The 288,358-nt window shown below is 43.1% G+C and overlaps 3 protein-coding genes, 3 long non-coding RNA genes and 1 pseudogene across 9 annotated transcripts; 1 reads left to right on the top strand and 6 right to left on the bottom strand.

Moving 5' to 3' along the window:
• Nucleotides 1–27,811: 27,811 nt before the first annotated feature.
• On the bottom strand, nt 27,812–28,193 carry LOC309855101 (cytochrome c oxidase subunit 5B, mitochondrial pseudogene; annotated as a pseudogene). Its single transcript has one exon. The product of its transcript is annotated as a cytochrome c oxidase subunit 5B, mitochondrial pseudogene (transcript).
• A 30,300-nt stretch (nt 28,194–58,493) lies between these two features.
• LOC309855237 lies at nt 58,494–69,504 on the bottom strand. 2 transcript variants are annotated; one of them, XR_014306690.1, is made up of 3 exons: nt 69,409–69,504; nt 64,499–64,602; nt 58,494–58,616 (listed from the first exon to the last, which is right to left on the bottom strand). It is a non-coding gene; the product is annotated as an uncharacterized lncRNA (long non-coding RNA). The 2 variants fall into 2 exon arrangements; XR_014306691.1 differs by having other exon boundaries at nt 64,503–64,602.
• Nucleotides 69,505–74,241: 4,737 nt separating this feature from the next.
• Nucleotides 74,242–276,662, top strand: WWC2 (WW and C2 domain containing 2). Of its 2 annotated transcripts, XM_082715818.1 has the most exons (23): nt 74,242–74,765; nt 169,038–169,147; nt 179,491–179,694; nt 180,492–180,568; nt 199,528–199,607; nt 204,284–204,413; nt 207,108–207,254; nt 208,297–208,370; nt 211,689–211,931; nt 217,455–217,544; nt 218,593–219,212; nt 222,512–222,641; nt 223,187–223,267; nt 223,364–223,450; nt 226,383–226,575; nt 228,292–228,456; nt 238,072–238,199; nt 246,716–246,914; nt 248,366–248,530; nt 249,804–249,896; nt 252,353–252,595; nt 272,276–272,403; nt 273,946–276,662. In XM_082715818.1, the coding sequence occupies exons 1-23, from the start codon at nt 74,635–74,637 to the stop codon at nt 274,010–274,012; spliced, it is 3,585 nt and encodes a 1,194-aa protein (XP_082571944.1). In that variant the 5' UTR covers nt 74,242–74,634; the 3' UTR covers nt 274,013–276,662. The 2 variants fall into 2 exon arrangements, with proteins under 2 accessions (XP_082571944.1, XP_082571943.1); XM_082715817.1 differs by lacking the exons at nt 272,276–272,403; nt 273,946–276,662 and adding an exon at nt 252,778–252,973 and having other exon boundaries at nt 74,502–74,765.
• Nucleotides 165,552–189,521, bottom strand: LOC309855470. Its single transcript, XR_014306820.1, has 3 exons — nt 187,535–189,521; nt 173,648–173,798; nt 165,552–166,055 (listed from the first exon to the last, which is right to left on the bottom strand). It is a non-coding gene; the product is annotated as an uncharacterized lncRNA (long non-coding RNA).
• Nucleotides 270,936–273,269, bottom strand: LOC309855471. The gene is made up of 2 exons (XR_014306821.1): nt 272,833–273,269; nt 270,936–271,746 (listed from the first exon to the last, which is right to left on the bottom strand). It is a non-coding gene; the product is annotated as an uncharacterized lncRNA (long non-coding RNA).
• An 806-nt stretch (nt 276,663–277,468) lies between the features above and the next one.
• LOC309855468 (claudin-22-like) lies at nt 277,469–279,786 on the bottom strand. The gene has a single exon (XM_082715821.1). The coding sequence runs from the start codon at nt 278,438–278,440 to the stop codon at nt 277,778–277,780; it is 663 nt and encodes a 220-aa protein (XP_082571947.1). The 5' UTR covers nt 278,441–279,786; the 3' UTR covers nt 277,469–277,777.
• Nucleotides 279,787–280,019: 233 nt separating this feature from the next.
• On the bottom strand, nt 280,020–280,697 carry CLDN24 (claudin 24; the record flags this gene model as incomplete). The annotated part of the gene is made up of 1 exon (XM_082715822.1): nt 280,020–280,697. Exon 1 carries the CDS (start codon nt 280,680–280,682, stop codon nt 280,020–280,022), a length of 663 nt encoding a protein of 220 aa, XP_082571948.1. The 5' UTR covers nt 280,683–280,697.
• Between the last annotated feature and the right edge of the window lie 7,661 nt (nt 280,698–288,358).

The following is a 288,358-nucleotide window of genomic DNA, read 5'->3' as shown; positions in this document are numbered from 1 at the left end:
TGAGCCGAAGGCAGCGGCCCAACCCACTGAGCCACCCAGGCGCCCTCAGAAGGATTTTTTTTAATACGCACATGATACAGTGTCCCTTCACTACCCAGAATCTTTGAATACCTCTTCTTTCTTTGTTTTTTTTTTTTAAGTTTTTAATTTTAATCCCAGTTAACATACAGTGTGATGTATTGTGCAGTATTGTGACTCAACATGTCCCTACAACACCCAGTGTTCATCACGACAAGGACACTGCTTAAAACCCATCACCGACTTCACCCGTCTCCCCACCCACCTCCTCTCTGGTAACCATTGGTTCTCTATAATTAAGAGTCTGTTTCTTGGTTTGACTCTTTTTTCTTTGTTCACTTGTTTTGCTTCTTAAATTCCACATATGGGTGAGTCATATGAATACCTCCCCTTTTCTTCTCAAAACATTCTATACCTAGAATAATCTACAAGATGTTTTCTGATCTTACCTTTCACCCATTGATACCCATTGCACCATGATTGTGAACTGCATTTGACTTCCAATTTTTTAAAAATATTTTATTTATTTGACAGAGAGCGAGAGATCACAAGTAGGCAGAGAGACGGGCAGAGAGGAAGGGGGAAGCTGGCTCCCACCAAGCAGAGAGCCCAATGCAGGACTCGATCCCAGGACCCTAAGATCATGACCTGAGCCGAAGGCAGAGGCTTAACTCACTGAGCCACCCAAGCGCCCCTGATTTCTAATCTTGCCCTACTGCTTCACACCTCTTTGCCTTTGCACATACTGCTTGCTATCTTTCCCTGGAGTGACTTTCTTCCATTTGCTTGCCTCGCTGACTCCTCCTGTCCCTGAGAGAGTGAGCTCAAGCAATATCTCATCTAAGAAGACTGTCCTGGTCTGATTAGGTATCTCCCTGTGTGCTGACACACTATTCTGTTCATACAGCTATCAGACAATATAATACAGCCATGCTCATTTATCTTCTTGTCTGTGTCCTTCACTGGATTGTGAAATTTCTAAGTGTCAGTGTCTGTCTTTTTAATCTCTATATCCACATGGCCCAGCAAGTAATACTTGCAAACAAACATTTATTAAATGGAAATCTATGTTAACAATTTGTATCAAAGAGTTTCAGGGCATCGGGTCATTCAAGTATTATGGTTGACATTGAAATTGAATATTGGTGGTGATACAATGAAACATCCATTTTTCTCAGCATCAAGTGACTCCAGATCTGGCCATGGAAAGAAAAAAGTATATTTTCAAATGGTCTACAGAATGTTGCCGTAATGATTGTAAATTCTCTGGCATTATGGTAGAACCATTAATAACAGATGTTGTTCTGAATTCTCAATACATTTTAACTGACAAGAGAAACCTATTTTCTGACACTCTAGGTCTCACTTAGGGTTTCTAATTTGCATCCAGCTGAAGTGCAGCTAGCTGAAAATTTTGAGAGGAAATACTCTTTCATCATTTATACAAGAAGCGCTACCGCTTCTATAATCTTTATGAGTTTCATATGAACCACTAATTTGTGACAAGATCAGTTGACATTTTATAGATCATCAGAATCTTCCTCAAGGCGGAAATTTAGTCTTGCTTCTAATAGCCAAGACCGCAAAAGTCCTCATGTACCTGCTACCATTCATACTCCTGAACTTCACGGTACAACTTCATTGTACCGAACATCCTTCAACGGCAATTCTCTCCCTTGTTCCCAATTATTTTTGGTTATGAAGCTACAAAATTATGAAAACATGAGGATTAGAATCTTCTTTTAACATTTTCCTTGACTGTGTTCTTTAATGGAAAAATGAAATCATTCAGCTAACAGGGAGACTTAGTCAAACGCTCCATTTTTTTTCATTGTCAGTGTGTTTCTTTCCAAGGGAAGGAGATACTTTGTTCCTTCAGCATGAAGGACAGAGAATCCCAATTCCTCTAGAACTTCATTTTAGGAGCCAGAATCCTGTTGAGATTATAGTCCATAACATTCCCCAACACCCCTCCCCCATTTTTTTATTTCAAGTGTTTCTTTAAATTCTAGTTAGTTAATACAGATGGTAAAATTGGTTTTAGGTGTAGAATTTTAATGATTCATCATTTACATGTAACAGCAGTGCTGTCCCTCTTGTATCGTAAATGTGAGGAAAGGTTAGACAGGAATCTCCAGTACCCAGAGGCCAGGAGAACAATCACGAGACAGTGTGCAAGGACAGTGCAGCACCATGGATGTGGGACAGCACTCCACTGCCCCATCTCTGATTCTTTTCCATTCTCCCTACATTCTGTCACCCAAAAATAATCACATTAAATGATCTTTTGGGATGCCAGAAGTAAAATATTGGAACTCTTATTTATAATTTTTTCTAAAAGATTTAAAAGTTTGGTTTCATTACATATTCAATATATGATTGGAAGGGCACTTGGGTGGCTCAGTCGCTTAAGCGTATGCCTTCAGCTCGGGTCATAATCCCAGGATCCTGCGATCAAGCCCCGCATCAAGCTTCCTCTCTCCCCTCTCTCTCCCTCTGTCTCTCCCCCTGACTTGTGCTCTCTCTCTCTCTCTCTCTCTTTCAAATAAGTAATTAAAATCTTTGTAAAAATCTCTTAAATATAGGGACAGGCAGGAGCACACATGTCTAATTTTAAAATAAACACAAAGATGGGAAGCCTGGGTGGGTCAGTCAGTTAAGCTGCTACCTTTGGCTCAGGTCATGATCCCAGGGTCCTGGGATCGAGTCTTGCATCGGGCTCCCTGCTCAGCAGGGAGCCTGCTCTCTCTCCGACTCCGCCTGCCTGCCACTCTGCCTGCTTGTGCTCTCTCTCTCTCTCTCTCTCTGACAAATAAATAAAATATTTAAAAGAAACACAAATATATTAAAGAAGCATGCTCAAAATCCTTTTACTGATATATACATAGTCAAATGAGTTTTGAGATTGCTTCTAGTGATGATGGGGCATCACGGAAAATTTTGGCCACAGTGAAGGCGTAACGAAAGGGGAATTTTAGGAAAAACCACCCAAGAGCAATATAAAGGTCAGATATTAGAAAAAGTAGATGTTGAACTTAGGGAAACTAGTTAGGAGGTTACTGCAAGAATCCACATATCAGCTAGGCTGGTGGCATTGGGGAAACAAGAAGCCATTGCAAAAGATGTTGTGAAAGAAGAATCTTAAAGAGAAAAAAAAATGTCAAAGAATATGTGGAAATTTCCAGTTAGGCTGGCTGGGGAAAAAAAAAAACAAGGGAATCTGTTTTGGGACTCGAAGTATACCGTTACTGCCACTGACAAAAAGGCCTGCATAAATGAAAAGTCTAGAATATTTTTTTCTGGAAATCCTTATAGTAGAAGACAAGTAGTTGAATAAAACAAAACCTTACAGGGAAAAACAAGATTGTGGAGCAAGGATCGCACTCAAACTTGTGGAAGCCTTGTGAATTTTTATGTTCGAAAAAATAAAACAATAAACACTCAGGCCCCTCTAAGTACTTTTTTTTAAGAGGTGGAGAGGGGCTGAGGGAGAGGGAGAGAGAGAATCTTAAGCAGGTTCCCTGACCAGTGCAGAGCCCAAGGTGGAGTTTGATCTCACAACCCTGAGATCATGACTTGAACCAAACAAAATCAAGAATTGGATGCTTAACTGACTGAGCCACCCACCTGCCCCGGTAGTATTATATCCACAAAATAAGTAATACATATTAGAAAAAAGCAACAACAAGTTAAGAAACTATCAATGAATTTGAATGTTGAAGATATAAAATCTTTGGATGAGGAGGCCTGGCTGGCTCAGTTGGTTAAATGTCTGCCTTCAGCTCACATCATGATTCCCAGGGTCCTGGAATTGAGTCCTGCATCAGGCACGCTGCTCGGCAGGAAGCTTGTTTCTCCCTCTGCCTCTCCCCCTGCTTATGCTCCACCCACCCACACACACACACACATACATACAAATAAATAAATAAAACCTATAAAATCTTTGGGTGCCCTTCAATCAACCTAATATAGGCTCTACACATGATAAAGTAGGTCTTAAAATAAATAACAGTGTATCTTATATGTCTCCTAGGTAACCTCTGCTGGCCTTTGTGCAAATAGAAAAAGCTCCTCCCTTTGTACAGATGCACCGCTAACATCACTGTCTGCATTTCAGGCTCCATTCTGACCCTTGGCCCGACCACCTCATACAGTGCACAACTTCTGTTGTTTTAAGCCCATCAGTTTGCAATATTACGTTCCAGCAGCCCTAGGGAGCGCATGCATCTTTGCTCCGCCCTCATCTCAAACCTATAGCTGGTTGACCAAGAAGGAAAAAGGGCCCCGTTCAAGGATGAGTCTATGTGCTACATTGATGTGAGCTACGAGCTGCTCTAAGATCTAATCAGAGGCAGCCCTGAGAGACAGTGATGAGAAAGAAATCCTCCCCTGGGCGCTGCACCTTGTGATCTCTTTATACTGAGCAAGAGGTGGTTCGAGGTAAGCTACCTCTCACCCCTCTTTCTAGTCCTGGACAATCTCTCCTTCCTCCGTGAGGCACACCTGCAGAGGCAGATTTACATAGGAAGCTTGTGAGCTTACGTTGCCAGACCCGTGCCTTGCACCAGGCCCTGTGTGTGCTGGGAGCTGCTGGAAGTCGTAGAGTGTGGAGAAGGGGACAGAAGTTTATAATTAGGAAGCATTTCTATGTAAACATTTCTGATGAGTTGCTGAGTCAAAAGATAGGAACTAAAATAATTTCCTGGGGGGCGCCTGGGTGGCTCAGTGGGTTAGGCCTCTGTCTTCCGCTCAGGTCATGGACTCAGGGTCCTGGGATGGAGCCCCACATCGGGCTCTCTGCTCAGCAGGGAGCCTGCTTCCTCCTCTCTCTCTGCCTGCCTCTCTGCCTACTTGTGATCTCTGTCTGTCAAATAAAATCTTTAAAAAATAATAATTTCCTATAATGTTTTTTAAATATCTTTTGTTAAAAGACCTTTATTTTTTTAATTTTTATTTATTTACTTGAGAGAGAGAGAGCGAGCGAGTGAGAGAGAACATGAGACGGGAGAGGGTCAGAGGGAGCAGCAGACTCCCAGCTGAGCAGGGAGCCTGAAGCGGGACTCGATTCCAGGACCCGGGGCTCATGACCCGAGGCATGTGCTTAACCAACTGAGCCACCCAGGCGTCCTCCCGTAATCTTTTCTTTTCTTCCCCTGGAAGACTAAGGTTTTATTCACAATTCTGTGTGTGTTTATTAAGGAGGAAGGCCTCCCCATCTTGCACAGTCCCCCCACACCGGGCCGGCCCTGCCTTTCCCAGCTACGCTGCTTGCCCCCACACCTGCCGTCTTCCCGGCCTTGGCACTCCTCATCTCACCAGCCCTGCTTTAGGGTTTTTTTTTTTTTTTTTTTTCCTTTTCTTTTTCCCACAACACTCATCCCCTCCGAACATACTCTGTGTAAGATTTTATTTATTTATTTGAGAGAAAGAGAGCATGAACTGGGGGACAGGCAGGTGGGGGGGGGCGGGGACAGGCAGATGGAGAGGGAGGGGCAGACTCCCCGCTGAGCAGGGACCCTGATGCGGGGCTCGATCCCAAGATCTGGGGATCATGACCTGAGCCGAAGGCAGGCACCTAGAGACTGAGCCACCAGGCGCCCCCATGTATAGCTTTCTGAAGACGGAGTAAAACCAGCGTTAGAAGTACATGGAGGGGCACCTGGGTGGCTCAGTGGATTAAGTCTCCACCTTCAGCTCTGGTCATGATCTCAGGGTCGTGGGATCGAGTCCCGCATCGGGCTCTCTGCTCAGCAGGGAGCCTGCTTCCCTGTATCTCTCTGCCTGCCTCTCTGCCTACTTGTGATCTCTCTGTCAAATAAACAAAATCTTAAAAAGAAGAAGAAGAAGAAGAAGTATATGGAGTAAGTGGCAGTATTTCGATATGCTTCGTTCGGCCCGACTTCCGCTAGCCCTCTGGTGTATTAACTTGGACGTGGACGACGTCTACGGTGTATATGGGGTGGGCTGAGCTCCGGACCCGCCGGTCAGCGGTCTTCCCAAGCTCCTCCAACATGCTTTATTCTGAAAGGTCCAAGCATCTGCCAAACAGAGGTATGCCATCAATATTTTGGTCACTTTTACGAAACATAAGTCTTTGTGAAGACCTTTCTTTGCATGTGTGCTGACTTTTGAGTAAAGACAGCGGCTACCAAAATAAAAGACATCTGGTGGTTTTATCCCACGTGTGATAGTTTTACAAAATCCTGCTTTAAATTAGCAATTACACCATTTATAACATTTTGTCATGCAGCCCTTATGGCACGTCGGGTCTGTTAGGTTTAAAATTAGATTAAATGAATTACATTTCAAAATAGTTTGTAAAACAAATTAATGAAACAAATACACCTTTTATTGATGGTCACATATCTGTACAGCCACAGGATGAGGACAGACAGACGTGCGTGTGTGCACACATTCACACACACACACACACACACACACACACGGCTTGAGCTTTTGATGTAGAAAACCACCCTTTTTGGCAAAAGAATGCATCTACCTGACATTTTACAAAGCAGGGAATACAAAATATTTGTTTTTCTGAAGTACATAAAAACCCATATTGCCTTATTTCCCTTCAGGAGGTGGTGGGAAGCCTTTCCACTCAGACAAGAAATGCCAATAGAAAATGCCACAGAAGCTCATTGTAATGAGGTCCTACCCATCGGTAATCTCCACTCCAAGAAATACGTACTTTCATCTGCTCCCAAGTTTTCCAAAAGATTAGTACCCTCGGTGGTAAAAGGAAGTACCCACAGATCGTCAACTCGTTTTTGAGAGCCATTCAGAAAGAAAGAGACATACTACAGGCTTGAGACGAGGAACAGATTGAATTCATAAAAAAAAAAAAAAAAAGGCACAAGCCAAACTGTTCATCTCTGGTACATGAAAAATTACCACTGTTGTTGTTAAAACCATATGTTCTAGGTAAAGGGACAGGTTTTGTATTCACGCTGACATTTGTTCGGAGGAATGTTAATGTACTTAATGCTCGTATGTCCTCAGCAGCCATTTGCAAATTTGAAAAGTAACCCAGAGTTAAAAAAAAAAAAAAAAAGAGTGAGGAAGATAAAGAAAACTCCTCTGAGATATTTCCCAGGGATCGCTGTGTCTGCACGTGAGAGCAGAAGTGAGGACCTGTGACACTCATCATTATCTCAGAGCTTTAGATAAACAGGTTCAACCTTTTAAAAGATTGTTCACTCCTGAAGAAATTAAAAAAAAAAAAACCTTAAAAAATGTTGAAAAGCTATGACAGGAAATCAGTAGAGGCTTTGGTCATTGGTAGTGATTGATTTGAGTCTTTCCGCTGAAACTCTGCTCCGTTCTTCAGTCCCGGCTCTAAAATACTATACTTTTTGTTATTGTAGAGCATAGAAAGTACACACGAGAACAATGTGCATTAAATAGAAAAGGGTACAAATCCCATGGGTTTATCTTGATGAATGAAAACCAAATGAAGACAACTATGGAATTTCCACCTAATAAAGGATGAGTAGTTCCCCAGAACCCCCTTAACCTGCCTTCACTCAGTCACTATCCCTTCCTTCTATTCCAAAGTTACCAACCACGCTGACCTCTAACACTAAATTTGTTTTGTCTACATTTGAACTTCTAAACGGACTCATGTATATTCACAGACTCTAGATGCATAAGTAGACCAATAGATTCTTTTGAGTTTGATTTCTTCCACTCAGCAGGATGTCTGAGCTGAATCTACACTGCTATTAGGACAACAGTGTGTTCATTTTCATCACTGATAGCATTTCATCATATAGAGTAGGGACACAATTTATTTATCCGTGCTATTGCTGATGGGCTTTTTGGTTGTTTCCGGTTGGGGCTGATGAGTGCCATGATATTATTATTGATGTATTTTGATACATAAGGGTGTGCTTTTTCTGTTGGGTCTATACCCGTTAAAAAGAGAACCATGGCCCAAAACAGCATCCAGTAAAGTCCCAGGTCAGTAAACCAAGACTTAATACTTAACCAAACTGTGGTATTAGTCCCCCCACACACACCACTACCGCCACCAAAAATGCAACCTTTAACCAGTCACTGTGGGACTGCTTGGTCAGGACTAAGAAATTTGCTAACAGACCCCTGCTGTTCCCCTTGGGAAGACAACCTTGCCTAAAACAATGGATTCTTGGCTAATCGTTTCTCTTTTGCCACTCCCTTGCTACCTTTAAAAAAACCTTTCCTTTTCTGTAGTCTTTCACTTGTTAGACAGGATGCTGCCTGATCCATGGACCCATGAATCAGTTAGGAAAGGCAGTAAGATCTTTTAAATTTCCTCGGTTGAATTTTTGTTACTGAACATACGTCAAAGGGAAATTGGTCATATAGTCCATATAGATATATTCAACTTTATGTTGAATGCCTGTCTTCCAAAGTGGTTGTACCATGTCACATCACCACTGGACAGCCCTCACTAACCCCCTCTGGTGTCAGTCTTTTTAATTTGATCATTTTGATGGGTTATAATTGTGTCCCACTGTGGTTTCAAATTGCATTTCCGCCAACAACTAATGAGGTTGTTTTCTTATGTTTATTGGGTCCTTAAATATCCCCTTTTCTGAGTAAAACTATTACTCAAAACTTCTGTTCACTTTTCTAGTACATCACCTGGCTTTTTCTTATGGATTTATAGAATGCTTGTGTAAAATCCAGAAATAATTCCTTAGTTTGTTATATGATTGTGTATATAGTCTGTTGCTTTTTTTGGTATCTCTAGCCTTTTAAGCTCTTTTAATAAGATATTTTGATGAACAGAAATTGTTATTATTCGTTGTCTGATGTATTAAGCTTATGAGTTACTGCCAAATTTTTTAAGTCATAAAATGGATCTTGACTTTTATCAAATTCTTTTCTGTGACTCTCAGTTGATTTTATGAATTCGTTGAACTTGATGAAATACAATGCCTCAATTTTTATTTTGAAATATTTCAAACTTAGAAAATCTTTAAAGGAACAGTTCTATGAACACCTATGTATCTTTCACTTACATTCACCCGTTATTAACATTCTGCCACGTTGGTTGTATCTATCTATCTGTCTACCTGACATCTATCAAAAGTAGATCTGACAAAAAGTAGATTAGTGGTTGCCTAGAGCTGGAGGGGGTGTGGAGATTGGGATGTGACAGCTGAAGGTTTCTTTTGGGGGGTGATGAAAATGTCCATGTCTGACATGGGGCTTTAACGCACAGCCCTGAGATTACAAGATGCATGCTCTACTGATTAAGCCAGCCAGGAACCCATTTTAAATAGGTGAATTGTATCTCATAAAGCTGTTCCAAAAAAAATTATTGCAAACATCATGACCTTTTTTCCCTTAAATACTTAAGATTCATCTTCTAAGAACCAGAGCTGAGATGTTCTTTAAGTAAACAAAGAGCATGCTTCTGTGATCCAGAGATCTAGGGTCTCCAGTACGTGTGCATGTGTGTGTGGAAGTGGGGTGAGACAGCCACAGTTTAGAGACAGAATTCCATGAAGAGTCTTCCATACAGAGACCTAAGGTGTAGGGTAGAGACTTTCAAGAGACCGTGTGAGCTAGGGTTGGCCTTTTCTAGCCTTCTTCAATTCGGTGTGCCCAAGGGACTCGGCTCTGGCTAAAGAAACAAGATCAGAATTAACGAGTACAATTTTCTTCTCACTTGCCTAAGAGAAAATCTCTAACCATGAACTTGTCATTCCACTGTTCTGCCACCCAAGATGGCGGAGTCCATACTGACCTTGGACGTCATTTACTGAAGATGGTAGAGCTGCTGTCAGCCTCGGTTCTTGAGCAGCATGCGTACAGCAGGAAGTCACTTGCCACCCCAGGATACAGGCCCTGAATGGCAACTTGAATTGCTATCTTGTCTGAGCCAGTACGTGTTCTGTGTCCTTTGCTGCCATAGGTGATAGGACCCTAACAGAGGTAGTAGTTTCTAGAATCACAAGGGAATGAAAGCTGTTCTTCTGCCTTCCTGTGACATTCTCTCATCTAAGATACGGCTTGAAGAGACAAATCCCTCACCTGAAGCCACGACTTCCGATGTTCATGAATCAGCAGGAAAATTCACTTCGGAAGCCAGGAGGATTTGAAGCAGCTGCTCGATGAGACAAAGGACCCGGCTGGCCCCCAGACACCCCCTGTTCCCTTTCAGTCTTCTACCCTAGCATGCGTACACGTCTCAGGGAAGCATATTTCCTTCATAATTGCAACCCTGTGATCTGCTCTCCCACAGAGCCAAAAGCAAGCAGCTGTCACTCTCACTGTGACAACAAGACCAAAGTTAATTTTTCCGAGCATATCTACTTTGTTAAGTAAATATTGATTCTCATTCTCAACATTTCTTCTTTTACTGTTTTATTTAATTCTGTGTGTCCACCGGCAGATTTGGTCTATATGTGCAAATCTGACTGAGCTAATTCCTATGACACCTGCACACTTGGCGAGTTTCCCTTGACAAGAAGTCCTAATGTTTGGGTTTCTTTTTTTTCCTTTTTCTATCATATAAAAGTGAAGGAACCTCCTGTTTTCCCACTAGCATTTGGCATAGGCCCAGAGGCATTTTGAAACCATCTGAGATTTTCAGGGAAGACTGTTTTAAAAATATCTGAGCATAGACAAGAAGGCTGGGTACTTTCAATTGTGTGTTCTTACTACTAGAAAGTTTCCAGGATTGCTAAAATTTGCATTACAGTCCTAAAATCCTTTTTATTTGTTTATGGACCAGAAAAGGCTTAGATAGAATCCAATATAAAGCCATATGCAACCATATTTCCTAATATTAATATTCTATGGGGGGGAAGGTGACTTACAGAGGGATTAGTTTCTGCTAGATGCGCATTTTTCCATAAACGAATGCCTGATGGTACAGTTTCACCACAGAGTTCTACGGTTGCAGATCAAAAACACAGCAAAAATTCATCTTGCCTCCTTTTCCTGTGTGCCCTAAACAAGCAGTAACCTTGGGGTGCCTGGTTGGCTCAGCCGCAGACCACGTGACTCTCGATCTCAAGGTTGTGAGTTTCAGGCCCACACTGCATGTAGAGATTACTTAAAGATAAAATCTTAAAAAAAAAAAAAATTTAAAAAACAAACTAAGAGTAACCTCGAATCGATTTGACTATCAGAGACGGTAGAATTCCACCAAATATCTGCAGCACCAACGGTGTCAAAATTATCAAAGTAAAACCAGATTCTCAGTTTCCCTGCCTCAGGCAATGATCTACCCATACGGTTCCTCAATTCCCCAAAACGGCTACCCACTCCCAGTCTTCCAGTCTTTTCTAATGCTCAGGTGAGAAGCAGGCACATTTTGCTTTTTAGACTAAATTTTAGACTGAAATTCAAATATTTCCAGCTGTCAGTGAAGGCACATAATCATCCTTCCTTTCATCTAAACAGAAAGCCCCAGGAACCAGGCTCAGAAGAAAATTCTTGAAGACATGTGGAGAAACCCATGAATGTATGTCCAGGTATCCCCATAAATATGGCTAACTCTACCTCCAGCGATCGTGTAAGCTGCACATTATATCACACTAGAGACTTCTTAAGAGGTGATTTTTCACTTGCATATAAGTTTAAAATAAGACATTTTCTGCATTCAATAAGTTACTAGCCTCTGAGACCCATAAGAGAAATTCTGAATTGACAATTTTCCTCCAGAAGAGGTATGAAAGAAAGACCCTGGCAAGCAATAATTTAATAATTTGCTCTTCTGTGTAACACTCAGTGAGCCCAGTTATCTTCTCTAACCAAGATCTATAAGCACCTTAAAGGTAAATGACACTCTGTCTGCTGGACATATTTTATATATATTCTGGCTGAAGACCAAACTCAATCTAATTTCCACAATAAATGAAGAATAATTGGAAAAGTCATGCATCTTAAAGCCTTATTGGTTTTTTTTCCTTTCAAGGATTAAGGGAAAATTTATATAAGAAACAATTTTTATAAGGTTTAATCAACACTAAAAACTGTCTTTTTAAAACCTGGATCTGGTCTGGAATGGAATAACATGAAAGGCAGGTCCATGAAAATTCATGAACTGCAAAGATCATTCTCTTTAACTGGTAGTTAGTCACACCCGAAACCCATTATTAAATTAATAATTAACCCTGGGAAGAGAAAACTAAAAACTGAGTAAATATGTAGACCAAAGTATGACAGACCGAGGTCGAAGAATTTTGCGCTAGCGCTATGCCCCAACTTGACCCACTCTAAACATCAGAAGCTTTCCCATGATGTCCAGTCGGGATCCTCTAAGCCCAGAGGTCTTTATATAACAGGATATCAGAGTAGTTCTAGGACCTAAGATCCAATGAGGTTTATGAAAATACTCTCTAAGAATGTCATAACATCAGGGCATCTGGCCAGCTCATTTGGTGAAGCCTGGGACTCCTGATCTGGGGTTGTGAATTTGAGCTTCATGCTGGGTGTAGAGCTTATTTTAATAAATAAAATAAAACCCTTATTTAAAAAAAAAAAAAAAAGAATGTCATAACCTCTCTCCGAAATGAGAATTTTGTACATTTACTATTAATTTGACATCATCATGTACAACCATGAAGAAGGGTCAGTAAAATCCTCCACAGTGAAAATGGTGGAATGGACCATTCTACTTCTGTGGCCCAGTATCTACAGAAGCATTTCCACTGACATACTTAGTGGTGAAACACTGAAGGCTTTCCCCCTTATCAGGAACCAGGCAAAGATGCCCTCTCTCAGATGTCCTTTCTCACCATTTCTATTTAACAGTCTTCTGGATGTCCTAACCAGTGCAATAAAATGAGAATGGAAAAAGAAACACATATAGATTGAAAAGGGAAGGTAAAACTTTCTGTACTTGGAGGTAACATAATCACATAATAAGAAATTTGCAAAAATGCTACTGCAACCAACTGGTTAATGTCTCAGAGTCACAAGATATCTCCATACATCAAAAGCAATTATATCTCTATACCACAATAAACAACTGGAAATGAAATGTTAATATAATGGCTATTTATACTAGCATAGAGACACCAAAGACTTATGGATAAATTTAACAAGATATATCCAAGACATACCTTATACATATTAAAAGTCTATAAAAAAACTATTATTATATTATATACTTGGTTACTGGATTGGATACTGCTAGGGTGTTAATTCTGCCCAAATTGATTTGTAGATCAATACACTGTTAGTAAAAATCCCAGCAGAATCTTCTTTTGTAGAAACTGAAAAACCGATTCTAAGATGTATATGGAAATGAAAAGACCTAGAAGAGCCAAAACTATTTTGAAAAAGAACCAATTTGGAGGACTTACCTACCTATTTGCAAGGTTTCCTGTAAAACTACTGTAGTTAAGGAAGTGTGGTTTCAGTACAAGGATAAACATTCAGGTCAATGTTGTAGACATAGAGTCCAAAATTAGAGCCACATGTATTTATGATCAACAAATTTTTTTGACAAAGGGGCCCGAGTAATTCAATGAAGGAAAGGATTGTCTTTGCAATAAATGGTGTTGGGACAACTCGTTATCTACATGGAAAACAAAATAAACTCAACCTTTACTCATACCACACACAAAAATTCCTGTTACAAGCTGAATTGTATTCGCCTCTCACCCAACAAAATTCATGTGCTGAAGCCTTAACCCTCTCAAAACGTTCGAATATTACTGTTTGGAGATAGGATCTTTAAAGAAATAATGAAATATAAATGAGATCATTAGGGTAGGTCATATTTCAATATGACTGGTGGATTTTTTTTTTTAAAGGATTTATTTACTTATTTGAGAGAGAAAAAGTTCTAGTTGCGGAGGAGGGGCAGAGGGAGAGAATCTTTAAGCAGATGGCTGAGCACACAAGCCTGGATGGGGGGAGGGGCTCCCCTCACGTCCCTGAGATCAGGACCGGAGCCAAAACCAAGAGTCAGACACTTAACTGACTGAGCCACCCAGGTGCCCCAAGACAGGTCTTTCTATAAGAAGGGGGGCTTAGTCAACTATACTTCATCATAAAAACTTAAAAAAATATATATATATATGTATATATATATGCCCCAATTATGTTAATTACTATGAAATGTATTATTTTATAAAAATTAGAAACTTCCTAAATTTCCTTTCATATGGGATTATAGAACATAAGCTTTAAAATCTATTTAAATATATACATGCATACATACAAAAAATTGGGTCTGGGGGGAAAAAACTATAATTCTAAAAATAGAAAAGATTAGGACAGAGACACACAAGAAAGATGATGTGAGTACGCAGGGAGGAGACGGCCAAGGAGAGAGGCCTCAGAAGGAACCAGCCATGCTGACACCTGGATCTTGGCCTTCAGGCCTCCAGGACTATGAGAACATAAATTTCTGTTATTTAAGCTACTCGATCTGTAGTACTTTGCCATGGCAGTTCTAACAAACTAATAGATATCCCTTAAAAAAATCTCAACCATTAATAAATCTACAGTATGAAAATCTCATCACAAACAGTAGACTCAAAAGACTAGTTCTAGTTCTATCAAAATAGTCCAGGAATAAATAATTTCCATTTCTTCCAGAGAAGAGAAATAGAGGTTGTGAGTCTAGTCTGCAGAGATATAAAAATTTTGAACAAAATATAAGTAAACCTATTGCAGCCATGTGTTAAATTCTTGCTGGGTGGATCCAAAGAATTCAAGGCCAATTGATATAATTCACCCATAATAACAAATCTTCAAAGGAGAAACTGAGAGTCATACAGAAAAAGCATTTGATGACATTCAGTGTCCATTCATAATAAAAATTCAGGAAGTTGAAAATAAAGAACAACTTTCTTAACCTCTATGAATGACATCCTCCAAAAAAAAAAAAAAAATCCTAAGAAAACATCATACGTAATTGTGAAATACTGAAAATATTCTCTGGAAAATCAGAAATGTCATTCTTTCTCTTTAAGATTATTTTAAAGACCTAGCCACACAGTAAGAAAGGCAAAACCAACCAACCAACAAACAAACAAACAAACAAAAAACCCAGGAAAATATGAAAGAACTGGTCAGAAAGAAATAAAATTGTCATTACTTGAGAGATGATACAACTACCACATAGAAAATTCCAGCAATCTGAAAATAAATCATCATAATTAATAAGAGTATATAGCATGTTTGCTGAATAATATTCATCTACAAAAGCCAATATATACTGGAGACAATCAGTTAAAATACCATTCACCATACTAACAAAAATATTAAGTGCTCACAGAGAAGTCTAACGAAGGATGAGCAAGCCCTATAGAGGCTACATTTTAAAAGATCTTTAAGGTTAAAAGTTAAAGAACTCTTTTACAGTGGGTTTTACCCTCTGTGGCCTGCTATATATATTAAAATCAAACATTATATTATATTATATTATATTATATTAGTCATACCATATCATATCTGCCCATTCTAATGAGTAATGTGTAATGGCATCCGCTGATTCTAATGTGTAGCCAGGGTTACAAACCATTACTCCTGGGGACAGTAGCAGGGACTGGAGGAAGGGCACATGGGGCTTCCAAAGTACAAGACATGTTCTATTTTTTCATTTCGGTCACAGATCCATTGGAACATTAATCTTTAAGTCATACATATGTTTCTTATATACCTTGTTGTATTTTACAGTTTAGTGCAACACGATTAAATGCCCCCTTAACAGTGGTTGTGCAAGAGTTCTATTATCCATCCTGCCATTACCTCCCTAATACTGCAACACATTAACTTGTTGGTTTTCTTAATCATTGCAGAAATTTGAGATTGCTTGAAGTCATACTGCTAATCATTGTATAAAGTGAAGCAACATCAGAAACAAAACACAAACTCAGTGTCTACCATTTTGAACCAACGAGCCCATCACAGAATCAGAGGCCTTGGACAGCACCTAGATTCGTCAAATTTATAGAGACAGAATGTAGAACAGTGGTTACCAGGCATTGGGGGGTGATGAGGTTATGAAAGGAAGAGGGAGCTCTATTTAAGGGGTACAGGTGTCAGTGAAGGAAGATAGAAAGTTCCGGAGATGGACTGGTAGTGACAGTTGCCCAAGAATGTGAAAGGACTTAACTGTATCTGTAAAAATGGTCAAAATGATAAACTTTGTGTTACGTATATTTCATTGCAGTGAAAAACAAAACAAACTCGCAAATTTCTGTTTCAGATTTGAAGTTGGTGCAGAGGAAGATGTTAGTGAGACAATAAATTATGAGGAAGCGCTCCCTTCTAAAGAAACAGGATATCTCACTAAACCTCAAAAGCTTGGAAAGAATTGATGTTGAAGCAGAAAGCGTCCCTTCCACCAAAGTGGTGGAATATTGCAAGGAAGGCACTGTTATCTTGATCTCTGTACCCGAACAAATCTTCTCATGTTTGTTGTCGCACTTTGATGTGTGCCCCCAGCCAGCAAACTCCCCGCGTGGCTGTGTAAACTTCTCGTCTTGCCCTCGACCTCGGGGGTGACCTGGTATGTTAGTGACTCCTGGCTGAGGTAAATGATACAGCACGGTAATAAAAGCAACTGCTAGATCTTTCCCTTTTATCTACCTCCATCCGCTGTGAAGTGTCTCTCCCCCACTCCCTCCTACCAGGTATCAAAAGCCCAGATAAAGGGGAAAGAAGTTATCTGAAGCATTGTGTGCCCCCTGTAAGAAATCCAATTATTTATGGTCACTGGAGACATTTTTTTTTTTAAGCGTGTTAGTGAGTGACCTAAATGTATAGTTTTCCTCCTACCGTTAACAGAGCTCTTCCTTTATCTTGCATTTAAACATCTTAAATAGTCCTTTCCCTTCTCCAAGATAAAGACAAAAGTGGGTAGAAAACAATTGTGCCCTGTCACGAGGCAGAAAAGGCACAGAGAGTGGAGCCCTGATCTTGAGATTTGGGTTTTTTGCCTTTTTTGCTCTTAACTGTCCCTAGGACTATAGCTGATATCATTTTTTTAAGTGACAGCTGAGCAGGACCATGGTCCAGAGAGGGCCTTCCTCAAGTTCTGCTCTGTCGAGGAAGTGACACAGAAGAATGCAGTCATTAAAACCACTTGCACAGTCTCCTGGAGGAGTGAGATGGTAGACCCCTGAGATCCCAGGGGTAAAGCTTCAAATCCCACTTTGGTGGAGGAATCTTTAGGTAGACCTGAAGATGGGTTTCATTTTGTGAGAAGACTTCCGCCTACCCCACCCTTGGTGCCAATGACGCGAGAGCAGCTGGAAGGTTCCACACGGGGTCCTGACCTGGAGGCTCCCTGAACTGGATCCTTGGGAGGGTTTGAATCTCTGCCGTGGGGAGTGTCCCCACTTCAGGTGTCCCCAGACTGCTTACGGAAAGGAGGTATGTTCCTCTCCTTGAAGCCCTTTGCCCTTGCCATGTGGGAGATAAATCTACCAGTGACGTTCTCAAGGAGACGTGGAAGAGGGAAAGGTCAGGGTTGGGATTTAGCCACATACTCTCGTTACTGGCTTTGGCCTGGGCCTTCTCTGGCCTTCATGTTCAGAAAGGGTGAGAAAGAGCAGGAGGAACCAGGGCTCCAGAACATCCCCCCATCAAGGTCACCAAGCGCAACAATGGCGGCTTCCCCAGCCACCTATGCCTCTCAGACTTCCTCCCTTTGCTCAGTGCTTTAGGCTTTTTTTTTTTTTTAATCATTATTGCCCCCCAGAAGGCACCTTTTTAGACACTTTTTTCCTAATCGCCCCCTCCATGAACTTTTTTTAAAAGCACAGGTATACTGAATATCCCTGTGTCTGTCTTGTATGTACATTTGTGCTTTATCCGGAGAAGAAATTTTCCACCCCTTCCCAAGAACCAATTTTTGCCCCCTCGGGGGTAAGTTCCCCCACATGGAAAATGCATGCCCTCGCTCCTTTAGAGGGACAGGGCTGTGGGTGCGGCCTGAAGACAGAATGAACTGGGAGGCATCACACCGTGGTCCACCAGGACCTGCCCCCCAGCTCTTCCCTTTCCTAAAGGGACCAGCTGACAGAACTTAGAAAGTCCCTATATTCTCTCAAGGCTCAGTATCCTCATCTGTTAAACAGACATCATTCCCACCTTCAGGGTTTGTAGGAAGAATTGAATGGCGAGATGTGTGTTACAGCAATGAGTGCTCTCTTGCCTTTAGTTTCTGTCAAAAATATCATTTTCCATCAAAAATACCATATTCTGGTGTATGGGTGCTATTTGGTGTTCTTTTGTAAGATTTTACTTCTTTTCTGGAGATATGCTAGATCGGGGGCTATTTTGTCTTCTTTAGTAAGATTTTATTGTTTTTTTCTGGAGGTACGTTAGATTGAAAACTAATCTGCAGATGAACATACAAAGGGTTGCTATCACAGCTCGTGTGGAAATGTTAACTACTCGGAGCTGGTAAACTTAATCACACATTGAGGGAAGATAAAAAGTTATACACGTACTCACACTTTACAGCTCCCTGAAATTTCTCTGCACTTGAGAAATGAAGTACATTAATCTCTCACTTCTCTCCCACTTTCCTTCCCCAGTCAAGTTTCACTAGTCTGTACTTGAGGTTTCTCGGTGAGGAGGCCAACAAAATAGAGTTCCTTCTTTCTGAGGCTAGGCTCCACTGGGGACAGGACTCAAGAATTTTACGAACAAGCAGGCTTCTCAGATGAAATTTTCAAAGATGGTGGCCTTTCTCTGGTCTGCCCTACTCACCTGTACTATCCACCCAAAATTCAGAGTTTTTAAATTGAGCCCATTGGTGGGGATACAGCATGGATGGGGGTGCTTTGGGTGTTTCGTGATGGCAACAGGCTTATTGGCAGCCTAATTTGGGGAGACAACGAGACATCTAGAATGACTTCAAATGATGTGTTTCAAGAGATACCAATCTGCCAACAAGTACAAAATGTACTTCAATGTGTGCTTAGAACTCAGAAAGTCACAGTCGTTTTAAATAAGGAAATAGATAAAATTAAATGACGTGAAATATCAAAAGCTAATTTGAGTTTCTGGTACCAGAGCCAATGCTTCCTCCATGACAGTGGGTGGTGAGTGATAAATCTTCCTGAATTGGATTATCACCAGTCGTCCGAGTCTGCGCATCCCTGGGAACAGTGACTGGTGAGTCAGAGTTTCCCAGGGAGAAAACACTCCCCAGGGAGAGAATTCACTATTATGTCCCCCTGTATGTAACAGGGGTACAACAAATACTTACTGGTTTGTAGTTTTGTTTTTGTTTTAGTCTACAGTGTATATAAGTGATGATACGCTGAGGTAACAAAGAAATCCTGAAATCTCAGGGACTTGGGGTTTAATTAAGGTTCAGTTCCAGTTCCCATGAGGTCCACTGTGGGGACGGTGACTCTCCAGAATGGTGTCTTCCTTATCATTGGGTCAGACCGCTAGAAATTGCTGGTTTCCCTCAGTCCACATAGGGCTTCCGGGAACACTGAGATAAAGAGCAGAAAACTCCCATTCATTCTTAAAGCCCTCCCCCAGAAGGGACACCCATCCACTTCACTTCTGCCTAGAACTGGTTACCCCCTGAGTAGACAGTGTGCAGGGGTGAGTGTGCAGGGGATCACTGGGAGTGTTTCATGAGCAAACGCCACCTGCCACAGACTTCATCCAATCTACCTTTCAACCTTGTCAGGTGATGGCTTCCTCCTCATTATGCTTCCTATTGTTTTTTTTTTTTTTTTTGCTGGGAGAGAGACTAATTAGAATTATTTATTAAAGGACTATAAACGGGGGCACCTGGGAGGCTCGGTGGGTTAAGCCCCTCAGGTCATGATCCTGGGGTCTTGGGATCAAGTCCCGCATCGGGCTCTCTGCTCAGCAGGGAAACTTCTTCTCCCTCTGCCTCTCCCCTGCTTATGCTCTCTCTCTCTCTCTCAAATAAAAAAATAAAATATTTTTAAAAACAAAATAAATGTAAAAGACTAGAAACCTATTTCCCTCTCAAATGTGTAAGCGTGGAGAGATTTGCACCCTGCCTGCTTTTCAGCAGCAAAACTTCAGCACAGTTGGCTTGAGCAGTGGGAGCTATGACTTCAACTATTGTGTAGTCTGCTCTATGTAAGCCACAATTTGAGAAATTTTAAGCTCAAGAGGTCAGTCGGTACTGCTGGATACAATAAATACTCATCAGTGGACAAATTCGGCATCTTATTTACCACCGTCCATTTTCTTCCTTGGAGTATTTCTGGAAGCAAATTGGATTTATTCTCCCAAGAGTTGCTTCTGGTAAAAGCCAATACCCAAACCCAAGGGTTTATCTGGAACGTCCAGACATCTGGGAAGTCAGATAGTGAAAAATGGGACTGTCCCAATGAGCGCAGATGGCTGGTACCATGGACCATTTTCAGGTATGAGATCAGTCATGATTAAGCCAAGTTATTTTCTTTTATGAACTTTTAATGTTTTTTGGCATACTTGAAAAAGTGCCATAAAAATGAAAGAGCACTCATCAATATTAGCATATCTCGAGATAGTCCTACTGTTGCATGGTAATATCATTAATTATAGATGGCTCCCACAGGGCAGTGGGTTTCAAGGGAATGGAAATTGAATACCAAGTCTTTTATTCTTGTTTTCCCTCCAACTCAAGTCATTAGTTCCCCAGCACTCGTCCCTCCCCCAACCCCATCCTCACTCACTCACAGCATTTTGCTGGCAAGCCAGAACTGTTATACCTTCAAGTGAACCCGTGGTCTTTCTCCAAATCCCAGCCCGTGCGCCTCCCTATTTTAAGAAGAGGCTTAGTCCAAAATAGTCGCACATTTCTCCAAGTGCAAGCCAGCACCGTCGTGTTCTGAGTCTGACATATTCATGGAGCCCTTCCCGTCTGAACAGTGTAACTTCTGGACGTTTGGCTCTTCTTATTTCTGACCCTTCGCTTCCACACCCAGAACCGAGACAGGCCAGGACAGATGCCTAAGAGATAGGGCTTTCCTCTTTCACTAAGTGAGTCGTTTGCCCCGAAGCCAGGCTCCGTTTTTGGGACACTTGCTTGTTTTCTTCTCCTCCTGCGGGCGAGACACCCCACTGCATCCCCTTGCAAGGCCGCCCCTCTCCTGAAGATGGCAGAGTGTGAGCAGCCAAGAGCAGCCGCCGCGCAACCCGGGGTCCAGCAAACCCCTTCCCCACCCCCAGACCCTGAAACAGAAGGGAACGCTCCACCCTTCCGGAAGGCAAGTGTGTGCCCGACGGAGAGGGAAGCAAAAGGGGAAAGAGAAGGGAGCCAGGGCAAGAGCCAGCCGTGAGAACAAAGCTAAGCGAGACTGATGGAAGAGGAGGGGGGTCGGGCAAAAGCAAGTGAGATGCCCTCCCCGGTGCACGCGGGACCCACGGGGCCACATCGCTACACCGCGGAGGTAGCACCTGTCCTGGGGAGGTGGAGGGCTCGGAGGAGGCTGTGCCATCATACTGCCTCCCCGGGAATCCCTCCTTCGAGTTCTCACTCCCAGCTGCAGGAGACCTCAGGGCTGGCCATTCTGCCTTCTCATCGGACCAGCAGAGCTAGCTGCATTTGAAGATCCTGATTTCACAGGAAGATAAAGGAGATGGATGCCTCTTCCTCTGTGAAGCCTCCCCTGATTTCCCCCTCTCTTAGCCCTCACCCCACTGCATTGTGTTTTCACTAGTCTACCTCTCCTTCCGGGGACTGTATCTTGCTCTCTGTTAAATTCTTTGTCGCCCCCGCCCCCATGGTGCCTGGAACATGGTAGGAAATTAAGGATGAAATCAATCTACGAATGAGAAGAACAAGTTGTTTCACATCAAAACGCAATGCTGGGCGTGATGTTCTTCAACAGAGAAGAGGGAGACTGGCATCCACTGTGCATGCTTTGTCCCTGTTTAGTGATAAGTGTAGGCAGCCTTCCTGGACACAATACCATGGAGGAAAGGTGTGGTTGGCACACACACATCACTCTGTTTCCTTTCATGATGTCTCTGACCCCACAGAGTTCTTTATTTAATCCTATGAATCCCTTTATTTATGCAATTCTTTAAGTCAACATGAATAGTCATTAACCATGACTGAGTTTTTCAAACCACACACCTATCTCAGGGTATTTGTGCCAGTTGGAATGCATCCTTGGGAAGCTACTAGAACAGCTGGAACAGGTGTTGGGAGCAGCCCCCCCCCCCGGGGGGGGCAGATTTCAGGCCAGAGTGACTTCGGCTGTGACGGCCGTCAGCCAGGGGGTGAAGGACTCAGGGGCTGATACACCTGGCAGATGAAGGAAATTCGATTCGGTTAATATTTTTAAAATAGTTAAGTGGGGTCCCATGCAAGACAGTATATTGTGACAGAGCCTAGGCACTCGGGAATACCCATCATAGAAATGGAAAACGGCATATGGTCCTTGGATTTCCAAGAAAATTTTGAACACGGGTTTAGTCACTCCAAGCAGAACCTTCTCTATGGACAAATTAAGGAGTTTTGTTTCTGGAAACGGAAATCTTATAACTTTTTTTCATCATTCGATTCACTTTTCTTTGTTTTTAAGTAATTGACTCAAAGTGATCAAAGGGTAAGTAAGGATTATGGTACCTAATAGAAGTCTTACCGACTAGAAACACGGTAGAGTGGATCAAGCCTGTTGTACCAGGTTAAGCCCCTACAACTAGGTGCTGAGTGACCCAGTCTCCCAGAGTCGTGCTTGGCAGCTGGGCTATTCCAAGTGGCTCAGGCCCCCGCCACCCCCATGTCTGCATTCTCTGGCCTTCATTCTGTGGGTCTCTGCTACCGTCCCTCCATCAAAGATCACAGCCCAGCCACAGTGGGCTGACAATGACCCACAGATGTAATTACTCTGGTTTGCTCAACAGTATTAAAAATTTGCATTAGGTGCTGACATTTTTAGAATAGGAAGAGCTCACACTTCTAAAAAATCTAGATTCCCATCTTCTCTTTAAAAGTCAGAAGTTGCAGCACTGGGTGACACTATATGGTCACCGAGAGCTCAATTAGGAGTGACTAACCCTTTAATAACACAGTAACGGTGATAGTGGTGATAGCTAAATGTATCAGAACAGCATGTATTATGCACAACATGCTGTCTTATGTGCTTTGCCTATATTGTCATTGAATCCTCACATCAACACTAGGAGTGGATATTATAATTATCTCCAGTTTCTAAATGAGGAAAACAAGGCACAGTGAGGTCAAGTAACTTGCCCAAAGTCACACAGCTTTAAATGGCAGAGGCAAAAATTAACCAAACAGGCAGGCTCCAAGGTCTGAACAGTTAAGTCTTTTTTTTTTTTTTTTAAGATTTTATTTATTTGTCAGAGAGAGAGAAAGAGCACACAAGCACAGGCAGAGAGAGTGGCAGGCAGAGTCAGAGGGAGAAGCAGGCTCCCTGTGGAGCAAGGAGCCCGATGTGGGACTCGATCCCAGGACGCTGGGATCATGACCTGAGCCAAAGGCATCTGCTTAACCAACTGAGCCACCCAGGCATCCCTGAACAGTTAAGTCTTAAGAACTGTAGTCTCCCCGAAGATGCTGGCCGGGAATAGACATTGTAGTCATGTGGATGTCTAGATGTAAAAGTTACTGCAAATAATGCACAAGGATTAAAATTTGTATGGGGTCTAGAATCAGGTTGCCTCCATTTAACTCTGGGCTTTTCCACTGGAAGAACTTGGGGAACTTGATTAATATCTTTAAGCTTTAGTCTAATCTGTAAAAAGGGAAAGTAGGACCGTCCCCATGGATTGATTATACTTTACAGAATTGTGGTCCTAAAGTTCTTATCACAGATAAATGCTGACGCACAGTAAATGCTTAATTAATGTTTCACCATTGTTATCATTATCTAATCTGGGTAGCTATTATTCCTGAGAATTTCATATGTATTGGACCAAGAATAGTCTTCAGCATGGGGTACTTTCTCCAATTTCTAACATTTTGTAGTTTAAAAGAAATGTTTGTAGACAAAAATAATATGCTCCATGTATAGAAAATAGTGTTGAAGTTCTATTTAGCTGAAAAGCAAAGAGCCCAATGCAGGACTCCATCCCAGGAGCCTGGGATCATGACCTGAGCTGAAGGCAGATGATTAACCCAAGGAGCCACCCAGGCACCCCAGAATAAAACTAACTTCCAACTTCAGTTTCTTTTAGTAAGTATTTATTGAGCACCTACAATGTTGTATTCATCATTGCATCGCTCATGTTTTAGCTTGGCCCATAGTAGGAATGTGATAAAGATCTGTAAAATGAGTGAAAGACAAAAGTGAGAAGTTAACAAAACTTTTGTTCTTCTAAAAGGTAAAAAACCAGAAAAAGAAAAGAATTCTGAGAATCACTTCACATAGAGTAGGCTAGCAAGCAAACAAACAAAAAATGTAATCAAAGAAATTTTTCTTGCTAGGATCAGAATACATTAATACTAATGAAAACAGAACCCAGACCCCTTCTGACATATTTTATACTGTTTAAAGATAAACATTTGTGCACCGCAAGCCACCAATGGATTTAAACTCCAGTGAGGACTTTATAAGCCATCTGCTAGTCTCCTAATGAGGCTAGTAACTATCATTGTTTACAGTTAGGCACCAGGGGTCATGGATATTTGTTATAATGAAATCTGCAATGCATCACTGCAGAATCTAAAAGAGTCTTTCTTCACAAGGGCTAATTACAAATATAATAAAACAACATTAAAAAAAACCTCTTGAAGTCCACAGAGAAACCTAACTTGGCACAAGTATGAACCACAGTACCCGCTCTGTTTTCATTTTACGAATTCTGATTACAGAAGCCAAATCATATTTAACCACTAACAATACAAAGCCACCGATGGGTCCTTTGCCTCAGATCACTGCATCACAAGATGCTTCATGAACCATCTGGATCCGGGAGACATTTGCTCTGACACTCTAGCACAGAGTGTGCAAATGCTTGGGAAGACCCAGAGGTTCTTTTAGATGTGTGATTTTAATAAGCTGCTACTTGGAAGTTGTGCCCAAACTGAACTTGCTGATTCGTTAATTTAGCTGGGGGTGGGGGAGGGGACAAGGATGTGAAAAATTGCTCAAAATCACAGAGACAAAGAAACTCATTGGTTGACTGAATTTTTACCCTCCGATTGCGGTTTTGGCATCCCAGAAATGTAGTCTGAATCGTAATTGCTTTAATTTGCATATTGTGGCAGTATTTCCACAGTCAACTGGGGAAAAAATATTGGCCTATAACAATGATTGGTGATATCTCCGTGAGTTCCTTATGTTCAGCCTCCCAGACTAGGAAAATAGAATCTCAGTATGAAGGGGTTCGTATAGTGTTTCCTATTGGGAACACTATCACCTGGCACCTTAGATGTCAAAAATGAGATAATGCTTTTTATTTCATTTAATAGATTGTCTGTGAGTAGTAATAATAAGACTATGAGAAGGGCACCCGGGTGGTTCAGTGGGTTAAAGCCTCTGCCTTTGGTTCAGGTCATGATCTCAGGGTCCTGGGATGGAGCCCCGTGTCAGGTATCCTGCTCAGCGGGGAGCCTGCTTCTCCTTCTCCCTCTCTGCTCCCCTTACTTGTGCTCTCTCACTTTCTCGCTGTTAAATAAACAAATAAAATCTTTAAAAAGAAAAAAGACCAAAAAAATAAAAATATCTTATATCTTCAGAGTGCCCCCTGCATATCCCAAAGCCTTGTGAATAAAAACAAAAATCAAAAACAGACAAATAAACAAAAAAAACCCCATGTATGCATGTAAGTCATGCATACATTCCCCTTAGGAAAGAATAACATTTGCCAATACAATTTTAAAAATAGGAGAGACGTCAAGTGAATCCTGCACCACCAAATATCAAAACATATTAAGCTTCCATAAGGCGGTATGGTACAGGAGTAAGAAAAGAATGCTTGATGGAAACAACAGAAAGCAAAGAAAGACCCACATGCAGTGCTGTTATAAACAGAGCCCATAAAATTGTGCCTAAGATATTTAAGAAAGTCTACATGATAGGTGTGGCATTTGAAATAAGGGGAGAAAATGAAAAGTATTTAACCGATAATACTAAGTTAATAAGGTAACATTTGGGGCATGGAGGTATCCTCCTATCTATTCCTTATGCCAAAATAAAGTCCAAGAACAGAGAATTAAATGTAAAAAAAGGCAACTACAAAAAGTAATCTTTTAAAAATACAGGCAGGTCCTGATATAATCTCTGGGATGGAAAAGGCAGTAACCACAGAGCCGTGTAACTCACAGACCATAGGTCATCCTTAGCAGTCTATCAAGCAGCCCGCAGAGGAAAAGTTATAAACCAATTTTGTTCATATACATGCCATAAATTTTAAATGTAAGCTAAACTAGGATTTTCAAGAAATGCCAGTAAACTACTAAAAATATTATGAGTTTAGAGGTTGCCCATGTGCTACAAACTGTGTTGATCATTTCGGAGGGAGCACCACCCAGTCAGTAGGAAATACCACCTTCTGGCTTACGGGCTTCCGAATCATTGACATGGTACCGTTCGGTTAATTAAACATGCCTTTCTGTTTTTAACCACATGTTGCATTTTAGCTCTACTGCACAAAAGTGGATTAGTGACTCAGAATGGCTTATTGAAGTAGAACAACCATAATGAAATAGTAGCATACAAACGACGACTCAGAACAACATTGTCCCGACAGAGACAGCACAAGATTCCAGGGCGAACATAGAATGTGAAATTGTGCATAGTGGGACAGGTGGGTCTGTGAAGGTCATGACTTCCCACAAGCCTTGAAAAAAGAATAGGGTGAATAAAACTTGGGATTATGAGATCTGAAAATTGAATACTCGTTCCGCTAGTAATCTGTTCGTTCTTTGTCCCTAGTGCACTGTCTACATTGAAATTTTGTCGCACAACACAAAGCTATCAAATCTTCTGTATCATTTTCAAAGAAGCCAGTGACCTTTTGAAGCATCCATACAATGTTTTCTGGAAAAAAAGCAAAGTATTGTTTTCTAAGTATGGAGCTGTTTAGTTTTATCTCTAAAGGCAAAGAAGAGGCAGTGACAGTCCCAGGTGTCAGGGACACAACCGTTAAGAAACGTAAAACCAGCATCCGAGTTAATGGTCGATGTTATGCTTATGGGGGAAGGGGAAAATTCTTGGCAAAATGCCTTGTTCAGAGGCCACTGAGGGATATCCTACAAGATGGATGGCAGACAAAGTGAGAGAGTTATTCCTGCCAGGTCTGTCTGCTCGCAGACATTTCTTTCTTTCCCATTGGACAAGAGCTCTGAGGAACAGAGCACGAATCTGCTCCTGGTAGATGCACGGTCCAACCACAGGAAACTCCTTCTTTGTGGCTTTTGATTCTCTTTATCTCTGAAAATCCACACTACATAAAATCGCATTTTCTTGTTTATTTAATGATGATTTAACCAATTAAATGACAATTTAGCTAGTTTTTGTCCACTGCTTATCTTATTTCTGGGAAACAGTTGCTGGACAGATGCATTTTACATTAGTTAAGTGTTGAAGGAAATAGTGAAATATGTAGATATCTTCAAATTGCCAGCACAAAGCATGCATTGTCTGAATAAAATGACAGTGAGCGTATACCGCCTTTCCACACTGGGGTACACAGGTGGTTTAAGAGAAGAAGATCACACAAGATTTCAAAGTCTCTAGACAATTTCCCTAAGTTCATTAATACCTTGAGCATCCATTTTATAATTTCCAGTGACTCATTACCAACAATTTCAAAGAAACATATATATATATATATCATATATAATTTCATACGGGAGAAGGAGCCAATGAAATGGGCAGTCGTTATTGGAAAGAAGAAACCTCACAGCACATTTTGAGGCTCAGTGGGTCAGCTGGTGGGACACCAACATGTAATGGGCTCCACAGCTAGGGCAGCGCTGAACCTTGCCTTTGTGCAACTAGAACCCGATGACCGTACTATTGTCCTCTTCGCAGATGGAGTCATTTGCTTGTTGGTGACGGATGGGACTAAATTAGGGCCTTCCTTGGTGCCTGCAACTGCCTTTGGGGTTAGCATATTGCATGGGTCCAGTCCTTGCTGGCAGCCATCATGACCTCCCTCTCCAGCCAAGTCGCCTGGTCATTAGTAAGAATACCACCTCCAGATGCTATGGTGTGCAACACAGTGACTCCACTGGGACCATGGACCCTGAGAGCCTGCATGGCCAGCGCTCCAACTCCCTGAAGTAACCTCGAAGCCATCACACCCGCTACAAACAACAGTACTTCCCTGAGCAAACTCTAGAAACACGTGATTTCCGGAGGAGGGCTTTCCCCCACTCATCGAAGTAGATTTACTACCACCTCCCAAGTTGAAAGTCTCAGTCTGAGGGCTTTGACTGTGACAGCCTCTTGAGTTTGCATCCCACAGAACAGAGAACATAGACCAGCTAAAAAGCTTGTCTTATTTTTTAGGTCTTGATCCTATCTTAATATGCGGAAATAGCTGACCAAGCTTCAAACACTCACTGCCATTCCTGATAAACTGAAATCTAATCAGAATAAACTAGAGTGGGAGCATAGCATAGTCTAGGGGCAAGAGCGCACTCTGGTTCCCATGGAATGAGAACTGGCCCTCCTTCCTGATAGGCAGCAAAAGAATACACTTTTCAGGTCAGAAGCTGCGCACCATATTCCCAGTCTGAGTTAATCTGCTTTCATAAAGATACCACATCCAGAATGGGAGCTGAAATTGGAGTATTACATGTTAAGTTTATGATAGTCCACTATCATCTGCTGTGGTCCATCCTGATTTTGCAGGGGTTAGACTAGTGGGTTAAGTGGGGTTCTAAGGAGGGCGCCATTTTGAATTGTCTGGTCAGACTTTGAGTTATGTGAATCTTTGAGGGTGGCACTAATCTCTGCCATCCCTCTGAAATGATGTATTTACTTTCGTGGCCAGAAGGGGTAGTTTTAAAAACTTCCACTTGGTCTTTCCTTCTATGATAGTTCTTATTCCACAGTCAAGGAACTGTCCTGAGGATTCTACCAGCTGCCAATTATGGTTAACCTGATTATGGATCCTGGAACCAAGGAAACAACCATTGCACGGTGGGAGGTGGAGGTGAGCAGGTGAGCAGGACACATGGACTCAATGTATTGAGACAGACTTCATCAAGGACTTTATTTTCTGACCCCCAAATTTCTTGACTCTAACAGGGAAGCTACAGTTACCTTTGGCTCCCTGGCTGTCAGTGTCAACTCGAGTGCTATTCTCAGGAGCCCTGGAAAGACCCAGATATCCCTCTTTTTCTAGTGTATGGTTCTAGTGTATAGCTGGCCATAGTTTCCAAAGGAAACATGAAGAGAATCAGTAACATACAACACATGCAGGATATACCGTAGACACAGGGCCTTTCTGCCAGGGACCTGGTCTCTACTTCAGACAGTGAGCTCTGGGTTGAGAACCAGCTTAGATCTTGAAACTGGGGCAAGAGGTTGTAACTTTCCATGGGAGATGGCTGACTTTGACCTCCTGATCATTCAATCTTGATCTCTTTTTAGAGCTTAAAAATGTACAAAGACTTTGAGTATATTAAGCAAGACCACTTATCTTGCCCCTGGAAACACCACATTCTATTAGCCACTCTACAGTCCCCTACAGACTCTGCCACAGACCCCATTACAGACAACCCTCCTGGGAGCCCTCCACTCCAGCTGTCATTACACACTTACTGTCCTTACAGCAAACATGCCATCTAGCTCCTGACAATTAAGTTCTGCCTCTGTTACTGTGAAGATTCCATTACCCTTACTGCAACCAGAGAGAGCAGTTCTGTAACTGCATCTCCAGCTGTAAGCCCTGCCCTGCGGAAGGAGCCACCGCTGAGTCTGTTAGTGATGCTGGTGCTGGTGCCTCTCACTCCTGCATTCCTTACCCCCTTCAGAAATGGAGTGTCCTCCCAAGAAACCCAGCCAGCTGATCTTATAGAGGAGACCTTCTCTAGCACACCCACTACTCTCAGTCTTTGATTCTTTCCTCCAGAGTTGGCCCCGGGCATTCCCACCCATCTTTGTTCATTGTACAGAGGCCAATGCTTTCTCCAAGTTGCTAAGAGTGATCCAAGCAGGATAGTACACCCGACTCCCGGGGCTCTTGCCAAGGAGTTAAATCCTGAGTGATGGGAGAGAGCTCTCACACTGACAAACTCCCCATTAGCCAGCTTCCCACCCCCCACCATGATCCCAGCTCCTGACAGTTCACTCCCAGGCAGAATCATGGGTCCTGCCTAGATGCGTCAGCCAGGATCTATACCTCCTTTGCTCTGGTATCTCTGTATCCCCTTAGAAGGTTTAACTCACCCCAACTCACACTAATTTGGGGCCCTAATTATGGATCTTGTGATCAGGAGCAAATGTGTGGCAGATCCTGAGGAAGACAAGCTCTCTCTCTGAGAAGGCCCTGTCTTATCACATAGTCTTCAGGCAAAGGGGAACCACTGTCTTCCAACCAGGCAGTGCGGGGAAGGGCTGTTCCTTCTGCTGTCCTGCAGCTTTCAGGGGAATGTCACTGTTTAAAGTTTTCCAGCACGTCTACCTAGATACCCCATCATAAGCCTTAAGGTCCTGTTCCTTCCTTAGTGAAATCATGAATTTATTTTCCTACCAAATCAATTCTTCTTGGTTCTTTTCTTTCATATCACAGAAAAGAACTAATCTGTTGAGAGCATCGGGTTAAATGTTGGAACACAGAGAGGACTGGTGCCTTCCTCCATCGGCTTTCAGGGTGTGATGGAAAGCAGAAATGTACATCAAAAGCATAAATACAGAGGGATCACTCTTTAAGTCAAATCTCTTGAAGTCACTGCCCCAGTCCCTGACGCACACATGGAAGTGTCCATAAATCAGTCCGCGAGGGGAGCTCTCTCCACAGTGAGCCAGCATAAAATGAGGGTCTAGGACATATTCTTCATTCATTGTGTCGCTGGAAAGCTAGCCCTCCTCCTTTGCCCAAACCTACCTTTTTGGTCATTTTTGTCTTCTCCTTACCCCTTAGATTTGCACACCCAGCTCACTTAGCATTGAACCACCTTGGCTGCCTCCAGTAAGACTTCTGGTTGAAACTGTCCCCCCAAAGCTGTCCAGGCTTAAATCCTGGCTTCCTGGCTGAGCTGTCTGAGTCTATGAACTCAGAGACACACCAGTGTTATGGAAAAGCTGGCGACTCTTCATTTCTGAGCTCAGAGCACCTTTGTCTATGTTTGACCAGTAAGCTAGGAACAGGAAAGACATAGACCAGAAAGCTAGAAACGGGAAAGAGAATAGACACTGGAAAAAGAAGAGTGAAGAAAGATGAAAACAAACTCCAGGAGGTGCCCGGGTGGCTCAGACAGTTGGGCCTCTGCCTCCTATTCAGGTCATGATCCCAGGGTCTTGGGGTCGAGCCTCACATAAGGCTCCCTACACAGCAAGGAGGCTGCTTCTCCTGCTCCCTCTGCTGCTCCCCCCGGCCTGTGGTCTCTCATTCTTGCTCTCTCTCAAATAAATAAATGAAATCTTTAAAAAAAGAAAAAGAAAAAGAAAACAAACTCTAGGAAGACAAGTCACTGAAACAGAGCTGTCTGTTCCCAACAAGAGGTAGAGAAGTCCCCCATCACTTTAGCTGGCTCTCCTTGATGTCCTTGAAACCCTTTCCCATGCTCCTGAGATATGGCTCTCCTAGCTCTCTCTACGCAGCATGGTAACTAGGGTTGTGCTATCTGTTTCTGTCCCTATGTCAAACAAGCCTCAAGAGCGGGAACTGTCTTTATGATGCATCTCCCCACGTCCACTTGGCCCCACTTGGGGGCTGGAATAACTTCCTTATGCAGAAAGGCAGGAAGCATTTCTGACTAGAGGTGTCCACAGCTCCAACATATGTGAATCCAGGATAAGCCAAGGAAGTGGGCCAAACCACAAGTTTCTGAGAACTGGAGTAAATTTTGTCAGAGCAGACAGATCTAGGAAGCAGCCAGGACAGCCAAACATCAGGAGAACTGGGCAGAGGCCAAAAATTTGAAAAAAAAAACATGTGGTCAGTGAATCACAGAAGCTTAAAGACCATGAGGACCTTAAAGGTCATGTGACATAATTGAGACCCCATGAGCTTAAGAAACAGGACTTGAACTCCCCTCCATCCCCAACTGATAAGAACAAGTATAGCCTGGATTTCAGGGGAACTGGGATCCTGGGTCGAAGAAGAAAAAGGAACTTTGAAACTAGAAATATGGGTGTAAGTAGCATTCAAGGCTAGCCTTGGGCCTAAGATATAAGAATCAATTACTGAATCAAATTAAAAGTCAGCACAGCAAGATCTTACCAAAGATATTACTAGGCAAAATGAAGGCAAGTAGAAGTATTTTTTGGAATGGGTAGATGGATCAATAAAAAAAATTGAAGATATTAGAACATCTAAACAGGCTGGAACTCCTTAAATTCTTACCAGCCAGGAATCAGGTTGGTTTCAGATTCTGGACATTCCAAGTGAGGACAGAGTGACCCCTACCCTGGAGATGCTCCATCCCATAGGGTCAAAGGATGCACCAGAACATGGTGCTTAGAGTAGGAGGAAATAGCATGAGTGCCAACACAGAAAGAATAGAATGAAAGACTGTGTCATCTTGACTTCACCTCAAGCTAGAAAAGTTGGTTGCTTGGTCTTATGTTCAACCTTTCAACCCAACTGATAGCCCATACTAACCCATCAGCCATGGGTGCGAGCCCCTTTGGAAGCGGGTTCTCCAGTCCTCAGTCAAGGAACTGTAGCTGAGGCCAAGTAGAACAGAGATGATCTGTGTCCTCCAGCCACTTCCCAAACTACCAAAACCGAACAAAAAAAAATCAGTTTGTTGATTTTGGCAACAACATTGGGGGATGGGTCCATACTGTTGTTCCTTCTTCTTCATTATTTCTTATATTTGTCCCTTCCTCACCGTCTTTCTTGGTACTCACCTATTTCGCGTTCTCATCTTGTCTGACCGCAACAGATTCTACCCGTCTTTTCCTTCCTTTCCTTCCCACCCCCCACTTCCCAAAAGCACACCCCCAGTCTATTCTGAAGAATAATTTTTCTAAAACATAAACTTGCTAGAAAGCCTTCAGTGCCTTTGCTCTGCCATCAGAATAAAATCCAGTCTTCCTCCCTGGGTACGAAAGGCCTTCCATGGCCAGGGTCCTGCTCACTCATTCAGGTTTCAAACCACCCCCCTTCCTTCACCACACTCTATAGTCACGTTGACCTGCTTACATTCCCCAATGGGCCACCCATTCCTCAGGTTTGGGTGCATTTGAGGACACTCTCTCCCCTTAGAATGCCTTTGCCCCACACATGCCAGGCTAACAACTCCAGGCAGACGACACTCAGCTCAGGCATCACCTCTTTTTGAGAGCGTTTCTTGATCTCTCACCCCTTCCTTCCTCCATCTTTCTCTTCCTCTTCCTTCTCACAGCTGCCCTAGAAGAGATGACTTCACTGTGCTCCCAGAGAGCCCCCTGCACGTCTCTGTCAGAGCTTACGACACTCTTGTATCTGTATACTTCTCTTTCTGCCTCCACCCTATTATTATGGGTTCCTCAGTGGTGAGAACAGCATATCTCTGAATCCCCAAAGCATGGCACCCTGTCTGAACAGCACAAGTATGTACAGTTCAGAATATTTTGTTGAGTAAAGGAATGCAAGTCTTTATTTTCCCGTCTCCATGTTCTCTGATTCTGGAAACATGACTTCAGTGTCCTTTGAAAACCACTTCTGCTGCAGTCTGTTTATGGGCTTTGCATGGCGCTGATCCCACCTCTGACGACAAGACTGAGATCACATAGGCTCAAGGCAATTGCCATTTTCCACTCACCTTCCCCATGTGACGCATGATTGCTTCGGGGTTGGAGATTTAACCCTAGAGGATCCAAGAGGACAGGAAGATACTTGGCTGAAGCTTCTGGAAAGAGAGGCTTGCACTCTTTATTGAATTTGGGCTCCAAAAATGGAAGGCTTGCAGCATCTTGCAAGCTTGGGGTTGGGAAAACCAGAGCTTTGGGGAACTAGGATCAGGAGTTCACACTCTAAACACCTGAGAAGGGAACCAACTAGGGAGAGAACTGGAGAGACAAGAAACCTGCCACACCATTCCTTCTGTCAGTCAGGTCCATTGGAAGCCATACCCTACTGGGCATCTTAGCTATGGAAAATAATAACTTCCTGTTTCTGCTTAAGCCAATCTGGGAATTTTGTTAAATGATAAACTCGTGGTGTCCTCCCTAAAGGAGTTCATGGTATAGCAAAAATCACTTGTGGTTTATGATAATCAGCCTCATGATTTTATACTATTATCTCAAAACCTGTTCAGCTTTGTACCACAATGAGATACCACCTCACGTGGTCAGAATGGCTAAAATTAACAAGTCAGGAAAGGACAGGTGTTGGCGAGGATATAGAGAAAGAAGAACCCTCCTACACTGTTGGTGGGAATGCAAGCTGGTGCAGCCACTCTGGAAGATAGTATGGAGGTTCCTCAAGAAGTTGAAAATAGAGTTACCCTATGACCCAGTAATTGCACTACTGGGGATTTACCCTAAAGATGCAAATGTAGTGATCAGAAGGGGCACTTGCACCCCAATGTTTATAGCAGCAATGTCCACAATAGCCAAACTGTGGAAAGAATCTAGATGTCCATTGACAGATGAATGGATAAAGAAGATGTGGTGTATATATACAGTGGAATGTTAGCCATCCAAAAAATGACATCTTGCCACTTGCAAGGACATGGATGGAACTAGAGGGTATTATGCTAAGTGAGATACATCATTCAGAGAAAGACAATTGTCATATGATCTCACTCATATGTGGAATTTAAGAAACAAAACAGAGGATCATAGGGGAAGAGAGGAAAAAATGAAACAAGATGAAACCAGAGAGGGAGACAAACCATAAGAGTCTCTTAGCCAAAGGAAACACACTGAGGGTTGCTGGAGGGGAGAATGGTGGGGGGTGAGGTAACTGGGTGATGGACATTAAGGAGGGCACAGGATGTAATGAGCACTGGGTGTTATATAAGACTGATGAATCACTGACCTCTACCTCTGAAACGAATAATATATTATATGTTAATTAATTGAATTTAAATAAAAAATGTTTTTTAAAAACTGTTCAGTTTTACATATTATCATTTGGCTGTGTTAGCTTCCCAACAAGATTGTCTGCTCTGGGGCGCCTGGGTGGCTCAGTGGGTTAAGCCGCTGCCTTCGGCTCGGGTCATGATCTCAGGGTCCTGGGATCGAGTCCCACATCGGGCTCTCTGCTCAGCAGGGAGCCTGCTTCCTTCTCTCTCTCTCTCTGCCTGCCTCTCAGTGTACTTGTAATTTCTCTCTGTCAAATAAATAAATAAAATCTTAAAAAAAAAAAAAAAAAGATTGTCTGCTCTGCTGAGTCTAGATCTTAGGTCTTCTCAAACAGAATATATTCTTAAAGGACTCTTAGAATATACTCTAGGGGTGCCTGGGTGGCTCAGTGGGTTAAAGCTCTGCCTTTGGCTCAGGTCATGATCCCAGGGTCCTGGGATTGAGCCCCGCATTGGGCTCTCTGCTCAGCGGGGAGCCTGCTTCCTCCTCACTCTCTGCCTGTCTCTCTGCCAACTTGTAATCTCTGTCAAATAAATAAAGTCTTTATATATATATATATATATATATATATATATATATACACACACACACTCTATAGAGGACACTCAATATATACTTACTGTATTGATTGTGCAGAAATAAAGACCAAAGGAGAACAAGTGAAGGCGATTTATTCCGAGCCTACTATATCAAGGGAGGCAGCCATCATCACTTGAGTTTTGGCAGACTCAGGTGCTGGCAGAAGATTGGGAAAGCCTGATAGTGGAAAGAATGGAAGGTTTCAGACTTGGCATGGAGCTGCTGGAGGTGGGTTGACCAGAAGCAGGGCATTTGGTGTGTTTGGTTAGGGGTCATATTTGGTTGGCCTTTCTTTGGTTGGTCTCAAGTTGGAAGCAGGAACAAGAATTGGGGAAGCTGTAGGTTAGGAAGTCTTGGCCATTTGGGACCAATTGGTACAGAGTTCCTGCACTGTTACTAGAGATAGTAGTCTGACTTCCTATGAGTCTCACTTATGGTGGGGCTGGCTTCTTGGGCTACTTGCTGCTGGCTGTGAGTCAATTTTATCTTCACATATGGTCTGGCCATTGTCCATTTGTACATTTAGTCTACCAATTGAGTTCTTTCTCTCACCTACATCAAAAGACAGACTCTTCAAGAATAGCTGGAAATCGCTAAAAAAAAAAAAAAAAAACAAAAAACAAAGAATAGTTAGAAATTGTTGTCTGTATTGCTAAAGCTTAAATAGAAATGTGTCTACTATTTTCAATGCTTAAGGGCTGATTCAAATCCAATCTGGATTTGGAGACTCAAATTCAATCTGCGATAATATTTAAGACAAGCTCAAAAAGAGAAAAACATCTCTACCAACATACACCAGACAGTAATGAATTGGATGCTGGGTTTGGTAGTCAACAAAATCAGCTGGAAGGGCATTTCTCATCCTGTGTAGGGGTCTTCAGAATGGACGTGGAAGCTAAAAAGTTACTGAAGATTAGGATTGACGAGCTTTCCCTACTAGGCAAAAGTTCTGGAGAATTACTGATACATTTCACATAGTAAGTAATACACCAAGCATAGGTAAAATCTAAGTGCAGCTACCTACCCAGGGCCATAGGGCATATTTTTAGGCTGAAGGGAATTAAAAAGTGTACACCAGGTATTTTTTAACAAAAAAAGAATGAGATTCTAAGACAAGTTTCATCTTTGCAAAAATTCCCCTGTTAAAAAATAGACAGTTTATCAGTAAGAAAGCTTCCAGATAATCAACTTCACAATGTCACAGCTACATTTTCACAGTATATGTTCATAAACTTTAATTACTGGAATTAAAAGAAAGCAGCACATATGGTAAGACCATCTTAAAATGTAAAGTGACAGATGTCTATAAATATTAAAATTCCATAGTTATCAGTAGAGTTCATTAATTATCTGTCTTTGGATCATAAAAATAAGAATGATACTTATTCACAAATATCCAGTCATTTAATGAGGAACATGAGATGTGGAAAGCTAAGGCCTTTTTACGGTACTATTTTACTTTCCATAATCGTACAATCAGAAGTATTTTGTTGACTTTTGATACACTTTCATAGCATGGATATTGCATGCTTAATTTGAATCTACACAGACTATAATTTTTCTGAGGACTGAAGAAAAACCAGGGAATTAGGAGAACCTTGTATATTCATGGAAAATAGTTAGACTATTGCTTGACCTGTTTGGTATCAACATTAGTATTAGAGTCAACAAAAGAGAAATGTTTGGCTTTCCTTCTACTAGGGAATCTTACTGGGAGTTTGGAGAATGATTTATATCTCCCTTGTAATTTGATCTAAACCAGGGCTCCTCAGACTTTAATGAGCATACAAATCGCCTGGAAATCTGGGTCTAGGGTGGGGCTCGAGTTCTCTTTTCTGCAGAGAGATGTTATGCTGCCAGCCCAAGGTTATTTATTTATTTATTTATTTATTTATTTATTTATTTATTTAAACATATAATGTATTATTAGCCCCAGGGGTACAGGTCTGTGAATCGCCAGGTTTACACACTTCACAGCAGTGACCATAGCACACACCCTCCCCAATGTCCACCACCCCACCACCCTCTCCCTGCCCCCCTTCCCCTGGACCTCCGGACAACCCTCAGTTTGTTTTGTGAGATTGAGAGTCTCTTATGGTTTGTCTCCCTCCTGATCCCATCTTGTTTCATTTATTCTTCTCCTGCTCCCCAAACCCCCCACGTTGCATCTCCCCTTCCTCATGTCAGGGAGATCCTATGATAGTTGTCTTTCTCCGATTGACTTATTTCACTAAGCATGATACCCTCTAGTTCCATCCATGTTGTCACAAATCAGCCCAAGGATTTTAAGCAACAAGTTCTGGATCATGGGCCACCAAAGACCTTGAAAATGTCTTCTAATGATGAACGTCTTCATATAGCTTGGCTTGTCAAAAATTTCATGAGCAACTTTAAAGACATGTTCATAATCTATTGTCAGTCTTTGAGCCCTGATTGCTTTAGGCACATTTCTTCTTGAGGGCAGGGAATGTCTCAGTGGAACTCTCTAGGAGCCCAGGAGCAGGTCAAATTCCTGGCTATCATTGACCACGTAGCCCCAATGGGGAGACCTCACTATCCCAGCTCGCTAGGAAACAGGACTTTCAAAATGGTCAACAGTGAGTGTGAACAGGGAAAACTGTTAGGAATGCTGGCGATTTCCATAGAGGAGGTTCTGTATTGTGGGAGATCCTAAAGTTGCCCAGGAAAAGATTTCTACTAGCCCTTTCCAATTACTCATAAATAAGTGAAGTGACTTTTGACTATGGAGATAGTCTATATGACTAGATTAGTTCCTTGGAACATGGGAGATGGCACACTCCTTTCCCCTGTGCCTGGAGCTCAGGGGCTGGACTGGCTCCGTTCTCATTTACTGCTTACACATTGCCAGCAGCCAGAGGAAAAGGGAGGGTTGTGGGCATCCTGGAACCCCAGGACCACTCCTGGCCGGCTCAGGTGTTTCACTGGAACCTACATACTGACTCCTTGATTCTCCAGTTCACCCTAAGTGTCCCAGGCTCCCCACGGGGTTCTCCAGTCAGACTTTTGCCATCTCTTTCCGAATCCAATGCACCTGAACCATGTCCATTTTCCTCAGGCCAGGGATGGATGACCGGCAAATTATCCAACTGCAAAGTGGAAAAAACATTCGGATAGTTTTTCTTTTTTTTTTTTTTTTTTTTTTTTTGGTCTGAACCCTCTCTCCATCTTTTCATATGCAAGTGTTGCCTGCCCTTCAAGGTCCTGGGCTATGTCACCTTGTCCTCAGAGCCTTCCTGGGTGCCTGTGGATGCCTGAGGTCTACCCGGTAGAAAGTAGTTCCTGCCCACGGTGCTCAACCCTGTCTGCCTGGTAGTGCGGACAAGCGCCCCATCTCCCCTAAAACATGGCAAGCCCCAGAAGAGCAGAGACTGCGTCTCCTTCATCTCCAGCAGGCTCTCAGGAAAGATTTGGGGTTGAAGGAATAAATACAAGCACTAGTATGTACTAACTCCTACTAACGTGTAATTGCAAAACGGACGCTTGGCTTGTTCTTACGACACCTGTTACCTTACCTGCGATAATGGTAGTGCCACTGAGCTAGCTTGTTAAAATCTACAAATCCTTGTAATAAGCACGTTTTTATGAACCATTTTCTTAAACCATTACTTTGCGATGCTGTGCCATGCACGTGGTATTGTGGGGGTCAGCGCATCTGTTCTTTTGCCTCCGAATTATAACCAGCAGGTAGCTGCCTGCAACCCGCCCTCCCCACCTTTGGCAATGTTGCCTGGCTAACAGCTCTGGGCTCCACCACAAGGTCACGGCCAAGGACCCGTGGTGTGAGCACAGCAGTTAATTCTTCGCTGCAGCTGAGGAGCAAAGGGAGATGTTTGGCTCAACCTATTAACGAGCTTGATGGGTTTTCCCCCACTCTTACTCTTTTTAAAAGTAACACTCCTTGTTCCCACAAATCTATTTGACTGGATTCAAATTGCTCTTTTGTTTTATTCTACTTTTTCTCTAGATTGCCTTATTTTGTTCTATTTCTTATTTTTTTCTGTTTTTTGTTTTCTAGGTTTCCACCTCTTCTTTTCTGTCTGCCAGTTCTTTGAACCCTTTTATTCTCTAGCATTTGCAACAGACTGACTGCTTATATCTCCCTGAAATTCATATTCAAGCTTAATGCTCAATGCTTAAACCCATGTCTGATATTATGGTATCAAAGGTGGGGCTTATGGGAGATGCTGAACCCCTCATGAGTGGGATTAACACCCTTATAAAAGAGACCCCACAGGGGCGCCTGGGTGGCTCAGTTGGTTAAGCGACTGCCTTCGGCTCAGGTCACGATCTCAGGGGTCCAAGGATGGAGCCCCGCGCTGGGCTCCCTGATCAGCCGGAAAGTCCACTTCTCCTTTCTGCTTGTGCTCTGTCGGTATCTGTCTCTCTTTCTCTCTCAAGTGCATAAGTAAAATCTTTTTTAAAATTAAAAGAAAATAAATGAGATCTCACAAAGGCCCCTTGATCTCTTCCCCCTTGTGAGGGCTCCGTGAAAAGATGGCCCGCTATGAATCAGAAAGCAGGTTTTTATCAGACACCAAATCGGCCAGTGTCTGGACCTCAGGTTCCAGCCTCCAGAATTCTGAGTAATAAATTTCTGTGTCTACAAGCCACCCAGTCCATGATAAGTTATTACCGTGGCCTGAACAGACCAAGACACCACCTAAAGTGTGGTAACAAAAGTCATTGTGTTGAGAGTGCCTGGGTGGCTCAGTCAGTTAAGCATCTTTCTGCCCTCAGCTCAGGCCCTGATCCCAGGGTCCAGGGATCGAGTCCCACATGGGGATCCCTGCTCTGTGGGGAGTCTGCTTCTCCTTCTGCCTCTCCACTCATTCTCTCAATCTCTCTCTCACAAATAAATGAATAAATTTTTTTAAAAGGTTGTTTTATTCTCCTTTATTTAAATTTTCTTAGGGATTATTCATTACCTGTTCTTTATCAGCCTCAGTTCTGTGAATTTTCTACATCATCACTTCCTTTATTATTTCAACTGTTTTTTGTTTTTTTTTTTTTTTTTTAAAGATTTTATTTATTTATTTGACAGAGAGAAATCACAAGTAGGCAGAGAGGCAGGCAGAGAGAGAGGAAGGGAAGCAGGCTCCCCTGCCGAGCAGGGAGCCCGATGCGGGACTCGATCCCAGAACCCTGAGATCATGACCTGAGCCGAAGGCAGCGGCTTAACCCACTGAGCCACCCAGGCGCCCCTCAACTGTTTTTCCACTTAACATCCAAATGATCCTAAACCAAAACAGACAAAAAACCAAGTTGAGAAAATTGCAGTGCGGTCACCTACGGGCCCAGTGCTCTGATTTACTTGACATTTTGCCAAATTTACTTCAGATTTTTTATTTCCTTGGAAAATGAAAAATAGCTTAAGGAAATTCTTTTCTATTCTTATTCTAGTAAAAACAAGATGTTATCATGAATTGACACTGAATTTTATCAAACGCTATTTCGGTGTTTTCCAAGATGCTCTCACCCTTTTCCCTTTTAGTCTACCAATGTGACAAAGAACAGAAACACAATTTTCTAATTTTAAGCTCTCTTCGCACTCTGCAATAAATCCAATTGTTCGTGATAAATTCCTTTATTTATATATTGCTGGTGCTCATTTTGCCAAAAATTTTTTTAGGGTTTTTGTGACTGTGTTCACAAATGAGGTTCTTTATAACTTTCCTTTCTTGTGCTGTTCTGGTCAAGATTGTATTCATTGCGAGGATGCTTTCTTTGTCTCTTTTAAAAACTCTTTAGGGGCACCTGGGTGGCTCAGTCAGTTAAGCGTCTGCCTTCAGCCCCGATCATGATCCTGGGGTCCTGGGACCAAGACCCCGAGACACCCCACTCCCTCTTTTGCCCCCTCCTCCTGCTCACACTGGGGAGTCTGCTTCTCCCTCTTTGCCCCTGCCCTGCTTGGGCTCTCTCTCACTCACTCTCTCTCTCAAATAAACAATTTTTTTTTAAGATTTTATTTATTTATTTGACAGAGATCACAAGTAGGCAGAGAGGCAGGCAGAGAGAGAGGAAGGGAAGCAGGCTCCCTGCTGAGCAGAGAGCCCGATGCGGGACTTGATCCAAGGACCCTGGGATCATGACCTGAGCCGAAGGCAGTGGCTTAACACACTGAGCCACCCAGGCGCCCCTCAAATAAACAAATTTTAAAAATAAAATAAAATTAGAAAATATAAGAGTTTTCATATCATCCAGGCAATCCTTTGTTACACTGAGCACTTCTGGGTGGGTTGACTGGTTAATTTTTTTTAACCACTGATAAAATTCTTCCAGGATTCTTGATATATTCAGGTTCTGTTGTTTTTTGAGTCCCTTTCGATAAGCTATACTTACTGTGGGAATCATTTTATCCGCTTTCCTATTTATTGCCACCAAGTTTTGACAAGCATTCTCTTCCGGCTTTCAGAATCTCTTTTTCCTCCGAAGCAGCGTCTCTGTTTTAGTCCCTGTGTGTTGTGTGCGTGTTTTATCTCATTTTTTCCAGCTCCATCTCGCTTGCACACTTGACCATTTTGCTAGTTTTTGCACTGAATCAGCTTCGGGTTTTATAATCTTCTCAGTGGTTTGTTTTCTGTTTCCTCAGTTTACACTTCCAATTAGAGACTCATCGCTGACACCGCACACCAGGAGCTCATCACGGCCAGTGTCCTCCTTAGTGCCCATCCCCCACCCAGCCCAGCCCCCCTCCCAGTTCCCTCCAGCAACCCTCAGTTTGTTCCCCAGAGCTAAGAGTCTGTTTTCTGGTCTGTCCCTTTTTTCATTTCCCATATGTTCATCTGTTTTGTTTCTTAAATTCCACATGTGAGGGAAATCATAAGGTATTTGTTTTTTCTGAATGACTTACTTCACTTAGCATTATACCCTCTAGTTTACATTGTCGCAAATGGCAAGATTTCATTCCTTTTGAGGGGTGAGTAATATTCCTGTGCATGTGTACCTTTATATAAGGTGATATATATTTATGTGATAAATTTATGAGATCTATATCACATCCTTTTTATGTATGCATCAGTCGATGAACATTTGGCCTCTCTCCATAGTTTGGCTATTGTTGATAACATTATAAACAATGGGGTGCCAGTGCCCCTTCAAATCCGTGGTTTTGTATCCTTTGGGTAAATACCTACTAGTGCAATTGCTGGGTCATAGGGTAGTTCTATTTTTAACTTTCTGAGGAACCTCCACACTGTTTTCCCCAGTGGCTGCACCAGCTTGCATTTCCACCATCAGTGTTAAGAGAGTTCCCCTTTCTCCACATCCTGGCCAACAGCTATTGTTTCCTATGTTGTTAATTTTAGCCATTCTGACGGGTGTGAGGTAACACCTAATTATAGTTTAGATTTCTATTTCCCTGGGGCACCTGGGTGGCTCAGTCGGTTAAGCATCTGACTTTGGCTCAGGTCATGATCTCTGGGTCCTGGGATGGAGCCCTACATCGGGCTCCCTGCTTGGCAGGGAGCTTGCTTCTCCCTCTGGCTACTGCTTGCCCCTGCTTGTTCTCTCTCTCTCGCTCGGTCAAATAAATAAAAATCCTAAAAAAAAAAAAAATAGACTTGCACTTCCTGATGATGAGAAATACTGAACATCTTTTCATGTGTCTGTTGCCCATCTCTATGTCTTCTTTGGAAAAATGCCAAATTCATCTTTTCTACCTATTTTTTAACTGAATTATTTGTTTTGGGGTGTTAAGTTTTAGAAGTTCTTTATGTATTTTGGATACCCTTTATCAAATGTGTCATTTGCAAATATCTTCTCCCATCCCATAGGTTGCCTTTTAGTCTTGTCGATTGTTTCCTTCACTGGGCAAGAGGTTTTTATCTTGATATGGTCACAATAGTTTGTTTTTGCTTTTGTTTCCCTTGCCTCAGGAGATGTATCTAGAAAGAAGTTGCTACAGCTGATGTCAAAAAGGTTACTGCCTGTGTTCTCCTCTAGGATTTTGATGGATTTTTATATAGCCACTAGATCATGCCTGTTGCGTTATTAAAACCTTATATCTCTTTTCCCAACTTTTATTTCCTTGATCTCAATTATAGACAATGAATGTGTTAAAAATCTGTGTAGCTGTCATCATTCACTAGGAATCACCCAGCAAGAATAGCATGATTTATTTGCTTATTCTCTTGTTGTTCCACCATATTTTATGACAATAAATTCCTCCAAGTCTTCAATATTTACCTTGATTTTCTAGAGCACCTCCCAACTCCTCACCCAGGGGTGAACATCTAGCCCTGAAACACTTTAGACACATTGTATGTTACTTTGGTCTTTTTTTTTTTTTTTTAAGATTTTATCTATTTATTTGAGAGCTAGAATGAGAAGAGAGAGCATGAGAGGGGACGAGGTCAGAGAGAGAAGCAGACCCCCCACTGAGCAGCGAGCTCGATCCTGGGACTCTAGAATCATGACCTGAGCGGAAGGCAGTTGCTTAACCAACTGAGCCAACCAGGCACCCCTACTTTTGTCTTTCATACTCAAGAGAACCTGAAGTTATTTCTACTTGAAATTCTTGGATGCAAGAGGTGCTTGGTTACTAATGAATCATATCATGCCTTCTCACCCACCATCACCGTGCTCCTCTTAGATAAGGCTCATAACGAGTGGTCATCAAATTCTTGGGAGCAGTAATACGGATGATGTCTGATGGGTCACCAGAAACTTTTGACAGCAGAGTTGTGAGTTGGATATTTTAAAAGCACATCTTTCTTTTCCACGCCAAACTGAATTAAGGCTCTAAAACTCACCTGATGTTTTTAACAAAACTGAAAAATTATAAATGTAGTCATATTGTGAAGAGGTAGGAGATAGAAATCAAGCCCCAGGTCAGTTCGAAGATAAGCGTGTTAGAGGTCTGGTGGCTTCTCCTACCTCCTCCCCCAGGGCCTGGCTGGCCAAGTTTGCGTGAGGCAGGCTGAAACCCACCAGGGAGAATGGAAAGGAGAAATCCCAGAGCTGTTTTGGTGGAACACTGTGAGGTTTCCAGCAAACCATCAGTTGCTTTTTCCACACTACTGCCTTATAGAGTAATCTAGAGCAGTCAAGTTCTTCCCCTGCCGTTAAAGACAGTAATAAAGCAAATATCCACGTAACAACCTGAACAAAGAAATAAACGCAGGCAGCACCCCCCAAAGTCCCTCCCACATCACTTCCTATCCCTGGTGGAAACAACAGCAGCTGCTCTATATGACATTCCCACCAACACTGCACAAACATCCCAATCTTTCCACATCCTTGCGAACACGTGTGTTTTTTCATTTTTTATAGGAGCTACCTTGATGGGTGTGAGGTAGGATCTCACTGGGTTTTGGTTTGCATTTCCCCAATGATCAGTGATGTTGAGCGTCTTTTCAAGTGCTTATTGACCACTTGAGTGTCTTCTTTGGAGAAATATCTGTTCAAGCTCTTCCTCTATGTCCTAATTGGCTTGTTTGGTTTTTGTTGTTGTGTTGTAGGAGTTCTTTAAATATTCTGGATATCAACCCCTCAGCCAGACATCTGACATGCAAATATTTCTCCCATTCTGTAGGTTGCCTTTATTTCTGTTTACTGTGTCCTTTATGCACAGAAACTTTTAATTTTGATGTAATCTAGTTTATCTAAATGTTCCTTTTTTTGGTCTGTATTTTTGGTGTCGTATCTGAGAAGTCATTGCCAAATCCAATGTCAAGAACTCTTTCCCTGTCTTCTTCTATGAGTTTTGGGTCTTAAGTTTAGGTCTTTGGTCCATTTTGAGTTAATTTTTGTATACAGTGTGAGGTAAGGATCCGTTTGACATTGTTGTGTGTGGAGGTCCAGTTTTCCCAACATCGTTTGTTGAAAACACTCTCATTGAATGAGAAACTTTCTCATTGAATGATCTTGGCACATTTGTCAAAAAATCATTTGATTAAATATGTAAGGACCTATTTCTGGGTTTCCTATTCTATGCTATTGTTCTAAATGTCTGTCTTAATGCCAGTACAGTCTCCTGTTTTGGAGATGGGGTCTTTAAAGAAATAATTAAGGTAATATGAAGTACGTTGGGTAGTAGGGTGGGCTGTAATCCAATATGACCTGTATCCTTACAAAAGGAGAAAATTTGGGCACAGATAGGGTTCATTTCCCACCCTCTAGATCACACGAATCTTACTGAGACCTCTTGCTCATCCTATCTCATTGAAATTACTAATGAGTGCAATGCATCTTTGTGATATTACATGAGATGTTTTTATTCTCTACCTTGATCAGGGAGAGGGGTCGTTCCAGAGGTTTCCACTTAGCCTTCTCCACTCTGATAACTGCTGCCCCACAGGCCAGGGACCCAAAGTGGAGTTTACTTCAACTGCCAAGTATGTTGATTCCAATTATACATTCAGGGACTAGGGAAATGACTACTGGAAAGTTTCATGGACCCAAGATCACTGTGGACTTGACCTTAACCAGGACATCATTTATCACCTGGTACCTATCAAGCCACACTGTAACAGTTGGGAAAGAACATGTTGTCCTTTGAGTCTTTGGGTTATCAGTGTCAACTCAGATCCTGTGTCCAGTAATCCTAGAAATGTCTGGTTATCACCCTTCCTCCTGTGTATTGTCTACCCACTTCTTTTGCACCACAGACAGCTTAGTTTACCGGTCATCTTGCCACATCCTTGTGGAGGGGGTTGCTTCTCTGACTTTCCTCTCTAACCTTTCAGTGGTCACTGTGATTGTGTCCCTTTAGCATCCAGTGTGTAAGGGCTATTACCTAGCCTCCATTACTGCGGGGGATATTCATCATTCCCTGGCTGTTAATGAGCTCAGCTCCTCCCATCAGCTCCGGCCTGTGAAGGAGAGCCACTGTGGAACTTCCTACCAGCCCCTCTCTGGAGCTCATCTCAATGGCTTCGGTGAAGGCTCTCTTGTAGAACATAACCCACTAGTGGTTTCTGGTCTCACATAACCTGGCCATCCCAGCATACTTACATGTCTTAGATTCTACCGTTGCCAGGGCAAACCAGGCATTTCCACTCAGCTGTGTCTTTGTCAACCCTTTCTCCAGGCTTCCAAGAGCCATCCCAGCAAGGAGTTTGCCCCATTGCCTGGGGTCCTTGCCAGGGTATTAATTCTTACCTCCAAAGAAATCCTTATCCAGGATGACCTGGCACTAGTCTTTTTTTTTTTTTTTTAAGTAGACTCCATGCCCAGGATGATGCCTGATGTGGGGTTTGAACTCCCTATCCTGAGATCAAGACCTGAGTTGAGATCAGGAGTTGGATGCTTAACTGACTGAGCCACCCAGGCACCCCACCATTGCACTAGTATTGATTGATCACCCTTAAAATTCACTTCCAGGACTCCATGCTGGCGAATTCTTGTCATCCTGGTAGCTTATGGTCTCTTTCATTCTTTATCATGCCCAGTGTGTCTTCAGCTCAGTTACCCTGAGGTTTAACCCTAGCTCTTATCCAGGCGACCAGGAGAGGTGTCAGGATGCTCCCCAGGTGGGACAGCGGTTGTCTCATGGGGGAAAAGCCCTTTGCAGTGTCTTCCAATATCTCAGAAGTGCTACCTCTTCCTAGAGGAGGGTGGGCCACCTCTGCCAGCCTGGAGAATGTTCCAGAGCCAGCAGCTGCAGGCATCCATTCAGATGTCTCCGTCCCATGTTTCAGAGTCCCAGGTTTTCCCCAACAGGGCTCTAACCTTTGTGTCTGCCTTGGCTGAAGATGCAAACATGTCTAACAGCTCTGTCTTCAGCGCGATACTTCGCTTCCTGTTCTCCCACTGCAAGAGAAGGGCCCCTTTGTAAGCTACCACCAAGTGCTCACACTTAGCCATTAACTGCTTGTTAATGGCTCTTAGTTTCTCATTATCCCTCTGTAGGATGTCAGTACAGTTTAGCAGTAAACAGCCAACTGTTTTGGTGGGCACAGCTCCCCCCATGTTGCTCAAACCCCTTCATTCCTGCTGCAGTCCCTTCACCGGGACAGTGTTTCAGATCACCACTGGTGAAATCTTTAGCAACTAAGCCCCCATTTTGTGCCAGGGACTACTTGGGCCCCGCCTACCCATGGGGACAGTGTCCTCGTGTCCTCCTGGCCCATCTGATTGCCTGCAGAACGATCTCAAATTCCCATTCATCATCTATTGTCTTGGAGTATTCCTGGTACCACTTGTGTTAGCCCAGGTCCTCCAGAAAGCAAAGACCAAGACAAGAACATCCTAGGGGAAATGCCTGTGAAGGAAAAGGAACAGGAGTGGAGGGGTATACCACAATGCAGTTCTGGTCCCCAAGAAAGAGGAAGAGGGGGAAAAAATGTTAGGTGGGAGAGTCTTAAGCCACAATGAAATTCTAAGGAAGCTCAGTAAGGTTGTTATGGGGGAGGGGTCGTCTTTAAGAGAGAGTCACCTGTCCCAGGAGTCCTGTGTCTCCCAGAAACAGGATTCCCTCAGGGCTCTTGCTGTGCTCGGTCACAAGCTGGGAGCAACCTATGGGAAGCGTGTGCTCTACGTGAATGTGACGACCAATATCAGAGTACAGCGGCAGGCGCCATCAACCATTTCCGGTCCCTGCCCAGAGGTCGGAGTGCATTTTCATGCGGACAAGTGCAGGTGTTAGGATTCTCAAGCACAGACTATGGAACAAGTACTTTTAGGTATTCAGAAGGAAAAAATGGGGGGAGAGGGGGCTTGAAAATATCTCCGGGGAACCAGAAACTATGAATACTACATCAACAACAAAAACAGGACTAAAATTGAAAAACTCCATAGCTGAAATTAATTACTCAAATATGGTTTGATAGCGGTCTAGACACATCCAAAGAGAGAATTACTAAACTGGGTGTTAGTAAGAAGAAGTTATCTAGAATGCTGCACAGAAGACAAAACATCCAGAAAAAGAATAAAAGATGTAGAAGGCAGAAAAAGGTCAACTATTCAGTGTATATTATCATATATCAGTATATATCAGTATATTCAGTGAGAGCCTAGAAAATGAGGAAAATGTCTAGAAAATGAGGATAAAACCAATAAGTAAGGGACCTCTGGGTGGCTCAGTCAGTTAAGCGGCTGCCTTCAGCTCAGGTCATGATCCCAGGGTCCTGGTTTGGAAGGCTTCACTGAGCTCCCTGATCCAGTTGTGCTCTCTCTCTCTCTCTCTGTGTCACATAAATAAGTAAAATCTTAAAAAAAAAAAAATAGGGACACCTGGGTGGCTCAGTTGGTAAAGCATCTGCCTTAGGCTCAAGTCGTGATCCCAGGGTCCTGAGATGGAGCCCTTCATCAGGCTCCCTACTCAGCGGGGAGCCTGCTTCTCCTTCTCCCTGTGCCCCACCCCCTACTCATACTCTTTCTCTCTCAAATAAGTAAATAAATAAAATCTTTGTAAAAAATGATAGAAACCTAACTGGAATAATCTCTGTAGAGGGAAATTTGCAATACCTCTCAAAATTCCAAATGTACACACTCTTGGATTAAACAATCCCACCAGGAATTCTAGGAATTTATCTGAAGGTCACATATTTCTTATAATTAGTCTTTGCCATTGTTTTAACTGCAAAAAAGGATATTTCAGACATATGTACACTTAGTGGAACTAAGGAAATTCTCAGAATTCTGAAATTGTGTAATTCTCACAAATTCTTTGGTCCTTACTGACATTGTATTTACCCTCATTGGATTATAACTACTTAGATTTCTAAATCTAAGAATTAAATCTTACATTCACTTAGATTGAATCTAAATTCACTTAGATTGAATTTCTAATTCAATCACAATTTAAATGCATCCAGGTAATCATGTCATTTAGACATCCCGTGAGACCTTAATGTATTAAATAACAATTTTTTTATGTTATAAACAAAATAGTCCATAATTTCTGCTTTTTAAATGCTGAGAATTCTTGTGTTGAAGTGCTCTACCTTTCTAAAGGTTTACTTGTTTGAATTCAAAATGAATTTTCCCTAAAAATAGTTTTATTAATGGTGACTATGCTTAGAAACGATCTCAAGAAAAATGATTTAACCCACAACAAGCTGAAATGATCCCTCCTTACAATGAAAAGTAAAGAAAAGCCGTATATACTATTGCTAGAAAATCGAGAATGGACTAGAAGAATTATAAATATTTTTCTTCAATGTTGGCGCCTCAGGAGCAGTGGGTAAAAGTGATGCAAACACAATTAGGTGAGAAGACAAAAGGAGACTTTTGTGGAACTCTGGGCCCCTTTGAGGGTTTGAGAGTTTCATGGAAAAATCATAAAATTTGTGATTTCCTTTTTTCCTGCAACAACGTCTAACAGCGTAACATTTTTGCTTCAAGTCATGATTAGTGTTTTGTTGGTAAACAAACGGAACCTGGGAAAGAAGGAGGTAAATAACCCTTTCTCAGGTAACCACGAGAGAACTGGGGGAGGGAAGAAGGGCCGAGGGTGAAAATTAGACTGTTCCTAAGAAAGCAATTGCATGAGTTAAATAAACTGAATTGCAAAAGGTAAAAAGCAAAAGTAAAGGATATAGGGACAGGCCTGCACCTGATAATTATCACAATGCCTGGTTCGAGCGGAAACTCAATAAATATGGAACAGAGCAAAACTGGTCGGAACTGGGTGTAGGCGGCCCTGGAGAGAATAGTTTGGGGGTAAATGCACGTTACCCCTATTGACCGCCAGGTGGCAGCATCATCTCATGACCCTTCAGGTGTCCCAGGTAAACACCCCCTCCCCCACAGGCGGGAAGAGCCAGGCACAGACAGAATTTTTGTATATGGATGCTCATTGGTCAAGTGTTCATAATTGGGGAAGAACCCATGTGGACACTCAAATCAAGTGAAGTACAGGCGGCAGTAATCTTATAGATGGAATTTTGGTCCCAAACTTCCCACATATTTTAACCTGAAGTCATTGTTCTTCAAAGATTATCCCCGCAAAAGTACATTTCTACATTTTTAAAAACTAGGTTAAAAACCTATGGAATGGGGCGCCTGGCTGACTCAGTCTGTGGAGGGTGTGACTCTTGATCTCGGCGTTGTGAGTTCAAGCCCCATGTTGGGTGTAGAGATAACTCAAAAAAATAAAATAAAATCTTAAAACACACACACACGGAATGGGTAACATAGCAACAGTTTTGATAACCGACATTCAGGAAAAAACGATTGCTTCAAGATGTTACCTTTCTAATGGTAGCTGTGAACTGACCTATTTCCAAAAAATACAATTATTCAAGTTTCATTATTTCAGGCTGATTCATACATGAATATTCCTGTGGGTTTGACTAAAATAAAAATCAAGTGAAACAGATTAAAAACTATATTTAATGCTCCCCAAAGAAACCCTTAAAACACACACACACACACACACACACACACCTCTCTGCCCCTGCTAGAGAACGATCGCAGAATAGTTTAAAAGTTTAAAACAAGTTAAGTTAGAAAGTAAAGCAAAGTGGTCTTAGAATGTGTTGATGAAGGTTTGAATAAATCCTTAAGAGGACAGGAGACAACTAAGAGATAAGCTTTTTTTGTCTTTAATCTCTCGTTTATCTAAGTGCTGGTTGCCAGACTGGGACCACTTGGGCCACTCTCCTTGGGCACTGAAGTCTGGGCACTGAAGATCCAGAACCCTCCTCTCCTGCCTCGGCAGCTGACAGTGTGTCCGTCAGCACACCTGCTTATCTCCAGGTGGGGAAAACTTCCAAATCTCCCTCTTCACGCAGATCCATCCTTCTCCACCAAGAATTAGCTCTCTGTCTGCTGAACACCTGCCGTGGGGGAACCCATGGGTCTTGGAACGCCTAAGAACAAGATAGAAGTGAGCTGCCATTTCCTTTTCATTACTGTGTGGGATTTCCCACAATCGTTCTAATTTTTACGCACAAGTCATTAGCCTCACTGGAAAGGCCTTTGGTTGCAATGGACTTGAGTCTTGTACTCCTGGCACTTTCTAAGGAGTGACACTAGGTGGTGACCGTTGGGATAGTGAACACAGGACCATGGTATTCTTGAAGTTTTATAAATATGCTTAAGATGAATGAAAGATGCAAGCACCCCAATTATGATGCTCAGTTCTACAAATTAATGTGGATAATGTGGGGCAAAACCACAATGAGATATGACCTCACTCCTGTGAGAATGGCTGTCTTCAAAAAGACAAGAGATGACAAGTGTTGAGGAGGGTGTGGACAGAAGAGAACGCTTGGGCACTGTTGGTGGGAATGTAAATTGGTGCGGCTGCTGTGGAAAACAGTATTGAGGTCCTTCAAAAAATTAAAAATAAAACTACTGTATGATCCAACAACTCCACTTCTGGGGATATAACCGAAGGAAATGAAAACTGTGTCGGAGAGTATCTGTACCCTCACACTCATGGTGGCAGTGAACTTTTCCAATGGCCAAAACATGAGAACGGCCTGAGTAGTCACCAAAGGATAAATGGAAAAAGGAGCGGATGTATGTGTATGATCTCACTTTATATGTGGAATCCAAGCAATCAAACAAGAAAACTAATGGAAGAGATCAGATTTGTGGTTACCAGGGGTAAGAAGGAGGGGGTTACTGGCAAAGTGGGTAAAAAGGTACAAACCAGGGCGCCTGGGTGGCTTAGTCGGTTAAGCATCTGCCTTCTGCTCGGGTCATGATCTCAGAGTCCTGAGATCGAGTCCTTGTCGGGCTCCCTGCTCAGCGGGGAGCCTGTTTCTTCCTTACCCTCTGTCCTCCCCCCTGCTTGTGAGCTCTCTCTCTCTTTCTCATTCTCACTCTCGCTCTCTCTCAAATAAATAAATAAACTCTTTTTTTAAAAAAAGGTACAAACTTCAGGATATAAGATAAGTAAGTGCTAGGGATAAATGTACAACATGATCCTTGTAGCTAACACACTGTATAATACATAGGAAGACTCTTAAGATACAATAAATCCTAAGAGTTCTCATCATAAGAAGAAATATTTTTTTCTTTTTTCCTTTTTTTTGTACCTATGAGATGGTGGGTGCCAGACTTATTGTACAAATATATTGTCATTCACAATATATACAAGTCACACCGTAATGTCACATCTTAAACTTATACAGGGCTGTATGTCAATTACATCTCCATAAAACTAGGAAAAAAAAATAAAGGTTGGATGAGCGTCCATGAAGCTAAAAATAACACTTATAAAAAATATCAGAATTCTCCTTCATTTTACTTACTATATGGAACCTACTTTGAAGGGAAGTTATATAATATGCAAAAGAAAAGAGCAATATATTTGCAGCATTTAAATGACAGCTATTTGCAAGATGGACAATCTATACTGATTCCTAAATAGTCTGATATAGAGGCCGTGTAAAGTATATTGGGCCATTTTGTGAACATTTTAAAAAATATCCCTTAAAGTTAAAAACGGTGTTTCATAGATCCTAGGAAATCGTGAATGCCATTGGAAGTAATACTGGCTTTATCTGTTAAGTTAAGCAACAGAAAACCACTAAGATATTCTGAGAGAAAAATTATATCATTTGTGTTTTAGGAAAAGGGCTCTTTGGAGAATGAATATTCAAAGCTGAAGGTAGGGAAAATAGTTTGGAAGTAATGCAGAATATCGGACCGCGGGCTGGTGAGTCCTGACTTTGCATAGTGACTGGGAATGAGGAGAAGGTGAAAAATAAGTGTGACTCTGTGGGCAATGGGTTTTGTGGCTTGGGGACAAGGCATGAGGAAGGAAGGAAATTCACGATGGTTGAGTGACTTCATAGTTTAAGGTAATAAGCTTTAAGGGAGGGAGGGAAAACAGGAGGAAAAAGTATGCATGAAAAGACAATGGACTGGTTGAGGGAGTTGCTAGCAAGATAGAGCTGTGAAGATGTGTTCCTGGCATTTGGAAAGTCTGTGTAGACCTCAGAGGGTGGGGAGTGAAACTAGGGATCTAGATTTAGAATTCTTCAGCACAAAAGCCACAACGGGGGCCACAGACATGGGTAACAGAAAGGAAATATGAAGAAAACATATAGAATGAAGAACAAGAGGGCTGAGAAAGAATCTGGAAAGCATTTACATTCCGGGGACAAAAGGAGTGGCTGAAGAACCAGGGGGAAGCCTGAACACCCAGACATGGGACCATCAGTAGGGTTCAAGGGCAAGGGATCCAGAGTGGGAACCAGTTTCAAGGCTTGAACTTGAGATAGTGGTGGGTGTGTATTCGTTTGGTAAGGACACCATAAGAAAACACCAAACCATTAGTCCCACAGACCACATAACTTAAAAGGCAGAAATTTATATCCTGAGCTCCTGGGTGGCTCGGTTGGTTAAGCATCTGCCTTTGGCTCAGATCATGATCTCAGGTCAGGGTCCTGGGATCCAGCCCCACATCAAGCTCCCTGCTCAGCAGAGAGTCTGCTTCTACCTCTCACTTTCCCTCTGTGCTCGTTCTCTTTCAAATTAATTAATTAATTAATTTTTAAAAAAAAAAGAATTTTATTTTCTGAAAGCTGGAAGTCCAAGATCATGATGTTGGCAGTGTTGGTTTCTTCTGAAGGCCTTTCTCCTTGGCTTGTAGATGGCCATCTTCTCCCTCTGTCTTCTTCACGTGGCCTTTCCTCCGTGTGTGTGTGTGTGTGTGTGTGTGTGTGTGTCCTGACGACCTCCTCTTCCCTTCAGGACACCCGTCACACTGAATTAGGGCCTGTCCACATGACCTCACTTTACCTTAATTACCTCTTTCTGCAAATACAGTCACATTTTGAGATACCGGGGGTTAGGACTCCCACATATGAATTTGGGGGCGGGGGGGGGGTGCAATTCAACCCATAGCCAGCCGTGAGATCTGAAAATTCCTCACTGGTGAACTAAGAGACATGCATTACCATAACCACAGCTAACCCTTACTGAGCACGAACCGTTTGTGGACCGAGTCTGACCGCTTCACGTGTTTTAATTCAGTTTATACTGATCGGAGCAACACAGCGAAGTAGGCACTATTACAATCATTTCTTTTTCCAGAGGAAGAAATAGAGGTGCCAAGAGTAACTGGCCCAAGGTCACACGGCTTGTCGGATCCCATGAGCTTAGCTTCTACGCGTTGAATTTTGGTCAGTAAACGTCTTAGTTTGCTCGCAGCAGGAGAGACCTGAAGAGGAAGAGATGTTGTTGAACCCTAAGTGCAGCAGAAGCCTTTTCCTCTGAGCTAGCATTGAGGGCAGCTTTCTCTGGAGGGGGAGATGAACTCAGGAGCAGCAATCCGAGAAGAGAGGGAAAGAAACAGTAACTAATAGACGGTTACAATGCCCCAGATCAGAAAAATACAAAGGAAGCCCTCCCCACCCGTTATGACTTCAGACTTATCACATCTAATATGATTGAGCATTTATTTAATTTGTGCTTCTTCCCTTTGGAATCATAGTCCCAGAAAGTTGGAGAAAATGCAGTGAGGACATAGTCAACACTACAGTTATCTGCTTAAAATATATTTTTAAAATTCCTATAAAAATGTCCTTCCAAGATCCTGTGAATTGCCTGTCGGGGTAAGGAGCTGAGGACAGAGGGAGGGAGGGCAGAGACAGACAAGCCTGTGAGAGGCTGGAAAAGAAAGGAAGAGCAGGGCGGGTGCACGGTGCCCGCGGCGCAATCCGGTGTGAGACGCGTTTAGGCCCTGCGGCTCCCTGCTCACTGCAGCTGCGTGAAGAAGGACCAGGGGCCTTAGAGCTCGAAGTTAAGTGACTGTTAGGGTCACCCGGCTGGAGTGCGGTGCAGCCAGCCAGCCGCCTTTCTGGCTCCCGAAGTCTAGGCTTTCCTCCTGGGCCGCTACGGCTTCATCTCGTGCTCGTAAGACAAGTTGCTGGACATGGGTTCGCAAAAAGGATCCAGTCTGGCAAAGAGTGAGGAAAAGGGGTACACGCGCACCTCTCCGCACTCGGGCACACGTCCGTTCCACGTTTACTGAAAGGAAAAGGAAGGAGGAAGAGCAGAAACTTGGCGGACTCTGAAACAGTGGTCGGACTCTGCAGGTGCATCTCTGCAAGGGGCGGGGGGACTTGAGAGCGTCCCTCCTCCTCGGGGCTGGTGGGTTCTTCACGGTTCCGCCGCAACTTACACCTGCTCCTGCGTGGCCCTGCTCCCGGTCCTGGGCGCTCACAGACCCCTGCAGCCGGCGAGTTACCAATTCTCAAGGAAGCCGGGGTAGCAAAGGCATTGACCCTCCGGGAACCCTTGAATGGAGCCCAAAGCTAGACTTGGACAGTCGATGGGAGGTGGCCTCACCCCTTTGTAGGGAGTCTTCCAGTTTGCACCTTGGACTTTCCAAAAGGGGGCCCATAGCTCTCTACTAAAAGCCCCTGTTCTCGACACTTTTTTATTTCTTTGAGAAACCAAAGCAGAACATAGGAGTGAACTTTGTAGCTATTTCACTAAAAAAAACAAAAACAAAACAAAGAACAGCCAGATGGTTCCCAAGCCGGCATGGATCTGACTGGCCATGACTTTTCACTGTGTGTTTGCAAGCACGTGTATCTTGCCTGGTACGTATTTGTGTACAAAATTACTGTGGGGATGGACGACCTTTCTGCAGTAAATCAATACAGGCCCCGTCTTTACAGAGTGAGACAGAAATCCGCCCAGAGAAAGGTTAGCTCATACGTGGCTCCAACCAATGTATTTAAGTGAAGAACATCACAATATGCAATTTCTCTGGCCATTGAGCCCAGATTAGTTTTATGGTGCTCAATCTCCCATATTTATTTTTAACGCGTGCTTTATAAATTATTATTCTATGATCCATGATGTAAATGTTGATGGGTCAGTATATAAGAATGAAAAAGCATAAGGTTATATACAGTGTCCAACCACAATGATGGAAGAACGGACATTTTTTCTCTCCTTTTTTAAAGACTTTATTTATTTATTTGTCAGAGAGAGAGAGAGCACAAGCCGGGGGAGAAGCAGGCTCCTGCTGAGCAAGGAGCCCCACATGGGATTTGATCCCAGGACTCCAGGATCATGACCTGGGCTTAAGGCAGAAGCTTAACCAACGGAGCCACCTAGGCATCCCCAATGTGGACATTTCATGCCAGTTACAATAGACATGCCAAAATAGGAGAATTTTCTGTCCTTTCTGGCAATTCAGAATCCATCTGTTTGGCTGTTCGAATGGCTGGACTTTATTTCCTCTATGTTACACTGAACTTTAAAGAACAAACAAAAATGTATAGCTAAAGATTGTGCACAGATGGGTAGCATTACATATTTAAATAGGTTTTTATACGCGTAGTGTATGATGTCTTAGAATTCTATTTTTTGCGCCTTTAACCTGTGACTATACCAGCTCACAATGTGTACTGAACGGTGCCTTACACGAAACAGCCACTCAAGAATATTGGGTTTTCAAAAGGCATTATTCATCGACATAAACTGGAATCTTTCTAAAGAAAAATTATTTAGCATTAATATGATTTAAGGATTTTTTTGTCTGTGAGTTTTAAAAAATTTTAGTTATTCTTTTTTGTCCCCCCAAAATGTTATTTCATGAGGTTTGATTGTGTAATACAATAAAAATTGTCATATACAGGGGCGCCTGGGTGGCTCAGTGGGTTAAGCCGCTGCCTTCGGCTCAGGTCATGATCCCAGGGTCCTGGGATCGAGCCCCGCATCGGGCTCTCTGCTCAGCAGGGAGCCTGCTTCCTCCTATCTCTCTGCCTGCCTCTCTGCCTGCTTGTGATCTCTCTCTGTCAAATAAATAAAAAAAAAATCTTAAAAAAAAATTGTCATATACAAAATATATAATATTTCAAAATAGATCCTAAGACAGGTATTTCTTGGCATTCATAGATGACTAGTCAACATTGCAAGAATTAAATTAAATTGTTATCAAGCTAGAATCATAGACTTGGAAGAAATTTCGAGATACAAATGGTGCAGCCTCCTTTCATGCAGGGAGATCCGCCGACCTGCCGTAAAAGGCAATGATTATCTTTGCACATTTAAAGACATCTCAGGCTCTTGCTGGCTCAGTCAGTAGAGCATGTGTTTCTGGATCTCAGGGCTGTGAGTCCGAGCCCCACACTGGGTTTAGAGATTACCAAAATAAAAACCAACAAAACTTGTGTATCTGTAAAGGGAAAAACAGCCTGATTTCCTATCCCAGGACAGTACAGGATCTGACAGAAAAGCTGTCTTAGGTTTATCTGAGCTAATTTTCTTTCTGTCAGCTCTCCACTTTGGAATGATTTTAGGTTTCCATATAGAAAACTTGTAGTACAGAATCCTCACATCCACACTTGGCCTAGTCTCCTCTGACGTGGAAAATCTTATCAAACCATGGTCAAGCTATGAAATGTACACTGGAGCATTACTGTTCACTAAACTCCCGACTTTGTTCTGATTTCATCGATGACTTCCTGTTCCAGAATCCAACGAGATGATACTTTTTCTTTTTTTTTAAGATTTATTTATTTATTTATTTGACAGAGGGAGAGAGATCACAAGTAGACAGAGAGGCAGGCAGAGAGAGAGAGAGGGGAAGCAGGCTGCCCGCTGATCAGAGAGCCCGATGTGGGGCTCAATCTCAGGACCCTGAGATCATGACCTGAGCCAAAGGCAGAGGCTTAATCCACTGAGCCACCCAGATGCCCCGAGATACCTTTTAGTCATCATATCTCCTTAGTCCACTCTGTTCTATGATGGTTTCTCAATTTTCTCTTGTCTTCCATGACATGTTTCAGAGAATGTCTCAAAATCTTGGTCTTTCTGATGTCTTTCCTGTGGGTAGACTGGGGTTAGGGGTTTGGGGGAAGCATAATGCAGGGTGAAATGCCCTTCTTATGACGTCATATTAGGGTACATGTTATCAGTATGATGTCACTAGTAATATACTAACCTTGATCATTTCGTGTTGCCAGCTTTCTCCACTAGGGAAGTTAACATTTTTCCTTCCTCTGTTTTTTAAAACAAGTCACTGACTCCAGCTCATACTCAAGTGGGGGAGGGGAGAATGGGCTTCATCTCCTGGAGGGAGAAGTCACTGTGTAAATTATTTGGAATTCTTCTGGGAAGACAATGGGTTCCTTTTCCACATGTATTTATTCAATCATTTACTTATTATTGGACTCACGTATATTTATTTTATTTGGGGCTGTAATCCAAAACCGTGTAATTGATTTGGTTGCTCAAATTGTTCCAGCTTTGGCCATTGTAGGCTCTTCCAGGCTGGCGTGTTAAAATGTACCAGTGAGACTGTCATTTCCGGGGTGGGGGGGGACCAAGGGGCAACACGGAGAGGTTAATGACATGGAAAGAAGAACGTGTTACTTAGAGTTCCTGAGAGGAAGGGGCATACCACCCCACACAGGGCCGCAGGGGGAAGCACCGGGTTCGGTTAGGAGGTGAACTTGGGAGAGAGGGGAAGGCAAGACCAAGCAAGGCAAACCCTTTCAGATTCATCTGAATAATTCAGGCAGGCTTTGGTTGTTGTCCGGGACTTGGCCCTGGGTTGGTACAGAGCTGGGGAAGAGTGATTTCTTAGTGTGTGTGAATTAGTGTAGGAGATGGTTGGGGATACGGACTGGGAAGTGCTTAGAGGGTTTGTAATATGATTTTGAAACACACACAACAACTGGATCACAGGGGAGCTTGAAACAATTTTGGCCATTCGTGTGGCCCCATGATGCCAAGTAGACAAACGCAGGATCTAAGGAACACAATTACAACAATAGGCTCTTGTCTATGTGTATATCCCCATTGTTTTATTCTTTGATTATTTCATTACTTTCTGGCACTCTGAGATGCTTCAGGCTCATCCTATCCTTTTCCTGCTCTTGCCCTAGGATTGGCCATTTCTCCAAGGATTCCTGGTTCTTTTATTGGAGAATGGTATTGGAAACCAAGACCTGCTGCTGGGTCTGGTCCTTGCTGCTGTGGTGTCATTGTTTCTAGGTGCTATAATGAGACAAGCTAGGAAATACATGTGTGCATACAGACCCATGGGTACCTCCAAGTTCTAATTTATCTCTCTGCCTATCTGCCTGTATTAAACTCATACGAGTTCATACTGATGTTTCCAACAGTAATCTAGGGTTCATTCTAGACTTCCCCTTGTTTACTTGTAGTTTTTTCTGTTTGTTTTTGTGGGTTTTGTTTGTTTGTTTGTTTTTGACAGTGAGAAACCTAGCTTAGGTCTACCTAGATCTTTGCTAATACTAATGACTTGATTTTTTAAAAAATACTTTATTTATTTGACAGAGAGAGAGCACATGCAGGGGGAGGAGCAGAGGGAGCAGGAGAAACAGGCTCCCTGATGAGCAGGGAGCCTGATGCGGGACCCAGTCCCAGGACCCTGGGATCATGACCTGAGCCGAAGGCAGACGCTTAACTGGCTGAGCCACCCAGGTGCCCTAATAATGACTCCATTTTGAATGAGGACAGAAAGTAGAGGGGCAGTGTCCTCCTCATCACTGCCCACAGTGACCAGCCCCCCCTACTCTCCTGGGACACCACCAGGAGTTTGGGCGCCAGAGCCTGTTTCCCTGCCTCTGAGTCCCAGCTTCCTCACAAAGCCTCAAGACTGTGCAATCCAAGAAAATGATCTGTGCTCAGTTTCCTCACCTCTCCAAGAGGTGTCCTGCTGGAACACATTCCACAGGGCCGATGGAAGGATTAGGTGAGTTTGTGCGAGGGGAGCCCTCGGGGCCAGGGCCTGGCCCACAGGAGGGCTCGATCATTGTTCACTTTTCCAGAAAATCTACAGCCCAAGATTTATTTGACCAAAACCTCCAAAAGCCAACAGTGACCTGATGATTTTAAACTTTACAACTGTTGGCAAATAGGGTTCATAAAGCAGTACGATACACAGAGAAAAATCATTTTGGTATGGAAAATCTTCGACAGTTTAATATTCACATCGTATGAATCAGTGCCTTCCTCTGCGGCAGACTCTTTAGCCATAACTTCTCCAAATTACACATCATTCCTTTAGTGCGGTGGCGTAAGATCCACTTTCAGTCCCTTTTTGTCACTATTATTGTTTTCGACTGGACTTATTTCCTTTTTTGCTGAGAAAGTTGACACTTTTTTTTTAACCTGAAGGCTGATCTTCCTTTGGGTCTAGAGTTTTTATTTTATTATGTAGTGTTCCATAACTTTAATATCCCCAGCGAGAAAGCAGCAGAGAAGTATTAGCATGCAACCTTGACATTTAAGGAATCTCTTAAATCTTTGCAGTGGCAGTTTCTTTAAAAATGTAAAAATATCTGAAATATTTAGCCTTGACAAAGATATAAAAGATAAGTTCTGAATCTATCATTCATATATATCCCCTTGGAGAATTACAGCTGCTCTGTCTACGGTCCGCACTTTTTCCTTTAAAGTTCATGGCTATTGGTTCCTAATTAAATAAGGACTTTGTATTAGGCAGAATCAAAATATTATAGAACCAGAGAGATCATTCAGAGTAGTTTGGGGCAATATTTACAAAACTCACTTAATCAAAGGAGCAACACGGAACTTATTCCAGAGAAGCAAGTTCTATTAAACACACAGACTCCATTTCCTGCTTCCCCTGGAGAGTCTGATGCCACATCTGAATGTTTATCAAGAGTTCCTGGTGATGCTCGCCATCAGGCAAGGCTGGAAACACTGCTTTAATGGAAGATCCTGATTTTATAGTAGGAAACTGGGGGGCCTGCTGCAGAGGATGTGGATTTCTGCCTCATTTCAATGGGTTGCATCAGAGTCTTTGGGAACAGGAGCTGGTAATCTGCATTTTTAACAAGGTCATCAAGAAATTCTTAGGTTTAAGAAATGCTGCCCAGAGCCTTAGCAGGGTGAGGAGGGCATCCACACAGAGGAGCAGCATGGTGTGGGGTATTGGGGTCCAAGGGGGGTAAGAACAGTGTGTGCATGGGTCGGGAGTAAAACAAACAGGGTGGATGGGCTGCCCAGTCCAGGGTGTCAGAACCCAGGCAGATGAGAGGATCATCTTTTGAGGGAGCAGGGTGCCTCTGTGTGGGGTATTGGAGTCCACAGCAGATAAGGAAGATCCTGGAAGGGGGTGGGTCAGGCATGGGGTGTGCGTCTCCCTGGGGAAGATACAGTGGCAGCCTTTGGGGTTGGTTAGCTTCAGTGGTATTGGTTAAATACATGAATACATTAAGGATAAGGAGAGTCAGGGGTGCCTGGGTGGCTCAGTGGGTTAAAGCCTCTGCCTTCGGCTCAGGTCATGATCCCAGGGTTCTGGGATCGAGCCCTGAGTCGAGCTCTCTGCTCAACGGGGAGACTGCTTCTTCTTCTCTCTCTGCCTGCCTCTCTGCCTACTTGTGATCTCTGTCTGTCAAATAAATAAAATCTTTTTTAAAAAATAAAATAAAATATAGTGTCTTTAAGGATAAGGAGAGTCAGCTTTCTCCCTGTTGAAGAAGGGAATTACAATCATGGAAAGGAAATGAAATGGGAATGAAGCCGGTAATATTGCATGAGAATTGAAGGAATTCAAGAAAACGTATAGTTCTTGATGGGCAAGTGCACGTGTCTGCTAAGAGGGCTGGGGTGGTGCTCCAATAGCAGCGACTTCCCCCACGTGTCAGTTTCTAAATACCTGCCCATTAAAAGCAACTGGGACCCTTGGAGAAAGAGCTGATTTTGGCTCAGGGAGAGGGAGAGCCTGAAAGAAGCCTGGATTATCTTCTTGTGTCAGAAAACAAGTGTTCAGAGCCACCTGGGTGGCTCAAGGAGTTAAGCATCCTACTCGTGGTTTCAGCTGAGGTCATGATCTCAGGGTCAGGAGATTGAGTCCCAGGTGGGGCTCTGTGCTAGGCAGGGAGCCTGCTTAAGATTCTCTCTTTCCCTTTGCCCCTTCCCCTTCTTCACTCACATGCACATGTTCTCTCTTTCTCTCTCTAAAAAAAAAAAGAAAGAAAGATAAAAAGCATTGGAAGCATTGAAAGAATAATGGGGATATATGAGAGGACATGGGCGCCAGACTGAAGGAGTGACCATTGACCAGAAATTAGGGGAAGAGGAGAATGGGGAGTTAATGTCTGATGTGTACATAGTTCATTTGTGGGAAATAAGAAAGTTCTGGAGATGGATGTTGGTGATGGTTGCACAATAGTGTGAATGTGTTTCATGTCACTGAACTGCATTTTTAAAAATGGTAAATGTAGGGGCACCCTGGGTGGCTCAGTGGTTTTAAGCCTCTGCCTTCAGCTCAGGTCATGATCTCAGAGTTCTGGGATCAAGAACTACTTCGGGCTCTCTGCTCAGCAGGGAGCCTGCTTTCCCCTCTCTCTCTGCCTGCCTCTCTGTCGATTTGTGGTCTCTCTCTCTCTCTCTGTCAAATAAGTAAAGTCTTTTAAAAAAATGGTCAATGTAATAAATTTTATGCTAGGTAAATTTTACCACAATAAAAAATGATGGTAATGGAGTATAACACACTGAATAAAAAATAATCCCATGGGTTCCTAAAGATTATTAAAATAATAATAATGATGATGCTGATAGTAATAATAATAATAATAATGGCCAAAAGAGATAAGGAAAGCTCTTCACAAAAAAATGCTGGCTGCTACATGTGGGGGGAAAAAAACCCCATCATTTTGGAAAACCATCAGTGTAATAATTGATGTATGGAAGCACGATCTTCAGTAAAATGCCAAATCAAGTGGTGAAAGATTCTTTTGGAAAAAGGATATTCGGGCAATCTCAAAGAATGGCCCCACAGGTAACTGTTAACTAACAGAGGAGAAAAGATGACTTTCAGAAGGCCTCAGATGCACCTGTCAGCGCTTTCAGTGAGCGCAGTGGGTACCACCAACGGCAGCACAAAACCAGAGACACGTGCCTCCTCACGTGATGGAGTGGGAAGTTCGAAACCTCCCCGTGAAGCTGTCTTGACACGAATTTTAATCTGAAACTAATCCTGGGAAGCTCAGCTAAAACCAGATTGTGAGACGTTTTGCAAAACTGCTGGCTTAGGCTCTCTGTCCTTGTCATGGAAGATTAAAAAAAAAAGAAGCAAGGGGATGTTTGAGATTAAAGGAGACTAACCAGCCAGAACAATTAAGCACGATGTGTTGTCCTTGACCACGTCCTGTTTTAAACAAAGAAGCCAATAATAAACGGCTAGAGAGGCCCTCTTGGAGCAACAGGGGAAATTTGAATACTGACTGTATATTAGGTAAAATGTATTATGTTAATTTTAATCTTTTAGGTTTGATAACAATACTGTGGTCACATGGGAGACCATCTTTTTTTTTTTTTTAGGAGATACATATGGAAATATTTAGGAATCGAGCATCCTATTTGTAATTTACTTTCAAAATGTTGATTAAGAAAGTCTGTATCTCCATCTATAGACAAATAAAAACGATGTGGCAAAATGTTCATATTTCCCGTTGAATCCAGAAGACAGATACACAAATGCTCATTAGTCTTTCCATTTTTCTGCCGTTTTTCCATATTTCAAAACTAAAAGTAAAGTCTAACTCTCTCAGTTATGTCTCAAGAAATAAATGATTTGGCATTTCTTATTTAAAAAACACTGCACTGGGATGCCTGGGTGGCTCAGTGAGTTAGGCCGCTGCCTTCAGCTCAGGTTATGATCCCAGGGTTCTGGAATCGAGTCTCGCATCGGGCTTCTTGCTCAGTGGGGAGCCTGCTTCTCTCTCCGCCTCTGCCTGCCACTTTGCCTGCTTGTGTGCTTGCTCTTTCTCTCTCTCTCTGACAAATAAATAAATAAATAAATAAAATCTTAAAAAAAAAAAAACAAACCACTACAATAACTGTATGACACTGCCAAAATGATAGATGTTGAAAGACATAGAGACAGGGAAATCTATGGAAATATACAAATTATGAGGATCAGCATTACAGTCCCGCAGGGATTTGGCACTTACCCACCTTTTATTCCTCAGAGCCTGGTTCGTAGCAAGTGCTTAAACATTCAACAGGTGAGGGAAGCATTTGTTTTATTCTGCAACTGGATGTTTTGGGCAACTCCCTGAAAAGGAGATTTGGATATTTTATGCAGAAAGAGGAGAGGTGAACTGAAAGGTAAGATAATAAAAGCTGATGGGCACAAAGTCGATGTGGGGGGGGGGTGCTGGCCTTGCCTGACGTCCCCATCTGACCTCCGTAAGTTGCTATTTTATATTCATTTATTTATTTTTAAGATTTTATTTATTTATATGACAGAAGAAAGAGAGAGAGAGAGAGCAAGCACAAGTAGGGGTAGTAGGAGAGGGAGAAGCAGACTCCCCGCTGAGCAGGGAGCCCAATGCAGGGCTTGATCCCAGGAGCCAGGGAGCCTGATGTGGGGCTGGATCCCAGGAGCCTGGGATTATGACCTGAGCTAAAGGCAGACGCTTAACCCACTGAGCCACACAGGCGCCCTGATGTTTTGCTCCCAGAACCCTGGGATCATGACCTGAGCTGAAGGCAGACGCTTCACTGGCTGATGCTGTTTTAAAACAAAAGTGTTTAGCAAGTGGAGAAAGTATTCTTTGTGTAGAGTTACTGTTGTGCATAATTTATTACAGTTTTAAAAAGTTCTGGCACACGATCGTAATATGAAGGACATAGTTTCGTTTTATGGAGTTATGGTAATTGGATCTTCTTTGTATTATGTCCCCAAGACCTGTGAAAAAACAAACAATGGAACTCTTAGTCTGTTTTAGAAAGAATAAACCTTAGGGTAGCATTTGCATCCACACACTAAATGTGCTCATTATAAGTAGCTTTGTCACCTGTTCATTAAAGCGTGTTTCCCCGGTGTGGGGACAGGTGGTAGGTATTCTTCACTCTTCAAACTCTGGTATTTCTCTGTGTGTAAATGTGTGAGTGTGAGAGAGACAGAGAAAGAGAGAGAGAAAGACGAGAAGAGAAAAATTGAACCTACAGAGAAGTGCATAAAACATGCACATGTAATGTAACAAGTAAATACAAAGCAAACAAGTGAAAAAACAGAACATCTTTCCAATTCCCCTCCCCATGTCCTCCTCCCCAAGTTCAACGTCATTCTTCTTTTTAGAAGTAAGCACTATCTTGACCTTTGTGTTAATTATTTACTTTATCTCTTGTATACATCTCTAACCAATACAGCTTGGTTTTCTTTGTTTTTGTGAACTTTCTTTTTTAAAGATTTTATTTATTTATTTGGCAGAGAGATCATAAGTAGGCAGAGAGGCAGGCAGAGAGAGAGGAGGTAGCAGGCTCCCCACTGAGCAGAGAGCCCGATGTGGGGCTCGAGCCCAGGACCCTGAGACCATGACCTGAGCCGAAGGCAGAGGCTTTAACCCACTGAGCCATCCAGGCGCCCCTACAAAGATTTTTGTATACAGATCTGATGCATAGATACGTATTTTTCTCTCTCTCTTTTTTAAGGAGTCTCCACATCCAGCATGGAGCCCAACTTGGGGCTCAGACTCAACACCTTGAGATCAAGACATAAGCTGGGATCAGAATCAGATGCTCAACCAACTGAGCCACCCGGGTGCCCCTATATGTCTTTCTCTAGGAGTATACCTAGGAATAGAATCACCAGGCCCTAAGGTGTGGATATCTTCAATTTTCCTAGATAAAGCCAAACTGTGGTTACACCCATTTGTGTTCCCGTTTGTCATTGATGAGAATTCCTGATGCTCTACATTCTTGCCAACACTTGATATTATTAAACTTCAAAATTTTTGCCAACCTGGTAGTTGTGTAAGTATCTCATTGTGTTTTGAATATTCATTTCATTGGTTACTAATGATGTTGAGCACCTTTCTATGTGTTTATGGGCAACATCGGTTTCTTTGAACATGTTTTATTCCACAGACCACCTTCTTTGCCACCTAATCAATTTGAATATTCCCAAATAAGACACATTTACAAGATTATATTGTAGCTAAGTTTCTTAAAAAAATATATTATTTATTTTAGAGAGAGACAAAACACACATGTGTTCAAGCAGGGGCTAAGATTAGAGGGAGAGGGACCAGCCGACTACTGGTTGAATGCAGAGCCCAACACTGGAGCTAGATCCTCTGGCCCGAACCCCACTACCTGAGCCAAAACCAAGAGTCTGATGCTTAACCAACTGAGCCACTCAGGCACACCCGTAGCTAAATTTCTTTCTGGTTTTTTTTTTTTTTTTTTTTTTTTTTCAAGTAGTGTCCACACCCAATGTAGGGCTTGAACTCCTGACCCCAAGATCAAGATTCACATGGTCTCCCACCTAAGCCAGCCAGGCACCCCAATTTTAAATATTTTATTTATTTATTTGACAGAGAGAGAGAGAATATAAGAGGGAACACAATTGGGGGAAGTGGGAGAAGAAGAAGCAGGCTTCCTGCTGAGCAGGGAGCCCGACATGGGGCTCAATCCCAGGACTCTGGGATAATGACCTGAGTGGAAGGCAGACGCCCAACAACTGAGTCACCCAGGAACCCCAAGTCACTGCAATTTTAAAGATTTTTGTTTATTTATTTGACACAGAGAGAGAGAGAGAGACCACAAGCAGGCAGAGAGGCTGGCAGAGAGAAAGGGGGAAGCAGGCTCCCCGCTGAGCAGAGAGCCCAATGTAGGGCTCAATCCCAGGACCCTGAGATCACAACCTGAGCTGAAGGCAGAGGCTTTAACCCACTGAGCTACCCAGGCGCCCCAGGCACCCCAATTTTAGCTAAATTTCTTAAAATCAAACTCACAGCCTCCAGGTCAACATCAGAGAACCAAAAAAGAGAGAGAGGTTGAATGAGGAGGGAGACAGGCTGATAAATAATAATTAGAAATAAAAATTGTTTTCTTTTCAAATTTAATTTAAATTAATTAACATATAACGTGTTATTAGTTTCAGAGATAGAGGTCAGTGATTCATCAGTTGCATATGACACCCAGTGCTCACTCCATCACGTGCGCTCCTTAATGCCCGCCCCCCCCAGTTACCCCATCCCTCCACCCCCAACGCCAGCAACACTCAAGTTTGTTTCCTATATGTAAAAGTCTCTGTTAGTTTGTCTCCCTCTCTGATTTCATCTTGCTCTATTTTTTCCTTCCTTCCCTTACGAGCCTCTGTTTTGTTTCTTAAATTCTACCTATGAGTGAGATCAGATGATAATTGTCTTTTTCTGATTGACGTATTTCACTTGGCATTATATCCTCTCGTCCCATCCACATACTCGCAAATGGCAAAATTTTATTTTTTGATGGCTGAGTAATATTGCATTGTATATATACACCACATCTTCTTTGTCCATTCATCTGTTGATGGACATCTGGGCTCTTTCCACAATTTGGCTATTGTGGACATTGCCGCTACAAACATTGGGGTGTACGTGCCCCTTTCGATCACTACATTTGTATTTTTAGGGTAAATACCTAGTAGTGCCGTTGTTGGGTTGTTGGGTAGTTCTATTTTCAACTTTGAGGAATCTCAGTACTTTTTCCACAGTGGCTGCACCAGCTTGCGTTCCCACCAACAGTGTCGGAGGGGTCCCCTTTCTCTGCATTCTCACCAACACCTATCATTTCCTGATTTGTTCATTTTAGCCATTCTGACCAGTGTGACCATCTCGTTGTGGTCTTGATTTGTGCAGAAATAAAAATTTTAATGGAAAATTCAGAGGGGTTGGAAGGGAGATGTAAAATTCTCTCCATATGAGAGGATACATAAATCTATCCTTTTAAAGAAGCTATTTTCCACTGACTGTAAAGTCAGTTAAAAAAAAAAACAATTTAAAGGTGATAAAAGGGAAGTAGAACCTTATTTCACTATATAAGGAAGAATGTAAATGAAAACCCATTCTAGGAGTCTACTCCCAGTGTATGCAAGAGGTACCCTCTGAGTGCCTCATTCATAGACATGTGGCATTTAGGCTTTTGCTCCTTTCCATTATAAGATAGAGATTCTCTACCTTCAATATCTTTTAGCAACCTTAGAAATTGCTCAGTGTGAGGCTTCTATCTGCAGTGAACAGGGTAAAATTTAATCTGGTTGATGTTGCTTACTATCGAACTGGAGTGATGGTGGTTGAACTAAGGTGTTGTTATATAATTAGCTGTAGGGGAAAGTGGTTATGGTAATCCAGGTTTCTGGTTTGGCCCAGCGCTGGGAATTTTTTTTTTAAAGATTTTATTTTTATTTATTTGACAGACAGAGATCACAAGTAGGCAGAGACGCAGACAGAGAGAGAGAGTGGGGGAAGCAGGCTCCCTGCTGAGCAGAGAGCCCAATGTGGGGCTTGATCCCAGGACCCTGGGACCATGACCTGAGCGGAAGGCAGGGGCTTTAACCCATTGAGCCACCCAGGTGCCCCATCACTGGCAATTCTTAAAGATCACATCCCTATCTTCTTAAGAACCGTCTAGACAATATAGTTTAGGAATTGTGGATTAGCGTTACCTAGTCATAGTCATAGGGATGTTATTTATTTCAATCAGTTTAGTGGCAGGGTAGCTGAACCAAACCAAACCAACAAACAAAAAAACCCCCACCTTACTGGTTTAATTCAGAAGAAAAGGAACATTCTCTTTATTTATTAAAAAGTTCCGGCTTATATAATCCCCGATCTCCTTGAGGAAACAAGGGGTATTAAAATGTTGAAAACCTGTTCCTCTTGTCCCATATGTGAGTTGATTGACTGGCGTAACGATGAAGGTTATGACAAGAATTCTCTCAGAGATGATTTACACGCTAGTAACTAATGCTTGCACACATCCGGAAAATGGAGACCACGTTTTACAAAGAGATAAACTAAATCATATCAGATTACTGAGGAGCTAGAGGTCAAGAATAGGATTAGAGACGGGTGATTTAAATCTTACTCACGTTCCCTTCCAAAATTCAGTCCTGAATCCCCGCCCTCCACAGACTTTCAGGGGGAGGACTCCCCAAATACCTTTGCAGTCTGGGCTTCTTGTTTGAGCTTGAGTCCTGACCTTTCACTTTCTGTTGAGTATCTCTAATTTCCAGAAACAACCCCCCTATCAGATCCCCCTTTGGACTTCCTCGTTTATTTCTCTACATGAGTCTCTCTTAACGGCCTAAAATCTTGGACTCCAACCAGACTCCTCCTTCTGGTCTAGTCCCTGTGCCCTTCTTAATCTAATCAGCAGCAAATTCTTGCTAGATCATTTCTTTTCATCCACCCCCTCGCCGTATTTCTAATGCAGACCTTTATCTCTCTCATACCTATACTATCGCACCGGCCTCCTAACTCCCTGGCTCCAGACAGTCCTGGGCTCTTTCCCACCAGATGCATTTTGGAAACTTGCACGTTTGTTTCTTTGCACAAGCAGGCCTTGCCCTGCAGGACCGTTCTGGGGTCGCGTCGGCACTCCTTTCTACCCCATCCTGTTTCTTTTTTTTTAGTAGAATTTTTTTTTTTTTAAGATTTTATTTATTTTTTTGGCAGAGAGAGAGAGAGATCACAAGGAGGCAGAGAGGCAGGCAGAGAGAGGGAAGGGGAAACAGGCTCCCCGCTGAGCAGAGAGCCCGGTGCAGGGCTTGATCCCACGACCCTGGGATCATGATCTGAGCTGAAGGCAGAGGCTTTAACCCACTGAGCCACCCAGGCACACCCCCCCCCATCCTGTTTCTTCGATGATCATTTTCCTCATGTGTACTTCTTTGATGGGGCACCCCCTCCCCACCCAGATAGCTCCTGTTCTCTCTAAAAACTCCCTTCCTTTACTGAGAACTCAGAAAGTTCTTCCTCTAACACTAAGGAAGTGCAGAGGGTACTCTGTTGTTCTGCATCTTGCTCTTTTCACTTAATGTATCCTGGACATCTTGTTTTTTTGGTTGTTGTTGTTGTTATTGTTTTTTAAATCAGCACATATATGTTTTCTAATGCTCTTTATTTATTTGTAGGTAGGCTCCATGCCCATGCATGGGACTTGAACTCATGACTCTAAGACTGAGAGTCCACGCTCCACCTCCCGAGTCAGCCTTTTAAATGCCTGCTGAGTGTGGGTGTTTGGTAACTCATTTAATCAGTCCCCCAATCATGGACACTGGTGGCTTCCCCAGTTTCGTTATCGTCAAACATGCTGCAATGAACACCTTTGCTTATCTTGAGCCGAAAAGCTTCGTAGGTAAAGTTGCAGCACTGGGATTGCTGGAATAAAAGCATATATATTTTCTTTTCTTTTCTTTCTTTTTAAAGAAAGCATTATTATTATTATTATTTTTAAGATTTTACTTATTTGACAGAGTGAGACACAGCAAGAGAGGGAGCGCAAGCAGGGGGAGTGGGAGAGGGGAGAGGGAGAAGCGGGCTCCCCGCTGAGCAGAGAGTCTGATGTGGCTTGATCTCAGGACTCCAGGACTCTGGGATCACAACCTGAGCCGAAGGCGGAGCCGCATAGGCCCCCCGCATATATATTTTCAATTTGGGTTGACATAAATAATTACCTTTTGAAATAATTTGCACCCTCTATACTTCATTTTACATATCACTAATTTACCTACATCCCTCTCACCCCCGCAGTATTCGGACCATTGACAGTGTGGGTTTTGCTTAAAGCCCTTTCATCCCCTTAGACTATTAGTACCAGAAAGAATGTAAAGCCAGGAGAAAAGAGAAATGAATTCCAGAGAACATTCCCTTCAGTGGCTAGGGCAGGGCTCCTTCAGCTGGGGAAATCAGCCATCCAGGACAGCAGACCACACCGTCTTTCTTTGCCAATAATCAACTAGAGCTAAATGAAATCTAAATGTATCTATTTACCAAATAGGGATAATCTACACTTCTATTATTTTTATAGATGTGAATATCGATCAGGTAAAATTTCATTGTCTTAACCACTAGGAATTCTCTGGAAAGATGGTGGTATGTAAGTGCGTGAACTCAGAACAGCTGAGTCCAAACCTGATCAAGACACAGAATCTGTAAAGCAGTGACTGGCTTGTCATCTTAACTGCTTTTGTGTGGCCAAATGTTTCCTGTGCCAACCAGTGGGAGAGAAGAAGCGAGCTTGTCTCTTCATGGCTTTAGAGTTTTGTTTATCTGTTCAGCATCCCTTTTTGAAGTTCCAGGATTTATGGAACAACAAATGCCATTTACTATGGTGTGCGCTATGTTGGACCCCCCCCCCCCATTGGTGTTAGGAGTTTGGGAGAAAATATTTATCTGAAAGCCTATCAACTTTGAAATTGTATCAAGAAGTATTTTGCAGTAATTCAACCCAGTGAAACAAATTAAATTATAGCAACAGCAAAGTTAGTGTTTGTTTGTTTGTTTTAATAGTAGGACGCGGACATTTTCATATGTTTTCTAATGGGTGGGTGGGGCGCCTGGAAGGAGGGCTGAAACCGAATGGTTTGGCTGGGTTGCTGAATGATGGGGCTTTTGTTTTGTTTTTAAATTTTATTTATTTATTTATTTGAAAGAGAGAGAGAGAGAGAGAGGGAGTGAGAGAGAGAGAGAGAGCACAAGTCTGGTAAGTGGCAGACGGAGAGGGAGAGGGACAAGCAGACTCCCCACTGAGCAGGGCTGGATCCCAGGACTTTGGGATCATGACCTGAACCCAAGGTAGCCGCTTAACCAACTGAACCCCCCAGGCGTCCCTAAATGATGTTATTAATTAGTTCACTATGACATAAATTTTGGCCATGCAAGCGAGCCAGTTTAAAGCAGTTCAAAACAAAGCACCTTCACCTTCTCACCTTACTGGTGTGGGAGATTAGTTTTTTTCACAGCATTCAGTAGTCCAACCTTAAGATTACCCACTAGGATGTCATATGTCACATCTCCCTGGGAACTGGAGAAGGTTGCCTTGTGTGATTACCTCTTGATGAATGGAGTGGGGCAGAACAAGGGACCTGGAGATGGAGAATGCTCTTTGCTAAGGGCAAGCTTAGCTGTGGGGTTGGAGGGGAGTTGAAGACCCAGAAGGACAAAGTAAGTGAATTCCTTGGGTGAGTGCCTTCTCCACCTCCTGCTCCCTCTGGTTTGTTCCTCCGGAGGACTGAACTCCCCAGAGTTTCTGGTTGAAGCTTCTGCCTTGCAGCAGACTACTCTAAGTGCAAATACAACTTCTAAGACTCTCATCCAAGAAGGCAAGTCCGGTCCCTGCCATGAACTGTTCCAAGCCAAGCCCTTCCCCACTCCAGCTTTGAGATTGACCGCAGATGCCCTGATGGCCTGGGTATGAAATGCGGGTCTGTGAATCCAGGCAGAGAAACGACTTTGTTCCAAAACCTCTGAAAATCCCTGTGTCCTGCACAAGATGGGGAAAGTCATTATGCACTAGCCGGCAAGATTAAGCGAATTCACACCAAAAGGTGAATGGCTGAGCTGGGGACCTTCTGCCGGCATTTTACTTTAAAAGAAGCTGCTAGTAACCCAGAAGAATATGGATGGGGGACGGTGTACACCAGGCTGGAGAGGGGTTTTGGGACTGGGAGGCGCCCTCCCAGACCAGGGGCTGAGGGCACTGAATGGTCTGCGTCCAGCACTGCCAGTCCTACTGCTCAGGGCACAGTCCTACCCGGAGCCCAACGTCCAGCCCCTCCTCAGTGTCCACCAGGAAGCACTTGGGGATGAATAAAGAAATGTTTGTGGACTAAGGGAAGATCCACATTCCATTTAAGACGCAGTCCAGGTTCTAGGAAAGCCTGGCCTCTGGGCCGCAAGGAGGGGTCCCTCCAGCGTGGTCGCCCACACCTTCTTGGCCACAGCAGGGTTCGGGGTGGGGGAACTTCCCCCGGCGGGCGCTGGGCGGAAGGGACTGGTTTCAGGATTAGTCCATGTCCAGCTGTCCTAAACCCCGACAACGGAGGCCAGCGGCAGAAGGTCCCCGGTGGCCGGCCTGGGACCCCGGGGGGAGCGGCCAGACCCGGCGGGAGGCTCGGGCGCCTTCTAGTCCGTGGCCCGCGTGGCGGGCGGAGCTAGGGTGGCGGGGGAGCAGTAGCTGCCCAGGGTCAGGCTGGAGTTTCCCCCGCAGGCGACTGGGGCAGGCGTGTCTCGGCGCTCTGGGACCGCTGGACCCGCCTTCGCTTTCCGCCGCGAGGCCCGTGGCCTCTGGGCTGAGGTCATGGAGGGCCGGGCGCTCTGCAGAGGCCCCGGGGGCGACACCGCCCCGGACACGCCACGGACACGCTTCTAAGCGCTTTCCGTGCTTTTCACACTTTCCCACCGCTCCGAACCGCCCTCGGGTTCCCAAGTCGCCCAGGGCGCGGCTTGGGGGGAGCCTTTGTGCCCTCGCTGTTTGCTGGGACTTTTTCTTCCGAAGAGAGCTTCCCCCACCCCTTTCCTCTCGCAAGTCTTGTGGTTTCCCTAGAAGTCGGCAAGAAGTTGGGAAGGTTGCGGAGCGCTCTCCAGCTCCTTCCCGGCCCGAAACTCGAAAAACCCGAGGCGTTCGGCCGCAGGGAGCTATTTGGGGTCAAGGGGAGGGAGCCAACGGTGCATTCCTTCGCCCTCCTCCCACCCACCTGGTCCCTCAGCTCCCCTCCTCCGCCCCCGCCCCGGGCCGGGGCTCCGGCTCGGCTCTGCGCCCCTGCTCAGGCAGCGGGCCCCGGGAGCTGCAGGGTTAAGCCCTGGAATGTGGCGGCGAGGAATGTGCATGCAGATGAGCCCGGCGAGGGGAGGGGCGGGCGGGGGCGGGCCCGGGGCGGGGCGCATGCTAATCGCACGCAAATGAGGAGGCCCGTCGCCGCCGCGGCCGCCGCTCCGCCGAGCTTCCCGGATCCGAGCCCAGACGGCGGCGGCTCGGGCAGCCTGGGCGCCGCGACCCTCGGCGGCCACAGGGGGACGGGGAGGAGGAGGAGGAAGAGGCGGAGGCAGCGGCTGCAGCCGCGAGGAGGAGGAGGAGGAGGTGGAGGAGGGTTCGCTCGCCAGCTCCGACGCAGACATGGTGGACTGATCCCCGGCGGGGCCGAGAGCAGGGTTTCCTGAGGCGCCCCCCGCGCGTGGCCCCGCCGCGCCCCGCGCCCCGCAGCCCCTCGCCGGCGCCCGCGTCGGGTGCGGCGGCCGGGCCGGGCAGTCGCGTTCCCGCCGCGTCCCGCGCCCGGTCCCTATGGAGGCGCCGCTCGCCGGCGAGGCCGCCGACCATGCCTAGGAGGGCCGGGAGCGGGCAGCTGCCGCTACCCCGGGGCTGGGAGGAGGCCAGGGACTACGACGGCAAGGTCTTCTACATCGACCACAACACCAGGAGGACCAGCTGGATCGACCCCCGGGACAGGTGGGCGGCCGGGCCGCGGGGTGGGCGCGGGGACCCGCCTCAGAAGCGCGGCGGCGGCTGTTGTCCGGGAGATTCGGCCGATCGGCGGCGCCCGCGGCGCGGGGGGCGTGGGGCGTGGGGCGTCGTCGACCCCGGGGTGCCGGGAGGGGTCTCGGCAAGGAGGTTCGGGACCATCAGCCGGTGAGGAGCCCCGGAGGGGCCCGGTTGGAGCCGCCCCTTCCAGGGCCTCTTTGCCCGCTCCCTTCCCGACGCCCCCTGGGACCTTCAGACACTCCCGGCCGGCAGGGAAGGGTGGAATTGGCGCCCCGAGCTGGCTGGCACTTGGTGCCCCGTTAACGGACCCCGAGGAGCCACCTGAGCTCTGCCGCGAGCTCGTCTCCGCCTAAAGTGGGCCAAACTGGAGCTGGCGGGTTGCTTCGGCCTTTGGGAGGCGGGGACGGGCCGGGAGCCTCCCGGAGAAGGCCCAAGTGTAAGGTGGGGAACCAGCCGACCCCGGCCACCTGTGGCATCTCTCTCTCTCTCTGACCGTCCTTGGCTGCCAGCCTTGACTGCAAGTTCTTGACGGGGCGCGCCCCGGGTCAGGCGGGAGGTCCTGGGCATGGATGGGGGGGTTCCAGGCGCCCTTCCTCGCGGGGCCTTAGCTGTGGATGTTGTTAGATTTGCCGCTCAGGGTTTAGAAACACTTTTGTTGGGCGGGAGGTGGGGGGAAGGTTTGGTTTACTGCTTGTTGTTAAGTCTTCACCTGAAAACTTGAACTGAGTCCTAGAGCTTGGAAAGGCAAATGCTGTTTTGAAGAAAGAAGTGCAGTGAACATGGAAACAGACACGAGCTTAGCATGGTTTCTTGGAGTTTTCAACACACACTTTCTAGTCCTGCTTGGAGATCAAGTCATCATTTAAGAAGTTGAGGGGCTGAATTTTCCTGAATGTTCACAAATGTTGGTCCTCTATCCCATCCGGTCTCGTTACCCTTAAAAGGAAAACTTCTTGAAAGTTGGACTTCTTGTAAGAATAATAGGAGATATTCCTAATTGTAAATTTGTAAAGTGGCCGTTACGGAGGTGTCCCTAATTGTAAATTAGGGGTGTATAACCTTTTAGGTGCTTTTTTTTTTACCCCTTTTCTTAATTTGAAGTTGAAATAGTTTTGTACTTTGTGTTCTCAGTTAACTTTTATCTTAAGAATATTGTTTTTTGAAAGCTATTAAAGAGTAATTCTAAGAAAGTCATAAATGACATTATAAATTTATGGAACAATCCTTATTAAATTATCCATGAAGGTATCAGTTTAGGTTTCCTTTTTGAAATGAGAAAAGGCACCTGTGCTGAGGTTCTCTCTCACCACAGCCTGGCTGCCTGTTGCCGGCCTGATGAAAGTTATCGCAAGCATCACACCTTCACAGTTTCTCCAGACACATTACTTGTTGTCATAAACTTCACGCTCTGGGTCAGTTATTTGACTTATGCCCTTGCACTTGAAACTGTTTAACAGATACTAAATGTCAGTGATGATGGTGTGCACCCAGCAGTGACTTCTAAGGCACCTGTATAAATATTTGACTTTTACAGTTATGTGGTAATTCTGCTCTCTCATACTTGGAGTTTCAGGTTCTTGAAATTGCGGTGAATTCTTGACATTTTTAGGCATTTCAGATTCTCTTCATTTTGCATGTTCAATTATATCGTCTCATTTGTATTTACCAACAAGGATTATAAGAATATGTAATGCCTGTGTAAAGCAAATAGAAAGTGAGATAGGACTTGGCTTGTCCATAGCGCTACTAATTAAACAAGGTAAGCATGCCTTTTATTTTAAACTGTTAATGGATTAACAATTATCATGAACTCTGTTTTCAGGAAACTGGGTAACCAATTCATTTATTTGGATGAACAGTTTTGACTAAGATGACTTGCTATTATTCCAGTTTTCTTTTGAAGCGGTTAGATCTTTAAGTATTTGGAAATAGGAATTCGGTTATACACATTTCTGGATCTCACTATGAGTTTTAAAAAATTCTGTGAGATCCAGGGTCATTGCTGACATACTTAGTTTAAATTTGATTGTGTTTTCTTCCAGGGCAGTAAAGTGACTATAAGTCTTGCTAAATTATGTGAGAGGATATTTGGAGCAATTATGAACTCTAGTCAATTTTGTTAGACGCTTAATAACCATATGGAAAAGTATGTTACGCAGGCCAGTTGGAGTGTGCCCATTCTTCTACAGGATCAGGTTACAAATCCTGGAGGAAAAGTGTCTTGATAAACTTGATATAAGTACTGAATGCAGTACTTTTGAACTTTTAACGTCAATTAATTAAAATGATCATGATGATTTCCCCATTATGTTAAGAAAAATCCTGGAAGTCTATCAGAATTGGTGGAGTATTTCTGACTATATAGATACACACGCAGTTTTAGTGGCAGGGTCGGGGAAGGCTGGAGGCTTTTACAGGAACATAATTTTGTTCAATAAGTAGTGGTTTTAGAATACTGAAGTGTTAAGTTATTTCTGAGCTTTTAGAGGTAGATGAAATAATGCAAACTTTGCTGGGACGTGATTAAAGCTTTTCTCGCTCCACCACTTATTAACTGAGTAAGTTTTGAGCCCCTCGAAACCTTCATTTTCAACTCTGAGATAAAGCTAATACCACGTACTTCATAGGGACGGTTAGGGGTCCACAATGTGGGCCCAGCCAAATAGTAGTGGTGATGGTGTCATTTCACTGCAGGAACTGAGAGGTAGTTCGGGTGACCCTTGGAAGTGGTGGACGTACTGGCACCTATTTATGTGGTGTTTACCGTGTGGCAGTCATTGGGCTAAGCTTCTTACCTGTAATCTTTCTCTTCTCTCATTAGTCTTCTGACTTGGTGCTATTATTATCTTCCAGTTACAGATGAGGAAATGGAATCACAGAGACATTGCCATTGCTGTTAAAAGTTGGCCAAGATTTGAAGTCAGATAGTTTGACTCTAGACTCCTGTGTGTCATTCGTGTAGACCGCTGGAACGCCTGGACATGCTCGGGGGTATTTGGATGGAGTAGAACCTCTTTGCCTGGTGTTGATTTTTCAAGCCGATTGGCTGGTCTTTATTGGTCTTCAAAGGTTCCTGTTAACTTTTTGTGATTCTTAGATCCTGCAGTTAGCCACAGGTCGGATCTGGGTCTTGAATGCCTTGGGAGTAGGGATGGAGGCCCACCAGGTTGACCCCACAGAAAAACAGCACAGGGCCAGGTAGAACTTGGAAATGCAGTGTACTCTTGGGCACATTGGAAGTTCTCTTTGGAGAAGAGTTAAGGGCTCTGTCTCGTTCCTGAGTAGGAACAATTTTACTACGATGGGCTTGACTTTGCCCTCCTCCTCCTCCCTTACCAGTTCTGAGGACATCTCCCCGTCTATGATGCCTTGCCTCCCATTTCCCCCCACCCGGGTGGGTTAACTGTTATTTTGGAGGTCCGCTTCCTCCCTCATCTCTTCCTTTGCCGACCATGGACAGCCTTTGACCACACCAGCTGGCGTTTATGGTGGCCCATAGATCATGGCCAAATGGTGTGGTGCTTAAAAAACACCCCCTCCATTCAACATAGGACCAAAAGGTGGGTTTGGATTCATTGCCTCAGGAATAAGTGGCTAAGGCGGGCAGGCCTCAGAGCCTGGGTGAGTAGTTGTACAAATTCTCAGTAGAATTTTGCTCATTTTCTGTCCTTGGATTGAATGTTATCCTGAGATACAATAATTTTGTCTAGGTGAATGTAAAAGATTTACCACCACACAAAAACTTGCCGATAGACCTAATCTTTGGTTTATGGCTAGCATTAGATATTGAGTGACCCGTGTGCTTTCTGATTGAAGGGCAGAGGTTCTGGCGTTGGGTGGGGACGGTGACAGGAGGAAGAGGATGTTAGTTGGCTATCCTTGATGGCTGAGCTAACTCTTGGCTCTTTTGATGGCATGTGATTAGGATCTGAGGATCTCTGTATTGTCTTTCCTTCAAAGTCAAAGCAAGTAATTTTGCTAAACCTACTGCTAGAGTGTGAATTCCTCAAGAGACCTAATTGCTTATTACTGCTTTCTGCGTCCTTTGTAGACGGTAGATGTTAAGTGAATGTCGGTAGATGTTAAGTGAATGTCGGTTAGGTCCATTAATGAAGAAAGTTGTTAAATTAATGAAAGAATGCTTGTTGAGCTACTCTCTTCCAGTTCCTTATTGTTAAGGCTTTTGAAAAATATGCCCATAACCACCACCAACCAGAGACAATTGATTTTCCAGTTAAATTAAAAATAATGAGAGAATTAAGCTGCTACATTTTGACTAATAGTATAAAGATGGGAATTACATGAGAGCAAAGAAAACAAAAGTCAGCCCTTATAGTCCTAATCACGACTGTCGTTGTCATAGTTTGCCAGAAATCCTTTCCTCTCCTGCCCGCAGAGTCTGGGTGCCAAGTGGTTATTTACTGTGAATTATTTGAGTGATTACGGTTTTTGAGGTGTGGAGAGGTTGTTAAAGAAAGGTTTTTTTTGTTTTGTTTTGTTTTTTAAATCACTCTGGGAAGCACTAATTTAAACTCAACTGTGTTGTCTTCCAAAAAATTCCCAAAGAAGTATTTCATGTTTTCAACACAATGTGCTATAGTGTTTGCAGGAGGGAGCAATGGTTGCTTAGTATATGACTGAGATTTCTTCCAGGACTTTAATAGTCCTTAGCAGTGTAATTTGTTGGAAGACTTAGGGCACCACTTGCTTTTTTAGGAAAGACTATTATTTATAAATAAGTAATTTTTTTTTAATAGCTGCAAATCACTGAATTGCGAGTCAACCCTTATGGCTGTGGCCTTGTAGCAAGCTAGTATTTAAGTCTCCTGTAAGGAAGCCCCAGTGCACTGGGAAGTGCCTGAGGAGATCCGACTGTGGGACTGGGAGATGTTGCCTTGTAAATGGCACGGGCTTGCTTTTCTTGAGGAAATGGTCAGTGGGAGAAAGATGCTGCCATGAAAGAGGGGCGTGGCCAGCTTCCTTTTGCTGCTGTGGGAGTCCTTGAAGTGATAGGAAACGGGGCCTGAGTCTGCAGTCTGTGTAGGCTGTCAAGTTCAAGGCTATGAACTTGATTAAAATTGGTTGACCCGATTTCTTAGTAGAATTCTGGACTAATTTTTTGTTTCTTTTCTTTTACATTTTATTTACTCATTTGACAGAGAGAGAGATCACAAGCAGGCAGAGAGGCAGACAGAGAGAGGGGAGGGGGGAAGCAGGCTCCTTGCTGAGCAGAGAGCCCCGGGGCTCAATCCCAGGACCCTGAGATCATGACCTGAGCCCGAAGGCAGCAGCTCAACCCACTGAGCCACCCAGGCACCCCTAATTTTTTTGTTTCTGAAGCTCCTGTTACTGGAAAAATTATCGTGGACATAGACTAGGAAAGGGGTTTTTTAAAGACATGGCATCTATGTAAGTTATGGATTAAAAATGATTTACCAGATATACAGGTCCACTCTCTTTAGTGGCTTTTTCCCCCAGTTATTATTTGATTTTTGATTGAGATAAAAGAAGGCACTAAAAATTCACTGTTTGAACCATTGTAAAGTACTATGCAGTGCTTCTTAGTATATTCACTATGTCGTGCAGCCACAACCTGAGCATAACCCGAACAAAACATGCCTGAACACTTTTGACACCTCCAAAACAAACACGGTGCCCACTGAGAGCTCCCCTTCCGTTCCTTCCCCACCCATGCTGCCTTTGGCAACCACTAATCTGCTTTCTGTCTTCATGGTTGTCCCATTTCTGGACACTTCCTGTAAATGGAATCATACAGTCTGTGTCCTTGGGGTCTGGCTTCTTTCACTTAGCACCGTATTTTCAAATTTCATCCATGTTGTAGCAGGTGACAGAACTTGGTTCCTTTTTATGACTGAATAATATTCTGTTATATGGATATACCATAGACCCTTTGTCTCTCCTTCGGTTGATGGGTGTTTGGGTTGCTTCCACCTTTTGGCTGTTAGGAATAATGCTGCTATGAGCATTCATGCATCATTTTTGTATAACTATATTCTCTTGGGCAGATCCCTGGAAGTAGAACTGCTACGTCACATGGGACTTCTATGTTTAACTTTTTGAGGCTCTGCCAAGCCATTTACCATTCCCACCGGGAGTGTCCGAAGTTCTAGTTTCTCCACATCCTCATCAGCAGTTGTTGTTTTCCATTTGTTTTGTTTTGTTTTGTTTTAAGCATTTCTTCTGGCCACGAGGTGGTATCTGACTGTGGTTTGGATTTGCCTTTCCCTCTGCAGAGTGTTTTGCTAGCCTTACTGTGACCCAAGCTTGAGCCTTTATTCTAGCCTCTTAGCTCTTCCCGCTCTCCCCACGTTTTTGTGTCCTCTGGCTTAGTTTCCGACCAGGAAAAAGTTAGTTAAGAGACATCAGTTCTGTTTAGTCTCACATCCCTCTTCCTTTTCTCACCACTTTGAATCCATGTAACACCCAAGTGGAGGATATAGGCTCTTCCCCAGTGTTTACCGGGCCAGCCAGCCAAGCGCCCTGGGCTCTGGGAGGCCCCAGGAGGAACAGGATTTCGCCCCAGCTCAGGTTGGTTACAGTTTAGTTTGCATAATCACCATTTAAAAAGTGAAAGAAAATTTGGATAGTGTCGATTACATTTTCCTTAGATACCCCTTTAATTCATCCTAAGGGTGGGGAGGAGCAGCCAGAGGAATTAAAAGTAGGAGACAGTGCCAAAAAACATTCATTTTTGTCTTCATCCCAAATGATATATTTTAAGAGGCCTAGATGTAAATCATGGAAATAAGGAATTATTATGTGTATAGGTATATAACCAGCTTATTAAACATGATTTGATATGTTAACATTTTTAGTTTGGTAATATATGGTAAGGATCAAGTTCATTTTTATTAATTGTTAAAAAGACAAACAAACCAGTTGGAAGAAAGCGGGCAAACGCTGTCTTGGCCAGGTGACCAAGGTGAATATCAGCGGTGATAACTCACGTGGATGTCCGCTTGGTGCGAGGTGATGGCAGTGACACTGTCTTTGTGGTCTTCCTCCCCCCAAACTCTCATAACCCCAGTCTAATCATGAGAAGAACGTTCACCCACCAGATCTTGGTAGAGGGACTTTCTTCAAAATATCTGACCTGTACTCTTTAAAACTGTCGTGATTCTCAGAAACAAGGAAAATGTGAGAAACAGTCATGGCTAAGAGGAGCCCAGGGAGACATGAGGACTAAGTGTCGTGTGGTATCCTGGATAGGATCCTGGGACAGAAGAAGGACATTAGGTACAAACTAAGGAAATCTGAAAAAAGTATAGATTGCAGTTAATACATCGTTCCTGGTTCATTCATTTTAATAAACATATCCTGATAGGGGAAACTGAGTGCCGGCCGTATGGAAACTCTGTGCTAAGTACATTTTTTTTTCTGTAAATCTAAAACTGTTCCTCAGAAATAGTTGATTTGAAAAAGGTTACCAAAAAATACACAAAACAGTTGGAAGTGTTTTTCTTTAGTCAAAATGTGACTGCACTATATAATTATGGTTTTTTTGGTATACTTGAAAAGCAGGGGTGGGCGAACTACGGCCCAGGGGCCAGATCCCAGCCTGCAGCTTTGTTTTTGTACAACTCTCCAGCTAAGAATGGCTTTTACATCATTAAAGGGTTGTAAGCAAACAAACAAAGACAAAAAGGAATATGTGACAGTGTATGTAGCCCACAAAGCTTAAAATATTTACTTCGACCCTTTACCGAAAAAATTTGCCAACCTCTGATAGAAAGTGAGATGATAGTCTTTAACAATATTTTATATAAATATTTAAAAGAAATAGTGATCTTATATGATAAAATGGTATGTTTATCAGTCCTCATGGATCGTTTTTTCACAAATATCCTTGGGCTGTAGACATCATATAGTACAATGTCGCGTCCGACGCTGATGCTGAGTTAAAGGGGTTGCCTTGCTTAACTTACTGCTTTTAATGAAATGCAGCATGCCACAGAAAGGTTTTCAAACCCGTGCTTCTCTGAGATGGCTGGAATCGGATGGGGGGACCTGAGAAAACCAGGGAAAGTTGAACGTCTGGACCGGTTTACATTGGAGGTCTGAATATAGTAATCGATGTTGATGGTTGGAAACACGGATTTTCCTGTGACAGATTGATGGGGTTTATAAAATCACAAAGTTGGTGATGGTGATCAAGTAGAAAATGAGTCTGTGTATTATCTTTATACAGCGGGTGCCTGTCACAGCCAAGAAGAGTGTTCCAAAGATTCTGTGAAAGGCGAAGATTGTTTTACTCTGTGAATAACTTTTCCTATATTTTTTGCCCTGATGCCAAGAGAGAGGTCATAGTTGTGGGGCGCCTGGATGGCTCAGTCCCTTGAGTGTTGGACTCTTGGTTTCGGCTTGGATCGTGGCCTTGGGGTCCTCGATGGAGGCCTGGGTTGGCTCAGCAGGGAGTCTGCTTGAGGTTCTCTCTCTCCCTCAGTCCCTCCTCTTGTGCTCTCTCTTCCCCTTAAAGTAAATGGATACAGCTTTTAAAAAATGAAAACAGGGGCGCCTGGGTGGCTCAGTGGGTTGAAGCCTCTGCCTTCGGCTCAAGTCATGATCTCGGGGTCCTGGGATCGAGCCCCGCATCGGGCTCTGTGCTCAGTAGGGAGCCTGCTTCCTCCTCTCTCTCTCTCTGCCTGCCTCTCTGCCTACTTGTGATCTCTGTCTGTCAAATAAACAAATTAAAAATATTAAAAAATGAAAACAAAAAGGAAAGAACTCATGGTTCTGAGAGGCCAGTGGCAGGCAGCATGGGAAACGGGGCCCGTAGGAAGTGGGACTTGGCGGGGTAAAAGAGCTCATTTTGGGGGACCCTGCTTTCATTCCTGTGACACTGGAGGTGTCGAGGTGGTCCCGACAGAGAAGTGGACCAGAGGTGTACATTTAACTTACTTCGGTCTCTGTGGCAGCAGGGGTAGGGAATGGAAAGTAATGTGGACGTTACCTTGATTATAAAAATAGCCACTGACTTTTAGCTAAAGAGTGTCCCTCGTATTCCTGTAAAAAGGAGTGTGTTGGGACTGGCTGGGCAGAGAGGCTTTTCCTTTGCAACTGTTGCTGCTTCTGCATGTGCTGCTCTTCCAGCGTGGCCGTGGCCGTCGTGGTCACCAACTCCTGACCCTGAGTATGAGTGCCGACAGGGATAGGAAATACTGATGGACAGAGATCTGTGCTCTGCAGTCCTGATGAAGATTCTGTCTTGGTGCTAGACTGTGGAATGTGTTGTGTACTTTACTGACATTGGTCCGTTTTATGAGAAGGTAATTTTATTAAGTGGCGCTGATTCTCAGTCAAGTTGAAAGCACGGGAGGCATAGCTTTTACTGCAAAAGACGGCAAGAGCACACTGTTGCACACAGCGCAAAACCTTATTCTCCAGTTGGCCTTCGGGTTACAGGTTTTCTTAGAGATACATTTAAATGCCAATCTTTTTTTTTTTTTTTTCCTTTGAAATTGTGACAGTGAATGAATGTGTGGAATCCGTATTGTACACAATATCCCTGGGTTGTCTGTTTTGCCCGCTTACAGATCTTAGGTGTATTTGTTTCTGGCTGGTCGGTAGTTCTGTCCACACTGTGTGTTCTTGCCCCTTTTGCTGATCGTCTGGGTGTTTGAACTTGGCAGAGGTTTACTTTCTCCCCTCATTCCTCCCTTACCCCCTTTCTGCTAAGTGGCGCAGCTCATGACTTTTCTCTTAGGACCACATAACTATAAACTGGTATTTAACTTGGCTGAACATGAATGCCCTGGTTTGCTGTTGCAGATCCGAAGGCTATAGGCTGCCTCGGTTGTCTAATACCGCTTTCAGCTTCCCCCCGAAAGGTATGCCTTTAGATGTATATAGATGCATTCTTGAGAGATTTCCTCATGTCTCATATGTAGGAGCATCTGTGTGTCTGCATCGCTAATGTTCTCATACAATTGATTTCAAGGCTGTTAAGGAGGGAGACCTGCTGTGCATGTGCGCCGTTCTTCTGTGCTGTCTGCTTGGACTGCCTGTCCCCACGGGGCACTTGAGAACACTGCAGACCCCCACACCCATATAAATGAAATGTAAGTATTTGAAGGACCTTTGGCTTCTTCCAGCAGCCTCCATAATCTGTCCCCAGCCTACTCTTACTGACTTGACACCCCCCCCCCCCCAGTCACTGACTCATTTACTTGTTCAACCCTTCATTGAAGATTTATTGACAACACTGTCTGCCTAACATACATCGTGGGGGACGTGGCACTGCACGGAATGGGCAAGGTCCCTACTTCCATGGATTTTATGTTCTCGTTTAGGGATGACAAATTATAAAGGCAGTAGTGAGTGTGTTTGGAAGAAATAAACAAGATGACATAATGAAGAGTGTCGGCGGGAGCTAGTTTGGGTGCGGCGGTAAGGAAAGGCCTTTTTGAGGAGCTGACTTTGAACTGAGCCGTCAGGGTAAGGAAGAGCCATCTGCATGAAGGCTGGGGCGGTCCATGCAGAGGAAAAGGCTAGGCAGAAGCCCTAGTCCTGCTCTGTCTGGTGGTGATAGCAGCTAGGAGTATGTGGCTATTTAGATTAATCAAAATTAAATAAAGTTAAAAATTTCCTTTCTCAGTCTTGTTAGCCACCAGCTAAGGGTTCAGGAGCCACATGTGCAGGTGTAGAACACTTCCATCCGTGCGGAAAGTTCTCCTGGACCCCACTGTCCTCAAGTGCTAAAGAGGTTGGGAATGTTCAAGGAGCTGAGAGGCAGCCCGAGTGACCATAGTGTAGAGAGGCAGTGGGACGAGGGTCTTAGGAGATGAGGCAGAGACATGGAAAGGGTCTGACCAGGTATGCCTTGTAGACCATCAACATTTAAGGCATTTAGGAGCCACCGGACGAGTTTTAAGTTGAATGGAGGAAGGGAGGTGTATGTGCTCATGTGTGTGCGTGTGCGCGCGTGTGCTCCTGCTTTATTTCCACAAAGGGAACATTTCTTTGTAAGACCTTACCCATTTAACAAGCCATCACTACTCTGTGGAGAAGGAGCGTTAGAGCCATGGCGATGAGATAATCTAGGTGAGAAACCATTTGATCTTGAACTAGAGTGATGGGTTTGGCAACGGAGAGCAGTGAATGGATTGGGATGTTTTTTAGGTAAAAGGGAAATAACTTACTCGTGCTTTGGCTGTGTGAGGCATGAGGAAAAGAGAGGAATGAAGGATTTACTGATACACAGATGGGGAAGGACTGAGGAGGACTATGGTTGGTCGGTAGGCAGTTGGATCCATAATCTAGAGTTGAGGTCTAAGAGGCCTGTTACAACATACACATGGAGATACCCAACAGGTGGCCAGATGTGGAGTCTGGAGTTTGGAAGAGAGCTCAGAGCTCAAGATAGTAAGTTTGGGTGTATGCAGATAGTATGTTTAAATGGTCGGATGGGATAAGATCCCTGGGAGAGAAGGAAAAGAAGAGGTCCCAGGGTGAAGTACAGGGCTGAGGCTCCATACACTTATTTTTTTGGTTAGTGAAACCTTGTTCCAGCGAAGATGGTTTCCTTATTCTCCTTGGAACATACGTTACACATTGGAGTTACACATTACACATTGCAGATGATGAATGTGTGACGGAGATGATGTTAATGATGGTAGAGCTACCACATACGGAGCCTTGTTCATAAGTCCCCTCAGGCCCCGCGAGGGCGTGTGTGGTCTGTGTTGTCCACTGTTGTATTTCAGTGTCTAGTTCCGTGGGAGCTCTTAATGAGTATTTGTTGAATCAGTGAAACCTTTCATAAGGTACCATTATTGCCGCCATTTTAGGAAACCGAGGCTTAATGCGTTAAGTGACTTGTGTCAGGCACAAAGCTGTGAGGCAGTGGTAGCAGAACTTGATCATGTCGCTCTGCCTTCAGAGCTGCGCGTGTAACGAGGTACTGACTCTGACAACTGCTGGGAAGGGCTCTGGGCTGTCCTTTAGGAGTTGGAAGTCCTAGCCGGCACACAGTGACGTTTCCAGCACATGGCGCTTCCCTTAACAATTTAGCCACAGGTAATCTGCCAGTGCCTTAATCCTTAATCCTGTACCTGTACTGGGTTTTCACACTTGAAATCAAGCTGTGACTTTTTCAGAATTTACTTTTTATTTTCCCAGACAAGTTGGTAGGCTTCGTTTGGTTAAGTCATGCATTCTGTTACTTACTTGTGCCCCTCAGAGGACACCCAACCCAGTGTCTTAGGCATGTTTGGTACTCAAAGCTGAGTTGATTCTGTCGCTTCTGCCTTATTCCAGTGCTTTAAGTTCCTTCAGAGGCTGAGATCCCACATGCTATAAATCCTCTTTATCCTTGTCTTCTGGTTCTAAAAACCCTTTGACCTTGTCACCGTCTTCTCCCAGTGCACCTTCTGTGGGACTGCCACGTTCCCAAATGTGCCCTGCACCCCTGCACCCCTCCAGGTGAACTGATTATTAAGAACGGAGAATTTTCAAAGCATAAAGCGGAGTCCCAGCTCCTCCAGATCCTAGAGCTCTCTCTTTTTCATGGATTTTAAACCCCAGTGGTCAATCCATTGTCTGAAAATCCTGTGGTTTTACCACAAGTGTGTAAATTACAGAACTTGATTGGAATTATTTTTTACTTTGACTGTTGCAGTGGAGTGTAAGTCTTGGGGGGGAACAGTCATCTCTTTCTGTAAATTGCCATGTTATATTTTGCTTTCCACTGCTCAGATTTGGATTCAAGGGCCGGCCTTCGTAAATGAGAAGTGATAGAAGCTATGAGGGAGTGTGGTGTGTTTTTGTTTGATTTACTCATGCCACGAAACTTACCTGGAAGAAAACACGCCCTCACTAACACCCTGGTTGTAGAGGAATCATGTGACGTTTCTTTCTCATTCTTTCTCCCTGTCACAAGTTGCTGCACTTCTGTTTGTTTTTGTGAGAGCTAAGCAATGTATTGTGTATCTGCTTCTGCCTGGAAATCTAGTATTCTTACATTTCTACTTTTGACTGGGTTGGAGATCCAAGTTTGTGAATGCTTAGATTATGCATGGGAGAAATCTTTTGTTCCTGTGTTGCAATGACAAAACAGTTGTTAAAGTTAACCTTCCTCTCTTTAAAGAAACGTGGACAAATATGAATTTTAACAGGTTAAAAAAAGGGCATCATTTAGTGTTGCGAATGGTCTGTTTATGAAATGAATTGTTACTATGCCTGTGGTTATCACGGAGAAGGGAAGAATGCAGTAGAAGTGAATAATCATCCGACACATGGACAAAACATTCCTAAAATACTATTCAAATGAGGAAAGACTTTAAGGGGCTGCGGCCGAGTAGCCAAGCGTTGAGTCCTTTTAGTCGGTGATGGCCGTCTGACTGTGTTTGCTGTGGAGGCTGAAAAGGGGCTGTGTGTAGTGGTTTGCATAGAAAAACCATGACTTATCTAAAATTTCCCAACTTTTTTTCTTTTCTTTCTTTCTCTCTCTCTTTCTCTTTCTTTTCTTCTTTTCTTTTTTTTAAAAGTCTTGCCTCGCAGTCTCCCCACACCACTTATCTCATTCTTAAAGACTTCTTTTGTCTTGACAGTATCTGTTGCCTCGCTCAGCCCCCCTACTTGAGTCTCCACGTCATTGACTCCTGGTGATTGCTTAGACTTGCTGTTTGATTCTGTTGTGTGATTTTTGATTACACTCCTTTGTGCTGTTTAAACTAGCAGTGTTTACCTAAATTAGTGGTGGCAGCAAAGGACTCCGGTTGGCCCATTTGAATGAAAATCGAGAGAGCAAGTTGCCCTGGCCCCGTGGAGAGCCTGCCTGACGATTTCCCTGAGCTCTTGCTCCAGGAGGGTGCTAGGAATTTGGCCAGACCTGGAAGAGGCAGGAGAGCTGGGAAGGGCCGGGTTAGGGATTTATAGTGATAATGTAATTAATTCTCCCTCTGAGAATCCAGGACTCAGGGAGGAGATGCCCTTTGTCCCACTTTCTTGCCTCTGCCCCCGCCCGCTCCTGAGGATGAACCCCAGAACGCCAGTCCTTTACTCCGTTTGTAGGAAGAAGACAGAACTTTCTCCTTCAAGATTTCAGCACCTCCTGTGGAGTTCTCCACCTTTAGGAGAGGACGTCCGGCCCCTCCTCACGCTAACATCTCTGTAGCTGTGCACTTTGTACATCTGAAGGCAGCAGTTTCTTTCTTAAACCAAAGTCTTGTTTTTGAATTCTGAAAATTTAAATTGGATTTTTATTTTTTTATTTTATTTTTTATAAAATAAAATAAGCTACCAGTTTTAAAAGCGCAGAGTGTTAGAATGTAATTCTGTGCTGTATTCAGGGATAAGAGTCAGAACTGAAAATGAGCCTGTAAGAGTTTGAGAAGGGTGTTCATTTAACCCATGTCTCTTGTATACAAAGTTCATTTCCTTCCCACTGATGTCAATTCTTGTTCCGAGGTCTGTCTTTGACTCTTGGATTTTGGTTTTCTGGCCTTGAAGAGAAAAATGAAGAATCATTTGGAAAATGAGTTATTTTAGAATTTTCAAGGTTACAGGGTCAGCTGTCTGAAGGTCTGTGTGTGTGTGTGTGTATGTTTTATTGAAAAATGCCTTATTCATGTTGAATAATCATGGTACATAGAAATGAAATACTGTGAATTGATAAAGATGGAAGAATACTGAGCAGGGAGCCCGAAGCAGGACTCGATCCCAGGACCCCGAGACCATGACCTGAGCTGAAGGCAGAGGCTTAGCCTACTGAGCCACCCAGGCGCCCCAAGAAAACTCAAGTTTAACTAGAAGGTAGGGAGCCCAAATTTAACTGCAGGCTTTTAGTTTACGCAGTATGCTAACCTGGCTTGTCACTTTTCAGAAATCAAAAGGTCATTAGTACTTATCCAAAACAAGAAATATCTGAAGATGGAATGTGTTTCACTTTTATGAATGACTATGTGTAAAGAAGTATATATGTATGTTTCCTGTGTCGCCTGCTAAATTATAAACTCACTGAAAGTTGGAATGATATTTTTTTGGTACATTTCCCAGCACTACGTGTATCACCTGATGGAAAACTAGAGGTTAGTATACCCTGTAGGAGTGTGACCCAGATTATGGATTAGTGATCTTACATTCACAGTGTTTACTAGGAACCAGGGGCTCTCCTCGGCTTCCCACATGCCTTATTTTATGTAATCCTTACTAAAACGCCTTGAGGCAGATATGTTCATATTCTATAATGTTAGCCTCTTAACTTCATTTCTTTGTTTATTCATTTACATGAAAAATTCTACCACCTACCCTATTTTTGCTCTCTTTCCTGGGCTCTGCAATTCCATTGTTACTATGGTCTTCAGGGGCTCAATGAAGTCCTCTTTCCCCAGTGGGGAAAATGCCCCATTATTTTAGCAATTTAGGATCAGTTTGCAATTTTTCCCTTTATTTTAAAAAGTTTCCCAGTTTTTGACTAATTATATGTTACAAAATGCAAGAACAAAAAGAGTAAAAAGTCATCCTCCTCCCCATGCCTCTTGGTGCTCCCCATTTCTCTCCCCAAAAGGAGAGATCTCTATCATCAGGCTCTTGTATATTCCAGAGACCTCTATCATCAGGCTCTTGTATATTGTTCCAGAGATACTCTTTACATAAGACCATATATGCACATGTACGGGTCTACATATATCTTGGCTTTGTATTTTTTGACACAATTGTAATATCATTTAGCACCTGTTTTCCTCTTAATGTTAGAGATTGTTTCATTCTGTCGCATATAACCTGCCTCTTAATATTCTTTTCTGTGAGCGTACTGAATCTTTTTGAACCATTTCTTCAATGATGGTCATTTAAGTTCCTCCTCGTCAGTTCCTTTAGTACAGGTAAATTCCTAGACGTGAAAAGGCGGGGTCATTGGATGTACGTTTACAGTTTTGATTGGTTGGTTTAGCCTACCGTCCATGGGCATTATACCTGTTTCTACTCCTGGCAACTTTCGAATTAGTGCCTTTCCTCCACACCTTTGCCAAACATTGTGTGTCAAAACATTTGATATTTTTTATTGTAAGAGAGATGCGTATTAAAATGACGTGAAATAACCTATTATGAGTGGGATCAAACATTTATTTTTCCTCTTCTGTGAACTGAGTCGTCCCATTTTAAAAAATGATTTTATTTTTAAGTAGCCTCTGTACTCAATGTCAGGCTCCAACTTACAGCCTCAAGATTGAGAGTCGTGCCCTTCACTAACTGAGCCAGCCAGATGCCCAAGTCTCATACTCTCTCTCTCTCTCTTTTTTTTTTTTTTGGTTGGATCATTGTTATTTTTACAACTGATTTGTAGACTTTGTATTAGGCATAGTATAAAATCAGTGGGAGCAGAAATGGATTATTTAAGAAATGCTGCTGGCTCAATAGGCCATCTGTATTAAAAAATACAATTTGGATTCCTATGCTTTCCCTTTCAAAACAACTTGTACATTGATTAATGTGGAAAATCAACATGGAAAAGCAGATTTTAAGCTACTAGAAAATTATAGGTAGGTAGGTATCTGTGTGACACAGTAGCCTGGGCTAAGAAGTCCAGACTGTTGAGGAAAAGATTCATACATTTGAAGACAGAAAAAATTTGACATGCAAAAGCCACAAAGAAGACAAAAGAAGTGGGGGCAGTGTGGCAAAGAACTGTAGAAAGTTAGTATCCCTATTGAATACAGATCTGTTATTCAGTAAATAAATGAGAATCCAGAAGAAAACGGGTAAAAAGTAACAGACGTGCTCAAAAAAAGGAGACAGCGTCATCAGTGAATGTATGGAGAGGTTTTGATTTCACTAGTAAGCAGAAAGGGAAACACAGGGTAAAATGCCAACGAAATACTATCTCATTTTCATCAGATTCACTAAAATTAGTAAGCCTGATAACATCAGGCATGGAGAGGATGCGGGATGTGGGAGCTTCTGTCAGTGCTGATAGAAACGTGGGCCGACAATATTACTAAGGGGAGCAGTTGGCAATGTATGTCAGGTTAAATATTTGTATTCCTGAGCATGAGTCCTAGGGCGACTGTTGCGCGTACGTACGTATGAGCAAGTTCTTGTAGCCTAATTTGAAAAAGCAGAAAATTGGCAACAATCCAAATGTCCATCACTAGGGGATTGTGATAAACAACTTTTGGGTTTAGTTGTATAATAGAATGTTATACCGCAGTTAAAATAAATGAGCTAGAATCTTCTTAAATATATCAACATAGATAAATCTTGATGACAGTGTTTAGAGAAACAAAGCAAGTTTCAGAAGTATATACGCAATCTATCACTCATGTCAATTTTTTAAAAAGCCCACAAAACTGGAGTAGTGGATACTTTTGTGGATACATTTATATGTGGTCAAGATTTAAAACAGGAGTGATCCAACCTGACATCAGGATGGTAATTGCCTCTGACGAGGGAAGGGGGTGAGGGGGGTCTGTCCTCAAAGAGACCAGTATTCTCTATGTTTTTAAACTTGAAGGCAAGAATGGCAACATACCATGCCTTAAATCTCTGTGTTGTACACATGGATCTTGATTTATCTCTGTTTTTTTTTTTTTAAAGATTTCATTTATTTACCTGACAGAGATCACAAGTAGCAGAGAGGCAGGCGGGGGGGGGGGAGCAGGCTCCCCATCGAGCAGAGAACCCAACACGGGGCTCAATCCCAGGACCCCAGGACCATGACCCGAGCCGAAGGCAGAGGTTCCAACCCACTGAGCCACCCAGGCCCCCGGTCTCTATATTTTTTTGATATACTTTGAATACACATTTTGAATTTTTCCACATGCCTTTTCACTATGTAGAGATAATTTGTGCTTTAAACTAATAATGAGTTTTATTCATAATTTAATGAATTTTATTAATTTGAATTTTGGTATGAAGCCCACTGAGTCATTTAAAAGGTGTATTGTTGGATTCTGTTTTCTAATACTTCATCTAGCATTTTTACTTTATTTTTTTACTTTACTTTAGACAATATTCATGAGAGTTGTCTCATTTTGTCTTCTCTTTTGACATTCCCTTTATTAGATTCTGGTTTTGGTGTTACGCTGAGTTCCTAAGAATTCAGAGCAGTTCAAATAGCGTGTTTCAGAATCGCGTGTTCCTTGCAATTTGGTGGAGTTCATGTTTATAACTTACTGTATGTAAATGTGATCTCCTACTTTGCCTGAAGGGTTAGTTCTTGGATAACTGTTCCTGGTATCTGTATGGCTTTTCTCATGATTGGGTTTTGGTCCCTGTCTTCAGGGATCAGTTTGGTATTTCCATTTTCCTGGAAAATCACCAGTGTTTCAAATTTATTGGACAAGATAATCCCTTAATGTTCTCCTTTCTACTACATTTGTGGTGGTTTTCCTGTTCTCATTTATTATTTAGTGTATTTGTGCTTTTTCATTTTTTTTTTCTAGTTCGGATCAGCTAATTGCTCAGTAATACGGGTCCTTCTTAAAGTGACCAGCTGTTGAGTTTATCCTTATGAACTACTCTTTTTCTTGGTACTTTTTGCTTTTATCTTTATTTATTCCTTCCTTATGCTTTGTTTTTCATTTTTTGGTAACTTCTTGAGATTGCTTACTTTATTTTCCTTATTGCTTATTAGTATTAGCAGTAAAAGCTATGAATAGCCCTTGGATCTGATGGGGTTCAGGACGGACTGCCCCAAAACATGGCACACACCTGAATCTAGTATATTCCTCAGCCATTGCCCACTCTTCATCAAACCCAGCATGAAAATAAACAGGTCTGATTGCTTCTTTGGGTCTTCCATTTCCTTATGAAGGCTTCCATGTCACATAAAACTTACTAAATAAATCTGTTTGCTTTTCTTCTGTTAATCTTTGTCAATTTAATTTTTAGGCCCAGCCAGGGATCTTAAGAGAGTCAAGGAACACTTTTTCCTGCTTGAGCTGTATGAGAGCTTCTGATAGGTTGTGATTTCATCGTTACCTTCTCCTTCTTCATCAATGCTCAGTTTTGAATTCCTCTTTATGTCAGAATTTAGAATCTCTGGTAACTCAGGCTTTCTCCTGAAAAGCATAGAAATGTCTAATACACTAAATTTTTCTAATACATCGTGGAGCCAAAGAAATGATCCCAAGTGCCAGAAATGTCCCCAGTGCGGCATCCTTGCCATGGTGTTTGGAGACGACACGGGGCTCTTAGAGCTGCTTTTAATGTGTGGGGGGCACTGGGGAAGGGCCAAGGCTGGTCTAGAATTATAGTCTTTCCTTCCAATTGCCTTCATTCCACTGATGGCTCAGGGCTGGACGCTCTTACATAAAACAAGGTATTTTCCTTGGAATGAAGGTGCCCGGGCATGCTCGATTTTGCTAGTTCTCTTTCAGGTGACTCACGTTCAAGGGCACCATAGGATCAGCACCATGGGATCTGCCTTCGGATGCTGAATTCAGATTATCTGACGGCTAGTTTCAGCTCTATGTGGGTGCTCCCTGACAACTGTTCTGTTGTGGTACTGTAGCCATCATACTATTTTCATAATTAAGTTTATTGTTATAAAAATGAATGCTAAAAAAATGAAAATGCTAATATTGATAAAAAATGTGATGACTCCTTCCCTTTAATCAAATATGCATTTGATCAAAGAAGCATTTCATTGAAGGGAGTTGTCTCTGTGTTCAGCTGTGAAAGAAAATTAAAATTAAAAGTATTTATGTTGGTTTTACATCATATAATACTGTCTACTTCCTCGCTCCCTCCCGCCCCCACATCACGTTAGGCCTATGGACAACTCTTCATACGCTCTTTTGGGAATTTGTTAAATATCAGAGTAGAAGATTCTGTACACTTCTTGTTTGAATTTACTCCAGTCTGTAGGTGTCTGTAGTGTTCCAGCAGAATTCGTGCTCATTCTCAAGTTCTTCCCTCCAGATCAGAGAGCGGAGTAACCTCCCGTGTTCCCAGCTGTACCCAGTCGGAAGGCCTTTGAGACGGTGTGATGAATGCTTACAGCTGGTGAGAGGAGGCGTGCTGTCACCGTGCACTTCCAGGGCTGGACCAGGGTGGGAGCCAGCGCCTCGCAAGATGAGGCCTTGGACGCAGGACTCACTCTTGCCCTTGTGCAGGTTTGGGGTAAGCAGCTGCATGGCATGGCCCTGGGAGGCAGAGGCCCCTCAAATTTTGTACCCTGGGACCTTAGCTTGCCTCTTATCCAGTTCCTCTACCTGTCTGGGTTTCCTACTTCCACAGAGACTGTCTCTGTGAGCTCTTTTGTCCCCATGGTAACTGAAAAGTCACCCATTTGTCCATCCCAGTGTCCAGATGACTTTTGCTCGATGATGACCAGAACTGGGCGAGAACCACTTATTATGGGTTGGGGGAGAGACGATGTCAGTGCTGCTCTTCAGGGCTCCATCTCTGTAGTGAAGACCTGCCCCTGGTCGCTTGTTTCTAAATTTAGTCCTTCAGCATGCCATTGGGACAGAGAAGGCTGGCAGGTGCGGTGACCTCGTTCTCCAGCAGGATCATGGTGCTTCTCAGCATATGACTTGGTGGTGCACATGCGATGTTCTTTCTGCCCACTCGTCATTCCCAAGGCAACTAAAGCTAGAGGTTTCTTGAGAGTTGCAGAGGAGCTGTTGTCAATGCAATGGAAGCAGTTTCCTCAGAACTTTCCAGGATTTATATACCATTGTATTTTCAGGCTAAAGGATAGATTAGCTTTTACATCAAACCTGGTTGAATGAATATGAAGAAAAATTTGGGAAAGTCTCCTAAGCCTGTGAACGCTCACACTGGTTTATTTTTACTTGTGTGTGAGAATGGGGAAAGAATTTTAAAAGGGAGCAGTTTGCTGTCCCCAACTCTCTTATTTACCACCCTCTGAGACTAGTTGCACTTTGAACGAGGCACAGGGATGAACGTGTGTACGTATTCAGGGTTCTGTATTGCTGCGTCACAAGTGATCTCTAAATTTGGTGGCTTAGTGGGTGCTTCCTTGAGTGGTACAAGTAATTGTGTGACACACTTCACAGTGGATTTCACGTTGGTCACACATTGAGCGTGACCCCCATTTCTCTAGTCTGAGTGAAGTTTCCGCTGTCCATTGTGGAATGTCTGCCATCCAGTGTACACTTCTGTGTTTGAGGCTCTCTACTCTCCCCATGTGGAATTCTTCTCTTCCTCTTGGTTGTGACCTGTGTCCTGTGGATTCATTAGGAGGGGCCTTAACTTTTCAGTCTCTGTAAATACCTCTCTTAATTCTTCATTCTATCTCAGATACTTGGTGTATGCCGGGTGTGGAAGGGACACCCCTTTCGTTGAAGACCGGGTCAAGAATGGGCACGTGGCCAGTTCCAGCCAGTGAGAGGTCAGGGGAAGTTGGCCCGAGTCCATGGGAAAAGCTAGAAGAAAAGACAGTTTGTCTTTTCCTTCTTGTGTTGTTTGGCCTGGACCTGCGGTCTCCATCTTGCTGCCCCTGGGTGTAAGACGGGAAGAGGCGACGTCCTTGACATTGTTAAGACACTGAAGCAGTCGGTTGGAATCTCCACTGTCCTGGCGTTAGGCAGAGTTAAAGATTTCTGTGTTGGAACCAGCTTCATTCCCAAACCTCCCATTTGCAGCAGAAAACTTGTAACCTCGCCCATGGCCCTCTGCGTAGTACTGCAGTTCTAGAATGTAGGATTTGGAATCCGATGGACTCTTAACTGTTCTGGTGCCCACATTAATTAAACCATTTAATCCTTCTACTGTAATCATTTCGTAGATTAAGGAAACTGAGGTCCAGAATTAAGTGAGCTTGTGAGTAGGTCCTGAAGTGCAACCAGATTCATTTGACCCAGCTTTTAAATGTCAAACATGGAGCTACTCTATAATGCCGACCTCCTAGGGTGGTTGGGGGATTAAATGAGATAATTTTAGAGCACTTTAGCACAGGGTGTGTTACATAGACATCGTCAATAAGTAGCTGCTACTGTTTTATTATTCCTGCTGCTGTTATTATTCCCTGCTCTGTGCTCCCCACTTCACTGTGGTGTCTGGCATGGTTTAAGCTCTTCCTAAGTATTTGCTGACTCATGAATGATTCAATGGATAATTTCTCTGATTCTGTTAATTACAGTGCTTAGGCATATAGTCCCTCATCATGCACGCTGTTTAACTGCTTCACTAAGGTTTCTGGTCTCCCCACGGACATTGGCTTTCATGTTCCTTGACAGTAGGGGGCAAATCTCACCCTTTTCAGTTCTCTTTACTACCTGGGTCAGTGGTAGGCATTTGAAATTCATTAAAAATTAAATACTTGCCAAATTAAGAAGTGTTTTTCAAGAATTTTGGAACAGTTGGCCACTTTTATTGACGCTCATCATTTTTGTAGGATTTGAAAGTTTTGTACAGTATCCCTCTTTTGGGGGCCAGATTAATAGATTGAAGAGAATTTATTTTATGGATCACTTCTGAAATTTCCATTTGCCTTACATAGCACTTTCTATCAGAGGAACTAAAAAAATTCTTTAGAAAGATTTCCTTTACTGGTCAGATTCTCAGTGAGACATGGAAAGAATTGCAGTGCCGCCATCTCTTAAGTTTGTTCATAACTTCTTTTGCTTCCTGAGAGACAACCGAATCTGAATTCGAGTCTGAATTTCTGACTTCTGGCTTATTCTAAGGCACTACATTAAACTTTCTCTCAGGAAGTGTAAGTCTGTAGTCCTTCTCAGGACAGCACAGGAGAACAATGGACATTCCATTCTGGCCGCCCTCTGCATAAGAAGGTCATGGCACAGGTACAGTGAGACCTTGTAGGGGTAGTTTACAATAAATGTTGTTGGAACAGCTTGGTAAACATTTCTCTGTTTGAATCCATTGTTTTACTATTGTGACAGTCTCCTCCCTGCCCCCGGCCCCAGTATAGTGCTATACCGTGTAACTTCGCTGTATTGGTATTACCCATAAGTACGGAAGGGTTATCATTCTGTCTGTCTGCTTAAGGAAGTTAACAAACGCTTTTGGAGCCTGGTTTTCTCTTTTTTAGGTTTTTATGAAGAATGGATAAGCATTTTTTTGGTGAGAATGGAATCTGATTTGCTAATAATGATGTAGGGTTGTGTTATACAATTGCCTCTTATTTCCTAGTATATTGAAGACTTAGTACAGCACTCTCAAGGTGGTGTTCAAGGAGATCACGGCTGTTTTTGGTCTTAGGGTCCGTGGCTGAAAGAGATCCACGAGCCTTTGAAATGCCTTGATATTTCTTTTCTTTCTTTTCGTGTTCTCTCCTTTTGGGACTCTGGGTGCCCTCACTGCAGTGGTCATTCCTTTGTGTTGGCAAGCCTCCCCATTTGAAATATGTAGACAATCAGGTCCCTTGTAATTCCAGTCATTCTCTTAGCAGCTTCCTCCCTTACTTAATATATTAGGTAGACAATGAAAGTCTCTTGCAGTTTCAACTCAAAAGAGGTTATATTGTTAATCGGATGTTATAGATCTATTCCCCCACCCCTTTTTTAAATGCAGGTAGTGTCATATTTATTTTTTGTAAACCAAACGTGATAATATTAGACATCATTTATAGCTTGAACTTTTCAATTAATATCTTTTTATTTATTTATTTTTAATTAAAAAAAATATTTTATTTATTTGACAGACGGAGATCACAGGTAGGCAGAGAGGCAGGCAGAGAGGGAGAGAAGAGGAAGCAGGTTCCCCACTGAGCAGAGAGCCCAATGTGGGGCTTGATCCCAGGACCCTGAGATCATGACCTGAGCTGAAGGCAGAGGCTTAACCCACTGAGCCACCCAGGCGCTCCTTCACTTAATATCTTAAATATCTTTCCCTATTCATGTAGCTTTAATGCACTCTTTTAATTAATAGCATCGGATGGAAGTTTCTTAGAGTATTTACTGAGAGTATTTTTGTTTCTTCTCTCATAGGCATTGGGATCATTCCTGGTTTTTTGCTCTTGGGAATGATATACCCCAGTGACTGTCTTTATGTGTACAACTTCGTGCGCTTTTTAAATTAAAATCTTTTCTTTGAAATTATTTTAATCTTAAAGAAAAACGGCAAAATGGCACAGAGAACTCTGCCTTACCCCTTTATCCGGGCTCACCGAATATTTTGAATATTTTTGCTGCATTTGCTTTATCATTTTCTCTTTTGTTTTCTTTCGAAAATTCATCTCTAACTTTGCTTTCTGAACCACGTGAGAGTTGCAGACCTTCTGTCCCCCTGCCCCACGCTACTTCAGCGTGCATATTCGAGAAGAAAGTTGTCTTCTTCTCCAGCTGCAGCAGGGTTTCCCGACACGCAGAACAGAGGTGTAGCTTATCAATGTGGCCCTTGGGCAGTCGCTCCCGTGATGTCCTTTCCTTGATCCCATTGGAGGTTCCAAGCTCAGTAGTGTGTTTAGTTGTCACGTATCTTCCGTTTCCGTTAATCTGGAACGTGGATCATCAGTCTTTTAAGACCCCGGTATTTCGGAAGAGTACAGATCAGCTGTTCTGTAGCATGTCCCTCGGTTTGGGCTTTTTGGGCACTACACAGTTATCAGACCATGGGCTCTATCCTGGGCGGATGTCCTCCCACTGATGCCATGTTAGGTCGTGTCCTTTTCCTGTGTTGCAGCAGGGGCGCATTGTATCCTCCTCCGCCTTGATCGTGCTGCTTTTGATCACTCAGTCGTGGTGTTGTCCTGCTTCTCCACGTGTTTTGTCACTCGTGTCACTCAGGGGAGCTCCTCTCGGTGTCTCTTATGATCTGTAAAAGCACTTCTTCAAATAATTAGAGCAGTTAGTCATTTGCAGATGTACTTATACATATTTTTTCCATATAGATTTTATGGAGTTTTATGGTGTTTAATGTTTTGAATTTTAATTTAATGAAATTTCCCAGACTTTTCTCTTATGCTGGGTTTGTCAAACACCTAGCAAGGTCTTCTCTGCATGAAGATTATGAAAATATGCTTCTATTTTTTTCTTAGTCATTTTAATTTTTTTTAAATGTTAAAAAAAAAGATTTTATTTACTTAGTTAGTTATTTGACAGAGAGATCACAAGTAGGCAGAGAGGCAGACAGAGGGGGAGGGGGAAGCAGGCTCCCTGCTGAGTAGAGAGCTCGATGCTGGGCTCGATCCCAGGACCCTGAGATCATGACCTGAGCTGAAGGCAGAAGCTTAACCCACTGAGCCACCCAGGCGCCCCATAAGGATTTTATTTATTTATTAGAGAGAGAGCACAAGCAGGGAGAAGAGGCAGAGGGAGAGGGAGAATCAGGCTCTCCCCTTAGCAGGGAGCCCGATGTAGGGCTCCATCCCAGGACCCCAGGATTATGACCCAAGCCGAAGGCAGACACTTTTTTCTTTATTAATTATTTTTATTAACATATAATGTATTATTTGCCCCAGGGGTACAGGTCTGTGAATCGTCAGGCTTACACATTTCACGGCACTTAACTTAGCACGTACCCTCCCCCATGTCCATGCCCAACCCCTCTCTCCTTCCCCTCCCAGCCCCCAGCAACCCTCAGTTTGTTTTGTGAGATCAAGAGTCTCTTATGGGGGTGCCTGGGTGGCTCAGTGGGTTAAAGTCTCTAGAAGGCAGACACTGAAGGCAAGGGGTCTCCTTTGATTCTTCTCTCATCAAAAGCCTCTATCCTTGGCTCTTGCCCAAAGACATCCCCCTTATTCTTCACCTTAATCTTTGACACCCCCCCCCCCGCTCTGTTTTTTGATGGGGTCTTCTTTTAACTCTTTAAATACGAGTGTGTTTCAAAATTCTGTGTAAGTGGGGGCCATGTAGCTTGTGTCACATTGTGTCACTTGGGACAGCCACGATGCTTGGCACACAGAGAAGTTGAATTCATCGAGTGACTGGGTATCAGGGGGTGAATGTACTTCTGTCCTTGTTCTGTTTTCCACCGTACCTCCACATTGACCTTCATATACAACTTCTAAAATAAAATGTCCCCAAATAGCCTCATGTAGTAGACACAGGATATTTAAGCAGGATATTTCATAACATTCTCCTGAAGATCGTGTTGAAATATGGAGTAACCTTTTTGTTAGACATATTAATAATTGAGTGACCATCCCCAAGAGGTGTCTGTGAGGGAGGGAAGAAGGATCCATGGAGCCTGGAGAAGGTTTCTTTGGGCCTCTTCTAGGATTTTGACAAATCCGAGTCCAGTCTTTATTATTAGTACCTTAGAGGAATGTTTATCAGATTAGCAGATAGGATAAAGTGGGGATAGATCAAGTACAGGGCAGATTACAGTGAGTTGTGCATTTGGGTGAAGTAATGAACTAAATGAAATCTAATGCAATAATGTAAGGTCTTGGACCTAAAAGCCTATTTGTGTAAGTACAGTATTGCCTGGTGGAAATGTAAGGGGAAATGAGTTAAAAGTTTTAATTGATATTTGGGTTTAACATAAGTAAAGAGTGTGATATTTCTGAAAATGTTAAGGTGCCCTTATATGATCAGAAGAGTAAGGTCTGATTTTTCCTCTGAGAAATTATATTTAGAATATTATATCTGGTTTAGGAATGCCCGTCCCCTGGAGCTCATTCAGAGCTAAGGGCATAAGGGGTGGTGACTGGGTCTTACATTATAGGAGGGATGGTTTGTGAGAAGGCAAATGCTTAGCCCAAAGAAGAGAATATTTCAGGGGGCAGGCATTTGTCTCATAACTGGGTGATCGTAGGATTTACTATCCATAGTAGGACTTTTTGATAGAGGTCAGTGTTAATAATTATGCTGAGGTGATGGGCATAAACTGTCCTGGGCAAGAGGAAACCTGTGGTCGCCTATTTATAATGATCTTCAAATATTTGAAGGTTTCTCATGTGAAGGGAAGATTAGACCTCATCTGTGGGAGAGAGTGGGCCAGTACACACAACTGCAAGAAGGCTCGCATCTTTCTTCTTGTAATGAACCACAGTCTAGTTCTGATTCTTTGTTAGGAAATGGGACGGGCTACTTTACAAGATGGTGTGTTTCTCATCACTGTGGACTCCAAAAGTTTGTATAGCTTCCCTTTCTAAATCTCGAAATACACAGCTGAGATGAATCCGTTCGTACCGACCCATCAAATATTTGTGGACATACTCCTTCCAGGTGCTGAGCAGATGTCCATTTCCTCATTGCTCTTATTAGCTTAACCGTCTCTATACTCGTGCCCCCCGCCTTTCCCTGCATGAGGTTCGGATCCCTGTCTCTGAGGGCCGTTATGGTAGACCTCGTTCCGCGGTTGTGGGATCTCTTCTCCTGCTGCAGAATCTGGCCATTCCGTAGTAGGGCACCACCCCTCCTGCCCATTCACCAGAGCGTAGGGCTGTCCTGCCTTCTGTCTCTGGCCTTTCCCCCCACTTTCAGCTCTTCTGTTTCCTGGGTCGGGGGCAGGTCTAAGGAAATGCTGCTTCCACCTCTACTGCTGTTGTCTTGTTCATCTTGTTCGTCTCTGTTCCTAAGTACCTTTCTTTTAAATGTCTTATTTCTGTGAGTCTTGGCTTTTGTGCTGACAAGAAGATGTAGCTTCTCTTCCTCGTGGCAGAGCCATCTCTTAAACTTGAAGGTGCCCAAACTTTGGATCTGTCCGTTTCTTCCTGTGGGTGCCGTGGTCTTTCTTGGGGTTCCGCAGGGTACTGGGGATGTACTTGGTTTCTCTGCTACCTTGTGAAGTCCTTCACAACATCTCTTAAGAGGCAGATGCCACTGTTTCCATTCCATTTCATTTTCTTTTTTACTTTTTTTAAGGTTTTATTTAAGTAATCTCTGTACCCCACATGGGGCTTGAACCCACAACCCGTGTGATCAAGAGTTACATGCTCTACTGACTAAGCCACCCAGGTGCCCTGACTGTTTCCATTGTACACGTGAGGTTTAGAAAGGTTAATCTCTGCTGGAGGTGACCCAGCCAGTGGACGTGCAAGCTGGATCCAAGCCCAGGTCTCTTCCTTTGTCCACGTATTTATTTATTTGACCAACGTGTGAGTGCCTGCATCGTGCCGGCCTTCGTCTTCCCCAGATTCATCAAGTTTCCTTTCCTTCTTCCCAAACCACATATTTGGGGGCACTCTTCTGTACCTTCGGGGTGCCAGATTTCCTCCTGCTTGGTCAGTAAGACAGACCCAGCCACTGTCCCCATGTTGGGAGTCTAGCCCAGTAAACAGCTAGGGAATAGGAGTTTTCTTTTAAATATTGTGATATTAAGAAAAGTGAAGTGTAATGGCAGTGTGCTGGGTGGCAGTTGACTTACTCTGGAAGTCGGGAGTTTCCAGGGTAGCCGAGGCAGTGACGTTTACATGGAAACCTGAAGGGTAATAGGAGTCAGCTAGAAAGGAGTGGGATGAGACTGTTTCGGGGGACAGAGGGAAGTGTATGTGCAGAGTCTCTGGGCAGGGAGAACCTTGGTGCCTGGGAGGGTCAGATAGAATCTGTGTGTGTGTGTGTGTGTGTGTGTGTGTGTGTGTGTACACACGTGTTCATGCATGAGAGAGAGAGAAGGTGGCTTGATAGGAGACTCGTGGGCTAGGCAGGGGTTAGATCAAAGTCTTGGTAGTTTATCCTGAGAGCAAGGCATTTTTTTTTCCTTTTAATTGCATGTGTTTTTTGAATAGGTAAAATAGTTACATAATTGGATTTTCAAAAGACAGCAGAGGGTATGGCAGTGTCTTCTCCTTCCCACCTTTTGTCTCTCGTCTTCCAGTTCCTTCCCCTGGAGACACCTGTGGGTTCACTTCCTGTGTGACCTCCCAGAGATGCTCTGTACACATACAAGCAAATAACACAGTGGTTTCCTTTTCCTCACCCTTTTTTTTTTTTACACAAACAGCAAAATACTATATAGACTATTCTATGTATGTTACTTTTTTCAGTTAACAGATTTTAGATCTTGTTCCCTGGCAGTAAAGAAAGACCTACTTTGTTGGATTGTAGCCCTCAGGATCTTCCTAGGGATAATCTGAAACTGGCTTCCATTTCTGGAAGGCATGGAGAGACCCAATAAAGTGGCAGGCTGGTAGGTGGCAATTGTCTTGAGCAAACAGAACTTCCATATAAGGCTTACTTGGGCAGCAGCAAAATGAATGGATCTCTGCCCCTGCCCACCAAACCTTATGAATTTGTATAGAGGCCTCACCTGGGTTCTGTCTTGTCTACGGTGCAGGTGTTCTCAACACCACATTGCTATCACAAGGCTCTGTCCTTGTGATAGGCAGCCTCTGGGAGCAAGAAAGGCAAGCAGAACCTGCTTTGTAAGGATGGGGAGGGGGTGAGGAGCCTCTGATGGCTCAGGTCCAGTTCATGCATCACTTGGTGGTTATGTCTTTTTGATGACCTCTGTCCACATAGTTTTATTCTTTTGTATGGCTGCATGGTGATCTGTTGCAAATATATACTCCAATATATCTAAGCAGTCTATGAGAAGTAGAAAACAGATTGATGGGGAGGGGCAGTATTGCAGAGGTGGAAAATAACTAGTAAGCCAATAGTATTTCAGACAGGAGGTGATGTTGCCTTGGATTCAGATAGTGGGTGTAGAGCCTATGTGATCAGCTGATCTACAACAAAGGAAGCAGGAATATGCAATGGGGACAAAACAGTCTTTTCATTAAATAGTTTCGGGAAAACTGGACAGCTCCATGCAAAAGAATGAAACTGGGCCGCTATCTTACAGATAGACAGAAAAAAGTTCAGAATGGATTGGATTAAAGACCTAAATGTGAGACCCGAAATAAAACAAAAGCAGTAATCACTTAGACATCAGCCTTAGTAAGACATATTTATGGATATGTCTTTGTAGGCAAGGGAAACAAAAGCAAAAATAAATTATTGAGACTAAACTATAGTAAAGAGCTTTTGAACAGCAAAGGAAGCTATCAACAGAACGAAAGGCAACCTACTGAATGGGAGAAGATATTTGCAAGTGATGTATCTGATAAGGGATCTGTATCCAAAACATATAAAGAACTTATACTCAACACTAAAAATCCCAAAGAATCCGTTTAAAAAATAGGGAGAGGACCTGAATAGACATTTTTCCAAAGAAGACATACAGATGGCCAACAGACACATGAAAAGATGCTCAGCATCAATCATCGTTGGGAAAACGCAAATCAAAACCACAATGAGATACCACCTCACATCTGTCAGACTGACTAGTGTCAAAAAGATAAGAAACAACTAGTGTTGGTGAGGATATGGAGAGAAAGGAATCCTGGTGCACTCTTGGTGGGACTGTAAATTGGTGCAGCCACTCTAGAAAACAGTATGGAGGTTCCTCAAAAAAATAAAAACAGAACTATTATAAGATCCAGTAATTTCACTACTGGGTATTTTTTTTCTTAAAGATGCTTTATTTATTTGAGAGAGACTGAGATAGTGAGAGAGAATGTGAGCGGGGAGGAGAGGGAGAAGCAGGCTCCCCACTGAGCATGGAGCCGGACTCGGGGGGCTTGGTCCCAGGACCCTGAGATCATGACATGAACTGAAGGCAGAGGCTTAACAACTGAGTCACTCAGGTTTCCCTCACTACTGAGTATTTACCCGAAGAAGATGAAAACACTTTGAAAAGACATATTCAGTGCTTGTATTTATTGCAGCATTATTTAGAGTAGTCAGAGATGAATGGATAAAGATGTGTGTGTGTGTGTGTGTGTGTGTGTGTGTGTGTGTGTACACACACCCAGTGGAATTTTATTCAGCTATAAAAGAGAACAAAATCTTGCCACTTTGACAACATAGAAGGAGCTAGAGCGTATTAAGTGACTTAAGTCAGGTAGAGGAGGGACAAATACTATATAATTTTACTTATATGTGGAATCTAAAAAACAAAGCAGATGAACAGATTAAAAAAAAAAAAACCAACAGAAAACAAACTTAAATACAGAGAACAAATTGGTGGTTGCCAGAGGGGAAGTAGGTGGGGATAAGAGTGAAATAGGTGAAGAGGCTTACGAGGTACAGGCTTCCAGTTATAAAGTAAATAAATCACAGAGATGGGAAGTACAGTGTAAGGAATATAGTTAATAATATTATAAAGACCTTGTATAGTAACAGACGGCAATTCTACTTATTGTGGTGAGCACAGAGTAATGTGTACAGTTGTTAAATCACTATGTTAAACACCTGAAACTAATTAGAATGTTTTATGTCAACCCTACATCAAAAATTTTGTTAAAATGTGAAAGGAAATAGTGGTGGTGGAGATATAGACCTCAAGAGTCTGTGTGTTGGAGAGATTTAGTGTTAAGCAGCAAGCGGACCTGTCGATGGATGGCATATTAGGGATGAGACCCAGGGATGTCTTCCAGCCTTTCAGGCTCGAGCAGTGGGTGGACACTGATGTCATTTTACAAGTTGGTTAACATGAAAGTAAAGGCAAGGTTGAGTTCAGTTGCACACCTGTTGAATTTCAGGAATTTATGACACGTGCAGATGGAGATGTGAAGGTGTCATTTGACTGTTGGGGTCTCGAGCTCAGAAGAGAGGATTAGTCCTAGCATATAAATGTGGGAGCTATTATTGTATAGTGACGCAGTTTCAACAATGGTAATTCACATTTTGGGAGTGCTTGAGATCGCCCCGATCAGTGACCTGGTTAAAATGTTGATGTGGTGGAAAGTGCTGCTTAAAAAAGCATGTCCTTTTAGACTTTAAGATAATGAATACACAGTTGACCCTGGAACAGCATGGGTTTGAACTGCATGGGTCCGCTTACACGTAGAGTTTTTACAGTATGTTACTGTCAATGTGTTTCTCTTAACGATTTTCTTAACATTTTTTCTCTAGGTTATTTTACTGTAAGAATACAGTATATAATCTTTATATATATATGAGCTCACTCTCTGTATATAAAACATACTATGTGTTAATCAACTGTTTATGTTATCGCTAAGGCTTCTGGTCAGCAGGCTCTTTATTCGTACTTAAGTTTCTGGGAGTCAAGGTATGCACAGATTTTCGATTGTGTGCGGCTCAGTGCCCCTAACCTTACCCAGGTTGTTCAAGGGTCAGCTGTACCCAGTTCTGTAAGGTTGTTATTAAAATCTCCTGAATGAGTGTGTAGAGACGGTTAGTTTGTTGTTGGATAGCAGTGCATGAGTTAGAGTTTGTTGAGAAGTTTAACTCCGTGTGCTGCCAAGAAGTTGACTGTCACATAGCCTGACAAGGTGTATTTCTTACAAATGCATAACACTTGGAATTTTGCAGGGTTTTTTCCTACCCTGCATTTAGTCATGTAACATGTGTTGAGTTCCTGCCTTGTTCTGGAAGGACGTTCCCATTGAGTGTTCTCTGGAGGTAGTCATTGTTTGCATTGCTTCTTTCGCTTTGTAATCACTAAGTTCAGTTACCTGAGTGTCATTATCTTCAGCCAAGTTCTCTGAGTTATTTTAACCAAATGTAGCAAAGAATGTTTCCAGCAAAGGTATTTTTTGCCCATATTTTCTAGTAACAAAACTTCAGACCCATATGAATTGTGGTTAAAGTCCGAACTGTCTCATATAAGTGCTTATTGCTAAATAGGGAAGTAATATAATAGTCCTCCCAGGTTTTTCTTATATAAGCACAAGTGTCTTAGTCCTGAGCTCTTTTTCCAAGAAGAGTAGAAGTGGTAGATGGTGGAGGTAGCTTGTGAGGAATTTAGCTCCGTTAAGGGGGTTATCTTAGTCAAAGAACCATCACAGCTGTTGGCCTAGTGTAATGGCTATCAACTCTGACCTAAGCGGTAACTTAAAAAAATTATATATATATAAAATGTATATTATATATTATATATAAAAATTATATATCATACATTAGATATTAGATATAAAATTAATATATGTTATATATACATACATATGTGTGTCACACACACACATGCTTTGTCCTTACTCTAGCAAGAAACCAAACCAACACTTTTTAGAAATTGAAGCCATTATAAAAAACCAAAATCCATTATATAGCTATGTAGGAACTCTGAGTATTCTGCTAGTTAAAGTACAGTGGTTTTGTAAGGAAAATAGAGTGGTAGAATGGCAAAGCTTAATATTTGATAGATACATTCCCTCTTTTGAGAGTCTTTCTGAAAAACTGTTTTCACCCCATTAAAACTGAACTATTTTTTACCACTCAGTAATAAGAAAACCGACAATCTAAGAAGGGTTAAGCAAAAGATTTGGACAGTCTCTTGAACAAAGAAGTTACACTGATGAAAAAAGAAATGCGTGAAAGTATCCTTTGTCATGAAACTGTGAATTAAAACCCCAGTGAGGTACCACCGCACACCCAGAGGCATGGCTAAGGCAAGCAGGCAGCAAGCGCTTGCTGACCCCCAGCACTGCTGATGATGTGGCTGATGGGCCTCGCCTGCCTTGTTGGGGGGGAAGGAGCGAGGTGCACACACTTAGATGAACGATTTAAGCTTCCTTTGCCACTCAATCCTGGAACCCCACTGCTAGGTTCGTATTTGAGAGCAGCGCAAGCATGTGTCCTTGAGAAACAAACTGGTACTTCTACACTAAGATTCTACTCAGTAGTGAAAAGTAACAAGTTGTTAATCCGGGAAACAGCATGGGTGAACCTCGAATGCATTCCGCTAAATTGGAGTCTGTCAACCTCTTAAAAATGACTACACCTCCGGGGTGCCTGGGTGGCTCAGACAGTTAAGTGTTTGCCTTCGGCTCAGGTCATAATCCCAGGGTTATGGGATTGAGCCCCGCATCAGGCTCCCTGCTTGGCAGGAAGCCTGCTTCTCCCTCTCCCACTCCCCCTGCTTGTGTTCCCTCTCTTGCTGCCTCTCTCTCTGTCAAATGAATAAATAAAATCTTTAAAAAAAAATTACTACACCTCCTCCAGCCTTTTTTAGACTTCTTCCCCCTAACTTCCCATTTCCTTCATGAAATTTTAATGCCAAGATACGTTGTCTATTGTATTGGGGCCCTTTAGAGAACCCAGACCAGTGTAGTAAGTGTTTGCACCTGCCAAGAACCAGTTTTTACCTCTCGGGGGACAGTATCGCCCTCACTTCCCTGTTGAAAATTCGTAGGCTAAGGGAAGGAAGCCAAACTCACGGATTTATATGCCATTCTCGAAAAGGAAAAACTATCAAATCACAAGAAAGGCCCGTGGTTACCAGGGTAGGAGGGGTCATATAAAAGTATGAGGGAACTTTAGGAGGTGATGGAACTTTTAGGAGGTGATGTGTTCTGTTCCTTGATCATGGTGATAGTTGTACTTGTAATGTGCATTTGTCAGAATTACTGGATTGTACCCCAAAATACTAAGGTATTTACAACCTTAATAAGCCTGCATTCCCCAAACATGGTATCCTGGGTTAGACCTGGAAGGGTTTTGGGAAGTAAGACGATTGGAAGCATCAAAGGCCAATTGTTTTGGAATCTGCCATCACAAAGTATGGTCTGTATGATGAGAGATTCAATATGAAATCATAAATAACCCATAAAACTCCGTGGAAACACACAGCTGGGTACACATACACATACACACACAAAGGGAAACCAAGGGACATTGAAAGAACAGTGTAAGTGGAGGTTGTCTGGGGAGTCATTGAGGGTGGGTTTGAAGACCCAACCTCTAGAGGACAGAGGCTAATCTAGATAAATCAAAGTCCTAGTTTGAGAATGCTAAAACCAAGTTGAGGTTTAATTTGCAAAAAGAGAACAGAAGAAAAGCTGCCTTCTGTTTCTTAGTGGAAGCTGGCTTATTGTTTGTCAGCCTGACTTTGGGTAAAAGTTCCCCAGTTCTGTGGCATCCAGTGGGGACAAGTTCTTACTCTCTATTTGCTTTTATTTAATATACTTTTTTTTAAAGTAGGCTCTCTGTCCAATGCTTGAGCTCAGGACCCTGAGATTAAGAGTCGCGTATTCTACTGACTAAGCCAGCCTGGCGCCCCTGCATTTGTTTTTTTTATAGTTGAATCTGAGACTTTTCCCCCTTATGGCAGTCTCCCACTGAGGTGTATATTATCATTGGATATCAAGAGGAGCCTGCGGAAGCAGAGGTGGTGGAAATACAGGTTTTGCCTTGGGAATACCTTCAACAAAGGTATTTGAATTTGCGCATGTTACCAAGGAATGGAGTTTCCTCCTCCATTCAGGTTCTTAGGTGTAATCATTGTATGCATCTGATCTGGAGCCAAAGTGTTATATTTTTAAATGCTCTGGTAGCAAGTGAGCTTTTTTTTTTCCCCCTCCTTTTGAAAGCCCTTTTACTGAACTGTCACACATTTTGGGAATTTTCCCAGATGGTGGTTTTAAGGAAAATTCTGTTGCTTGCAGTCTTCCTGCTGCAGTAGTAGAAGTACAGGGGTTATAGTGAAGGTTGATAACGACTGCCAATATTAAGGACATTACCTGTGTGCTGTATCTTAGGATATCGGAAAGTCACGAAGAAGATATTTCTGACTGCATTGACCCCAGAGAGACTGGCGTCTGGTCATTACCAGTTAGTTAATATTTACAGCAGGCCTTCTGGGGTTGGGAGCACTTTTTCTAGGAACACAGGGAATACAGATGAAACTGGAGAGAGGCGGTCTTCAACTTAAATCACACTTCCAGCTGGCCTCATGGATCATTGGCCCATAACCTGTCACCTGCCGCCATTACCGCAGGTCTTCTGGAAGATGGATCACGGCTGATGTTGACCGTGACTTGGCGCAGGTAGTGTCTCTCTGGCCTTTTTACTATAAAGTTACCTTTTCTTTCCCCTGGCCTGTGCTGCCCTGTTGGGAATGAAATCACTATGTGTAGCCCCCACCTAGGGAGCAGGGAGTTACGCTCTACCTCCTTGAACGTGCAGTAGGAACATAAATTAATGTTTTATACTACACTGCTTTTGTAAGACGGCAATAGAAAATTTGAAACCAAAATTAAAATGGTATAATTACAAAACCTAATGGACACAAAACTAGCATCTTTAAAGCACCTATAATGCTAGTGGAAGAAATCAAGGGATGCCTAAGCGAATGGGGAGATATACTCTCAAATTGAGTAAACGCAATTCCAGTAAAAATCTCTACAGGTATTTTTTTTTTCTTTTGGATAGCCACAGGCTGATTCTAAAATTTATATGAAGAGGTAAAGGAGCTAGAAAAGAGAAAAGAATTTTGTGAAAGAAGAGTAAGCTTGGAATAATCACACTACCCAATTATAATGAGACTTATCATGAAGCTTTAGTAACTTTATTAGGCAGGGTTCACCAGGGAAACAACTGATAGGAGAGATGTTTAAGAAATTGGCCCACACAGTCGTAGAAGCTGGTAAGCCCGAAGATAGGGCGGACCAGTGGGCTGGAGACCCAAGGAAGAGTTGATGTGGTTGCTTGAGTCTGGGGGCGGGGTGGTTTGCAGACAGAACTCCCTTTTCTTTGGGAATCAGTTTTTTTTTTTTTTTTTTTTCTCATAAGACCTTAACATTTGATGTTAATTTCTTCCAGAAAGTACCTCCAGAGTGACATCTAGACTGAGGTTTGACCAAATATTTGGGTACTGTGGCCTAGTCAAGTTGAGGCATAAAATTAACCACCAGTAATTAAGACAGTGTGGTATTTGTGAAGGGTAGACATGCAGATCAGTGGAACATAATAGATAAACTTACACAAATATGAGCAATTGATTTTTAAAAATGACTCAAATGCAACCTAATGAAGAAAGGACACTTTTTTCGACAAATGGTATTAAAACAACAGCAGGGCCCCTGGAGGGCTCAGTCAGTTAAGCAACCGACTCTTGGTTTCTGCTCAGGTCATGGTCTAAGGTCTCATATGAGATCAAGCTCTGCATCTGACTCCACACTGGGCGTGGAGCCTACTTATGATTCTCTCTTGCCCTCTCCCTTTGCCCCTAGACTGAGGTTTGACCAAATATTTGGGTACCACCAACGCTTGCGTTCTCTGTCTCTTAAAAAAAAAAAAAAGACAAAAAGAAAACAAAACCAATTGATCACCTGTGTAACAAGAAACCTGTGTAAACTTAACATTCTTTATGGAAATAAACTCAAAATAGATCATAGAGTAAATGTGAAATATAAAATTGTGAAATTTTTAGAGAAAACATCACAGAAAATTTTCATGGCCTTCTATTAAGCAAAGAGTTCTTAGACATGATGTCAAATGCATTATTCGCAGAAAAGAATGACCACTTAGACTTCATTAAAAAAATTTTAAAAATTTTTATTTATTTATTTGAGAGAGAGAAAGTGTGAGTGAGGAGGAGGGCAGAGAGAGAAGGAGAAGCAGGCTCCCCTCTGAGCAAGGAGCCCAATGTAGGGCTCCATCCTAAGGCCCTGGGATCATAACCTGAGCCAAAGGCAGACGCTTAACTGACTGAGCCACTCAGGTGCCCCTAGACTTCAACAAAATTGAACGCTTTGTGAAGGATGTTGTTAAGACAATGAAAACCAAGTTTCAGGAGCACTTGGCTGGCTTGTTTGGTGGAGCATGTGACTCTTGATCTTGGCTGTAGGTTCAAGCCCCATATTGGGTGTTGAGATTACTTAAAGTCTTTAAAAGAAACAAAAGAAAACCCAGCCTATAGATTGGGAAAAAAATATTTGCAAATCATTTATCTGACTATATTCTGTATAAATTGTTCTCAAAATTCAACAGTTGGAAGCATAAAATCCAATTTAAAAATGGGCAAAAGAGGGCCATAGATGAAAACCCACATGTCATGACATCCTTGGTGCAGAAAAATGGAGAGCTTTTCCTTTCTGGTCAGGAACAAGACAGGGATGTCCACTCTCACCATTGTTACTTAACATAGCTCTGGAAGTCCTAGCCACAGCAGTTAGACAAAAAGAAATAAAAGGCGTGGCTCCTGGGTGGCTGTCAGTTAAGTGTCTGACTCTTGATCTCCGCTCAGGTCTTGATCTCAGGGTTGTGAGTGGAAGCCCCATGTTGGGCTCCACGCTGGACATGGAGCCTACTTGAACAAACAAACAAAAAACCCCGAAACAAAACAAAAGAAATAAAAAGCATCTAAATTGGCAAGGAACAAGCAGAACTTCCGCTGTTTGCAGATGATATGATACTCTATACAGAAAACCCAAAGGATTCCACCAAAAAACTGCGACAGCTGATAAACAACTTCAGTAAAGTCACAGGATACAAAGTCAATGTATAGGAATCTGTTGCATTTCTATTTACCAATAATGAAGTTGCAGAAAGAGAAATTAAGGAGTCAATCCCACTTATGGTTAACACCAAAACCAGCAAGATACCTAGGAATAAACCTAATTGAAGAGGTGAAAGACCTGTACTCTGGAAACTATAAAACACTGGTGAACGAAATTGAAAATGACACAAAGAAATGGAAAGACATTCCATGGTCATGAACTGGAGGAACAAATGCTATTAAAATGTCTATACTACCCAAAGCAGTCTATCAAAATACCAACAGCAGTTTTCACGAAAGTAGAACAAGCAATCCTAAAATTTTATATGGAACCACAAAAGACCCCAAAAAGCCAGTGCAGCCTTGAACTACAAAGCAGAGCCAGAGGATCAAAATTCTGGACTTCAAGTTCTATTACAAGGCTGTAGTAATCAAAACAGTATGGTACTGGCAAAAAAAAAAATAGACACAGAGATGAACAGAACAGAATAGAAAACCCAGATACGGAACTACAACTATATGGCGAATTGATCTTCGACAAAGCAAGAAGGAATATCCAGTGGGAAAAAGTCTCTTTCACAAATGGTGCTGGGGAAACTGGACAGCAGCATGCAATAGAATGAAACTGGACTAGTTTCTTATACCGTACACAAAAATAAACTCACAGTGGATGAAAGCACGAAGTATGAGACCTGAAACCATGAATATCCTAGGAGAGAACACAGGTCTTTGTCATTGGCGATAGCAGCTTCTTTCTAGATATATTTCTTGAGGCAGGGGAAATAAAAGCAAAAATAAACTATTGGGACTTCATCGAAATGGAAAGCTTCTCTATAGCGAAGGAAGCAATCTTAACAAAACTAAAAGACAACAGTGGAATGGGAGAAGATATTTGCAAATGACATATCAGATAAAGGGTTAGTATCCAAAATATATAAAGAACTTCTAAAACTTAACACCCCCCAAAATGAATAAAACTTAACACCCCAAAACAAAAAATCCAATTAAAAGGTGGGCAGAAGGTGTGAATAGGCATTTTTCCAGTGAAGACGTACAGATGGTTAGCAGACACATGAAAAGATACTCAACAGCACAGGTCACCTGAGAAGTGCAAATCAAACCACAGTGAGAGAATGGCTCAAATCAAAAATAAGAAACAACAGGTGTTGGCGAGAATACAGAGACAGGGGAACCCTTGTGCAACCCTTGTGTTGGTGGGGATGTAAACTGGTGCTGCCACTGTGGAAAACAGGATGGCGATTCCTCAAAAAGTTAAAAATAATCTCAGCTCAAGTGTTGATCTCAGGGTGGTGAGTTCAGGCCCGGCATTGGGCTCCATAAGTGTGGAGACTACTTAAAAAAAAAGAAAAAAAAAAGTAAAAATAGACCTACCCTGGGACCTAACAATTGTACTGTTCTGTGTTCACCCAAAGGATACAGAAATACTGATAATTCAAGGGGATACATGCACTCCGCTATTTATAGCAGCATTATCTAAATTGTGGAAAGAGCCCGAGTCCCTTGACTGGTGAATGCATAAAGGGGTGTGTGTGTGTGTGTGTGTGTGTGTGTTAAATGGAATATTAGTCGGCCATGAAAAAGAATGAAATCTTGCCATTTACAGTGACATGGATGGACCTAGAGAGTATCATGCTAAGTGAAATAAGTCAGTCACAGAAAGACAAATACCATATGATTTCACTCCATACGTGGAATTTAAGAAACAAAATAAATGAGCAAAGGGGGAAAAAAGGAGAGGCAAACCAAGTAACAGGCTCTTAACTACAGAGAACAAATTGATGGCGACCAGAGAGGAGGTGGGGGGGCGGTCGGAACTGGTGAAGTCAGTGATGGGGATGAAGGAGCCCGCTTGCGACGAGCCCCGGGTTTCGTATGAAAGTGTCGAATGGCCATATTGTACTCCGGAAACTAATATTACACTGTGTGTTAACTAACTGGAGTTCACATAAAAACTTTTAGAAAATGCCCAAAAGATTTGACTAGCTGTACCACTGAAGAGGGTAAGCAAAGGAAAAGATGTGCCGCATCGTTAGCTTTTAGGGACTTGTGGATCGAAACCACAGGGAGAGGCCACGGCCCGCCTGGACAGAAGGCTGAAATGGAGAACTGGTGAGAACAGCAGGTGCTGATGAAGGTGTGGGGGGCTGGGGCTCTCGTGGTCGCTGATGGGTTGGGAAACGGTACAGCTATTGCGGCAGAAACGTTGGCCACTTTGTTATGAAGTTACGTGCAGACCTAACATACGACCCCACGCTTCCAGTTCTCGGTATGTTTTCTAGAAAACTTAACCAATACCTCAATGTGCATGCAGCTGTGGTCATAAGGCCCCCTCCCTAGAAGTCACCCAGATGTCCCTCAGTGGGTGTGTGACGGTGGCACATACCTCCTGTTGAACCCCGCTCAGCTGTAAAAACGAAGGCAGCAGGTTGGCTGAATCTCACAGGCATCACACTGAGTGCAAGACTTCTGTCCCAAAAGGTCATGCATCACATGGTTCCATTGACGGGACGCTCTCAGGAAGATGCATTCACGGCGCTGGGAACTGAGCAGTGTTTGCCCGGGTTGGCGGGGTCGGGGAGTGGGGCAGAGGACCGGTACCTACAGAGAGGTCACACGGAGGAGGTTTTGGGTTGTGATGGAATTGTTCTGCCTTCTCGTTGTGAGGGTGGCAACTCCAGTCAATACATTTGTTCAAGTTCACAGACTGGACGCTGCCCACGATACCCGTTTCCTTGTCTGTCAATGAGAAGATAGCTCGTAATAGAACATGTCAAGGGCAACGCACCATTAAAACTGTTTATTTCTTTCTTTTTTTTTTTTTTAAGATTTTATTACATAGAGAGAGAGATCACAAGTAGGCAGAGAGGCAGGCAGAGAGAGATGGGGGGAAGCAGGCTCCCTGTTGAGCGGAGAGCCCAACGCAGGGCTTGATCGCAGGACCCTGAGATCACGACCAGAGGCTTTAACCCACTGAGCCACCCAGGTGCCCCAAAACTGTGTATTTCTCAGTGTTGTTGACCATTGCTCGTGTGGGGTTACTGCTCTGTACCCTCACATCGTGTCTATGCAGTCAGAGGCCATTTCAGTCTGCATCCAGTTTCCCTCTACTGGGAACAGTGCTGCGCTAAGTGTTTTGTACAGGATTCTTCAGGCACCCGTGAAAGGGGAGAATCCCCAGAGAATCGACGTAGGAGTGGATTTGTGGGGTCGTACAGTTGCATGTGCACCTTTACCAGGTAGAGCCAACTTTCCCAGAGAAAGATTTCTTTGTAAAGCAGTTTCCACTCTCTTAGCAGTTACTGAGGTTTCCCAGTTGTATACATTCTTGGCAACGCTTGAATTTGTCGGACTTCTGAAGTTTTTTCATTGGGTGGGGTCAACCTGGGGTCTCATTGTGGTTGACAGAGTTTACATTAAGAAGCCATCTGTTTCCCTTAGAGATTTTGGGGTGAATTTGGTTTTTTTGTTGTTGTTGTTGATTCTTTTCTTTTCTTTTTTCTTTTTTTTTTTTTTTTTTGTAGTTTTTTGTTGATTCTTAAGAGTTCCTTATGTACTTTAGTAACAAATCCTTGTGAGTTACAGGTGTTGTGAGGTTCCTCTGGTTTTTGGCTTTAGTCCCTTTACGGAGTTTCTGGTGGATGGTGGTTCTTAATATAGTCCGACCCATCCCTCTTCTCCTTCATGATTGTGCATTTGTTTCTCGTTCAGGAAGCCTGTGTCTTGTATCCTGAAGTCATAAAGTATTCTACTGTATTATTTTTGTAAAGCATTAGAGGTTTGCCTTTCGCGTTTGGGTCTTCAAAAACCTGGGACTTGGCTTTTGAGTGTGGGGCGTGTTTCAGTTTTCCCCCTGTGGGTCAACTTGTCACCACAGCTCCATCCGTCCAGATATCTCACTTTTCCCACTGAGGAGTTTCCTGTCAGCCTCCGTACATCATGTCAGGCTGTGTGTGTCTGTACATCGTGTCGGTCGGTGTGTGGGTCTAGTTTGGTGCTGATGTTCAGTTCCTTTCAGCTGTTTATTCAGTCCTTTTGCCATTATCACATTGCCTTAAGTACAGTTTTATAACAAATTTCAGTATTTGGTAGGGAAGGTCTCCTTGATTGTTTACACAGAGACAGTGATTACATTGCAAATAATGACACTTTTGTTCTTCCTTGCTTTATCCCTAATCCTTTTTTTCCCCTTTTCCTGCCTTACAGAACCAGCTTGGACTTGCAGTACACTGTTGAATTGAAGTAGTAATAATGGGCATCTTTGTTTTGCTCTAAATCCTACAGGAAATGCTTTCAATGTAAATAGGTATTTTGGAGACACCTTTATCAGGTTAAGGAAGTTCCCTTCTATTCCTAGCAAGCTAAGAATTTTTTTTTTTTAAATGATGTTGAATTTTATCAAAAGGTTTTCTGTTCTTTTTGAGATAATCAAGTGATTTTTTTTCTGTGAATGGCACAAATTTCATTAAATGCTTTAGTTGATATTTTAATATTAAGCCAACCTTGCATTCCTGGGATAAAATCCAAGTTGTTATTACTCAGTTTAGTTTGCTGATACATTTTTTTTTCAACTTTAAAATGCTGTTTATGTAAAATGCATTCCTATTTCAGGGATGTTATTATATGTATATATATATATGTATATATATATATTTTAATTGCTAATGATGATTATAGATTGTAAAATGTATTGTGGTTTGAGAGATGTTAAAATATTTGAAAAGTTATATCCTAATGTCAATTAAGTGTTGTGTTGTTTTGTGTTTTATATGTGTGTTCTTAAATGAACTTGGCCTACAGTTGTCTTTCCTGATTGTTTTAATCAAAATTAGGTATTAAGGCTGTGCAGCACGAGTTGAGTAATGTGCTTACTTGTCTGTCTTAAATAGTTGGTGAATATTGTCTTTATTTTGTTTGACTTTCTGGTTGAACAAGCCTACAAAATTATACAGGTGTAGCATTTTAACTGCTGATACTGTTTTTTTACTGCTTCTGAAATGATTCAGGTTTTCTATTTTTTTTTTTTCCTGAAGTTTATCGAAATAATGTCTACACCCAACATGGGGCTGGAACTCATGACCCTGAGATCAAGAGTCACTTCTTCTGACAGAACCAGCCAGCCACCCCTCTGTTTATTTTTGATTCAGTTCTTTTGAGTTGGCTTTTTAGGAATTTTTAGTTCATCCATATGTCCAAATTTGTTAGCATAAGTAGTTCATAATAAATTTGTAGTATGTGTTTGTTTCATCTGTGTGGCATCTGCAGTTGTATCCTCTTCATTCATGCTATTATCTGTGTTTCATCTTTTTCTCTTTATCTGTCTTTGTTAGAGGTTAGTCAGTTTCATTATTATTTTCAAAGAAACGAGTTTTGATCCCAACGTTGTTCATTCTCTTTGTCACTTGCTCTCTATTGCTTTCTATACCCATTATTTTCAGACTTCTACGTTGGGTTGATTTTACTGACTTTTTAAAATTTCTGAAAAGGGATGTTTAGAAATTCTGGTCTTTTTTTCTTAAAAATTGCACTTGCTAGATCATAAACCAAACTACATGTGCTTTACTTGAATCTTGAATATTTTTACATGCAGGGTTTTCTTTATTATTATCTTATGAATTTTGCAATTTTTAGCTGTTTTTTTCTTTTACCTGTAGGTGTTTACAAGTATCACTCTGAATTTTCAAACAACTCAGATTTGTTATTGATTTTAATGTCTGATGTAATTGAATCGTTGTCAGAAAATGTGTATGTGTAGTGCCAGTGTTTTGACTGTATTGAAAGTCAGTTTATGGCCTGTTATATTATCACTTTAGTGAACATTACATGGAAGCTTGAAAATAATGTGTATCCTACAAGCCCTTATCGAGATGAAGACTTGAGACCACTGCGTAAGAGGGACATGGCTCAGTGCTGCCAGGAGAGAAAGACAAAGACCGGTTGCCTTCATTGTTATTAGTGGGAATGTATTGGTTCACATGGAATCATAAATAGGAGCGATTAACTTGGAACTTTTCAGTGCTTTCCAGAATATATTGAGATGACCACTCTTTTTAGTGTGCATGTAGAAACATTCTTCTTTAATAAACAGAATTATAGTTTTACTATTAGATAAAATGACCGAGGAGCCCTTATAGGAAGAGCACTGGAGGGAAAAAATAAATTGCTTTCTTGGGTTGTGTCCACTTTTTTTTTTTTTATTAATATTATTGTATGGCCTTAGTAATAAAAGCACCAACCTTTACAGTTTTCATTGTGGACCAGTCATTGAATGAAGAGCCTGGTACCCAGAGTCAGACAGCCTGATTTCCAGTCTTGACCTCCTCTTAATAGCTGTGACCTTTCTGTGCCTCAGTCTCCTGAATCGAGGATACTGATTGTACCCACTGCCAAGGGTTATTTTGGGAGTAAAATTTGTTAATTGGGCTCCTAAAAACAGCAGCCGATAGTATATAACATTTACTCTGCTACACATGGCTCTAAACCTTTCCCATCCGTTAATGACATCCTCACCATAACCCTAGGGGGCGGATTTTTAGGTTTAGGGAGCCTTAGAGAAAGGCAGGCGTCAGGATAGCAGTGCCGCCTTTCCAGAACTGCTGACTTGGGTTACTGAAGGGGGGGGATCCTCACCCCAAGAGCTCCTCTGTGAGGATGACAGTTTGTGGGGAACCAAATTGGGAGCATTTACCAGAGGAAGAGGAATGGGTTTCTGAGGGATTTCAAGGCCCTTACAGATCATCTGAGAGACGCCTGGGGGGCTCCGTGGGTTAAGCCTCTGCCTTCAGCTCAGGTCATGATCCCAAGGTCCGAGGACTGAGTCCCACATTGGGCTCCCTGCTCAGCGGGGAGCCTGCGTCTCCCTCTGCCTGTTGCTTGCCCATGCTTGTGTGCTCTTTCTCTCTCTGACAAAGAAATAAAATCTTAAAGATCATTTGATTTCTATCCCTTATATATTAGTCAGCTTGGGCTGCTGTAACAAAATATCACAGAATAGGTGGCTTAAATAACAGACATTTATTTTCTCACAGTTCTGAAAGCTTGAGCTGAAGACTGAGGTGATGGCCAGTTTGGTTTTCGGTGAGGGGTCTCTTCCTGGCTGATGGCCAGGGAAAGAGATGGCCACATTCTCACCGTTTCCTGACATGGCCTTCCTCTGCAGGTGCACGTGGAGAGAGAGAGCGATTTCTCCCTCTCCCTCTTCCTTTTTTTTTTTTTTTTTAAAGAGTTTATTTATTTATTTGACAGAGACAGCAAGAGAGGGAACACAGGGAGGGGGAGTGAGAGAGGGAGAAGCAGGCCTCCCACTGAGCAGAGAGCCTGATTCAAGGTTCAATCCTGGGACCCTGGGATCATGACCTGAGCCTAAGGCAGACGCCTAACTACTGAGCCAGCCAGGCACCTCTCTCCCTCTTCTTTGTAAGGCCACAAGCCCCGTCTGATTAGGGCTTCACCCTTATGACCTCACTTAACCTTAATCAACTCATAAAGATCCCCTCTCCAAATATTGAGGGGGATATCTGCCCCATTGAGGGGGAGGACTTTCACATAGGAATTTTGGGGGAACATAGTTTAGTCTATAGCATTCCCCCCCCACCAAGGAACAAATATAGCATCTTCTAAGACTAAATGTGTTCTCTACTGCTTTCTAGTGAGTGTCAGGTTTTGGGTTTTTTTTTTTTTTTTTGAAAGTTATCACCAGAGTGGTTAGGTTCATATTTACATCACCAAGAGGCTTATTCCAGAGTATTTGGCATTTCTGTAGGCAGTGAGGTGGTATTATTTTGCTAAAGTAAGGCAGACTGTGGCACTGTTGTGCGGTCTGCCGATCATGTCTTTCTGTGTACTGGGAGGTCTGTGCAGTCGTTCAGGTGTACAAGTCTGGTATCTTCATGGCTCCTAGTCTACATTCTTGAGTAAGTAGATATAGTCTAGTAGTCATTCACTTAACAGATATATAATTATCCTGCTGCATGCCAAGTACTGTAGATGGGCCTTGATAATAGAGTGAGAAGCGTAACAGAACAAGATCCTGCCTTTATGTAACTACGAGTATATACTATACTATAGTAGGAGGGACACGTGCTTCAGAAGTAAATAGAGTAGCGTAGCAAATGTCTGTGTGCTGTGAAGAAAACAGGTGAGGTGACGGAGGTTAGCAGTCTTGGAGAAAAATTTAGAAAAATGATAGGAAAGAAAGAATGAACGTGAACCCAGGAATGATCTCAGAGGCAAACATTTTGGACAGAAGGGGTGAAATACAAAATACAAAGGCCCACTAGTTAGGATATTCTTGGCAACTAGTGTAAGGGTGATACCCGTGGGTTCTGGGTTCCCAGTGCCTGGAAATGCTCAGTAGATGTTAACTATTGCTGTTTCTGTAGTCATTATAGTCCAGTAGTAAGCAAAACTTTGCAGTAGGCAAAACTCCCCCCCTCCCCAATGTACTCTTGTTGGAAGCTACATTGTTACAGGGATCAGCTTGCCTCCCATTTCTCCTCTGAAAATCAGGATAACTTAATTTTTTCCGAGTCTCTCCTTAGTTTATGCACACTAATAGAGCAAACTCATGCATCTCTAAATTTTCCACCAAAGTATTCTTACTGCAAAAAGATTGAACCCAAAGGGTGTGTGTACATGAGAGTGTGAGTGTGTGTGTGTGTGTGTTTTCTGACCTTTCCATAAAGGGAACATTTTTTTTTTGTAATCTCTTGTTTTCTTCTAAAGATGCATGCCAGTTTTATGTTCTTCTAAATAATATATTTGTGCTTATTTTATTATTTAAATAATGTCTTAAATGTCACGTCTGTTTTGTGGCTTTGAATACCCTTGCCCCCAGGTCCATTGCCTGGCCTACACCAGTATGAAAGGCCCTGGAACAGAGCCATGTGGCGTATATTCTGGCTCAGGTTCAGCAGGAGGCTAATGTTACCCGAGGGTATTAGGGTGTGGGCTGGGTGGTTTTACTGCTCAGTATCCTGTAAAGCGAAACACAAGAATGTCCAACTTCCTTCCATAAATTATATATAAAGTAGAAACCAAGAAAATGCAGTTTTTTTCTTCCCCCAGAATGAGCAATAGAAAGCAGGGCATAAGAACGTCCAAACAGCTGTCAAGAATGAACTGTGAAGGTCATCCCATCACTACCAGAATTGAATCACCAGGTAGAAGGTCCAGCAACAGACCTTTCCCCTAAATCACTTTATTTGATTTTGGAATTCATAAGGTGACACTTGCTTTGACAGGCAAGTTTTCCTTTGAAATTATGTTTTATTGAATTAGTATTAGAATGAACTTGGCCGCTACTGAGTATTGGTTAATGGTGGTGGGTGTAGGTGACTCGGGCATGCGCAGGTGCTGCTCCTCCCTTCACCTGCACCCTGGGCCTGCCCCTCTGCTGCTCAGAATCTCCCTACCACACTCCAGGAAGTCATCACTAATTAATTAGAGTTGCCCTAGAGACAAAACTCATTTGCTAACTCTGTTAAGTGTACAGGAACTTCTTTGCGTAATTGGGAACCAGCTATAACGTAGTAGACTCTGGTTATCATTCTTTTAGTTTTATAGACTGTTAATATAAAACCATTTTTAGGCAAGAATTATGTTCTACTTCTAGAATACTAAATGAAATATATTGAAAGTTTTGAGCAAAATTGAAAATGGTGCACAGTCATGATTTTGAATGGGGTGGACGTTCTTAGCATGAGCGTTTTGTTTTTGTTTTTGTTTTTGAAGATTTATTGAGAATGAACAGGATGGGGAGAGCAGAGAGAGAGAGAGGGAGAGAATCCTGAAGCAGATTCCCCCACTTCACTGAGCACAGAGCCCGAAGTGGGGCTTGATCCCAAGACCCTGAGATTGTGACCTGAGCCAAAACTGGAAGTTGGACACTTAATGCACTGAGCCACCCAGGTGCTCCAGCATGAACTCTTTATTAACAGGAAGGCCACGTGAAATTAAGATATCGGACACAGAGACATAAAGAAGGAAATCCTAAGAAACTGACCTGAATTTCAGAAGCCTGGGTACATGGGACGATTGATGGGCATATCATTAGAAATTCTAAATAGTTTGTTTCCCTAGTTTGAGTTACCTAATATTTGAAAGTAACAAAGTTGAGTTTCTATAAGTTTCTATTAAGTAGCTGGTCTATTCCTTTGGGTTTTAGGTACTTCATTAGTCTGAATCAGGAACCTTTCCCTCTGATGTGGGTATATGTGTCGAAGTGGTTGCAGAGAGAATAGTGTGAGATACTGATCTGAGGAAATGTGACCATTTCGACTTGAATAAGTAATAACTGTTTCCTGTGAAACTTTTGTGTTTAATTTGGTCTTCTATTTTCACGTTTCAATTGCAAGTTGGAAAAAATTTACAAATTTAGGGAGGAATTTATTAGGAGATTAGTACTAAAACATACTTGGGCAAAGAAAACTCCGTGGCATTAATTTCATAATTTCAGAGCGTTGCTAAATCATTCTTTGAAGGTTAAAATTAATATTTGGAAGTAATAATTAAGGCCATGGCTGCCAGGACTAATTGAAATTTTTGTAGAGAGAAAATGTATGATCCCAGATGTCATTACTCATTCATGATATGTCTTACTAATAAGAGATTATTCTGGTTCCAGTTGTTTTCATACCGTTTATAACAGGACAAGATTTGTTTAATGATGTTTATTGTACATGAAATGCTATTCATTGTATATACACATTGCATTGTAATTAGAAGATAATTACAAACAAACATTATTATTTCTGAATTGGAGAAAGTGTCATCTCACTAACATCTAGGGCATTCTTAAAGCCACTATACTTCTTGTATATATAAGTACTGGTTACATTTGGTTTATTTGGCTGATGAAGTTAGACCCAAAAAAAAATCCCAACCCAAGGAATATGGCCATAGGCAAGATAGTGCACTCATAGAATATTTTCTGCTTCTTTAGAGTTTGGTGTCTGTCAGTGGAGAGAAGGTTTAATGAATTTAGCCCATAGTTGAGAAGCAGAACCCTGGTAGTTGACTTTGGTTCTAATCCTGGTGCTATGGGTACATTACTAACTAGCCCCATGGCGGATTTCTCTGCCTGTGCCCTCATAGACTTGTCCCAGGGATTAAATGTGTGTTGTTAATAAAACATTTAGGATCACCATTGTCTCATCGTCTATGAATATAAGTGACTTTAAAATAAATTTTAGAATTCCAGGCAATATTTATTTATTTATTTGTGTTTTTAAGATTTATTGATTGATTTGAGAGAGGTTGAGAGCAAGCCTGGTAGGGAGGAGCAGAGAGACAGGCAGAGAGAAACTCATGCCGACCCTGCCTCGAGCGCAGAGCACTCCTCGGGGCAGTCTCACCACCCTGAGATCACAATCTGAGGCAAAACCAAGAATCGGAGGCTCAGCTGAGTCACCCAGGCACCCCCCAGGCAATAGTTATTTGTAAGCTCTTTTGAAAATGACCTGACAAACATTTCCCTTTTCTTGTTGTTGAAAAGATGATAGGCAATGTTAAAGAAGAATTTTAAAATAATTATCCATATAAAGAAGATGTGGTATAGATATCCAGTGGAATATTACTGTGCTATCAAAAATGAAACCCTGCCATTTGCAGTGATGTGGGTGGAACTAGAGCATGTTAAGCTAAGCAAACTAAGTCAATTAGAGAATGGGTTCTATGATTTCGTTCATATGTGGAATTTAAGAAAAACAGAAGAACCTAGGGGAAGGGAGGGAGAAATAAGACAAAGTCAGAGAGGGAGGTAAACCATAAGAGACCCTTAATCAGGGATGCCTCTGTGGCTTAGTTGATTAAATGTCTGCCTTCAGCTCTGGTCATGATCCCAGAGTCCTGGGATCGAGTCCCGAATTGGGCTCCTTGCACAGAGGGAAGCCTGCTTCTCCCTCTGCTTGTGCTCTCCTGCTCTCTCTCTCTCTGACAAATAAATAAAATCTTAAAAAGAGAGAGAGAGAGAGAAACTCTTAATCGTAGGAAATAAATTGAGCGTTGCTGGGGGTGGAGTGAGAGGATGGGGCAGCTGGGTGATGGGCATTAAGGAGGCCACGTGATGTAATGAGCACCGGGTGTTTTATAAGACTGATGAATCACTGACCTCTACCTCTGAAACTAATAACATACTGTATGTTAAATGAATTTAAATAAATGTTTTAAAAAATCATAAAAAATAATTATCCATATAACCAGTTTTTAAAAATAAGGTTTGCATATTATCTTCTAATCATTATTTATTTGTATGCATATTTTATATAATTGAAACTATGACATATATAGTAATCACTGCAGGCAACTGAATATGATTGGCCTGTCCTGGTCACATGCTTGCTCAGGAGTGGGTTGGGCATAGTGGTTGCAAACACAGCCACATTGGCGGGGTTGGGGAGGCGTGGGGTGCTAAGAAGCTGAAGAAACAGAAGTGCACTATGTTGAACAGTGGGCTTTCTCCTACTCTGTGAGTGGTCTTTCTTGTCCAGAAGTACGTGTTTCCTAAACAGGTAGAAGCATGGTGTCTGTGGTAGCCATGTACTCAGTACTGCAAAGAGTCTGTCTCCATCAGGGATTTGAGCTGAGAGAATGATGTGTTAGCAAGAGCGCTGGACTGAAGGGCCGAGGGAAGTGCCGGCTTGTCCACTGGTGCGAGCTGAGTGACCTTGGGCAAGCTTTCTAGTGTCAGATCAGTTGTTGTTCTTTTTTCCACTCCTAGATTTATCCTGCTCAAAGCTGTAGAACTGCTTTTTGGTATTTTTGTTTGGACATAATGCTTATTTTGTGAGTTTAAATTGTGAGCTTAACCTGTGAGTTTTGCTGTTCCCTCCCCTCATCCTATATCGCTTGTAGCAGTGAACAGAACAGGTCAAAAGTATATTTATCAAACTTGCCCTGTCGCAGTTTGCTTAAAGAAATGACCCCTAAAAGGAAGAGATTGCATGTGTCCAATTTTTTTAAAAGTGAAAAAATGTTTAATTTTTTTAGCAATCAAAACTACATGAGGAGTAAAACCAGTTTTCCCTTTTGAAATTGACAAAGCCTTAAAACTGTCATTACACCCAGGACTGGACATAATCCAGGGAAATAAAAGCGCCTAGCGGGAGTGAGACTGTAAATGGGTAGATTATTTCTGAAACAAGTGGTGTGGAAAAAGAACAATTTTCTGATCTGAACTTCACTAAAAATATAACCTCAGATTTGTAAAAGGCAATAAACTGCCACAATAATAATGTGGGCGTTTGTGTGTGGGTGGTTGCGTGTGTGGCCTCGGATTGTCATGCCCGCCCTCATCTCTTATCACTGGTGAGCGCCTGTCTCGGACTTCGCTGTCAGGGACACAGTTCCACTGGTTTTGAAGTTTTGGTTTAAGGACTTTCAGGATTTGTTCATGGTACACGTAGGGGTAAACTCCTTAGCTGCGTATTTCACTGATGGCAAGAAGGGCTTGGTACCAGCTCTGGTTTGTGTCTACTCCAGACTCGGCCAAGGCAGAAGCCGAAGTGGCTTATCTTTTAGAAGCCCCTGAACAATTTACTGCCAGGGTGACGGTCTCTATCTTCTGTTCCCCCCTCTGGAGTCTCGCACGGACTGTGTTCTGATGGAACTGGTGAGTGTCTACTGGTAGAGAGCTAGTCTCTTGTACCCCTAACGAATTGGGCCATAATTTCCTTCTGATGGTCAGTGTTGGGTGTTGGTAGAACTCGACTTAGAGGGACGCCATTCCAGAGAGTAAGAGGGAGTGGGATGTGGATTACTAGGACCTGGAAATCATAGATGATGGAGTGTCTTCCCTAATGGCTAAGCGCTCTCAGCTTAGGCCTGTAACTACTAGTTTGAACATCTCGGTCAAGTGTCCACCGTATTTCTTTGCAGGACTGTTGCACCCACGGTCCTGGTTTGAGACGGACTGCTCGGAAGATACCAAGTGTAACGAGCTGCCCCCAGAACAGAACGCTGGCAGTCTGCCCACAGCAGGGTTCGGGATGCTGACTTTCTGTAGTTAGCGTGGATGCAGGGGTGGACTCAGCTGTGGTGGCCAGAACGGCTGATGTTGTCACACCTTCTTCAGTTGACTTGGCAATTCCAGGAGAAGCCTTAAAAGTGAGATCTGGGAGATCCAGCGTCCTCGGGCGTTCTTCTGTGCCCCAAGTGCCTTGGGTTGGCAGAGTGGTGCTCTCTCTGGGGAAGAATGGGGAAGGCTCACTGTGGGTGGGAGTGTGCACCGGCCAGCCGGCCAGCCTGCGTGGGTACCAGGCCCTTCTAGATGTCTGTCCGCGTAGCGCAGTGGTGCTGGGGGTGGTGATGTGACAGTTGGTACGTTGTCAGCAGGAGAGGACTGCTGGGATGGGAAGCGACCAGCTGTGGTCTGGGAAGTGGGCCAGTGGGTCTGCACAGCTGGGCAGTTGAAGGAGCTGCAGTGACAAACAGGCAAGGGGAGGGAAGCAAGAATCAGGAAACAGGATCAGGAGCGATGAGACGATGCTGTAGTTCTCAAACTTGAATGTTCTCAAGAAACACCTGGAAAGCCTATTAAAACAGCTTCCTGGACTTGTCCCAAAGATCTGATTTGTTAGTTGAGCGGGGCTGCCACCATGGTCTGGCATTTCCCACAGGCTCCCTGTTACTATCGGTGCTGCTGGTCCTTGAACCACACGGGAAGAACCACTCGACTCCGTCTACTCGGTACCCCAGGCGAGCTTTTCTTTTCCCTCGAATCTCAGTGTTTCTGAAGAGAAGAGAAAGAAAAAGGAAGTTTCGAGTTCTTAGTCTGTCCAGATGCTTAGAAATATGTATACCATCACTTAATTTTCACTTACAGAAAGTTGTGTAATCTCTGTTTTCTGTGAGGCTGTGAAGGCTCAGAAAGACCAAGTAATTTGCCCAGAGCCACACTGCTAGTGTGTGTTAGGACTGGTTTTCGGAGTTAATGCCAAATGCCATTGTAGCTCATATTATTTCCCGTATATATAGCTGCACAACAGGATGGAATTTGGGGCAGTGGAGGGAGCCTTCCCACCTGTGATAAGGAACACTCAGATTACTCTGATGTTCTACATTCTCCATTCACTGGGACCTAAAAAAATATGGTAGTTGTACTGGGGAATTTCAGAGATTTATAGTTGGTAAAATGCCTTCAACTTTTTGCTTAAAAATGATGTAAAGGGATGATATTAAAAAATAACGAAATTTTGAAAGTTTAGGGTCAAGCTGAAAACAGGAATTTCTGGCATGCTCTATTTAGGATTTCAGTTAAACCTGGTTCTGAGAGGTTTGGGGTGATGTTAAAGGGTTGTCCACATTATTTAAGTTCTGTTTTCTGAAACTTTGTAAAGACCAACATAAAAGTCTATCAAGGCAAGTATAAGAACAATAAGGTGAAGCGTATTTTTTCAGTGGTGAAATATGTATTTGCCCATGCTTATGAGTCTCATTCTGTTTCATTGTTCAATATGAATGGGAACAGCCTTTACAAAGTGAATACTTAGAATGATTGTTCTGAATAATCTTTTTGTTTTGAGTAGTTCAAAAAAATAAAAGTAGGTTATAAGAAATTTGAGAACTCTGTGAAATTATAGTGCTGCCGTTAGTTGATCTTACCAAAACCGCCCTTAAACTTGAGTTTACCTCGTAGAGTACAAAAGCTCCATGGCGTGTTTGAGACTGTGGCTGTCCCGCGGCGCTATGGGGCGCACGTTTCCCCCGTCTGGTAAAAATACCTGTCTGGGCAAAATTGTGTGTTGCTGTTAGTGTTTTCATATAACGTTCTACTGAAGAGTATTGTTTAATACAAACGAACAGACCTGCCCCCAGGATTCATTTGGGATAGAGGCCAGAGAAAGGGACCATGTTACTGACCTACTAAGCACCCCAGCACCTACGTAGTCTGCCTAATGGCAATTCTGGAAATACCTTTAGAATCTCACTTTTTGGGGCACCTGGGTGGCTCAGTCGGTTAAGCATCTGCCTTCGGTGCAGGTCAGGATCCTGGGGTCCTGGGATTGAGTCCCACATCGGGCTCCCTGCTGGGTGAGGAGTCTGCTTCTCCTTCTCTCTCTGCCCCTCCTCCTGCTTGTGCTCTTTCTCTCTCAAATAAAATGAAATCTTAAATAAAATAAAATAAAAAGAATCTCACTCTGCTATTTTTAAACATTTTTATTGTTAAAAAAATACACACACCCCCCACGTAAAACAAACCTATCTTAACAAATTCTTGTAAAGAGACCACCCACGATGCTGGAACTTTGCCAGTCACCCCAGAAACCTTCGATAGCCCTTTCCCGTAAAACCAGTTACTGCGATGAAGCTACAAACACCATGACTGATTCTTTTTTGAAAAATGCCCTCTTGGTATTTTTTAATCCTTTTTTGAAAAAAATGCCCTCTTGGTATTTAATAGCACCACAGGACAGCCACAGTCTCAAATATGCTTTTCTCTTCATCCTTTTTTCCCTGATAGCATCCTCATTGTACAATTCTATATTTCTTGTAAATTGGTAGAGATTTATTCAAATTCAGGATATATATGTGTGTGTGTATCTATCTATAGCCCCCCCCCATGCATCCATGTGGATATTTTGTTGGGGAAAAGCACAGAACATTTGAGATGTTTCTCACTGAGATTGAGAAAGCGATTGGTATTTGAGCCATTGATGCTCAGTGTCGAGATCTGTGGATTGGGTGTTGTAAAAATGATGATCTCATTCAGTCATCCTAATGTACTTGTTAGCTGCACTATTTCTAGAAAGAAGAATTTCCCTTCTCCTGCTCCTTGGTCATGTAGGAGTACAGAGGTCATGGCAGGCTTCTGGGGTGCTGGGACCTATTATTAGTTATAGGATTCTCCCAGCTATTTGATAGACACAAGTCTTTGTTGTTGGCTTGGACAAGGACCCAGTGGTCCTGGTCTATAAGTTGTCAGTTGTTACCCTGTGGCTACTGGTGAATCCTTTTTTCAGAAGACTGGACTCTTCTTTCTTTTTGTTTAAACCTCCATGCGTTTTTGTTTTGTTTTCTTTTGTTTTGTTTGTTTTTAAATCTGTTTCTGTTTGTTGGCAGATCTAAGGCCTTACTTTGCTGTCTGAAACCATTAAATATCATCTGGTCCTATCTCTTGCCTTAGTAGGTTAGGTGAAGGGATCTCCATCTTACAGAGTTTAAACTCATCATAGAGGCCAAAGTTGTCAATTAAAAAAATAAAAAGGTTTTTAAGATGGTAATCTCAAAAACTAAATCTTAAAGTAAATATTCGCATATAAACCACCCATATAAACTGGAATCTAGAATTGGGGTATATTAATTCAGTTACTTTCCTCAAAGTTTCACAGATGACATTGGGGATGGAGAAACACTGTATCTCTCTTGGACTCTGGGAAGTGTCAGCGTAGTTTGGACTTACTGATACACAGATGGAAATTATTGTTCTTGTTTCTCTTCTAAGAAAGAAAAGGACTTAGCCTGTATTTCCTTTAGGTCTGTTGTTTTGTTTATATTATATGTTTTTTATCTTCAAAATAACTTCAGACTGTTGGTGTTATTTACAAAGCTCAGAGAGTTAAATCCCCTGCTGGAGGTCACAGGGATGGAGAATGGACTGGCTGGAATCCAAGCCCAGCGTCAGGCCTGGGCGGAGCCCTCTGTGCTTCACCCCTTCTCAGGAAAAGGAATTATGAAGACTGACCAGATACTTTTTCATGGTAACCCAGCGAAAATGTTCTATTTGTGTATTTCCTTTTGGTTTTAAGAGACAGTATAATTCTTTTTATAACTAAAATAATGAAACATTTAAAATGCACGACCACTTAAAAATAATGATTGTTATTAAAGGAAAAGATACATCCTATATTAATGTTATTTTGATTAAACTTATAATTGAAAAGTCAGTTTCTAGTTATTATTATTGCCCTACAAGTTATCATGATTAATGGGCTCGCTCTGTTAATGGTAACTTAAGGTAGGCTTTTAAACGCAGAATAATAAATACATTTTAAAAATCCAAATCATCATTTAATGGTGTTTAAATTAAACTGCGTTGTAAGTATTAACCATAAAGTATGCAATGAAAATATTATACTTGGTGGTTAATTCTTGGAGTACATTCATTTGATCTTTTTTGTTACATTTGTATTTGCATAAAAAGTGTGGACTTTGGAGACCCATCTGTTTGAATTCTGGCTCTGTCCCTTGCCCCATCCCCCTGCAGCGACCCCCCACCCCACCCCTGTGATTTGGAGCGACTTAATTAACCTCTCTTGGGCCTCAGGTGGTTCTTCCTCTGTGAAGTTATAGGAGGACCTAGCTCAAAGGTTTGTCAGTAGGGCTCTGATTAGATACCTGCTCAAAATACGTTAGCTGACTGCGATTACCTTGAATTGGGAAGACTGGCTCACATGCCATTCCTGAAGATCTTGGTCCCCAGGGAATTTTTTTTTTTTTTTTTTTTTAGATGAAACATGTTAGACTGAAATGGTCACTGGCTTCTGAAATGGTTTTTGGCTAAATATTGATTTTTTTAAAAAGATTTTATTTATTTATTTGACAGAGAGAGATCCCAAGTAGTCAGAGATGCAGGCAGAGAGAGAGAGAGAGAGGAGGAAGCAGGCTCCCTGCTGAGTAGAGAGCCCGATGCGGGGCTCGATCCCAGGACCCTGAGACCATGACAGGCAGAGGCTTTGACCCACTGAGCCACCCCGGTGCCCCCTAAATATTGATTCTTATAAATATATATTGAGCCTGTGAATTGGGCTGGGAGCTGCTGATACAGCAAAAAATAACACAGTTCACTGGCAAAGAGCTTAGACCACTGGGGGAGAAAATGAGCGATTTTCAAATGTGGAAACACATTACAGGGAATAAAGGGAGGAGTTCTCTTGGTTGGGGGTGAATTTGATCCTTGGAGATGCTTGGAGGGTTGTAGATGTCATCTTTTCACTACTTTTCTCTCTTTTTATTTTAGAGGAAAGTAAAAGAGGAAACACATTTAAAAAATTTTCTCATTGAGGTTTTGTGGCACTGAACTGCAATGACAAGAATTTCTTTTTTAGGGGCACCTGGGTGACTCAGTCACTTAAGCGTCCAACTTTTGATCTCAGCTCAGTCTTGATCTCAGGATTGTGAGTTCAAGCCCCGCGCTGGGCTCCATGCTGCGTGTGTAGCCTACTTAAAACAAACAAACAAATAAATAAATTGAAAAGTTTTTCTTTTTTTAAAAAAAATTAACTTTTAAAATTTAGAAGTGATTGTATCGTGATGTTAGCTTCAGGCATACAACGTAATGATTCAGTATCTGTGTGTATCGCAAAATGATCACCGCAAGAAGTCTAGTTAACATCCGTCACTGTACAGTTGCCCCTAGAGAGTGTCTTGAAATGTTCTTGAAGCCTTTGTCCTGAATGAAGAGGAAAGAGAGCTCACGTCCAACCTTTCAGTTTTCCCCAGTGCTGGATTTCTGGACTCACCAGCAGGATCTTCGTTTCTGTAACAAATGGATACGTGGTCAGTAGAGATGTCCCCTTTGTTACTGCTGCACTCTGAAAATGTAGCAGCGTTTCATTAATTTACATGTATCTAATTAAACAGGTTTTTTTGTAATTTGAACTGGATGAGATGGGGGTTCACCCTTCTGTCTGTGGTGGCGGTATTTACTGACTCACCGTCAGCCCCTCCCCGGGTGGGCTGCATTGTACTGTCAGTGGCAGCGGGTCCTACCGTGTCCCCCCACTCCCACCCCAGTGCCGCCTTCCCTACAGTCTGACCCCTTCTCTCCGACTGTAAACACCAGTTCTTCCTGGGTCACTTTTTGGGTTTTGTGGCTCTTTGAGAACTGTCATCCCTTCCGTACCTCTGTGTTTTCAGAGCTGCTCTAGCCCCTTGTGTTACATAATCAGCATGTGCCAAGGGACTTGCAAAGCTGGAACAGTTAAAAGACTGAAAAGAAGGGGGAATGATGGGCAGGAATTAGAAAATTGGTAACTTAAAAAATCAGAATTCTGTCGGGCTTCTCTGTTCTTTCTTCCTCCCTCCATGGAGTCCATGGGCCCCCAGGTGGCCTTTGAGGATCATTGGGGCAAGTGTTAGGGGTCCGCATAGACACTGTGGCTTGTCTTGGCTGAAGGGAGATTGGAGAGCCAGGCTGGAAAAGAAGCTGAAGACTAGATAGTAGGAGACCCTGGATATCTGGGGGAAGATGTTTGAACCTTATTGTTTATAAATGTCTTTTGAAGAGTTTTGATCAAAGAGTGATGGCATGGAAAATGTCTTTTCGAATGCGGAGTCTGGAAGAGCGTAGCTAGAGAGATTGAAAGGGAGAGTGATTGGCAGGAGGGAGACTAGTTGAGATAATGTTATAATGAGCGAGGGATGAGGAATTGGGTGCCTGGGTCTCGTGCTGGTATGGGAGTGGAGTTATGTAAGAGTTACACCATTATGCTTTCTTCTGTCGGCAGTCTGTTGGATCATATGCCCTTGCAAGTAATAACATGTGCTTTAAAAAAATGTCCTATAATGCAAAGTTTTTGCTTGGTTCTTCTCTACATGAGAGCCTGCTGCAAACACAGAATCTGCTTATAGATGTACGAACACACCCAAAGAGAGGCTGAAGGGATTCATCCGAGGCCACCTGGCAAGGTTGGTGATGTCAGTCAGAACTTTCCAACCTGTGCTGTGGAGCCTCTGATCACTTTACATGGTTGTTTGTTTGTTTGTTTATTTGATTTCTGAATTCAGATTCTAAGAGTTGTGCTAGTGGTATTTGTGAATTTCCAATTCTCTTTTGTTCTTTGTTCTTTAATTATACTCCCAGGCCTTTTTTTCCCAGTGAATGAATTAAGGACATGGCCAAAACTACACATCGCAAGGCTGGGCAGCATCCATCTTCTTCTCTGACTTCTTATTTGAAATCATTTCATACACACCGAATAGTTGCCCACAGAGCTCAGATAGTTGCACCCTGCCCTGGGATTACTCAGGTGTCCGCTTTATCATGGCCTCCCTCCTCCCTTTTTCCTCCCTGCCCTACTCAGTCCCTTAGACATAGTAATTGTTGTTCTGAGCCATTTGAGACTAAGTTGCAGACATGATGCCCTTCAGCCCTCAACACCCCAGTCTGCATTTCCTGAAAACTTCTATAGTCACAAGACAGTGATCTATTTCATGGACTTCATTCAAATTGTGCTGGATTGTCCCCTTACTGTCCTTTAGAGGACACCCCGCCCCACCCAGGCCACTCTGCAGTTCAGTCTTCTCTCCTTCACTTAGTTGTAGCGTCTCTTTATTCTCCCTTAATCCAGATCGTTTCTCAGTATTTGTCTTTCCTGAAGTTAACATTTCTGAAGAGTATAGGTCATTTGTTTGCTATAATAAACGCCCCTCAGTTTGTGTTTTTCCGATATTTATTTGTGATTAGATTCACATTACGCGCTTTTGCTGCAGATAGTTCGGAAGTGAGCCTGTGCCCTTCTCCAGTGCCTCGTGTCAGAGGGTGCGTGCTGCCTGTCTGTCCCGTTGCCGGTAAGGTTCACCTTGGGCTCTCATGTGCCGGGGTGACTGCCAGGCTCCTGACCGTGCCGTCCAGTGTGGCAGCTTTACTGGATGGCTGGAGGGACACGGGGAAGATGTATGTGTCTTCTAGTGGTGGAAAGTTATTTTCTCTTGCAGGTTTCTAAATTCCCATCTCTCCCCTTTTTAAAGCATTACCATGCATTTCCCAAACTCTCTTTTTTATTTTATTTTCCCCCAGATAGTTGCCTTTCTAAGACTGCCTCCTGGTGTCTGGGATGTACTTTTAAATTTTTTTTTTTTTTTTTTTTTTGGACAAAGATCACAAGTAGGCAGAGAGGCAGGCAGAGAGAGAGGAAGGAAAGCAGGCTCCTCTGTGGAGCAGGGAGCCCGATGCGGGGCCCGATCCCAGGACCCTGGGATCACGACCCGAGCCGAAAGCAGAGGCCTTAACCAAGTGAGCCACCCAGGCACCCTTGGGATGTACTTTTAATTCTCTTCTTTTGTCTCTCTACCTCCCCTTAGTTTAGGGGGGACTTTTTCTCAGAGGCAGGGACGTAAATGGGTCTTGAAGACCACAGTCATCACTGCCTTCTTTCTTCCACTTGGTCTTTCTGGAATCTCCTTGTTCTGATGACCACTTACAGCAGGGCCATGAGGGATACACTCAGTTCTGCTATAATGCAACATAGGCATTCTTAAAAAGTCATGCTGTGCCAAATTGCACAATAAAAACCACAGGGCTTGTGGAGAAAATGGGTTTGGGGACCTGTGTGTGTTTGCTAGGCTGCCATAATGAAGTTCCACAGGCTGGATGGCTTGAACAACAGAAATGTATCTTCTTACACTTCTGGAGGCCGGAAGTCAGAGATAAAGGTCAGCAGACTTGGTTTCTTCTGACACCTGTCTCATGGTCTTCCCTCTGTGTGTCTCTGTCCTAATGTCTTCTGATAAGAACATCAGCCTTATTGGATTAGGGCCCACCTGGATGACTTCTTTTACCTTAGATACCTTTTTAAAGGGCCAGTCTCCAAAGACAGTCATAGTTTGAGGTCCTGGGGATTAAGACTTAAACTTGTAAACTTTGGGCAGAGGGGACACACAGTTCAGCCCATAACAGGGCACAGCGCTCAAAAAACATCAAACAGGCACATTTTTTAAAAAAGGATAGGAACCTAATAAAAACTGTAGCATCATTTTACCCATGTTAAGTCATTAAAAATATAAAAATACTCCAATAAATATGGTGCTTTAGAGAGAGACCTGACGTTTGCTTGTGGGAATGACCATGGAAAGGATTGCAGTTTGTGAGTTATTTTATTTATTTATTTATAAGATTTTATTTATTTATTTGACAGAGAGAGAAATCACAAGTAGACAGAGAGGCAGGCATAGAGAGAGAGAGGAGGAAGCAGGCTCCCTGCTGAGCAGAGAGCCTGATGCGGGACTTGATCCCAGGACCCTGAGACCATGACCCGAGCCGAAGGCAGAGGCTTAACCCACTGAGCTACCGAGGTGTCCCTGTGAGTTATTTATGGGCTGGAAAGCTGTGACTCCAAACCTGGACCGCTGCAGCTCATAATCTCCAGTGGTGGACCAAGGTAGCTGGTAGATTTTTGAGGGTTTTTTGTGTTTCATATTCATTTCTACTGGTTTGGTTCAGCTGGGTGCAATTTTCTGCATTTACCTACTTTTCCTTGGAGATGAAGATGCTGAAAAGCAAACTCAAAATTCTCATTATGTTCTTTTTTTTTTTTTTTAAATTCTCATTATATTCTAGTTGTTCCTTAACATATCCATCATATTTGACCACCAGATTTTGCATTTTCAAGAAAGTGTTACAGCAAAACTCACAGTGGCTCACTGGGATATGGTATTTTTTCACTTAAAGGTAATTTGAAGTTACTCTAGTCTTCTGGTTATCCCGAAGGCATGGGACATGCCGTTTTATCTGTTCCTGCCTTTTAAAATTGTCTTTTTGTGTTTTGGAGGATTGTTGGGAGATTTGGAATTACACAGCAGTCCTCATCGCTGGTGTTCAGGCCCTCCGTGCGGATTTCCTCTTCTTAAAGGAAACTCTTACTTCAGTCACAAGAAGTCAATTAATGTACTTGATAGTGAAATTTTATTATGACCCCTTCTTTTCCTCTTTTTTGTTTCTGTATGCCTTCTGTGACCTGTTTGGTCAGAGCTTAGGGTTCTTTTTACTTTTCCTTAAGTTTCATTGTTTCAATCACATTTTTTTAAATTTTTTATTTTTTATAAACATATATTTTTATCCCCAGGGGTACAGGTCTGCGAATCACCAGGTTTACACACTTCACAGCACTCACCAAAGCACATACCCTCCCCAATGTCCATAATACCACCCCCTTCTCCCAAACCCCCTCCCCACAGCAACCCTCAGTTTGTTTTGTGAGATTAAGAGTCACTTATGGTTTGTCTCCCTCCCAATCCCATTTTTAAATCTTCAGCCTCACTGGCCTGCGTAATCGTTAAGCAGGGTTTGGAATGAAATTAGGCAGTCTTCACTCTGCACAATTCCGATGTGCACACACATGTTATGTTACTGTGCTTCACCTCAGTGTGTCGGCTCTGCCTGCATATGGGATAGACTCTGCTCAGTCCACAAATCGTGGCCCAAGTAACAGGTGTGCACCTTGGTCATTGACAAAGCACAGTGGCTTTTCTAGCCTCAGCAGCAAGTCATTGTGTGTGTGTCTGTTGCTCTGTTCACACACAGACAGCAAAGCATGTAGCCGTGTTGCCTCTTTGTCTCCCAGTGATAAACCACATAGCATCGTACAAGGATGAAGAACTGGAAGGGGGACCTGGCCAACAACAGTGAAGGTGCAGGGGCGCCTGGGCAGCTCATCATTTAAGTGTCTGCCTTCGGCTCAGGTCATGATCCCAGCGTCCTGGGATCAAGCCCCGCATCGATCAAGCCCCGCATCGGGCTCCCTGCTTGGTGGGAAGCTTGCTTTCCCTCTCCCACTCCCCCTGCTTGTATTCCTGCTCTCGCTTTGTCTTTCTCTCTGTCAAATAAATAAATAAAATCTTAAAAACAAACAAACAAACAATGAAGGTGCAGCAAAGAAATGAAGAGCGATAATGTTAGAAGTGAAATTGGAAGTTTCTGGAGATTTGAAAGCTTTGACAGCAAAGCCAAGATGGGCTGAGATCTCAGCTTGTGCAAAACTATGGGATGAAATGAAAAAGTGATGCAGAAGTCCTCTGAGTATGAAAACCAGGGAAAGCCACTGCAGGGTCTTTTTATTTAAACCGTACCAGTAGCAGAAAGTGGCTTATAGTTAAAATGGAATGTTTACTTCTCTTTTGGTTTGAAGACTGTCATTTAAAAAAAAAAAAAATCCCAATCAGTGTAACTGCCATTCAGGCTTAATGAGTTCAACTTCTCATTGAAGTTAGTTGCCACATTGGAAGAAAATAGTCATTACGTGGATATTAAAGAGGCAAGACTGACTTCATCGTGCAGAAGTCAGCATGGATTGATTAACGTGAAACCATCAGGTGATACGGTAGCATAGGTTAGGATGCTGCTGAGAAATTTGCATCCAGATGCCAAGGGTTAGGTAAAGCAGTTGAAGACCGTCAGTATCCACTATTTAGTGTCGGTGAGACACGTTGGAAAGCAACCCCATCAGGAACTTGGGCCACAGAAGATGTCAGCTCTCAGAAGTGGCTGTGAAGGAGTTGGCCACAGAGTAACTTTTCTATGAGGAGACAATACAAAGGGTGACTTTAAATTAAAACCTGTGTTTATCTATCAGTCTGAGAATCTCAGAAGTGGCTGTGAAGGAGTTGGCCACAGAGTAACTTTTCTATGAGGAGACAATACAAAGGGTGACTTTAAATTAAAACCTGTGTTTATCTATCAGTCTGAGAATCCGAGCACGTTAAAAAGTCATAAAAAAGGCATCTTGACTAGTCATTCCCTTGGCATACAAATAAAAGATGGGTGGGTTACAGTATCATTGTTTCAAAACCTGTTTCGGTTGTGTTTTTGTCCAGAGGTCGCCAAGATAATTTTTAAAGCACAATTGCTATTGTTAGATAATGCTCCAGGTCACCCTGATTCTCCTGGGGACTTGAATGAATGGGAAAACTTGGCTTTTACTAGCAAACACAATTTCATGAATGAAGCCCATGAACCAAGGAGTTATTTCAGCTTTTAAAGCCTCTTACCTTACACGGACTTTCAGACAGGTTGTTGGTGCTACAGTTGGAGATTGTGCATTTTCTGTAGCTGAATTTTGGAAGAAATACGACATGCGGCATGCCTTACAAAATCTCCAAGCATCACGGCAGGAAGTACCGGTGAGCGGTATGTGCAGGATGGCGGGAGCTTTGACCCCACTGTGCAAATACCCTTGCAGGATTGGAGTTGAACATACACAGAGTTACAGAAGAGATAGCTGACCAACGGAATGTTGACACTGCCTCCAGTGAAGAGACTGGAGCTGTGTAGCTCTAGGAATTTGGTGAAGGTGAGTTTTTCAGCCTAAATGAGGCAAGTGACTGATGGAAGAAAGGATACAAGTATCTTCACATTAAAGGAGCTCTCAGAGAGCATTCCTGAAAGCCCGAAGAGTAAGATGTTGACAGCCAATCCAAAGTTAGAAAGAGTGTGGCAGTTTGTTAAAGTACAGAAAAGAGTCTCCCTTCATATCTTAAGTTATACAACCGAAAGTATGCAAGCCCTGTTCAAACTACTCTTGATAATTTTTTTCTTTGATTTTTTTTTTAATATTTTTTTGCAAAGAAATACACACTTTAATTCCCAGTTTCTGATGTTTTAAATTGCAGTATGCTAAGTAAACATTCGTTTTACTATTTTTTTTATTTCTTGACATAAATAGAGAGCCTTTAATATTTTGGATAAAATTTTCAAAGGTCATGGAACTGTCGTAGCTTCTTCCCATTGATTAGGAAGATGACCTGGCATGATTCCGGCTGGTCCTGTCTCCGGGCAGCGAGAGGACCACTTACACTCAAGATGGAAGTTCCTTGCCTTCCTTTGCCTTCGCCAGCCATTGTCAGCAGTTTTGTTGTCTGCACCGAGCTGTTTTGTTAGGATCTGAATGGTGTTTCCTGCTAACAAGGCATTACTGCCCCTGGTCTGAGATCGTCCTGTCTTCCCCGTCCTTGTTCTGGTCCACAGACTTGGCACAGTTGTTTTCTGTGGGACTTGTAGGTTGTCTGACTCACAAGAACGTCCTCCATTCCTTTGTCAACTCTTCCTCTCGCTGCCCATCCCCGACCCCACGCAGGCCCCTCCCCACCTTTCCCGGGAGTGTTGCTGTCTTACCCCTGTCTCGTCCGGGTCGTTCGTGCTTAGAGTCTCAGCCACGATCACAACATCTCTTCGGGGTCTTTACCTTTTCAAACATATTCCTCTTTCATCTGTGCTCCAAGAGGCCTCCTTATTCCCAGCGTTCAATTTTTGTTCTTCTCTGTAGCCCATCGGTGAGATGACAGGGCTCCAAGGAAGAGCAGCTCTCGTCCCTGAGTGACCAGTAATGAAAAGCCGTAGGTCACCCCAGTGATTCGCATCAGGCACGAAAGAGGATAGAGGCAAAGCTGTTAAGACCGTTTCCCAGGAGAACTGTAAAGGACAGACAAACTGGGTGGTAAAGAAAAGTGGTACCTGGCAGACCCTTCCATTGGCCACAGAGACATTAGAGGAAATTTCATGGGAAGTGTGCAGAGGGTTACCCTACCAGCTGGTGGAGCCCCCACTCTGGTCCACACCTGGCCCTGGGCTGCAGCTAGAAGAGAGGTCCAGAGTCCGCCGATGAGAGTAAGAACAGAATGACAGGGGCACCTGGGTGGCTCAGTCGTTAAGCATCTGCCTTTTAGCTCAGATCATGATCCTGGGGTCCTGGGATTGAGCCCCTGCATCGGGCTCCCTGCTTGGCAGGAAGCCTGCTTCTCCCTCTCCCACTTGCCCTGCTTGTGTTTCCTCTCTCACTGTGTCTCTCTCTGTCAAATAAATAAATAAAATCTTTTAAAAAAACAAAACAGAATGACAAACCTTCTTGCAGTGGAAAAGCTTGACAGATGGTAGAGAGGACACGGAGACGTTTATATGGGTAAACTGTGAGGGTAAGACTTCTGCCAGCTGGTTTGGGGGCCTAACCAGGTGAGTAACCTGTGCATCAACCAGCTGGCTTACAAAGGAGCTCTCGGAACCCAACTCCAGTCTAAACAAGGACATGTTGTAGATGCTTTCAGTTTTGTGAAGAGATGTTGGATATTTCCCAGGTCATAATGCCAAAGTGATTAGTGATGGAGCTATTGGGTGCCTTATAATTTTATAACATAATTATACATAGAATTGAATCATAAAATAAGGTGGCAGGAGTAGAGGGAGTGGTTTGCTTTAATGTTGCAGGTTGTATTAATTTTAGATAAAATGAAATTAGTGTTCCTATGGACAATTGAGCCAACTTATCGAATTACTCTATTCAGTTGGGACTGACTCAATTTAACAAAATGGTACTTTTAGAGTTTTTGAGGGTAATGAGAAAATGGAACAGAAATTAAAATTCTCTTTTGCAGTTTGGGCAAAATAATTTCTGTGAGCAGCAATTAAAAGGTCCATATAAGAAATTTACTTTCTGCTCTAAATTTCATTTAGTAACGTTTCATAATCTTAAATTGCCTGTTACTTTACTTGGAAAATGTTAGGACTTAACGCAGTTCTGTGTCCTCTGCATTATGGGACTTGACCTTCTTTAAAGGGTCCGAAAGAAGTGGGAACAGAAAGAAGAGATTGGGACTTGGTCTTTCAGAGATGGAGAAACTTAGAACTAAGAGATGCTTGCTTTTTTAAAAAGCAGGAATATTTTGGGAAAGTCTGAAGCCAATCTCCACTGTTGGAGAGAAGTTTTGTGGGACTTTGGAGCAGGCAGGAAGTCCTTTCTTGGGGGTATGGGTCCTAGAATAGATTGGGTTTAGGCCAGCTTGCCCCACCTATCATGATGATGTCCCTCAGTGAGCCAGACCTCACTGGGTGTTCTTGACATTCACTGGCTTCTGGGGACACAGATGGATTGTTCAAAGGCCAGGCAGATTATGGCTGGCAGAGCGCCAGTGCTGTGTGACCCCTCCAGTGTGGTGACCCACATTCCATTACCTTAAGGACGTTTTCCTCAACCAGTGGTCTCCTGTCGGAAAGGCACACTTAGGACATTTAATAAACCAGAAGTACTACTAGCTGTTACGGGGGTACTGATAGCTGATAACTGTCAGACTCATTTAAGCACTGTCCTGACAGTCCGTACCTCTGGTATACCAGAAAGACATTCCGGAGCCCGGGGCAGCCCACATTCCTTCTGTCGCAGCTTGTCGCAGCGTCTTCCTTGCTCTGGGTAAACGCCCATGGGAACTCGGACCAAGGCTGGGCGAAGCTGAGAGGAGGTGGGTGAGGGGGCAAGGGTTAGAGAGCTGGAAGGGGCTGGAAGGGCCTCTCCTGACTGGGAGAGTCGGAGCCACATTCATGTCAGACGTTGGAAGGGCCTCTTGATTAGGGTTTGGTATGTGGAGAATGGAAAGCCGAGTTGGTAAGCTTTCTTCTTTTCCTCCTAAATTCCACCCTGATAACAACAGAAAAGCCTATTTGACCTACATGGCATGAAAATATTTGAGCATTCAGGGTCAGGGGCCGGGCTGGAGTAGCTGTTGAAACCGGGTGAAATACAACTTTGGTGGAGATGTGGTGTCTCAACAAACCAAGGAAAAGTTACACTGTTCTCATTAGTGACTCGGGTTTAAGGTTTGAAGAACACAGCAAGCCTTTCGAAGGCAGTTTAAGGAATGGGTGTGGAGGGGGGCGTGGGGGAAGGAAATCTCAGCAGAATGCTTTTAGATATTTCCTGTTATATAAATGCTACATACTTCTCATGCCTTCAGCCTCCTAGCAAATGGGAATGAAGCCCATTGAGGCTTAAATTTAATTACTCTTACAAAGAAAGAATGTAGAAACTGTATAGGTAATGAAGGAACTCTAAAAACTGGCACAAAGTATGAGTTTTACTTTTTCATCCAAACCCTGTATATGTGGCATTTAAATATGATGTAGTGAAATATACTTGGACCCAAAATAAACATGTCAGAGTTTTTAGAAGTGCTTTTGTTTAATCTGTAAGACGTTCTGTTTTAGTAAAAGAGCCCATTGAGCGTTATGAGGTGCCTCATTTATTGTGTCCACCAAATCACTCGATGCACTACACAGCAACATTGTAATGTGCGCCTGCGCAGAACACGGTGGTGCGTCGATACTGTGGCACTCTGCACTTCTCTCCTCCCGAACCCTTTATTTCTCTCATCTGTGGTTTGTCGCTCTCCTTTCCTCCCACGCTGCCATAGCCAGGTCTATCTGTGTCGGGGAGCAGACAATGAAAGCTTTCCCCCTTTGGTTTCAGAAAATTAATAGAACTACATAAGACATGGGGGCAGTTGTCTGGGGTAGCCTGTGGCTCTCAGGGATGAGAGAAGCTAGCGACCTGTAATGCTTTGTGTTATATACATGCCGTCTGTCAAGTTCACTGCAGTGTGTCCGGGTGAACCAAGGTAGTCCTATGGTCAGAAGGTCGAGATTGAAGACCCCACTCCATCACCACTTAGCAGCTCTTTCCGGATAGTGCTCTCTGTTTCTCTGAACCGTACAGTAGTTTGCAAAATGAGGACTCCTCACATCTGTCTCACGGGGCTTTTGTACATGAAGGAGTTGGGATATGTGGAGAAAGCGGGCCTGACTCACTGTATATCTCAGGTTTCTGCAGGGCCATGGAAATTCTTCCTTTCTGCATAAGTAAGTAAGGCTGTTGATGTACCTCAAGTCACTTACTCATCGATTTAAGATTAATTAAGTCTGTATTTGTTGAGTACTATGTATTTTATTCTGTGCACTCCAGAGTACAGATCTGGACCCCATGGTGTCCAGAATGTGTACTAGAAAGTTGTCAATAGCCTAAGAAAGGCATAGATGAAATACTTTGGGATTAAGGGCAGTCAGAAGCCTGTTGGATGGCAAGTAACCTCTCAGCTCTTTATCCTGAGATCTAAGGCTCTTGCCAAGAGAGAACGGTGCTCTTCGTGAAACATCTCACAGATTGGAAGCGGTTCTGTAGATCTTGTTATCGGGGCTTAGACACGTAGCTGTTACCGAGGCACCAAGTGGTGGGTGATAGGGTTTCTGTCCCAATATATATGGCATCATGTGAATTTGGCAGATAAACAAAGGAAGTTGCGTTACTAGGACAAACCATCACAGTGTGTGAACATGGACCATCTCTGAGGGACATGACTCTTTGGCGTGGCTGAAAAGTGTGGTTCTTTTCTGCATGAACCATGATGATGATTTGAAAGGTATGTAACCAACTTGAAAGAACCTAATGCAATATACCAGAGTTAAACATACCTAGGAGCTCTTTCATTTATCAGATATTTACTGAACCTTTACTGTATATGCTAGGCATTGTAGGGAGTATAATGCTGAATCATTTCATGACTCAGACTGGTAAGGGAGATAAAGCTTATTACACGTGTAGCTCAGGTGTACAGCAGAAATGATCATTGAAAAGAGATACAAATTTAAAGCGCATTGGAGTTTTAGGAGAGGGAGAGATTATTCCCAGTAGATGTACACTTGAGTTGGGCTTTGTATAGAGTGATCCCATGACTCTGTCTGCTTGGGTGAGCCCCAGCTTACTCCTAGTGTCATGGTGTCCCACTCAACGAACATCCCCTTTCACTGTCAAATCATCCCAGTTTGGGTGGTAAGTTATGTGGTCTCTCCAGCTTTGAGGATTAGGTAAAACTTGACTTTGTGGAGATAGAGAACAGTGTAGGTATGGACAGTACTGTGAACAAAAACATGGGTGATGGGAAGGCTTTGGGGTACTTAGGAAAGACATGTTCAGAAAGTTTGTAACTTTGGGAACAGGAAAGGGAATCATTGGAGACAAAAGTTGAGATGGATGTTTGAGGTCAGATTTGGGGGTATCCTGAATGCCAAACTGCATACATATCTTGGATTTTAGGCAATTGGCAATGGAAGTCAGTGAACTTTTTTGTTTTTTAAGATTTATAAAGATCTTTGTATTTCCTTCCAGGTATAGTAAAGGGCTTTCTGGGGGCACAGGAGCCCCTGCCAATTAAGGATCATTTAGATTTCTATAGAAGTCAGTAGGAAAATAAGATATGAATTACAATCTATAGTGAGGTATTATTGCAAAAATCTAAAAAATCCTTAAGCTTTAGAGCATGCATTGACTTTGAGTCAAGCCCTGTGGTTTTATAGATGAAGAAAACTAACAATCAAAGAGATTGTTAACTGTTTAAGCTCTCCCAGCAAGCTCTTGGCAGACACTGACCCCAGGCGCCCTGATTTCTTGTGTAGTAGGTATCTCACTTCACCACAGAGTAGTATTTTCGGTACTTTGCGATGACTTCCGGCCCACAGTGGCTCTGTGTCATGGCTTAGTTGTGATAAGGTAAAGACACCTGTTCTACTTTAAGAATGTTGACCCTTACTTTTAAAAAATGTCTAGTGCCTAGAAATCCATAGAAGAAAGCAGACATCAAGAAGGGAGACGGTCAAACCAGTTAATCACTCCTTGTCTGTCCCTGAGTGTCAACGCGCGTGTCAACGATGGTCGAAATCATTAAGGACAAAAATTAAAAGCAAGGGCAGTAGATACCATTTTCATGCACTGAAATAGGATTTTAAATTATGGCTTGTGTACGGGACACCTGGGTGGCTCAGTCGGTTAAGTATCCGCCTCTTGGTTTCTGCTCTTGTCATGATCTGAGTCCTGAGATGAAGCCTGAGACGGGCCCGCTGCGTAGAGTGGAGTCTGCTTGAGATTCGCTCTCCCCTTCTCCATTTTCCCCTCCCCGACTCACTCACTCTCTCTCTCTAAAATAAGTAAGTCTTAAAAAAATAAATTATGTCTTATGTGGACATGCAGGAATTTCTAAAAAAAAAAAAAGTCTGTAATTATGAAGTGTCATCTTTTGATAGTCTAGATCTTTGTACTTTTAAAAACATTTGGAAATATTAAAATTAGCAAAATTGATCAAGTAAGTACAAGCTTACAAGTTCTTGGCATGTGAGAACTTTATTTTTTCTAATTATCCATAATTGTTTTTGATACTCATTGAAATTAAACGTGTTACAATAAAGCTGTTGAAGTCTGAGAAAGGACTGAAAGCAGGTTTTGTGTATTTTTTATACTTTATGGGAAGTTAACTTAATTTGTTTTAATCATTATATTTTTGGATGTCCATTGGAGAAATCCTGAGAAAATACAATTTTGGGGTGACCATGATGTACCCAAATTGTGGGGTGAATATTTTCATGCCTAAAAACCCACTTGTTTACATCACGTAGTATTTATGATATGGAAGCAATTTTGGAGATTCAAGACCTGGTGTAAAGAAAGGAAGAATTAGATGAAATGCTACAACTTCTTCTCATAAGCCATTTGTCTCGTGAAGTTGTATCATCAAATAAACACATCATGTAAAATTATGTTTTCATCCCAGGAACACCTTTGAAACCTGATTCGAACTTCATATAAATAATCAGGTAGATATTTTACCTAAGTGGAGAAATTGCTGTAAAATCAGTGGTTTCCCGTGGACCCCAGTTTGAGCTTCAAAAGAACAGCACACTTCAAAATGATGACTTTATTTTCTTTGGGATCTAGGTTTTCAGGTTCCTTAGAGAATAGAGTTCCTTAGGTTCACTGGACAAAACCAGAATAAAGCCACAGCAGAAATAAGGGTGAGAGGTTTCTTCCAGAATTCCAGATAGTTCTTATAAACCTACAAAAGACAAAAACATTAGGTTAGCAGTTGCTATGTCCTTGGCCAGGGAATGATTTCCACTCTAGAAAATAGTACGTCTTCTTTGATCTATCATCGTCTTGAAATGTCACATTCAGGACACAGAGTCCACAAGGGGGGAGAACTCACCAGGCCAGCCCGAGGCTCAGAGAGGGGAGGAATAAAACATTCAGAAACCTTCTGTGACCGTGATCTTCGGCTCTCTGACAACAGCTGCAGGGCTTCTACAGGCAAACTTTGCAGCTCTGAGGTCCTGGAGTTGTTGTCGTTTGGAAGAATGTGTGGGTGCAGGGAGAAGGCAGAGGAGGAAAGCTTGCTTGCCAGGTTGGGGAACTGGTGGGGTGCTGCAAAGGGGCGGGTACAGAACTCAGAGCCCGTCCTGCTGGGGGAGTGCTAGAGCGTCCAATGTTGAAATGCACTTTCTGGACATAGTTTTTCATTTATATTGATTTTCTTAGACTATTTTTTTTTTTTTTTGAGAGTGCAGTGGAAATAATAGGACAGAGAGAGTCAGCATATTATGACATCTAAGAAGAGGAATTTCCTCGAAATAATTTGTTTTTCTGCTTTATAAAAGGAGGAGAGTAGGTAGCTGATGCGAGCTTAGCATGACAACCACCATTTCAGATGCATCTGGATGCAAACTTGCTTTATTCAGCCGTCTTCATTTCTTCTTTGTATCATTCACATGTTACTTAGCACAGATGGCCTTATGGTAGGTTATTTCTGAATGTGCCTTATCTTGCCAGTTAGACTGTAGCCTCTTGGAGAGCAGAGTCAAGGGTTCAGAAATGAAAATAAAGGCATTAATGTTAGGGTGTAACACTTTGTGGAATGCTTTTCAGGTATATAATTTGGGATCTCTTAACAGAATACTGAATGTAATAGAAGCTTTGAATTAAAAGCTAGAATAAGATTATGTGTATTTTCAATTTTATTCAAGACTCACTAAAATGTGGTTTATACTAAAAGACAACATTGGTGAGATTTTCAAATGTTTAGGTCACGTGCTTTAGAGTACCACAAAAATCTACTTCACATAAGCTCTGAGCAAATGTAATGTTAACAGTTTATATGAGATTTATTATGGGTAAATTTAAAATCAGTGGAGACAGTAGAGAAAGGTTTGAGACTTTTGGAATTAAAATAGGAAACCTAAGGGAGATTTTACAACTTTGTTTCAAAGTTCTGTCTATAAGTGATGGACAAAGAAAATAAGTTCCCGAGGCAAAGCCATGGTCTCTGACCCACTTCCTCTGAGCCACACCTGATTCTCTCTCCCCAGAGTCAACCTACCTATGTAATGGGTTTTGTTGGGTTTACCTCTGTGTTTTTTTTTTTTTTAAGGTTTTTTTTTTTTAGATTTTATTTATTTGACAGACACAGCGAGAGAGGGAACACAAGCAGGGGGAGTGGGAGAGGGAGAAGCAGACTCCTTGCTGAGCAGGGAGCCTGATGCGGGGCTCGATCCCAGGACCCTGGGATCATGACCTGAGCTGAAGGCAGACACTTAATGACTGAGCCACCCAGGCACCCCTCCTCTGTGTTTTTAAATAACATATTTATATGTCTCAATTTTTTGGTTTTAGATTTTGAGAATCGACTTCTTGTTCTGGATGAGGATTTGGCTCTCACGGGTGCCCCCCACACCGCCCTTCCCCCTCAGCCATCATCTTGGGGTATTTTGTCCCCTTGTGAAGAAATCAATATTCAGTGTTTACATTTTATGACTATGTAAATACTGTTTCTGGATGACCAATCTAGTGTACTATAATTGAATTTCCTTTGTTTTTTCTGTGGTTAATAATTATCTCTTGTTTTTCATTGGTTTAATTTTCTATGTCCCTGTCGCCTATTTGCTGCCAGAACTTAAATCTCCTTAAACACAGCAGGTGTTCTCTTGGTTTCAGACCTCCTGCTCCTTCTGTCCTCCTGCTTCCGACGGGTTATTCGCTGTAACTGCTACACCTGTCATATGTTTATGGGATCTCCGTGTGCTGTCATCTTGTAGATGTGTCTTTGACCTGTGTTGAATACTTAATTTTTAGATCCCAGTCTTCCAGTTTTCTTGGTTTCTTCTGTCATTTTGGCAGAGTTGTGTTAGAAAGGGGACATAGGAGATGAATTTGTTAGAACTTTTCATTTCAGAATATGCCACATTTTTCTACTTTCATACCTGATTGATATTTTAGCTGGGGATATAATTCCAGGTTGGAAATAATTTGCACTCTCTGGCTCCTTGCACTGCTTTTCCCTCTCCCTCTGCCGACCACTCCCCATTTATGCTCTTCCTCTGTCAAATGAATAAATAAAATCTTAAAAAAAAAAAAGGAAATAATCCGCACTCAAAAATCTGATGATACTGCTTCACTGACTTGTAGCTTTCAGTCTTGAGAAGTGTGATGACTTTCTGATTCTTTTTTTCCAGTTTTATTGAGAAGCAATTGACATTCATCATTGTTTAAGCTTAAGGTATACAGCATGACGGTTCGATTTATATATACTGTGGCATAAATGTAGGAGTTTCAACTAACATCCTTTATCTGATTTAGATACAATTAAAAGAAAAGAAAAAGAAAAAAAATTCCCCTTTGATGAGAATGCTTAGTATTTACTCCTTTAACAGCTTTCCCATATGTCATGCAGAAGTGCTAGTTATAATCACCATATTGTACATTCCATCCCTAGTACTTATTTGTGTTATAACTGGGAGTTTTTACCTTTTGACCCTGTTTCTCCAGTTCTCCTTCCCCATGCCTTTGTCCTTTGGTAACCACGGGTCTGATCATTCTCTATGAATTTGTTTGTTTTGTAAGATCCCACATGTAAGTGAAATCATACAGTATTTGTTCTTCTCTCTCTGATTTATTTCACTTAGTATAATACAAGGTCATCCATTGCAAATGGTTGGGTTTCCTCAATTTTTAAAGCTGAATAATATTCCATTTTATGTATATACCACAGCTTCTTTATTCATTCATCTATCGATGGTCACTTAGGTTGTTTGATGTCTTGGCTATTGTAAAGAATGCTGCTAGTGAACATGGGTGTGCAAATATCTTTTGGAGTTAGTGTTTTCATTTCCTTTGTGTATATTCCTAGAAGTGGAATTTCTCCATCATATGGTAGTTTTAATTGTAATTTTTTGAGGTTACTCCATAATGGCTGTACCAATTTGTACTCCCATCAACAGTGCACAAAGATTTCTTCACATCCTCACCAGCATTTGTTATTTCTTGTCTTTTTGATGATGGCTATAATATCTTATTGTGGTCTTAATTTGCATTTCCCCAGTGATACTGAGTGATGATGAGTTTTTTTCTGATGTACCTGTTGACCTTTCATATATCTTCTTTGGGAAAAATGTCTATCCAGGGTCTCTGCTTGTTTTTTAATTGGGCTACTGTGGTTTATTTATTTTTGTTACAGAGTTGCATGAATTCTCTGTATATTTTGGATATTAACTCCTTATCAGGTATATGGTTTGCAGATATTTTTTGCATTTTGTAAGTTGTCTTTTAACTTTGTTGACTGTTTCTTTCGATGTGGAGAAGCTTCCTAGTTTGATGAAATCTTTATTTTTTATTTTGTTGCTTATTTTAGGCATCGTATCCAAAAATTCATCACCAAGGCCCATGTCAAGGAGCTTTAGTCCTATGTTTTCTTCTAGGGGTTTCATGGTTTGGGGGCTTACATTTAAATGTTTAATACATTTCAAGTTAATTTTTGTGAGGGGTTTAAGACGGGTCCAGTTTTCATTCTGTACATGTGAATATCCAATGATCCAATATCAGCACCATTTATAGAAGAGACTGCCTTTTTTTCCATTGGGTATTTTGGTTTCCTTGTCAAATATTAGCTGCCCTTATATGCTTGGATTTATTTCTGGACTCTCAATTCTGTTCCATTGGTTTATTTGTTTTTCTATCAGTATCATAGTGTTTTGATGCTAGAGCTTCAAATCAGGATGTATGGTGCCTCCTGCTTTTTCTTCTTCCTCAGGATTTCTTCAGCTCTTTGGGCTCTCTTGTGGTTCCATATAAATTTTAGGAGTATTTTTTCTACTTGTATGATAAAGTGCCATTGGAATCTTGACAGGGATTGCATTGAGTCTATAGATGGCTTTTGGCAATAGTGACATTTTAACAATTAATTTTTCCAATTATATCAGCATAAGATATCTTTGTGTTTATTTGTACCTTTGATTTCTTTCACCAGTGTCTTATAATTTTCACTGTAGAGCTCTTTCATCTCTTTGGTTAAATTTATTCCTGAGTATTTTATTGTCTTTGATGTTACTATAAGTGGGATCCATTTTTTAAATTTCTTTTTTGGAAGTTTTGTTGTTAGTGGAAAGCCTGTCTTACTCTTGATTTGTTTGGGGGGTGTGTGTGTGTGTGTGTGTGTGTGTGTGTGTTTGTATGTACTTTGGTGACCTGGTTCTTCTTTGAAGCTTTTACACTCTTGTTGCCTCCATGTTGTAAAATTTTTCATTGTTCTGCTTTGATTTAGGTCCTTTTTTGACCATTGTTTTGAGTGGGCCATATACAATCTGGAAACCTATGTCATTTTGTTCAGAGAAGTTTTCTTGCACTACATCTTGGAGAGTATCTTCCCCTTCACATGTATGTCATTTTCTCTGAAACTCCAGCTGCTCAGATACTAGACCTTCTGCACTGGTCCTCCAGTTTCCCTCTCTTTTCCTTTCTATCTGTCTTACTGTCTGGGACATTTTTTTCACTTGATCTTAACACTTCAATAGATGGGTTCATTTCTGTTCTCGTGTTGTGTATTTCCAAGAGTTTTAAAATTCTTTCTCCAAATATTTCCTTTTTGGTGTTTTGTTCTAACTCCTTGAAGGTGCTAATTGAAACTTCTCTAAACAAAATTGAAATTTTCTCCTATTTACTGCATTGCCTGTTTTATGATTTCTGTGTGTTTGTTTTAGATTCTGCTTTTATTTTACAGGTAGTGTTCTTATTTCTATGTTAGACATAACTGATGCCTTCCATCCTGGTTCTTAACTCCCTCTGGCATGTGAGAGGATTAATTTCCCTGCATTTATGTGACTTGTTTTGGCCATTGGACTGTGAACAGAAGTGGTATGCGCATCTTCCTTGCCCACAGGATTCATGTCATATTGGGATGGAGGTGCCACAGTCACCCAACATGTGTTCTGGAATGCTGAGCCAGGCTCTAGGCTTCAGTGAGAAATAAGAGATTGTTGTGTTTAGCCACTGAGATTGGCATTGTTTTTCGATGCAGCATCACCTGGCTTGTCCTGACTGATACAGCCCCCAGACATATTTAAGAACGAGTCATAAAATGCTCTTTGGAAGCTCTGTATTTGTGGGTAGAGCTTCGTTGTGTAGTGATCTAGCCCCGCCTCTCTGTTATGGTATTCCCAGACATGAATGTCAACAGAACTCTTTTCCTGTTCTTAATAGTTTTCTTGGGAAATTCCCCACCATCCCCTCCCTGGTAAATATAAGCCTGATTGCCAAGATTCTGCAAGCTGAGGAGGGAAAGGGAACGGTATGTAGACTGCCCCTTAATCCTCCTGTTGTCAACGATGTCTTCACTCTTTCAGCTGTAGCAGCTGCCCAGGAGGGAGTCCACAGTCCCTGTCTGTGAGCTGTTTGGAGAGGAACCGTCTGTTTCTGACCAGGGTGGGCAGAAGCAGGCTGCAGCTCTGATTACCACTTAACAGACTTCCAGCGAGTCCTCCCCGGCCAAGGCCTAATGTCTGAGTCCTTGACACCGGAATTCCAGAGCCAGGTTAGGGGTCTGTGGTATGAATCGATCAGCTTCTAAGCTTGCTTGCTTGCTGATTTAGGTTTCTATTCTCACGTCTGCTAAGTCAGTTACTACTCTGCCATTTGCTTTCCACCACCTCAAATTCTGTTGCACTTGATCCGCCCTTTGTCTTTTTGTGTGTATGCCTTTTTTTATCCCCTGGCTGCTGTGTTCTAGAGGGTGTGTATGTCATCACGTGTATTGAGTCTATTGTGTTTGCTGGAATTTCCTTAATGAGGGATTCCCCCCAACATTTTATTATAAAAAATTTCAAACATACAAAGAAGTGAAAACAATGAACACATGTATATTTTCTGCTTAGATCTGACAAATAACTTATTGCCATATTTGCTTTATCTTCCGTTCCTCTCTTTACATATATGTATATGTTATATTTGTATCTATATTTAGCTTTTTTGCTGAAACATTGGAAGTTAAGATATTATGCCCCTTCACTACTAAGTAGTTTAGTATATATCTTCCCAGAACGAGAATATTCTCTTACACAACCATAATACCAATTATCATAACTATGGAAATTTAAAAAAAAAAAAGTTCTGTAATATCACCTTATATCTACTATATTTAAATTACCTTTGTTGTTCCAAGAATTCTTTTATAACCTTTTATTCCCCCTTAAAAAATGGGACCTAATTGAGATAAACATGAGACAATTGGTTGTTGCTTCTCTTTTGGGCCAAAAGCCAGTTCTTCAAGCATCTTGTATTTTGCATTTTTTCTTTTACTTAATCTTGAACTGTAAGTACCAACACCTGTAGAACTGGATTAATAACTGAAATCGAGGCCCCGACAAGGAGATATTAGGTCCAGTATCAGGGAGTCACTGAAGTTTATTTCATAAACAATCTTAATGGCTTGTTTTTCTAAATCGGGGTTACTAATCTAAAAATTTACCAAGCAGTGTGCTTTGCACATTCAATTCACAACCGCTGTAGATAAAGAAGCAATATTTATCTTTGTGGTGATGAAGAGCTATATTTAGAGCTCTGCCCAGCCCACTTAACCTTGTACACTTTGCCAGCATTCAAACTCCTGACTTCTGTGCACTTTGGACTGAATTTGAGTCAAAGCTCAAAGGGTGTGCATTTTTGTTTATGACTGAGGGCTGATCTCTGAAGTTAGTATAGCTATCAGACATTCCTGACATTCCATATGTCTTAATTTTTAGTGCTTTGAGGACCTGGTGCTATGCCAGAGGTAAGTAGAGGGTAAGAGCCCAAGGAAATAAATAGCACCAGAGAAACTCTTCGAATAAGTTATAAAAATTCAATCCCGTGTTTACCAAAGCAGATGCCAGGTATGGCATTGATTTGTAGCATGTTAGTGCCATTCCTTAGGCTGCTTAGGAACATTTCCTAGTTTTCAGTTATTTGATTCTTGAAATTCCAACCCTGGAGCTTTAAAAAAGTTTCTGTGATTCTTTTGGTTTGTGTGTTAGTTGCACTCGGGGCCAAGATGAGGGGCTTTGCAATGCAGAAGTCTTGCATCCGGAGAGCAGTTCAGTGTTTGGTTGACGGGGTCGTCAGCAGATGCAGTGATTGGCAGAAAGAACATTTATTGAACGCGTGTTGAATGCACATCAGCCATTGCTCTAGGCACCAAGGACTGGAGTGATGGACAAGGCAAGTCGTGGGAAGGTAGGAAGAAAGACTATCAGTAAACAAGACAGATCAAACATGATAGCAGCTTTGAGGAAATCAACTGAGTCATATGACGGGTACTGATTATTTTAGTTAGACTTGTGTATTCGTCAGCTCTGCCGAGTTAACAAGCAGCCTACAAATCTCAGTGGCTTTTATACAGTTGTCTGCTTCTTGAACATGTTGTGTCAAGTCAACTAAAAAATAAGAAGTAAAATAGTCACCTAAACTATAAATCCAAGGAATGGGGATTACGCATGATTGATAATTTGGTCACTAAAAATGGACTTTAAGAAATTCAGATTTGTCTCGGTCCAGTCATATCACCAAAGAGGGGAAATGGATCTTGATGTTAATAACTTAAAATTATACTCTTTACATTTAATAGAAAACAGTTTAATACAAAGAAGTCGAAGAAGTAAATTATAGGACCTTTGGCCAGAAGCTTTAAATGTTTTGTTATATTCCTTCAGTGTACAGTTCAGGAAAGGCTAAATAATAGAAAGATGTTTCCTCTTTGTAATGAAGACATTATACTTAAAACATGCAAATGGATGGTTCATCCTCTTAATGGACACAATATATATAAGATATGTGAATAGACACTGTATAGAAACTGACTAACCAATGTTACTTCCAAATTTCCAAAGTAACACATATGGGGGCAGGCATAGATCTTTTGCAGGTGCATATAATAGTCATCTTTGAAACATGAAGCATACTTTTCAACATGTGCTTTTTCTTCATCAAGAAAAAGAGTGGGTACACAGAAGGTGATGGACTCCTGGACCTCAAAGCTTTCTTTGCAGGCGTCAGACATGGTTTCATTTGTGGCAGTGTGATCAGATGTGCCCAGGGTCATCCCATTCTTGAAGACTGGTACTTTCAGGTCAGTCATAATGAGACGTCTTAATGCCAGGTTAGGATCTACTAATAGCATCGCCCTAGCATCAGAAATTTGTTCAGTGCAATCTATCAGGAATGCAGTGGCCACAGCCAGAACAACCTACTTTTCTTGGAGCATTTACCCAGGCAGGCTTGCCAGGGATCCAGGGAAACAACACAAGCTTCCCTTGATGAACAGTGTGATGTTAATTTGCTTTGTATCTAAATGTAATGCTATCTGTAGGCGTAGATCATGAAAAAGTAAAAACCAGAGGATAGAAGTGAAGCCCCAGATACTTCCCTGCAAGTCACCAAGGCTTACTTCTTAAGAATGTCCAGCCTGGAAACTTTGTGACCCTCGGCATGGTAGCTGGAACCCAGCCCAGGCAGCCAAGCACTCCAGTACGTGGCCCCCAGCTGCAGGGCTGCAAACCTGGGAACTGCCCAGGTCAGGCACCCTGGCCTGGGGTCGCCTTCCCCTCAGGAGCCATCATCCTGTGTGCTATGTGTAGGCGTGCTACGGGCGGCACCGTCTGAGGCCAGCTTTGGGCACCTGTGCCTGAGCAGAATTCTTGTCCGTATCCGCCCGAGGGCTCACTTAGGAAGGCTCGGTACAGCGTTGCTTTTAGATACAGTTCAACTGCCTATTGGTACCAGAGGTACCAGAAAGGCTAAATAAACCGTGGTCTAAACCTTCTATAAAAAATGAGAGAGCAACACGAAAGGTCCCAATTTCTGTCTTCGGATGAGTGAGGGAAACTGCAGAATGACACGTGCAGCGTATTATGTTAACGCTGCAGACCGTTTTCTAGCTGTTTGCAGAGACAGGTCTGGAAGGATACACACTACGTTGGTAATTGTGGGGACCCCCGAAGAGAGGGGTGGGGGGGAGAGGGGACCATCAAAGGGAGGGGAGGTGGAGGAAGCAAGCTGTGTGGGTTGAGGTGGTGTCTGGGGTTTGAGCCTGAAGGATTTGTGATGGATTGAGTAAGGGTTCTGGGGGTGAGGGAGAGGGACAGATCAAGCCTCTGGGTTGGGGATCATGGCATTTCCCAAGATGTGTAATCTGGAGGAGTGGTCTTAGGGGAAGGGAGGAGGGCGGATGGGAGCGAGGGTTATGTTTTGTGTGAGTTCAACATTCAGTGTGGTTATGAGCCCCCCCCCCCCGCATAACCCCTGCACACACACACACACACACACACACACACACACACACACACACAGAATTATCGGGTAGATGTTGGCTGGGTGGACTGGGTGGACACTGGGTCTCGACGCAGAAGTGTGACTTAGTGATCACTCACTTGTTTTCTCTAACATCTGTTGAGCACCAAGGGCCATGCTACGTGCCTAGAGAAAAACCAGGAGGGACCCATTGAATAGAATAGACAAGTCAACTGAAAAAAATGTGAATAATATGAAAAATGACCAATTGGGGGCGGGAAAAAATACTTCCCAAACCAGAGCTCGTACAGAGCTCCATACGATGCTCTTAACTTGTAAAGCTTAGGGGGGCAGGATGGCTTGCCTGGCAAGACAGCACATTCCAAAGGCTCTTTTAAGGAAGCTGAATCTCAAGGACAGCTGTAAGGTGAAGCCGAGCTGGGAGAGAGTGGTGGACAAGGGTGGACAAGTGGTGGAGAGGGTGTCCAGGCACATGGAGCTGCAGTGATAAAAGCCTGCTTCTGCTCCCTGTGCATCGGGCTGACTGGTTTTTCCTTTACTTTGCATGGACTCGGTTAGGTTTTTAGCAGTGGGTAGAGTAGACATCAGAAGTACAGATGTCCTGCCTCTGGGCAGTAAAGTCGTGTAGGATTGCCCCCCTTTGCCAGCGCACAAACATTAGGATTTTCTGGTGTTAATGAGGTTAATAAGCTAATACCTTGTTGGTCTGAGCTGGTTTTTCTTTCTTCTCTGATGTTCAGTATTTGTAGACCACTCTGCCAATAACTTGTGCCAACCATGTCATAAAACTTGGCCCTTCACACTGAGCTTGAAGTCGGATCATTGTTTCTCTCCCAAAAGCTAACGTTTGTTTGCAGATGGTCACAGCAGCCTTATTCACACCAGCGGAAACAATCCCAAGGTCTATAAAGCGGTGAATGGCTAAGCAAAATGTGATATATCCATACAATAGGACACTATTTTGCAATAAAAGGAACAAATTCTTGACACACACAACAATATGGATGTACTGCAAAATAACATTATGCTGAATAAAAAGCCAGACATCAGAAACCACAAGTTGTACGACTGACTCTATTGTTCTAACATTCCAGAAAAGACACATCTGTAGAGATAGAACTTAAATGAGTGGTTGCCTGGGGCAGGCAGTAGGGATGAGGGGGTGACTGCGTCTAGGCACAGGGGATCTTTTCGGGTTGGTAGGAATGTGCTAAACTGAGATTGCATGGTGGTTTTAACTCTACACATTTACTTAAAATTTCTGATCTGCACACTTAAACCATGGGGAATTTTATGGTATAGACGTTAGACTTCAGTAATGCTGTTCAACGGCAACAACGAGGCTTGGGGTTATAAAATTCCAGCCTGAGCCGTGACTGCTTCCCGTGGTCAGGATGGCGGGAGAGCAACCATCGTGACGGCATTTGGTGTCGTCGGGAAGAGGCCGTGCCCGTGTTGACTCTGCCAAGTGCGTTTCCTGGCCAGAGGATTCCTTCCCTTTTGACAGTATGGGGTCCCTGGGACATCAGCTCGAGAACTGGGTGCTCCGGTCCCTGGAGAGGCTCACGTAGGGTCCTTAGGAGAATTACCTGGTGTTCAACGGAACTACCTCACTGGTGTGATGTCAGTCGTTTTCTGATGGTACAAAAAGCAGATACACTCAAAGTTCATTGGTTTTCAAAGCAAACATTTCGCTCTCCCTGGGGAACACTTTCATGCTGCGCTTACATCCAGAGGACAGATGGCCCATCCCTGGTTATTTGTGGAAGAACTGCTGGGGGACCAGAACCGTGCTTTCCCCCATCCTGTGCATCCCAGTGGGGGACAGAGGCCATCAGTAGAGATTTGGTGGTCTGGTGAACGCATGAATGAAATGTTCCTTTGTTGGTAGTTTTGTTACGACTTCCTGTGGGCAGGAGTGAAGAGAGTGAAGTGGGGTTTTCCCCTTCTTCCAGTTGAACTTTGTTGTCAGAGCCCTTCTTTCTGTTTTCTGCTTTTGTCCCATTAAATGTGGGTACATCCCAACGCCTTGCCTGGCGCACTCATCTCATCCATTATCTGATGTCCCTGTGGAAATTTCAGTCTGTATTTCACCTGCATGTCCCTCTAGCACTTCACAGGCCACATCTTTTTTAAAGGTTACTTAATTGCTGATAATTTTGCTTATTCATGCTGCAGTGACCATGCTCAAACCACAGAACCAGAAACTTCTGTGATCCAGCTTTGACTTTCAAGGACTCCTGTCTGGAACCCCACATTTATAGGAGCCTTTTCTCTTCCCTGGCAGCCTCAGATGCTATTATTTCCCTCACGGCATCCTGTCTGCTGCCAACGCATTGCTTTCCTTTCTCCCTGGATGTTGCTTACTACTGGATGGTAAAATGGAAAACCGAACTGTTTCAGCCCCTCTCCAAACCAGCGGCTCTCCCCCTGGGGCAGGCAGCAGGGAGGTGGGAGGAGGGAGGGTGGAGCCCTACCCTGAGGCTCTCATGTAGTGGTTTGAGGGGAGAAAGTTGGTAACTTGCATTTCTAGTAAGTTACTAGTCGACCCTGATGCTGCTGGTTTAGTCTGTTCTGTTCACTATTAGGTTCACTTACCTCAATTTAAACTTGTCGCGACGATGGTTCTCCTTGCCGGGGTCTTCCATTGGCCTAGGACTGGATTTCCCAAGGAGGGTGTCGTAGAATGGGGACATCCCATTAAGTACATTTTAGTCCCGTTAACTTTTTCTGTTGTAAGGAGTCAGTCTGGTGCTCCTATGTCTTTAACACCTTTCTAATACTTAGTTGCCTTTTTAACAGAGCCAGCTGTAAGCTTTACTTCTGTGTGAGGAATTCTCTGAAATGTATCGCAGGATCTTGTTTTCATTGTATTTATTTTTCAGTGGCAAGAGTTAAAGGACTGTCGTCTGAAACGCTGGGGGTGGGGACAGAACCCAGAAGTCATAAAGAATTCTTGTGTATCTTCTGTGGGTTTCATACTTTAGCTTCACTTACCACATGTAATTCTTTTGACTTACCTGGAATCAGTACAGTTGGAAGGAAGATACAGAAGCTAGCTTTTTTTCCCTGTCAATCCAGTTTTGCAAGACTTTTCTTCTTCTCTTATTATTTTTTAGAGAGGTGGGAGGGGCAGAGAAAAGAGGGCGACAGAGAACCCCAAGCAGATTCCCTGCTGAGCACGCAGTCTGTCTTGGGGCTCAGTCTCACAATCCTGAGATCATGACCTGAGCCAGAATCAAGAGTTGGACATGTAACCGACTGAGCCACCCAGATGCCCCCTCCCACTACGTTTAAATAATCAATTCTTTTTCTTACCCTAAACAAAGTTCATGGACTAGTAATATCTTTGGAAAAAAAAAATATTTGCATCCTGACTAAGGATTAATGCCAACATGTATTACAAGTTGCTACAAATCAGTATGGAGGGCAGACAGCCCACTTTTAAAAAGGACAAAAGGAAGCAAGTAAACATATGGAAAAGTTACACACCTTTTGTAGTAATTGTTAGATTTCCCCTCTCCCCAGGACCTTATCAGGTGTGGTGGAACCTGGGTAATGGGCGCTCACTACCACTGTGGAGGAGAGTATTTAAAAATTTTAAATTTAAATTTAAACTAAAAAAATTTAAATGCTGGAGCACCTGGGTGGCTCAGTAGGTTGGGCCTCTGCCTTCAGCTTGGGTCATGATCTCAGGGTCCTGGGATCGAGCCCCAATCAGGCTCTCTGCTCAGCTGGGAGCCTGCTTCCCCCTCACTCTCTGCCTGCCTCTCTGCCTACTCTTTCTCTCTGTCAAATAAATAAATAAAATCTTAAAAATTTTAAATGCTAGTATGTCTTTTAAGATCTCTTTAATATATATTGATGTTTTTAAGTTTTAAAAATATGTATATCCTTTGACTCACTGCCAGGAATTCATTCTAAAAAATAATTACACTGCTGAAAATATTTGCAAGCATGTACACGGAAGCATTTCTCTTGAAGGAAGACGAAACTAATGTCTGTTGATTAATGATTTGTCAAATAATGGGCTATAATCCATTCCATGTATGTAGATATTAAAATTTTGAAGTAAATGTGTAGTTATGCTCATTGAAGTATTTCTGACTTGTTTTGCAAACTAAATAAAGTCATAGAAAATGCACATAGCATGAGCCTAATCATACATTTTGTAATAGCATGTGAATTTATAGATAGACTGAAAAGATACCAAAGTGTGGGAATATATATCTTTCTCTAGGGAAACGAAGGCAGGACTTTACAAATAGTTTATTCTATTTTATATATTTTTTGTAATGAGAATGTATTACTTGTGTTTTTTAAGGCAAGGCTCAAAAATATACTGTATATTTTATTTAATTTAATATTCTGATCTTATAAAAATGTGCATAATATTATATGTGCTTCAGTATACGGGTATATGTTTATTTAAGAAAAATGTAGCCTGGAGTGACCACACTGTGCACTAGGGTTTTTCCCTATGTGATAAGGGTTATAGGGATTAAAAAATATCTTCCCAGCTCCTTAGATTTTGATAAAAGTAGTACAGGATCATCTTAATCATTGAGTCAGCCTCTTTAAGAAAGAGCTTGACTACAGTAAGGTTGTAGCTGTCCAGGGATTGTGCTGTAGGTTAGTTCTTTGTTGTTCTGGCTGGAGCACTGTCTCTTGAGTGAATCCCCCCAGCATCTTCCAGTCCTGATCCTTGAACGGCTCTCACCTGTGATGGCGGCCGTACTACGTGTGCTCTCCAAGCTGTAGTTAGGAGGACGGACGAGGCGGTCTGGGTGGGTTTGTTTGTTTGGATAATGATCTGTTAAGCCCTCTTCCTCCCACCAGCATTCCTCTCTTCTTTACTGGCATATCTACTTAAATTCTCAAACTCTTTTCCAAAACCAAATAATCCAATGGGCAAACATTTCTTGGCACTTAGGAGAGAAAAGAGGTTCAGGTTAAAGTGTTTGCTGACCACTCTGTTTTCTTCTGTAGGGGAAAATACTTGTAAAAAATGGGTGAATTATTGTAACACCTGCAATAAATTCTTTCACCTCTCTGTAACTAAGAATCTGTTTTCCGTTTAGCTATTCATTTGTGATACATAATGTAATTATAATAAACCAAAGTAAGTTATAGGACCAGACATTTTGGTGTAATATCAAGAGATTTTTCTCCTTTCTTGTCCCACAGTCTTTATTATCAATATTCATTCCTATATTTTATCAATGATCACTTAAATATTAACCTTCATCTTATTCTTTTAATAAATGCATTTACTATTACATTTATGTAAATTGAAAACTTTAAAAATAGTAACAGTCCTTCCATAATTGTTTTTACTCCTGTCTTTCTTTCTAATTTGCATCCATTCAGTTGACACCTACTCTGACCTGTCGAGGTAGGTACCTTGCTAGGGTTGGAGAGAGCAGAATGGGCCCTGCCTTGGAGAAGCTCAGAGGCTGTGGGGAAGACGGTGGCTAGTAAGAGGCCTTAGGTGGCCGCGCCCAGTCTTTGGAGGAGTGGTCCTGTGGGACAGAATTCAGGAAATACTGGGTAAGAATAGCATTCCTAGGTTAAATGGAATCAACTTTTTAATGGTTTTCTAATACTGTCAAATTGTTTCTTAAAAGAATTGTATCAAGTTACAGAATTATGAGCAACAAAGGAAAGTAACTGATTCTCCACATCCTCACCGGAACTGAGTTTCATTAAAAAAACAAAGCAAAACAAGACAAAACAAAAACTCGATACCCTAACAGGCTTAAAATTAAGCCTCATGATTTGTTTTATTTGGCATTTCTTTTTTTTTTAAATGAAGTTGCACATTTTCACATATTTTTATTATTTAACTTCCTCTTGTGAAGAGATCTTACTCACTTGGAGTCTTGGCATTGTGAGGACTCGTTACTATTTTTTCAAAATTGTTTATTGAGGTGAAATTCACATACCACGGAACGAGCCACTTTAAAGTGGCATTTCCTGCCCTCACACTGTTGTGCAAGCACCGTCTCTGTCTGGTTCTGAACCATTTCTCTCCTTCCAAAATCCTCCTCCGGCAGCTTTCCCACATCCGCCCCCCTCCCTAGCTTCTGACAGCCACCCCTCTAACTCTCCATCTTCTTGGGTTTATTTATACTGGATATTTCATATGGGAGGTATGTGTGATCTGCGGGATCTGGCTTTACTTAGCCTAATGTTTGGAAGGCCCTCGCATTGTAGTGCGGTAGCCACACTATTCCTTTCCGTGGCGGGGCGATCCTGCATTGCGTGTAGATGTCACACGCGCTCTGTCCATTCATTCGTAGGTGGACATTTGAGGTGTCTCACTTTTTGGCTCCTGTAGACAGTGCTGCTGTGACCATGAATGGGCTTGCAGTGACTTGGGTACATGTTTCCAGTTCTTTGGGGCATAGACCCAGGAGCAGGAGTATGGGGTCATACAGTAATTCTGTGTTTAACTTTTGAGGATCTGCCAAACTATTTCCTACAGAGGCTGCGCCATTTCACCTTCCCACGGACAATGTACAGGCCTCCCCCTTTATCCACATCTGTGTCAACACTTGTTACTTTTCATATTGGGGGTGCTGGTGGTCTAATTATAGCCATCCTGGTGGGTATGAACTGGGACCTCATTATGCTCTTTATTTGCATTTTCCCGTTGACTAATGATGTTGAGTATTTATTACTATTCTGTATGTGGGTGAGAATAGGAAAGAAAAAGAAAACTTTGCTTTTCAAAAACTTATTTTAAAAATTTGTGTTTTTTGAGGGAAAAAAAAGTTTACTTAAAATTATATGAAACGACTTCAGTAAGAATTATTAAGCCATTAATTTTGTCCAAACATTACATAAACATAGTTTTCATCATATAGGTATTTCTGCAGCCAAGCCTCCTGCCTCCAGTTTCATTTTTAAATTGAGTTTGTTTTCATTTCTCCATCACCTGGGTGGATTAGGGCTGTGATTAGTGGTTTAACTAGGGGTTCTCAGAGTATGGTCCAGGGGCCACAGTGCCGGCATCACTTGGGATCTTGTTAGAAATACAGGTTCCCCACCTTGCTCTACTGGGGCAGAACCTGGAGATGGGCTCAGCAATGTTTTTGTTTTTGTTTTTTAGGATTTTATTTACTTTTGAGGCAGAGATAGTGAGAGAGAACACATGAGCATGGGGCATAGGTAGAAGCAGGCTCCCCGCCGAGCAGAGAGCCCGATGCGGGGCTCCGTCCCAGGACCCTGCGATCATGACCAGAGCTGAAGGCAGCCCCTTAACCAACTGAGCCACCCAGGTGCCCCCCGGGGATCTGTTTGAATAAGCCTTTTAGATGAGTTGTATGTACACGTAGGTTTGGGAGCCACACTCGAAACCAGCATTTCTAAGTTGATCCGTTTAAAGAGCTCCTGTGGGAAATTCAGTTCACAATTTTGGCCTTACAGATACCAACATTTTTTTTTTTTTTTTTTACTTAAAATAGGCAAACAATATAAACAATTAAGTCGAATCATTTTATAATCCTGTTTCAGAATTGCGTGTATATAATATTACTTAGGAATTGCAATTTGGTCTACAAACCCTATCAAAAAGATGTGTTTTTTTAAAAAGCAATTTTTGCTCGTTGGTCAAATCGTCAAAGCACACAGGAGTCGTGTGTCCCTGATATGTCTCTTTCCCTCTCTCTGTGATTGTACTTGACATCCTACTCCTTAGGAGCCTCTGTTGCGAAGGTGGGCAGCGTGAAGGCCTGTGTTGTGGGGTGCGTGGCCTTTGCCAGCCACAGGAGCCCCTCGGGCCATATAGACGGCCCCAGCATACCCCTCTGCCTAGCAATGCTGCCTCAGCATCCTGACCTCTCCAGAACTTTTGAAAGGGGCCCCTTTCTTGCTGCGTCTTCCAGAAACTGGTGGTGAGTCAAATCCCTATCAGGAGCCAAATGCACACTTTAGAGAACAGTGCCAGCCTCACACGGGATCATCAGCCCAGTGGCTGGAAACTACAGATGGTGACTAGAAAGAGGTACGCGTTACCCAGTCCCGTGCTTACCGGACTAGAGTTGAAGTTTCTGTCCTGCATGGGCTGTTCAAATGGCAGTAATACTTGTATGTACTTCGCACAGGTTTATGAGGACGTAAGGCACACATTTACACATGGTAAACAGGGAATGTTTTGTATTTTTAGTGTAATTACTGCATGTAAAAGTTGACTTCTAGAAGAGTGTAGGCATTGACATTTTTGCAGACAATACGGTTGCGTCCCCAAATCAACAGCATTAGCAGTGTGGTCTTTCAAAGGTGAGTCAGGCACAAATATTGCCTTCTCAGGTGTATATTCGTGAAGTAGCTCTAGGATGGGTTAGGTGGCATAAGGGAGATTTTGATGGGGTCTCCCTGAAGCCCTCCAGATTTAAGATCTTTGGGTTAGAATGAAGAAATGGTTTGGGAATGAACATTAAAGAGAAGGCAGAAGATTTGAGGAAAGTTTTTAATTTTTTTTTTTTAGTGTGGAGGGATTGAGTAGATTTATAGGCTGAGGGGAAAAAATGAACGATACAAGAGGATGTTCATACTTGACACTAACTGATGGGATGTGATTGCAAAGCAGGGAGAATCTGGTGGAATTACAGACAGGAGGTTGGCAGGCTTTGGAGTAGAGAAAGGGTGTGAGCAACAGTGAGGGCAGCCAGCCATTTGGGTTCAAGGAGAGCAGGTTTGGGAAACAAGACCGTTGTGTTCAAATATTTGAAAACCCATCATGCAGAAGAAAGATTGCGCTCGTTCTCTTTGGCACCTAGGGAGGAAAAGAGCACCAATGGGTAAAAGTTCGAGGAAGACCAGATCTCTGGCCACCATGAAAAAGAGCTGTCTGAGAGCCCAGGAAGGTGCAAAGATGACATGAACTTGGCCTGGAGAAATGGTCGGGCTCCGCAGCTACGGCACATCGGGTGAGCCATTTAAATCATGGCACCCCAGGCTCCTCCCTGACCCGGTGTACTGGACTCAGGACTGTCCCAGTCTGGCCATCCTCCTGTCTAATATGGTTCGTTTTGAAGAATTTCAGCTAATTTCCCCAAAGATACGAAGTTAACCTCGACCCCTCCTCTGAAGTAGTCTGTACTTCTCCTAAGAGCGGTTTTCTTCTTGCTGCCACCACTCACCCTTTTTTGGGATTTCCCCCTTTCTGTCCCTTTGCTGACTCTGTAGCGATAGAAACAGATAGACGTGCTGAGGGACCTAATTAACATCATTACAAATTAATATTCTGTCAGGCCTCTAGAAGGATTCCTGGTGTTTTACCCTCCTTTTAAACTTTAGATTGTGAAACGCCTCCTTCCTTCCTGTTGCAGAGCAAGTTCAGCGGTGTCCGTGTGGGCAGATCCTGTAGTAATCCCGGACAGCTCGCAGTGTAGACTCTGCTCTGACTTGGCCCGACAATGACAGCGGCAGGTGCCACAAAGCAAATGAGATGCAACGTGGGGGGTTTGGGGGGTAGAAAAAGAATAAATGAAACAAGATGGGATCGGGAAAGAGACAAACCATAGGAGACTCTTAATCTCACAAAACAAACTGAGGGTTGGGGGTCAGGAGAGTGGGGTGGGGTTATGGACATTGGGGAGCGTATGTACTATGGTCAGTGCTGTGAAATGTGTAAACCTGGCGATTCACAGACCTGTACCCCTGGGGCTAATAATACATTATATGTTAATAAAAAAAATAATAAAATAAATAACTGGGAAGACCTTTCACTTTCATGCTAAAGTATACATTTGGGGGACTTGAACTGTGGCAAGAGTTTTATTAACCCAAGAATAGCTTTTTCTTTGAAGAGCCTTTTCTTTCAGTGCAATTAGTACAAACTCAGTGCTTGGGGGTTTGTGCGCGCACATACGGCATCCACTGTCACATAACTGCGAAGAGTAAATCTGTCTGTGTGTGGCAGGTGTCTCGTGTCATAGGACAGGTATCCGCGATTGACAGTAAGCCCTAAATGACATCGTGTGGAAGGACGATGCAGTGCCCTCAGAGAGAGGAAACACTGTGCCAAGTTCCAATTTTGTGTGTGAGCATTGGCAAAGCGCTGTAGTAAATTCGCATTTTCTTCACATTAGTCACGGTGCAAAAGAAGGCGGTTTTTAAAGCAAAGAGTAATCTCCGGAATTTAGCATAAAGACTCTCGTTAGTTTCAGGCTTTTTGCATGATGTTGCTCCTTTGAGGGGAACCAACAGAAAGCAAACTCCGTCCATATTCACTTCCTCAACATCAAAGGAAGATGGACTGTTTCAGAGATTCCTTGTGGAAAACAAGAGGAAGAAATTAGAAAATAATCAACAATTTCTGCTTACTGTATTTATTCTAAGTCATACTGTTGCTAATTTTGGAATGCATCTGTTAACTTCTTTTTGTTTTATGTTAGTTCTTAGCATGTCATCATAATATGTTCCCGTTATCAGGATAGCAGCAGAATTAAGTGGTTCATTCTGCTTGGTATCCGAGACTGTTATTCTATTTATATCTTGTAATTTGGACCAGAATTAAATTCTAACATTTAGAAATTTATACATATGTGTTTCATGGTTTTACTTTTTGGTGGAGTGTGGAGAAAAGATAGGTACTTATCCAGGCAGAGAAAACAAAGCGTCTAAATGATTTTTGAAGTAACACTGCAAAGAAATTTTTGCATGAAAATTTCCAGGAATGGAAACGTTTGAATTTTTTAACTGAGTTCATAATTACATGTATACTTATACATGTAATTCTAGTCTTAGAACAGTGACAGTTAATAAAATGCTTATCATCTGTTGAGCAATTAATAGGAAAACTGGATTATTTCCAAGTGTAGTCAAATTACCATAATTTGCAATCATAACCCATGTTCTGAAGCTTTTGTGACTTCTCATTCTTAGAGTAATAAATGTATTCCTGTCATATTCAGGCTGAAGCATGCTGATTTGGTCCCAGGATAACACTTGTGTAATACCACTCTTGTATCATTTAAACTTACAAATCTTACTCATTTCTTCAGGATACGTGTGCATTTTAGACAGCACTGATAAAGGAGTGAGGGAAAGAGAACAGAATACAATGCAAGGTAACCTGGCGCGGGGGCTTTGTCTAATTAATAATCAGCTTTATTAGCGGGGTCAGAGGTCAGTCTTCTAGACAGGGTGTAAAGACAAGGCCACTTCCTATGGTAAGGGGAGTTTTTGATACAGAATTTAATTCCTTTGTCAGTTTTCCTGGGCAGTTTATGATTTAAGATGGGATTTAAGCACAACCGAGAGCATGAGTTTTTTAGGACTTGGATTGGGTTCAAATTGACTCCAGGTTTGTAAAAGTAAATCTGACAAGTTGCCGGGTTAGTGGGTGCATTTTGCCTAACATGTCTGAGGCTCATTTCACTCACCTGACCTATACTGAAGCCCGGCCATTCACAGAGCGTGATCCTGTTTTATTCTCACGTAAACTTCACAGTCGGCACCCCCGCCCCACCAAAATAGATAGGGAAACGGGTGTTTAAAGGTGAATAACAACCTGCTCTAGGCTGGACAGAGGAGAATGGTAGTCAGGGGACAAGGGATGGGACCCAGGTCTCTGCGGGCAGATTGCAGGCTCTTACCTTCTGAGCCGCTGGTTCCCGCATTCTCTGTAATGACCCGGAGAGCTTGATTCATCATGCATTGCTGGGGCCCTGAGTTTCAGATTCTGTAGGCCCCTGCGAGGGCCCAGGAATTGCTATTTCTAACCAGTGCCTGGATGTTGATGCTGCAGGTCACGAGGACCGCACGTTGAGCTCTACTGCCTGACCCTCCTCCTCTGGAGAACGAGTAAGAGCTCATATTGTTGTGCTCATATTGATAATCTCTGAAATCTGTTGACTAGTTACCACGTCCTTGACACTGTTCTAAGTTAATTCCTCTTTCATCTCACATTAATCTTAGGAGACAGTTAAATTGCAAGGAAAGGGTAAGGGGGTGTGATCACCACTGCCAAGTGGCGTAGACAGAGGTTCCCAGTGAGGCCGTGTCCTAGTGCCTTGGGGTCAGAGCTACTTCTCTGCGAGCTGATGGAAATCAGCCAAACTGGGTTTCCAAGGCCAGTGTCCCTGGAGCTATTGGCAGAAGCAGATTTCAGGCTCTGGGAGCGTTGAAAGAAAAGGAGACGCTCCTTTCTTTTCACCCACCGTGTTTTATGTCCTTGGGGGGGCTGTTGAAGGCGAGGCCTGGGAGGAAATGGTTTCCCTCCTTTTCCTGTCGTCGTCCCAGAATTCTGAAGGGCAGGTGACATAGTTGGTCATTCTGAGGAAGGAGGAGATTCTGGAAACGAGCTGTATTTCAGTTGAACCCTGACACTGTTGATACTCATTAGCATGGATAAACGGGATTCCAGATGGTTCTGTACGTAGGAACCCTGTCGGCAGTGGGGCCCGTGTGCTGAATGGGAAGGTGTGTCCACTGACGCTGGCCACCCAGCAGCAGGGCGTTCGCTAACCTGTACTGTTCGCCGGCTCGTGGCTGCTCTGAGAGCCACGGAGAATCTCAGAATCAAAAATGAAGAAAGGGAGAGAGAAAAAACACCAACTCAACATTGAGTTTGAAACCTGTACTCTGCTTAGGAAACTGTAGTCTCCCCCAATCATTTTAAGGCTTAAAGAGAAAGCCTGAGGCAGCTTCAGAAGGTCACAGCACCTTGATACATCAGTAGTCTGTGTGTCTGGTTCCATGAAAAATTGTGTCAAGTAAACTGGTACGTGTAAGAAACGTACAAAAATAAAACATACTTGTCCCACCGGTCATAGTGGACCTCACGGTCAAGTGAGTGTTCAGTTCATTTGTACAAGAGCGTCTAAATCTGGAATAAGCGTAGCCTGATACAGATCTCATCTTAGAGTTGCTGGCATGAGGATTTCCGTGAGGGCAGGATTTGAATCCAGGGACGAATTCTTCTTGGCCGTGGGAGAGCCATTTAGCTGGAGAGCTAGCGCGGGGTGCCAGGCCTCCTTACTGTTGTCTTGGACTTGTCTCTGATTTAAAATGACCTTAGAACTTTGCAAAGGGTATTAGGACTTACTGTTATTTTTTTGAATATTCATCTTTGTATTCGATCCTTGTTATTTTCCATTAAGGTTTTACACACAGCAGCACAGACTCTAGACACAAGAACAAAAGGGAAATACCACCTAGACTCGTCTTCTTTGTGGTTACGGTGCTGAATTTTGACCTAATGTGGCTCGATGGAAAGAATCACCCATGCATTTATTCTGGTCCGTTGTAGGTTAACGAAGCCCTTGTCGTTCGCTGACTGTGTTGGGGATGAGCTGCCGTGGGGCTGGGAAGCAGGCTTTGACCCACAGATTGGCGTCTACTACATCGATCACGTCAACAGTAAGTTTCTCTTTGTTATAAAAGTGATCCCTCCCCAGATCTTGAATTCGACAAAAACATAAACGCTCTCTACCGTGAACTTCTTTATTTTAAGCCCCACTTTCTTAGTGACTAATATTGCCTGAAATGCCTGTTTTGGAATTTGGGGCCCACATGTATGTTGGGCTTATGGGGGCAGAGACAGAGAAACGAATCTGTCTGTGTGTCCATCTGCCTGGTAGAGGGTGAGTGTTCTGGAGGCACAAAAAGCCCGTATCAAGAACAGTGGTCTCTTAGAAACCTAAGGATGTTAAATATATACATGTAACTATAAATATGTACATATGTCTATCTATATATATTTTATGTATAAAATCTGCTCACAGTACTTTTATCAAATTTGAGAAAATATCCTTCCACTGATTCTCTGTCAGAGTCTGTTTTTTATCTGTGCAAATACTCACTTCCCAGGATGACTGGGAAGGGTTCCGGAAACGACGGAACCAGGGCACGCAGGCCTGACATCTGCAGAGGCTGAAGGCATGGGGGCATGCTGAGTTGGGGGAGGAGGCTTTGAGCCCCCTGGCGATCTGCTGGGAGGCTCCAGTCCCAGTGCAGGGGAGAGGGGCACGCAGGACTCTCTGCCAGCGGTGGAGGGGCTGCTGGGGAGACCACTGAGAGTGGAGAGTGAAGTGTTCCCCACCAGTGAGCGGCAGCCAGGGAGCCAGACAAGAGGACAGTTGGGGTGTCTGGTATGTGGCTGTTTGTTGCAGGCAGCATGGGGAGAGGCTGTAAAGCCGTCCCCTTCTCACACGTAGATGGGATGGAGGGGTCGGAGGAACAAGGACTTGGAAGAATTAAATCAGTTTTTCAGCAAACGCAGATAGCTCCTAATCTGTGGTAGGAGAACATCAGTGCGTAGAGCTGGAACTAGCATTTATGCACACATTAGTTCAACATAACAAGAAGTAATAGCTTCTGTAAGCTTTACTGGTTTGTAGCATGCAATTAGAAGAAATGTGACTTTTGTGGAGAGATATCTCTCCCCGAAAGCTTGTCCAGATTCCCTGAAGAATTCATCGTCGTGGGTTTTATAGCTTTCATTTTTATATTTTTTAGTAAACCTCTCTTAATTGTATTGTTATTTGCGGGTTTTATTGCTTATCAATGATCGACATCCAAATATTTTTATGTTTTAGTGGAAGGGACAACTTTTGGTAAAATTCCGTTCATTTTGAACAGTTGTAACTCCTTATGTCATTGCAGATAAATAATTCAGTGGAATATCCTGGAATGCGTAACTGTTTAAACTCACTTTCATGCAAGTTTAGCTTTCTTTCCTTAAATAATATTTGCAGAAGCAGAAGCAAACCTCCCTGTCCTGGTTCGACAGAACTAAGCTCTCATGGCACCGAAATGAGAAGCCATTTTAATTCCCTGTTTGCATCTGGCTACCTGCAGACTCTTGGGTTCCTAAAGCCACCTGTCGGACTTTCCTTTAGATCTCAGTGGTAGAGGGCTTCTCCTGGACCCCCAACCCTGACAGCCCTCTGAATAACTTTTTAAAAAAAGTTTTTTAAAAAGATTTTATGAGGGCACCTGGGTGGCTCAGTTGTTAGGCATCTGCGTTCAGCTAAGATCATGATCTCAGGGCCCTGGGATCAAGCCCCGCCTTGGGCTCTCTGCTCAGCAGGGAGCCTGCTTCCCCCTCTCCAACTCCCCTTGCTCGTGTTCTCTCTCTCTCTGTGTCAAATAAATAAATAAATAAATAAATAAACTTAAAAAAAATGTTTTTATGTATTTATTTGAGAGAGATGGCAAGAGAGCCCACGAGTGGGGAGCATCTGGGGAAACCAGACTTGCCACGGAGCAGGGAGCCCAGTGCAGGGCTCCATCCCAGGACCCTGGGATCCTAACCTGAGCTGAAGGCAGACGCCTAACAGACTGAGCCACCCAGGCGCCCCTCTAATAACATTTATGTCCCATCCTCCTCTTTCATTTCTTTACCCATCGTTTTCTGGTTTTAAAAACTTCTCCCACCATTTCTTTATCTAATGGTTCTTTTGTCTTCCTCTTTAAACCCTGGCAGCTCTCACAGTGAAACCAAACCAGAGCTACCGAAAGACACAGTAACAGCTCTCTCTTCCCTGCCTCACCCATTGAACTGAAAAAAGTCATTTAGCCCAAACCCCCACCAGCTGTGGCCCCCTCCTTCCTCCTCGCCCGGAAAGCTTGCGTGAACTGCGCTATGGACCCTGTTTTCTGTCTTGTCACAGAGCTCACCTGAGACCCCACTGGGGTCACCGGGTCTCCTCTTCCTTTATCTGACAAGAGGACCTTGCTACCAGGGTTTATTTCCTTTTGTTCTTTACTCCTTTGGATTTCATGATACCTTCTGTTGGAATTTTTTTTTTTTTAAACATACCTGGTGGCTCTTGCCTTCTTTCCTTTTGTCCGTCCCTGGTGTTGAGATTTCTGCAGCCCATGGTTCCCGTGGGTTGTGACCTCAGCTACTCCCTGAAGCCGATGGCTGCCACATGTGTCTCTTCAGTCTTGGTTAGGGTTCCAGGTGCATGCGGCTGATTCTAACGAAGAGGCTCTTTCCAGCCTACCCTCACAGGCCCCCACTAGCGTGCCAGGTACTCGGAGACATTGTCCCTGTGCCGTGTGGTTCCTTGGCTTTCTGCCTCCCTTTGTGACAGTTGGTTCCAGCTCCAAACACTCTGCCCAGGCCTCTTGGCTTCCCACAGGCCACCTCGGGTGTCCAGTCCTCCACCGGGGTCCCCACCCCAAATCCGAACAAGGTGCCCTGTCCAGGCATTTCTGTAGTACCAGGCACTTAGGGATCTTTAAAAAGCATTTGTCACATTGCATTTAAATCATTTATTTGTATGTTTCCCCCCCCTAAATGGTGAGCTTCTTGTGGACAGTGACCGTATCTTCATTTCTTTAACCTTGGCTACCTCGTATTATGATAAACTCTTAAATGTTAGAAGGACGGAAGAACTTTATTGTTTAACTCACACATTGAAAGCTTTGTTTGTTTTTGAAGAAAGTAAAGTTCAAGTATAAATTATGCTTCAGAGCATACCCTTCTGAATATTTAAAAACTTAATTATTTAGAATACAGGTTTTTAAGTCTCCCATTTTGCTTTACTGCAATAATGGTATCCCAGTGGCCCGATGGATTTACTGTGCCCTAAAGTGCCCAAATTCCCCACAGTAAGTAGTTTTCCCACTAAGAAGGATCTGGTCCATTATCTCATTAATCTTAAAGACATTCCTGTGAAGTAGTTTTGGGGAACAAATGGTATTATCTTCTCATAACAGCTGGTCTCCACATATGTTGTCTTGACATTGTATAGTTTCAGCATTATTTTATCTTTATTTACAAAAAAAAAAAAGAAAGAAAGAAAGAAAAAAGGCAAGCCTGTTTGGCTGTTTAATACCATTTCTGTGTAACACTATTAAATACCTAGAAGTAAAAGATTTGACCTTGACAATGAGTATTTTCCACCTTAAGTGTTTTATGATCGAATTCTTTACTGGGGGTGTAGATAATGGGGGGGATATTGTAACTGAAAGTTAATTATGAAGTATTGTTTATAAAGGTTTGATCTTATCACCATAAGCAGAAATTAATGACTTTTTGGGTAGCTGTAGAGTTCTACCTTAATTTTTCCTTCTTTCTTTTGGTAATGGAGGTCTCATTTACATAAAAGAAAGTGCATAGCTTTTAAGTATGCATTTCAGTGAATTGTGGCAAATGTAAAGATCTTCTGTAACTGCCCCTCCAGTCAAGAGGCAGAATCATCTGGTCCCCCCAGTAAGTTCTCTCCTGTCCCGCTCGTCCTACCTTCCCCACTGCTACAGTTCTCATTGCTGTCACAGTGGCGTCGTTTTGCCTGTCCTAGAACTTTGTATAAACTGAGTACATTCAATTCTGTGGATGGAATCTTTCACTTGGTTTATTTTTAAAGGACCAGCCTGCTGATACAGTATCATGGATGAATATTCATAGTACTTTTATCTTGACAAAGAACCCGTATCCAGATCATATAAAGAGCTCCTGAAAATCAACATTAAGAAGACAAACAACCCAATTTAAAAAGGGTCAACCACCTTAGAGACTTCCTCAGCTCTCTCCTTTGTCGTCTTGCCCCCTGATCTCTGGCTCCCCTGGAGCCTCTTCCTGGGATTCTAGCAAGTACGATGCAGCTTTAGCCTCGCCGCACACCACCGAATGCTCCTCAGGACCGCCTGTGTCTCAGGCGGAGCCGAGAGCTCAGGAGGCTGTGGTGTGGGCTGCCGCCGCTCCACCAACCGCCCACCGTTGTTGCCCGCCATGGGGCTGCAGCTCCTTCCCGGGCTTCTCCGGGATGGTCGCAGGTGTCCCCTCAGTCCTCTGACAAGAGAGAGTGGGTTTTTGTCCGGGAGTTTTCTCATCGCACCCATTTGCATTACCCATGGGTGTGGGAAACAAGTAAGGGAGGTGTGACACAACAACAAGCTAGGACTTACTGCCCTACGGTGGTTCTGTGAGTCGCCAACTTCCTTCCACAGTCCTCCTTGCTCTACCTTAACTGTGCAGCGTCTTCCTTTGATTGTCTTATGTGCGCTGTCCTTGGTGGCGGTGATGGTTCTGTTTTGCTTTGCTGTCCTTGGTTTTTATCTGTAACCAGTGGGATAGATTGGATAGTGCACACTTACTACATATTACCCACACCGAACTCCTTTGTATTAGTTTTTAATCACCTCACGTCGTGTTTAAATTTGATGAAAATTTCTCAAGTGTGTGTAATATTTCACATGGAGCCGTTTCCTTTAGAAGAAGGGACATAAATTTGGGGCCCTCCTATTTCATCTCTGTCATATTTCATCCTTTATATTTACCTACGAGGATAAACTATGGAAATATAAAGAAAATTTTTAGACACTTAAAATATCTGAGTAAAACCTATGACGGCGGTAATGATACTGATTTTTAGTGAGTGTAACTGACACTCACTAGTGAGTGTAACTGACAGTTGTCAGTATCATGAATCTGTGTAATGATCTACATGTTTCATATAGTTGTCACTTCAGAGGTTTAGTCCCAGTCCCAGTGTCCCTTTCTTCTACCTAGATGGAAGGGGACGAAGATAACAGTGCCTTTCTTCCTGTGCCTGGAACCTTCTTCCTTCCTGTAGACTGCTCCTTCTCTCTCCCCTCATTGGCTGTATCTATAGTCCCCACATCTTGTCATTCTCAAAGACAGGACCTCACCCTCATGCCCCCGCACGCTGTCCTCCATCTACAGCACTGTTCCACTTTGCCATCACAAAATGGGGTTCTTCTGTTTTCCCTTTGACTTTATTATTTTTTGATACGTTATGGTCCTCATGACTCCTACATCGAAAAATGTAGAGTCATTTTGTCAGTTCTTACAGGTTGTTTTACCTATACCGTAATATCAGATTTGCTTCTTTAGGCACTTGTCCGCTATCATTTTCCTAATTCAGACCCTCATTACCTCGTGTCTTTTGTTTCTTTCCCTTAAAAAAAAAAAAAAAACCCACTATAAAAGTAATGCATGTGCATAGGAAAAAAGTAGGAAATATAGATCAATAAAAGGAAGGAAAAATATCTGTATTCACACAGCCCAAAGGGAACAAAGTATTCTAAACCTCTTCCAGACTTTTTCATATTGATACATACAGACACACACACACTCAGAGTTTTAAATACATTTTTATATCTCAAGTGGGATTATGGTATATATATGATTTTATAAACTTTTTTCACTTAACATTTAATCTTTTATCAAAAAACTTTCTGCACAATCATATTAACTCTTCTGTAGAGTTAGTAGAGTTATGTAGAGATAGTAGAACCTCACATTTCTGTCAGATAATGTTCCTTAAATACACCTAAGATCCTTTCCTGGCCTTGCCTAGAACCTTTGTGGCACACTATCGCTCGCAAAATGAATTTCATGTTTATTAACCTGGTGTTCAAGAAACCGCAGGCCCATCCCTATTGGAGTAGTGGGAAGAAATGAGACAACAGAGCAGAGCGTGGGAAGAACCGCTGCTGGGCCGGCAGAACAAGCGAGAACAAGTACAAGTGTCCTTTCCGTTCTGAAGGGTGTAGCCACAGCTGCTAGAGACAGTGCTTTGAGCTAATGACCGAGTTAACTAGGCCTGGAGAAGAAGGGGCTTGGGTTGGGCTTGGGGGTTGGGAAAAGGCCTACCTTCCTGGAAGAAGAGAGATCATGTGTTCAAGCCAGAGGTCTAGAGAGGCCACAGAACGCAGGGGTTGTTGAAAGAAATTCGGTGCCACTGAAGGCTGCTGTGTGTATTTGTGGGAGTTGGGGGGGGGGGTGTCTGGAAAAGTAAAGCACTGGGTCCTGAGGGGCCTTTGTCTGCCTTCACTGCCTTTCCATGGAACCTTCCTTTTTTAGCCAGAAAAAACCCAGTGTCTAAACTGCCCTGGCTCTTAGCTTTCCTCCTCTTTTTATCACTTTTTACTGGACAAACTCGTGGTTTTTTTTTTTTTTTTTAACTCGTGGGTCACATTTTCCTCTCTATTTTGTAGGTTCCTTGAAAGGAGGGCCCCACATCCGCACATCTCGTTTCTCCTGTATTGCACGTAGTAGATGGTTGGTACTTGTCTGTAGAAGTCACAAGGGATAATAAGCTCAGCGGTAATTTCTAAGAAGGAGGAAAAGGACAGTTACTCCAGTTTGTGTCACCCATTCTTCCTGAGGACAGCAGCAAGCATGGAAATAGGCCTGACAGACAGGGATCACACTCCTTTTAAGAATAATGTCCTCTTCCACGATAAGCTCTTGTAACTCACAACCTGTTCTCTGTGTATAAAATTCCACACCTGAAACCAATGGAGTGTGAATTCCCTTGAGGTACGGGACATTTCCGCAGACATCATGCAAATTACTGTGTCCTAATATGGTGATTTCCCAAGGTTACCAGGTCTTAATTCAAAAATACCACATTTTCATAATTTTTTTTTAAGCATTTGCACTTAATAAATATTCTTTACAAATCCATTCAACACATGTAGCCAGTGGAGGTGAAGCACAATCCTGCTTTCTGAAGCCTTCTTCTGAGATGCATCTGGGAACCCTCTTTTGTAGCTCACGTTTGCATTGTACAGCATTTGAGAAATGTAGACGTTCCCATAAAACTCTTGTAACATACAGTGTCTAACCCAGCCTAACAAGAGTGTTTCTGCTGATCTAGCCAAGTAAATGCTGATCATTTGGGTTTTTTTTTTAAGATTTAAAAAAAAATTTATTTCTTTGAGAGAGAGAGCATGAGCAAGGAGCAGAGACAGAGGGAGAAGCAGACCCCCTGCTGAGCTGGGAGACTGACACAGGGCTTGATCGCAGGACCCCAAGATCATGATCTGAGCCGAATGCAGGCACTTAACTGACTGAGCCACTCAGGCGCCCCAATGCGGATCATTTATCATTATTATCATTATTATTATTTATTCATTTCAGTGTCAGTCCGTGTTACTTTCAGTGTTTTGTGGCAATTTAAGTGCTGAACAGGTGTCTTGTGGAAAGTATGCCCGTTCCCCAATATGTAGGGAAAAGACGTTTGGATGAAACCTGAAGGTGTTGAGAGAACCAGGAGTGCATACTTTACCTATTATAACGTAACTAGCCACAGTTGTCATTCACAGTTGGAATTCGTGTTTTCCCTTGAGCTGTCCGGCTTATTACTTAACATCTCTCACTATAACACATGATCTCGAAACTTAGTGGCTCCAAATACATTTATTATCTCACGGTTCCTGTGTATCATAAATCCAAGCAAGGCTAAGCGGAATCTTCTAGCTCACGGTCTCACAGGCTGATGGTCCTCAAGGTGGTAGGCAGACTCAACTGGAGAAGGATCCGCTTTCATGCCCGCTCACGTGGTTGTTGGCAGGACTCGGTTCGCTGTTGGCTGAGGACCAGTGGCCCCCCTCGTTCCTTGAATATGGGCCTCTCCCTAGGTCAGCTTACAGCATCGTGCTTGGCTTCAGCAGGAAAGCCATGAAGCACCAGGTGGGGAGGGATGCACCAGTTGGCAGTCGCAGCCCTTGGTGCTCTGGTCCCAGGTCCTACCCATCACGTCCTCTCCCGTGTATTCATTGGAAGCAGATCACAAGGGCTAGTCCATACTGAAGGGGCAAGAGCACGAGCAGGGAGGATTATTACTGGTCAGCCACAGTTAGGAAAACTTTTGTAAGACCATAAATTTCCATTTGGTAGAGGATGAATTCTGTACTTTGAGTCGACTTGCAGTTAGATGTTGGAAGCAATATAAATATTACACGTTTGGATCGCCAGAGACCTGAATTGTAACAAATTTCTTAAACTGAGAAGTTTAGGCTCTTATTGGCTGGTATCTGCCCTTTCCCCTTATTTTCCAGAAAGCAAAGCTGCCCCACCGTGATGATGTCCATCAGGGCTGGACGGAACGTCTTATCAGGATTGTTCCCTCCTGCATCTCTAGACATTGATGCCAAGACTTTTTTTTTTTTTTCCTGATGACATGAGATAGGCCTCTTCTGTGTGCTGAAATACTTACATCTTTAAATATGAGTGTTCAAAATACTACGTTAAAAGCAGCTCAGCTTTTGTTCCCAGTGGCTGTGGAGTGAAGGCCCCAGGCCCAAGGCGGTGGTTGCAGAGTGTCTGACCAACCCAGGCCATTTGGTTAATCACTCAGAACCGTTCTAAGCCCTAAGGGACCCTGGCTTCCCAGCTGAGCACATTCAGTTTAGTGTTATCCCTTATCCTTAGAGACCAGGGTAGTTAGACATTTCCAGAACCAGCCCAGGCCCTAGAGATTCTCGTGTCCACATCAGATCACCTTAGATCATTGTCTGGGTGTTGACTTACTACAGCCTTTGGGGCCAACCAGAAACAACGGAGCTTGGGGTACATTAAGACTGAGACTCCCACGCAGAAACATTTTAAACACAGGATATGTTCCTGGACATTCCAGCAAATTGATAAATTAATTTCCCTATCCTACTTCGTCAGGAGTAGGTTCTCATATTCATACAGGGACCAACCCGTATGACCCAACCTTTTGGATAGTAAGTGATTTAGTTCATAGAGGTGACCGAACGGCAGTGCGAAGCGAAGTGGTCAGCGCCATCAAAACAACTTGTACCGCTCACAGTTCCCAAGGGAAGGGGTGGGCCACCTCTCGGGGCCACAGTGGGAAGCTCCAGGGTCCGTCTGGAGGCAGGAGTGAAAGCGAGAGCACAGGCCAGAACCTTTGTTGGAGGAATGGGCCAGGCAAGGTGGGCAAGTCCGAGCAAGCTCAGGGCTGGTACTCTGAATAATTTCACGGAGAAGGCAGCTCGTGACCCACTGCAGAAGAGGGCTCTTTGCACTCATTGCAATTTCTATACAAGTTTTAAACCTACCGTTGCACGGGTTCTTCCACAGAAACTCTCACCGGGCTGGGAATTTTTTTTTCCCCTTTAAGAGCTCCCTGGGTGATTCTAGTATCCAACAGACACAACCAAGAACGGTGCCGTAGCGTATTCTCCAAGCAAGACCAGGGTTTGGTTCTTTTTTTTTTTTTTTTTTCTGTTTGTTTTGGGTTTTTTGGCTTTGGTTTTGGTTTTGTTTTTGGTTTGTTTTTAGTTTTCAAATCCACTACGGACTGACTGATACTTTTGTAAAATACAATAAAAATAAATTATTTGGAAAATGGGAAAAAAGGATAAAATGCAAACCCGAATACTAGTAGAGTCAACAATATACAATAACTGTATTGAATTGCCATAAACATTTCAAAGTGTTTTCTCATGATTTCTACACTGATTGTGGTGGACGTGTAACAGAGTTGGGGATTTGGGGCCGGCCAGTAGAGATGTTGAGGGGCTCCGATGTCAAGGGCAACGTGGCAAGAGTGTCCTGTATTAAGTAAAGGGAAACATGTGCCATGGGAAGTAGATTGGGTTCCGATCACACAGGACCTTGAATGCCGGCATCAATCATTTGGCTTTTATTCTGTAGGTATTGGGGAGCCAGGAAATTCTTGAGAGGAATGGCGGGACCCCGGTGAAGCAAGCTTCCTTTGGCAACGTTGTGTACGATGGCTTCACAGTGAGGATAAATTGTTAACAAGGATCTGAAGTGGGGTGGATGGTGTGGTGCGCCACTGGGTAAAATCAAGCAAGAACTCTATCCGATTTCTGGCGAGGTCACTTCATAAATACTAAGGAACTGCTTGGAGGAGATAAGAATTAAAGCTAGCAACTTTTTTTTTTTTTTTTTTAAATAAAGCTTCAATGATCCAAAAAAAAAAAATCATTAAATTCTAAAATATAACCACCTAATGTATTTTCAGAAACCACACAGATTGAAGATCCACGAAAACAGTGGAGGGGGGAGCAGGAGAAGATGCTCAAGGACTATCTCTCGGTGGCTCAGGACACTCTCAGGACCCAGAAGGAGCTGTACCACGTGAAAGAACAGAGACTTGCCTTGGCCCTCGATGAATATGTACGATTAAACGACGCCTACAAGGAAAAGTCAAGTTCTCACACCAGCTGTAAGTACAGTGTGACTGCTCAGACTCTGGAAATGGGGACTGAAGTGTAGCTAAGGGAAGGCCAGTTGGGTTTCGGTGGAATTTCATCTTGAGTCCTGCTCCTTCGCGGGCAGAAGCCATGAAGGGGGGGTGAGGGCACCCTGCAGACTTCGCGGCTGAACCCCTCGACTCCATTCCAGACTGAAGTCCCCACCCTTCCCCCGCATTTGCAGATAATGAATCCCTTCTAGTTTTTGCTCTTTCCTCTGTGTGATTGTCTTTTAATTATGTATGAGTTTGTTTTCACCTGTTGGGATCCAGGCAGATAATTTGGCCTCCTTTGCTATCCGTGCACGGTATTTTAGCGGGAGGCGCTGGAACTGTTGGCTGGGATGAAGGTTCTGTTGGTCACTCTCTCACATCTCAGAAACTGATCATCTGGAGCTGGTGTATCTAAAGAAGCAGTATGGATGGGCTCAGAAGTTCTAGAAGTTTCTGGGGAACGCATAGCTCTGACAAGCTGCATGTACCGTAGGGTCCTCTAAGAGTTTAGATGGAGACATGAGCTCTGGAGAGCAGTACGCTCCGTGGTCTTTATGACATTCCTCTTTCTTGAGTTTTTATAAAAAAATGAGAAAGGTTTGAAGATTACTTTTTATATCTAGGTGTCTGATGAATGACAATAAAGGAATTCTAAAGTAAGTATCCATGGAAGCATGTAAATCTCATTTTTAGAGTTTGTAAATTCCAAGCCGAGAACAAGTTCTGCAACTCGGAAAAGTTAATTTTTTTTTCTTTTCTTTTTTCTCTCCGAAAAGTATTCTCAGGCTCTTCATCCAGTACTAAATATGATCCCGATATTTTAAAAGCGGAGATCTCCACTACACGCTTAAGGGTAAGGTATATATTTTTTAATCATGGTTCTCTGTTTAACACATGCATAGAGTCTGAAGGTGGTGGGAGGGACTTCAGGGGGGCGGTCCTACCTTGGTGACCACATGTTCAGTGATGGAGAATCTCGTTATAGAGGCATGTGTCCCGTTACTCGGCAGCTCAGTTATCTACAGTAGGTTAAGCGTATTATATATGCCTCGTATGTTAAATATACTTATTTAACATAATATTAATATGACATTTACAGTATACTTAGCATATACTGAGTGTATTAAATCAACGTTTAAGTCTCAGGAACTTCCCTTATCATGCTAAAATGTGCCAGCGCTCAGTGTAGTTGCTTTCCCCAGGACAGCCCAGTAATTACAGGTGCCCACAAATCGTGTTCCCCCGTCATTCCTTCTCGAGGGTGAAACTTTACTGGTTTGTCACACTTCCTCATGGATTGATTCCTGATCTTTACCCTAAATCTTTCTGGCAGCCCTGTTGCTAAGGCCAGAGCTGCTTTATCCTTGATTTTTGGAGTCTTACAGACTGTCATCAAGAAAATACATTCGTGCAGCCAGTACCCAATCATGAACTACGTTTTTCCCATGCCTGCATCGTCACTGCCCTTCTCCTTAAAGGTAACACTGGCCTCGGGCAACACTGTAGGTGAATTTTTTGCTTGCCTCTTTTGAATTTTCTAAAACTGGAATGCTGCCGTATGTATTCTTTCCTGGCCTCTTTTGTACACGTCAAGATTCAAACACATTTGCCTTCATTATGGCCAGTGTCCCACTTTGGTGTACGTACCGTAAATTCTTTATCCCTTGACTATTGATGTAAATTAGGGTTTATTTCACTTTCTGGTCACTAAAACATGTGTCTTGGGGCACCTGGGTGGTTCAGTGGGTTAGGCCTCTGCCTTCGGCTCAGGTCATGATCTCAGGGTTCTGGGACCGACTCCCACATCGGGCTCTCTGCTCAGCGGGGAGCCTGCTTCCCCTCCTCTCTCTGCCTACTTGCTATCTCTCTCTCTCTCTCTCTCTCTCTCTCTGTCAAATGAATAAAATTAAAAAAAAATGCCTTAATATACATTTCTGTGGTATATATCTTCGGTGCACATAGGCACACATTTTCCTTTGTTATGAAACCAGCAGTGGGATTGCCGTGTTGGGAAATAGACCTGCTTCGCCGTTAGCAGAGGCTGAGAGAGGGCTTTGGGTCTCTGACTTCCTAATATCTACCCTTAAAGCCTATGTGACTTTCTACAGATAGCTTTTGTCTTCATCCCACAGGTTTTGAATTTTGTATTTTTATTATCAGTTCAAAATATTTTCTAGCTCTTTATGATTTCTCATATAAAGGTTTTAATTTTTTAAACAGTTGGGGATTTTCTTATCTCTCTTTTTTTTTTTTTCCAGGATTTCAGCAGAATTTCCCACTGTGTATTTCTCGGTTCTAAAACTTCTGTTGGATTATTTTTTATCTCTGCTTCCTTGCCCAAATTCTGTGCATGGATTTGTAATTTTTTGAATAAAATAATCACAGTTAGCTGTAAATTCCGTAAATTCATGTCTTTATCAATGCAGTGTCCTGATCTCCTATCTGTTGGTTTCTTCAATTTGGTCTGTTTTTTTTCTTTCATGACCTTTGGTCAAGCCTCTTAGAGCTGCTCACTTTTTATTAAGAGCCCTATGTTCTATATGAAGAAGTGTAAGGGTAATTTGAGGTTTGGGATGATCTTATCATCCTTCTGGGAGGATTTAGTGTTGCTTCTTAAGGGCAGTTAGGCCAGGGGCAGGTAACTGTGATTCGGTCATGGTTCAAGCTGAAATCTGGGCTTCATTCCTTTTCAAAGAGTAGGTTTCTTTCCAGTTTACCTTTTCTTTTAGGGCAGAGGTGTTCAAAATCCCACCGGAACTTTGGGGATATTTTTTGAGAGCTTCCTGCTCCATGGAAGCCAAATTCCAAATATCTCCCCTGAATCTCTCAGCTTTGTGGGACCGTGGATTCAGTCACTGTGTTCTCCCAACTTGTCAGCTTCTCTGTTGTACACTTGAATGCCTCCAAGGAAAAAGAACACCAAGTCTGGATCCTGTGACTACGGGCTATCCTTACCTTTTGGGTTTTTGACACAAGTTCTTGCTGCTGTAGTAGTTCTCCAGCGTCTTCCTATAGATGTTTTGTTTTCTTTTCTTTTGCACAGCTTCTCTGTTTGCTCTCAGAGGAAGAGCATGAGAAAAGTGTATAGTTTTGGAAGCTAAGCCTCTCTTTGGATTTCTTGGTTTAATTTATGAAAACATTAGTAGAAGCGTTCTGTGTCATTCCACCAGAAACAAGAAAGTCCTTCCCTCCAGAGGAGGCTCTAATAGAGTCCTAGCTAGCTGTAATGGAAGATCAGAACTGACACTCTCTTTGTCTCTTTCATTAGTGAATAGGTACTTATTTAACACTTCCTGTCAGGGTAAATGCCTTTTTAAAAATGCTCCCATAGCAAAGTGGCCCTCATGGTCTATGTTGCTGTTGTCGTGGTTTTGAACACTGGAGCAGATGGTGCCTTCACTCTGCTGTTTGTGCACATTTTGGCCAGGTAACACTTTCAGAACACCCCAGCCATTCAGAAGTGGATGGGTAACTTGTCAGAGCCTCATAGATTTTGCTAACCTGACCTTTAAAATAATAAAGTTACTATTAATAACTTTTTTTATTATTAATATAAGTTATTCTTGGCTTCCCTACCCTGTCAAAATCCCTGTGTTGGCCAGTCCATTTCACAAATTAATGCCACAGAAATAATAACTCACGATTGAACTAATAATTCTTCATTGCTTTGGTGTCTTGAGTACTTACTTGCATTTTGGTCACTAACAATTTTTCAGGCACAAACACTAACTTCATCTTCATTATTTTGATGTCACAGTATTCATAGATGTCCTTCATTTGTTTTACTGAATTAGAGCTAGTTGGTCAAGTATTGAGGAACTAGGTATTTAGGAACATCTGTCTAAAGCATCTGTTTTATAGTGTGGTCATAAGTATTGGTGATAATTAGGTTTTCTTTTCCTTGGTCAAACTGGATAATAGTACTTCTGACAGCTTATTTCTCATTTTTGAAATAGTGAAATAAATAAGCCAATGCTTTTTATTAATATACTCATAACTTTTAGTGGTGGTATTTAATTTCATGAGAAAATGTTTCTTAGGAAGAAGAATGTAAAAGCTTTTTACTGTAAACTTTATTATTTCTATAGCGAAGTCCATTATTTCTCAGTAAACTGGGGGAAAAAGTATTTCATTTATTCATAATAGGTACTTAGACCATAGATAGGGAATGGAATGTCTCATACAAACTAAAACTTAAAGTCAGCTGATATTTTAAAAAATTCATACTCCATGCAAACATTCATGATAAAAACTCTCAACAAAGTGGGTTTAGAGGAAACACACCTCAACACAATAAAGGCCATATATGGAAAACCCACAGCTTAGCATCATACTCAGTGGTGAAAAACTTAGAGCTTTCCCCTAAGGTCAGGAACAAGACAAGGATATCCACTCTTACCACTTTTATTCAACATAGTACTGGAAGTCCTAGCCGGAGCAGTTAGACAACAAGAAGAAATAAAAGTCATCCAAACTTGTAAGGAAGAAGTCAAGCTTTCACTATTTGCAGATCACATAATAGTACATATAGAAAACCCTACAGACTCTACCAATAAACTGCTGAAACTCAGAAGTGAATTCAGTAAGGTCTCAATACAAAATCAATATGCAGAAATCTATTGCATTTCTGTACACTGATAATGAAGCATCAGAAAGAGAAATTAAGGAATCAATCCCATTTACAATTGCACCAAAAATAATTAAAATACCTAGGAATAAACTTAACCAAAGAGGTAAAAGACCTGTATTTTGAAAATTGTAAAACATGATGAAATAAATTGAAGACCACAGAAAGATGTGGAAAGACATTCCATGTTCATGGATTAGAAAGAACAAATACTGTTAAAATGTCTATACTACCCAAAGTAGTCTACCCATTTAATTCAATCCCTATCAAAATACCATCAACTTTTTTCACAGAACTAGAAGAAACAATCCTAAAATTTATATGGAGCCCCAAGAGACTCCAAACTGCCAAAGCAATCTTGAAAAAGAAAAATGGAACTAGAGGTATCACAATTCCAGACTTTAAGTTATGTTACAAAGCTATGATAATCAAAACAGTATGGCACTGGCACAAAAATGGACACACGGATCAATGGAACAGAATGGAAAGCCCAGAAATAAACCCACAGTTATGCAGTCAATTTATAATTAAAGAAGCAAGACCATGCAGTGGGAAAAAGACAGTCTCTTCAACAAGCAATGTCAGGAAAACTGGACCACTTTCTTACAGCATACATAAAAATAAACTTGAAATGAATTAGATATGAATGTGAGACTTGAAACCATAAAAATCCTAGAAGAGAACATAGGCAGTAACTTCTTTGACACCAGCTGTAGACATGTCTCTTGGGGCAAGGGAAATAAAAGCAAAAATAAACATTGGAACTTCATCAAAATAAGATGTTTCTGCACAGCAAAGGAAACAGGCAAGGAAACTAAAAAGACAGTGTACTGAGTGGGAGAAGATACTTGCAAATGAAATATCTGATAAAGGATTAGTATCCAAAATATACAAAGAATTTATACAACCTGGGGTGCCTGGGTAGCTCAGTTGAGCATTGCGCTCTTGATTTTGACTCAGGTTATGATCTCAGGGTTATGAGATTAAGCCCCATGTCAGGCTCCATGCTCTGTGGGTAGTCTGCTTCTTTCCCTTTCTCCCTCTTTCTTTCCCCCCACTCACATGCATGCTCTCCCTCTCTCTCTCAAAAAAAAAAATGCAATTCAACACTAAAAACCAAACAGTCCAATTAAAAAATGGACAGAAGACATGAACAAACATTTCTCCAAAGAAGACATACAGATGGCCAGCAGACATAGGAAAAGAGACTCAACATCACAGATCATCAGGGAAATGCAAATCAAAACTACAATGAGATAGCACCTTACACCTGTCAGAACAGCTAAAATAAAAAACTCAAGGAGCATCAGTGTTGGCGAGGATGCGGAGAAAAAGGAACCCTCATGCACTGTTGGTGGGAAAGCAAACTGGTGCAGCCACTGGGGAAGACGCTATGGAGGTTTCTAAAAAAATTACAAATAGGTTCTGTGCCTGCTGGTGGTGTCCACATCACTGTGGGGTGGAGGTGTGGCACTGGCGGCTGCGGCCTCTGGGCTGGGCTGAACTGCAGTCTGGGCAGAAGCTGGGGAGCTGAGCCAGAGCCAAGACCAGTATAGTGGTCGCAGTTGGACCGACCTTCGCTGCTGCAGGATTTGCAAGCTGTCATGTTTTGCAGGCCATGAAGCATAGGGAGCCTCAAGTAAAACAGGTTTTTCACAATCTACCAAAACCTGCTTTCTATGGTGGCTCTGACAGAGGTGGGGAGGAATCCAAAATGGCAAAATGAGAAGTAGCATTAATACTAGGCATAAGGCCTACTGCTAGTAGAGGAAACAGAAGAGATGCTCATCTACGAGTTATGCTTTTAAATCACCCAGACAAGGGGCGCCTGGGTGGCTCAGTGGGTTAAAGCCTCTGCCCTCAGCTCAAGTCATGATCCCAGGGTCCTGGGATCGGGTCCCGCATTGGGCTCTCTGCTCAGCAGGGAGCCTGCTTCTCTGTCTCTCTCTGCCTACTTGCGATCTCTGTCTTTCAAATAAATAAATAAAATCTTTAAAAAATATATTTTTAAATAAATAAATAAATAAATAAATAAATAACCCAGACAAGGAAGGATTTTTGTACATAGCAGCCAACGTTAGTAAAGCTAAAGACTTGACCAGAAGGTCAAGCTAAAAAATGAAGAAAATATAGGATGAATTTTAGGTGGTTGTTCATGTATACAAGAGCCAGCTTTTTATATAGTAAGGTGCCTCAAAGCAATAAATAAATAAATATCTACTCTACAATCCAGGAATTACACTACCAAGTATGTATGAAAAGAATATGAAAACAGTAAGTTGAAGAGATACTCGTATTCCTATTTTACTGCAGCACTATTTACAATAGCTAATATTTGGAAGGAGCCCAAGTGTCCATCAGTTAATGAATGGATAAAGAAGGTGTGGTGTGTACACACACACAGAGAGGAATATCATTTAGCCATAAAAACAAACAAAATCTTGCCATTAGAACAACATGGGTGGATCCAGAGAGCCTTATGCTAAGCAAGATGAACCATTCAGACAAAGACAAATACCATAGTATCTCACTCATGGGTGGAATTTAAGAAAGACGTGAACAAAGAAAAAAACAATGAAACAGTCTTAACTACAGAGAACAAACTGAGGGTTACCTGAGAGGTCGTCAGTGGGGGAAGGAGTGAAATGGGTTAAGGGGATTAGAATCCACGTATCTCGATGAGCACTGATATGGAACTTTTTGAACCAAATTAATAAAATTATTCACTGTATGTTAACTAAACTGGAATTCAAAATAATAATAATAATAAAAAAACAAAATTTAACCATAATTTTTTTTTTTAAATCTATGCTCCAAATTACATGTAGGTGAGATTTGGTGGAGAAAATAGTTGGTGAATATTAAATTATTACTGCTGTTTATTAAAGGGAAGTAAGATGTTGGAAGTGTAAAAGAAAATCCTTAGAAATACATATGCATTTGACAAATTTATTGAGCACTATAGCATATGCTGTGATCCAACTTTTAATTTTGTTAAAAAAAGAAATAATGAGACCCCTTTGTTTAAATTATTTGTACTCCAAACACATGGCTGGTTGGTGAGCATTGCTATTAAAAACCATGTATTATCTCTGCTCTCAAATATATTTGCTTGTACATTGTTAATACGAATTCACTTTGAATTATTTTTAGCAGTGGTGATGGACTTGGAAAAGTCAACTGTAATCTTACCTATTTGCAGTCTTGTGCATAGATTTAAAAGAATGGCAGTTCAATTAAGGTTTAGTTTGTCACTGTGAATAGAGTTAACTCACGTGCACATCAAATTATGACACTTTAACCAATGATGTCACAAACACAAAAATCCTAACAATGTGCTTCAAAGAAAAGAACTATTCCTCCTGAGAATATAAATTGCTGCTAGTAAGGCTTGTCTCATGACTTGATGTGAGAGGTGTCTGTATACTCATACTATTTTAAAAATTTAGTTTATATCCTAAGTTCTTCCATCTGTGACTACCTGATTTCAGCATGCTGAAGGAGATAGAGCAGTTCTAACCCACAGCACCAATCTGTATATTAGATAAGGCTGTTACTTCTTTAGGATGTTCAGAAATAAATTTGTTTTATTATAGTTGGTGTTGGGTTAGGAAACAGTACACCAGTCTTACTGAATCTTGAGTGAAATGAAGAATGATCTGACTTTGACTCATACTTGCTAAAAAAAAAAAAAAAGAGAGAGAGAGAGAGAGAGTGTGAGCAAGACTGAGAGAAAAAGAAGAGGAAGTACTCTATTTAGAGCAAGAACTGGAGTTATCTCCTTCTTGATGTGCTGGTAACTTGAAATAATTAAAATTCACAGCACAGAAGTGCTTTTTTTCAAAAACCATATTCAGACTTTGAGTAAAGTGACTCTAACACTTAAGCACATTTATTGATTTCATGATATTTTCTTTGTTTCTTTCTTGTTAATGATTTTGGTCTCCTTTTCTACCACTCTGCAAGCTAAATAATATGTACTTGGCAAGAAATCCTTCATTGACACTGTGTGGTTGGAGAGGGGATGTTTAGCTTCTCCTCACCTAGATAAACTAGCATATCAGTTTCTCTGGCCATGATTTTCAGTCTTCTCCATCTTCATTCATAAACATTCTTAAATCCATAATGCCGATGGCAATTTATAAAATTAAATGCAATTAACTTCTTTTATGGGAAACCGTACAGTCTAAAGCAGACAGGAAAATGATATTTCATAAATGATCAATTTTAAATGATTCTGTAAAGCCTGAAAAACTCACTCTTCCATTTTTGAAAGGCCATAGGAGTTAAGCTTTATGGAACTGTATGTGGTAAAGATGTTGTAATGAATGCATTCAAACTAATACTTATTTTCTGATATACAACAAATACATTGACCTAATATGTTTGCATGAAATTTTGAAAGAATCAGTCTCATGAAGCCATAACAATGAGGCAGTGAAAAAAATAGCTATGTTACATGCATTTTGTGATCTTCAGCATTTTCAGGCACATTAATTTCTAGAGCTGAGGTTAGGAGACATGGTACTATCAGCTTCTACTTTGTCAGAGAACCAGAATCTCAGAGAGCTCCTTCAAGATACAGAGAAATAGAATTGTATGATTGAGGTTAGCCAATTGGATCCCAGACTCAGATCTTGTGCCTTTAGAGAGACAAAGGAAGATTGATAAAATATTTTTATCAATCTGGGAGATATTTTGCCTAAAATGCAGGCTGTTGGAATCACATAAATGTCTTCCTAGCTGCTATAGGAATCATTTCCCAACAACAGACAATTAAAGAAATTGACAAAATCTATAAAAACAACTGCTTCCACACATTGGATAATAGGCAGTTGAACACTGTAATCCCTTACCAAAGGAAAACAGAAGCAGTGAGCCCTGAGATCACACTATCTCCAGTGTAGGAAGAAGGATTCAAACGTAGTCTACTGAAACTGAAGAGTCAGAAGAGTAAAATTCAGTAAAGCAGAAGTATCTGGAATTTGTGGCAATCCTGGAGAGGAGACAGCTACAGAGAGAGAAGGAGTAAGAGAAAGTTGTGGCGATTTCTCATGCAATCTCCTCAGATCTTCAGCTGAGTAATCATGGTATAAAATACGACAAGGATGGGGAAAGAAAGCGGTAGAACAAGCAATTCTCAGAGCTCGTAGGACTAGGAATAGTTTCCATTTACAAACCAGAATGGAGAGACCTTCTAGTTTTGGGGCAATAGAAGACCTCATTAGTGGGACCATGTTAGTCTAAGGCTTTATAAAGGCTGCTCTGGAACTGCTGCAACAAAAAATTACAAGCAAACCTTGAATGGATCACATTTATTTAAAAATAATTTAACTGTGTGCTAGAAGTAAGTCCAGGAGAGGCAGAAGGAAGGGATCCCCAGCGGACATGAGGAAGCTTTCAGGGGAATGTGGATATATTCCTTATCTTGATGTTCATGGTTTTGTGGTTATATACATATATCAACCCTTACCAAGTGTATAGTTTAAGCATACTTACTTTATTATATGCCAGTTGTACACCAATAAAGCTGTTAAAAATTGCCAAGGATTCAAAGAAGCAAGAAAGTATGAGGTGTAACAAAAACAAGAAGTTACAACTCTTATTTAATTAACAGGCAAACATATTAAAAAGTATTACACACATGCTCAGTAATATAGAAGAAAACATGAGGAGAGAAAACAAAGATACAAAAAAGATCAAAATGGAAGTTTTATGGATTAAATATATAATATAAAAAATGAAAAATACACTGTTGAGAACAACCTAAATGCTGAGTAAAAAGATCAGTGAATTTGAAGACATAGGAATAGAAACTGTCCAAAATGAATTACGTAGATGAAAAAAGCCTGAAAAAATTTAACAGCACATCATTGTCCTTTAGCACAGTATTAAATGATCTAACGTATATGTTAGAGTCCCCACAAAAGAGCAAGGAGAGGAAATCACAAAAAAAAATTCTTTGAAGAAAAAAAATATTTAAAGAAATTAAAACTATAAATCCATAAGAACAGGAAGGTACTCCAAAGCAGAAGAAAACAGAGATCACACAAAGATATATCATAATTAAATTGCTGAAAATCAGTGATTAAAGGAAATCTTAAAAGCAGCCATATAAATTAGACAGTTGCAGTGGAACAAAGATAATAATTAGAACAGACTTCTCAGAAGCTATGCAACTTGCAAGGCAGTGGAGTGATATGTTAAGAGTACCCAACAACAACAACAATGGCAACTAAATTGTTTATGCCTAGTGAAAATATCTTTCAAAACTGAAGGCAAAAACAACCCACTTCAGAAATGGGTAAGGGACTTTAATAGACATTTCTCCAAAGAAGATGTGCAGCTGTCCCATAAGCATATGAAGAGATGACAGATATCACTGGTCAGTAGGGAAATGCACAATGGGATTGTGCAATGAAAGCCACAATGGGATATTATCTCACACCCATTAGGAAGTTTTTGTTTTTGTTTTTATCTCATGCATTGCTGGTGGGGATAGAAAATATGGTACAACCACTGTGGAAAATCTCTGCCATAGATTTTTCTTTTCAGTTTTGGGGAAAATTATTAAAAACATGAAAATCATTCTATATCATGAGCCATAAAAAATAAGGGCATAAGGGATGTTTGACCCCCAAGCTGACATCTTTTGATCTCTGCCCTGAGAAACCACTGAGAAAATATAGAGATATTAGAGGTATTACTAAATAATGGGAATAAAATAGAATCATTAAAAAATGGAATAAAAATACAAAGGGCAGGAATAGAGGTAGAAAGGAAAAAAGCATATATGTGACAGTTAGAAAACAAATATAAAGATAGTGAATTTAAACCCAACTATACCAATAATTACACTAAATGTAAATGGTGTACATGCTCCAGTAAAAAGGTGGAAATTCTCATAATGGTTGAAATAAGACTCAGCTTTATGATGGCTGCGGAAGAGCTATTTAAAATGTGAAGCCCTGTCCGGACAGGTTAAAAATGAAAGAAATGAAAAATATCTATCATGAAAATACAAATGCAAAGAAAGTTGGAGTTTCCATATTAATATCAACGTAAAGTTTAGAACAAGGCAATTTTTGCCAGTGTTTTATACCAGTAAATAAGTCAGTTCATCAAAGGACATAAAGACAGAGGATCATAGGGAAGAGAGGAAAAAAATGAAATGACAAAACCAGAGAGGGAGACAAACCGGAACAGATTCTTAATCTCAGGAAACAAAGTGAGGGTTGCTGGAGGGAAGGAGGATGGGGGGGATGGGGTGGCTCGGTGATGGACTTTGGGGAGGTTATGTGTTGTGGTGAGCTCTGCGTGTTGTTGTAAGACTGATGAATCACAGACTTGGACCCCTGAAACAAATAATACATTATATGTTAATAGAAAATAGAATTAAATCTTTTTAAAGAAGGGCATAAAGATGTATGTACGTAACCCTAAAGATGTACACACATAAAAACAGAACTTCAGATACCTGAAGTAAAGACCAATGAAAACTGAAGGGAGAATGACAAAAGCACAATTATAGTTGGATGTATCAATATTCCTTTCTCAGTAATTAATGGAATATATAGACAGAAAATCAGCACAATTGTTGAAGTTTTGAACAATACTATCAACCAACCTGATCTAATTAACATTTGTAGAACATGTCATCTAAAAGGAGCAAAACAATGTTGTTTTCAAGTGTAGGCATATTCACCAAGGAGAACTTACTTGAAGTTTATATGTATATATTTTTTGAAGTTTATATATATATAATTTTATTTATTTGAGAGACAGAAAATGAGAGAGAGAGACAGTGTGAGGAGGGGGAGGGTCAGAGGGAGAAGCAAACTCGTTGCTGAGCAGGGAGCCCGATGTGGGACTCAATCTTGGGACTCCAGGATCATGACCTGAGCTGAAGGTTGCTTAACCAACTGAGCCACCCAGGTGTCCCTATTAGCATATTTCTTAATAATTCATTGGTCAAAGAAGAAAGCAAAGAATTTTTTTTTTAATATTTTGAACTAAATGAAAGTGGAAATACATAAAAATTTATGGGATGTAGCTAAAACAGTGCTCAGAGGGAGGTCATTGGAAGAAGGAACTCTCACACATTACTGCAGAATGCAAAGTAGTACAACCACTTTGGAAAATAGCTTGGTGGTTTCCTATAAAGTTAAATATACACTTAAACTGTTACCAGCAATCCCATTTATAGGTATGTGCCCGAAGAAATGAAAACATATATGTACCCACACACAGACTTGAGTGTAGATACTCACAGAATCTTTATTCTTACTAACCCAAGCCTGGGAAGCACCTAAATGTCTATCAGTGAATTAATGGATAAACAAATTGTGGTTTATCCCCAAAATGCAGTTTATGGTTTACCCATGAAAACAAGCTACTGATACTCACAAAAAGGACGAATTTCAAAAGCAATATGATAAGGAAAAGAAGCTAGCCTTGAAAGTCTACTGATTGCATATCTCCATTTACAGTTGACCCTTGAGCACTATGGGCTTGAAGTACCTGTTCACTTATACATTGTTGTTTTTTTTTTTTTTTTAATTAATACACTATGGTACTGTAAAAATACTTTATCTTCCTTATGATTATCTAAGTAATGCTTTCTTTTCTCTAGCTTACTTTACTGTAAAAATACAGTACAATACCTGTACAAAACATATGCTGATTGACTGTTATGTTGTTGTAAGTCTTTTGGTCAACAGTAGGCTATTTTCGGGGGGAGTCAGAAGTTAGAAATGCAGATTTTCAGCTGTCCAGGGGGTCAGTTCCCCTAACCCTTGCATTAACACATTGCATTGATGTGAATGTCCTGATATCAGAGAAGTTCTGGGATCTTCACTGGAGGGACAAGAGTTGAGAGTGTTGATCGTGGCAATGGAGTGAATACAGAACACGTGAGCCCTGTAGACCACTGTAAAGACCAGGGATGTTAATCTGAAAGAGGCAGCCACTTGACCAAGTTCCAATGATTTATATGTGTATTCTGTTAGTTTAATTGGTATACAATGATACCAGGGGTTTCAGTTTTATCTTTGTTAGGAGGTGATTTATTTTATGTGTGTATGTGTATACATACGTGATGGTCTACCTTTTCTATTTCCATTTGCTGATTTATTTATGTACTTTTTATTCAGCAGTTTTATTGAGAAATAATTCACATACCATACAGTTTACCTGTATTTATACAGTTGTATGCCCATGGTCACAATCTAATTTTAGAAAGTTTTTGTCTCCTGCAAAAGGAACTCTGTGCTCATTAGCAGTTCCTACTCGTTCCCTACACGTCTTTCTACCCGCAAGCCCCAAGCAACAACTGATTTATTTTCTGTCTCTAGATTTGCCCATTCTGGGCATTTCGTATCAATGGAATCCTATAATATGTGGTCTTTGTGATTGGCTTTTTATACTTAGACCAGTGTTTTTAAGGTTCATTCATGTGGTAGCAGGTGTCAGCACTCGATTCCTTTTTATTGCGGAATAATGTTCCCTCGTACAGACCTACCACATTTTCATCTCTTCACTATTAGTTGGTGTTTATTTAGATGGTTTCCACTTTTTGGCTACTATGGAGTATGTGAACATTCCTGCACAAGAGTTTATGTGGGCATATGTTTTCAGTTTTCTTGGGTAAGTGGAATTGTTGGGTCATATGGCAATTTACTGGCTTATTTTAGTTACTTTTGGGCATCTAGCATAGGATCGTCTGTATTTTTATTTATTATGTGTATCTCCAGGAAGTATATTTCATAAATATTTCTTACAATTTTTTTCCAGTGTTTGCTTTCTTCTTTTGCTTTGTTTTCTTCTTATTGTTGTTAAAGTTTGGGTTTAAAAAATATATATATGTATGTATACACACACACACACACACACACACACACGTTTTATTCAGTCATCTTGTTTCTGATGACAGAATCCATTTATTAGCTGTAATAAATTGTTCCAACGGCATGTGGGGTTCTGTTTTCCTCTGTTCTTTAGTAAAGTTCAAGGTTGTTTTATTATTGATCCTTTATCTATCTGGAGCTGATTTCTCATTTTCTTTAAAGGTGACCGTTGAGATGTGATGAGATGTGATGAGGATTTTTAGGGAGGTGGAAGTGGTAGTGAGGAGAAGGATTCCTAGAAGAAGCAAGTTGACAGTTGCCCTTTGTTGGCTTGCCTAGGACGACAGTATCGACAAGACAGTAGAGAAAGTGGTGACAAGGGAAGGTAGTCATTAGTAAAATGCCATTTTGCTCATTATAGCTCTAATGTTGCAGGGTTCACTTTTGGGGCAAACTTCTGAAACCTGCCTGTCTTGTGATCCTTCCAAGGTCCACAGATACCTGGAATTTACTTTTCTCTTATTGTCATCTTCTTCCTCCTCCTCTTAAAGTAAAACTTACTACACTGGGATTGTCGGAAATGGGAAGAAGGTCCGTGATTCCCAGTCATACTCATCACATTTAATCACAGCATCTTCCTGGTTTTCAGAAATAACTTTAAAATCAATTTAAAATGTCAGTTGCCTTGGTGTAGTCAGAATAGAAGGCGGGAAATGTGCAAAAGCCATGGGTCTCTTGCCTCCAATTTGATACTCTGGGTTGTGAGATTTGATTCCTTGGAAGTAAGTCTATAATTAGATGGTTGGCTGTGGCAGAACGTTGAGTATGTAGGAGACAAAAAGCATAAATTCTAGGGTTTGTGGGGCTATTCATGTGTTCAACTTGGTTGGGCTGTAAGAATAACGAAGTTTCTAAGATAAAATAAGGGCCTTAGATTTTATTTGGGTCATTTTCCAAAATTCTAGTTTATCTCTGATCTTACATGTTTGTACTATCATGCCATTAATAACTACAACTTTTATGATTATAGTTTTTAAAACCTTGTCTTGGGTTCTGGATTGTTAACAGTGTAAGCGACAGCACAGTATTTACTTATTCTTTTTTGGTTTGAGATTCCTCACCTATAAAATAAGAATTAAAACTATTTATAGAGTAGCTGTGAGGATTGAAAATAGGCGTTTATATTTAGCACAATGCCGGGAATACATAAGGTCCTCAGGAATTTTAGCTGTCATTATTGCTTCCTGGTCGAGTCTACATTGTGCTAAATTTGCAAGTCAGGATTAGCTTAATCCTTTAGCTGTGATCTAAAGACGTTGGCTTTTTGTTATTTGTTTGTTTGTTTGTTCGTTTTTAAGATTTTATTTATTTATTTGACAGAGAGATCACAAGTAGGCAGAGAGGCAGGCAGGGAGAGAGGGAGGCAGGCTCCCCGCTGTGCAGAGAGCCCGATGCGGGACTCAATCCCAGGACCCCGAGATCATGACGGGAGCCAAAGACAGTGGCCTAATCCACTGAGCTACCCAGGCGCCCCATTAGAGGGTGGGATGGAGAATTAAAGAGTAGTAACAGTGATCCTCAAATAGCTAACGATGTCACATGGTCCTGGGAGAAGAAAGGTTGTTGAACTAGTTCAGACCCTACTCTTGAAACCGAATACAATTTGCAAATGCTCTTTGATTGGAAATAATACCCATTTTCACTTGTCATTATAATGGAAATCAGACTTTTTCAGAGTTAGCATCATAAAATGCAATCACTGATACTTGGAGGTAAGGTTTATGCAGGTAATCCACTATGAAGACTCCCCAAGAAGGAAGCAGTTGCTTACAGTAGCTTACAGCCAACGTTAGGTAGAATAAATAATGTGGAATGAAAGCAAGCACAGATTAGCTTCCGAACATCTTTGTCACTCAATGCACAATAAAATCTTCCTCCCATCACTTAACCAGACAAGAGCCTGAAAGTTCAAAAGTTAATTTTAGATTTTAAATGATAACTTTCGAAAAAAATTTAAATTGATGTGTCATTGTAGTCCAAATGATTTTTAAGTAGAATGCTCTTTTATGTCCATGAGACACGCTCATTGTTTTAATTTAATTGTTCTAAGTGGGCTCAGTATCGCCATTTTTTCTATCAACTGTGTTTTCAGAGGTAAAGACAGGCTTCAGGCCAGCTGTTTGAGTTGCTATTGATTTTTGGATTAAATGTGGTTGTTGTTTTAAAATAAAAATGTTACAGTCTTTGGTAAACAGCTCTTTAGAGGTGCTGTCAGAAGTAGAAGTGCGTGTGGAATGAGCTATTGATTACTGATGGCTCTTTTGACGTGATAATAATCGAATCCTACAGCTGAAATGTCTTTTTGATCCACTGCAAACGAGCTCACTGTTCTTCGTGAATGTTAAAGCACTTTCACAATCCAGCTCGGATGCTCCTCCTCCGTGAGGCCAGCCAGAAGTGTTCCCGTTAGCCTGTGGATTCCAGTAGCATTGTTCATACCTGTCTTTGTAGTTATAAAGAGGGCCTTGCAACATCATGATTTGTGTTTACTTTTCCCTCATCAAATATAAGTGCCTTAGGGCACAAACTTTTAACATTCAGTTAAACTCAACAGATGATTCATCAACAGATAAATGATTGAATATCCATACTCCCCAAGTATTGTGCCTTCGGTGTGCGAACATGAGTACTACATGGCTCTTGTCCTTGTCACTTTATTCTACGTGGTGCCTACTCCCCCTCTTGACTTTTTGCTGTCCTTTTCCAGGATGCCCTGTTTTCCCTCCGATTTCTCTTGCCACCGCTTTGCGGTGCGTTTTGTCCCTTCCTCTAGTAGATTTCTGCATGATGAGGATATCCGGGGCGTGTTCTGGACTCTTCTGTTTTCAGTACACACTGTGTACGTGATTTCATTGATTCTCATGCATTTAAAATATTATCTTGATGTCAGTGACTCTCAGTTTTATATCTCTGGTCCAGAAACTTCTGAACATCAAGCCTCCGTATTGCAATGGCCTTTGAAGTTTCCTGAGTATCAGAGAAGTAAATGTCTCAAAGAACACCCTTGATCTTACCCCCAGATCTGGCCCCACGCTCCTGGTGTACCTGCCTCCGCCTGGCAAGCCAAAATCCTGGCAGTGATCCTTGACACATCATCTCCCTCACCCTGCACCTTGAGCCCATCACCAAGGCCTGTTGACTCTGCCTCCCAAATACATTCTTCCTCTGGCTCTACTCTCTAGGCGCCGCCTGCACGCCAGCCGGCAGTGCAGGTGGAATGACCCCTTTTGGCCCCTCTGGTCCAATCACCACAGTCCTCACAGTGGCTTTTAAAAATCATAAAGAAGATCATGCTTTAAAATTTCTCCCCAGTTCTCCTTGTTCTTAAGATTTTAGAAATCTGGGGCACCTGGGTGGCTCAGTCATTACGCATGATCCTGGGGTCCTGGGATCGAGCCCCACGTCGGCCTCCCTGCCCAGCAGAGCAGGAGGCCTGCTTCTCCCTCTCCCTCTCCCCTTGCTTGTGTTCCCTCCCTCATTGTCTCTCTCTCTGTCAAGTTAAAAAAAAAAAAAATTTATATATATATATATATATATATATAAAATTAAAAAAGAAAGAAATCTTCCACATGGCTTCAAAACTCTATATAAGGCCTTCTTTTCCAGTTGCATTTCATGCTGCAATCCAGCAAATGGTAGCATACTCTAAATCCCAGAGATTTTATTTATTTATTACAGAGAAAGAGCATGAGTGGGAGGCAGCAGGAGAGGGAGAAGCAGGCTCCCCGCCGAGCAGTGAGCCCAACAAGGGGCTCCATCCCAGGACCCTGACATCATGCCTGGAGCTGAAGGCAGATGCCTAACCAACTGAGCCACTCAGGTGCCCCCAAATCCCAGAGACTTGAGTTTCCTCTTCGCATGGTTTAGGGTTTGTGGTCTGCCTTTTGAGGACCTCCTTTTACCGAGCGAAGCCCCGCTGACCCACTCTGCTTAAATACCTTCTCCACAGACAGGCTTTGTCCAGCTCCTCACACCGAATCAGGTCCTGTCCCCCCTTTTCATCCTGAAGTATCCCGAACCTTGCCTTTCTATCCCCCATGGTAATTGGTAAGATTTGTTTCGTTGGATGATTATTTGCTCAAGGTCTGGCTCCCCCCTTGTTCTGAAGGGCCCGTGAGGGCAAAGATCATGTCTACTTTATTCACACTTGAGACCCAGGACCTGACAGACACATAGAGGAAAGTCAGTAAATATTTGTGGAATGGATAGACTAAATAGGAAATAAAAGCTCAAAAGCACGTTGAAATGCTGCCCCTCAGAATATGCTTCAAACTTAAGGCTATAATATGGAGGTAAATTGCTGACACCTACAGAAAACCTTTATTTTGTGACTAAACCAGGCTTTTGCAAGTCTTTTGACCTATCACATTTTAGCATTGTCTTCACCAAGAATGTATTTGGCAACAGGGGAAAAAAAGATATACACACACACACACACACACACACACACACACATATATATATACACACATATATATACATATATATGTGTGTATATATATATCTCAATAAATATCTGTCATATAAATATATATATATATTTTTAATCAGATTGACAGATGTTTATTGATCACACAGTACTTGTCCTTGTCCTTTTTATTCCTCATAGTGCCTGGTACTCTTCTAGAACTTTGGGGTACAGCTGGTGTGATGCAGCTCACTTTCGCATGGGGGGCAGACAGTAAACAACTACACAGAAAATTTCAGTACTTTCAGAAGTACCGTGCACGACATAGAACAGTAATGGTTGGGGTGGTTAGAGAAGTCGTATTCCAAAAAGCGACATGTGAGTGGAGACCCGAGTGCCAGGAGTCTGTTCCGGAAGGTCTGAGGGAAAGCCTTCCAGCCAGGGGAAATAGCATGTTGCAGGAGCAGAGCGGGTATTTCCTGACACATTCGAGAAACAGGGGTGGCTGACGGTCCTGGAGTGCCGCGAAGGAGGGAAGCAGGAGCACGTGCTGTTGGAGTTCCAGAAACCGGGGCTTCTGACTCCCCCCTTCCTAGCTACTTATCACAGCGTGGAGAAAGTCATGACGCCAGCTCGTAGGAAGGTTGCTAACTATGATCATGAGGGTAGATATAGGTGATAATGAACATCACTGATAATTTAAACATAATTAACCTGCCTTTCACAGAATATATGTTCGGGGAAGCCAGTAGAATAAATGTTAAGCTAATGGCTGTGTCTGTGTGTTTAATAGTTTACCGTTAGACTGTCTTCTAAAACAGCGTTGCTAATTATTTACAAACATTCTTATTTACATTGATTTCTCGCCAAAGGTTAAAAAGCTGAAGAGAGAACTCTCACAAATGAAGCAAGAATTGCTGTATAAAGAACAAGGCTTTGAAACATTGCAACAGTGAGTATGAAAATACTGAAATTGAGAATAGCTCAAAGCCCCCTAACTCCTACGAAGAAAATAGAAGTGCCCATTCTACCTAAGAGATGTCTCAAAGAAACATAAAGTAAAAAGCTCCGAGCTCTACACCAAAAAACAAAAAAAATGGTCAACCAACCAACAAAAACCTTGGAAAAATCTATATACTTTGAAAAGGTCTAACGTTTTACGCATCCTCAAGAGTCAAAGAAAGCAGTGAGAAGCCTCACGTTGTGTGTGGGCGCCCACCGGCCGCCTCTCAGGTTGAGGTCAGCACCGCCATGTTGGGCTCTCGCAGCTGGACAGCTTGAGCCTCTGCTGCCTGGAGCCTGGGTGGGAGGCATGTCTCTGCCTCTTTGTCAGCCCCAGGCACCCCCTAACCGGGGCTGATCTCAGGGAGCAAATCGGGGTCAGTAGGGAAGCTCGAGTGGGTTCCTTGCTTGCCGCATTCCTTCTCTCCTTTCCAGTTTTGTAGTCCTGTCTGACGAGCCACTGGCCTGACTCTACACTGGGCCAGGCTACGGAAGATACAGACAGGCAGAGGGTAGTGCATTCTGGAATCTTCTGCCCTCTTCCCAGCCCCTGGAAGCCCCTGTTCTCCCAGCTGACAAGGGGCTGCCCCGTTAAACCCTGACAAGCTCCCCGGGCTTTCCAACGCTCACGCCCCCCACCCCAGGGTCTCTGGTGTGAGGCAAGAAGCTGATGGTTTTCCCAGCCGCATGACCACAGAGAGGATGGAAGGCATTATCCCTCAAAAGGCATTCAGCTGGGGTTTTGTTGCTGTTTCTTACTCCCCTCCTCCGTGCGCGGGGCTCCGTGCCAGCTGTGGGGCAGTGTTTATAGAGCATTCCTGGTGGCCTGTGCGTCCCCCCGCCCCACCGCAATCCAAGGCAACAGGGCATTATCCCTTTTCAAGACCCCGTGTTTGTTGGCCAGGCAGACATAAGCTGGTTGTTCTGTGTGTTTGCACGACGGGTTACAGCTCCGAACACCAGTCCTGACTCTTGACCAGCATCACATGGCTGATTGCAGACAAGGGTGTTATGGCTCCTCTTCTTTTTTGCCGCTCGCCTCATGTAATCATCAGTATTTTATTCTTTCAGATGCTCCTGTCCTAGTGCTTCTCAGACCTGACTGCATATTAGAATCATCTGAGGAGCTTTTTAAAAAAATACCTATTTCTGGTCTCCGTCTAGGTATATACTTTGAGCGATCTGTAGGTCGTTCTCGGGGATGGCTGTGTTCTAAGAACCTCAGCCAGCTTCAGAGCTCCCCTGAAGAACTGAGCAGACCTAGAATGACATCAGTGTGATACTCGGTAATTGCATGTCACATAAAGGAGGGCTTTGTGGTGGGAATGGAGAGAGAAAGCGAACTCTGAAGAGCCCTATGAAATGTTTAGCTATATGGTAAACATTTTTAAGGCACATGAAGTTGTAACTCATGTCACCACCCGGGATTAAAGGTTAGCCAAACTTGCTGTTTTGTTATATTGATATAACAATGCTGTATTGTTTTAAAGCAGTTTGCTTGCAAGCCATTTTTATAGGAATCCAAGGCATGTTTAAGAATCTGTCAATAACATTCCACAAGAAAACAATAGACATTTGTTGTAGAAATTCAGGCATTCTCTTGCAATGATTCTAATCCCTTGAACCGAGAGCCGGAAAGATATGATATCTAACATCAGAGACCTCTCCTGTTGATCCTAACTATAGACAAAATAAAGCTGTTTTCATTCAAATGTTAACCACCATACTACGAGAACCTTGACTAGTAATTGATTGAACCCAGAGACCATACTTTTCAAGAAACCACATTCCTGATACTATAAAGAGACTTTTCCTTGGGGTTTTGACAGAATATATATTTCTGAAAGGATTTAAATAGAATCCTACTGTAGGCTTTTGTAACTTTTCATTTATTCACAATGGGATGGGCTATTTTTGCCAAATCTGGAGCTATAATGTAATTTGAACTCCAGCTTTCATTTTACTAAGTACAGAGTTTATTCTGGATGAATGAATGGAGTTTTATTCTCTGCATTATTCATTTCTGTCTGTGGTTTCGGAGTTGACTTTGGCCTAGACTGTAGCATAGCATATACGTAGACAGATATGACCAAGACGTTTCTGCTTTGTCACCTTCGGCATTTACTCAGAAGTGGAAAATGAGAAGTGAAACACTCAGCCAGCCAAAAGTGTATACCTTGCCTGTGAAAATCTGGCTCAGGGTGGGGCACATATTCTCCAAGGAAGGCATGCAAATGGGACTCTCCTCTCTTTTGGAAGAGACTAAGATATAGAGGAAATTAATAATACTCAGTACTCAGTACTCAGAACCTCTCCCCTGGGGGGGGGGACCTTAAAAATTTTTTTTTAGGGAGGAATATAAAATTGTATTTCTCAAATTAAAAACAGAAAAACACAGTACTTTCTTTTAAAAATCAGCAAATAACGCTAATATTTGGTTTGACTTTATCTTATGGTCAGGGTCAAAAAAGAGAAAATGTGGAAGATGTAGAATTGAGGAGAAAAGGAGAAACGTGGAGCTAAAGGGAAAAACACTAGTTAGAGGAAAGCAGAGGTGCTCAGGGGAGGCCAAAGGAGTCTGAGAGAAAGACCGGAGGGCTCCCCGGTGGGGGTGGGGCGACATTGGGGGCAGGTGCTGAGTTGACCTGACTTGTCCTTGTTTGTGGTTAGCCCCAGACTGAGCAGTGGTTAGCCAAGACATTTTAATCTAGTTTTAAAGCTCTCTGAAATGAAAATGAGCAGTCTTAAAGTAGTCCTGCCTTTGTTTTTAAGTGCTAAAGTTGATTTTTGACTTAAAGATTAGTTTTAACTCTCAGATTCCGAAGGTTTTGCACAAATAGGAAGAAATCATTTGGGCTTTAGAAATTCACCTTGACACAGTCCGAGAGTCTTGTGTTCACAGCTATTTCATGAAATCGCACAGTTTTGTTTTTTTTTTTTTTTTAATTAAAATAAGACTTTTGCCTCAACTAGGTAAGTAGACATAATACTTAGAGGAGCCAACAATTTCACTGATAAATCCCTTCCCAAATAAATGGAATTAATCAATATTTGAAGTACTACCTATGCTTTTTTAAATCAAATATTCAAAGTGTAATAGCGTAAGAGCCCTGAGCCTCAATATGTCATTTTGAGGACTGTTCACCCCTACTAACGAAGTGTTTATGCAGTTTAGGGGCAAAGGTGCCTAAATCTTCTGGTCTTGCTTTTTCACTTAGAGGAAGCGTGATGAGTAGATCTCTAGGGTCCCTTCCTGCCCTAAACACTGGCTGTGCTCAGCACTGTTTAATTCACTGACTTCATTAGTTGTACTTACTTTTGTTATCAAATAACCTTATGATGAAATTCCTTTTATTTTCTTAGGCTAAGACTTTGTTTGGCAACAATAAAATACTTACTAAAATAGTACACGGGGAAATAATGTTATCTGCCAACTGTACTTGCTTGAGTAAACTTTGGAAGAGTAAGATGGCATTGTTGGTGGTGGTTTTTTATTTTTGTTTTTGTTTTCACATCATAGAAATAAATATAAATCATTAAATGTGTTAAACCAAATGAGCTCAGAGCCAGTTCTCCATGGCATAATAGGTGCCATATTTCTGTGGATAAGACTAAGACTATGTCCAAGAATGAGAGTCGTTGGCTGTTGGGGCAGAGGCGTAGCTGTATGCTCTTCAGGGGAACCCCAAGTTGTATTCAGAATGAATCCTGGACAGCATCGGTGGTCGGAGAGAACCAAGAGAGTGAGAATGAGGACACTGTTAAACCATTAAAAAAAACAAAAACCAAAACAAAACAAACCTAGATAATTCGGTTGGGTCCTTCTATGGCAAAGAATTAGACTTGAAATCCCCTGACATAGGGTGCTATCCATGCAAACTGTAAGGACGTTTGGTGAGCAGATCTGGGGGATGTGAAAAATGAACTACTTGAAGAGCTTTTTATTCAACATTAGTTGTCAGATGAACACGTCTGCCTTCTGCCTTATTCCTAGATTTGAACTCGTCAACAAGGCAAACAGTTTAATCTCAACTCCTAACGGTCATAAAAGCAGAACAAGTACTTTTCATATATTTTAAAAGAAGAAACTAACCACACGATCCAAATATTGTAGGATATGCACTAGTATAAATAATAATCACTTGCACTGTGGAAAGGCCTGCCAGCCCGTAGGCGCTGTGCTTGGTTTGGTACAGACATTACGGCCTATGTAAAATTAGGCAACCAGGAGGAATCCTGTACTTCCTGTAGCTTTTCAGTTTATTGTTACTTCTGTCCTGCTAGATCTTTTCCCCAAGGCCTGAACCCTCCTCAGGGTGGAGGTCAGGCTTAGGAGGTTGGCCCATGGTGGCGTCATCCAAAACAATTGAAGACAAAATGACTGAGCCTGAAGTTGATGAGAAACGGAGAGGGCATGAGGTGGGCGGTGGGCGAGTGCTGAAGTGGTTGGAAGAGAAAGCAGGAGGAGCAATCTGCTCGAGAACATGGTCCCGGTATGTGGGAGGCAAGTAGGAGAATCATGAGCCAGCTGTGACAACCCGAAAACCAGTTCCTAGACTGTTAGCTTAACTTGTACTCTGTCAACCCTCTTTGACCTTTTTCCTCTTTTCTTTTTTTTCTCAACAGAATAGATAAAAAAATGTCCGGAGGCCAGAGTGGCTATGAACTTAGTGAAGCCAAAGCCATTCTAACTGAACTGAAATCTATCAGAAAGGCTATTAGCTCAGGAGAAAAAGAAAAGCAAGATCTGATGCAGGTATGTTGCAAAACATATTTTAAGTCAGACACCTACCCTCTGGGGCCCCAGAAACTCTAGTGGAGGCAGAAGTTCTCCATCAGAGTCTGGATGGCCCTTACTTATGCTGCCTCGTTCAGACAGACTTTGGCCTAGGCACTGAGGCCGCAGGTGGTGTTGGAGGTAAATTGGTGGGTTCCTGGGTTCCTATATGCTGATCCAGCCTTGTGTGCAAAAGAAACAACCACTCAGTGATCAGTATCCTGCATTTTAAATACCTATTTTCAGTAAGTAGAGTCGGGTTGGTTTTTTTTTTTCCTTTTTTCTGAAGAGTGTGTCTCTTCTTCTTCTTCACCTTCCCTCCATCCCGTACTCATCACAAGGCCCGAGAATTCTTTGTATTTCAGATATTTGGGGCTCTGAGTAAGGATTTCGTCTGCGATTTACGAAAAATGTTAGAGCCAGTGGCAATGTTCGCGTTCTTAGTAGAAACGCTACTTTTAAATATTAGAGTCAACTACTTCATGTCAGTTTTCAAAATGTTAACTGAACATAGGTACATATTCTTAAACACCTATAATTTTGCCTTTAGGAAATTTTGAAATAACTTGCAAGAAGAGATCAAATAGAAAAGATAATAGTATTAATAGCAAATCCTTCTGAGCTCTGACTGTGTGTTGGGCCATCTTCTCCCTGCCTCGCATGAAAGTAGCGCATTTAATTCTGATGGCAACCCTGGAGATGGGCTCGTATTATCCTTACCTACAGACAGGAAATTGCAATACAAAAAAAATTAAGCAACTTCAAGTCACACAGCGCAGAAGTGGTAGGACTGTGGTTTAAACCTAGGCAGCCTTGCTTCTAGAGTATGTGGTTTTAAATATATATATGAAACATAGAAAAATTTATTTGGAGGTATTTTTGTTTTGTTCCACAATAATCTTGGTGATTAAATGAGTAATTCCTAAAATGCACATCACAGGTCCTTTGGGAAAAGTTGAGAACTTGAGCAAATTTACATTGGAACTTTATAATTCAGCAATTGGAGGTTATCTTTAACTGTTCCTATAAAGAAGAAATTTGGATTTATACACAGACCAGATTAAATTAAAAGATTAGATTTCTTTTCAATTACCTAAAGTATAAAAAACAATTAATTAGTAGGTAGGGCAATCAGCATTAGAGCTGAGAGGGACATTAAGTGGGAGCTTCTATGACTTTCGGAGCTCTTTGACCATGAACCACTGTAAGAGATATATTCTAATGACAACCCAGTCACACACCAGTGTCTTTATGTTGGGACACACAGTGCTCGCTTCGGCAGCACATATACTTTATGTTGGGACACACACACACCCACACACCATATTTCTTTTCTTTCTTTTTTTTTTAAGATTTTATTTATTCATTTGACAGAGAGAGACACAACGAGAAAGGGAACACAAACAGGGGGAGAGGGAAAGGGAGAAGCAGGCTTCCCGCTGAGCAGGGAACCCAATATGGGGCTTGATCCCAAGACCCTGGAATCACGACTGGAGCCAAAGGCTCAGGTGCCCCCACACACTGTATCTCTTAATACTTATTTCTTAATACTAGCAACGTGGTCTGAATTGATTTTCTAGTCTCTTCTTTTTCATCAAAAAACATGCTAGTCCTGACCTACTAATTTGATGAGGAGCATGGTCGACACGGACAGATTAAAAAAATACTTGTCTTTTCACCGTACTGATGAAAAAATGGAAAAGAATTGCCCAGAGTCACTAAAAGATTTCTTTGTTCTTTTCTATAGTATATTATTTGATGGGACTGCTTGAGTTTTATCCCTCTCACACAGGCATTTTGCCTAAATACTCCTCTGAAAGAAAATAAAGAAGTTTAGGTAAAAAGCACCTATCAGATCTCTGAAATTTCTAATTTGGGGGGACATTTCTCATTTTTTATTATAAGAATTGTCACTGTCAGGATTAAATCCTGGCTTTTCTTAAAGTTAGTAATAATGAGTTTCTTACCATTTTTATTAGTGTTTTAAGAGGGGAATCTGGGTTGGTAGCAGCGTAGCTAAGATTTTTTTCTCCTTCTTAACACTGTCCCTTGCTCACGTCCTCTTGTTAAAGTGAGCTCAGTTTACTAAGTGTGGGTGTAACAGCAAGCTTGGATCAGCCACCAGGACTGGGACTCCTGGCCCTCGGGCTCCTCATCCCTGCCGGTAGTAGGAGCCGATAATCCCTTGGGTTCCATCCCGATGTGCGAAAAGCATCATTCCAGGAGTCTGCTGCAGAGGAAGTTTTCTTGCTGTATCTGCAATGAGATTGCATTATAGGTAGTCCATGTTTCCATAATTCCTGCTGTATGAAATGAGAAGTGAAAACGTGTCTTTTTAAAATAGAGCTCTTTTCAATGAAATTTTAAAAACAAGAAATGCATGTATCGTGTATAAAGATGCCATTACGCACAGCAGGAGTAATTCCCGGGCTGTCTTGGGGAAGGTAAGATAACCTGTTTATGATTATCTCAGATACTTCCAGAGTCACACATGGATTTGTGCAAAATGATAGTCTCATCTTATTTATTCAGTCATTTAAAGTGATAAGTACCTGTTAAAATAAAGTCGTTTTTTTCTATTGAGATTGCGTCTCTTGATTTGAGTTGACCTGCTGGCAAGGTTCTGCATCTTAAGTGTTAAGCTCTAGGTCGGACTTTGTGTTTCCTGAACAGAGTCTGGCTAAGCTGCAGGAGCGGTTCCACTTGGATCAGAGCATTGGCACGTCCGAGCCAGACCTGAGATCCAGTCCTGTGAACTCGAATTTATCTCTCTCCAGACAGACCCTTGACGCCGGGTCACAGACAAGCATTTCTGGAGACGTAAGTTATCCGTGGGGAAGGGTTGGCCCTAGCACTGTCTTTGACGAGCCCGAATTACAGGATGGATGGCAAGTGGGACAGGAGCTAGCGAAGTAGTTTGCCTCACAGCTGTGTGGAGTCACCATTTCTGCCTCCTAGATTGCTTTTAAAAACCCGGAGTCTTACCTTTTCTGTCTGGGTGCCAAGCGTATCAGGATCTGTCCATGTGAACGGCTTGGTTCAAATTTTCTCAGACTGTATTTATATGGAGATGTTGTTGAAAGGGTAGAGATGCATGAGAATTTAAGTTTTTCCTATTACATTTAAGGTCTTCAAAATTTAGATCTTTTCAATTAAACATTGAGGCTAATGAGAAACAAAAAAATACGCCTTAAAAAATATTTTTTGTAGATCAAAGGTTATTTATATTAAAACTTTAAATTGAGGTTTATGCTCAGGATTTGAAGATACTTGCCATGGCTTGACTCCTGTTAACGGCTTTTGCATTCTCTTTTTGGAATGCTATTCATTGGATACTTACTTTTCTAGTTCATTCACTGCTATTTTTGTGTTCTCTCTTACTTCCTTGAGTTCTCTGCTATGAAAATGAACCAGATAGTGATCAACAATAAGACTTACCTGCTTGAAAAATGAGTTTTTGAAGTTATGTAGGTTATGGTTTTTGCATTTAGAAGCTAGATGATGGAATTTGAGCTCAAGGAGGCAAGGAAATTAGTTTCAGTTCATAAATTTTATTGACCTGTACACCCTTCGTAAACTCTGAGATACCAGAAACATTGACATAATACTTTTTATCTTGAATTGAATGTGTGGAGAAAATGATGTTCAAAGGGTCTTTGAAAAACAGACAAGCTTGAATTAAAAAGAAATGTTTTGCCCCTACTGAGACTAGAAAGTAAGTGCCTTTTAAAACTGGTGTTCCCCATTTCAAGACCATCTTCTTTAGTTTTCCAATTACTTGTGCCTCCTAGAAACAAAAGCAGTTTACCTTCATTCATTAGCAGAGTTAATTGACTTTTTTTCTCTTTTGTTTATTTACCAGATCGGAGTGAGAAGTAGATCAAATTTAGCTGAAAAGGTCAGGCTGAGCCTACAGTATGAAGAAGCCAAAAGAAGGTAACAAAAGGGGAGCTCTTCCGTGTTCAGTGGTCAGTGGGCACCAACAGTGTTTTCTTTCCCAGAATTAATCTTTATTCCTATAGTGACATCTGCTGGGTGTTCCCCAATGCCTTCTTACCAAGGTTTCTCTTGAGGGTTTTTAGATGTAAGGGTTGCAGACCACCCTCTCTGCTCGCTGTTTCCCCCCCACAGCTGAAGGACAGGGAGAATTAGTGAGAAGCGTGCGCATGACATTGCCCCTTCTCTTCTGGAAGAAAGAAGCTTAGAGCGTGTCCAGTACTTACTCCCAAGTAGAAGTGGGAAGATCAGTTTCTCAGGTAGAATGGTGGCACAGTAGCTTGGGTAGAGGACTTGACAGTGGCCGAGAACCTCTAGGTAAATAGCTGTAATTCCTTTGCTTTGAGGGAAGAGTTCCCGCCAACGTTCTGGAAGATGCAGAGATATCTGTTCTGGCAACTGACTTTCAGGGCAAAGGGGAAGAGATTCTTGTTTCCCTCGTTTATCCTCTAGACCCTGGGAACCCTGTGCTTTCTTCTCCTCACCTTGTAGCTCTGCTTGGGGAAGGCTCAGGAGACTTCTCCCTCCTCATCCAGCAGACACGCTCAACTTGTTTTCATAATACGGACGCCTTGCTCATTTTGAGGGAGACGGTCATGCTATTCTATTTGATTTCGTTATTTTCCTTTTTAGAGTTTAAAAATGCTTTGATTTATTATTTAGGAAGAAAAAAATGATTTATTATTTAGGGGAAAAAATTGTACTACCACCCTGTAGGCGACCGAGAAGGTTACCATGTTCCTCCTTGAGAACATGGAAGGCTCCGCTGAGAACCTGTTAGAAGGTCACAGTTTGCTATCACAGGACCATCGGATAGATAATGAAGTATTATCCATTGTCATTGGTGATGCGGATTATTTAAAAGTAATTAGCTGAAGTTCTTGGAGGTTATCTGGCTTTAACAAAACAATTATTTGATTTGTCTAAATACGATATTTGCCTCTTTGTAACCTCACTTACTAATATTACTTGGTTCTTTGATGACTGAAAAAAAGAACAAAACCCGTAAGCTTTGTTCTACAGATTACTAACCACGTGTGCTTGAGCAAGTCACTTGGTTTCTCTGAACAGCATTGCACTCAGCTAATTTCAATGCCTTTAAGTTTTCCTAGGTAGATTATCCAAGAATTGTGTATACTTTATTGGCTGCTTCTCAGAGCCCTAGGTAATGCCTTGCCCACCACCAAGAATTGAGGACTCCTTGTGGTTTTGTGGCCCCGTGATGTGGAAACCTCTGGTGGGTACTGTTTGTGGCCCTCTGTGAGTATACCAACCCAGCAGCAGCCACAGCTCCTGGGTTCTGCTGTAAACAAAGCCCAGCATCTCTGCCTGGCATTTTGAAGGAGAATGGCCGGAACTCAATTAATTTTGGAGAACCAGGCCTCGTGCCCCTGGGTTCTTTGTTCTTTGGGGCTCAACTTGACCTCCCTTGGACCAGCTGGGACCAGCTGGAGCTTTTGCGTGCGTCTGGCTGCGAACGGCTTTTTCCATCTGGAGCTTACACAGCATTTCTCTTCCTAGGTGCACCTGGAAATCTTCATCATATTTTGGTCCCCAGATCTGGTGTACCCTTTCCAAATAAAACCCAAGACCCACCTAATGCCCGATCCCACAAGTAATAGATGCCTCTCTTCCCTTCATCATGTTGTCGCTCCTGGTTCAGTTCTTAATTCAGTTGCATCAAAGCTCAAGACATGGGTTCTTTCCCATTTGGTTGCTTTGCTGTCCCGTTCTCATTTGGGGTTTTATTTAAAGTTACTAGCAATGCTGATGAGAAGGGAAACCTCAAGCGTTTATGCATATGTTGCAAATGCTTTTCTTCCTCAGTTCTAAGATGCGGGCTGTGTTTCCCTGAAACTTGTTTTCTCCTCCAGCCTTCGTTTCGTGTGCTTAACGAAGCTCATAATCTCATGCTTATTTAGCATTTTAATGATTAATTTCCTAGCACTTTGAGACAGTTGTGTTTAGTTTTGTGGTTCTGGCTGAAGAATGGCTGATGTTACCTCTGCCATGAGAGCAGGCGCTGGGGTGGACATCAGAAGCACGTTGTACATGCAGTGCCGGTGAGAGAGGACGGTCTTTTCTCTTTAACTCAGACAAGAAACTATGGTGCAAGAACGTAGCTATACTTCCATCTTTGTCCTGATGACGTTATTTTGCTTACCTTTTTTCCTTCCTTCTACAACTTCTTCCATTAAAAAGGAAAATCAAATGCCCTCTTTCTGTTTTTCGTGTACTGGTATGTGCTGTAACAGTATCCGCAGGGATCATTCAGCTTTTTTTTTTTCCATGTGGGCATCTAGATTCCCTGGGCCAACGTCAGCTGTGTTCATGATTTGCCTTGTGAACCCTCCCGATAGTCCACACGGTGCCCCCAGAGCAAGTCGTTGATCTCGGGGATGTCAGAACGTTCTCATTCTGTCAGAAGCTAACTTGACCGCTTAGCTTGAGGCATGGTGTAATCCGAGGTCAGGCAAAACTACGAAACCAGTGATGTTCGCCTCCGCTGGAATTTCCTTCTCCACCTCCCATCCCTGTCCCCCGTGCAGTCACGTCTACAGGGCTGGTCAGTGAGCACTTAGTAAGCAGTGTAGACACTGATTTCACACCGCATAGCTCGCTGAAGGCGGGTTCGGGTGGAGGAGGCCGGGGAGGGCAGGGCTGCTCCCTTTTCCTTGGCCATGTGGAACCTGCTGGATTGACTTGCTTTAACACTGGTTGGCCAAGCCACTGCTGTCTCGTCTCCCCTCATCCTTCCCTGACTGCCTGATATCCCAGTTGCTGCCCATCCCACCGTGGGACTACCGTTTTACTGGGGGCCAGCGTCTTTACCCAGAGGAACAAAAAATCTGTAATAGTGTCACTTCAGACATTATTTACCTTTTTTTTTTTTTTTAAACGGAAGCCCTCCAGGTGTCCCTCCTGTCACCCTGCACAGGTGATCACACATCAGGGTGGCACCCGCAGCTCCCAGAGCTCCCTGGCTTTTAAGCTTCAGTGTACGTTGACCTTCACTCTTTTCTCAGATAGGCCGGTACTTGCAGCTGTGGGAAAGGTGAGGAAAAGGCGGCCGACGAGAGCCAGTGTCGAGTGAGGCCCAGGGCCTGGAGGACAGACGGGGGTGCTCCTCTTCCCCGGCCTCCGTGGGAAGTCAGGACGGCAAGCCTCCAGCAACCCCCTCCAACTGAGCCTGCTTTGTGTTCTCACTTTCTGGAGAGTTCTAAGCCTGCACCCCCCCTCTCACCGCTTTATTTTTAGTATGGCCAACCTAAAAATCGAACTGTCGAAACTGGACAGCGAGACATGGCCCGGGGCGCTGGACATCGAGAAGGAGAAGCTGATGCTGATCCACGAGAAGGAGGAGCTTCTGAAGGAGCTGCAGTTCGTCACCCCGCAGAAGCGCTCCCGCGACGAGCTGGAGCGCCTGGAGGCCGAGAGGCAGCGGCTGGAGGAGGAGCTGTTGTCCGTGCGGGGTCCCCCGAGCCGGGCCCTGGCCGAGAGGTTCGTTCTCGTCCCTGGGGACAAGGACGCAGCAGACCATGTGCGCGCACCTGGGCTGGGCCTGGATGCCCGGTGCCCCGGGTCTCTGGAAACCTCCATCACATCTCTTCTCGGTGGATGGAGCCCCGACCCCAAGGGACTTTCTCTCCGTAGGGCAGTAAGGCCCCCCACCCCTCGGTCCGGGCTGCAGTCCCAGTTCTTCTGCCGGTTAGGAACGCGAAAATGCCCGTGACAGATGTTGAACAAGTAAGGAATGTTGACATAAAACCAGGAATGCAGTCCATCACGGACCGAGTCTGATAACAATGGCTATAAACTATCGCACTCTGATAAGAAACATTATCTGGGCTGTTACAGTGGTGGCAGCTTCCTACTCGGGGGTTTATGACTCACAAGAATGCAAAAGTTTATTGCTTTTCGTTTCACAAGGGAAAGACAGCTTGCTCCCTTTGATATCTTAACAGGTCACAGAATGTTTCCTGGGATTGCGTTTGTCAGTTGAGCCCCTCCTGCAAAGCAGGTGAAAATGTAAAGGGAAACCCCAGTCGTGGTTTTCTGATCTTTCCGGGGGAAGGTGCGAAAGGATCACGAATCTGAGAAAATCCGGTTCTGCAAGCGGATCAGCTGCAGGGTCAGGCAGGGGAACGTGTGGGTGTTTGCTGCTGAGGCATGGCCGAGGGCGCCCCGGGTCCCAGCCTCACTGGCGGGTGTGGCCCCGCCCCTGTTCCAGCCACAGCCCTGAGGCCGCTCGGACCCCCGCACAGCCTTCTGTTCTCTAGGCCAGCAGTCCAGGTGCACTGCCTGTCCCAGGAGGACAGGATGGAAGGTCACATCCGTATCATTTCAGGTGGCCCAGAAGTAAGTTTAAAACACCCACCCGTAATCCAATTGATTTTTTTTTTTTTTTAAAACTTCATGGCTTCTGGCCTTCGAATTCCATGTCCTCTGTGAATGTGGAGGGCTGTGTGTCTACATGTTATCGGAATCTTGGAAGTGTGGGGGGGGGGGCGGTAGGAGGAAAGATCTCGGATGTTGCTGGTCGGTTCTGGTGGTGCCGACTGAAGGTTCACCCTCACAGCAGGCGTGAGCGAGGCTGGCGGCGGACGATCCACCGCACGGAGACCAGAGGAGCAAAATGTAAGGGAGAGAGGGCAGAATTCTATTGCTTTCCTGAGTTACCTTGATGTCCTGTCTGTGATTATAGATCTTCAGTTTGTAGGATAAACGTTTGCTAATCGCCAGTAAATAGGACGAAACGAGTAGCTTTTGTGTGACGCACATAGGAAGCAGCAAGGGCATTCGCGTCCAGTGTCACACTAAGTGTTCCCATCAGATGTACAGAACGCACTGAGCGCCTCTCTTCTGTTCTCTGTGGTGTGTGAACCCGGGAAGGGCCTGGAAGCAGCCTTTAGATTTGTTCCGGGAGTGAGAAGACAAGTGTGTGTTCGGGTTTTGTTTTTTAAAGATTTTGTTGTGTTTTGTTTTGTTTTTTAAAGATTTTATTTATTTATTTGAAGACAGAGATCTCAAGCAGGCAGAGAGGCAGGCAGAGAGAGAGGGGGAAGCAGGCTTCCTGCTGAGCAGCGAGCCCGATGTGGGGCTTGATCCCAACCCACTGAGCCACCCAGGCACCCTGTGTGTGTTCGTTTTAACCAGGTTTTATGGGCGTGATATCCTGTCTGTCTTTTTTATTAGGGCTAGAGCTTCGAAAATGACTGGTGAAGTAACATTAAAAATACAGTTTGTTCCTAAGTGCCTTGGTTCTGGCTTTTATACCTTGGCTTGTGCGTAGTACATGTAATAACTGTCCAAATTCCAGCAGAAAGAGTGCGTTTGAGCCCTTCGGGAAGAGGAGCTGTGAAATACTTACATAAAATAATTGTATACTTAGTGAGATCCAGACAAACCGTGGGGTTTGTGTCAGATGGGGAATAAGGAAGCAGTTTGAAAGTCCCTCTAACTTCCGATACCTGCATGGCCCTGTCTCCCACAATTGGCTGTTGGCAAAAAGGGACGTGTGTACAGTTGTGTTTTGTATCTGTCATGTGTTGGTTGGTGGCTGGAAACCAAATCCCGTCATTATGTTGTCGTATAAGCTTGAGGGGACGAATGCTTTCTTGCTTGAGCAACTTGACATTGTCTCGCTGCTCTCTGGGGACGCGGGACGGCCCAGCATCTCATGCATCCAGAAGAGCAGAGCCACCAGCCGAAGGGAGCACCGTGTCCTGTATTTGCTGGGACAGCGCGGCTTTGGGCTGGGTGTCTGTTGTCAGTGGTGTGACTTTGCCCTCTGCCCCCCGTACTCGCTTACATTTCTTGATCATTATTTCCTGCCCCCTCGTGCACACACAGTGTTTCTCTTCCATTTATTGTTACTATTGAACTGAAATGGGGTGCCCAGAGGACAAGAGAGTGCTTCTGTACCCAGCCTGCGGCCTCGGGCTAAAGCAGTGGTGTCGGGAGAGGCTTCTGGGAAATACGATTCACCCTGTAAAACCTCATTTCATCATGAAACAAATCGTGCTTTGCCAGTTCTAAATCCTTACGTTTCCTCTTGGCTCCTCCCCAGCTGCCAGACAGAGTGCTTCTGCGTCCTCCCAAATGGGTCCTGTTTGCCATTAGCGTGACGGGCTTCTCTTGATTCCAGGGGTGGCCTCGGGCAAGAGTCTGAGTCAGCGCCACAAGGTGGTCTCCTCTGGACTGAGCTCACCTGACCCCAGAGGCCCCCAGCCGTGTGTGCCGCCAGCACCGCCCTGCACCCGGGCCAAGCGCTTAAATGGCAGTGACGAAGCCCCCACTATGGGTCATAAAGCACTTCGGGGAGAGGGAGATGCTCACCATGAGGGACCACCAGCAAGCACGAGTCACTCTCAAATTTAAAATATCTGCTGTGTGGGACCTTTTACACATCTTCCGTGTCCTTGCCATACAGCTGTTGAAATTCCAAAACTTCTGTGCTGCAGAACACTGTAGCTGATGAGACCATAACGTTGCTCCGTATTTTCTCAGATTCATATTCTCACAGCTCTGTATTCTCTTGCTTGAGAGCTTTGTCTTCGTGCCAGCATGTCTTAATTGTTTCTTAATTATGTGAATGTTTCTGTCTCTGATTCTGAAAAAATTTTAAAGCAAGTAGGTTGGGGGTATGAGTGTCATTTTTTTAATGGAAAAGGCACTTCTTCTATAGATGACATGACATTTTCCCTAGGTGGAACGTTCTGGGTGGTCTTCATCAGGCAGAGACCGGGCAGGTGCTTCTCTCTGGGCACAAGGGCAGAGAGAGGACAGTGTGAAGACGCTGCCCTTGTCTTGTGAAGCGCAGATGAATGGATAGTGTGGGTCAGTAGGACCAGGAGGAAAGGAATCTTCTAGGGGCCGGGTTGAGAAGATCCTTTCTCACCGTGGAGAAGGGCTTGGAGAGACAGGCACGCACCCTCTCAAAGGGGCTGATCTTAGCAGTTTCTTGTAATCCCTGGTCAGGGGGACGTTGGTGAGGGCAGGATGCTTCCTACAGAGGACACCCGGAATCTGCGGAAGACTTCTGGCTTCCGTGGTTCCATCAGAGATGGGAGTGGGGTGCCCGATCAAAGACGGCCACCCCACTGGAAGGGCTCCTGAGTGCCTTCCTTGTGCTTCTCCCAAGGCAGGTGTTATCTGGAAACCGACCACCGGCCCTGAGGTTGTGCCAGGAGGGGCTCCAGGCTCTTCAGGCAGCCCCGGCAGAAGAGGGAGAAAGAGCTGGTGCTTTCCAGGAGCTTCAGGTCTGACTGGGGAGCATACCAACAAGAACATGAAGGCAGGCTCGGCCGCTCGAAGCCATAGAGGGCCTTAGCAGTGGGCCTGAGGAGGCCAGAATGGGGACCATCACTTGGGACGAAGACAGGGATTTTAAAATTTCAGCATGAAGCACACTAATGTCTTATTGAAGCCTCCTTAACACACCAGGAAAGCCTTCATTACTTAGTGCAGTATTCCGTTTTAGAACTTAATTCAAAAGTGTTTCTCCTGTTTCAGAAGACATTGATTTTAGTGGATTTGGGGCCTTTCTCCAGACCTTTACCTTCTAATTCAGTTCATCTCAGTTGTATTAATTTTTTTTTTTCATGTTGAGTTTTTGTTTATATTTAAGAGATTAAAAAAATAGGGACCGTCTACTCCTTTCCAAAATACACCTTCGAAAGCTGGGAATTAAGAATTTATCATGCTTTGAAGTACTAAACAAAATGACAAGAATTGCTTTTTTTTTTTTTAAACATATAATGAAATTGTGTTGGTGACACTTCAAAGGGTAGGTAGGTATAAATAAAATATGGGCATGTTTCCTTACAGCCTAAAACATACATTTCAAAGAGGTTAGAAATTAGGGAAATTTTATTTTTCTCCAAAGAAAAGTAGCTAATTTTTATATGCCCACCTTGCAAGGCATGCTGAGGCTTTGTACCAGGAAGGTTTGTTTTGATGTCTGTAGAGCACTTTTACATACATCACTGCATTTGATCCCTATAACAGCCTTAGCAGACAGACACAGTAGGGTTTTAATCGCCAATTTGCAGATGAGAAAGCTGGGACCCCTTGACTAAGTGACTCATTTAAGGACACACGATTAGTAGCAGGAGATCCACCAGAAACCACAGTGGTCTTCTTGGTCCTGTTCTGTGGTCCTTGACTGCTCTGGACCTGCTCATTCCAGGGATGTCCAAAGACAGGTGACATAGACTGTGCACTTGATACATTTTTAAATGACTTACTCACATACACAGTTCCCCAACACTCCTCAGTTTTTAAAACCTTGGTCAGTTGAATGTGGATGAAATTTCGTGATCATCAGTGCAGACAATGAGATGTGCTATAGGGTAGGAAGGGAAATCACTTTTGTGTCTTTTCCTTGTTGAAACCGTTAAGCCCAAATGAGTTCACCCTGGCAATATGGACTAATTTGTTTCTTAATTGCTGAAATTCTCATCAAAATAAGATTGGAATTTTTGTCACTGAGTATCAGTTGGGAAGAGTCCTTCTCAATTCCAGCACTTCAGGACAGTCTTTCACGGTTCTCTGTTACTCCTGTCGAGTATTTTAGTAACTTTAGGCCAAATCCCAGGCCTGTGGAAGGATTCTGTGATCTTTCTTAGTGGTTTGTGATTTTCCTCCTGGCTGTCTTTCCATGCCTTGTGAGAACACAAGTCTTTGGGTGTTATACACAAACTGAATCACAGAACATGTACTGTATGGTGACTGACATAACATAATTTTTAAAAACACAAACATTTAAGAAAATTTTAGAATACTAAAATGTTTTAGATTCTCAGTAACGTTGATTCGGAATAGATCTCCTTCTTCGCTAAGTGTGGCCATGGACGGTTGGCCCACTTTGCCTCTCGTCGGTGGCTCTGTTTTCTCTCCTGTCCATTCATTTGCGTTTCCCCCTCATGGTACATGATGTTTGTACAATAAGAATCTTTTCCTTCAGTTTCAGTTTTATTGTAGTTACATGGAAATAAATTCATATCTGTTTCTTTTTTCTAGATTGAAATTGGAAGAGCGAAGGAAAGAGCTCCTACAGAAACTTGAAGAAAGTACTAAATTGACTACTTGTTTGCATTCACAACTTAAGAGGTAAGCCTGCTTGGTTCTTAAGGGAAAGGTTTTTCTTGACTACATTTTCTTGACTACATTCAGGCAGGTTTTGGTTCATTCTGGGTTACTTTTCCCTTTATGTTCAACTATTAGAAAGTGAATAAAATTGGGACACCTGGCTGGCTCAGTCAGTCAGGCGTCTGCCTTCAGCTCAGGTCATGGTTCCAGGGTCCCGGGATCGAGTCCCACATTGGGCTCCCTGCTCGATGGGGAGTCTGCTTCTCCCTCTGCCTCTGTGATTTCTCAGTCTTTCTCTCTCTCAAATAAATAAATAAAATATTTTTTTTAAAAAGTAAATAAAATAGTTACGCTAATAAAATTAAAACTTGGATGATCAAATTTAAAGTTGCATAGATTTTTTTCCCCCCACAAACCCCAAAGTCATAGGTGGAAGATATTGTGGGAAGAAGATACAGTTTATATATTTTAGCTGTGAAGACATACTTAGGAAATGACACATTTCTTCAGATCACGCTTTCTTTTAAAAAGGGAGGGGGGAAGAAAGATTTGCCTTAAAATAGTTAGCTCCGTGTTCACTCCTTCAGCACGCACACCCCGAGGGAGACAGGGGCCTGTGTGAAGCCTCTCTGTCTTCATCAGCTCGCCTTTGTTCTCTGTCAAGTTTTAAAGCTTTATTCTTTAACCAAAATAATTGCAGTAGCACTCCGTACCATATACACTGTTTTTCCCCTTCCCTATTATTAACTCGCCTGCTTGCTGCAGGCTTTCTGTGGAGATAGATTTGTCGGTAGGTATTTTACTTTCTTGGCTTTAGTTTTTGCAAAAGGGACTCGATCTTTAGTCAGAACAGAGTTGCTGTGTAGAGAGCCAAGATGAAAGTGTTCATGAGTCAGCATAGCAATAGGTAATATAATAACGGGTTATTTTTCTGCGCCCCCCACCCCCGTCATTATGCTATTTGGCGCCACTGGGTTCCTTCCTTCTGGGGTGCGGAGGAGGCGGTGGGCATCGTGCTTGGGTTTCTGTGTCATACCAGTTTTCACAGCGAGGGCCCCTCTCCCCTCAGCCTCTCGGCCAGCACCCTGTCCATGTCGTCTGGGAGCAGCCTGGGCTCCCTGGCCTCCAGCCGGGGGTCTCTGAACACCTCCAGCAGGGGCTCACTCAGCTCCCTGAGTTCCGGAGAGCTCTATTACACCAGTCAGAGCGACCAGACGGACACGGATTACCAGTGCAAACTGGACCTCCTTCTGCAGGAGAAAGGCGGCTACATTCCTTCCGGACCCATCACCACCATCCATGAACACGAAGTGGTCAAGTCCCCCAGCCAGCCCGGCCAGAGTGGTCCCTGCGGGGCGGCAGCCGCGGCCGCAGGCCACACGCCCCCACGGACTGAGGCCCCCAAGTCTGTGACGTCCCTGTCCTCACGGTCCTCCCTCTCCTCCCTGTCCCCTCCCGGCTCTCCCTTGGTTCTAGAAGGCACGTTCCCCATGTCTGCTCACGATGTCCCTCTCCATCGGTTCACTGCTGACTTTGAAGACTGTGAGTTGAGTGGCCATTTTGCAGACCTCAGCCTCGGCGAAAGTCAGATCTTGCTGGATTCTCATTCAGGAGGAGTGTCCCAGCCTCTCGCGGAGGATAAGGACCTCGGGGAATGTGCCCGGGAGCCGTCCTATGAAGGAACTGCAGGTGAGCAGAGACCTTTGCTTCCGGCTCCTCCCCCTTAATTATTTTAAGAAGAATGGTGGGAGGGCTGCTTTTTCCATGGAAACAAATTGTGGTTCCTTCCCCTCCACCCGCCACCCTTCTCTCTCTCTCTCTCTCTCTCTCTCTCTCTCTCTCTCTCTCGGCTTCATTTGAGAAGGAGTTTTTACTGATATACCTAGACTAGACATTTTTTCTTTATCAAATAAAAGTTGCCTTCCCTGCTTAATAGATTTAATCACGAAGTGTCTGTCCTATAGTCCACCATCCTGTTTGTACGGTGGCAGCTGGCTGGGGACAGGTCTTGTGAACACACTTCACACCGCCAAATAGATTCGGGCTCTGAAATAGCAAGGCGAAAGAAGAGGGCTTTCTTTTAAAAGTCGGCCTAAAACAGATTAAAACCAAGGCAATTAGCATAGCAGCTAATTAGTATCAGGGTTCAATGTTTAGATTGCTCAGGGAATTCTGTATAAATACAATTTTTGTTTCAGGCTCGTCTCTCCCTTTCTTCCCGAAGTGAATTGGGGGGGGGGGGAGCGGGTTCTGATGTGGTGGTGTTAGGCTGCCATCTGCTGGCCGCTCTGCTAGTTGCAGCCCAGGAAAGTGCCGCCCATCGTGCCCTCGCCACTGCCTTCCTATGCAGAGACAGAAACGGAGGGCGAGTTTTCATTTTTCGGTTTTTGTTTAGTTTAGTTTTGTTTTGCTTCAATATCTGTTTCCCTTTGCAAGGCGGAAGCTCTCAATATATTAGAGATGGTTGTAAAGAACAGGATGGTACCCTTGTTGGCTGATAACCACCGTTGTGGCCCGAGGACCGTGGTCTGCCTCGGAGCTAGCCTGAGACGTAGCATGAGCTAAAAGCCCCAGTGTGGGTCCCCAAGAGCCCTGCTCAGATCTGTGCCCATCGCTGTGTCCGTGACACAGAAGAGGCCAGGCCTCTTCACAAGTACTTTTCTGCTGCTTTGGGAAGCCTCCTTATTTTCTGTCTCTGGTCTGGAGAATTCTAAGTCTTAACTCATTGGCCAGTTTAGATGTTTAAAGGGAGAGACAAGCCCAGCACGTGTGTGTGGTTTCCGATCCTGAAGGCCGAAATCCCGCCTGCCGGTGGCCTGGAGGGCACAGGGGACATCTGTGTGGTTTGGGTGGCACTGCCTGGAAGGGGCCACAGCAGCAAGTGATGTGTCAACGACGTCGTTGACGTCAGAGAAAATGAGCAGACGGCTTTTCTCAGTGATTCCAGGCGAGAGAAGCCAGCAGTGGGGCCTCCCTTCTGCCTCCAGGAAGGATGCAGTGGGGGGGGGAGGGGGGACGGTGCTTTTCACCCCTGGAGCCAGCCGCACCTGCATCCTCTGGTTCTAGCGAGCACAAGCACGTTACCCAGGCCCTCCGCTTTGTTGTTTCTCACCTGCAGAGTGGGGATGATAGAGTCCCTGCCTCGCAGGGTACTGGGAGGATGGGTGCCAGAACACAGCGACAGCCTCTAATGGGCCTGGCACTCAGCATTCTGTTCACGAGTAGTCTGTTCATGTAATTAGTGCCACCGCATGCGGTTAAACAGGACAGTGCTAAGCCCGGTTCCTACCACAGGCTGCTGACATGAAAGTGCATAAGAAGAGGCAAGAGAAGAAAGTGGCGTGTTTTCTGTGCTTTGGACTTGAAGGCTCTTGAGCATGTCAAAGCTGTTTTCACTCTTTGTGTATTTGGAATGTTCCCCAGCGACCCATTCTCAACACTCAGTCAGTTTGGAGGGGCTGGTCCGTGAAGCCGGCTGCCAGAGAACCGGGAGACCAGCGCAAGAACCGCCCAGGGTCCAGCCCCACCTGGGTCCGTGGGCCTCTTTGCCTGATGCTAGCCTTGCTCCTGTTTCTGGGTCTGCTCGGAGAACACAGCGTCGCCAAAGCTTCCGGGATGGAGCTCTTACCTTTCAAACACATCTTGTATTAGAAAGCTGCTCCCTTAGAAAGCAGTCACCCTAAAGGAAGGATATCTGAGAGCTTTCTTTGGAAAGCATGTCAAGAGCCATGCATGAAAACAGCTAAAAGCATATATTTAACCGTAAAGACTCATCCTCTAGAGGTCAGATCACCAGCACTCAGCCCATTCAGGGGCGTCTGACCTCTGTGTGGGGGTCAGGTGGCCCAGGATCGTGACGCCGCTTGCTCTCCCCCAGCACTCTGGAATCTTCTGCAGGTCAAGCCGACTTCCCTTATGCACATCCCACTCCCCGGCGCCAGTCCCCGCTGGAGGACAGAGACCACGTCGGAATGACTACGAAGTCCTTCCATTCAGTCTCTGTCATTGTCAAAGTCAATTTCAGCTGCTGCGGATATTCCCGGGGGTAATCAATAAATCATGTCATCACCTTCACCCCTCACGAAGGGGGGTGGGCGGAGAGAGGCACTTGATCATCAAGGAGAAAGCATTCCCACTGCCAGAAATAAAAAGGGAAATGCAGCAATCAATCCTGTAATCTGAAGCGTTAAAACTTAAACATCTTAACAAGATGTAAAGTCACGACTCAGGAGGGGGGCGAGATGCATAGCAATCCTGATCCAGGCTCACTCTCCCGCCGATGAAAGAGCGCTGCAGGCTCGAGGCTTACTCCATAGGAACGTGGCTTTCAGCGAGCGCTCCCTGCTCACCGCAGGACACAGTGTAGGAATACGAGTTAGAGATAAAAGTTAAGTGGGAGTTGGTGCTGAAGATTCAGTAGCACAAAGTTGTTGTTTTTTTTTTTTTCCCCCTGATGGTATTAGCTGGTGAGGAATTCTATAAGTCAAAGACTTTTTTTTTCTTTAGCTTCTGTTAGCATGGTAGCCCGCGAGATGTAGAGGGCTACATCTCTACATGCGTGGAGGGAAGGGGGGAGCTGAAGAGGCAGAAACCTTTCTTGCCATTGAGTAGCTAGATGCTCTCTGTTCCAGAAATACCTTTTAAGAGTTGAGGGATGCAGCTCGCTCCTTGCCACCGGGCGGATGGGGGCTGCAGTGACTCCCTGCCAGAGAGAAGCCAGGGACCGACAGCCATGTGTGTCATTTATCGCTTCCCTTCAAGCGTTTCCGGACGGAGAGAAACTGTATTCTTTCTCAAATGATGATCAAAATAACTGGCATCCCAGGGACCTCTGTAACATCGGGATGCCTTGAAGCGGCCACATCTGTCCACTCCGGTAGTGACGTCCTTGATTTGGGATCGCTCCTTACCAAGCCATGTGTGTATTTTTACATTTAGCTTTTCCTAATAATAAATGCTAATTAGCACGCTCGCTCTCCCCTGCCTAGATGTGGAAAAATCATTACCGAAAAGAAGAGCCAGCCACCTGCTCGGGGAGAAGACAGCCTGCGTGTCGGCCGCCGTGTCCGACGAGTCTGTGGCTGGAGACAGCGGCGTCTACGAAGCTTTCGTCAAACAGTAAGGACTCGCAGGAGCGCTTGTGCGTTACACGGTTACCTCCTCCTAGCCGTGTGTGTGGGCTCTAGCCTGGGGGTCCGCTCTGCCGTGGAAGGGCGGTGGGCGTTAAAGAAATGTTGGGCCTGAAAATTCCAGTGTATCAGAAACCTCCCATCTGACCCGCTCGGAAACTTAAAATTCAATTTTAAGGAGAATGTTGGAGTTGTTGGCCACTCCTCATTTGGAACATGAACCTCTTGTGTCTATTAGAAGCCTGGAATGTATCTCGGGGTGTTGGGGGGGACACCCCCCTTCCCAGGGAGGCTCAGGAAAGTCAGGCATCAGGAAGTCTTTGCCCGAATGGCTCACAGGCAGACTCCTCTTGAAAAGATGAAGAAGGATCTAAAAGAGTAATTTTTTCCCTGGGGTCAGGTACCCTGGGGGCTGGAGAGGTGCTGTTCATTCAGATTTTCATTCAGAATCAGCAAGTGGCAAACAGTCACTGAGACAGTCAATACCCATGTTCATAAACGGTTCACCTGCGCCCCCTGTTGCCCTGTCCCTAGGCCTAGTGAAGCTGAAGATGTTCCCTACAGTGATAGGGATGTCACCATCGTGGAGACGGCCCAGGTGCAGATCGGCCTCAGGTAAGGGAAGGCCCGTGGAGGAGGGCGGTTCTCGAATCCGGTGCAGGGACAACTGCCTGCGCCCTCTCCTGCTTTCATCCGCTTCTCTTCTGACAGATACGACGCCAAAAGGTCAAGCTTCATGGTGATTTTAGCACAGCTCCGAAATCTTCACGCCTTCTTGATACCTCATACTTCAAAAGTGTAAGTAAAATCAAAGACCAAATTAAAGAGCTGCGTATTGTTCGCGCGTGATAAATTGTACGTCGTGCTGGAGCAGTTCGCCCAGATGAACGTGCGAAAGACATACAGGGCGGACCGAGCCCTCAGTCCGCAGTGAACAAAACGAAAAGTAAAGGAGAATGTGCGAAAAGCGTACTAGATTTTGATGCTTATCCAATCCATTCATGGTTAGGCTTAGGAACCAAGAGTTTTTTAAATCTCTCTTTACAACCAGAAACTGTAATATGCTATACTGGGGCCTGAGTCTTTTAATTTTAATTTAATTAAAATGTTTGTTATTGCTTGATTATACCTGCTATTGGTTTAAAGTAATTTTCTGATCTTTTACATGAAAATACAGTGAACAAATTTCACTTGTCAATACAACTTGGCAAGAGGCCGTATCATGCTACACGTAAGCGCGTCATTCCTTAGCATGTAGCATTTGCCTCCCTGTGACAGTAATTCCTTAAAGTTATTTGACTTTAAGTGATGTTATGATTCTACGTAGCCTGTTGCCTGGGGACTCTCTCGTGACATGTGTCTATAGGATCTCTTGCCACCGTTCACACTCTGGAGTCTGCCTTTCAGGGGCTCTCTTAAAGGCCCATGGCCAGAGAACCCCAGGAAGAAGCCAGATTTCAACTCAGCACCTCTGACTTCAAATCCAGAATCTCCGAGTAGCTCTGCACTTCACACTTTGCTGCTAGTGTAAGGACTTGGAAATGGGCGCCTGGGTGACTCAGTGGGTTAAAGCCTCTGCCTTCAGCTGGGGTCATGATCTCAGGGTCCTGGGATCGAGTCCCATGTCAGGCTCTCTGCTTGGCGGGGAACCTGCTTCCTCCCCAACCCCCGCCTGCCTCTCTGTCTACTTGTGATCTCTGTGTGTCAGATAAACAAATAAAATTAAAAAAAAAAATAAGAAAAGAAAAGGACTTGGAAATAAGAAAGAGCTGTTGATGGGTGTTTCCCAGGACTCTGGACCCGGCCGGGGATGTTCTCCTTGGTGATGAGAATGTATTCCTCAATGAGAAGGACATTTCATAGAGTAAATGTAAGAGCTCTGGATGTTTTCCCTGTGGGCTTACTTTTCAGTTCACATCCGAATACTCCTAAGATTTGTCAGAGAAAAGAAACCGGGTCTAAGTAAAAACAGAGCGAGGTGAGATTGTTCCGGAGACAGTAGAACAGACCGAGTGGCTTCTGTGTATCGGCGGTCATCAAAGCTGCGGGGAGTAGAGTTCCAGGAGGGGGCTGGGCTGCGGGGTCTCCTGAGTTCAAGGTGTGTGTGGGGGGTGGTGGGGGGGGTGGTCCGTGTTAAATAGGGAGACCAGGAGGAGGGAAGGCTTCCTGGGGCGTGTCTGCATCACCCCAGAGAGCCTGCGTACTGGATCTGAGATTAGGAAGGCCGGTCAGTAGTATTCAGGGAAGACTGGCTTGACAATACCATCTGGGACTTCTCCCGACCAGTGAGTAGGCTGAAATCCTGGGGTGTCGGCAGCCTTTTCATTTCAGTGAGGCATCACCTGGGAGAAGACCACTCCACCAGGGGTCGAACCTACGAACAGGGAGAGCCAACCCACCAGTCGGGAGAAAACCACCGAAGTCCCCAAGAGAACCCGCATCTTCTTTAACCTCATGCTGTTAAGGGCGGGCGTCCCCAGAAGTGCCACTGCCGAGCCAATCACGGTCACTCTCACTTTCCTCCTGGGAAGTCAAACAAAGTATCCCTGGAGTAGGGTGACAGCCAGCACAGTTCAGGACCCGTGACTGTCCTCAGGCAGTGAGTGCAGCGGGCTCTGATGCGCCCAGCTCGCGGGCAGTTACTCATGGACTGGTCTGCGCCTACCTGAGATGTCTAGGGCCGTGTTCCTAAGCCCCTACATGAAAGCCTCGGCCTGAATAAAGACGCTGCCAAAAGGGAAGTATTGCAAAAGTGGTCCAGGGGTGTTTGGATGCTCCCGCCCCCAATTTCAAATTTTACTTTCTGGTTATTAATTACACCAGGCAGAGCTACCCTCCAGCTGGTGGGCTCCTGCCTCCAGTGTGGAGAGACCCCACCTACAGCAGAATGCAAGGAAGAGCGACTTTCGCCCCCTGCTGCCTCTGGTGGAAACATTTTGGGGTTGCGGAAGTGGTTAGGCCACTGGCACAGAGGGAAACTGAGGTCTGGAGGGGCAGCAAAGGGCTTCCTCCATTCCAGCTCTGCAGCCGCACTTCCCCTCCTGGCTTTCGGGAACAGATTTCTTCTGCCCCATCTCCAGTCTTAACAGCAGCCGAGCAAGGCCCCGCAGTCCCCTCAGGCTGACTTTCCGTAGTTGGTTTTTATATTCTGATAATTCCATAATTGTACATATTGCGTCATCAATTTTCTATTCTGATATAAAAATACAGAAATAGTAGGACATCCCTCAGGCCTGCCTGTGAATTTACAGTTTTCATAATTGGAGAAAGGTGTCTTTTAGAATAGGAATTAGATCAGCCCAGAATTGGGGTGGGGGGCAGATTTAATGGGCTTTTCTTTCTGGGATTTAAAAGAAAATACCTCGGGCCATTTCTAGGAATTGTGAACCCGTAGGGTAATGTAGTCCAGTCCTGGGAAATGATCACCAGCACCCCTGTTTAACTCTCGGGGGTGAAGATTCTTGGGGACAGAATTGGCTTTGCATGATCCCATCTTCCCGGACTCAGAGAACTTTACTTCGGAATTGGCTGTCCTGGGCAGGTGGGATGTCACATTCATCCGCCCCATGGATTTTGTCTTTGCTGCAGCCCTGGACTGACTGGCAGGCACGGGGCACCGTGGGCTCGGGTGGGCGGAGGACGGAGCCTTCTCTCTGCCGCTGGGCGCGGTCGGACCGGCTCCGGTGTCGTCCAAGGTCCAGTGAAATCCTTTGACTCTTGCTCTTTGCAGCTACTTCAGGGTTGCTCTGCTGCCCTCCTCAGCGGACGTCAGCTGTCTGTTTCGCACAAAGGTCCATCCGGCCACAGAATGCATCTTATTCAACGACGTGTTCAGAGTGGCGATTTCCCAAACAGCCTTACAGCAGAAGACGCTGAGAGTAGACCTTTGCTCTGTTAGCAGACACTGGAGTGAAGAATGCCTGGTAGGTCATTTCCCAGGCCCCATCACCACAGAAGGCCCGGGGTGGGGTGTATTTGGAGAAGAGCTCTCTAGACGCCTGTGCGCTGGCTCTGACACCCCACAGATCCGCCCAGGACCTCGGGCACAGCAGCGATGCTCTCATTTTTTTTATTTTAAGCGGGGATTGCTGGTTTTCATTCTCTTATTCAAGACCTCTCAGTTCTGCTTATTAATTGTGATTTTCTGTAAAATCTGTCTCCCGTTCTGCCCGGTGCCCTCTGCCATGATGATCACTCTGAAGCACGCTCACTGCTCCCAACATGAGTCTTGTGTTGGGCGGTTTGTGCATATCATCTAATCCTCATGACAGTCTCAGGGAAGAGGTACAAGTACCTCTTTTTTTTTTTTTCAGAAGAGGTGGTAAGTCTAGGGTCCCACAGCTGGTGAACAATGGAGCCGGAGAGCAAAAAGACATTCCACACGTGATTCACTGTTGTAGATTTAAATTAAGCAGGAGACTGAGTGTCCGGTCCCTTTATTATATTCTCTCTAGCCCTGGTATCATCGCTTCTAGGAAGACTTAAATGTTGCTTTTTAGAGAAATCACCTATAACTAATGGTGAGTTTAACACGCCCTTGTACGTAACAGCCAGAAAACCATTACACACCGGAAAAGGTACATAGGATGGTCAAATGCAGGGAGCGAGGGGCTGCCCGTGTGTCCAAACAGTAACACGGGTTTCGGGTTGAACTTTTCTCTGCAGAACAGTCAGAAACACAAAAACACGCTTCGTGCTGAACAAAGTTCCTAAGGGTGATAAATTTCTTATTAGTATTTCCTTTTCTTGGTACGAAAAAAAATATTTGATAATATTACATGGCAGTAAAAAGAGAAACAAAGATAACAGACTCATGAGGCTAGCAGATTGCTACAGTAGATATGTGTGTCAGAAGCTCCTTAAAGTTAGTGAATATGTTAATTAATAGCCTTAAAAAATGGTACCATTTAATTAGATTCTGGCTCATATATGTCATTTGCTCGAATGTGAAAACTTTTCTTGACATTCTGCATATCCGAAGAAAAAATTTGCTATCTGGTCTCTCATTTAAGAGCCACAGTAAGATTTTGGTTTTGTTTTGTTTTAAGATTTTATTTATTTATTTGAGAGAGAGGTAGAAATAGTGACAGAGAGCATGAGTGGGGAGGAGAGGGAGAAGCAGGTTCCCCTGAGCAGGGAGCCTGGCATGGGCTCGACCCCGGGACCCTGGGATCATGACCTGAGCCCAAGGCAGACGCTTAAACAACTGAACCACCCAGGTGTCCCTGGTTTTTGATTTTTATACTGGATAATGGGTTTTTGTGAGTAATAATCAAATGACTCTTACAGCATATTGTGAGAGCTATTATGATTTATGCTTAGTTGTTTATTTTTTAATTTATTTTTTGACTTTTCTTTAAAAAATACAAAAAGTTGCGTCCTTAAGTCATTAGGTCTTAGCAAAACAGTATCTTACAAAATAATCCTGGGGTTAGCTTCTAGATTGGGGTTATATCTTACTTAGTCACACCTTCAGGTTAAAAAAAAAATTTACCAATTCTTTATATCCTGACAACTGTATTTTTTAAACCCTGAAACGGGCTAGCCCAATAATCTTAATTACATGAGAGGAAGCAAATATGAATTTAAACATCTTATTTTCTCTTCTTTTCTCCACCCATCCCTTTCGTTTCACGCAGGCTGGAACTCAGATCAGTCTGGCTGATTTACCATTTTCCAGCGAGATTTTCACTCTGTGGTATAACCTGCTTCCTTCCAAGCAAATGTCTTGCAAAAAGAATGACGAGGGAAACGAGGACTCTGTATTCCAAACGACGCAGTCGCTAATAGATGCGATAGACTTGGTGAGTCCAACCTGGAGTCCAGAGGCGTGACTGAAGGAGATAATGTGGAACGTGGGGTGCCGCGGTACCGGCCTGTTCCCAGTCCCCTTCACCACCCTTCCTCCCCCGGCTCACCCCTTCTTCGCAGCTTCCCAACAACTCGAAACAGGAAAGAAAGATAATTTCCAGCCTCGTTTCAGGTATAGCTTATAAAAGAACCGCTTGTCTCTGCTCACACTCCCTTCCATCAGAATAAACTGATGCGGAGTCATAGCGGGGTTAGGTGACCCTGGAAAACCTTTCGCTTTAAATTTATACTTTTATTTATTTATTTATTATTTTTAAAAAAGATTTTACTTATTTATTTGACAGAGAGACAGAGATCACAAGCAGGCAGAGAGGCAGGCGGAGGGGGGAGGGAGCAGGCTCCCTGCTGAGCAGAGAGCCCGATGCGGGGCTCGATCCAGGATCCCGAGACCACGACCCGAGCTGAAGGCAGATGCTTAACCCACTGAGCCACTCAGGTGTCCCTAAATTTATACTTTTATATGTTGTGCTCAGGTTATACATTTGGAACTCGGATCGTTTGCAGCCGTTAAATGACTAAGGCTAAAGATTAGTCTTAGTCACTATTTGTTACATCAGTAAAGTGATAAATATTTTCTGTTGAGTTTGTTATAAACCAACAGGTCATCCACATTCAGCACTTCTAAAAATTTACAGAGGGGGCATTCTGGGAAGCCATTCATCACTGACTTGGCGTCTGTGAACGTCGTTACCAAGTTCAAGTGCATATTCGGGTATCTCTGAGGAAAGAGTTTACTGAGCAGAAGTCAGATAATCACTGATCATCTCTTGGGTGCAAGGAACGACAGTGGACGTCGTGGTGGGTGGTGAAAGGGATGCAAGAGTGTGGGTCAAGCTTGTGTCACACGCCCCGGTTTGTGGTCGATGCTAGGGGAGGTGCACGGGATGATGAAATCAGACTTGGACCTTGGAGAGCGCCGATGGGATGGTCCCAGTGTGGGTAAATTGTTTAACAGCTTGATGCAGTGTAATTCACATACCATGTGGTTCCTCCATGGAAAACGTACAGTTCACCCATCCGAACCACACCGTTCAGTGGTTTTTAGTGTATTCACGGAGCTGGGTCACTGTCACCACGACGTAGTCTTCCAACATTGTCACCATCCCAGAAAGGTTCCCTCTACTCATGAGCAGTGGCTCCCCATCCTCGCTAAGGCCTTTCCCCCAAGGCAACCACTCATCCTGCTGCCTCTGTAAATTTGCTTACCATGGACATTTCATGTACATGGACTAATACTTCTTCGACTTCGCGTTGCGTTTTCAGAGTACCTCCGGACGCTAGTGTGTATTCGTACCCCATTCCCTTATCGTTCCGAAGAATGCTCTATTATGTGGGTGTACTAGTTTATCTGTTCATCAGTACGTGGGCATTTGGGCTGTTTCCACTTTTGACTATGAATACCCCTGCTGTGAACATCTGTACAAGGGTTTGTTAGGACATACGTTTTCATTCCTTTTTGGCGTCCGTACCTAGGGGTGGACCTGCTGGGTCATAGCTCTGTGTTTTAACGTCTTGAGGAGCTGACAAGCTGTCCTCCCCAGTGGGGGCACCGTTTCCAGCCTTACTATGTGTGCGGACTCCTGCCAGCCCAGCTTTGCCACACGTTATTACTTGTCTTTTTGATTTTGGCCAGGCGGTGTGAGGCGCTTTTGTGGTTTTGATGTATAGTTCCCTAAGGACTCCTGATCCTGAGCACATTTTCATGGACTTATGGGCCATTGGTATATATATATTTTTAATTTTTTTTAATTTATTTATTTTCTTCAGCATAACAGTATTCACTGTTTTTGCACCACACCCAGTGCTCCATGCAATCCGTGCCCTCCCTAATACCCACCACCTGGTTCCCCCAACCTCCCACCCCCCGCCCCTTCAAAACCCTCAGATTGTTTTTCAGAGTCCACAGTCTCTCATCGTTCACCTCCCCTTCCAGTTCTCATGGTTCAACTCCCTTCTCCTCTCATTGGTATATTTTTAATTTTTTTTTTTGAGAGCTGCCTAGTTGGATCCTTTGTGTTTTAGATGACTTCATCTTTTTACTATTTCACTTGATTATTATCTCTTTATTTATTATTTTATTATTAAGTTATAAAAGTTCCTCATATATTCTTGATACTAGTCCCTTATCCAATAAATAACTTGCAGATATTTTCTCTCATTCAGTGGGTTTCTTTTCACTTTCCTGGTGGTTTTGTTTGCAATACAAAATTGTAAATTTTGATCAAAGTCCAGATTGCCAGTTGTTGTTTTTTTTTTTTTTCTTGCATTGCTTGTGCTATGGGTGTCCTGTCTAGGAAGACTTTGCCCAGCCAAACATCATAAAGATTTAGTCCCGTGTTTTCTTCTGAGAGTTTGAAAGTTCCATGTTATTTTTAGGTCTCTGATCCTTTTGAGTTTTTCTTTCTGTGTGATATGATTTGCCCTCTTCAGAGCCCAAAATCTTACATCTTTGGTTAACTTTATTCTTCTTGATGTTATTGTAAATAGAACTGTTTTCTTAATTTCATTTTCAGATTATTCATTGCACAATTGATTTTGATTACTTGTCTTGCATCTTGCAACCTCACTGACTAGGTTTATTAGGTCAAATAGTTTTTTTGTGGATTCCCTAGGATTTCCTATAGGTAAGATTCTATCTTCTGCAAATAGAGTTGGTTTTACTTCTTTTTTTCCAGTTGCCTTTTATTTTGTTTTCTTGCCCCTTCGGCCTGGCTAGAACTTCCATTTTGATATCGCAGGAAGTGGTGAGAACAGACATCCTTGTCATGGATGTGATCTAAAGGGGAAATTTTCAGTTTTTCACCGCTACGTATGATTTCTGCTGTGGTTTGTTGTAACTGCCCTTCGTCGAATGGAGGGAAATCCGTTTCCGAGTTTGTTGAGTGTTTTATTGTAAAAGCTGTGGATTTAATTGGTCTTTTCTGGCTCTTTTGAGATGACATGTGGTTTTTATCCTTTATTCTGTTCATATGGTTTATTGATTTTCAGATGTCAAACCAACATCGCATTCCCAGGATAAATCCCACTTGGTCATAGTGTATAATCCTTTTTATGTTATTAATTTAGTTTCCTCGTATTTTGTTGAGTTTTTTTTTTCCCCCTGTATTCATAGTTTTCTCCTGATGTCTTTGGTTTCAACATCAGAGTAATTTTGGCCTCAGGGAATGAGTTTAGGAAGTATTCCCTTGTAAACGGTCTTTTGGAAGAGTTTGAGAAGAAATGGTATTATTCTTCTTAAAATGTTTGGTAGAACTTGGCAGTGAAACCCTCTGGGTTTGGACTTTGGGAAAGTTTTTGTTTATTAATTCAGTCTCTTACTTATTATAAGTCTACTCAGAACTTTGTTATAATGTCACTTTGAGTAGTTTTGTGTCTTTCTAGAATGTGTTCATTTATCTGGGTTGTCTGACTTGTGGGCAAACAGTTGTTTGTAGTAACCCTTATAATTCATTTTTTTACTGTGGATTTGACAGTGCTATTCCCTCTTTGTCTCCTACTTTCAGTAATTTGAACTTTTTCTCTATTTTTCTTGGTTAATTTAGCTAAAAGTTTTTACTTTTTTGAATCTTTTCGAAAAATCACCTTTTGGCTCCACTGATCTCTAATATTTCTCTATCTGCTATTTCATAAATTTCTACTCTGTCATTATTATTATTAGAGAGGGGCAGGGAAGAGGGGCAGAGGGAGAGGGAAAGAGAAAATTTTAGCAGGCTCCAGCCTCAGTTGGAGCCCAACATGGGACTCCATCTGACAATCCTGTTTTTTGTTTTGTTTTTTTTTTAGAGAGAGAGAGAGAGTAGTGTTTATTATTTCCTTCTTTCTGATTACTTTAGGTTTGCTCTTTTTCCATTTCCTAAGGTAGAAGTTTAGGTTATAGATTTGAGATCTTTCTTCTGCTTTGACACAGGCACTCCTGGCTATAAATCTCTTGCTGAGTGCTGTTGGAGCAGTGTCTTACCAACTCTGATATGTCTTCATTTTCATTCATCTCTATGTGTTTTCTGATTTTTCCTCATGACTTCTTTGACTCATTGGTTATTTAAGAATGTGTGAATTTCCACATCTTTGTTACTTCTTATGATTTCCTTATATTATTGATTTTTTATGTCATTACAGTGTGGTCATAGAACATACTTTGTAAGATTTCAGTCCTTCTAAGTTTCCTGAAGCTTGTTTCATGACCTAGCATATGCTACCATTCCTGGAGAATGTTCTATGTGCCCCTGGGAAAGTGTGTGCTCTGCTTTTACTGGATGAGTATTCTACTGGTGTTTCTTAGGTTCACAGTGGTGTCATCTTATTCTAATCTCACTTTAACTCGTTTCTTTTGTGGAGAGGAGTGATGGAGAGATTTTAACAAAGTGTACAAAGGTCGTGTGAATGTGAATTTTCCAGGGAATTTCCACAAAGCCAACACACCTGTGTAGCTACCACCCAGGGTATAGTCCATTCCCAGGACCCCCAGAATCCTCCCTTGTGCCCCATTTAGTCATTACCACTCTCCCCTAAAGATCATCTCCATCCTGATTTCTGTCTTTGAACTTGATAAAATGGAATCATACAGTGCATGTTCTTTGGTGTCTGGCACCTCCTGTTCAGCAATATGTTTGTGCAGCACACCTGTGTTTCTGTGTAATTGTAGTTCATTCATGCTCCACGCTGCGTGAGAGGTCATCGTATAATTATATCACTTTCTTTATCCATTCTGCTGTCGATGGACATTTGAGTTTCTGATTCGGAGGCTGTTATGAGTAGTGTTGCTATTAGCATCTCCTACATGTCTTTATTTATCTTCTTTATTTTAGCCGTTGTGATAGATAGATAGATAGTACTCTCCTGTTTTGTGCGTTCCCCTGTTATAATGTTTAATGGCCAGATGGATGTCATCTTTTGTGAAATGTCTGTTCAAGATTTTTTTTGTTTTTTTTTTTTCTACTGGATTCTCTTTTTAAAAATAGGTTGATAGCAATTCTTAATTTTAGACTTGAGTGTTTTGTCTAATAGGTTTTGGTTTTTTCCAAATATCTTTTACTACTTTGTGGCTTGCCTTTTCATTTTCTTAATGTTGCCTCTTGGTCAATGGAAGAAGGACTCAGGCTTAACGTAGTCTTACCAATCAGTTTTTCCCTGGATGCTCAGTACTTTCCTTTGCTATTTAAGAACTATTCACCACCCCAGGATCATGAAGATGGTTTATTGCATTGTCTTATAAAAGCTTTATTGCCTTACCGTTCACATTTAGATCTAAATTCAACTGAAATTACTTTTTGTATAAGGTGTGAGGTAGGGGTCAAGATTCCTTTTTACCCACATCATAGCTGATTGACCCAGCATCATTTGTAGAAAAATTTTCTTTCGCAGCTGCATGACAGTGTCATCTTTGTCGTAAGTCCAGTGACCTGAACATGGGGGAGTCTGTTCATGGGTATCCTGTTCTATTCTGTTGGCCTAGTTGTCTACCTCTGTGGAGAATACTATACTTTTTTCAGAGTGAGACCTTGCAATTATTCATCATTTAGAATGATTTTTGAGGCTATTTATAGATAATTGCTCTCAGATTAAAGAAGTTTTTTACTCTTTCTAGTTTGCTGAGGCTTTCTGTTATGCATGGATATTGAATTTTATCAAACATTTTTACCGTTTACTTCTTAAATTGATTACATGATTGATCTCTTTTATTCTCTTAATGTTGTGAATTATACATTGATTGACTTGACTTTTGAATGTTAAACCACCCTTGGATTCCTAGGATAGGACAGACTTCATTGTGGTGTATATGTTTTTATATACATTGCTGGATTAGATTTCTTGATTTTGTGTTTGAGTTTTCTTTACGTTCATGAGGGAAATTAATCTTTAGTTTTCTTTTTTTGTAATGTCATTTTTTGATATCGAGGTTTTACAGGCTTCATAATATAAGTTAGAAAGCATTCCTTTTTTACTTTCCACAGAAGGTTTTTGTGAGATGGGTGTCATATCTTCCTTAAATATTCAGAAGAATTCCCAAGAAAATTCACCAGCCCAGCCTGTAATTTTCTTTTAAGAAGGAACCTTTATCAACTAAGGCTCTGCAAAGGAAGTAAGCACTATAAAAAATGTTTTCAATGACTACTTTCTTATTTGTCCCAAGGATGACATGTAACTTATGGCAATCTAGGTGGTGGTTTTTTGTTTTTTTTTGTTTTTGTTTTTGTTTTTTTTGCTTTAATATAATGGATACTAGAGGTCATTAGGCTTAATTCTCACAGAATCCCAGTTGAAAAGGGCTGGTGAAATGTTTTTTAATTACAGATTCAATTTCTTTATTACATATAGGACTATTCCAGGTTTCTGTACTTAACATTCATTTTAGTAAAAGTAGTATATTCTATAGGATTTGTCTGTTTTATCTATATTACCAAAAATTTGGCGAAGTTATTCGTGATACCTTCTTATTTTTATATATGCTAGGACTTTGCTGTGTTCTCTGTTTTGTTTCTGACATGGGTAATTCTTACCATTTCTGTTCTTTCTCCCTCTTGCCAGGGACTTGTCAGGTGTTTTATTTTATTCAAAGAAACAACGTTTGGCCTCATTGATTTTTTTTTTTTTTTCCGATTTATGTATGTGTTTTCTGTTTTGTTAATTCTGCTCTTTTATTATTTCCTTGCTTCTACTTTCTTTAGGTGTAATGTGCTATATTTTTTTCTTCTTGAGTTAGATCACTGCTTAGCAACCTTCTTTACCCATATATGCATTTAGGGCTAAAAAATTCTTTTTGAGCATAGCTTTGGCTGTTTTTCACAAGTTTGATAATATGAGATTATGAAAATATGCTACCATTCCTGAATTTTAAATAGTTTACAATTTCCATTGTAATTTCTTTTTTGGTCTGTGAGGTATTTTTAGAAGTATGTTTACTTAATTCCCAAACAGTGGGGTTTTCTAGTTATCTTTTTATTATTGGTTTCTAGCTGTATTTCACTGTTTTCAGGGACTAGAGTATATACTCTTCAATCATACAGAATATTAATCCTGCTTTATGGCTTAGAATGTGGTCAATTTTGGTAAAAGTTCTGTGTGTTGTTGAAAGGAATGCATTCTGCAGGTCAAGTTTGCTCATTTTGTCCTTCAAATCTTCCACATTTACTGGTTTTTCAGTTCTCTTATTTTACGGGTTGTGGAGAGATATATTAAAATCTCCCAACTTATGATTATAGACATCTGTTTCTCCTTTTAGTTTGTTAGTCTTTGCTTTCTGACTTTTGGGTCTATAGTCTTAGATAAATATAAATTTAGCATTTTGTTGTAGCTTTCTGTTCAACTGGCCCTTTTGTTGTTATAAAATGTCCCTCTTTATTTGTTCTAATTTTAAAAAATCTGTCCGGTGTTCATAAAGCTATCTCAGCCCCTTTTTTTGGTTAGTGTTTTCATGGTTCTATCTTTTTCCATCCTTTTACTTTCAACACTTCTGAATTCTTTGATTTAAAGTGTTTCACTTGTAAGCAGTATAGAGTTGGTTTTGGTTTATTGTCCAGTCTTAAAATCTTTACCATTTAATGGAAATACTTAGTTCATTTACATTTAATTCTATTAGTGATATATTTGGGTTTGACCCTATTTTCTTGTTTGTTTTCTTTCAGTGCTATCTTTGTTCCTTGTTTTCCTTCTTTTGGATTAGTCAATTATTTTTACATTTCATTTTCCTCATTTTTACATTTCTTTGTTCTCCATTTTCCTTCTTTTGGATTAGTCATTTATTTTTTACATTTCATTTTCCTTCCTACTAGATCATTAGTAATACAGTCTTTTATTATTTGCTGTATCCCTAGTGATTACAGCATGTATCCTGGCATTATTAGAAGCTACCTTAAATTAATGCTTTTACTTTTTCCCATGCAGTATAAGAGTTTTAAAAGTCTTTATATTTATTCCCTTTCCTCCTTCCATGAAATTATTGGTCATGTATTTTAGGTACGTATATTTTAAATCCTGTTTTATTGACAGTCGATACTCTTTTAGATTTCCCCACATCTTTACCCTTCGTGGTGTATTTCATTTCTTTCAGCATTAGTGCGCTTCCATTTGGGCATTTTCGTTCCACCTGAAGAACTCCCTCTGGTATTTCTTCCAGTGAAGATCTGTCAGTGTCTTCCTTTCCACTTGTGAAGGACTTTATTTCTGCATATTCAGAAGTGTAGGTGGGCAGTTAATTCTCTGAACACATCGAAGATACCATTTTGTTGTCATCTGGTGTCTATTGGTTCTGTTGAGCTGCAGAGAACAGCTGATCCTTCAAAAGTGATGCATCTTTTTTTCCACTGTTCTCAAGATTTTTCTCTCTGTCTTTGGTTTTCAGCAATTTCACTCAGATGTGCTAATGTGGTGTCCTTTCTGTATACACTAGTGAAATTCTTCATCATGTCATCAGTTTTTGTGAACGTACTGATTGTAAAAACGTAAATTCCTTCTCTGAATACCTGCAGTATATGGATCACCTGTAGACCTGCCTCTTTTGTCTCATCTGTTGCTGTTCTTGGCCTTCAGTCATTCATTGGGTCCTGTTTCCGGTGGATGCTGAATATTATGTATGAAGAATGGTAGAGGCTCTGGATGATACCTTGCTTTGGAGAGGATTTAATGTTCTTCCAGAAGGCAGATTACAGATCACCTGGATCACTTGGAGGACCTGGGTTCCAGTTTTCCTCTCCCCAGGGAAAAAAACACCTGAGACCATAAAGAAACTGAAGCATCTGCTTCCTGTTTTAGCCTCCTCACAGCTGGGTTTTATTTGGTTTCTCACCACTTGCTTTCACATATGCCACTTAGGAATGGCAAATAGCACATCAAGAATATTGTACAGAAGACTGGACTCACTACTGGTTCCTCTCGCTGGCCTATTGCGCACTGCCCGCCATGGTGGTTCAGCTCGGTTTTCATCTTTGCATCCTATCGATACTGCCAGTCTTTTGAACAGCCACAAGTTTAGCCTGTATGCCCCACCGCTAGAGCTGACGCATGTCCCCAAGGGAGAAGAGTGGCAATGACATCACTTCACCTCTTTGCACTTCTCTCCTCCCTGGGATCTTGGCCTCTAGTCCTGTATACACTAGTGAAATTCTTGGCCTCTAGTCCTGATTGCCTATGATGTTCTTCCATTGCTTTAAATCAGCCAGAGGGGGGCGCCTGGGTGGCTCAGTGGGTTAAAGCCTCTGCTTTCAGCTCAGGTTATGATCCCAGGGTCCTGGGATCGAGCCCTGCATCTGGCTCTCTTGCTCAGCAGGGAGCCTGCTTCTACCTCTCTCTCTGCCTGCTTCTGTGCCTACTTGTGATCTCTGTCTGTCAGATAAATAAATAAAATCTTTAAAAAATAAAAAATAAAACAGCCGGAGGTTTGTTTATATGTTGCATTTTATTTTATTCAGCTTTCGTATTTGTTCTCAGCAGGAGGATTAGGTCCTGTACTACCTTCTTTTTCACCACTGGAAGCTTACGTCCCCACCTGATGAGTTTTTAAATCATTTCTCACAGTAGATCATGTTCATTGCCATATGCTTTCTACTCCCCAGGATGCTGTGTCCGCCTTACTTGCAAGAACATCAGCCGAGCTCCTGGCTGTGGAGCGGCAGTTAGCACGGGAAGAAGAAGAAGAAGAACCAGGGCAGGAAGAAGAGCAACGAGGTCCAGATGGAGACTGGTAAACGCAGTTGTTTCCTTTTGCTCTCCGGGAACTCAAAGAGGATGTGTTTCGTTTCTTTTAAAAAACTTTCAGGGGGCTTTCGTGGGTTCCGATCTTGCCCTGGAATTTTGGAAAGCGGCGCCATGGCAGGGAGCCGCCACTGAAGGAAAGACCCTCTTCGGTCATTAGAGAGTCAAAGAGGCCAACAGTGACACTGGGGATGGTGTCAGAGTGAACAGAGGAAAGAGGTTCTTTGTTCCTGACTCCTTAAGTTCTGACACTCTTTCCAGAGCTGTTTTAAATCTTAAGTCTAAAAAGACCTGTTTCAAAAGGTGTGGTAGTGTATTTTCCACTCATACATAAATTTTAAAACTTACTTTCTTTTTCCTTAAGCTACCAGAAGTACCATTGTAGCGTTTAGGTTTGGGCAAGTCAGAGCACACATCCTAGAAAACCGCTTCAGAGTGATCACTCCCTATTTGTTTCCATGTCCATCTTTTTTTCCTGCTCCCTCCTCATTCTCTGCACCACCACTCCTTAAAAAGCATATGTTACTATAGTTTTTGTCTCGATTCACATACATATACAGACCTGTTGTGAGCAAGATGGTGGAGAAGAGGGAGACCTAGATTTCATCCGGTCCCAGGCATTCGGCTGGATAGTTCAAGCCATTCTGAACACCTAGAAACTCAACAGGAGATTGAAGAGAAGAAGAGCAGCAGTTCTATGAGCAGGAAAAGCAACCACTTTCTGGAAGGTCGGACGTATGGAGAAGTGAATCTGAGGCAATATACAGGAAAATATAGACCTCAGTGGAGAGGGAGCCTCCCTCAGCAGGCTCCCAGCGAGACTGAGAGAGCAGCAGAGCACGAAACAGAACTTCTAGAAGTCTGCTCCACAGAGGGACATCACTCCAGAGGCTAAGTGGAGAGTGGAGCCCTCGTAGGGACAGTGTGGTCTCAGGACCCTCGGGGTCACAGAACAACCAGTGGTACCCAAGTGCAGCAGAGCTCCCAGGTATTAGATCGGGGAGGATGACTGCATAGACAGAGGCGAGGAGGTTGGCTCTCAGCTCAGGGTTTCCATAAACCATGATCCAAAGCACATTCAGGCCACTGCTCTTCAGCAGTGGCAGATCTGGAGAGACACCCCCCCGCCACTGCCTTCCTCCTCTGGGAGGAACAGCACAGGAGTGCTCTGTAGGAATCTCTGGGTTTGGCGACTCCAAACAGGGCCGTGTGCCAGAGAAAGAAACACTTGCTTACAGGCCGGGTGAGCACAGAGCATGACTGGAGACCAGGGAAACAGGAGGGGTTGGCTGCTTTTCTCTGAGGACGCACTGAGGAATGGGGCCCTGAGTGCTCCACTCCTCTGGGGAGATTGGGTGGCTGCCATCTTCGTTCCCGTCCTCCAAAGCTCTATGGAAAGCGTTCAGGGAACAAAAGCTCCGAGAGTGAGCCTGCACAGATTAGTTACTCGGCATTAGCAAAGGCCGTGCAATTCCACCTCTGGCAAAGACATTTGAGAATCATGCAACAGGCTCCTCCCCCAGAAGATCAGCAAAAACATCCAGCCAAGACCAAGTTTATTGATCAATGAGAACTGCACAACCCCAGCACTAGGGGAATACAGCACATAGAATTCATGTCTATTTTCCCCTGATTCTTTAGGTCTTTCAAAGTTAAATTTTTTTAATTTTTTAAATTTTTTTTTAAATTTTCTTTTTCTTTTTTTATTAAATTTTTCCTCTTTCCTATTTTAACCAACATCTGATCTTATCAATACCTTTCCAGCTTTGTATCTTATCAATTCCTTTTTAAAAATCTTAATATTCAACTTTATAGTCATAACCTATCCATTCATCATATTCACACACATATGTAGAGAGAGAGAGAGAAAAAGAGAAATATATATGTATATATATACATATTTCTCTTTCTTTAAAATTTTGGGAGCCTGTTTCTTCTAACAGACCAAAATAGACTGAAAATCATGTGTGTGGCTCTGTTCTATTCACCAGCCTGATTTTTTTTTTTTTTCCTTTCTTGTCCCCCCTGGTTTCAGGTCTCTTCTGATTTCTTGAGTGTATATTTTTCAGGGGTAATTGTTACCCTCTTAGCATTTTGTTCTCTCATTCATCTATTCTTGTCCGGACAAAATGACAAAGTGGGAAAACTCACCTCAAAAAAAAGAACAAAAGGCAGTACCGACTACTAGGAACCTAAAAAAAAATGATGCTAGAGTTCAGAATGACGATTATAAAGATGCTGGCTGGACTTAAAGAAAGCATAGAAGATACTAGAGAATCCCTTTCTGGAGAAATAAAGGAACTAAAATCTAACCAAGTTGAAATTTAAAAAGCTATGAATAAGGTGCAATTGAAAATGGAGGCTCTTACTGCTAGGATAAATGAGGCAGAAGAGAAAATTAGTGATACAGAAGACCAAATGATGGAGAATGAAGAAGCTGAGAAAAAGAGAAATAAACAACTAATGGATCACGAGGGGAGAATTCAAGAGATAAGTGATATCATAAGATGAAACAATATTAGAATAATTGGGATCCCAGAAGAAGAAGAAAGAGAGAGGGGGCAGAAGGTATATTGGAGCAAATTATATAAGTGGGGAACTTCCCTAATTTGGGGGAAGGAAACAATCATCAAAATGCAGGAGGCACAGAGAACACCCCTCAAAATCATTAAAAATAGGTCCTCACCCTGTCTTCTAATAGTAAATCTTACACGTCTCCGAGACAAAGAGAAAATACTGAAAGCAGCTCAGGAGAAGAGTCTATAACCTACAATGGTAGAAATTTGGATTGGCAGCAAACCTATCCACAGCAACCTAGCAGACCAGAAAGGAATGGCATGATATATTCAGAGCACTAAACAAGAAAAATATGCAGCCAAGAATACTATATCCAGCTAGGCTGTCACTGAAAATAGAAGGAGAGATTTAAAAAACAAAACAAAACAAAAAAAAAACAACTTCTAGGAGAAACAAAAACTAAAAGAATTTGCGAACACCAAACCAGCCTTACAGGGAATATTGAAAGGGGTCTTCTAAGCAAAGAGAGAGCCTAAAAGCAACATACCAGAAAGGAACAGAGACAATATACAGTAACAGTCACCTCACAGGCACTACAATGGCACTAATTTCATATCTTTCAATAGTTACACTGAATTGTAAATGGGCTAAATGCCCCAATCAGAAGACACAGGGTATCAGAATGGATTAAAAAACAAGGAGCCATTGATATGCTGTCTGCAAGAGACTCATTTTAGACCCGAAGACACCTCCAGATTTAAAGCTAGGGGGTAGAAAACAATTTACCATGCTAACGGACATCAAAAGAAAGCTGGGGTGCCAATCCTTATATCAGACAAATTAGATTTTAAGCCAAAGACCATAATAAGAGATGAGGAAGGTGTGTGTTGAACCAGAAGATCTAACAATTTTAAATATCTATGCCCCTAAGATGGGAGCAGCCAATTATATAAACCAATTAATAAAGAAATCAAAGAAACATTTTGACAGTAATACAATAATAGTAGGGGAATTTAACACCCTCCTCACTGAAATGGACAGATCATCTAAGCAAAAGATCAACAAGGAAATAAAGGCTTTAAATGACACACTGGACCAGATGGACATCACAGATATACTCATAACATTCCATCCCAAAGCAACAGAATACACATTCTTCTCTAGCACACATGGAACATTCTCCAGAATAGATCACATCCTGGGTCACAAATTGGGTCTCAGATGGTACCAGAAGATTGGGATCATTCCCTGCATATTTTCAGACCACAATAATTTAAGACCAGAACTCAACCACAAGAAGAAAGTTGGAAAGAACTCAAATACATGGAGGCTAAAGAGCATCCTACTAAGGAATGAATGGGCCATCCAAGAAATTAAAGAAGAATTTTAAACATACATGAAAACAAATGAAAATAAAAACACAGCTCTTCACAATCTGTGGGAAGCAGTAAAGGCAGTCCTACGAGGGAAGTATATAGCAATACAAGCCTTTCTCAAGAAATAAGAGAGGTCTCAAATACACAACCTAACCTTACACCTAAAGGAGCTGGAGAAAGAACAGCAAAGAAAGTCTAAGCCCAGCAGGAGAAGAGAAATAATAAAGATCAGAGCAGAAATCAGTGAAATAGAAACCTAAAGAACAGAACAGATCAACAAAACTAGAAGGTGGTTCTTTGAAAGAATTAATAAGATTGATAAACCCCTGGCCAGACTTATCAAAAAGAAAAGAGAAAGGACCCAAATTAATGAAATCATGAATGAAAGAGGAGAGATCACAACCAACACCAAAGAATTACAATTATAAGAACATATTATGAGCAACTATACACCAGCAAATTAGACAATGTGGAAGAAATGAATGCATTCCTTAAGACATATAAACTACAAAAACTGAACCAGGAAGAAATAAAAAACCTGAACAGACCCATAACCAGTAAGGAGACTGAAGCAGTCATTAAAAATCTCCCAACAAATAAGAGCCCAGGGCCAGACGGCTTCCCAGAGGAATTCTACCAAACGTTTCTCTCTCTCTCTCTTTTTTTTTTTTTTAAAGATTTTATTTATTTATTTGAGAGAGAGAGAGAGAGAGGTGCACAAGCAGGCAGAGGTGGAGAAAGAAGGAGGCTCCTCACTGAGGAAGGAGCCCAATGCAGGACTCCATCTCAGGAGCCTGGGATCATGACCTGAGCTGAAAGCAGCAGCTTAAGTGACTGAGCCACCCAGGCATCACTCTACCAAACACTTAAAGAAGAGTTAATACCTATTCTTCTGAAACTATTCCAAAAAATAGAAATGGAAGGAAAACTTCCAAACTCATTTTATGCATAGGCCAGCATTACCTTGATCCCCAAACCAGACAAAGACCCCATCACAAAGGAGAATTACAGACCAATATTCCTGATGAACATGGATGCTAAAATTTTCACCAAGATACTAGCCAATAGGAACCAATAGTACATGAAAAGGATTATTAACCTTGACCGAACTGAATTTATTCTGGGGCTGCAAAGCTGGTTCAACATCTGCAAATCAACACAGTGTGAGAGGATATGATCTTCTCAGTAGATAGAGAAAAAGCATTTGATGAAGTACAGCACCCATTCTTGATGAAAACTCTTCACAGTGTAGGGATAGAGGGTAATATACCTCAATATCATGAAAGCCATCTATGAAAAACCCATAGCGAATATCATTCTCAGTGGGGAAAAACTGAAAGCTTTTCCCCTAAGGTCAGGAACATGGCAAGGATGTCCACTCAATACCACTGCAATTCAACATGGTAGTATAAGTCCTAACCTCAGCAGTCAGACAACAAAAAGAAAGAAAAGGCATCCAAATCGGCAAAGAAGTCAAACTCTCACTCATGCAGATGATCTTATACTTTATGTGCAAAACCAAAAGACTCCACCCCAAAATTGCTAGCACTGATACAGGAATTCAGTAAAGTCTCAGGATATAAAATCAGTGCACAGTTGTGTTTCTATACACCAACAATAAGACTGAATAAAGAGAAATTACAGAGTCTATCCCATTTAAAACTACACCCAAAACTGTAAGATATCTAGGAATAAATCTACCTACCAAAGAGGCAAAGAATCTATACTCAGAAAAGTATAGAATATTCATGAAAGAAATTCATATGGAACCAGAAAAGACCCCGAATAGCCAGAGGAGTGTTGAAAAAGAAAACCAAAGCCGGTGGCATCACAATTCCAGACTTCAAGTTCTCTTACAAAGCTGTAATCAACAAGACAGCATGGTACTGGCACAAAAACAGACACATAGATCAGTGGAACAGAATAGAGAGCCCATAAATGGGAGAAGATATTTGCAAATGACCTATCTGATAAAGGGCTAGTATCCAAAATCTATAAAGAACTTACCAAACTCAACACCCAAAGAACAAATAATCAAGAAATGGGCATAAGATATGAACTTTATTTCTGCAAAGAAGACACCTAAATGGCCAACAGACACATGAAAAAGTGCTCAGTATCACTTGGCATCAGGGAAATGCAAATCAAAACCACAATGAAATACACCTCACACCTGTCAGAACTGCTAAAATTAACAAGTCAGGAAATAACAGGTTTTGGCAAGGATGTGGAGAAAGGGGAACCCTCCTACACTGTTGGTGGGAATGCAGCCTGGTGCAGCCAATCTGGAAAACAGCATGGAGGTTCCTCAAAAAGTTGAAAATAGAGCTACCCTATGACCCAGCAGTTGCACTACTGGGTATTTACCCTAAAGATACAAATGTAGTGATCCAAAGGGGCACGTGCACCCGAATGTTTATAGCAGCAATGTCCACAATAGCCAAACTATGGAAAGAACCTTGATGTCCATCAACAGATGAATGGACAAAAGAAGATGTGGTATATATATACCATGGAATACAATGCAGCCATCAAGAAACCTGAAATCTTGCCATTTGCAATGATGTAGTTGGAACTAGAGGGTTTTATGCTAAGCAAAATACATCAGTCAAAGAAATTATCATATGATCTCTGATATGAGGAATTTGAGAAACAAGGCAGAGGATCATAGGGGAAGGGAGGGGAAAATGAAACCAGATGAAACCAGAGAGGGAGATAAGCCATAAGAGACTCTTAATCTGGAAACAAACAGGGTTGCTGGAGGGGACGGGGTGGCTGGGTGATGGACATGGGGGAGGGAATGTGCTATGGTGAGTGCTGTGAATTGTGTATGATGATGACTCACAGACCTGTACCCCTGAAACAAATAATACATTATATGTTAATTCAAAAAAAAAAGTTCTGGGTCCCTGGGTGGCTCAGTGGGTTAAGCCACTGCCTTCGGCTCAGGTCATGATCTCAGGGTCCTGGAATCGAGTCCCGCATTGGGCTCTCTGCTCAGCAGAGAGCCTGCTTCCCTCTCTCCCTCTGTCTGCCTGCCTCTCTGCCTACTTGTGATCTCTGTCTGTCAAATAAATAAAATCTTTAAGAAAAAAAACAACAACAACAATAATTTTTTTAAAAAGAAAAAAAAGTTCTTGTTGCCATTTTCTCTAAAAACAAACTTTAGTTAAAGTACATACATAAAATTATTAATTATATTTAATGATTATATATTATGTAATATATAATCATTAAATATAATTAATAAATTATTACATACATAAAATTATTAAAGTACATACATAAAATTATTTGGGTTGATTTTAATGTACATGTAGTTGCTTTTGTTGATATGTTTGAACTACTGTTAACATATGTATAGCATGCATGTGTGTAAAATTTGTTACAAGCCAACAATGACAAGATATGTCATAACTAACAAACTCTTGGATATTTGGAAGAAACAGCTTACTACAGTGATGCAAAAAGTGCAGAAAATCTTTGTTGTTATTAGAAGCCTTTTACAATTTACAATGGTTATGAATCAGTACTGCAAAAATAATAAATACAAGAGTGATTATAAGGTTCATCATGGTATTTTTAAATAGCAAGCCTTCTTGGTGTATGTAAAATACAATTTGTTTCATTTACATTTCAAAAAATACACTTGGTATGTAGCATAGAGGAATTTACAGCTCACAGAATTCATTGCTAGCTGCCCCGTGCTCGGTGCATGACTCTGTGTTTAATTCCTGGCGTGTGCCAAGTTGTCAGAATGTCACCGATCACAATTATAGCTCAGCTTTGAGTTATCAGTGGAAGAAGTGTTTCCGTTCTAAGGACATGTAACTCAACAAAGCATGAGGTATTCTAAGCCATGCCGGTACTATTGCGCTCCTGCCCATACAGGTTATAAGGACTCTAAGCCCTGGGTACACTCCAGTGCCCCAGTTACCATGCCACCCCAGCCACACCATGGCTTTTGTTAAAGACACGATCCTATGGCATTAGGATTCTTACGTCAGTAGTAAAACTCCCTTTACACAGGGTTTTTACCCCTGCTAGCCTGTAAGCACAGTTGACAATGGATATATTTTTTTAAGATTTTATTTTTAAGTAATTTGTACACCCAACGTGGGGCTCAGACTTAAAACCCCAAGATCAAGAGTCCCAGACTCTTCTCAGTGAGCCAGTCAGGCGCCCAGATAATGGAGATTTCGTCTTTATTCGGTGCTTACGTCTTTATTCGCTTTTAGCAGAGTCACTCCAGCCTGTTGTATGATTAACTTTATATAATAAATAAACAGCTGATCTCAAGGTACATACATTATATAGCACCTTGTCGGTTTTCTTAAACGGCTGGGTTAAATTTTAGATGTGATTTTCAGACTATTTCTATTTTGATATGTAGGAACTAGGACGAATTTCATTCATTCAGCTGTCCAGTACCGCAAGCGTGGTTTTGCCGCCCGATGCTGGAGAGGCCGCCGCGGATGGTCTCTGCTGAGCGTTTCCGTCCCCGTTCGCGCTCCAGCCGCGGCTCGAGTCACCGCGCGCGAGCCCCGTTCGCCTGGGGCGCGCACCCCCGCCTGACCTGGGGCCTACGGGCTCCCTTCTGGTCTCGCCGCAGGTTAGCCATGCTGCGGGAGGCCTCTGATGAAATCGCGGCTGAAGAAAGGGCCGAAGTGAAGTTGCCAGAAGACGGGAGCCGTTCGGCAGGCGCGCGCTCGTGTCCGAGCGCGCCCGAGGTGGAGGAGGACGCGGGCGGGAGAGACCGCAGCTGTGCCGAGGCCCGCGGGTATCCGCCACCTGCCGGGCCACGCACCCTGGTAAGGACCCGCAGCCGCGTGCTCCAGCGCCCATCCGTGTCTCGGCTGTGGTCCCGCCTTAGGATTTTGTGCAAAGCTGGTCGTCAGACACGTTTGTGGAAATAGGCAGTGGCCAGGCTGTAAAACTCTCCAGTGGGCCCCAAATATTCATTCCTCACTTAAATGAGGAATAGTGCTGGGGCACCTGGGTGGCTCAGTTGGCTGGGTGGCTGCCTTCTGCTCAGGTCATGATCCCAGGATCCTGGGATCGACCCGCATGGGGCTTCTTGCTCAGCATGGAGCCCGCTTCTTCTTCTGCCTCTGCATGCCACTCTGTCTGCCTGTGCTCGCTGGCTCTCCCTCTCTGACAAATAAATAAATAAAACTTTAAGAAAAAATGAATAGTGCTATTTAGATCTCTATAAATGTCCTGTGAATATTCACTAAGTAGCGTTTAGCATACTTACTAAAAAGCATTTCCAGAATGACTACCAAATTCCAGGACAACTAGTTAATTGTATTAAGTTTTGTAAATGTGAGTTTTATTTCCATTTCAAACCTGAAGTCAAGGTTTAAAGTTCCTCTTGGTGAGGTGGGGCTCTGGTTGCAGTCCGCTCTGGAACGCCACAGGTGGCTCGGCCTGCGCCAGCCAAGTTAGGCAGCAGTAACTTTGCTCCTTGACAGAGAGGCATGTTGAAGATCACGTGCAGACACGGAGGAAACAATTTCAGGTTGGAGGATGCTGGCAGACTTGGGATGTTGGTAATGGGGTCTGGGAAATTCCAGTTCTTTATTCCTGGGGGAAGTAGTATTGTACCCTGACCAGAGACTTCCTTTAATAAATCAGCGTGAGACACGTAGGAATCCTTTTATGCAGTAAGATCAACAGTAAACCTCTGCCAGTGCCTGTAGAAGTTGTATTTTGAGAAACTTCTCTTCTTACTTACATTTTATTTTTTGTTACCTTTCCAAAGAGATGTTTAAAATCCAAACTCAGCTTCAACAGCGTTGCAATTTTCAAATATATATTCTTGCATATTCTATGGAAAACTGTAACTTGTAGTAGATTTTCATTTTCTTATATGTAATTATATCATTATTCTGGTAAAAAACCTGGAAAAAACCTAATGGGATGTTGAACAATGTTTAAATGATGAACTATTCTTAGACAAGATTTTTTGCAGAACCATATGTAAAGCTCCGCTTTCCTGGTGGGGGTCTGATGGGTTAAAGGCGGCTCCTCCATTTGCGGGTGACCCTGTCCTCCCCACAGCGGATCATGTTTTCACTCTGTGGAGAGCCCTCTGCCCGGGCTCCCATCCAGAGTAACACCAAGCCTTGCTCTCCCCAGGGGCCCCAGTGCTGGCCAAGGCTGCGTTGTAGATGGGATATTCCTTTTTGTACTTAGAAGAAAGGAACACAGAGGTATGCACGCGCCTCTGCTCCTGACAAATTTCTGACTTCGGTTCCAGGTCGATAAGGAGACCAACACGGAGGAGGCCGGTGACCCCGGGGTGGCGGTTCGCCCCAAAGACCGCAGCGGCCTGAGCGCTCGGCAGCGGCCGTTCGTGCGCAGCAGCGTGATCGTGCGCTCGCAGACCTTCTCCCCAGGGGAGCGCAACCAGTACATCTGCCGGGTAAGGGGGCCGGGGCACTGCCCTCCCGCCAGCGAGTGTCCCCACCCCGGACAAGAGACCGTGTGTGGCAGTCTAAAGACTCCCAACTGCAGACACAGATGGCTAGAACTGCTATGAAATAAACCCGAAATACCACACTCGTAGGGGCTTCTCAGTGTGGGTGTTTTTTTCCTTTTCCTAAATTTGATGTCTCATGAACTAGAAGCTGTTTATTCGGCAAACACGTGAAATTAAGGACCTGGCTTCTGAGTATGTTTGTACCTCAGTCTGTATCTAGAAACTTCAAATGACTTGAGACTTGAATATTTTTATATTTCTGCCATACATCATCCAAGCACATTAATCCCGCAGAACCAAAATTGCGCTTTGGGTTTTCGAACACAGATCATCTTTTAATAATGCCTCTAGACCCAGAATCGGATTCAGAGTTCTGTAGAGAATATCGTGGGATTTGCATCAGTTTGCCAAGTTGTACTTCCAGAAGTAGTTATGACTTACAGTAAGATAGGTTAATAATTATACAATGGTTAAAAAAATATTTTCAGAATTCTAAATTTATTCATTCAGTTCAGGTGATGCTTTTATGAACACTTGCTGCTAAGCATGTTTCTAGACACTTGGTTGGAACTCCTCTGTGAACAAAAGAGCCCCAGAGCCCTGCCCTTGCAGGGCTCATGTCCTTGTGAGTTGAGCCAGTAAACATGAAGTTATGAAATGTCTTGGGTGGGGACCGAGTCTCTAGAAAACAGTCCAGCAAGTTAAGGGGGATTGGGCATGGTGAAAACAAGGGTCTTTGGTTTAAGCAAGGTTCAGAGTAAACGTCATTGAGAAGGTGCCATTTCAGCCGAGACCTGAAGCAGGTGAAGGGGTGAGGATGGGCTGTCTGGGCCAAGGGCGTCCTAGTTGGTTCTAAATTGTGGCTCGGCTCTGACCTAGTTATAAGCCTCTATGTTATCCAGACCTTCCTTTTTAAAAATGAGAATTGCAAATTAGCTAAAAAATCAAAGGATAATTGTATTTCCAAGTATGTGTAATTATCTTAATGCAGGAGTTCTGATAACTACCACCAAAAGGCAATTGTTGAAATTATGTAAGAAAAACTTAGTTGTTTAAGAAAAAGCATAGAACAGAGAAAAGCTCGTCTGGGGAGGATTTTCTTAAAGAAACAAATTCCTCGAGGCCTGCTTTCACCTGATAAACTTCTCACGTGTAAACCACTAGCGCTCTGTTATGCAGTGATTTTCTTTTTTTTTTTTTAATCCTTTGTTGCCAGTTGAATCGAAGTGACAGTGACAGCTCAACCTTGGCTAAAAAATCCCTGTTTGTGAGAAACTCCACTGAGCGGCGCAGTTTGAGGGTCAAAAGGGTATGTACTCCCCAGCGGCATCTGCCTGTCTCGACCCATTCCAGTGTCACAGATTGGGAAGCGCAAATACCAGAACAGCTGAGCGTCGTTGCTCAACGTGGGCCACTAAGTGAAGCCACCATGATTCCAGAGAGACAAAGATCTCATGTGGAGACTGGGGGCAGAGGGTGCCTGAGAGCAGCCATTCAGCACTGGTTTCCATCCTGTAAAAACGAAGCCAGGAAATTCACTTTGCCGTAGCGATGGAAGAGGGGCTGGCTGAGTGGGTTTGATGGTGCTGTGTCCCCACACCATCTCGGGCTCTCCAGCAAGAGTGTAACACCCAGGACCTTTACGGAGGGGTGGATATTCCAATAAAGGAGACACAGTATTCGCTGCTTGCTTACCAAACAGACACTTTCGGGAAAGCTCCGGTTTTCCCGGAAGACGTAGGTCTCTGAATGAGCCTTAAGATAAGTCGGAGAGAATATTTAAACAAATTAAAAGGTTGGACTGTTGCAGTAGTTCAACAATTCTTGCTTCCTTATAGCTGAAACGCTAATGAAAGTTACTTGCTTACTACTAATTAGTGTCCTAGTAATTGACTAAGCTGTTGGGCAGAGATGTGTCGTTTAAATAAGCACAAAGCCCTGTGTGGGCCGCCTGCCGGAAGCCCCAGTCTGCAGGAAGCACTCAAGGAGCACATAGGACTGTGGAATGTGCGGTGGGTGAAAGGAAGGAGCCCGGGCTCCTTTCTTGGGCTCAGCCGGTTGACTGCACGGAAACAGTTACCGAGGGAGTGTTTCCACCATAGAAATCAGCAGACCCTACAACCCATGCTTCTTTTCCCACCCATGCACCCTCAGAGCCACTCGTGAAGCGTTGGCCAGCACACTGCTGCACATCGGAGTCCTTAGAAAGGACTACAGAGCCACTAGGAAGCATTTCTCATTCTGAAAAACAAGCAATACAGCCAAAGAGAGTGTGTGTCTCCGTGATTCTGCTGTGTAATGTTTGTTAGAGCAGAGGTTGAACTGAGGGAACCTAGTAAGAATGTTAGAGAATGTTACAGCGGTATGTGTGGGACAAGGCGCAGCCTGTAGAAGCTCTTCAGCCCTGGGCGAGGGCTCTGGGACAGGGAGGAGGACGGCAAACCCTCCCACCCAGCCCCGCCATCTGTCACAAGCACCACCGTCATTCCAGATCTTCAAGCCCAAGTACTTCTCAAATTCGAGTCCCTCCTCTTGTATCCCAAAGTACCTGTTTTTATTAGTAACCTCATTTTCCAGTCCCACTGCCAACCATCTGGGCAAAAAATACCCTCCCTGTTCCCCTCCGCTGATGCAATCTTACCCAGCCGCCTTTGACTCCTTTCCGTAAGGAAGCGTGACCGGCCCTGAGCGATCTCTCCTTTCCCTGACTTCCTGTGGCATGGCTCATGGCTCCAAGTTTTGAAGGTTAATGAGTAGGGCTTTTCTTCCTGGGGTTTGGCCTGCCACCCCCTGCCCCACCCCAGCAGACATTTAGTCACACATAACACAATAATTATTTCTTGCTAAATGGAGAAGATGGACCCAGGAAGAGCACCGGTGATTCACAGGTGAAAGTGGATATTAGACCATGGGAAATCGAGGAAGGAGCTGCGATTTTTTTTTTTAATTTTTTTTTTAAAGATTTTATTTATTTGACAGAGAGAGATCACAAGTAGGCAGAGAGGCAGGCAGAGAGAGAGAGGGGAACCAGGCTCCCTGCTGAGCAGAGAGCCCGATGCGGGGCTCAGTCCCAAGCCCTGGGATCATGACCTGAGCCGAAGGCAGAGGCTTTAACCCCCTGAGCCACCCAGGTGCCCCCCTGGAGCTGGGATTTAACCATATGGATGAGAGGAAGGGGCTGAGTCAGAATGACCAGCTGCATTCTGGTGGGCACCTCCAGAAATCATGGCTAAAGCGAGGGGCGGGGTGGGGAGAGGTCTTTAATAGTCCCTGGTCCTGAAATGGATGAAGTGTCAGTTTCTCATATGTCTGTTTCACAGGGGGCTGCTCTGTGTTCTAAATTGGCCAGGCTAGGAGGCTGTATTAGGGTAACAACTTTTAAAAATCTCTGCGTTTAAAACAATAAACATTTCTTACTTACTTCGGTGTTCACTGCAGGTTGGCTAGATGCTGTGCTCATTTTGTCTTCACTCAGGACCCACACTGATGGGACCTCCACCTCCGAATCTTTGCTGTCCTACTAGCAGGGGACAGGAATGTACCCATCTCACACTGGCCTGGAAAGGCTTCACTGGCCTGGAAAGGCTTTGCTAGAAGTGGTACACATCACTGCCCGTCCCCTTTCACTGGCCAGAGCAGCTCACCTGGCCGGCAGTGCCTCCCTTCAGGGGAGCCGGGAAATTCGTGCTCTCGTGTGCCGGGGAGGAGGAAGGGCAGAATAACAAGTGCCGGCATGATAAGGGTGTCGTGTTTTCTAATCCTCAGACGGTTTGCCAGCCAGTGCTGAGAAGAACAGCTCAAGAACACCCAGGGCGCACATCTCTAGACCTCGAACTGGACCTCCAGGCGTCTCTAACCCGTCAGAGCCGGCTCAACGATGAGCTGCAGGCCCTCAGGGGCTTGAGGCAAAAGCTGGAGGAGCTAAAAGCTCAGGGAGAGACTGACCTTCCGCTGGGTGTCCTGGAAGATGAGAGGTTCCAGAAGCTCCTAAAAGAAGCTGAGAAGCAGGTACAGATGTCGGTGTCTCCACTGTCCCTGAAGGGTGGGAAAACAGCGGGTCCTAAAGCCGGCCCAGTGGGAGGTCCCCAGCCTGCACCTGGGTTTCAGCAAGGCCGCGGGTCCTTTTCCTGGAACACAGAACGCTTTTCCCCATTGTTGTAGGCCTTTTTTTTTTTTTTTTTTAAACCTAGGCTGTTGCTCAGAGTGTGGAACTGCCATCCACCAGGGTACAGATAGGAGAGCCCCCCACCACATCACCCCCAGCTGACCGGCCACCTGTTAGCAAGGAGTGCGGCCACCAGAGAGAGTGGTCTGTTTCTGCTCAGCGGTTGTCTCTGTCTCAACATGAGACTTGGCAAATAAATACAATTTAATTTTTACTATAAATGACAAATCTCATTTGAATTTTCTGAGTAGCTCTTTAAGGTTCATGATGCACCTCACTTATTAATATGTTATTCATTTTAATGCTTCTAAATTTTCACATTCTTCCTTTCCTTCAAAAAAGATCACACTCCACATAATCCCGTTCTCCCCTGCCTTTCTTTCACCGTATAGGTTACTGTACAAAATAAGGTAAAAATCACTGATTTAAAAACTAGGGTATTTTGGGGGCGCCTGGGTGGCTCAGTTGGTTAAGCGTCTGCCTTCAGCTCAGGTCATGGTCTCCGGGTTCCAGGATAGAGCCCTGCGTCAGGCTTCCTGCTCAGTGGGGAGTCTGCTTCTCTGTCTCTCCCCCTGCCTCGATGCTTGCACTCTCTTTCCCTCTCTCTCAAAATAAGATTTTTTAAAAATCTAAAAAGAAAAAAAAAGACTAGGGTAATTTTAAGGGAATATTTCTATTGTTCTGCCACCTACCTACAACTGAAATTTCCTAGAACCTGCGTATTTATCCAGTTGGCTTATTCTCTAAGTTTAGAATTCCTATTTGGGTATAAGAGAGTGTATCCACATCCGTATGTAATAGACAAATAGAATTTACTGCATAGCTGAAACATTATTCTCTTTCAACCATTTTGGATGAAAATCTGAAATAGACTATACACTTTCTTAAACTAATAGAAAATCTTGTCCGTACTATAAACTTCCCTTTTTGGCCCATAGTTACTATTTACTTCTAGTGTGTGGTCGTTTATTTGCTAGCACTACTAATCCTAGATGAAACTCAGAAAGTTCATGAAGGAATTTTAGGGATCTGACTGATCCCAGTAATTTGTAGAGAAAGTTTAAGCAACAAAGCATATCACATATCGGGGCACCTAGGTGGCTCAGTCATTAAGCATCTGCCTTCGGCTTATGTCATGATCCCAGGGTCCTGGGATCGAGCCCCACATCAGTCTCCCTGCTTGGCGGAAAGCCTGCTTCTCCCTTTCCGCCTGCTTGAGTTCCCTCTCTCACTGGGTCTCTCTCTGTCAAATAAATAAATAAAATCTAAAAATAAAAAAATATATATTTATATATATATATATATTCCATAGCTGTACTATGTCCCACCTGATAGAAGAGACCTTGGCATACAGTAGGACATCAGTAAGTATCTCTGTTCAGTGGAGAGTTGAATTGTAGGCCTTATGTTTGGTCCTACAGAGACTACAAGGATAATTGGACGCTGTCGTGCGCTCTCAGAGCTTACGGATTGACAAAGGAGATGAGCCAGACACACCAGGTCCTCAAGAGAAATCACTTTCTAGTGAGATCAGGAGGTGTTTCGTGGAGGAAATAGCAAAGTGGCCTTGATGGCAGGTAGTGGGACTTTGTCCACCGTGGGCGAGAGGCAAGCAGGTGCAGGAAGCACAACAGTCCAGGTCTAGGGCAGCTCTCGCCAGTGAAGGGTCCGTAGATGTGAGCCCCCAGCAGAGCAGTGCCTCAGTGTGGCTGTCCCTACATGATGGAAGATTGGGTTAAAAGCTGAAATCATCAGCTCTTAAATTTGTTACCTTGATAATAACAATTGCTTTTATTCTCTTGAGTCTTTGAATTAACACCAACATTAACAATCATTTCAGACTCTTGGCTTGATTAATATCATGGAGAAGCATCACAATTTTTTTACCTCTATGGGTCCAAGGCTTTCAAAGCTGGATTAGCATTTTACAACTATTGATTTAAAAAGAATGCTACATCTCTGAAGGTTTTTTCTTGTTTGTTTGTTTTTGATTTGTCATGATGTGAAATTCCAGATCCTTGGGCATCAGTAATTATAAAAACTTTGGGGCCTTTTTTTTTTTTTTTAAACCTTAAATCATACTGCTAAATTCATTCATGAACTGCTTGGAATTCTAGTTTGTTTTGACAGCTACTAATCTCCAGTTTATAGAGAGAAGCTCAGTAAAGCAAAAAGTTAATTATTTGAAAAAAACTAAAATAAACAAAAGACATAACTCTGACGGGACCAATGAAGAGAAGATACACACACAGAAAATTATAAAAGTAAAGAGATAGAATTATGGATAACTTTGAAATGTAAAAGATAAGTGAATAATATAAAAAATATAGGCCCACAATTCAGACAAATATCTAGGAAAATGGAACATACTAGAATGGATTAAGGGGGAAAAACAATTGAAAATCCTATCTCTCTTAAAGAAATGAAAGCAGTGATTTAAAATGTACCCACAATGAAAGTATAGGTCTAGATGTTCTGTAGCTAAGGTCCACCAAACTTTCACTGGCGAGAGCTGCCCTAGACCTGGACTGTTGTGCTTTCAAAGATTATCTCAATTTTACATAAACTCTTCCAGACACCAGAAAAAGAGAGAACACTTCACAACTCATTCTACGTGACCAATGTCCCTAATACCAAAACTAGACAAAGATATTACCAGGAGGAAGAATCACAGGCCAGTTTCATCCATAAGTATAGATGCAAAAATCCTGAATGAAATGTGAGTAAATATAATCCAACAATATACATTTTAACCATGTTGAATTTTGCAAGGATTCTTTATCATTAGAAAAATCCATTAATACGATGAATGCCCTGAACAGATTAAGGAGAAATACCCTTTGGTCAACTGAGCAAATACAGGAAAAGTACTAATAAAGGTCCATATTTTTTTTTTAAGATTTTATTTATTTATTTGACAGAGAGAAATCACAAATAGATGGAGAGGCAGGCAGAGAGAGAGAGAGAGGGAAGCAGGCTCCCTGCCAAGCAGAGAGCCTGATGCGGGACTTGATCCCAGGACCCTGAGATCATGACCTGAGCCGAAGGCAGCGGCTTAACCCACTGAGCCACCCAGGCGCCCCAATAAAGGTCCATATTTATTCATGTTTAAAACTGTTGGTAAGTAGGAAGAGATGATGTCTTTAACTCATCATTCTTTTAAGAGAATCACCAAAAGCAAATATGGTCCTAAATAGACAAACATTGGAATCGTTCTCTTTAAAATCAGACACAGGCATTCAACACTTCTCTGCTCAACATTCTAACCAGTGGGAGGCAAGAAAAAAGTAGAAACAGAGAGACAGGAAAGGAGGAGCTAAAGCTGTCATCATTGGCTGATACGATATTGTGTACATTAGAAATCCACAAGTTCCTACAAAGGATACGAGAATTGAACAAGATGGGCAAATAGAAGAATCATTTACAAAAGTCCATTGCCTTGCTAATATACACCAGCCAGAAACAACTGGAAAATTTAATTATGAAGATACCTTTTCACCACAGTATCAAAGAATATCACGTATCAAGGAATAAATTCAACAAAAATTTATATTATATTAAAAGAAATACTTTTAATAACCTTAAGAGGAGAGTGTTAAAAAAAAAACTTAATTCATGGAGAAGTATATACTACATTCATGTAGAGCAGATGTCAGCCGAGTTTCCCCGTAATGAACTAGAGAAGAAATATTTCGTCCAGAGGCTTCTCATTCACCACCTCTCAACTCTGCCATTTAACACAAGAGCCGCCACAGACAAGATGTACATAAATATTTGGCTGTGCTGTGTTCTAAGAAAACTACAGAGAAACAGACACAGACCATAGTTTGCCACCCCTGACACAAAGGAAGAGTCACTGTTGTGAAAATAGTCAATTCTCCTTAAAATGTACTGCAGATTCGATGTCATTCCAAGCTGAATGCCTACGTGGATCTTCATGGAAATTGATGCAATTGATGGAAGAAGAAGGACAAATAGCTAAGACACTTCTGGAGAAGAAAAACCAAGAGCAGGGACTTGGCCTGCATGAAATCAGTTGTTAAGATAATAAGGACGCAGTGGGGGAATCAAGAGACAGCCACTGGAGTGAAATGAGGACCAGAGACAGACGCACGTGTGTGTGGAGTGTGGCGGATGGAGAGGTAGCCGGTCAGGCAGGGGCGGAAGGAGGGACCACTGAATCAGTCAAGCTTGGAAAAAGGTCATCTGTATGGGAAAAGATAGTGTCGGATGCCTACCTAACCTACAAAAATCAATTCTAAATGGAGTCAGGACTTCCATATCAAAAATAAGAGTCAAAAACTCAGTGAGAAATGCGGGGCACATCTTTTCATGTTTCTATTTCTTGCCTCTCTGACATCTCTCCTGTGTCCTCCCTACTTGGAGATAAGGTTGATTGGGCCAGAGTTGAGAGTCTTGAATGCCGTGATGGGGAGGCACCGAAGGTTTCTTGAGAGGAGGCTTCTTTGGGTGTGGTAGAGATGTGTGTGCGACATCGGCCGGTCCGTTTTCCACAAAATACAGGCTAGGAGCGTGGGCAGGACCCAAGCTGTCTGATCCTGTTTGAAAGAAACAAGGCTGAGGCATCCTTTCGGAGATCAGAGTATCATAAATGCACTGTCTCGTAAGTGGGCATTTTAATCTTTCATTGTCGCCCTCCACTCTGAGACTTTTGCTGGTGTTAATAGATGACTCAAGGTTTGCAAGTTTTTAGGGTGGCTCTTGTTTTCCTTCTTCATGAAAGAAATCCTTGGTGCAAGTAGATGAAAACGGAGGGCTGTAGAAGCCAGCAGCCCAGGAGATCTTCAGGGTTGATGCGTTGCTGAGTTTCTAAAAACCTGTGCTTCAAGTAAAAGTTGATGTTTGAGGCACACGTTCTGCGTGTTCATTGTAACGTTCATTGTAACGATTTGTCCTTGAGTAAGCCAGTCAAGAATGTGTGTCTGTTCTCAGCTGCGGAAAATTCTGGGAGGGCGGTCCTGGGGAACTTGAGCAGAGCTGTTCCCCGTAAAGGAGAAACACCTCTTAAAGGCAAGTCTTTGCCCTCCTGGGTGCCTTTGGTCTAGCAGCAAAGTCCCAGGTAGACGCCCTAGGGGAGCCACGAGGCCGTCCTCTTGCTGCTTCTATGTTACGGTGCCTCCGGGAGGATATTCCCTCCCACCTTGACAAAAATCTCCTCTGCCTCATTAAAGCCTGCTAGACTTGCCTGCCAGCCATGATTTTATCCTGTTCTGAGTTTTGCTCGCCCCTTACCCACCCCTAGAATACACAGTTGTCCCTTGACTTGCTGGTGGATGGATAGATACACGAACTTGAACTAAATTCCCTTACAAGTGACCTCTTTGAAAACTGTCACAGCTGTGTCCTTCAGGCACGGGTGCTCTTGTTTCCCGGGCCTACCCCAGAACCAGTGTCTCTTTGAAAGTGCTGCTGCGGGGACAGGAGGATTTTTGTGCTTCAGACAGCACAACCCAACACACTTCTGTACAGAGCCTCGTGTGCTTGGCCTGGCCAGCCGAGTTCACCGCATGCTGCGCTGGAGGCTTTCTGCCTGCGGCTGCGCAGAACTGCTTCCAGGATCCTGGGTATTTGCTGTTTGCAGTGCGGCTGCAGATCCCAGATCCCTGGAGTCTTGCCCAGTGCAGGACATAAGCAGGCCTGGTTCCGGCTTTGGAAAGTGTCCTAAGAAGAGTGACATTTGAGCGTTCTTTTCTGTAAAATAGTGGTTTGCTTTTATACTAATTTGCAGTTACTTAGTCATAAAATTGTACCTACTTATGCATGATTCTGGTCCCATAATAAGCTACTGATGACTATAATCATCCCTACAGAAGTTGCATTGGTGATTATGCTTAGAAATTTAATTATGTCTTCATCGGGGTTTTCTGATCTGTGTCTCTGATGAACCAGCACCTCGTTGGTGCCATAATCAGTTTGCACAGCAAGATTCTGAGGGAGAAGAGCTGAAGGAGGGTTCACTTGCAGTCATGCGGGGCGTGGGATAAACCCTCCCATCGCACTGTGTCACTACGGGGGTGCAGCCCCAGGGGCGGAGCAGAGGCAAGGAGTGGGGAGGAAGAAGGTGGCCCCTGGGTGCTGCTTGGTTGCCGTAGGGCCGGCCCCCGGGAGCCACGCACGCCGAATCTCACAGGCATCCTCTGGGAGCAGGAGGAAACCTTCGTGGCTAAACACGAAGATGTAGCTAAATAACCAAGGTCATTAAGAGCTGAGGTGGTTGTCTTCATAATTTTATTCAAGTTTCCATACCACTGCTCTCATTTTCCTGGGTTGTTACCATGAATGTCAGATGGGGACGGTATTAACAGCTCTGTATGAACGTCTTTGTTAAGAGCTGATGCACATATAAACCAAATGCGGTATTTGTGTGCACGATACAGGGCTGAGCTCTGCCCCGCCTGGCCATACCTGGTGAAAACGTCTTTGGTAGACACTGGCGGTCCTAGTTGAGGGCGGAAGTGTGAAGGAAGCGAGTGAGGTACCAGCGAGGGCCCGCAGGCGCCGGAGCGCAGGGGGTGGGCGCTGCATGCTGTTCGCCAGCTCTGTTCTCACGGCCCTCCCCCTTCCTTCCCGGCACAGCTCCTTCCTTCCTCGTCTACCAAACAAAGACAAATCAGCCTTATAAAATGCCATAAAAATGGGCACATCTGCAGCTTCGGTATTTTCCATGCTCAGATAAGGTTTTACATATTTAATCTACAAAATTAAAAGGATTGGATTAGATGACCCCCGAGATCCCTTGCAAAATCTGTGATCTGTTTGAGAGCGGATCCAATTCTCTTTTGGTAGAAGTCAAGATGTGGAGAAATACGCAGAACTTGAAGGCTGCGTGGTCCAGCAGCCAAGCCATTAGGGCACTTGCCATGCTCGGAGAATCCTGCAGTTCGAGGTGAGATGTGATTCCCTGAGCCTTTTCCATCTAAAGCATCCGCAGTTGGGTCTTCCATAGGCCAGTAGAGCAGCGCTCATAACCACAATGTGGGAGCTACGCTAAGCCCTCCCCCCAACCCCCGTATCTTTTCTTCCTTCTGCCTAAGGACAGCTGTTGTCTCAAGTAGCAGGGAGGGTGGAGCTCTCAAAGCCAAGTGCATTTCATACCGTCGTAAAACCAGCCGTCTGATTCCCAAGTACAGCCGGTTTCTCTCTCTCTGTTGACCAGCTGCTGGACTGGTCCGCTAAAGCTCAGAACAGCCCCGACTGCGAAAACAGATGATTTCAACGGTGTGCCTTTGATTATGGCCGCAAACGCCGCTAACTGCTATGGGCTTCTCCTGCTTGCTCCTCCTGTCCCATCCACTTCTTTGTACACACGCGGACACAGCAGCACACACGCACGCACACTGCCCTTGGATTCCCACCACTTCCCTGAAGCAGTGGGGCTTTGTGGGATTCTCAGCAGCAAGCTCATAAAGTGCCTAACACTGAGCAAAGAGCCTGCCGATTGCCATAAAAAATAGAGCTCCCAGAGAAGCAGTTAATTGAAGGCAGCCGCAGAATTTGCTTCCCTGGTCCAGAAAGCTGCTGGCTCTCAGGATTGCACTCCATAACCTTCCTCCTTTGTGGTGGAAGGGGTTTTGTAGCTCAGAATAAAAACCGAATCCGAGTTAGTGGCTTCTTGTATCGTACAGTCCCTCAGAAAACAGAGCGAGAAACGTAAGATCTGAATTCGGACCAGAATTGCTTCTTCTGTTAGGCTTCTCTGCGTGGCTCTAGGTTGGCACTTTCCGCAGGTCAGGCACCCATCGCATAAACTGAAGGATAGTCACACTTTTCTGGAATCTAGGGTGCAAAAAGTGGTTTCTGATCCTGTGAACCAGGCAGCTTATCATGACTTGTTGGTGAGAAGGGAAGACGAGTGCTGAGGAAGGCATGGTATTTTTCCAAAGGAGCCTCGTGTTGCTTCCAGAGAAGAAATTTCTTTCTCTTCCTCAGAGTGTTTCCCTGTCAACACACCAAAGTTCTGCGATGCTAGCCTTTTTTAAAGCTTAAAATAATACAGATGTTAACATTTAAAACTAGATTATGCTAAGAAAATCGTGTGTCAAAGACACCAATACACCTCATTCAACAAAATAAATCTTACTGATTACAGTGAAGTACTCAGCAGGGAGGTTTAACTGCCAGAAAGTTGGCTCCTCTTGATTATTAACAGCTGACAAAACCTTCTCGCGATGTATTTGGTCACCCAGATTTTGAGAGGAAGATACAGGTGTGTAGGTACAGATATAATCACACAGACAAAGGCAGTTTCCAGAGAAGTAGTCAATTACTCAGTGGGGAAAAGCAAGACGTTCCGTGGTCAGTCTTATTTTGAAACAAAACCAGATTTCAAAGTGATTTTGCAGTGCCCAAAAACATTCTGGAAAGGCAGTAGCCATCCACCTTATTTAGAGGGACCGTCTCACTAGTGCTCTTCTGCAGAGGGTAAAACAGACCCCCACCGTTGCATTTCTGTGGAAGGTGACCAAAGGCGGGACAGGACCCAGGGAGCCTGTTGTAATTCTCATCTGATAAAACACATCTCAGAGAAAATGGCCCAGATTTTACCTAAGTATATCCAGCACGTACCTTCTTTTTCTGGCCTTTCCAAATCTCTATTGTTTAAGTCAGTAAGCAGATGGCTATTTTAAGATTGGTTTATTCAGGGGTGCCTGGGTGGCTCAGTGGGTTAAAGCCTCTGCCTTCAGCTCGGGTCGTGGTCCCGAGGTCCTGGGTTCGAACCCCGCATCGGGCTCTCTGCTCAGCAGGGAGCCTGCTTCCCTCTCTCTGCCTGCCTCTGTCTGCTTGAGATATCTATCTAATAAATAAATAAAATCTCTAAATAATAATAATAATAAATAAATAAATAGAAGAATAAACTTATTATTTAAAAAAAAAGATTGGTTTATTCATATTCCATGTTGCCAAGAATTAGGATAGCAACAGTGCTTCTGTCTGCTTACTAGTTTACCAATTCAATAGATGGCATCACGGGAGAAGTCATTGTCATTTGTTCCTGTTTACCAAGTCAGTAGTTCCTTCTCTGGGACCTCATGAAAAAGTATTTGTTTGCTCAGGATAAGACCTGACCTAGGAACTAAAAGATCGCATTTGTCCTCTGTGCATTCGAGGTACATCAAACCAGAAGCTCCGAGTGACAGCTAAACTGTCTCACCGATTGCAAAATAATCAAGAGAGAATTAGTACAGAGCCAGTAAAGGCGGCTTTTCTAAAGATTATTTATTTATTTGACAGAGAGAGAGAGAGATGACAAGCAGGCCAAGAGGCAGGCAGAGAGAGGAGGAAGCAGGCTCCCTGCTGAACAGAGAGCCCAATGCGGGGCTCGATCCCAGGACCCTGCAATCATGACTCGAGCCGAAAGCAGTGGCTTAACCCACTGAGCCACCCAGGCGCCCCAAAGGTGGCTTTTCTAAACAGAGTCTTTCAAAACAAGGAAAGTGGGGCAGTAAAAAAATCTGGAAAAGGATTGTTTGTGGTGAAAAGTCAGAAGTTAACTGCAAGGGATTATGATTAGCAAAGTACTAGGAATGCCCTTTCACAGAATAGTTAGCTTTCCATAAAGTGGTGTGAGTGTGATTGATTCTAAATAAGTACTTGCTGGATAAGTAAGTTTAAAATGTCATATTTCCGAAAAGTGCCACAGCATTTTTATTTTTAAATTCACAATGCTTTAGTGCACTTGAGCTTTGAGAGTATTTTAAAATTCAAAAATATTTTCTTTAGCTAAAAGATTAACATACGCTGATTGTTTAAATCCAAATAATCCAGAACTGTATAAAGCAGAAAGCAGCGATGCCTCCTTGATGCCCCGTCCTCCTTGGCATTTGTCCTTCCAGCTTTTTCTTATGCCGTGTGTGTGTGTGTGTGTGCGCGCGCGCGCTTGTTATTTGGAAGGGTTACACAAAAATAGGGTCATGAAGATAAATTGTCGCGAAGCTTGATTTTCTCCCCCCACCTAATTCTGTGTTCTTATATGAAGAACAGCGTTCCATTGTAGTAAATGTTGCTGTACTTCATTATTTTTAAGGCATTCACCTGTGTAGATATATCATAATTATTTATTCTAATGACAGTTCCCAAAACTTTCAGTTATTGGACGATGTGGAAATGAGCATTCCTGTACATTTTGGGACACCGTTCTGGATTCAGTAGTGTTTCCAAAGCGTAAATGCCTCGGCATAGAGTTGCTGGTCCTGGCAGTTTGGCTTTGAACCAACCATGGGCAAAGGTCTTGTCCCTGTCACGTCTTATAAGGCTAAAACCTTGTTCTTTCCTGGCCTTGGCAGAATCTGAAGCATCGGGTGCATATGGGAAGACAAGATCCTTATAATCCCTTTTTGCCGGCGCCAGTCTTCTCTCCTTCCAAAGTTTGTAACCGAAAGACTTGGCTCTTTCAAGTCCAGAAGGATCTCAATGATGGGACTGTCCAGTCAGTTTAGATTGTAGGCTGCAGGGGACCACCCCTAGCAAAGCTGTTTTTTCTTCCTTCTCTTTGTGCCAATGCTGACTTCTGGCCTGAGTCGATCTCTGTCTTAGACTTTGCTCTAAGCTACCAACAAACACCGACATTCTGTATTTTCCCATTTCCTTTACAGCTCCAGCTGCAACCACCGTGACCAGTGGCCCCCAGTAAGCAGGGCTACATTTCGTGTGGTGTTAGTGGAGCACAGCACTTGGGAGGCCATGAGGAAACAGGCTGACCAGTGGTCGGGGCAGGGGCTTCCCATATGACTTGAGTCTCCCTGGCCCCTAACTCCCCTCCCCCAATGCCCAGAATCATACCGCGCCTGGGGAGGGGGGCAGATGCGACTCTAGATCCTTCCTCCTGGCAGCAGTAGCACTGTCCTCTCCCCTCCGGTGGCTCAGGCATTGGGACATGTGCTGTCCCCTACACTTCCCTTAAATGTTCCCAGTCTGGTAGGTGCCAGTGGTGTCACTTTGAGGAGATGTGTTCATTTGCCACTTGTGTTTATTCTGTGAGATGCCTCTCATACCCAGGGCCCTTGTCTCTGTTATGTCTTATTTTTCCTCTTTGAAAGGCCTCTTTCTACACCAATCCGTTACTTGAGTTACAAATGGTTTTGTGCACTCTATCGTTTGTCTTTTGAACACCTTTCAAGTGAGAGAAGTTCTGATGTTTGCTCGACTTTGAATCTAAATCCATCAGTCTTTATTTTCTGGCCTTCTGGAGAGCTTTGTTGGGAGTCAGTCACCGTTGGAAAAAACCCAAGGCTATTCTAAATCTTTTGAGAGTTACTGAAGCACATTAATCTTAAAAAGATCGTCATCTGGGGGCACCTGGGTGGCTCAGTCGTTAAGTGTCTGCCTTTAGTTCGGGTCATGATCCCAAGGTCCTGGGATCCAGCCCCACATTGGGCTCCCTGCTCGATGGGAAGCCTGCTTCTCCCTCTCCCACTCTCCCTGCTTGTATTCCCTCTCTCACTGTCTTTCTGTCGAATAGATACATAGAAATCTTTAAAAAAATAATAATAAAATTTAAAAAGATCGTCATCTAAACACCTGTTCTTCCCATAGACACACGCTCATTCTTTCAGCCTGTGTCCGCAGCACTCCCACTGGATGCCGGCAGGGGGCGGCACTGGGGAGTGCGGCACCGAGAGGGCAGACCAGACCCCACCCTCAAGCCGCTTCCAAAAGGGAGGCAAGGTTAGGGAGCCTTGGAAAGAACCTCTTGTTCCCATGCTGCCCACCGGTCTCATTGTGAAAACGGCTGATTCTTGGTAAACATGCCAAGAAGAGCCCCAGACCCAGATCTGGATAAACCCCCTCGCAGTGCATCTTGGGAAGGATGAAAAGGACGGTGGTTTCCCTTGGCGTCAGAGCAACGACTTGGAGTCTGTCCAGCAAAGGGAGCTTCCTAGAGCTTAGCTGGCTTGGTTCCCCCAGCACCCTGGGGAGGATTAGGAGGGCAGGGGAAGAGAGAAGCTGGGTCACCACCGAAAATTCTGCTTCGAAGTCCTTTTTTTTAAAAAAGCTTCCCAAACAAATGCCAGAAACCAATTCACATATTTGTAAGATCTCACTCTTTCCCAGACTCAAAGTAACTTAAATTAGATTTCTGTTTCTGTCAGGTGAGGATAACTAATGTTTTTAAGTATGCATTGACAAGACTGCTTCGAGATGACACTTCCCTTCATTAAGTACGTAGGTAGTGTGTGGCCTTTGACTTCATATAATTCATGGTAGAACACATCACAAGCAGCTTCTGCAAATAGAGGCCATTTTCAAAAGCAAACCACAGAATTAAAAATGTTTATTGTGCACTTGAACCTCTATAAATTATGTTGAACAGATGCAAAAACAAACAAACAAAAAAAGATGCAGTCCTTGCCCTTCTGAAGCTTTGGGACCCGAGTAAACAGCTCAGACCCCAAAGCAAACCATGAGCCAAAACCCTAAATTAACAACCAAGCAGCCTCTTAGCTTTACCTGAAAGAGGGAGTTGGTGCCTTTGTGGAGGTTGGTTTCCTCATCATGGATAAGTCACATAATTTCCAAATAATGAAGGAATGAAGAGTAACAGCACATTTATACCTAAGCCTCATTCCCGATTCACAGTTCACTTAGGTAGCCAAGGAACTGTCCTTTTAGATGTGTTTTTAAGCTATAAGTCAAATTAAACAAAATTACGATTATTTTCTCCCTGATAGTAGAGTAATACAAATGCAGAATTCTATACAGACATAGATGTAGCTATAAATGATTGCAGATATACTCTTTATTGTGGATAGTTTGCAAAATACACAGGACATGCCTGCTTTTGTCCCCTCAAAATCTAATGTAACCAAATGTGCATTTATCTAGATGTTTAAATGCTAATTCCCACCTTCAGTGAACATTACAGGATGGAAATAATTTAACGATATGATTCCAGAAAGTTAATTAAATAATTATGCTACAGCTATTAAAGGATGTTATCAAGCTATTAAAAAGTTATACCGGTATCCAAGACCTATAAAGAACTTCTCAAACTCAACACCCCCCAAAAAAACAAGTCAAAAAATGGAGAGAAGATAAGAGCAGACACTTCTCCAAAGAAGACATACAAATGGCTAACAGATACACTGAAAGAATTTTCAACATCATTAGCCATCAGGGAAATTCAAATCAAAACCACAGTGGGATACCACCTTATGCCACAAAACCACAGTGGGATACCACCTTATGCCACAATTTTTTTAATGGCAAAAATTAACAAGGCAGAAACAACAAATGTTGATGAGGATGTGAAAAAAAGGGAACCCCCTCACACTGTTGGTGGGAATGTAAGCTGGTACAGCCACTTTGGAAAACAGTATGGAGTTTCCTCAAAAAGTTAAAAATGGAGCTATCCTACAATCCAGCAATTGCACTACTGGGTATTTACCCTAAAGAAACAAATGTAGTGAAAAGAAGGAGCACATGCACCCCAATGTTCATAGCAGCAATGTCCACAGTAGCCAAACTGTGGAAGAAACCAAGATGCCCTTCAACATAAGAATGGATAAAGAATAGATACAATGGAATATTACTCCGCCATCAGAAAGGATAAGTACCTGCCATTTGCATCAACATGGATGGAACTGGAGGGGATTATGCTAAGTGAAGTAAGTCAAGCAGCAAAAGATAATTTATCATATGGTTTCACTCGTATGTAGAACATAAGGAATAGAATGGAGGATGATGATGGGGGAATGAAGGGAAAACTGAAGGTGGGTGGGGAATTAGGGCGACCAACCATGAGAGACTCTGGACTCTGGGAAACAAACTGAGGGTTTCAGAGGGGAGAGGGGTGATGAGAATGGGGCAGCTGGGTGGTGGGTATTAAGGAGGGCATGTGTTGTGATGAGCACTGGGTGCTATATGCAACTAATGAATCCTTGAACACTACATCAAAATTCTCGATGTACTGTATGCTTGCAAACTTAACATAAAAAGAAAAAAAGTTATGGACTTCTGTTTCCTGGTCTGGCCTACAAGGAAATCAGTGTTCTGCTCTAAAAATAAGGAAAGAGCATGAACAAACTAAAAATAAACAACTCTTCTTAGATCTGTCAGGAAAATGATATCACGGGTTAAAACAATGCCCCCCAAACTGGAGAAATAGGCAGCACAGAAAATGATAACTCACCAGAGCAGAAACTCTGGAGGAACCAGTGCTAGGGTAGGAGAACCTAAACTATAATTGATGAGTCCTGGAGGTTCCATGTAGACAAGCCTGAGGGTTGAAAACTCCCAGGGACTGGCCATGGGAAGCCTCAAAACTTCTGTGCATTCTCATGTAGCTCTACCAGGTCCTCTTAGTGAATATCAGAAAAGAAAATTTCCTGCACTTCCAGCAGGGAAAGGGGGGGGGGCATGCTGAAATACACCAGAGCATTCTGTTAACAAGAGCTGCCCCCAGGAGCAACTGTTTTGCCAGAGTCTAACCTACAAAGGTTTTCTGAGAGCCTAACCAACTTGGGAGAAGATAAATACCCACTCCAGCCAGGCTGTTGTGCCTAAATAGGGTGTGGGGGAACTGAGAAACACTGTGAAATTCTCAGTTGGAGGCACAGGCTCCCCAAAAGACTGAGGCCTAATCATAAGACTATAAAAGACTTCCTGTTCGCCCACACCTCCGCTTCATTACTAAAGACCTGCTTACAGAGTTCCATTCACCTGTTACATTATGTCTGTTTGGGCTTCAACATAAAATCACCATACTGAAAGAAGAGGCAGAAAAAAACATTAGAACCAGATTTAGACATGGCAGAAATGTTGGGATTAGGAGACCAGAAATTTAAACAATTATGACTCATGCACTAAGGCCTCTAATGGGAAAAGCAGACAACATGCAAGAATAAGTGGTCAATATTAGCTGAAGGAAAAAGGAAATTCTAAGAAATAATTTTAAAAAATACTAGACATCAAAAGCACTGAAGGAAATGAAGGATACCTTTGATGGGCTTGTTAGCAGACTAGATATGGCTAAAGAAAGAATCTCTGAGCTTGAGGAAATGTCCGTAGAAACTTTCAAATCCGAAAATCAAAGAGAGAAAAGACTGAGGGGGGAGAAAAGGGATAGGATATCTGAGAACTGTAGAACAACTACAAAAAGTATACTTACACATAATGGAAACACCAGCACAAGAAAGAGAAAAGCAGAAGAAATATTTAAAGCATAATGATTGAGGGGGCGCCTGGGTGGCTCAGTGGGTTAAAGCCTCTGCCTTCTGCTCAGGTCATGATCCCAGGGTCCTGGGATCGAGCCCCGCATCGGGCTCTCTGCTCAGCGATGAGCCTGCTTCCCTTCCTCTCTCTGCCTGTCTCTCTGCCTACTTGTGATCACTGCCTGTCAAATAAATAAATAAAATCTTAAAAAAAAAAAAGGCACAATAATTGAGAAGTTGTCCAAATTAATGTCAGATATGTCCAAATTAATGGCAGGTCCAGGAAGCTCAGAGACTACCACATAGGATAAATGCAAAACAAACAAACAAACCAAAATACCCTATACCTGGGCACATCACACTCAAACTGCAGAAAATCAAAAATACAGGAAAATTCTTGAAAGAGGCCAGAGTAGCTTCTACAGGAGCAAAGAGAAGAATTACATCTGACTTCTCCAAAGCCATGCAAGCAAGGAGAGTGGAGTGATCTATTTAAGGTGTTGAGAGGGAAAACAAAAACAAAAATAAACCCACCAGCTGAGAATTCTGTACCCTACAAAATTATCCCTCAGAACTGAAGGAGAAGTACTTTCTCAGGCAAGTGAAAATTGAGAGAATTTATTGTCAGTAGATCTGCCTAGCAAGACATGTTAACAGAAGCTCTTCTGAGAGTTGGAAAATAGTATAGGCCAGAAACTAAGATCTACATAAAGAAAGGGAGAGCACTAAAGGAGTTAAGTGATGATAAAGTTAAAACATTTATTTTTCTTACTCTTAATTAATCTAACATAACAATTCATAATAATAATAGCAACTATGTATTTGACATATATATGCTTGTGTGTAAGTGAAATAAATGACAGCAATGACACAAGGAACAACAGGGAGAGATTAGGAATATTTTATTGTTATATGGTACTTGGACTGTCCATAAAGTACTGTGATGTTTTGCATATTGCAAAATATTGGACAACCACCTACAAATGTTTTTAAAAGTATAATTGATATGCTAAGAAAGGAGAGAAAATGGTAATATAGGATGCTCAATTAAAACCACAAAAGACTGCACAAGAGTAGAAGGCAAAAACAGAAACAGAATAAGAGCAATGGGAAAACAATTATCAGTATGGTAGATATCATTCCAGCCATATCAGTAATCACTTTAATTGTTAAAGACTTTAAGTAATCTCTGCACTGAATGTAGGGCTCCAACTCACAACCCCAAGATTAAGAGTCCCATGCTCTACTGACTGAGCCAGCGAGGTGCCCCTCAGTAATCACTTTAAACATTAATGATCTGAATTTGCAAATTCAAAGAGATTGTCAGAATTTAATAAATGGCAAGACCTGACTGTATGTTTGTCTACAAGAAGCCCGTTTTACATATAAAACACATATAGACTAAAAGTAAAAGGTTACAGAAAAATATACCATGCTAACACTAATCAAAACAAAGTGGGAGTAGCTATATTAATCTGAGACAGAGCAGACAGCTGAGCATAAAAGTTGTCTGATATAATGAAGGACATTACATAATGATTAAACAATGACATTACATAATTACTGACAAAGGAATCATTTTCCAAGAAGAGATAGCAGTCCTTAATGTGTACGCACCTATTAACACAGCATCAAAATATATGAGGCAAAAACTGATATATCTACAAGGAGAAATAGGTAGATCCACTCTTAGAGTTGGAGACTTCAACAGCCCTTGGTCCTAAATGGACAGATCCCAAAGGCCGAAAATCAGCAAAGACATAGCTGAATTCAACCACACTGTTAATTAACTAGATATAACTGACATCCATAGACTACTTTATCCAACAACAGCAGAATTCATTCTCCTCCAGGTCACATGGAACATTCACCAAGAGAGACCATGTTTTGTGCCATAAAATACAACTTAAAAATATAAAAGAATACAAATCATGTAGTATCTACTTTCAGACCACAATGGAATAAAACTAGGAATCAATAACAGATAGCTGGAAAATCCCAAAGTTCTTGGAGACCTTACAACACATTTTTAAATAACACATGGGTCATAAAAAGGAATCTCAAGAGAAAACACATTTTGAACTAAATGAAAATGAAAAGCCAACTTATCAAACTTTGTGGGATGCAGCAAAAGCAGTGCTTAGAGGGAAATTTATAAATAGTGAATGTATATACTGGAAAGGAAGATTTAGAGTCAATAATCTAAGCTTCAGCCTTCGGAAACTAAAAAACAAAGAGTAAATCCAAAGCAATCAGAAGAAAGGAAATAAAAATTAGAATAGAAATCAATGACATCGAAAACAGGAAAATCAATAGCAAGGTTGCAGGATATAAGGTTAATATATAAAAAGTCAACTGCTTTTCTGTACTCTACAGAACAAGTGGAATTTGAAATTAAAAACACCACACAATTAGCATTCCCCCAAAATGAAATAATTATATATCTAACAAAATATGTATAGGATTTAAATGAGGAAAGTACAAAACCTGATGGATAAAATCAAAGAACTAAATAAATGGAGAGACAGTCCATGTTCATGGATAGGAAGACTTAATAATGTCAAGATGTTAGTTCTTCCAAGGGTGCCTGGGTGGCTTGGTTTGCTAAGATTCCAACTCTTGATCTCAGCTCAGGTCTTGATCTCAGGATCATGAGTTCAAGCTCCCCACGGGGCACAGAACCAACTTTAAAAAAAAGGAAAAAAATATTAGTTCTTCCCAAATTGGCCTATAGATAATGCAATCCCAGTCAAAAACCCTAGCAAATTATATCATGGACATAGACAAACTGGCTCTGAAGTTTATATGGAGAGACAAAAGACAGATGATAGCCATCACAGTATTGAAGGAGACAAAGTTGGAGGGCTGACACTACCCAACATCAGGACTTAACTGTAAAGCAACAGTAATCAAGATAGTGTAGTATTGAAAGAATAGATAAATCACTAGAGGATCATAGAGAGCCCAGAAACAGACCCATACAAATAGAATCAACTGAATTTTGACAGTGGAGTGAAAGCAATACAATGGAACAAGAGAATCTTTTCAACAAAATGGAACACCTGGACATCCACATGCAAAAGAAAAAAAAAATTTAGACACAGATTTTACGCACTTAGCGAAAATGAACTAAAAATGGATTGTAGGCCTAAATACAAAACTGTAAAGAACTGTAGATAAAAGACTGCTATCCAAAATATACAAAGAACTCTTAAAGCTCAACAATAAGACAATGAACAGCCCAACTGAAAAGTAGACCAAACACCTAAACAGACACCTCACCAAAAAAGATATATAGATGGTAAAGAAGCTTATGAAGAGGCGCTACACATCATATGTCCTTAGGGAACTGCAAATTGAAACAACAGTGAGCTACCAGCACACGCCTGTTAGAATGGCCAAACTCAAACACTGATGCTTCACTGACAACACGAAATGCTGGCAAATACATAGCACAGGAGGAGCTCTTCTTCACTGCTGGTGGGAATGCAATAGTACAGCAACCATGGACCCAGACTTTTTTTTTTTTCAATTCTTCTTTTCCCCAGCTGTGTTGAGATGTAATTGACATATAAGATAGCATGAAGTGTAAGATGCAGGTTAGGTTAACATTTTTCTTACAAAAGTAAATACACACACTCTTGCCATATGATCTAGGAGTCACACTTGTTGGTATTTACTCAAAGGAGTTGAAAAGTTATGGACATGGATGTTACGGCATCTTTCTTTATAACTGCCAAAAGTTGGGAGTAGCCACGGTATCCTTCAGTGAGTGATGGATAAATAAACTGTGGTACTTGCAAACAATGGAATATTATTCAGTGCTACAAAAAGAAAAAAAAAAGCAATCAAACCATGGAAATACCTGGAGGAATCTTAAGTTTATATGACTAAGTAAAAGAGGATAACCTGGTATGTAACTTGTACATCAACAAACTGCTTTTAAAATTAGGCTAAGATAGAAAACAGTTTGAAAAGATGAATCAGAGGTTGAAATGTTAGGGCCTATTTCTTGGTCACAGTGCCATAGTAGTTTTTCATTTCTTTTTTGGGGGGTTCTTAGGTTTTCCAAGCGTACTAAAATGATCACATATTACCCAAGTACTAAGATCTTTGAAATTCAGTGAAATAAACTTGCGGCAATCAGCGACTGCGCCACAGCTGCGTGAGAGGGGCACCCGACTGTGGTGAGCGGAGAGGGACACTACCGCTCCCCCTCCCTCCCCCCTCCCCCCATCACTGTCCACGCTCCACTCTGGGCTCAGGACCCAGGCTCTCAAGCCTTAACAGCACGTCTTCGGAGCTTTCTAATCAGTGCTCTTTGGGGTTTTGTGATTTGATTTCCTTTCCCAGGCTGAACAGTCAAAAGAAGAGCAGAAGCAAGGTTTGAATGCAGAGAAATTGATGCGGCAAGTCTCCAAGGACGTGTGCCGGCTCCGGGAGCAGAGCCGGAAGGTGCCTCGGCAGGTGCAGTCCTTCAGGTAAACCCCCCGCCCACGACACCGTCGCGTGGTCTCTCGCCATCTGAATTATGCCGCCAGTTCGCATTAGCGCAGGAGTCCCCAGATCCTCTCCTACCATGTGACCGTAGATGCTTCCGTCTGCTCCTTCCTGAGGTTACAGACTCCCCCGCCAGTGGCCCTGACCCGATCCAAGCCCGGCTCCTAGGAACTCGGGGTGCGCCCCACCCCCCGAGAAGCAGCTGGCACATCTCCCTGAGTAAACACAGAAAGACACAGATCTTCCGGGCTTTTGTTGTTCACTCATTCAACAGACGTTCTTGGGCCCCTCCTGGGCCCCCTCGCCGTGTGGGGTCGGGGACGCTCCCCGGGAGCAGGGGGCGTCTGGGGCACTCTCCGGCACTGGGGACGCGCACACACACACTCACTCACCCTGTCTGCTTGTCTCACCTGGAATCAGGGGCCCCGTGTGCCCTGCTCCTCTGATTCGTCGAGGAAGTTTGAAATCAGGAGTCAAAAATGGCCACTCAGGGCTGTGAGGCCCCGCGTGCAGCGGGGCTTCCGCTTCCGGCGCTCCTTCCGGCCTGTAGTGACGTCACGAGCACCCGCCCTCGCCTGAGAGGACGCCGAAGGCGGAGACAGCGGTGCTTCCGGGTCCCGGGGTTCTGGGCCGCTCCCTCCTCTCTCTCCTGCCCTTAGTCTTCAGAGCTTTTCCACCCCAGCACTTGGCTCCTGACGCCGCACTCCCTCCGCCGCCTACATGGACTCTTAGTTTCTCGAAGGAAGGCTTTGTTGTTGTTCTCTTCTTTGTCGCTGCCCCCGTGCCCGCGCGACAGCACCACCCCGGGAAATACAGTTGGCGCGGCGCTGTGTGTGATGTGCAGACCTGGCACCTGCCTTTGGCAACTATACGATCTTATTATTACTATTATTATTATCATTTTAATACTCTCCTAACCTCTGAAACCTTTCTGCCCGATCTTTCCCAGCCTCTCCCTTTCGGGTTGTTTCTCCTTATCCCCGCTTTGGGATTTGGGACAGCTCTGCCTTTGCTACAGTCACATTTCTTCTTTCCCCCGCCTTGGGAGTCATGGGATCACTCAGCAAGGGTCCCCTACCTGGGCCTGGTATTGATCTTGAAGAATTTTCCCAGTATCATGTGTTTTTCTGCAAGGTCCCTGTAGAACTTTGCTACGAAGTCCCTGGGACTTTGGGCTTACGCATCCTCTCCTGCCTCGTTTAGAAGCGCTCATAACGGCCCCCCGAGTGGTTTAGAAACGGTCTGATGCTGGAAATCCAGGAAGGAAGTGCCTGTCTTGGTCTGTAGGCGATTCGCTGCAAACCGGAGCCACCCTTCTCCTTTATAGCTCCCATCAAGGGATAAGACGGGGGGAAAAGGGGTAGGGGGGAGACGATCTTGATTTTAGAGTGTTTCGCCCAAGGAACAGATCACCTGTGCAGGCTTGCAGAGACCACACTGGGCTTCTTGGGACTATTTTCAGTGGTCGCAGAGTATTTTCAATGTTGTGTTCAAGCCAGTTTATTTCTTACCCCTAACTCTAGGGAGAAGATTGCCTACTTCACCAGAGCGAAGATAAGCATTCCGTCCCTGCCGGCTGATGACGTATGATCACACCCCCTACAGAAAGTACTGTTACCTCTTCACTAACTAGGGAGGGTACAAGACTGAACATTTGTTTTGTTTTGTTTTGTTTTGGGGGGGGGGGGTGTCTTTTGTAACGTGACTGTCCACTCTTTAAAGAGCTTTCATATCACATCAGATTTTCAACATGTTCATTTGTAAAAGTACCTTGAATGTAATTCTTGTATGTTTAAAAAAGAAAAAAAAAATCAGGTAACCAAAATGGAGTGATCTGGTACACAAATGTAGTCCAGTACCTACAAATCGCCAGCAGCCTGTGTTTTGTACAAACGGAATAGAGGTGGCGCCCAGAGTATACTGTTGAACCAACTGTCAAGAAAGAACTCGGTTTAGCAGAAGGCGAGCTTGGCTTTTCATTCGATGTCTTAGGGGCAGACCAGGAGGATGGCAACAGGCCCACGTGGTATCTTTGTACCCCTGGTTTGAAGGCAAATAGGAGTCCAATGAGTCCAGCTCGAAACAGGTGTTGCGCCCACGCCATCACCCGTGTTGAAGCCCCTGTTTCCTGAAAACACTTTCATTCTTGTCCTTTTCTTGGAGTCTAAAGAAAACCAGATGCTGAGTGGGAATCTCGGAACCCAAAGGAGCAGGGCTCCGAACTACAGGGAAGACCTTGTGATTTGTCACATTAAGGGTGGGCAGGGAGAGGAGAGAGCCTGGTACCCTCAACCCACTCGAATCAGCACGTGAGCCAGCACCCACGGCCCAGAACATGCCCGGACTCCGCGGCCGTGTTCCAGCCAGGTTTCCAGCTTGCGCTGCTGAGCTGCTGTCCCAGGTCCGAGGGTGGTGCCCATGACAAGACCATGGTGGCCGGCCCTCTGAGAACAGACAGCACCCACCTTGTGGCGGGGACACGGACAAGAACTCCCTCAGGAAAATGGGAATCTTGATTAAATCAAAGTTGCCAAAAGAAAAAAATTTTTTTAACTTTATTAAACTGATTTCTCACATTCACTAGGAATTATTTTGCAGCTCTCATTCTTAGGGGCTCCCATCCGTAATTTGTGGTAAGGAGGCCAAGAGAAGAGTGTGCCTGGGGAGATGATCAATCTGAAGTATGGGCCAAGGCGTTTGTTTCAGAAAACAATCCTAGATGAACTAAGGTAGGCAGAGGAACAGACTCCAGCCAGCCAGTGTCCTCCCCCTCCCCAGCCCAAGCATGGGCTTAAAAGAAAGCAAACCGCCCTATAGCTCTGCCAACATAAAGGCTTTTAGAATAAAGAGTATTTATGCAATTTAAATCCTACTTATCATCCAGCCAGTTACAGTAGAAGAGGCAATTTTTGGCTAGCCGTCTTCTGTAACAAACTAAATCTTTTTTTTTTTTTTTAAAGAAATGCAAAAATCATCTTCAAGGAATGGACCCCTTAAAAAAATATGTATTAAGTTCTATTTCTAACATAGAATCCCCGGCAGGAATTTTTAGTTTCTTGAAAGTAATTATACGTATTTTGGAAAGTTCCTTTTACCAGAATCAAAATTCAAATTAAGCAATTTCTGAACCTAGAACTTCAATTATTTTTTCCTCCATTGTCCCACCACTTAAATCTAAATGTCTCTGAAGCTATAACCGGATGTGACACGACTTTGAACATAAACCAGCCTTGTGAATTGGCTGCACACAGTCCTTCAAGGCCGTGAGGTTCATTCTATCAGATGACTAAGGAGAACTAGAAAGAGAATACCATTCATCCTTGTCAAGGTCAAATGTGAAAGACAGAGGTTTATTTAATGTAGAGCTAAATGAAGGTCAGCTGTTTTCAGCGTCTTAGCTTGACCGTGAAAATGTTTATAGAATTTTGTGTAGTTATACCGTTCAATTCTATTATCTTCATTTATTTATTTACGGTCTTATTTATGTTCTGTTTAATATATAGTTCGGTTCTGGCCATTTTAAATGTTTGACATAGAAGAGGCTATATTGGAATAGCTACACTTTTATAAGTCTTCATCAGATTTGCTGTTTACTTTTTGTAATACAAAAAGTTTCAGACAAGTATAAAAGAAGAATAAAATCTGTCTCAGGCTGGTAGTCAACAGTTGTGACCAGGATTTGGGTTTTCTTTTACAAAATTTGCTCATTTCTAACATGAGAAACGAACTTATTTTAATATAATCCTTTTCCACACTTTTAAAAAAAATCAGCAATAGTGTTGTGTATTTTAGGCAGCTTTTAACAATTCTGTCATATTTGTACTAACCCAAATGATTCACAGTGACAAAACATTTTAATAACTTGATCACAAAACCATATGAACAATATGAATTTTAATATTATAAATACTATTTTTTAAAGGTAGAATTTATTCTGCACAGGGTAAAAAGAATGTAATATTTAGTTCTCAAGTTTGAATTATCAATATGTTATAATTTTGTATATCAGAATCTAAGTTACAGGTACAAAAAAACATATTGCTAGCCAAATGAACAAAATCTAGCTGTCTGTAGCATGCAAATCAAATCTAAAATCTTTTTTTTTTGCTATTACTTTATATTGTATTAAATATCAAAAGCTCAGGACTGAACTAAATATTTAATCAGGTTAAATTCTGAATATGTTTCTGTTTCTGTTAATTGTCTCTGTAAAAGTACGCAAATACATCGCATAGATTAACTTTGGTTTCTGCACTTTTGCTGTGTTTGTGGGTGGAAAACGGTTCAGTGGGTTTGTTTGTTTTTTTAAGCAAAGATGCATATTGCTTCATACTTCATTTCAGTGTCATGTACTGTTCAGTCAATTTCTCTGATTGTTGCAAACAAGAGTTTACCTGAGCCGTGTACTGAGCAAATACCAGATCCGTCATGAGGAACTTCCCAAGCCAGCAGTTTGCTGGAAATGGTTCTGGATTGGGCGGTCAGTATTGTTGATAGAAAAAGAGGGCCTATTTGTATCATGCGGAGTAAAAGAAGGAGTCCCCAAGGTGAGCCAGGAGCTTCCCCCCACCCTACCCCCCCCCCACCTTGACCTGCAGCGCTCCCCCCACCGCCCCCCAGTGGCTGCTCCACAGAGCCGGCGGCATCCAGGGCCCTCAGCCGTCTGCCACAGAGCACAAGGCACCGAAGCCAAAGCACACTTGGGGGCCCGTATTTTACGTGAACCTCCCAAACACCAGATTGCCACCCTCTGCTTCTGCGCTGGTGAGGAAGGCATGAAGGAATGTGGCTGGCTTTTGGAAAAGGCCCCTTAGAGGCCCTGAGGTCTCCAATGACAAAGGAGATGAAATAGCCCACGTCTCTCTCCTCTCAAGCTTTCAAAGAACCAGCAATTTTTTTAGTCTAATCTAATGTCCTTTCTCAGTAAATATGCAACAAGACTTTAGTTTCAAGATAACAGGTGACCTTACACACTCGAAAGCAATAAATGATTAGCAGTTGCCAAAACGATTCATCTCTATGAATAACAATTCAAAGATACGTAAGTGCTAATACAATGTTTTATTTACCAGCTCTGTGCAATCACCGAATCTATTTTAAAATGGAAAAAACTCATCCACAGTAATGAGTATGATTACTATTAAGTCTTGAGTGGTTTTGGTCTCAGAAGAGAAGATAAAAGTGTTTTTACTGTCTTAGAAGGAAATTATAATTTAAGAAGCGAATAGCCACAGGGAAATGCATTTTAGAAAATTAAAAGCCCAGTGAATGGATGGCTGTGTAGCAGGAAATCCTACCAAATCCAGAAAGGAGTGAGTTGCTCTTGAATGATGGACCCCACTGATGTTTTCTGGCTTAGATTTTCCGATGGGCTTTGTTCATCTGCCGGTGCTCACAGTGATATCTTGTTTCTGCCACTGCGTGGTGGCCCAAAGCTGGGGCAGTCTGAGAGAAGCAGGCTGCACAGTCCAGCAGGCCCCCTCCCAGGAGGAGGGAAAAACCAGCAAACCAGCCCAGAAAGAGGGCGTCCCCAAACTCCCACCTGGGCACGATCTCTGGCACAGTCTCATCCCAGAACTCCTGGACCGTCTGGTAGGCGACCCAGGACACCGGAGCCAGGACCGCAACCCCTGCCGCCCAGAACAGAATCCCTCCCAGAATCAGCAGCCCCTTCTTGTGGCCCCGCCGCGTCTCTCCAATCCTCAGGCAGTCCAGGCCAAAGCTGGAGACCAGCAGGCCCAGGAGCCCCAGCCCGTTGGACAGGAACATGAGAATCCTGGCGATCCGGAGTTCAGCAGGCAAAGCCAGGAAGGAGTCAAAGTCCTTGCACTGTCTCCCCACCTCCTCTTGGATAACACAGGCCTGCCAGAGCCCCATGGTCCAGTTCTCCATTTCGTTTAGGTCCAGGTTGAGGTTTTTCCACTGTGGCAGGTAGTTTGTAAGACAGGACAACGCCCATCCCAGCAAAGAGAGTGAGATCCCAGCGAACTGTGCCACAGTCCGAAATACTAAAGCCATCCCTGAGCCCCACGGAGCCCGAGGCAGACCAGCTCCTGCCTTCCGACGGGCGTGCAGAGAAGTGTGACACCTTATGCTCTCTGCAGAGCTCGGAAATATTTCTTCATCGTGTGTAGAGGATTCTTGCCAGAGTGGCTATTGTTTGATTCTGTGTTGACTGACTTTCAGGAAAGGACAGGGAAATAAGTCCACCAACCAGCAACAATGCCAGGGTGTGGCCAAGCACCACGATCCCGTCCTAGGGGCTGACCGTGGTCAGGGCTGACCGTGGTCACAGTTTGTCTCTGAGATCACCTTAGGCAGTGCTCATCCCCCTTTCGTTGTTAACAGTACAGATGGCTCTCAGGTTGTTCCCAACCTTTCTAACAAGTCAAAGAATTAAGTCTAAATGCAAAATGGCCCAGTTTGGGTTCAGCTCCAAGCCTTTCTATCTTATTAATTGCACCTGTCACTTTGCCATGTTTATCCCTCGGATTTCTGTACGTACGTTGCGGTAGTACTGAATGTGATCCCTTTTTAAAAGCAGATTCAAGAAAAATATTTCTTACCCAAATACATCGACCTGATCAGAAATCTCTTTAGACTTTCAATCAGGTCTGTTTTTTTTAAGACCCTTGAGCTACCTATAGGACATAACACATGCTTGCTGTGCCCTAAAGACCAGGTCTAGTTCCCTCCCTGCCTTTCTGTCAAATCTGTGCCCGTGTGCATGGACACTTTGTTTTCTTTGCTTAAGTTTGCTTTCTATATTGTAGAAAAGTAAAGGAACAGGACTTTATAGGTGGGAACGAACACCTTTTGTCAGTTCACCACTAAAGTCAATATCCTCATGCTGATCATTTTTAACGGAAGAAAGCAAAGCTTTTATTAGGGAAAGTAGGAACTGTCAGTATCAGGATATCTAGCACAAGACATTTCTGGAATTGCTCATCTTTTTTAGATTTGAAACTTTGGAAGGAAGAGACAAGAGACTGGCCAGCATTTTGAGTGTGAGAGTATCATTAAGGACCGAAAACCATCAGCTTCATCAAATTCTGTCACAACGGGCGCCTGCTAATGTCCTAAACACAAACCACTTCTGTTCAAAGAAGACCAAAGTCGTCATTGTGGAAATCACACTTTGGGACAGGCTGAGCATGTGCTGTTGCTATTGCAGAATGTTTAAAGGATTTCAGATTGGGTTTTCCTTTAGGAAATAGATACTAATTCTTATGATTTCCAGCTACCAGCAAAAACAAAAACCAAAAAATTTTCTAATATAAAATTAACACATTAAAACTTAATACTGATTACAATGGACAACCACCACCGCATTTTGATTTAAATAACCAGCTCGATGAAATTATTTTTGCCCATACCTAGGTAATGCTTACCACGATAATTTTCTTTTAGTTACAAGACTTGTCTCTTTCTTACCTCTTCAGATTTTGGGGGGCAGAGGAGATCTAGAATAGAAGAGTGGTTATTTAATAACATGTGAGCAGCACGGATTTAGTTGCAGAACAAAGACCCCTTTCTAGTGTAGACCCCACATCACAGTTGATGTGGAAAGATGTGTCTCTCCGGTCCCATCAAAGCCTTACACTCTCGGGTCTGCCATTCCATTTTCGAGGTATGGACTCTGCGTTAGTGTTTCTGCCACTGCATAGTGGCCTGAAGCTGAGGCAGCCTGGGAGAAGCAGGCTGCACAGTCCAGCAGGCCCCCTCCCAGGAGGAGGGAAAAACCAGCAAACCAGCCCAGAAAGAGGGCGTCCCCAAACTCCCACCTGGGCACGATCTCTGGCACAGTCTCATCCCAGAACTCCTGGACCGTCTGGTAGGCGACCCAGGACACCGGAGCCAGGACCGCAACCCCTGCCGCCCAGAACAGAATCCCTCCCAGAATCAGCAGCCCCTTCTTGTGGCCCCGCCGCGTCTCTCCAATCCTCAGGCAGTCCAGGCCAAAGCTGGAGACCAGCAGGCCCAGGAGCCCCAGCCCGTTGGACAGGAACATGAGAATCCTGGCGATCCGGAGTTCAGCAGGCAAAGCCAGGAAGGAGTCAAAGTCCTTGCACTGTCTCCCCACCTCCTCTTGGATAACACAGGTCTGCCAGAGCCCCATGGTCCAGTTCTCCATTTCGTTTAGGTCCAGGTTGAGGTTTTTCCACTGTGGCAAGTAAGTGGTGATCACGGATAAAACCCATCCCAGCAAAGATAATAAAAGTCCAATGAGTTGCACTGCTGCTCTAAAGATGAAAGCCATTCCAACAGATCTTACAACTTGGGCCACCCCCTATAGGAGCCACCGTCTTCTGTAGTTGTCAGCAGTGTGATGCTCTTGGTCCTATGCTGCCTGGAATATAAGCTTTGGCCATTAACTCTTGGGAAACTCTGAAATGCGTTTTTGTTCTTCTCAAATATAATGTTTCATGTAAAGGACGAAGGACCCTGTTAAAACTATGAGTTAGGCTTTCTGATAAGGATTTGATCTGTTACCTTCCAATTTGCTTGGTAAAATTACATCCCCAATGCTTGATGATTATAAGTCTAAAGATGAACAAAGAGGGCTCTATGACCCCTCACCCTAAAGTACAACAGAAATCTTTGTGCTTCAATATGGATTAATTAGATTTTAAGTGGTGATAAAAGGCCAGCTCTTTCTGCAACAGGACCTCATTGTAGTATCCGAATCTGAGATCTCAGGGATGCAGAACAAGGCCTTGTAAAGAAAGGTAGACTGTTTCCCTATAATCTTTATTCTTCTCGGACTTCCTTAACCTACACAAGAGCCTGGCCCGAGTTCTTGAGTGTCACAGGCACTCAGTGGGGACTTGGCAGGAAAGTTTCCTCAGATTCCTTTGAAAGGTGGAGGCTGGTTCACTGGGTTCATTCAAACAGAAAAAAAACAAGACCGATGCCCAGAGGTGCTAAGTGAGGAGGGGAGAATCCTGGGAAGCTCTGGATTTCGTTCTAAGATTTTTTCCACTCTCGTTGAGGAGCTGGGGGTAAAGCATGATTTCTTAGTGTCTGAGAGGGGTTTTTTGGTTCACAGCTGAGTTGTCTTTGCTGTCATTGAATCCACACAGACAAAGTCACACCAGGCCAGAAGACTCCTGGCAGGTCCAAGAGAAAGGTTTGGGTGTGGAAACAAGAGCCCCAAAGGGGGCTGACCTTTGAGGCGCCATCTTGTTTCCTCTTTTGATTTAGGCCACACCATGAAAGCATACTTCTGCGGCACGGGACCCCTCAGAGAATGCAGGGCTTGGTGGCCGGGATAAGAAGCCACACGCACCAGAGTCCCAGAGCAGTGCCAGGCCCCACCGCCCAGACCCCACTCTGCTCAGGGCCCTGGGCCTTCTGTGCCCGCAGCTGGACGGCAGGGTCTGAGAGGCTGGTGTTGTAAGGACGTGCAAGAGCCAGGGCCCTAGAAGGTTCTAAGCCGCTGGAACAGAACCACTGCCCGTCACCACCAGCCTGAGTCTAGTCCAGGGTCAGAGAGAAGTTTTCATGAAGTTGCCTGACAGGAGACAGGAGAAAAACAGAGCCCTGATGACCCAGATGTATCCAAAGTAAGCCTCAGAGTCATTAGGTGAATGGGTCTTTCTTCAGCATTTTCCAGAATTTTAGGTCAAAAAAGAAGAGGAGTCCTTAACTTTTACAAATTCTCAGAATCCCTTAGTTATTCTGCTGTCCTCGTTGTGCTAAAGTAAGAGGTGGTTCCAGTTTACAAAAAGACAGAAGAGTCCAAAAAGGGCTGCCGATCTGTCCAGCCTTCCTCATCCCCAGGCGCTGGGACAATGGTGAGCTCGAGACCAATCCTTACCAGTCACGAGGGGATGATTCTTGATACCACAACGAAGTTTGCTTGTTTTTTTAATGGAATGGACTAGGTTGCCGTGTGAGACTCTCCTTCCCAAACTTGTTTTGCGATAATACTTGGGATGCCTGGGTAGCTCAGTTGGTGGGGTGTCTGTCTGCCTTGGGCTCAGGTCGTGATCTCGGGGTCCTGGAATCAAGCCCCACATCGGGCTCTCTGCTCAGAGGGAGGTCTGCTGCTCCCTCTCCTTCAGCCCCTTCACCTCACGCGTGCTCGCTCTCTCTCTCTCTCTCTCAAATAAATCTTTTCTTTTTTAATTGATAAAAATAAAATAAAATAAAATAAAAAAGGGTAATTCTCAGGGCACCTGGCTGGCTCAGTCGAAGAGCGTGCAATTCTCAATCTCAGTACTGTGAGCTCGAGCCCCACCTTGGTCGCAGAGTACAAAAATAAATAAATAAACCTTTTTTTTTTTTTTTTTTTTTTTAAAGATTCATTCTCACCTGTCAGGGTTACTGTGGGGAGGTTTCTGCCACGGTGGGGGTCAGGCCTGGATAACCTTTAAGCGCTGCCTCAACTCATTTATTCTTTTTATTTTATTAACATATAATGTATTATTTGTTTCAGGGGGACAGGTCTGTGGATCATCAGTCTTACACAATTCACAGCACTCACCATAGCCCATACCCTCCCCGATGTCCATCACCCTAGCCACCCTCTCCCAACCCCCCTAACTCATTTATTCTTTCAGCCTTTAGCAAAACATGTAGAGCACCTCCCCCTGGCTGGACTGTCGTGGGCTAAACACACCATCAAGACCAGGATGTGTGCGGACCCTGCCCCTGCCTCTGCCCCCACGGCTCACGTTCCAGTAGGAGGCCACTGGGAAACTAATAAGATAATTCAGAGAACTGCACGGAGCCGGTGTGTGAGGGTGTGAGTTCGGGGCAGAGGAGACCCCAGGGCAAGCCCTCCCACCCTCAGGGAACTCCCACTTCCATGGGCCAGTGTGGGCGAGGGCAGCAGAGGCAGAGTGGGGGGACTCGCTGCCGGCAGCACGTGTTGCTCCCAGGGTGGGGGTGAAATTCACAAACAAATGTCACCTCCTTTATAATACACAAGTATAATATTTTTAAAAAATAATAATACGCTGTTTAGTGTACGAAGGACTACCTTATCTACCTTATGTCTCCAGAACATTCATCTAAGAACAAAAACCCCAGGTTACCGAAAGCCACACATCTGGGGAGCGCTCTCAGGAACACAGGCTCCACCTCTCCTCTCTCCCTTTGTGGAGGACTAGGGAGGTTCTGGAAAAACTTGGGACGGGAGGTGCTTTTGAGGCCTTTTGGGGGGAAAAATATCCGTCACCGAAAGTCAATCAGATTGACCCGTTCGTGCAGCTGTGGAGCGAATCGAGACTGCTGCTGGCAAAGGGGTCTCGGGTTTGCCGCTGACTGACAGCGGGTGGGGCCCCTAGAAGGGGAGGGCAGAGCGGGAGCACAAGCAGGGGAGCGGCAGGCAGAGGGAGAAGCAGGCTCCCCACTGAGCAGGGACCCCGTTTTGGGGGCTTGATCCCAGGACCCCAGGCTCATGACCTGAGCTGAAAGCAAACGCTTAACCGACGGAGCCACCCAGGTGCCCCGCCTGGGAAGGAAGGATGCTAAGCAAGGATATGGCGTGATCATTTTTGCATTTATGAAACCTAAAATGGTGGCTCGGGTGGCAAGCGTCTCCGTATCATCTAAGACACAGAAGCCACAAGGGCAAGCCTCTCCGAGGCCAAACGGTAGTCTGGCTACTGCTGACCACCACTGGTGGCCCCAGACAGGTGGCCAGGCTGCTGCAAGGGAAGGTGTGCAAGCAGAGACTGAGGAGGGACAGGGTGGGGGGTGGGGGATGGGGAAGCCGCAAGGTGTCTTTTGAGAACATTAGAATCTAAAGTCCACAGAGAGACACAAATCCTTTGATCTCAACATGATCCTAAAAAACCCGTTAGGCACTGGAGAGAACACCCATCTCCCAGAGGGCCGAGCCTGCCCGTCTCCCCCCATAGCAATGGGCCAGCAGTGGGGGGAGCACCAGAGGAAGTACTTGGCTCATTTGGCATCTTGGAGAAAAAATACCCTAAGACCCTAAGAACCAGCACTGCTGTAAGACAGGAGGGCACTGGGAACAACTGACCAACAGACTACAAACTCCCTGGTGACCCCACTCCCAGGAAGCCCTCCAGCATTTCATAAAGGGGAGAACGAACACTTCTAACAAGTGCTTAGCTTCCCTGACACTTTGACTTACTAGTAAAGACAAAGGAGTTCCTCCTGCCAAACACAATTTTTTTTTATAAAAAAAAAAAACCTATAATTTTTTAAAAATCTTCTCTGTCCTGCTATATAGAGATTCTCCCTATGAATACACCAAGCTCACCGATAAAGACAAGACACCCCGTTGTCTTCCCAGCAACCACAGCACAACGCCGTGTGTTCAACAAATATTTGTCTAATAATGAATGAGGTGGGTCCTTCTAAATGATGATGAAGGTAAACACAGAATCCAGCACGGTGACAGATGCCCGCCCCACTGCCAGTTGCCTTTTGTAATGCTGATGACACAGCCCGACCTGGTTCATCTGAGCACGACCAGTGAGAGGAAATGCTGCCCACACATCAGGAGTTGGCAAACAAGAGTGTCCTGTTCCGGAAGGGCGTCAAGAGGGACACAGAGTAGGTATGGGACAATGACAGAAGGGCTGGGGGTACACCCAGATGTTCACTGGGTCCTAAAGATGGAGATTTTTCCTTTCCCTCGTTTTCTTTATTGTTGTTTTTCTAAATTTTCTACAACCTGTGCAGCATTCTCAAAAGAATATATATATATATATATATATATGCATATATATATGCATATATATATATATCACATTTATTTTTCTTCTATATATATAAATTTAATTTTATTTATTTATTTGACAGAGAGAGAGAGAGGGCACAAGCAGGGGAGAAGTAGGCCCCCCACTGAGCAGGGAGCCTAACGTGGGGCCCTATCCCAGGACCCGGCAATCATGACCTGAGCCGAATGCAGACACTTGACCGACCGAGCCATCCAGGTGCCTGGAAAAATGTTATAAAAGCGGGAAAAAAGCCTCTGCTGGGCTAAGCTTTTTCCTTTGTCAGATGGTAATGATAGGCAGCCATTACCAAGTGCCTTCTACTTCCCAGGCACCGTTCTTTGGACTTGAACATGGGGTAGCTCATTTCATCCCCAGAGCACTGAATGCGGGAGGCGCTAGCAGCAGACCCATTTTATAGACAGCGGAGCTAAAGCACAGAGGCAAGTAGCTGGCCAGCAGCCACCAGGTCATTTGCAGAGCTCTGGACGCAGGTGCATAAATTGTTTTCCCAGAGCGCAGAGGTAGGCTGGGGCTGGGTCCCCCAAGTCTACACGACTGAGCAGAGTTGATCCAAGAAAGCCATGGGATTCAGAACCACCCAAAGGGCTTATTCCAGCTCGACTGTTGGGTCCCGCCCCCAGGGGTTATGCTGGTCGACCTTAAGCAGCGCCTCTTGGGTTGTGGGAACCCTGGATTATAGGCTTTGTCAATCTCTGTGGCGTCAATACTCTTGCCGAGACCAGTTCCTGGCTTCCAAGGTGAAGTCACGGAAGGCAGACTTGGGAAGAGGTGTCTGTAGCTCATCACAATACAGTATTGTTAACAAATAGATATAATAAGATATAATAACCCCAAGAGCATAGGTAATAACTGAATTAAAATTGTCAGGAAATGATAATCCTGAGTATTAATAAATACTTTTGGTTTTCATATAATGCAATTCCTAGTTTATATAATGCGACTTCAATCACAGCTGTGTTTAACGACCCACACCCGAAAATGCCTGAACAATGAACCTGGGGGGTCGCGGACAGCAGCAGACAGCTCCGGCACTTCCGGGATGTGAATCACAGGTGACGTCACAGATCAGAATCTCTCTCCAAGCAGCCGGGGTCCCAGGACTCAGCAGGTGAACCATCTGCCGCAGGAATCCTCAAACATTCCCACGTTTACCACTTGAGAACCAGGACCCTGGGCTCTGCCTCCAGGAGCTCGGGCCTGGGACCCCTCAAAATGGTCGGCTGAGCCCCCAGCCCCCCCCTGAAACTTAGCCTCAGGGCTGCCAACAAGTTGGAAAGGCCGTGGGTCTGGTCTAGACTTGGCCAACCCCCTTCTTCCCCCGCCTACCTCTTGATGTTTGCTGTTCTGGTCAAGGGATGTCCCCCTTGTGCTTTTCTGGTCCACTCTCCTCCCAGACGGCGTGAGGTCTGTGACTCTCGGGCCTCCAGACATTTCAGATATGGACAGTTTAAAAAAAAAAATGTGTTAAAATTCAGAGCACTTATCAATTACTTGATTGGTTTGATTTATGATTGCCAGGAAATCTATTTACTTGAGTGCCCCTGAAACTTTCACCAATTTGGGGAAGATAGAAAAAAGGAAAAAGAGCTTTCGGCTCGGGTCATGATCCCAAGTCCTGGGATCGAGTCCCGCAATGGGCTCCTTGCTCAGCGGGGAGCCTGCTTCTCTCTCCGCCTCTGCCTGCCTCTCTGCCTGCTAGTGCGCACTCTCTCTGACAAATAATTAAATAAAATCTTTTAAAAATAAATAAAAGGGAGACAGAGGGAGAGGTGGGGGAGAGAAATGCACAGTCCTGCCCTTCAGGTGGGGAAGGAGACAGGACACAGGTGAAACAAAGTGAGCGCAGAATCTGGTGGGGGTCACGGAGGGCGGCCCAGCCATGTGAGCTGGGAACAAATCCACGGGAGTCAACCGAACACGGACCTGCGGCCACCATTCCCGGCAGAGGGAACGTGAGTGCCAAGCTGGATGGGGCAGAGAAGGTGGTGCTCGGGCTGGGGAGGGATGGCGGGGCTGGCGAGAAACAGGAGAATTCGGGGTGTGTGCTCTGGGGATCGAGTCAACGGGACCTGCTAAGGACGAGCAGTGGGGGCCTAGGGGTGGACGGTGACTCGGGATCTTGGCTCTAGCCTCCAGGTGACTGGTGGCACCCTGTACTGAAATGGGAGACACCTGAGGAAAAGAAAGGACGGAGAAGAATCAGGGGTTCTTGGTCTTCTATTTGAGATTCGACTTGTCATCCACATGGGGGTGCCAGGTGGGTGGCTGGGGAAATGCATCATGTGCTCAGAGGTCGGAGCCAGAGACCCTGTGGGGTCGGGGAGTGTCGCTGGCCTTCCCATGGTGTTTGAAAGCGAGACTGAGACGCCATCATTGAGGGGTTGTGAGGGAAGACAGGAGGGCTCCGGTGACCTTCTGAGGAGCATGAGTTGGCGAAGGCGACTGGAAGAGAAGCACCAGCGGAAAATCCAATGTGGGGGTTCAGGACCTGGGACAGGAGAACGTTCTAGGCTGGCGGCCTGACCAACTTGCCTAATGCTGTGCCATTGCCTAATGCAAGCAGCCGAGAAAGCTGCACGGAGAAGACTCCCCCGCGTGGCAAAGGCCTGACCTTGTGTTTCACTGGAAGGCACGTGCACTTGGTCCTACAAGGAAGGGGGAGCTGGGAATGATTTGAATCGAGACACTGACCATGAGCCAGAGGATGGAGACCAATTAGACGGTTCTTCAGCAGCAAAGGCAGCACCACAAGAGCCTAATCTAGGGCAAGAGTGGTGAAAAGAACAGTCAAGAAGAGACATTCGAGGTCGCTGTAGTCCCTGGACCCATGTGATCTATAACGTGGAGAGGAAGACCTCCTCTCTTCCTCTGGGAGGAGACATTCTTAACCAAGACGAGAGCTGGTGGGGCAGCAGGTGGGTTTTCAAGAGACGCCAGTGAAGAACAATCAGAGCCCCGGGCCGGGATGTGCTTCCCCACAGAAAGGCTGGAAGGCAAGAAACGCAGAGGTTCTCTAAGCCGGAGAGCCTCCCCGGGGGACACGGTAATGGGACACTTGAAGCCTTGGGTAGATTAGTAGGATCCCGGGGATTGCCCTTACTCTGGGCAGGGCCTTTGGGGTCCACTTCCAGCCTTTCTGACTCTGTGGCTGACTCTCAGAACATCTGGGTGTCGACTCCGGCTGACAAGGTCCTGCACTCGCTCACGAAGG

Source organism: Mustela nivalis, assembly GCF_964662115.1.
Source record: "Mustela nivalis genome assembly, chromosome: 20".
NCBI lineage: Eukaryota > Metazoa > Chordata > Mammalia > Carnivora > Mustelidae > Mustela > Mustela nivalis.
This window is presented reverse-complemented; position numbering and strand designations above follow the sequence as displayed.

Coding starts and splice junctions, on each gene's coding strand:
- WWC2 (XM_082715818.1), top strand. CDS start 74,635: ATGCCTAGGAGGGCCGGGAGCGGGCAGCTGCCGCTACCCCGGGGCTGG. Junction 208,371..211,688: donor TATGAAGAAGCCAAAAGAAG/GTAACAAAAGGG, acceptor CTTTATTTTTAG/TATGGCCAACCTAAAAATCG. Junction 222,642..223,186: donor TACGAAGCTTTCGTCAAACA/GTAAGGACTCGC, acceptor CCCTGTCCCTAG/GCCTAGTGAAGCTGAAGATG.
- LOC309855468 (XM_082715821.1), bottom strand. CDS start 278,440: ATGGCTTTAGTATTTCGGACTGTGGCACAGTTCGCTGGGATCTCACTC.